We start from the raw sequence: 233915 nt of genomic DNA, 5'->3' as shown, positions 1-233915 counted from the left end.
TGTCTCAGTGTTCCAACAAATCAGTGTAAATTATGCCACATAAATAATCACAGTGATAATGATATACAGTGTTTCAGTATAAGTCCATGTTTCATGGAAAGTATAAATAAAGTTGAATAAAGGTGAGTAAAATTAAATAGAGTCCACAAAGGAAAAAAAAAACGAGGGAGGGGTTTTGTAGTCCCCTCAGGTGAAGATGAGTAAAATTAAATAGAGTCCACAAAAGAAAAAACCGCGGGGGAGGGGTTTTGTAGTCCGCTCAGGTGAAGATGGTAAAAAAGCAGAAGATCCACCAAAAGACCACAGATGGAAATAGGAGAAAGCAATCCACAGACAATCCAATGTAAAGAGAAATGGAGGCTTACCGGAAAGCCTGTGACCCGACCTTCTTAGGAAGGGTCTAAACAGGCGTGTTGGGCTTACAAACGTCCCTCAGGCAGTGGAGATGGATCGATATCCTTCACAAATCAAACGTCAGGGTCCACAGCGTCGTAGCTCCTCATATGGGTCAGGGATGACAGCACTCACAGAGATATGTAGCAACGGTGGTCAGCAGATGTCATATGAAAAAAGGAAAAATTTCCATAGTATAGCCTGCTTGATATTGGTTTATTTAAAAATTCAATTAAAAATCCATTAAAAAGATTTCCCATACATAGGGAACAAATATACAGAGTCCTTGCAAGGAAAAGAAAAAGCTCCAAAATTTAAACAGACCGCCTTGGGCCGTTAGCGCATGCACAGTGCGTGTGTTGCAGCCCTCCAAAATGACCACTCACAAACAAACTTGAAAATCAGGCAGTGAATAAATCCAAACGTAAGTCAAGGTGATGAACAAAAAAACTTCTCCAGATATGACAGTGGTCACGGCGGACCATAGAGCAGCCCAAACACGTACTCACGGCCCTTAAGGTGTAATGGAGTAAGATGCTGAATTTGAGGTGCCTGTCCTGGCTAAAAAAGTTCCAAAACCAAACCAATTCAGGGTAGACTTGTAAAAGTGACTTAGTTACCAATTTCCGACATGTTTTGTCGTATAGACTTAATCATGGAAGAGACCATTCGTTGTTGTTTAATTGGACCCCGGAAAGAAAGTCTCTTAGAATATTTTGGACTCTGGGGACATAAGCCGCTGAGATGTAGGCGTCAATCTTCTGAGCCCAAGACACAATTGGCTCCGCTTCCTGTAATAGAGAATATGCTGTGAGTCCCCTTTGTCTTTTAATGTAGGAGACCGCCGTGGTGTTGACTAACCTAAGACCCCTGACGCTCCCTTCGTTATGTGGTGAAAGGCCTGTAGGGTGCAGAAGGATGCCTGTAGTTTCAGAATGTTCAACACAATCTGTGAAATTGACAGCCCTGCCTGCCTTGAGCTATCCCAGACAGGCAGCAAACCTCCCCATTCTGTATTGCTAGCATCGGACCTGATTGTGAACCAGGAAATGGGGCAATGGAGTGGCAAATGAACCAGTTTTTTCCACAGCAGCCACCAGGGGACTCACTCTCATGACTGAGGTTATGTAACTGACCTGAATTCTGCTTCTTGGCTCTCACTGCTGGAGAAACCCCTTTTGAAAGGGCTGCCTTCTCCAGCTTCCTCTTGGCCCTCAGATCCGTAGGCACCATAGTGACAATCATTTTAGACACTGAAAGGCATACAAGTAGGAAGAAGATAGGGCCAGGAGTATTCTGTTCCAGCACATTGGGATCCAGAGTCAAGGCAATGATCCTCTTGATTTTATTGAACTGAGCCTCACGGCACACAAGAGACCAAGTGGGCTCCCGGTGACTCTTTTCCAGATTCAGCTGCCATACGAATTTGAGGAGCATTGAAAAGATCTGCTTTTTTTTGGGACAGTAGGAGGACATCCACGTGACTATGCAGGCATATGCTCCTTGTTTTGATGAAGACCATAACAACCAATAAGACCCTGAAAATACACAGGATGATGTTGAAAGCCCGAATGACTGGAGCTGGAGATGGTCTCGACCTACAGAAAACCAAAGGAACTTGAGGAGGTCTTCTACAATGGGCACATGAAAGTAACCATATTAGGTCTATTCGAAACAAGCCAGTCACCTGGCTGGACCCCCTTTGATTCTGGGACAATGTTTCCACCTTGAACTTCTTCTTTGCTAAAAAAAATGTCTCAGGTGCGCAAGGTCTAAAACCGGCCTACGCAATCTGTTCCTCTTAATGGTCATAAAGAGGGGTGAGTACCTGCGCTGAAATGTTGTGCATTCAGAGACTGGCACGCAGCACTTTGCAACACCGGTGACATATGTAAAGCATGAGTATATGCTTCCTTTATTTCAGAGTGAGGAAAAAATCCATTAAAATTAATCCGAGATGAGGAGGACTTCTGATGGACCATGGATGTCCCAAAAAGACCACTTTGACGTCCCAGTAGTCTGAGGCCCAAACTCAGTTGCTATCTTGGATACCCAAGTTCACGCTTTTAGCATACTTCTGAGGGGAAATCTCCACACTAGCTCTTCCTAGAATACCGACCTGGTCTGTAAAAACGTGTGACCCTCGCACGCTCCGAACTTTATTCTCTAGACTGTCGTCTTCAGTCCTATCAGGCGACGGTCCGGAGGCAGGAACCCAACTTGCCAACTGTGACCAGGGTTTCGGTGCTTTCCAGCTTGCCAAAGATGAAGCTCCCTCAAAGGGAATTCTATATTACGTCTGTTAGAGGGGATCAACAGGCCCGCCATACCACTCATTTGCCGTGACTGACTAGAGCCTAACCTGCGTCACTATGCGGACAATGTCAATTGGAGCCTCACTATGGAAACCGACACCAGATCTGGTTCCTGAACTACAGAGTTTCTGAAAACACTCCTTTTCAACATGGCCACTAGATCCCAGGCTGACTTTCGGGCTATTCATTGCATCTTCCAAGAAAAAGTGACATGTTTGCTCAGAAGGGAGGTATATCTCGCAATCTTGCTTCACTCATCCAAAATGATGTCCCCTAGTTCCGTTAGGAATAGAAAAATAGAACACTCTCTCTAAGGCTACGTCTCCACTATTGCGACCCCAAACTCGCACGATTAAGAGTGTGACTTTGGAGTGCGACCTTGATATAATTCTGAGTGCCAACCAACCAACAGAACCAACTGTACAGTCTCTGGATCAAAGCTGCATCAAAAGTCACACCAAAGTAGTGCAGGAACCCTTCCAGAGTCGCAGCAACCTTAAGTCGCATAGACTGGAACGGGTGCCCTTGAAATCAATGGGCTGTGACTCAGCGATTCCATTAGCTGAAAATCACCATCCCCTTTTCCAACCGCCTGGGTTTAGCATAGCTCACACAGAGACTTGCCCTCTGGGACTGGAGTCCCGCATCCCCAGTAGGCTTCCTTCTTGGAGCAGCTGAAATAGCGGTGGGCACGTAAAGGAAGATTCATAGCTTCTACTATGGAGGCTGGGCCTTGACAGTGTCCTATGCCAAATGTATTTGGAAGAGAAATGTTGTGACCTAATATGGTCTTTATCATCTTGTGCCGTGTATTGTCAATTTGACCTAGAAGGACTAAAAAAAAGGCAAAATAGAATAGAAATGAAATGGTTAAACATGAAAAAGAGTACCCAGGTCAGCAAGGAAAGGGTTACACCCACCCTCTCATACTTGTTACACGAGGGCTGGCAACAAGGAGGGGGCAGTGAAACATCCACAGTGTAAAACTGCACAGACAGACTGACAACCTGCACAGGTGATCAAATCATAGCAGAATCACACAGGCAACATAACAGGGTTTTTAGTGCAGATGATAGTGATGATTGCACACAGCATTTGGAGAAATTGCAGAAAGCTGTCCACAGAAAAATCCCAATATCAATAGTACTGACCGCTGATCGAATTTCTCCACTGAAATTACGCCACCACCGCCCAAAGCATGCATGCACTGAGCCCCTGGGCAGGAGTAACCCAGGGACCCCAGGCCATAAGAAAAGCAATGGCTTGGAACACCAATGCGCTCCAGCTGCCATAGACTGGAAGACACTAGAACCAGGGAAAAAAACAGACAAACAGAAAAACGCACAAACTGCTGCCATGGAATATGTAATATAACAGTATACATCACCGCACACGGCATGAACACAGCTACGATTCAATCCTGCTTCCACAATCAAACTGGACAGGTAGGCAGAGCACGCCGTACTTGGGCAGATAAGGCCACCCGTTAATAGCCGGGCTATCTGGCCACTGCGCTGCTTGCCTGCTAATGGCCAGGCTTCAGCTCTTCCAGCGTCTTTTCTTTTTGCCCACTCCATACCCTTCTAATAGCCAAGGCTATCAGAGTATCTCGAACTGTCTTTCAGTGGTTGGCCGATTTTCTTGTGGAGAGGAAAGAACATACGTAGTCGAATGACTAAACCGGTCCTTAGGAGGAGGACAAAAAAGGAATACGGCCTCTGGCTCAGAGCAAAGATTTATGGGAGTGGGGTCCTATAGGGGAGGAGTGGAGATGGGGTTAACCCATACATATCAGGAAAATACATTTAACTCAATTTATACATGCAAGACAAACTTCCAGATTCTCTAGGGATCATATGAGTACAATAAGTACTTGTGTATGTGTGTTTGTTATTTTTGTTGTTGTTGATATTGACAGTTATTGGTCAAGGGGGCTTTTCAGAGGCGCAGCAAGGGCTGCTGCTAGTGTCAACTACCCCTAAGGCTGCATTCACACCTGAGCGTAGCTTGTTTGGTAGTTTTTTCAAGCTTTTTTTCGCGCGTATTCATGCGTATTTGCGCGTTTGCATACAGCGTCATCTGACTTTTTTGTACTTCGATGTTTTTTATTTTAGCCAATAGGAAAAATGATCATCTTTTCATCACTTGTTGCTATGTTGGTAGATTTTATTTATCTTCTGCCTGGTTGAAATGTTCTATTGATTAAAGCGACAAAACGCCCGTAGTAAACGCTCATTGTCGCGCTAGTCGCTTGAATTGAGCGTTTCCATTACTTTCTATGGGAAATACAAACGCTCAAAAACGCCCAAACCGCCCGATTCGCGCATTTTTTCACCTCTAGCGTTTTGGAGCGTCGCGCTTCAGGCGACAAAACGCTCAGGTGTGAATGCAGCCTAAGAACTAACTGCAATGGAAATAAAAGGTGTATTTGTAATGTTTACAATGATTTGTGGGCTACATCATCTTAGTAAAAAAAAAAACTGCCAAACTGCCACAGGCTTTTTCTCTGCCTTTTAAACAGGATTGCGCAATCCACATAGCGCAGGGGAAATTCAGAATATGTATTATGGGTTTGAGGCACACCACCGCCACTATCATTCTGTGCTCTAGTGTTTGATGCTCTATTACACTCTGTCCATGGATGGAGGTTAGAGGCACACCACAGTTGCCATTGTGCTGTGGTTAAGGTTCCATTCTACTCTACGTGCATAGTCGTGGGTTTGAGACATACCACAGCCGCTGCTAACTTATTTGGTTGTTTTTTTGTTTTTTTTCGAGCCTTACTTTTTAACTATTCCCAACATGCATGGTGCTTTCATATTAACCACTAACTAGCTAAGAATAGCTTTTTGCGGGACAAAACAGTTCTAAAGAGGGTTGAATATTACAGATGTTACTTAAAAACAATGAGCTTTTCAGTGGGGGGCAGTAAAGCTAGGCAAATAAGCCATGCCCCCGAATGCCACCTTTAGGTAATCACAGTGGCCAGAGGGAGTTGAACACATGTAGTAGCAAAAACTGTACCTCTTGTCGCCTTTTGAATTCTTACTGCCATAAATTCATTGAATTGCTTGACTAGTGATTACTTTCAATGCAGTTATTTAAATTAGTATCACTGTTGGTCCCTATCTAATGCAATGAGGTTGGCACCCTACAATAACTTCTTTGCCTTTATTTTGAGATCGCCACTCCGGCAGCCTCGTTTATAGTAGCTTCATGATAACTACTTTCAGCTAGTGTTATACCTGAACTCAACTTATTTACTTCTTATTTTCTCATCACTATTCTAAGCTGGTGTATGCTTATTCCCACTTATGACCAATTTACTGTACCCTTTGACATGTCTAAACTTTAATAAACAAATTTGACAAGCAAAGTAAAAAAAAAAGAAAAACAAAATAATTGTCTGTTATTAAAGTAGTAATAAACTCTTTCCGCCTATCTTTAACCTACATATATGCTTATAAAAAAGCTTACCTGTAGGTAAAATGAATACCCCCTAAATATGCACTGTTTAAAAGATATTCTAGCAGTCGGTGAGTTCACCAGCACCTGCGATCTGAAGGAAAGACACACCTATACGATGCATACTGCACATCATGATATTACTTTGCAGAAAGATGTTTTTTCTTTTATTTGGACACTTTACTAACGCTTTAGGAATTAATAAAGCCATCAATTTAATGGTTTCCCAAAACGGTGACATTCATACCATGAATGATAACTGTCACAGTTGTTTGTTCTTTCAACCAAACTGTCATGCTATCACATTGTTGGTGTTTTAGCTGATCACATGTGCCGCACAATGGCAACCATTGACCAAACAGAGGCAAAGATGTCAGTTTCCTTGTAAAGGATAGTAGGGTTTAGTTTTGCTTTAAAGAACTTATAAAGAGAGTATCGTTATGCTGCTTCCCTGTCCCTTTAAAAAAGAGAAGACTATGAAAAGTTTACATTGTTTTAAAGAACATGACTCAAATAAAACCACATGCTGATGTTAAGACTCAGTAAATGTATCCATGCATAGTTATTAAAACAGGCAGATGTCTCCCTTCCTCACTTGTCTCTGCTGCCTCCTGCTCACCTGGAGCGCCACTGACTCACTGATAGTGATGGCTGGTTAGACATCTGCTTGTTCTTAAAATTCTGAGGACCTGTCAAAGTCAGTCAATGAATTAACCCTTGGGTTTCATTTACTAATGGAATAAAACCTTAAAGACAACTACAACCTTAAAGACAACTACAACCTTAAAGACAACTACAAGCAAAAGAGTGTGCACTGATCTGGAACATTATCAAATGTAAAAAATATATATTGCAGCTTATTAATCCTTACCTGTAATGGCTTCATTCGTTGTTCTTTTTGATTTTCTTTCCCTTAATTTTCACGTTGATTTGGCCAGTAACACACTTCTTGTCCAAGAGTGGCTACTCTTACTACTCCACTTTATCTATGGAGGACCAACGTAGCCACCCGTAGCAGCAGTGCCAGTCTTAGAAGAGGCTAATGTTAGATGGACTTTTATATTCAACAAAAATCTTACTGAAGCCAACACTTTTTAGGCAGTTACAGAAATGGCTTTTTTTTATTTTTTTTGCTTTTGGGTTAAAGGTTTTAGTTAAATGAATAAAGCTGTAAGCACATCTGTCAGTGGTAAATAGTTTAACTCAATCCTCTAATTACCACTTCTGCTGGACTTTGAGGGGAGTTTGCTAAAGCCTCGTACACACGATCGGACTTCAAACAAACTTTTCTGTGGATTTTTGTCCGAAGGGAGTTGATCGGTGTAACAGGCACTCCCAGCCCCGTAATGCGCTCCACACTGGAACGCATTGCTGCGACTGCGCGATTACGTAATGGGCCGGCGCCGCGTGCATTCCACCGTGGAACGCGGAAGTGCGCCGCAAATCGGCGGTCCTTTTTGAATCAGTGCTAATGCACTGCATCTGTACCTGCCTATAAAGGCATTCAACTTACATCCAAACCTTGTTCTATTATTGTCAGCCATTCCCGGCCACGCTACAATACAGGCAACATTATGGGCAGCTAGCAACAGACCTTCACTGCGTCCAGCCTGCCATCGCTGCGGACAACCTGGGAGTTCTTCCTTGCTGATGCCCTACACTACGGAGTCCCTTGCTGCTAAACACTGAAGCCCTGCAAATGGATAAGTAGCAATTTTGTCACTTGTAGTTCTACAGAAAGATCTGCTGCATACTTTCCACCTAAAACAATTGCTGTTATTTATTATGGCTGGTGGCTATTAACATACTACTTGGGATAGACTGTTGTGCCTCTGGATCTTTGCTAAGGAATATCTTAAAGGGACATTTACTCTCAAATTACCTCAGCAATAATTGCTTCTCATATGCAACTATTATGATCTGAGCTATATTTGCCTCTTATATGCAACTGTGATTTGTCTCAACAACACCTATTTACTACATGCTTGACATAAGTGCTACCTGTTTATGGGCCTATGCCCTAAGTTGCGGAACATGTTCGCCTAAAGGAGCCACTGATTGAATTTGGGATCTACTCTCTTTGCTTGACTCACCCCTATTTAACTGGCTTGAACCCTCCCTTGACACATCGGATGTCTAGTGAGTGTATTGGGACCTCTGCTTGGCTGGGGTCACAAAAGCAGGCATATAGTGTATAAGGACAATATGACAACAGTATTACCTGCTTTGATGGGTGGTTCCTCAGATGAGAAAATACACTTCACACAGTTAATATATTTAAACCAAAGGGAATGAGTTTACTTTAAGTAGACTAGAGAAAGCAAGGGTTTAAATTACAAGTCAACAACTGTTATAAAATTACACACAATGACTCTGCAAGGGCCCTTGCGAGGGTCAGTAAATGATGATAAGGAGAAGATCTAAGCTAAGGAATGGTACCATTCAATTAAACTAATGTAGGCAGTCTATGCTCGCGAGCTCCCTCTAGCGGGCAGTCCTGCAGAACAGCTAAAGAAACGCCTCGATACCCAAGTCCACGTTACGGCCGGTGGTGCACGTTAGTTTTGTAATCCACAAGTGGTAAGTGGTAGGAGGAAGTTAATCAAGCAAAGTATTCTGAACAGCAACATTGGTGAACTTATCCCTCGTCAGTGTCAGTCACTTCTGTGTAACAACTATCAAGTTATGGGGCCTCTAAGTTTCAGCTAGAGGCCAAACACGTGTCTCCGGCCTGTAGGGTGGCACTTGGTTGACTGTCTAAAGGGAGGGTTGGAGGTTGAGCATGTGCTCCCTCACCCGACAGGCCTGATCTGCCTGAGTTCTTCTCAAAGGGCGCGTTAGAAGATCACTACTCCACAGCAAGAGGTTTCTGGCATCAGGCTCTACACTGTTTCAGTCGTCAGCTGGGTGGCCTCTCCGGTCTCCTGGAACACGAGCTGGGCACGGTGTTCTTGCTTCCTTCTGGATGGCTGGTCTCGGAGGATTCAGGCCTAGCAGCACGGCTGTGCTGTCCTCCACAGAGGAGAAAATGCAGGTCCTGAGAGAGCGAGATCAGCCCCTCCCTTGCCTTAAGTAACCTCCCCCATAAGTCTGTGCGGAGGGGTCACATGTTCCAATAACGCAGGGCATTGTGTGAAGCGTAGTCTGTTTCTCCGAAGAGTCAATGGAGTCCATATCTCCCACAATTCTTAGTCCCACAATGCATAACTTCTTAAAGGTATCATACATATTTACAAGCGTGGATAAAGTTCCAGCGGGGATTCAGGCCTGTCATTAGTCTCTGACAGAATGACCCCGCTACACTCCTGTTTGTTTGGAGTGACGCCTGGGGTCTAATACTGAATTCTCACATACAGAAGAGCATTGAAATCCTTGCTACCGCAGTTGTGGTTCACTCTTGTTCCCTAGAGCTGCTACAGCCTGGCACACCCATAGCATACACACACTCAGACTTTTCTGCAAACTTTCCTAAAACATCACATGGTTTTTCTGCTCTTTTCTGCTCTTTACTGTCACCCCTTGGTCAACTTCTGCTATTGTTGGTTGATTTTAACATTGGTTCTGGGCATGCGTATTTGCACTTTGGACAAAAGTCCAATGGATTTCTGTACACACGATAGGACTTTGCACCATCGGACATTTGTTATCGAAAAGTTTGTCCATTTGCAGCGCTAACTTTTGTCCGATGAAAACCAAAAAAGTTTGTCCGATGGAGCGTACACACGGTCGGATTTTTTGGAAAACGTGCTAATTTTGAAGTTTGTTGGCAAAAAATCCGACCGTGTGTATGGGGCTTTGGACTGGAGCAGTCAGAATCAGAAACGGCCATGCATGGCAACCAATTAACTTCTAGCTTTCATTTTCAAAGTTTAACTAAACAAGCTGAAACTAGAGGCTGTTTGGTTACTTTGCACATCTGCTCCGGATATTTCTGCTTCAGTTTTAGTAAATTCCATAATTTTTTAAACAATAACACGCTTCTTGACAGCATCAACAGGTAAAAAAAGCTATGTAATTGGGAATTTAACGTTATTCCAAGTAAAAACAGTATATATTGCAATCATTTTTAGTAGACATAAAAGAAAATATAGTAGACATAAAAGAAAGTATTTCTAACTAATATTTCTAACTAATAAGTTCTGTAACATTAAAGAGTATCTAAACTCAAAAAACAAAATTATAATATATTGCAGCTTACCAATTATTAACCTGCCTGGCGGTCTTCCCGAGTCTGACACGGGGTTAGATTTTCCTGCTGCGAGCGGAAACCCCGAGTCAGACTCGGGCTTGCCTCGCTAGATCCACAGGCACAAGTTACTTACCTTGTCCCTGGATCCAGCGATGCCACCGCGCTGTGTGAGCGAGTGGGTCCTCGCTCGATTCACACAGTGCCTCCGTGTGACGCCGATCTCCGTTCCCTGCGACGTTACGACGCACGGGGACGGAGAACGGCGCCAAATTCAAAAAAGTAAACAAACACCTTACATACAGTATACTGTAATCTTATAGATTACAGTACTGTATGTAAAAAAAACACACCCCCCCTGTCCCTAGTGGTCTGTCCTGTGTCATGCATGTCATTTTATATAATAAAAACGTTTCTTTCTCCCTGCAAACTGTAGATTGTCCATAGCAACCAAAAGTGTCCCTTTATGTCAAAAATAGTTTTAGATCAGCTAAAAAACAGCGATAATAAATTATAATCACTTGCAGAATTGTGCGATAGCGATTTGTGGGGAAATTCGTCATAAAAAAAAAAAAATAATGACAGCAACAATTCTGCAACTGAGCAAATTTCAGTGATTTTGATTTGATTACATTATTGAATAATTTTTATTATAATTATATTATTATTTGTTATAATTATTTATAATTATTTATTATATTATAATTTATAATTTTGTTTTTAAAAAAATGTCATACCCGGGATGCCTATTAGAAGCTTGTTTGGTCAGATTTAAGTGAGTTATTTCTAAAAATTACAGACCTACAATATAAAACGCCAAATTTCCTTGCAAATAATGGTACCGCTTTTAGCATGTTTTTTCTGACAGAATCATACCGCCAGGGAGGTTAAATGTGGTGGCTGCATTAATACATTTTTGTTTTTTTTTCTGCAGACCCCAGCCCTCTAATACTTACCTGAGCTCCTTCTCGAACTAGTTATGGACGCATAGAGCGGGGCTCGGGATCCAGCACGCACCAGTACTCCCCCGAGCTAGCAGCTTGCTACTGGGGGCACTTGCTGAAGAGGAGTTGCCAGTAGCAATAGCGGCAGACCCGAAAAGAGGAGGATAGGGGAAGCTCTGTGCAAAACCACTGCACAGAGCAGGTAAGTATAACATATTTGTTGGAGAAGAAGGGGTTTGTGGGACTTTTAAGGTGCAAGGAAAACAGCAATGTAGAAAAATATAAATTTAATGAATTCAAATTATTATAGAATGAATACACAGAATAAAAATTCCAAAATAAATCACTGGTATACAGATATAAGTGCAAGGCTGATTGTTCTCTACATGTTTTTTTTATATGGAATGAAGTTAATTTGATAATTTACATTATATATTATATTAACATTATAATTTCACACTGTCTTCTGCTTGTAATTGTTTTTATGTTTTTTTTTGGCCATTCCTTCTGTTGTTTTATAGAGAGCTGTGAAATCAGTGTTGATGATATCTGATTATTGGAACATGATTTTATTGGGACCTAGATGGATTGACAAGCCCGCGAATAGAGACTGTTCAATCAGCAAAGCAATTATTCACCATTTTGGAAGTGGATGCTTAATAAGGTGAAGCTGTGTTCAATTAAAATACCTAGAATGTTGGAATACCTGCTTAAAAAATACATATTTTGATTGCATGTGATTGGATGACCAAAGCTTCAATCTATTTACTAAGCATACACTTTCCAAACAGAACATTCACTGTTTTAAAGTGGTTGTAAACCCTAAGGCCTTGTACACACGGTCGGACCAAACCCATGAGACTGGTCCGTCGGTTTGTTTTCAGCGGTTCACCTCTGAAGTGGCCTGACGGCCTGATATGTGTACACACCATCAGTCCAAAATCCGAGCGGGTCAGAACGCGGTGACGTAAAACACACGACGTGCTGAATAAAACGAAGTTCAATGCTTCCAAGCATGCGTCGACTTGATTCTGAGCATGCGCGGGTTTTGAACCAATGCTTTTCTGTACTAACCATCGATTTGGTCCGATCGCCCAGCGGTCCAGTGGTTCGGTTTTGAAGCATGTTTAGAAATTTTGGACCGAAGGAAACCAGACTGCTAGCCTATACACACGGTCGGTTTGGTCCGATGAAACTGAACTTCGGTTCATTCTCAGCGGACCAAACCGACCGTGTTTACGAGGTCTAACAAACCATTTTTACCTACAGGTAAGCCTAGAATAAGGCTTACCTGTAGGTGCAAGAAATATCTCCTAAACCTACACGGTTTAGGAGATATTTGCAAAAAAGACCGGCACTGATGTCTACGGCACATGCGCACTGAGTGTGCCCTTTCTAATGGCGATCGTGCCGTGACTAGTGGCTCTTGTGCGCATGCACGGGAGTGATGTCATCACAGCTCCGGACAGTCACAGTGCCGGAGCCGCAATACCAGGAAGTCACTCCGGGAGAGATGGCAGCAACGGAGGAGGGAAATGAGAACTGCTGCCGGGGCTTAGATGTGAGGTAAGTAATTCATAATGAGCTAGTATGCTATGCATACTAGATCATTATGCCTTTGTCTTGCAGGGTGTAAAAAAAAAAATCAGAGGGTTTACTTCCTCTTTAAGTAAAACCCCTGTTCTTTCATTAAATCAACACCATTGCAGAGTAGCAGTGGCCACAATCTTCTCACAAAAACATTGCAGACAATGAATAAATCGGACTGCCATTGAGCTGTTTATTGCCATAGTAATTTCCCTCTCACACAATTTGATGATTTTTGGTGAGATAATTTTCAAAGACTGCTTGTCACTAAAGGGATGTTAGAGCTGATCCTTTCTTCATTAAAATACTGAGACTGCTCAGATGGTGATTTAAAAAAGGCATGCTCTCCCACCTAGCAGTCAATTTGAGAAAGAAAAAAGTAGGGCTTACATAATTTTTTTTTTTTTTGCAATATAGTTAAAGCGGATGTGCCATTAAAAAAAAATATTAAAAGCCAGCAGATACAAATACTGCAGCTGCTGACTTTTAATATTAGGACACTTACCTGTCCTGGAGTCCAGCGCCGTCCGCAGCAGAGGATGAGCGATCGCTCGTCTCTCTGCTGCTCCCCCCGCCATCCTCAGTGAGGGAACCAGGAAGTGAAGCGCTCCGGCTTCACTACCCAGTTCCCTACGGCACATGCGCGAGTCACGCTGCGCCCGCCGATTGGCTCACACGCTGTGTGCTGGGAGCCGAGTGTTCCCAGCACACAACGGGCGACAGACGGGAAGTCAGAAAAACCCGTCTTTTGCCCGTAGCGTGTGGCCAGAAGTGGGTGCAAATACCTGTCTTTAGACAGGTATCTGCACCCCCCTCCCCCCTGAAAGGTGTCAAATGTGACACCGGAGGGGGGGCGGGTTCCGATCAGCGGGACTCCACTTTAGGGTGGAGATCCGCTTTAATCTCAAATTGATTTTCAGTTACTTTTTCTCAGGGAAACAGTTCTAGCGCAAAGTGGAACTTTAGTCAGAACATTAAAGTGATTCTAAAGGCTCAAAGTTTTTTTTTTACCTTCTAAGGTAAAAAAACCTTCTTTGCTGCAGGACCCCCCCCCCCCTTATTCTTACTTGATCCCAATCCAATCCAGCGACGTGTACAAGAGCAGTGGCTCTCGACGCTGTCTCCCTCCCCATTGGGCAGATTGATAGCAGTGGCAGCCATTGGCTCCCGAGTCACCCAGTCTGTGTCGATAGCCAAAGACGAGCCACTTTCCATAGGGACACTCGCCTAAGAGGAGGAGACTGGAGCGCCAGCGGAGGACCCCAGAAAAGGAGGATAGGGGGTGCTCTGTGCAAAACTATTGCACAGAGCAGGTAGTTAATGTTGCTTTAAGTCCTGATAGATCACTTCAGACTGAACCCTTTTGAGGGTATAGCTATGTAAAACATTAAATATAAATGCTTATACTGTTTAAAATCCAGTGTCTCACCCTGCTCTGCACAGCCTCAGTTGTCCTGCATTCTTGACACTGTGCCAATAATCAGTGAAGCACTAGAGGCCAATCTGTTGACAGCCTACAAATTTACTGCTGCTGAAAAGGAGTACACATCATAAAACACAGATTAAGGAGAGAGAAAAGAAAAACAGAAAAGGAGACAGGACACATTTTGCTACCTTGGTAGTCAAAAGCTTAAAGGGTCAATGACTGTTTACAGGGTATAGAGACATAAAAGTTAACTGATTCCTTTTAAAAATGATTACAAATAGATACAAATCAATCCTATAATGTGCCTGCAGGTTAGTTTCACTTTTAAACTGGTTTCATGTTCCTGTGAATTGGAGAGACACACAGAACAAAAACAAACAAATCCAGGCCAGTGTTTTGTTTTTAAAATGAATCTGATTGGTTCTGTTAAGTTTTAGACACACAGTAATGACAGCTTAGACCACCGTGAAAAGCTCCCAGCACTGTGGTTATAAGGAGCCAGAAAAGCAGGAAGTGTGGAAGATCACAGCAGAACTTCAAAGCAAAAACGAACAATAAGGACATGAAACCAGTACTGCAGTAAGGTAAAGGAAGCTATTTAGCTAAAAAAAAAAAATTCCTTTAGTGATCCTTTAAACGTACAAGGATAGTCTCTTATCTTATCTACCTTCTATTCTCTCCTTTCTCCCTTGGCAGCAGCCTATGAACCTTAGCGTTGTAAAGCTTCTGCAGCCTTCTCTTCTACCTGAGCAATGACATACAATCAAGGTGGGAAATGCACACTTTTTTTGTTGCAGAAAGTGACATTTAGCCTAGGTTCACACTGCTGCGAATTCAAAATCGCGGTAAAATGCGCGATTTTACCGCGATTTCGCGGCCGCGATTTTGCCGCGATTTCGGCCGCAATTTAATGTAAATCGCGGCCCGAAATCGCAAAAAGTAGTACAGGAACTACTTTTTGAAATCGCAGATGCGGCGTCGCACTGATTAGGACAGTGCCATTGCCGACAATTGCCTCCGATTTGAGATGCCATTTGACATGTCAAATCGCATCTCAAATCGTTCCAAATCGTACCCAGTGTGAACCAGGGCTTTGAAAGAGATTTACTAAAACTGGAGCACTCCAAATGTGGTACAGCTGTGCATGTTAGCCAATCAGCTTCCAACTGCAGCTTGTTCAATTAAGCTTTGACAATAAAATCTGGAAGCTGATTGCTTACTATGCACAACTGCACCAGATTCTCCAGTTTTAGTAAATCAACCCCCTTAGCTAAACTAAAGCCTACTACTGTACACACTATTCGTTTTTTTTTTCTTTTAACCCTGCAGGCTAAACGAAAAAAAAAAACTGAAGAGCTTGGGTGGAGTCACTGTACTAACAATCTGATGTTAGTACAATGATCTCTCCCGCTGAGCTATTGTGCTCTGAACACCTGTAGAGAACACACTGGTCAGCGCTCTCAGCCATTGGCTAAGAGCGCTGATTGAATGTAGATCGGTAGACCTGTGTGTGCGGCCCTTAAGGAGAAGGGGGGGGGGGCTTACAATAAGCTGACTGCTCTGGGTTTTAACAAAATGGTGACTACTGGCAAGAAGAAATGGAAGAAATGCTGGAGGCAACTTACAGCACACACTAATTTTCATAGCCTAAATATTACTGTGGAATGTACACTATGGCCCAGATTCTCGTATATGGGCGTAAAACTGTGCGGGCGTAACATATCTTATTTACGTTACGCCGCCGCAAGTTTTACAGGCAAGTGCTTTATTCACAAAGAACTTGCCTGTAAAGTTGCTGGGGCGTAGCGTAAATCACCCGGCGCAAGCCCGCCTAATTCAAATTAGCCGGGTAGGGGGCGTGTAGCATTTAAATTAGGCGCGTTCCCGTGCCGAACGTACTGCGCATGCGCCGTCCGGAAAATATCCCAGGGTGCATTGCTCCAAATGACGTCGCAAGGACGTCATTGGTTTCGACGTGAACGTAAATGTCGTCCAGCCCCATTCACAGACGACTTACACAAACGACGTAAATTTTAAAATTTCGACGCAGGAACGACGGCCATACTTAACATTGGTTGCCCCTCATATAGCAGGGGCAACTTTACGCCGCGCAAAACTAACGTAAACGTCGTAACTTCACTGCGTCGACCGCGCGTACGTTCGGGAATTCGCGTATTTTGCTAATTTGCATACTCGACGGGGAAAACGACAGAGGTGACACCTAGCGGCAAAAAAAAAAAATTGCATTTAAGATCCGACAGCGTAAGAGCCTTACACCTGTCGGATCTAATGGATATCTATGCGTAACTGATTCTAAGAATCAGTCGCATAGATACGACGGCCCAGATTAGGACTTACGAGGGCGTACATTGCGTTGCGCCATCGTAAGCCCTTTGAGAATCTGGGCCTATATTACTAAAGTATTGGGACGCCTGCCTTTACACACACATGAAATTTAAAGGCACCCCAGTCTTAGTTCGTAGGGTTCAATATTGAGTTGGCTCACTCTTTGCAGCTATAAGAGCTTCAACTCTCCTGGAAAGGCTGTCCACAAGGTTTAGAAATGTGTCTATGGGAATGTTTGACCATTCTTCCAGAAGCGCATTTGTGAGGTCAGGCACTGATGTGGACAAGAAGGCCTGGCTCGCAGTCTTCACTCTAAATCATCCCAAAGGTTTTCTATCGAGTGGAGGTCAGGACTCTGTGCAGGCCAGTCAAGTTCCTCCACCCCAAACTCGCTCATCCATGTAATTATAGACCTTTCTTTGTGCACTGGTGCACAGTCATTTTGGAACAGGAAGGGGCCATCCCTAAACTGTTCCCACAAATTTGGGAGCATGAAATGGTTTAAAACATCTTGGTATGCTGACGCGTTAAGAGTTCCCTTCACTGGAACTAACCCCTCCACCGAATGATTTGGACCAGTGCACAAATCAAGGTCCATAAGGCCATGGATGAGCGAGTTTGGGCTGGCCTGCATGAAGTCTCGATCTCAATCCGATAGAACACCTTTGGGATAAATTAGAGGGGAGACTGTGAGCCAAGCCTTCTCGTCCACTTTAGTGCCTGACCTCACAAATACGCTTCTGGAAGAATGGTCAAACATTCTCATAGACGCACTCATAAACCTTGTGGACAGCCTTCTCAGAAGAGTTGAAGCTGTTATAGCTGCAAAGGGTGGGCCAACTCAATATTGAACCCTACGGATAAGACTGAGATGCCATTAAAGTTCATGTGCATGTAAAGGAAGGCATCCGAATATTTTTGGCAATATAGTGTATGTTTTTTTTTAATGTTAACCACTTAACGCCCGCCGCACGACTATTTACGTCCGCAAAATGGCACGGACAGGCAGATGGGCTTATATATACGTCCTTGCCTTTCCGCAGGTCCGATCAGGACCCCCCCCCCCCGCTGCGTGCAGCGGGCGGCTTACCTCGGGGAGCGATCCGGGACGACGGCGTTTATAGCCGCTCCGTCACGATCGCTCCCCGGAGCTGCAGAACGGGGAGAGCCGTATGTAAACACGGCTTCCCCGTGCTTCACTGTGGCGGCGCATCGATCGTGTCATCCCCTTTATAGGGAAGACACAATCGATGACATCAGACCTACAGCCACACCCCCCTACTGTTGTAAACACACACTAGGTGAAGCCTAACACGTTCAGCGCCCCCTGTGGTTAACTCCCAAACTGCAACTGTCATTTTCACAATAAAGAATGCAATTTAAATGCATTTTTTGCTATGAAAATGAAAATGGTCCCAAAAATGAGTCAAAATTGTTCGAAGTGTCTGCCATAATGTCGCAGTCACGAAAAAAATCACTGATCGCCGCCATTAGTAGTAAAAAAAAAAAAATTAATAAAAATGCAATAAAAATATCCCCTATTTTGTAAACGCTATAAATTTTTGTGCAAACCAATCGATAAACGCTTATTTCAATTTTTTTTACCAAAAATAGGTAGAAGAATACGTATCGGCCTAAACTGAGGAAAAAATATGTTATATATGTTTTTGGGGGATATTTATTACAGCAAAAAGTAAAAAATATTGAATTTTTTTTCAAAATTGTCGCTCTATTTTTGTTTATAGCGCAAAAAATAAAAACCGCAGAGGTGATCAAATACCACCAAAAGAAAGCTCTATTTGTGGGGAAAAAAGGACACCAATTTTGTTTGGGAGCCACATCGCACGACCGCGCAATTGTCTGTTAAAGCGACGCAGTGACTTCATGCAGGCCATCGCAAAACCTGGCCTGGGCATTTAGCTGCCTAAGGCTGGGTTCACACTACTACACTACTTTCATCCTACTTTGCTCTGTGTTCAATGTTTCCCTATGAGAGCGTCTTGTAGCGTCCTACACAAGTCGGTCCGACTTTGAAAATTCTCCCTGTACTACTTTTGGTCCTACATTGATCCTACTTCAGGCCCATTGAATATCATTGAAGTCGGACCAAAGTAGTATCCTGTTCATGAAAGTAGGATGGATGTAGGACCAATGTAGGATAAATGTAGGACCAATGTAGCAGAGCAAAGTAGGATGAAAGTAGTGTAGTAGTGTGAACCCAGCCTCAAGGTCCGAGGCTTAAGTGGTTAAACAACATTATTGTAAAAAAACTGTTGTGTATAAGTGAGCGCTGTATAGACTGTGATAGTGGTTGATCCATACTTTACCATAATGTGCACATGCTGCACAGATGCTTAATTTAAATAACAAAATAATAGTTGCCTTTAACCACTAGCTGACGGCCGTACGACTTTGTACGGCCTCAGCGCGGCTCCCAAACTCTAACAGGTCGTCTTTTTACGGCCGCCCCTTTGCACGTTCCCCGCGCGCAGGGCCGGATTAACAATGGGGCTGATGGAGCTGCAGCTCCAGGCCCCTTTCTCAAGATAGGCCCATTTGCCCAAAAAAAAAAAAAATTTTTTTTTTTTTTAAGATTTTTTTTTTCTAAGATCGAATTTGGGGGGTTGTAGCTCGATGACCAGAGGTCACAGAAACCCCACATTTGGGGGTAGGCATGGGAAGAGCTACCCCACAACTGGTTAAAATATGGGACGGCTATCATTTATGGTTCCGGAGATACGGGCCTGCTTGCACAGCCTGTCAGAAGCTACATTCAGAGCGGCCAATATAAATACAAGCTGACACACTACAGCAGACTGATAGGATCACAGGGCTTATAATAATAATTATTTGTATATTACTCATGGTAATTAACCCCTTGCCACCCAGGCCAATTCTGACACTTCTCTACTACATGTAAAAATCATCATTTGTTTTTTGCTAGAAAATTACTCTATGGTGGTCTTTGCACTTTTTATGTTGCACGGTATAGAGCTGCACGATTCTGGCTAAAATGAGAATTGCAATTTTTTTGCTTAGAAGATAGATCACGATTCTCTCACGATTGTTGCGGCGTAACATCATCTTTCACATAAAAAAAAAAAATGGGCTAACTTCACTGTTTTGTTTTTATGGTTTTTATTATTCATTGAAGTGGGAAAATGCAGTGTGACATAACATATTGCAGCAATTGCCATTGTATTCCCTAGAGTCTCTGCTAAAATATATATAATGTTTGGCAGTTCCAAGTAATTTTCTAGCAAATAATATTGCTTTCTAACTTAAGAAACAAGTGTTGGACTTTAAGTGGTTAAATTTAGTTACAATGTTAGTTAGTTACAATGTTTCATTTTGTTTACAAACTTCGCAGACTGCCCAGATTTGTTCTTTACACACAGAAGTGTATCCCTTTGATCTAAGAAGGAAGTGTCAGTTACAATGTTTCCTGTTAAAAACTTGGCAGACTGCCCAGATATTTTCTTTTGACAGCTGAAAGTCTCTCCACTTGTTATATGAAAGAATCAGCAAACTCTGCATTGAAGATCGTCAGGGGGGTTGAATCGAGATCACGATTTTTTTAACGATTAATTGTGCAGCTCTAGCACGGTATTTGCGCAGCAATTTTTCAAACATGTTTTTTTGGAAAAAAATGTTTCATTCATTAAAAAAACAGTTAGTTAAGTTAGCACAATTTTTTTTGGTATCCTAAGCGATGCTTTACATTTTTTTAGGTTACATGTTTAGAGTTACAGAGGAGGTCTAGTACTATAATTATTGTTCTCGCTCTAATGATCGTGGCGTATGTAACCTGTGTGTATCTGGCTCTGATACTACCAGTGCCTACCCAGCCACTGACTAGTATCTCTCCCCAGCCTGTTCCCACACCCTCTCACCTGTCCCCACACACCCCCTCACCTGTCCCCACACACCCCCTCACCTGTCCCCACACACCCCCTCACCTGTCCCCACACACCCCCTCACCTGTCCCCACACACCCTCTCACCTGTCCCCACACACCCTCTCTCACCTGTCCCCACACACCCTCTCACCCGCTGACTAGTATCTCTCCCCAGCCTGTCCCCACACACCCTCTCACCTGTCCCCACACACCCTCTTACCTGTCCCCACACACCCTCTCACCTGTCCCCACACACCCTCTCACCTGCTGACCTGTGGATGGGGGAATCACTCCTGCAGTGTTATTGTGTTCTGCCAGTGCGTACAATGATCAGTGTTGCTAACTTTAGCTGGCAGCACTGATTGTTTTAAGAAAAAAAAAACAGGCTGGTTGTACTCAAGTTGATTAATAGATTGACTTGTGTAAAACCAGCTAGCCCATACATAGATTGACTATGGCTGGTCTCTGCATAATTGGCGTAATTTCAATCCATGTATGACCCGCTTAACCACTACTCAGTCCCTAAATATCCTTCCACTCCTGTACATAGTGCTCACTGTCATACTCTCCACACTCCTCTCCTGTACATAGTGCCCACTGTCATACTCTCCACACTTCTCTCCTATACATAGTACCCACTGTCATACCCTACACACTCCTCTCCTGTACATAGTGCCCACTGTCATACCCTTCACACTCCTCTCCTGTACATAGTGCCTGCTGTCATATACTTCTCTCCTGTACTTAGTGCCCACTGTCGCACCCTCCACACTCCTCTCCTGTACATATTGCTCACTGTCATACCCTCCACACTCCTCTCCTATACATAGTGCCCACTGTCATACCCTCCACACTCCTCTCCTATACATAGAGCCCACTATCATACCGTCCACATTCCTCTCCTGTACATATTGCCCACTGTCGCACCCTCCACACTCCTCTCCTGTACATACTGCCCCATCATACCCTCCACACTTCTCTCTGGTACGTACTACCCTCTGTCATACCCCCTCACTCTTCCTGTACATACTGCCCATTGTCATACCCTTCACACTCCTCTCCTGTACATAGTGCTTTTTTCCGTACCCTTTGTACTCCTCTCCTGTACATAGTGCCCACTGTTAGACCCTCCACATTCCTCTCCCTCACCTGCACATACTTACCACTTATATACCGTCCATACTCCTCCCCTATGTCGCTTACCCACAAAAACAGTTCTTTAAAATTATACTGAATATCCTCAATGTTACCAGCTCTAGAATGGACACACTTTTGTTAGTTCAACTAAAGGAAATCTCAGTTCTCATATTTGTTCTGCCCCATTATTAGTACTCATTTAATTTTGTGATTACTACTATGATGTATAGAGGAACATCGGGGATCTCAGCTACTCTAAATATAGCACTTATATAAAAAAGTGGCCCTGAAAATATTTTTTAAATGTTGGCAACTGTGCACTTAGGCACTGCCCAAGGGCCACCGTCCACCGGGTCAGTAGGGGGCCCCATGAGAGGCTCCTGGGATCCTGTGATAATAAAGCGGTAGTAAACTTTCCTGACATTACTACTTTTTAGAGGCCCTGGGGTAGGTTATGCCACAACGTACAAGTATGCACAGCATATTAGCACATTAGTGTACACTTCAATTTTCAGACTGAGCCCTCCAGTGCTGCGCTGTGATGAATCAGGCGGGGCCTGGACACTTCCATCTTCACCTGGTCTTCCTTCTGGGTTCTGTGCCTTTGGTCACTTGCCTTGGCTGGGCTGCGTTCATGTCATTCCCACGCATTTATTTATTATTTATTACACCCCATTCACACCTCCGCGACAAAACGCCCGACGCCGGCCGCTCGTGCCGCTGGAGGGGAGAATTCCCATTGCTGTCTATGAGATGGTTCACATCTCATAGACGCCGTACACCTGCGGCATGAAAAAAAGTCCCGGACCCTTTTTTTCAGGCGGCATTGGCGTTCGGCCATACAAAGCAATAGGAAGGATTTGTAAAAAAAAAGTTACACTATTCGCGGCAAAATACGCCGCGTACGTGGCGTTACTTGTCGCGGAGGTGTGAATGCAGCCTAAAAGGCCCCACCAAAATCCTCAGTACCAGGCCCATGATGTTCTTAATCTGGCCCTGCCCGCGCGCGCTCCCGAGCGCGCAGCGGGGAACTGCTGTGCTGGCCGTGTCCCTTGGACACAGCCAGTCACAGATCGCCGTGAACGGCCAATCGGAGCGGCCGTTTCCTAGGCGATCTGTGCGGCCAATGAGAGATGATCTCATATGTTTACATATGAGATCATCTCTCATTCCCGGCTCTCGCAGACAGCGGTGCTGTCAGGGAGAGAGGAGACCGATCTGTGTCTCTTGTACATAGAGACACAGATCGGTCATCCCCCCCCAGTCACCCCCCTTCCCCCACAGTTAGAACACTAATTAGGGTACACATTTAACCCCTTCCTCACCCCCTAGTGTTAACCCCTTCCCTGCCAGTCACATTTATACAGTAATTAGTGCATATTTATAGCACTGATTGCAGTATAAATGTGAATGGCGCCAAAAATGTGTCAAAAGTGTCCGCCATAACGTCGCAGTCCCAATAAAAATCGCAGATCGCCACCATTACTAGTAAAAAAAAAAAAAAATAATAATAATAATTCTGTCCCTTATTTTGTAGGCGCTATAACTTTTGCGCAAACCAGTCGCTTATTGCGATTTTTTTTTTTTTTTTTACTAAAAATATGTAGAATACGTATCGGCCTAGACTGAGGATAAAAAAAAAACGTAAAAAAAAAATTGAGCTATTTATTATAGCAACAAGTAAAAAAATGATTTTTTTTTCAAAATTGTCGCTCTATTTTTGTTTATAGCGCAAAAAATAAAAACCGCAGAGGTGATCAAATACCACCAAAAGAAAGCTCTATTTGTGGGGAAAAAAGGACGTTAATTTTGTTTGGAAGCCACGTCGCACGACCGCGCAATTGTCAGTTAAAGCGACGCAGTGCCGAATCGCAAAAAGTCCTCTGGTCAGGAAGGGGTTTAAGTGCCCAGTAAGGAAGTGGTTAAGTATGTCATATGGTGTACATATAGTATGTATTTACAAAATGCAAGATTTTACAGTTAATTATATACCGGTACATTTTATACAAATGATGTGTTGCTTTTCAGAATAAAACTACTGTGGACATATTTCCAGTGTCACGCAGAGAGTGGGTGTGTTATCACTTTTTGTAAATAGGATTGTTTTGTATCCTTGTTCTCATCAAGTTTCCCATTCTGCACATTTTAGTGGTTGGAACAGATGGAAACAAAATAATTTGTTCAAATCAAAAGATTCTGGCATCAGACTTTAGTCTGCTGTCTATGCAAATGAAAGGATGCAGATCATGTGTGGGCAATCCACTTGTGTAACTGACCCTTTAGGCTACGTTTACAAACCTTTCACCTGCATCTGCTCCACATTCTGTTTAGCACATGATACATACCGTATATGAAGCTTGAAATATGAGCTGCTGATTCTTATGCTAGTCCATACAAGTAGACTGTAGTGAAAATGTGAAAATGCAAGATGGAGCATATGCTGAAATATGCATGCAACATGTTCTTGTTTGAACTTCTTTTCAGTATATGTTTTCTGTAGAGATCACAGGAAGATTAAAATAATAGTTTGTAAGAGCTCAGTTAAAGGTTAAGAGCTGTTGCCTGGATACATTTACGGATCTATAGATTGTGAGCATAGAGCTGTAAAGCATGTTTCTCGTGCTAAGGTATTTAGTAATGACTTATCCTATAACTCAGGCCCCTATAAATATAGTATGGCACAAAGTGGGCTTTGCAAAACCACAAACAGAGCAACAAATTCAATCTTGCCTGTATGATGTACTCTTACGCCACATACTGTAATTGAGTATTCTTTGCAAAGTGAAACGTCACTTCATTCACTAAGCTCTGGGGAAAATTCCCTTATGCAATTTTCCTTGTGATGTGACCAGCCAGTTTTCATTTATTAAATCAACCCCCTTATTTGGAAAGGTAGACTAATGCCACATACACACGATCGGAATTTCCAACAACATATGTTGTGCTGTGTTTAAATATGAGGTACAGCGCTAGAAAATAAATATTGATGATACCCAAAATTTCTATGAAAAAAATGGGAAAATATACAACATATATGTGCAAAATACGTGAATGAAAAACAATATTTCAAAAACAAACATATATGAAATAACAATGAAATCGAAACAAAATAATAAACTATTTAAATGCATAAATAAGTGAATGTGGTAAACCACTGTAAATAATACAAAAGTCCCAATAATCCACAACTGAATGTGCATAAGCCAAGGGAATTCTTCATATATATGAACTGAGTGGTAAAGCCAAAAAATACACTCCTTCCACCAGGGGGGACACCAAAGTGCTGTTAATGCAGTCTCCTTACCAGAAGCTGTGACCACAATCACAGCGGTCAGTATGTGCCTGGGGTGTTTAACGTCTCCCTGAAGACTCGTGGTTAAAACTGGACGTATGCAGAAGATCGGATCAATAGTATCTCCTCTGCTGCCACTTCCAGCAAATGTGTCCTCTCTACTTCTTCCCAACTCACCTCGATATGTTGTGCTGCCTGGGCTGCTAGGCCAGAGTCTGAGGCCTATCCCGGGCACATCTGGCTGCTAGGCTGACTGACGGCCTATCCAGAAGCAAGAGAGCAGCGTAGGGTTGGGATTGCGGCTTTGGAGTCCAACCAGAACTGACAGTTCTTCCGGCTGGAGAACCTATCGTGGTCGGAGGTAGAGGGGAAGCTGTCACCACTAATGGACCAACCACCTTGTTACCAGGGACCACAGTGAGTAGCTGAAGCAAGTACTGGAGCAATATTTTCACCAACCGGGGACAGTGAAGTATCAGGAAACTTAAGTATTCCTTCAGCAAGTGCCAAGCCAGGGACCCAGCCAGTGGGGTGACGCTTGAGGAGTATCTAAAGTGCCAAGCCAGGGATCCAGGAGGAAAGCGGTGGTGATGCTTGAGGAAGATACTAAAGTAAGAAGGTTAGAAGAGCTCACAGGATTTAGTGGCAGTGAATCAGCAAGTCTAGTGAGAGAGACTGGGAGCTCAGTGGGCTGAGAGTCTACAAGAAGTGACTGTATAAAAGTAAAGGATTTTTTTACAATTTGTGTTAAGAATTCCTCCTAAGACTGTTGCCTTAGGAGACAGCGCCCCTACACATGCAGATGTGGTGTCTTGCTGGATGCCTTTCCCTGCATGGCTGTCTACCTGTAGTAGCCTCTGAGTTTGCTAATTAACATTGCAACTACCTAAGGTTGTCCAGGCCCTAAACCAGTGATGGCGAACCTTGGCACCCCAGATGTTTTGGAACTACATTTCCCATGATGCTCAACTACACCGAAGACTGCATGAGCATCATGGGAAATGTAGTTCCAAAACATCTGGGCTGCCAAAGTTTGCCATCACTGCCCTAAACCCTCTCTCCCACTTTTATGTTCAAGAGAAAATAAATGTCTTTGCATTAAGGAAGTGTCTGGCACCCATGAATCTACCTTACATTACACCCACTATGCCTTGCAACCCACTCTATACAGTAGGATGTCAGCTGTCCCTTGTTCTGGAGGTTCTCATCAGGCCTGGGACGTTGCTACAGAATGATTGCAGTATAGCTTGATGATTATGTCACATAGTTTTCTTGTTTATAGAATTTGCTATTTTTCTCATGAGTCATAACTAAGCGAGAATGGAAATGAATGTCATACTTAGTTTATTTAGAAGCTTTTATGTAACAGTAAGCCAACATCACTAGAAGAGAAACCTTTCTACAATAGATATCAACAAACATCTATTCGATTTCGCGATATATCTCGAATATATAGTCGAATATTCGAGATATATTCGCTAAATTCGAATATTCGTGATATTTTATCGAAATGAAATGATTGCGAATTTTCGCTATTGCGAATGCGAAAATAATTGCGATTTTTTCGAGAACTGCGGTAGGAGCACTCTGATTGGCTCAGAATATTCTTGATATTTTTTCGAAATTTCGCAAAATGCGAATGCGATATTTATTGCGCAATTTCGACAAATGCTGTAGGAGCACTCTGATTGGCTCAGAATATTTGTGATATTTTATCGAAATTTCGCAGAATGCGATATTTATTGCGCAATTTCGACAAATGCTGTAGGAGCACTCTGATTGGCTCATAATATTCGTGATATTTTACAATACAAAATAATTGCGAATATTCGGCAAATGCGGAAGGAGCACTCTGATTGGCTCAGAATATTCGTGATATTTTACAATACAAAATAATTGCGAATATTCGGCAAATGCGGAAGGAGCACTCTGATTGGCTCAGAATATTCGTGATATTTTACAATAGAAAATAAAAAGTGTTTTGCATTGGTGGTGATTCTTTACTCTATCCATCTGTCACAGCCGTTTGTCAATCAAACACCTTGAAGATTGAACACGTTCATGCTGCATGCTTTGGACTTTTTTTCACTTCACATATCAAAGAAATTTTTATGAAAGATTATTTTTCTATTATTGGGACTATATTTCTTTATATATTTGTTTCACTGTGTATTTCACAAGTTATTTGCGCTTGCTTATTTTATAATTTGCCCACATGTCTTGTCACTAGACATATTTTTTATTCTTGTAGAGCGACTCCATTTTCTGTCTTGTATTAATTTATGTTGTATAACATTTTTGAGTTGCTGCTGTATTCTCCACTTTTTTTAAGGTATGCGCAATTTTTTCCTTCTTACAAAAAAAAATAATATCAAACATACAAATATTCATAACAGAAACATACACAAAGCCCCCCCCCCTTTTGCATCAGAGACAATCAGAGTTCTCCTACCACAGTTATCGAAAATTCGCAATCATTTTCGCGTTCGCATTAGCGAAATTTCGCATTTTTTTTTTTTATATTCGGCAACATAAAAGGATCGCCTCAGCTTAGCTACTCGGCCCAGGGTCTCTAATCATACCAGCAATGCTTTTAGACGTCGATAGGATGTGATCTGTTTTAAAAATAAAATTGAAAAAATGTGAATATTCGGAATAGCGAATATTCACCGCGAAATTCGAAATATATCGCGAATACTCGAATATGCCATATTCGAGCCGAATATTCGCAATACGAATATTCGTGAGCAACACTATTCATGAACACACTATTGTGAATGAACAGTAAAAAGAATAACAAAGGTACACAGAGTCCTAAAGAAAGAGTGAGGAACCGTTTACCAAGTAAAAGCATCAAAACAGGGATTAATCTGATATACAGACCCCTTTAACATGTTTCACTCAGTCAGGAGATTTTTCATAGGAGTGAAACACATTATGAGTACGTGTCTGACTAAGTGAAGGGGGTCTGTATATATCGGACAGATCAGTCCACGTATTGGAAGACTAAATAAACTGTTTCAAGGCTTTTACATGGTGAGCTGTTCCTCACTCTTTCTTTGGAGCTCTGTAGACTGAGATAGTGGCCAAGGCTTACGGGAAACGGTTCCTGTTGTCGTTGGTGGCCTGGGGATTTTAGGCTTGAGTGGAACCAACCTTCTCCAAATAAAAACAACAGAGGGAGCTAATTTCATTATAGTTTTGAAGTTAATTTCTGTAGGCTGGTATATTCAGTGCTGCACACATGAATCAAGGTACTATAATGGCATACTGGTGTGTGTAGATAATGAATATATATAAAAAATATAAATGATATATACTTTATTATATTTCTTCGCACTGACATATTGGGCACAATTGTATATAAATACTCTTTTTTTAGTCCATGTTTACAGAGATGCTTACAGGCTATTGTTTTTACAAAACCCATACATCACAACTAGTCTAAGCTTTTGTGTACATGGACATAAAACACATACAGCTTGACACCCGGTACATTATCTCTGCTCAGACATGTACTTAAGGGTAAAGGAGGCCCTTGACTCATCCCTATGGTCAATGGTGATGTTGATGTACACTCAGATCAAGTCACTCACAACATCCATGTACTTTATTGAGCACAAGGTTGCAGAATGGTGGAGGTTGTGTTTGCCACATGTATAAAAGTGCTGACCTACTATACTGTATATTGAAAGCCTTCATATACCATAAACATGAACTGAGGAGTCATATATGCTGCAAATGTTTAGCAACTATGTAAAGTTGTGGCCAAAAGTTTTGAGAATGACACAAATATTAGTTTTCGCAAAGTTTGCTGCTAAACTGCACTTAGATCTTTGTTTCAGTTGTTTCTGTGATGTAGTGAAATATAATTACACGCACTTCATACATTTCAAAGGCTTTTATCGACAATTACATGACATTTATGCAAAGAGTCAGTATTTGCAGTGTTGGTCCTTCTTTTTCAGGACCTCTGCAATTCGACTGGGCATGCTCTCAATCAACTTCTGGGCCAATTCCTGACTGATAGCAAACCATTCTTTCATAATCACTTCTTGGAGTTTGTCAGAATTAGTGGGTTTTTGTTTGTCCACCCGCCTCTTGAGGATTGACCACAAGTTCTCAATGGGATTAAGATCTGGGGAGTTTCCAGGCCATGGACCCAAAATGTCAATGTTTTGGTCCCCGAGCCACTTAGTTATCACTTTTGCCTTATGGCACGGTGCTCCATCATGCTGGAAAATGCATTGTTCTTCACCAAACTGTTGTTGGATTGTTGGAAGAAGTTGCTGTTGGAGGGTGTTTTGGTACCATTCTTTATTCATGGCTGTGTTTTTGGGCAAAATTGTGAGTGAGCCCACTCCCTTGGATGAGAAGCAACCCCACACATGAATGGTCTCAGGATGCTTTACTGTTGGTATGACACAGGACTGACGGTAGTGCTCAACTTTTCTTCTCCGGAAAAGCCTTTTTCCTGATGCCCCAAACAATCGGAAAGAGGCTTCATCGGAGAATATGACTTTGCCCCAGTCCTCAGCAGTCCATTCACCATATTTTCTGCAGAAGATCAATCTGTCCCTGATGTTTTTTTTGGAGAGAAGTGGCTTCTTTGCTGCCCTTCTTGACACCAGGCCATCTTCCAAAAGTCTTTTCCTCACTGTGCGTGCAGATGCGCTCACACCTGCCTGCTGCCATTCCTGAGCAAGCTCTGCACTGGTGGCACTCCGATCCCGCAGCTGAATCCTCTTTAGGAGACGGTCCTGGTGCTTGCTGGACTTTCTTGGGCACCCTGAAGCCTTCTTCACAAATGCAGTGAATTTTTTTTTATGGGATTAAGTTAATTTTCATGGCAAAGAGGAACTTTGCAATTAATTGCAATTCGTCTGATCACTCTTCATAACATTCTGGAGTATATGCAATTTCCCATCTCAAAAACTGAGACGGCAGACTTTGTGAAAATTAGTATTTGTGCCATTCTTAAAACTTTTGGCCATGGCTGTAGATGCTTGGACCTCAGAGAAGGCAGTAGGCACTGAAAGCTTGTCCTGGAAAATGAATTGTTGCAAGTGCAAACAAAAATCCACCATTATTAGGAAGCAGTTCTAAACCCTGAGCATACATACTGATTGTTAAAGCCAAAGTAAACCCATCCATAAAACAGTTTTATTTCTGGCACGTGTTGGAAATATAACACTCCCATTGGTTGTGCTATCAACCAAACTGTCAAACCATCCAATGGCTGGTGTCATAACTGATCACATATGCAGCATCATGGCAGTTGTAGATTAAACAGAGGTAAAGATGGCAGCTTCCTTGGCTGAAAACGATAGGGGGGTTTACTTACACTTTAACTTTTGTAATATCCCCCCCCCAAAAATACATTAATTTAGGTTTCCAATACCAGATACATTTGCATACAGAAAAAATAATAATTTCTGTAGCAGTATTTCTAGGATTTCAAAATACATTAAACTTCCACTGTGAAATACACTAATACACTAATACATAATGTATACAGTACATGACCTTTCAATATTAGGGACCATTTATAGAAAGCCAGGGAAAGAAAATTAGAAAAAAATATATGTTGTCCAGAGTGGTCACTATAAACATCAGCCTTGGTTTTATTTCTGTTTTCTTGTCTCCACCTTATTATGTACGGGTTGTAGTGCCTTAGGCCATTTAATGATACACAGATTGGAATTAAAATTATGTAGCTGTGTAAAATTGTAGGGTGTTAATGTTGTAAAGTATTAAGTGGCTTATGAATATTCAGAGACATATATCAGTTTTATTTTGAAGAACATATGACATCACACTTTAAATGCCATATGTCTATGCAGCGGGCAAAGAGAACAATTTTGTGATATGGTCATTGAATGCCTTTAGTACGCTGTCACTCTCTACTGACCTTTCCTAATTGGTGAAGGTCATAGAGTTTTGTGTTGGAATATTTATATTTGTTAAAAGCAAAGCATTTGTATGCTGATTTCATGTGTAATTACTATGTAATAGTATTGTTCACATTACATAAATACATACTATACATTTTTACTGCTGTAATGTTTGAAATATTTTCCAGCATGATCAGTTCTGGTTTTATCAAACATTACAAAGAATCTAGATGAAATCATGGTTAACAATAGCCTGTTAAATTAATTTAATATAACATGGACATATTTTATAATAGCTAGGATATAAAGTGGGAGGATTATGGCTCATTATAGCACATACCAATTACTTGCAGTCCTTTGTAGGAAGATTTAACCACTGGAGTTCCTGCAAGCCTTTTTTGAGTTCATCCATTATGACCTCATCCAGCTTTAGACCAGACATGATATGAAAACTAGCAAAGAATTTTTTAATAATCATGTAAAAGGGTATGTTGCTGTTGGAAGCTTGACTTAAGTATTAAGTCAAGAGATAATAGTTTAAGCTGTAGGCAAGTCTGGAATAATGTAATTACTCAGAAAAGGCTACATACAATAACAGACAAGGGGATTGTTCTTTTAAAAACATATTGTCTGTTGTGCACGTTGGAATTGTTTTTAATTTGACGTTAAAAAAAAACTGTGACACTGTTTTATCAAAGGTGCATACTTACCTCATTAAAAATGTCATGTCTTCTACAAATGTAGGTTCCTTTAAAAAAAAAAAGAAAGAAAAGGACTGTGTACAATACAGTGCATAATTGGTATAGAATGCATGACATATTGAATTATTGATAGTCAGTGATAGTGAGTAATGAACAAGAATTAACAGGCACTGTGACAATTACACACTCTCAGCCTCACCCTGCTCAGAGATTTTCCAGCTCGCAGGACAACAATCTAAGACTGAGTGCGACTGTCAATGGGACAGGTCAACTAAGCATTTAATCCTTTACGCACATGTGGTGGCCACCACCATATATTTTGAAAGAGGCATGCATGATTCATAGCATCTGCTGTTGTGATTCTGACCTTTAAAAAAATTGATAAATGTTATTAATACTCACCATAATTTTCCTTTCCTGGTCCGTCCTCACGTCAGCACACTATGGGTTAACTGTTCCTCATTAACACTCAGGACCAGCGCAATAAATCCCTGTGATCCCCTCCCCTCATGTTCTCTTTTGTAGCGGCAGGCCATTTAGGAAGGGAAGTAAAGTTGTGCTGACATGAGGACAGACCAGGAAAGAAAATTACGGTGAGTATTTATAGCTTTCCTGGGCATTCCCCCGTCAGCACACTATGGAATATACCCAAGACAATATAGGGTGGGAAAGAAATTACAAAACTCACTAAATTCAATGCTTCACCACACTTTAATTAAATGGTCAAAGAAGTCGACACTACCGCTGCTCCAAACAGCAAAGAACTATCGGCGACTATGTCCAGTTTGTAGTGCGGAGCAAAAGTTTCACAGGAGCTTCAGCTAGCAGTCCTGCATATGTCCTCCACCAGGATCTTTGCCACGGACGCCCACAAAGTTACCATCCCTCTTGTAAAATAAGCTTCTATAGTCTGCGGGGGAGCAAGGCCCTGTTGCTTTTATGCCAACAAGTAGTTAGTTCTTGTGATCCAGGTGGACAAGACCCTTGGTGGCGCTGCCTCCCCTTTCCGTGGTCCTCCAATCAGATCCTTCTCAAGGGAAATGTTGGCATCCGTGATCGCCAGAAGAGCCCTATGGCTTAAACCCTGGACAGCTGATGCTGCTTCAAAAACGAACTGGTGTAAGATTCCTATACGACGGAACAAACCTTTTTGGAGAAAAGCTAGACACATCCAAAGTCACCGGGGGGAAATCAGGTCTTTTTCCTTCAGACAGGAGACCCAAACAACAGAAATCGCCACAATTCAGGTGTAATCTCCCAGAAAGGTATAGAGAGGCCAAGTCATACAGACCCGGAAAGGAATTTATGAGAAACTGGAGGAATCCCCAGACCTCCTTCTTAAAATTCCAAAAAACAAAATCCTCCTCCACAGGAGAACAGCAAAAGTCTTTTTGATGATGCGACCCCAAGCCTGCCGTGGTAGGAGCCAGGCTCAGGAAGTTTGCAAAAGCATGGGTGGAGTACATAAGAGACCCCTGGATGGTGGCCACCTTTCAGTTTGGTCACACGTGGAAATTCAAAAACCGAATTCCCAGTGACCAGTTTTATGCAACCAGGCTTCCAGCATTGCGAGAAAAGAGAATACTCTTAGTCAAGTACATTCAGGACTTGCTTCAGAAACAGGTGATAGTAGAAGTTCTATTGCACCAGAGAGGAAAAGGCTTCTACTCTCCACTCCACTATTTCTAGTAAAGAAAAAGATGGGAGACCTGCGCCCAGTATTAGACCTAAGGAATCTCAACAAATTCTCTCTCTTTTCCTACCACTTTTTCCTGGACTATGTCCTCTATCTTCTCTTTTTCTAAGTTCTCAAGTTGCAGTTTAGTTTTTTGACATACGATGATAATAATTTCTCCATGAGACGCCTCCACACCCTTGATCCTCAAATCTCATGGCGGATTATGGGCATATGACATTGAGATTGTTCCTCAAGCTTTCTCCTTCCGGTCTCTTACACAAGCTGGTTTGTCCGAAGTCCGAAGGGAGAACCCCTCCTGCTACCCTCTTGCACAGCTAGATCCCCTTGGGGGTGCAGTGGATGGGTGGAACTCGGGTTCACCATCGAGTCATCCTATCTCTAAACCCTTACTACATTTTACTTACCAGCCCCTTTAATTCCCTCGCCACAGACCTGTTAAACCAGCCATATCTTCCACTTAACGCTCTATGGATATTATCTTTATATTATGTATGTCATCGCTTTAATGTGCATTATTATTATTTTGAAAATCAATAAAAATCTTTGAAAGTAAAATTAAAAAAAAAAGAATATCAACAAGAAAATCATGGTCGAGTCTTTCAAGATGGAAAGTCTTTAATCAATCCTTTGCACAATAAATCTGGAAGACTGGATGTTATCCATCGATTTATCAGACGCATATCTTCACGTTCCTCTACACGTTACGTTCCAAAGATTCCTTTGATTCTTAGTAAAACATCAAATCTTTCAGTTCCAGAGTCTACCCCCAGGACTTTCTCAGCCTTCCTGAGAGAGAAGGGTCTAAGAGCCCATCATTACCTGGACGACATCCTCCACCTATCAGACAGTCAGGAATCTCTAATTTTCCATTAGGAAACACTGATTACAACTCTACAGAGTTTCGGCTGGTTGATAAATTGGGAAATAAACAACCTTCAACCGACGCAGAAGATGATCTTCCTGGGAGCAGAGCTAGACACTCAATTAAACAACTTTGCCAAGAGAAGACAACTCTCCTAATTCAGAAAATTTAAAAATTACTAGCAGCAGTATCGATTCCAGCCAGAGTATGCCTCAGCACTCTAGGCTCAATGTCAGTAACCATACCAATGGTCCAGTGGGCCCAGTGGCACACAAGGACATTTCAGAAATTAATTTCAAGTGTCGATGTCTCAACCAATCTTTATTTCCAATCAAGTCAAACAGTCCATATGGTGGTGGACCCATATGTACAACCTCAAGAGATTCAGGAACATAGTTCCCCCTCCACAAGAAGTGGTCACTTCTGACGCTAGTATGGAGGGATGGGGAGCCCATATTTGAGACCAGGCAGTCCAGGGTCTCTGGCCGTTCCAAACCCAGGACATAACTGGAAATGAGAGCTGCCTTTCAAGCCCTCTTAGCATTCGGTCCCCTCTTGAGAGGCAAGGGGTTGTTACTACGTATGGACAACAAAGTGACAGTAACTTGCATTAACAGACAGGGGGCACCAGGAGTCGTTCTCTTATGGAGGAAGTTTGCCCCATCCTCGAATAGGTACAAATTAACCTGAAGAATATGAAGGATATGAGGGCGGTGTACGTCCCGGAGCACAGAATAATCTTGCCAAAGACCTAAGCTGAAACTTCCTATCCAACAATGAGTGGTCTCTGAGTTGTCAGGCCTTCTCTCTCATAACTCAGACCTGGGGTATTCCGGACATAGACCTGGCAGCAACCCCAGCAAACATGAAATGCTGGAGATACCTTTCGAGGGCTGCTTACCCATCAGTGGAGGGGATAGACTGCCTGCAGCATCCATGGAACTTCCAGTTAGGCTTCATATTCCCTCCAACTCCTCTGATAGTGAGGTTCCTGTTCCGACTTCAAAGTTAAACATCAACAGTGATTGCAGTGATCCCCTTCTGGCTGAGGAAGCCATGGTTCACAACGCTCATGCAGAGAATCCACTGCCTCTTCCAATAACACCAGATTTACTCTACCAGGGCCAATTTTTTCACCCGTTGCCAGAGAAACTACAACTGACGGCATGGAGGCTGAAAGGTCTAGGTCAGGGTTATTCTCAAAGATTGGTAGAAACTCTACTCCAAGCCATAAAGGCCACTACCAACAGCACCTACAAGAGAATCTGGATAAAATTAATTATTTTCACAACAACAATGTTCACTAGAGGTGGCACAAATTCTCAAGTTCCTCCAGTCTGGTCTGGAAAAAGGCCTAGGCTCAAATACCTTAAACATTCAATTCTCAGTACTATCGGCCATGACAGGAGTAAAGTGGGCCCAAGACCCCTCTCATCATACAGTTTCAAAAAGCCTGCCAAAAAATAAGACCTCTCAAAAAACCTACTTTTCCAACAAGGGATCTATTAATTGTATTGGAAGCACTATCTCACAAACCTTTCTTCCCTACCGGAGCCATTTCCTTGTGGGATTTAACGCTTAAGGTCACATTGCTCATTGCCATAACCTCAGCAAAAATGGTTTCAGAAATGCAAGTGCTATTAGTGAAGGAACCTTATTTGGTTTTCTAACCAGACAGAGTGGTCCTAAGACCTTCGGACCGATTCATTCCAAAAGTCGCCTCTCTGTTTAATTTTAACCAAGAGATAAGTCTCCCAGCACTTCTTACAGTTCAAGGTGATCCACATGCACTGGATGTAAAAGGTAACATCTCGACATACCATACAGCAACTAGTACATTTAGGAAGACAGATAACCTTCTTGGTCTTTCAAAAACACCTTTATGATCCACTACAAAGTAGATTCTGCACAGTTGTCGACTGTGGATTTCGGGAGGTCAATCATTCAAGCCAAAGCCCCAATTGCTTGTTAAATAAACTTTGTTCTTGAACCCACCCATTTGGCAAGTTATTTCCCAAATGTATGCATACATGATGCGACAGGAAAGGAAAATTAAGGAAAGGTGAGTATACAATTTTCTGTTTTTTACCCTCACATTTTTCCTGGAGACATCACAGGAACTACTTCCTGTACCAGTGAGTGTGACAACTGCAATTGGAAAAATAAGCAAAGGGAAACGTCCCTAATAGGAACTCACCTAACCAAATGTGACAATACAAATGTTACACTCATTTAAAACATAAAAAGTTTTATCTGCAGTTTTCTTTTAAGATGCATATTATTTCATTTTGAGTTGCAAAATTAGAAACAAATCAGGCATACACTGTGAAATACCAGAAACATAAGTTCTGAACCTGGATTTGGAAGAAAAAAATGACAAGTATGAGTTAAGTTTGACCCCTAGACAACAAGTTTCTAGTACAGTGTTGTTAGTAGAGCTGAAGGGACCAGGCTGCAAAACATTTGAAATGACACGCTGCATAACAATGCATCAGTACTGTTTGTTCACTGTTGTCAGGTGACCTGCTCAGACCTTACCATTGAGTCAAGCTATATAAAAGTTGGATACTGCTTTTTAGTAAAACAATTTACAAATGCTGCTTAGCCCATAATGAACCAAAAATCTGACAAACAAGATGTATTATTTAATAAAAATCTAATATAGCCAAAAACTGTCATATTCTTTTATCATTTGCCATTTTTAAGCAATAAAATCTGAACTTATGAAGATGACACAAAGCGCCTGTCTCAGCATGATTTTCATTATGCAATTAATTGCTGTTATTCATAGCACTGGACAACCACAATATAGCATTTCCCTTGGGCCCACATAACTCATAAGATGATCATACACATGACAAACTGATTGTACAATTTCCTTTATACCTAATAATCACTACAGGGATTTTTAAGCAGGCTATTCTAGAAGGTAATGAGTATACTATATCTGAATTATCACTTTATAGATGCGGATTGAAGCCAATTAATGAAAAGATGCAAAGAACAGACAAACATTTGCACCCGACAATAACCTCTTTTAATTTCATGAACCCTTGGCACCCTACTTGGGTGCTTCTGCCAAACAGTGCCTCCTGCTCTCCAAACTCTTCCAGCAGATAGAGACCTAATACCAGCCGTTTTACACCAAGCATTGTACACAGACCAGGTGTTGGGGTAAAACCAAAGGAATGACTGTTTATTGAACAGAAATACAGGTTTTTATACACTTCAAAAGTAGGGCAGTCACCACATGAACAATAAAACCAAATACTACCCAAATTATCACACAGTGGTTAGATAAAGAGGTAGAGTGGACACCAGACTAATCGTATCATGTAGGAACCTCCAAGAGGTTACACAGCAGCCAGCATAAACAAACAGTGATCTAATTAAACAGGTACCTAATTAACCTCTTGACCTCGGGAAAGTTTACCCCACCTAATGACCAGGCCATTTTTTGCGATACGACACAGCATTATTTTAACTGACAATTGCACAGTGTCGTGCGACACTGTACCATAAATCTTTTTGTTCTTTTTTTCTCCACAAATAGAGCTTTCTTTTGGTGGTTTTTGATCATAACCTTTGCAGGTTTTTTTGCGCTATAAACAAAAAAGAAGACTATAAATTTTGAAAAAAAAGCAATATTTTTTACTTTCTGCTATCAAACATGCCCAGTAAAAAAAAAAAAAAAAATCTTCATCAATTTAGGCCAATATGTTTCCTGCTACATATTTTCGGTTAAAAAAAAAAAAAAAAAATAGCAGGACTGTGATATTGTGGCAGACAAATCGGACATCTAACTGACACTTTTGACACTTTGTGGGGAAAAGTGACACTAATACAGTGATCAGTGCTAAAAAATATGCACCGTCACTGTACTAATGACACTGGCTGGGAAGGGGTTATCATTAGGGGTGATCAAAGGGTTAAGTGTGTGCCTAGCCTGTGCTTACCCACTGTGTGGGAGGTGCTTTGACTATGGGAAGGCAAATGTCCCTGTTCCTGCTTTGCAAAAACACAGGATCAATATCTTCCCTTCTGACAGAACAGCAATCTGCCTTGTTTTAGATTGTGTACATAGATTGTCGTTCTGCCTGTGTACGGTGTAATCGTCAGACACCGAGTCTGCGGTACCAACTGCTGGGCTCCCGCTGTGTGTGATCGGAGCGGACGCCCCAGAAGTGTCAGATCACGTAGTAGGTACTCGATCTGGCACAGAGTAGATGCCCTGCAGCAGTAAGTGTACGGTGAGCGTTCCGGAAGTGGTAACAACTGGTCACCTAGACAATGTTTTGAATAATCAAGGATTCAACAACAACTTAGACAGTCCGACAACAGTCTACAACCCTGAAAACACAAAGCACATTACACATGCTGTCTTTAAGTGTTTACCTTTAACTTGTGCAATCTGTCCACTAGACAAGTCATCAGAAGACAAACAATGTTCCAGCAGTCTGAGAAAGTGCAATTAATTTATCTTCATATATTTCTTGAGGGATATTGTTGATAACTATTTCGATCCTAATGGAAGAAGCCTCCCCAACCCACTCTGCAGGAGGGCCACCATATTGCCTTTGACCATTAACCTGTACAAGATTAATATTACACCTTTCCATCCACTCCAGAAGGGAAGTTTTATTAGAGGAGAATCTGCTCTCTCCATGCCCTGACTGGGAGAAGCAGAAAAAATCCCCAGTCTCCTCCATGGTCCATAATCAGTGGGTAGGATGCTTACCAGGGGCGGACTGACAACTCATGGGGCCCCCGGGCAACAGGAGATCATGGGGCCCCCTGTGTCCCCGCCCACACTTAAACCACACCCACACACAGTCCCACCCCCAGCTTGCACTGCGTGGATGCCTCAATTCTGGGTCAAACATGAGATAAGCAGTGCACAGGGGGCAGCAGGGCAGAGCATGGGGGAACCATGGCAAAGTATAGAAGTCAGCAGGTCATAGCACAGGGGGTCAGGAGGGCACAATATGTGTGTGTGTGTGGAGGGCAGGAGGGTACACTACATGGAGAGCAGCAGGGCACATTATGGGGCACACCAGAGAACATTACAGGTGGGGGGGGGCACAGTAAAACACATTACATAGGATGGCAGCAGGGAACATTATAGGGCAAATTACATGGGGGAGGCAGAGGGGCACATCATGGAACATTACACGGGACAGGAGGGCACCACCTTAAGCCTGGGTTCATGTTAGAAGAAAAAAGAGAACACAAGTGAATAGAGATAGAGAGCTGTTTCAGTGAAAATGTGGGCTACTACTCTTCTGCATGAACCCAGGCAGGTCGGATAAGATGTGTAGACAAGAAATCCATCTTTCATTTATTGCAAACTTGTAATCAAAGTCGGTTGACCTCTTTTGAAAATGTGATATTTAGATTTTTTCTTAATTAAGCATTGTCTAGTAAAGTATTTAAAGGAGGAGGTAACTAAATTCTTATTCTAGTAATTTTATGGAAAAGGCAAACTGTTATTAGGAAGATATAGTATAGTTTGCACATATGAGATGTTTCACAATGTTTTTATAACTGATGTTCTGCTCAGTGGAGCCAGTTGTCACATGTTATCTTTAGTGGTTAGTGAAAAATCAGGGGAAAAATTCAACAGATTTGTAAATTCTCTAAATAACATTTAATTCATGAATGGTTGTCTGATTTCCTTAAATGCAGGATTAACGACAGATCAGGAAAACTTGCATTAAAGTATTAAGGTTAATCAAAAACGGACACATCGGCAATTCAATCATCATCACTAGTTACAGGCATACCCCACTTTTAAGTACTGTACACAATATATGTCATATTTCAGGCTGGAGAGATGCTGAATGCAATAGACTTCATGTATGAAAGCTCAAGAAGTAAAGATTTGTATTAATGGTGCACCAAAATGAAAATTCTGGACCAAAACCCAAATTTGAAACCAAAATGGACAGTTTTTAAAATATATATAAATATATTTTTATATATTACTGTATTGTATTGTATCCCACTATTTAATTAATAGTTTTTGAAGCCCTTTTGCATTAAAAAAAATGCACAAGAAAAAGTAAAGAAAATTGTATGCCTTAAATTCTATGGGCCAGATTCAGATAGATCAGCAGATCTTTAGATCCCCGTAATCTATCTGATTTAAGATCCGCCGCCGCAAGTTTTAGTGGCAAGTGGGTAATTCACTAAACACTTAGGGCCAGATTCACAGAAGAGATACGACGACGTATCTCCTGATACACCGTCGTATCTCTTGTCGTATCTATGCTGCTGATTCATAGAATCAGTTCCGCATAGATAGCCCTAAGATCCGACAGGTGTAATTGACTTACACCGTCGAATCTTAGGATGCAATACTTCGGCTGCCGCTGGGTGGAGTTCGCGTCGTTTTCCTGCGTCGGGTATGCTAATGAGCATTTACGGCGATCCACGATGGTTTTCGCGCTCGTTACGTCGTCGCTAGTAATTTTTTCCCGTCGCAAAGTTAGTCATGATTTTACATGCCTTAACTTTACACGAGCCATGTTAAAGTATGGCCGTCGTTCCCGCTTCGAATTTCAATTTTTTTTATTTTTTTGCGTAAGACGTCCGGGAATAAGAAATGCCGTAACTCACGTCGCCGTTCAAAAAAATGACGTCACATCGCGCAAATCACGGCGGGAATTTCAAAACTGAGCATGCGCAGTACGTCCGGCGTGGGAGCGCGCCTAATTTAAATGGTACACGCCCCATTTGAATTGGGTGGGCTTGTGCCAGACGTGTTTACGATAAACCGCCGCAAGTTTACAGGTAAGTGCTTTGTGGATCAGGCACTTACACTGAAAACTTGCGGCGGTGTAACATAAACGGGTTACGTTGCGCCGCCGCAAATGTACCTGAATCTGGCCCTTACCTCCAAACTTGCGGCGGCGTATCTTAGAAACAGGGGTAAGTATATGCCGGGAAAACGCTTACGTAAACGACGTAAAGTGACTGCGTCGGGCCCGCGTACGTTCGTGAATTGGCGTATCTCGCTGATTTGCATATCGTCGCCGTAAATCAGAGAGGACGCCCCAGCGGCCATTTTTAAATTGCAGTTAAGATCCGACGGTGTAACACAGTTACACCTGTCGGATTTTAGGCATATCTATGCGTAACTGATTCTATGAATCAGTCGCATAGATATGACCGGCCTAACTCAGAGATACGACGGTGTATCAGGAGATACACCGTCGTATCTCTTTGAGAATCTGGCCCTATGTATCTATTCACACTGGTCCGTTGCCCTTCCTTTGTGAAATGCATTGAAAACACGGCAAAAAAAGCATAAAAAATGCAATCATGTTGCTTTTTTTTTTAATTATTATTCTTTATTTGTGGGTATGCAACATAATACAGTAGTATGACATGACAGCACATTCCTGAGAAAGATTGTCAGTGGTAACATAATGGAAATAAAAATAACATAGGTTAATAGTCACTAACCACGTAATATACAGAGTCTCAATATGGTAACAGATCATAACTAACAATTCGGGGTTATAATTAACTGTAGGAAAAAACATTACCATGTTGCATTTTTTATGCAGTTTTTGAGTCACATGATCTATGAAAATCACGTTTTTTGGTGGTCATCAAAGGCACCTTTTTTTCTATTAGCAAAATGTTTCTATTAGCAAAATTAGTCCTATTTTCAGACAATAATTTTCGGCGGCCGACGATATAAAGGTGTATTCCTAATGTGTAGTTAAAAAATGAGTCAGATAGCATGGTTCTTCAAGGAAATTACATTTCAGTAAATGTGAGCCTTCTCTGCAATTCCATGAATACATTTTTACTGTATCGAAAAGAGAAAAAAAAACAATGACTACATTGTATTTTTTTTAGGCAATTTCCATTTTTGTTGGCCATTGCTGTACATAACAACATCCTGAATGGATAAATATGATGTACTCAACTTTACTATGGAAAAAATGCACCAGTGAATGCTATAAGTGATGCAAAAGACAATGCCACCACAACGCAGAGTTTCTTTTCATGCTTCTAGTGCATAACTACAAATGCTTTATGTCACTTGGAAAAAACAAAAGACAATCTGGTGTCTTGGACTTGTTCCTGGAAATAATGATATCATAGTCAAGTTGTCTTCCTTCTGCTAGCTCTGGAAAAATATCAAACAAGGGAAAGCTAAGTTTTGACTTTTGCAAGCATGACATTTTGTAGGTTTGCTAAAGTACACAGTGTATGAAAAGATCTTAGTATTATGCAAAAGTTAAAAAACAAAGTAAACTATAGATATATTGAAATAAGCAGAAAATAGTCAAATATGTTGAGAATGATGTAATAAAATAAAATATAATGTACTGTATATGTAATATTACGGAAAAACATACAGATCATATGAATTTGAAGGTATTGTTGCTGAAACATTTGATGCAGAATTAAAATAAATATTCTAAACCAGTTACTGTCAATAGGAAATAATATTTGTGTAAATATAAGATGATCTTCACATGAAAATCAGCAAAACAATGTATATAGGAATACAAGACCTGTGCAGACATCCCTTGCCCAACCAATACTGGGTAAAGAATGTATTTGTCAGGTTTTATGTTCACTACATTAGATATATTCACAATACTTAAATACTGTATGCAGGCTAAGCTGATATGTGTGAATGTTTATCCACTAGTCATTCGGTAATTCGATTTTTTAAGATGACTTTTTTGTGTACAGACTGTTCTTTTAGTGCGATGCATGCTGTTTCTGGCAAGGAAAGAGGGAATACAAACACATCTAAGGGGCTGTAAAACCTACAATACAGGTAAGTTAAAAGAAACATGTCTCATACCCATAACTGGTATCGCTAAAATGTTTGCCTAAACACAGACATTACAGTCACTATATACCTGCAAGTAGCTTTTTAGTAAAGCAAAGCCTCTACTGCACTGACTGTACAGATTTTTGACATTAACTCCTGGAGCTCCCCTGCCATCCTACACCCAATGAGAGAACTTCAGCAGTTAGTAGAAACAATAGGGTAGATTTAGACGTGCATCTAAATTTACCTTTCCTCTGAAGCACGAAAAAGTACTTTTGGTACCTTTACCATGGCTAATACGCTGCAATGTGGGCCTTAAAAAACTATATTGGCATGCATTAAAAATGTGATTAACTCCAGAGATAAAATGATAAGTCTCCCACTCTACAAGACTCTGGTTCGGCCGCACCTGGAGTATGCTGTCCAGTTCTGGGCACCAATCCTCAGGAAGGATGTGCTGGAACTGGAGAGAGTACAAAGAAAGGCAACAAAACTAATATTAGTTATGAGGAAAGGTTACAAGTACTGTACTTGTTCTCCCTGAGGAGTTATTGCTTGAGAGGGGATATGATTTCTGTTTACAAAAACCGTACTGGTGACCCCACAATAGTAATAAAACTTTTCCACATAAGAGAATTTAATAAGACACGTGGCCATTCACTAAAAATAGAAGAAGAGCGGTTTAACCTTAAACTCGTAGAGGGTTCTTTACTGTAATAGTGGTAAGATTGTGGAATTCCCTTCCACAGGCAGTGGTTTCAGCAGGGAGCATTTATAATTTAAAAAAACTATTAGATAAGCACCTGAACGACCACAACATACAGGCATATACAATGTAATATTGACATAAAATCACACACACATAGGTTGGACTTGATGGACTTGTGTCTTTTTTCAACCTCGCCTACTATGAAACTATGTAACTGGAGAAGTTTCTATTTCTACCTAATCAAATGCTCACACACTGATGCTGGTCCATTTCCTAGCATAAAGTCTATATTTAGAATATAGTGGGAATTACTGGGGATATGAAAGGAGTTGGGGAGTGTGGGGTTGTGGTTATGAAAACAATTCAGTGTGGTAATGCGAAAAAAAGAAGCTGACAAACTATATGAAATTGTTTTGCCAATAATCAATTTTTACAAAGTTGATGGTTTTAGTTTTAGTTTTAACATAAACTTTTAGTAGCTTTTAGATCTGTTATGGCTTTTACTTTCAGCGATCAGTTCAGGCCTATTACTGCTGGATAGACAATCAAGTGTCACAGCCAAAACAGACCCCCAATGGGTAAAGACTCACCAGATTTAGATTTTCCACTCGCCTACTCGCATTTTGCGAGTGAAAAATTAGGTCTGGTGAGGAGCCGTGCTGCTTGGGAGAGGGGGGGCGAGCACTGTCGGTGGCCGTTGTTGATCGGGAGCTGTTCTCCCAGCGATGTGCTATTGTCAGGCATCCAGGGCATATGTTGGTGGATGCCCCTGGTCCCAACCCCGCAAATGCTCGTATTTTTTTTCGTTCCTGTGTTGCTTCGGGAAGCCGCTCCTGTCCCCGCCCCCGCCTGTCCGACCTGGATAGCACAGAGCCAAGTGAATCGTTCCAGATCTCCACACTCTTCAGCTCTGTGCTCTTGGTGTCGTTGTAAGTTCCGCTATGTTGGGGGAAAAAAACGGCACACGCAGCACATCTAGCACAGATTTGCCAGCTGCACCCCGCTAGGCTTTTTTTGAAAAGGTGAGAGAGGGCAGCGGAGGAAAGGGGGGGCATTTGCAGAGAGGCAGCTTCAGGGAGGTTAGAGGTGTAGTGCAAAAATGACAGCTGCGGGAGTGGGGAGATTTGTTAAAAGGTAAGAGCTGTGAGAACTGTGAAAAAAGAGGGGGGGGGATTTGTGAAGCATGGGGGGGATTTATAAAGAATGGGGGAATTTCTGAGGCATGAATGGGGGAATTTATAAAGAATGGGGGAATTTATAAAGAATGGGGGAATTTGTGAACCATGGAGGGGGAAATGTATAAAGAATGGGGGAATTTGTGAAGCGTGGAGGGGGGGGTTTATAAAGAATGGGGGGAGTTTATAAAGAATGGGGGGAATTTATAAAGAATGGGAGGAATTTATAAAGAATGGGAGGAATTTATAAAGAATGGGAGGAATTTGTGAACAGAGGAAGAAGAGGTGAGCTGTGACTAAGGGGAAGAGGAGGTGAGCTTTGGACAAGGAGAAGTGGAGGTGAGATGTGAACAAGGGTTGTGGAGGTGAGCTGTGAATCGGAGGCACAGAGATGTGGAATAGATGGTTACCTTGGGTAGGAATATGTGGCTGCAATGGTGGGCACAGGTGAGGCTGCAATGGTGGGCACAGTTGAGCCTGCATTGATTGGCACAGGTGAGCCTGCATTGATGGGCACAGGCGAGGCTGTACTGAGGGGAACTGATAAAGTTGTTAATATTTATTTTTGTAACTTAATTCTGCATAAAACATTTAAGTGTCATTTCAGGAGATAATTTATGAGGGAGTGATTAGCGGCAGAATTTGGGGCAGGGCATGGTAGGGGTTGGGCGGGGAAACTGGTGGCGAGTAACTCTTGAGGCCTGGCTAGTGGCTCAAGACTTGAAATTTTGAGCCCTGCTTTAGATATATAAATGTATATATATATATATATATATATATATATATATATATATATATATATATATACACAATACTATACCCACAGTTAATCCAGAGGAAGGCAAAAAAACAATAAATCATGAAGCTAAAGCCTCGTACACACGATCGGATTATCCAACGGGAATTGTGTGATGACAGGCTGTTGTTGGAAGATCCAACCGTTTGTATGCTCCATCGGACAATTGTCGTATTTTCCACGGACAATTGTGGGATAGCATGCTTTAAAAATGTCGGCCAACAATTGTGTGTTGTCGCATTTTCCGATCGTGTGTACACAAGAAGCAATGCTCACCACAACACAACATTAGCAGAAGTTGCCCAAAGGATGGCGCTAAAGGGCAGAAAAAACACGTAGTTTCGTGTTTGTTGGATGACAATTCTTTGCCGTTTCTATGCAAGACAAGTTCCTGGCCAATGCCCTTCGGAAAGAAGTCCTACGCTTTGCCTGCTGAAAATCCGATCGTGTGTATGAGGCTTTAGTCTCATATAAAAAGTCTGGAAAGGAAGTCACAATGCATACTAAAATATCTGTTCCTATAGTATCTTCTTGATTTTAAGGTGTTTGCAAATGTAAAGCCAATAAAACAAGTAAAAATATACCTCCAATACTAAAGAATTCATTGCATTATTGATCAAAAAAAAAAATCTTCTGCAATTACCTTTATGATTTTTCTTCACAGTCACATGACTTCTTTGTCACCTCTTCTCCCTGCAGTTTGGAGGGCTAGGGGTGGAGACTTCAGAAGATGATTGGGAGTCACTGTGAATCACATTGGTGAGAGCTAGGCTATGGGACATGAGGAGCTACTGTCAATGGAACACTCTTAGGCCTCGTACACACCATCAGTCCATCCGATGAGAACGGTCCGAAGGACCGTTGTCATCGGTTAACCGATGAAGCTGACTGATGGTCCGTCGCGCCTACACACCATAGGTTAATTATGACGTAAAACACAACGACGTGCTGGAAAAACGAAGTTCAATGCTTCCAAGCATGCGTCGACTTGATTCTGAGCATGCACAGGTTTTTAAAAGATGCTTTTGCATACTAACGATCGGTTTTGACCTATCGGTTAGGCGTCCATCGGTTCAATTTGAAAGCAAGTTTTAATTTTTTTGACTGAAGGTTAACTAACCAATGGGGCCCACACACGATCGGTTTGGACCTATGAAAACGGTCCATCAGACCATTCTTATCGGATGGACCGATCGTGTGTACGCGGCCTAACCCGCCCCACTCTCAGCTGCCTACGTCACCAGCAGCACTGCCTGATGGGGTGGGTAAGAGTATTTGAATGACTGGCCCTACCCACTGCCATTCATGCCAGAGTAAACTCTGTAGACACCTGAAGCATGCACACAAGCTCTGGCAAAGCTGCAGAAGGTAGATGAGCCCTGCAGATCACTGCCACCTACAACAAACAAAAGGCATTACTGTCACTGGAAGGATCAACAGGTAGTTTTATATAAATTAAATATATCAAATTTAAATAAATAAAAAGCCCAATTACTGTAGAGACTACATTTTTTTTGTTTACTGAAACTTTAAATGTATGTCTAATCAACCCTTAAAGTATGTGAATTCTATTAAAAGCTTTTGAATTATGTTTACTGACTTGTTAGATAAATAACATTTTTTTTCTTACATTTGCTGCTTCAGTACATCACAAGATTAAACGGGGAGGAAATACAAATATTACATGTAGAGAAGACAATTACAAAGAGTTGAGATGATGTGGAAAGTGCAGCAGATCGTAACTTGACCTTTTAACAGTCTGGAACAAGTAGAACAATAAAAAATCATTGCTCATTGCAATGGGTTACTACACGTTACAAACTGTTCTTTGTCTACCAAAGTGCAAAGTATCACGTGTAGGACCTGATTTATTAAAGTGAGATGAAGTGAAGTGTATCTATGCTCAAACAATCATGTGCAGAAAAATGTGAAAATGTAATGTTCTCCTACATATGATTGGATGAAGTGCTGAGAAGCCAGGGCTGGGTAGGTAGATCAGATAATCTTCCCAGGTGCAATAGTTAGGAGGAATATATAGCCAGATTCAGAGAGAGTTAGGCCGGCGTATCAGTAGATACGCCGACCTAAGTCGGAATCTGCGCCATCCTAAGTTTAAGTGTATGCTCAAACTGAGATACACTTAAACCTGCGCCATCGTATCTTAGGGTGCAATTTTTCCTTTGGCCGCTAGGTGGCGCTTCCGTTCGGCGTAGAATATGTAAATGCCTAGATACGCTGATTCACGAACGTACATGCGCCCGTCGCAGTAAAGATACGCCGTTTACGTAAGGCATTTTCCGGCGTAAAGCTGCCCTAGTCAATGTTAAGTATGGCCGTCGTTCCCGCGTCGAAATTAGAAAATTTTACGTCGTTTGCGTAAGTCGTCCGTGAATAGGGCTGGACGTAATTTACGTTCACGTCGAAACCAATACGTCCTTGCGGCGTACTTTGGAGCAATGCACACTGGGATATGTACACGGACGGCGCATGCACCGTTCGGAAAAAAACGTCAATCACGTCGGGTCACAGTTAATATACATAAAACACGCCCCCCACATCCTCATTTGAATTAGGCGTGCTTACGCCGACCAATTTACGCTATGCCGACATAACTTAGGAGGCAAATGCTTTGTGAATACAGCACTTGCCTATCTAACTTACGGCGGCGTAGTGTAAATGCCATACGCTATGCCTGCCTAACGTTGCGCGCCCCTACCTGAATCTAGCTAACAGTCTAAGTTGGATACTTACATAAAGGCCCAATTACACAATCTTTATCTTATAAGTCCTAGCTCCTGAGTCACAGCTTCTCAGGCTGCCATTTACTTGTTGCTTCTTTTCTTTGGTTTGTAATTGAACAGGGAGCATACTATCACTCATCTCCTTGCCTTATCCCAGCCCTTTCAACTCTATTGTGCGCTGCTTGTGATTTCCACTTTCACATTATCTTAGAAGTCCTGTAGTAATTAATACAGAAAGAATGGAGTTTAGGTGACACCCTTTATAAGCTAAAGTCCAAAATTTCCCACCACAACTAGTGATATTAAGTGCATATGTTAAATCTCTCAATAATTTGAAACAAATTTACCAAATTTCACCCAAAAAATTATATAAGGAAATGTATTACTAAATTGATCCAAAAAGTCATTTTTTTATTACAAGATAAAGTCCCCCTAGAGCAGTGGTTCTCAACCTTTTAGTGCCGTGACCCCTTGATAAAATTTGCCAAGTTGTGGGGACCCCTAACAGTAAAATTATTTTTGTAGCGTGGGTTGTCAGCACCCAAGGCAAGACAAGTAATTTGCGCCCCATACCCATGGAAATTTAGCGCTCTCTGAGTCCTCCACTCGTACAGTATTAAAACCTCATATGGTACATTTTAGGATGTATCTCTCTTTCAATTTGTTCTCCTCTTTTTCCCTTTTATCTCTCGCTATCCTAATTTCTTGTTTTTTTCCCTATCCCTCTCTCTAGCCGTCTTTCTTGTTTTTTCTCTTATTCTTTCTCTCACTTTTTCTTTCTTCCTCCCCCTCTTTTCATCTCCCTTCCACGTATTCTCTACTTTAATTCTTTCTCTTACTCCTTGGTGGGGGGTGGGATCAGTGGCAATGCTAGGGGGAGTTCTGATCAGCCAACTTAGGTGCTCTTGATCAAGGTCATCTGCTGATCTGAGAACTGTAGTGGGGACTTTTTATGGCAACTATAATCACATGTAGTGTTACTCACTGTGTCTCCGACTTTGTGGTGTCTCGTAGCATTGACACCTATGCTGAAATCAGGAGATAGGGTCTCCTCCAGCTCCTCCCACCTCCCAATCCTCACCAGTCAGCGGATCTCTAGTCTCTGCCCCCCAGTCATGCCGTGAACTGAATTGGCGGCTGCAAAGAGGCTGAGTGGGCGATCGTGTGTTCCAGGAACAGCCCACCTGGGTGGCCATCAGCCCCAGAGACAGCCCTGCTGAGCAGCCGCAAGAGGGTTGAGAGAGTGGTGCAGGCTTCAGGAACAGCCCAGGATTTGGTGACCCCTGGCAAATCATCATTTGACCCCCGAGGGGGTCCCGACCCCCAGGTTGAGAACCACTGCCCTAGAGCAAGATTAGTAACAAGCATTGTAATGCCAAAACTTTCTGTATCCAGATCAAAATAATCCTTCTTTTATTCAGCGAATCTTCAATATTAAACTCTTCCCCTTACTCCATCACTAGTGGTGGTGGGTGTGTTGATTTTATTATATAGAACGGAGCTACATCTATTATTTCTGTGTTAAACATTTGCATCAGGAGGACTTGGCACATTTTAATGTAGCACCTGGAGATTTAGCACATACTGTAAATTTGAGTGTTTCTTTTCTGCAGTGTGGGCGATTGATGTAGCACAGAAAGTTTGATACATTTCTGCATTAATTTATGGCTAATATGGTACAATACTCTATTACTGTAATTAGAGGCTAAGTTGACCTTTCAAAATAAATAAATAAATAAATAAATAAATCTTTCTGCAGAAAAAAAATGGGCATTATTTTTTTGACAGGAGCATGCAGAGCATTGAACTCGAGTTTAGTGGTTTACAGATGCAAAGCCAAGCTCCTGCAGACACTGCCTACAGATCTCTGTTCGTACATCTGTAGACTGGCAGACAGTTCCGGGGAGTAGGCAGTGGGAATGAACTATGAGTGTGCAGATCACAGTGCTGGTAGTTCATTAACAGTTTAAGTTCTTCTGATACGGTGGAAAATGGGACTAGTAGTTGTTTTTTTCTATTCACAGATTCCTGTGAATGAGTGATGCAGCTGTGTGAGCGGAGCCCCCTCACAGCCTCACTTTTTCCATAATGTGACAATGGGTTCCGGGAGAAGCGCCCCCGCTCGCAGTCACAGTGTGGAGTGCTTACACCCTAAATAACACGTAAAATGTTACTAAAGGTGGACTTATCCTTTAATACCAAATGGAGTTATCTCTTTGTAGTTAGAAAAAACACACACATAAAGCACTGGTGTAATGCTCAGTGCTGAAACACCTGATTATGAAAAATAGTGGGAGGACAAGCATAAGTATGCTGGTTCATCAATAGCAACAATAAAACATGTGTAGAGGTAGAAATTGAATAAAAAATTAATAAAAAATAAAGCTTTTGTAAAAAATCTAGTTAAACATAAAGTTCTAGGGGGTATCGATCTCACTCTCTCATACTGGTCACTGGAACTTCAACATGGCACCAAATGGCAAAGAACTCTCTGAGGATCTGAAAAAAATAATTATTGCTCTACATAAAGATGGTCTAGGCTATAAGAGTGACCCTGAAACTGAGCTGCAGCACAATGGCCATGACATACAGCGTTTTAACAGGACAGGATCCACTCAGAACAGGCCTTGCCATGGTTGACCAAAGAAGTTGTGTGCACGTGCTCAGCATCATGTCCAGAGGTTATCTTTGGGAGATGGACATATGAGTGCTGCCAGCATTGCTGCAGAGGTTGAAGGGGTGGGGGTCAGTCTGTCAGTGCTCAGACCAAACGCAGCACACTGCATCAAATTGCTCTACATGGCTGTCGTCCCAGAAGGAAGCCTCTTCTAAAGATGATGCAAAGGAAAGCCTGTAAACAGTTTGCTGAAGACAAGCAGACTACGGACATGGGTTACTTGAACATGTCCTGTGTTCTGATGAGACCAAGATAAACGTATTTGGTTCAGATGGTGTCAAGGGTGTGTGGTGGCAACCAGGTGAGGAGTACAAAGACAAGTGTGTCTTGCCTACAGTCAAGCATGGTGGTGGGGGTGTCATGGTCTGGGGCTGCATAGGTGCTACTGGGATTGGGGAGCTATAGTTCATTGAGGGAACCATGAATATAGTGTGACATATTGAAGCAGAGCATGATCCCCTCCCTCCGGAGATTGGACCGCAGGACAGTATTCCAACATGATAAGGACCCCAAACACACCTCCAAGATGACCACTGCCTTGCCAAGGAAGCTGAGGGTAAAAGTGATGAACTGGCCAAGCATGTCTCCAGTCCTAAACCCTATTGAGCATTTGTGGGGCATCCTCAAATGGAAGGTGGAGGAGCGCAACGTCTCTAATATCCACCAGCTCTGTGATGTCATCTTGGAGGATTGGAAGAGGACTGCAGTGGCAACCGGTAAAGCTCTGGCAAACTCCATGCCCAAGAGGGTTAAGGCAGTGCTGGAAAATAATGTTGGCCACACAAAATATTGAAACCTTGGGCCCAATTTGGACATTTTCACTTAGGGACGTACTCACTTTTGTTGCCAGCAGTTTAGACTTTAATGGCTGTGTGTTGAGTTATTTTGAGGGGACAGCAAATTTACACTGTTATACAAGTTGTACACTCAATACTTTACATTGTAGCAAAGTGAAATTTTATATATATATATATATATATATATATATAGTCGGAATCCTCCAACCGAGATAGACGTGAAACACAACATAGATCTGAGGTTTACCCAAGATAAGTAATGGTTGATTGTAGAAGAGGGATGCGAAGGAAGTGAAGGGGATTGGAGGGAGGCTATCGTGCACTGGAACCAACAAATGGAACCAAAAAATCCCCCCCCCCCCCCAGGCTCCTCCAATAAATTCAGGACACCTTACTTCTAATATATATATATATATATATATATATATATATATATATATATATATATATATACACACACACACACATACAAATGTTTTGCCTCATATTTCTATCTCACACTGGGCTGCTTTACAAAGAAGAGGTTCACATATACTTTAAACTTGGATCTTAATTCATAGAATTCATTTTAATCTAAAATGCTTGCCTTAGGATTGGTAATTGGTTTTACATATGAATACTTTAAGGGATAAAAATCAAGCTAGTTAAAGTTTAAAGGATTAGCCTATTCCTTTGGAGAAATTAGGTTCAAATCTCAGTTGGATTTCCATTCATTACTTGGGCAGAATTGCAATGATTAATATTATTTTGTTTACTTAAGTATTTATTATTAAAGCCATACCCCCATTAAACTTGCTTAGTCCTTTTTAGAAAATGCCTAGGCAGATAAGCACTCTACAGTAGGCTAATGGAACATATGCTGTCCTAGGGAGGGCCTTGAATATTGCCAAACTCAAAGTACTTCGTAGGACTGATTAAAAACAAGATAATATCAAGCTCTGGCTCACTGTAATGCAATTGCCTAATAACTGAGACTTTAATACACAATTGATAGATGCTGAATCTATCGCATGGTCAAGAGATAATAATTTACTCTTTTTAAACTTCCAAAATGACGATGCCCTATGAAAACCTTTCCAAATGCTAATTTTGCAGGCACGCAGCATACTATCCCAGGGAAATCAACCAGGATGATCATTTTATTGAATCTTTGGGGTTGATTTACTGAAACTGGAGAGTGCAATATTCGGTGCATTTCTGCATAGGAAACAATTGGGGGGATTTACTAAAACTGGTGCACACAGAATCTGGTGCAGCTGTGCATATTAATCAATCATCGAGGCTTGATGTGCTTTTAAAGGAACAGAGATTTTGGCCATAGAACATGGCTTTCTTATCGAAAAATGGTAGATATACACTATTTTATTGTAATAAAAATATATTGAAAATATTGAATGATGGTATATTTCTAAAATATAATCTACAATTTTTTATTTTTTTTCGCATTGAAAAAAAATTCCTTGAAGAAGACCAATAATTTAAAGGTCGAAACTCGTAGGGATATCATGTGAAACTCTACACAAGCATAACAGGTTTATCTAACATGAGTTGTATATGTTTTTTCCATTGTTGATGGGTCATGTTTTTATGTCAAGGCCAGAGTTGCTTTTTATGACTCCTATGTATTTATATAAATACTTTTTTGATACTATGATATAAAGAAATAAATATACATTTTTATATAAATTGATTGCTACTCTTTTCAAATACAAACTCAGCTGCTAAAAAAAACCTTGAGGGATTTTCCATTCAGTAACCAATCAGCTTCCAGGTTTTATTGTCAAAGCTTAATTGAACAAGCTGAAGTTAAAAATTGATTGGCTGCCATGCAGAGCTGCACCAGATTTTGCACTCTCCAGTCTTAGTAAATCAAACCCTATTGTGTTGTGTCCTGTAATCTAGGTGGCTAATAAGTTACAGAATGCTTTAGTAACAAGTTCAGGTTTCTACAGTATAAAACACATGCATGCTTCTGTGTATATCATACCAAAAACAGGAACTGGAACCAACATACACAGAATATATAGAAAATGTTATACAGTACATGTAACAACTGTCAATAATGACATCTACAGGCCAAACGTAAAGGCACCATGTATTATGAGGCTGCTTCCACACCTGAGCGTCTGGAAAAAACACCTGAAAAAGCCTAACAAGCAAAATCCCATTCATTTCAATGGCACCTGTTCACATCTGAGTGTTTTGTTACCTGAAGCAAAATGCTTTAGGGCCAGTTCCCACTGGTGCAATGTCTGAGATCGGATTTGATTCTCACCGCACTGCAGTGCAAATCACATGCGATCTCTGTGTGATTTCAGCCATAAAGATCATATGGCTGAATTTGCATCAAACTTGCACAGGACCCTTTTTTTTGGTCCGTAGCAGAATCGGATGGCTTTCCTGTCCGAGTTTGCAGATCACACAGCGACCACCCTCTCCCCCTTTCCCTCTCACCCCCTCCCCCTCACTCTCACCTCCATCTTAACCCCCTCTTTCTCTCTCTCATCCCCCCTCCTTCACCCTACCACTCACTCTTACCCCCTCTCTCTCCCCCCATCTCACCCCCTCTTTCTCACTCTCTCACCCCCTATTTCTCTCTCTCACCCCTCTCTCCTTCACCCTCCCCCTCTCTCTCCCCCTCCTTTCTTTTGCTCCCTTTCTCCTTCACCCCCCTCTACCACACCCCCCCTTTCTCACTTACCCATCTCACTCATTGACTCACCCCCTCTTTCTCTCTCTCACTCATTCTTTCTCTTTTTTCACCCCTCTCTTGCTCTCTCTCACCTGCCCATCTCTCCTCCCCTCTCTCTCTCTCTCGCATCCCCTCTTTCTCTATCACCTCCTCTTTCTCTCTACCCCCTCTTTCTCTCTTTCACCCCCTTCTCTCATCCCATCTTTCTTCCCCCTCTCTCTTACCCCCTCTTTCTCTCTCTTATCCCCTCTTTCTCTCTTAACTCCCTCTTTCTCTCTTTCACCCCTCTCTCTCTTTCGTCCCTTCTCTCTCTTTTACCCCTTCTCTCTCTCATCCCCTCTCTCTATCCCAACTCATGCTCTCTCTCTTACACCCTCTTTCCCTCTCACCCCCATATTTTTCTCTCTCTCCCCGTCTTTCTCTTTCATTCACCTCTTTATCTCTCTTTCAACCCCCCTCTCACTCCCCTCTGTCTCTCTCACTCCCTTCTCACCCCCTCTTTCTCTCTCACCCCCTCTTTCTCTCCCATCCCTCTTTCTCTCTCTCATCCCCTTCTTTCTCACTCTCTCACACCCCCTCTTTCCCTCTCTCTCTCACCCACCTTTTCCTCTCTCTCTCACCCACCTTTTTCTCTCTCTCTCTCTCTCTCATCCCTCTCTCTTAACCTACACTCTCACTCCCCTCTTTCTCTCTCTCATCCCCTATTTTTCTCTTTTACCCCCTCTCTCTCTTTCACCCCTTTTTCTCTCTCACCCCCTTCTCTCTCATCCCCTCTCTCTCTTACCCCCTATTTCTCTCTCTCTCACCCCCTCTCTCTCTCACTCCCTTCTCTTACCCCCTCTTTACCTCTGTAACCACCGGTTTTCTCTCACCTTCCTCTCTTCTGCCCTCTCTTTACTTAATGTAATTTGTTTTAACAAAAATTGTTTGCATTTTAATTTATTTAGGGCCTACCAAAAATTCTCAGCACCAGGTGCTCTTAATTCCGTCCTGCACACTATGTGTGTCAAAAGTAACACACAATGCAGCTTGTTCCAAGCCCATATGAGTACCCCCCTAGCAAGTGGCTTGCTGGGGGGGCACTTGAAGGGGAAACCAGGAGCACTGGCGAGGGACAATGGAAGTGAAGGATTTGGGCTGCTCAGTGCAAAACCTTACAACAGGTAAGCATAACACCTTTGTTAATTAACAAAAAAAATCCTTTGAGTTTCCTGGGAGACTCAGATAACTCATTAAAGAGTATCACATTTATTAAAGCACTAAAAATTATATTTCTTGTACAAAGCATGGTGAAGTGTTTTACCATGAATGTCTCTCCTGACTCACCTACCCTTTACAAATCCATTCCAGTAAGACTGTTAGCATAACATTAAGGTAATATGGGAGTGCATGTCCAGTTCAAGGTGACTTGACTTATGCACATTATCTGCCGTGAAATTACATTTGACTTTCTCTGCTGATAATTAGACCATTTGTATAGGAAATATGTGGAAATGTATGTTGTGTGTGTGCTTTTTAGAATACTTTTTTTTATCTATATTATGACCTAGATTAGAATGCAATTTAAGAGCTAATATTCTCTAAAGGTTTACAAATATATATAAGTGAACAGCCAAATAAGGACCTATGAAACAACTGTTTATTTAACAGCAGATTTGTATGTATTTATCCTATTCTGCAGTTGTGTTTCTAAATCTTTATCTATTTTTTCTTTATGTTGAAATTAGTAATCTTCTTTTCAAGAATATAGTGGGCAGCTTGGTATTAAAGCAGAACTCCAATCTTATTTTTTAATACTTATCTGCTTTGGCAGAGTATATCCTGACTGAGACTGATGGTAGGGGTTATTATTGCATCCACTGACACCAATGCTGGGGGTTATTAACCACTTCCATACAGGGCTGTTATACACACATCCATACCAGGCCTATTCTGGCACTTCTCTCCTACATGTACAAATCATAATTTTTTTGCTAGAAAATTACGCAGAACCCCCAAACATTATATATGTTTTTTTTAGCAGACACCCTAGGGAATAAAACGACGGTCATTGAAACTTTTTATCTTGCACGGTATTTGCGCAATCATTTTTCAAATGCCTTTTTTTTGGAAAAAAAATTGTTTCATGAATAAAAAAAATAACAAAACAGTAAAGTTAGCCCAATTTTTTTGTAAAATATGAAAGATGATGTTACACCGAGTAAATAGATACCTAACATGTCACGCTTTAAAATTTCGCACACTCATGGAATGGTGCCAAACTTCGGTACTTAAAAATCTCCATAGGCAACACTTTGACATTTTTTACAGGATACCAGTTTAGATTTACAGAGGAGATCTAGTGCTAGAATTGTTGCTGGCACTCTAATGCACGCGGCGATACCTCACATATGTGGTTTAAACGGCGTTTACATATGTCGGCGGGACTTGCGTGTGCGTTCGCTTCTGCGCGAGAGCTACTGGGGACAGGGGCGTTAAAAAAAAAATTTTTTATTTCTTTTTTTTTATTTTCTTTTTTTTATTATCACTTTTATTCCTATTACAAGGAATGTAAACATCCCTTGTAATAGGAATGTGTGTGACAGGTACTCTTTATGGAGAGATGCAGGGTCAATTAGACCGCACATCTCTCCTCCAGGCTGGAAAGCATGAAATCGGTGAAAAAAAATTCACCGATCTCATGATTACTGTTGCTGAGCAGCCGCAATTGCGGCTTTGTTTACTTACGGGGGCCCCCGGCTGTGACGTCATCACATCGTGCCCGAGTCCTCCGACGGTCATAGAGATGACTGGTGACCATCTGGTCACCAGTCATCTCTATGCTTCCTGCCAGCGCCAGACGATTCGTTCTCCGGGCCCCCGATGGCACGGGAGAGCCCGGAGAAGCACCAGATGGCGGCGGGAGGGGGGGATGTCCCCTCCCGCCGCCTGTAAGAATGATCTAGCGGCGGAATCGCCGATATGATCGTTCTTACGTTGTGCAGAATCGCCGGCAGAAGAGAAGGATATCTGAATGATGCCTCTAGCTGCAGGCATCATTCAGATATCCCCCCACAAAGCCCAGGACGTCATATGACGTCCACCCGGATCGTTAGAGGTCCTTTGTGGACGTCATTTTACAATGGGCTGGTATGGATGTGGTTAATGTGTCCACTGACACTAATGTTGGGTTTATTCATGCGTCCACTAACACCAATGTTAGGGGTTAGTCTTGTGTCCACGGACTCCAATGCTGGGGGTTATTATTGCGTCTGTTGACACCAATGCTGGAGAATATTATTGCATCCACTGACTCCAATGCTAGGGGTTATTACTGCGTTCACTGGCACCAATGTTAGGGATTATTATTGTGTCCACTGAAACCATGTTGTGGGTTTTTATCGTGTCTACTGACACCAATGCTGGGGATATTTATTACTGACAATGCCACCAATGCTAGGGGTTATTTTTGCATCCACTGTCACCATGTGTTGGAGGTTATTGTACTCCGACTTCATCAATGAGCATTGCGATACACTGCAAAAAATGCAGTAGGTCAGGGGTGTCAAACGCAATTTCCATCGCGGGCTGCATCAGCATTATGGGTGCCCTCGAAAGGCCGGTTGTATCTGCCATGGTGTTCTGTCCGAGCAGTCTCCAATAAAGTTTCTTGTGGATGATACCAGCAGTGTGTGACCCTCCTTTTCAACTGGCATAGAATATTATAAGAAAAAGTGAAAAGCCCAAAGGCTAATGCTGCACTAGTAACAAACAAGTGATAAAAAGATTAAACTGCTAAATAAGCTGCCAACATCAAAAAGCCCAGTACAGAAACTCAAACCAAAGTGTATATGCAAAAATGGATACAGCGCTAAAATAATTTATGAAGAAATATGAAAAATACCAGAGTGAAAAGAAAAAAGTGAAAAAAAAAAAAACTAAAACCAAGTCCCATCACAGGTAAAGTCCATGGCGGTCTATGTACAGTAGCAGTATCCATCCAAGTAGATAAATATAAGTTGCAAGAAGAAAATCGTGACACAATCTTCAAACAAGAAAAATCAAAGTGCGTGATCGCCACCAAAGATGTTTGAATAACCTGCTTACCAGAAAGCGATGACCGCTGCAGCATAAAGAAATAAGTTCTCCCTTAAACCCTGGAAATATCCAGAGCTCCTGCTGTTGCTTAATGGTTCTCAAAAACATAAAAAGATAGCAACTTTCATGGTGTAGTACGTTGATAAAATATAGATTTAATAATGGAATAGGTTTGCACTTACAAAAGAATAATCATCTGTCAGCAAAACAATGATACCGATTCAGCTTGCCAGAGTTGCGGTATCTCCATCAGCCTCACTATACTTCCTATGTCGTTCGCCCGTCCACCGTCTTGGAAAGAACAAACGTAATGACATCGCCATCAAAGGCTCCACCCTATGGACTTTATCTGTGATGTGACTTGGTTTTAGTTTTATTTTTTCAGTTTTTATCTATTCACTTTGGTATTTTTTATATTTCTAGTTGGGGGCAGTAAAACAGTTTAATTTTTAAAGGTGTTGTAAAGGTACATTTTTTTCCCTAAATAGCTTCCTTTACCCTGCCCCCTTCCTTGGACTACAGGAGAGTCAGGATGCCCACTAACACACAGCTCCTTTCTCTATCTGCAACATAGAGAGCGTCCTGACTCTCCAGTAGTCCAAGGGAGAGGGTGAGCACGACACTCCACACCAGGGATAAAGCCTTGCATTACTGTGTGGAGTTACAGACAGAAGAATAGGAAGTGAGGATTTCTCAGAAGAAATAAGGACATTTAAAAGCAAAATTCGAAGGATGAGATAAGTGAAGGATGACTGCACTAAGGTAAAGGAAGCTATTTAGGAAAAAAAATTGTACCTTTACAACCCCTTTAAATAAAGTATGGCATTAGCCTAACAAATCCTAAACCATACATATTTTAAATGAATGCCCCATCTCTAATTAAAATAAATTCTCCACCTTCAATGACTTGCTGGACACACAGCAAAAAGTGTCCCTGGAATATTTTTTAGACGCCTTAGCAACTATGTTAATGACATAGGGGTTCCTGAGAGGAACTACATCAAGATAAATACTATGCAATACACCCAGAAATTTCAGATATCAACGGCACCTAGAGCTCTTCAAGAGAGCAAAGATTTACCACACCTATCACCAGAGAGGTACCAATTATGGTGCTTCATTTTAGGGTGCTGCAGATTTATTTTTCATATGTTGAAAGGGTTGCATTAAACCCAACTGCATACATTTTTTTTACTATGTTCAGGTCTTAAAAATGCATTTTCAAAAGTATTTCTTCCTCAAGATAATAAAGGATTTTATATGAATATTAAAAGCTGAAGTCCAGACATATAGTAAAAAGGAAACACTGGGCCAGATCCACATACAAATGGACAGGCGCAGCGTATCAGAGATACGCTACGCCGCCGTATCTTACCTGGTTTCAAGTCGAATCCAGGAAGAATTCGCAACGTAAGTTACGGCGACGTAGTGTATTTTTGGCGGCGGAATTCAAATCGGCGGGTAGGGGGCGTGATTCATTTAAATGAATCACGTCCCCGCGCCGATTGAACTGCACATGCTCCGTTTCGAAATTTCCCGCCGTGCTTTGCACGAAATGATGTCGCAACAACGTAAATAAAACTTACGTCCATCCCTATTCACGGACGACTTACGCAAAAAAAAAAAAAATCTAATTCCGACGCGGGAACGACTGCCATACTTTAACATGGCAAGTCTATCTATACGCCACAAAATAGCAGCTTTAACTATACGCCGGAAAAAGCCGACTAGAGACGGCGTAAGAGAATGCGACGGCCGCGCGTACGTTCGTGGATCGTCAGAAAAAGCTAATTTGCATACCCGACGCGGAAAACAACGCGAACTCCACCCAGCGGACCCCGAAGTATTGCATCTGCGATCCGAAGGCGTACGAAGCCGTACGCCTATCGGGTCAAACCCAGATGCCGTTGTATCTTGGTTTGAGGATTCAAACTAAAGATACGACGCGGGAAATTTGAAAGTACGCCGGCGTATCAGTAGATACGCTGGCTTACTTGCTCTGTGGATCTGCCCCACTGTTTTTTGCAGCTGTGTATTCCTTTAAAAATTGTTTAATACATTTTACATGCAACTAGCATTAGCTCTGATGCTATTTTCAGCTTCCTGTTATTCCTTGCAGGGCAGTGAATAGGGAGGAGCAGCACAGGAGCATGCATACATACTGGCAAGAAAAGTGTCTGAGGCCTCGTACACACGACAGAGGAACTCGACGTGCCAAACACATCGAGTTCCTCGTCGAGTTCAGGGATGAAGCCGCCGAAGAGCTCGGCGGGCCGCCTTCTCCCATAGAACAACGAGAAAATAGAGAACATGTTCTCTATTTTCTCGACGAGTTCCTCGGCGGCTCCATCGGGCCAAAAGTGTACAGATGACAGAATTTCTCGGCAGAATCCGGCTCTGACCGAGTTTCTCGCTGAATTCTGCCGAGAAACTCTGTCGTGTGTACGAGGCCTCAAATCTATTAGTATAACTATCCTTATTACACATGATTTATAAAGCTCCAACAGTTTGTGCAGCACTTTACAATATAAAGGCAGATAGTACAGTTACAATACAAATCGAAAGAAGAGGGTTGGGAGGACCCTGCTCACAATAGTTTACACTTCAAAAGGGAGGGGCAAGTGATTCCAAAACAATAACTGTGGGAAGAATGAGTTGATGGAGGAGATAAAAGTTCAGTTGTTAGGTAGAGGTGGAATAAACTTCCCTGAAATAATGAATTTCCAGGGATCAACCAAAGACAGACAAATGAGGAGATAGCCAGTTTGGGGTAGAGGGTTCCAGAGAATGGAAGAAATTCCAAAGGTGAGTATTGAAGGCGGTGACAAGATATCTAGAGAGCAGGAAGTTTAGAAGGAGGGAAGGGGTTGATTTGGGTGATATTTTGAGGCAAGTTTGTGATGAAGCTTGGGGAAGAATTGCAGATGGCTTTGTATGTTATAGGAATTGTATTTGTTGGGCAGCTGGAAGCCAGTGGATGGATTGGCAGCGAGGGGTGGAAGACACTAACTGGTTGATAAAGTCTTGCATCAGCATTCATGATAGATAGAAGGAGCATAGCCTGAATAAGCCAACAAGGAGAGAGTTGCAATTGTTGAGGTGAGAATTAACGAAGGAGTGAATTAGGAGATTGGTAGTGCCATTGGTTAACAAGGGACGTATTTCGAAAACTTTCCAGAGATAAAGGCAGCAGAAATTAGACAGTGATTGGATGTTGGGCCTAAATTGAGAGGTCAAAGCTCAGCATTACATCCTTCACATTGGGGGGGAGGGACGGATTGTTGTGAATTTGATCTTGATGTAAAAGTAAGGTGAGGGGAGGAAATATTATAAGCTCAGTTTTGGAAAGACTGGGCCAGATTCACAAAGAGATACGACGGCGTATCTCCTGATATGCCGTCATATCTCTGAGATCCGACGGTCGGATCTATGCGACTGATTCATAAGAATCAGTTCCGCATAGATCTCCGTTAGATCCGACAGGTGTAAGTGACTTACACCGTCGGATCTTAGGCTGCAATCTCCGCCGGCCGCTAGGTGTCGCTTCGGTTTTTTATGCGTCGGATATGCAAATGAGGAGAACTGCCGATTCAGTAACGAACGCCCGCCCGTCACTTTTTTTTCACGTCGTTTGCGTTCGGCTTTTTCCAGCGGATAGTTACCCCTGCTATAGCAGGGGTAACTGCTGCGTTTCCTATGTTTAGTATGGCCGTCGTTCCCACGCTGAGTTTTAAATTTTAACGTCGTTTGCGTACGCCGATTCAGAATTCTTCCCGACGCAAGTTACGCTCACGCCGAAACCACTGACGTCCTAGCGACGTCAGTGTGAGCAATGCACGCCGGGAAATTTAGCCGGCGGTGCATGCGCATTTAAATCGGCGCGGGGACGCGCCTGATTTAAATAGTACACTCCCCCTAGCCGCGGAATTTGAATTCCGCCGGGGGAGTTACGATCCGCCGTTGCAAGTTTCGAGGTAAGTGTTTTATGAATACTGCACTAGCCTCGCAAAATTGCACAGGCGGATCGTAAATCAGATAGATTACGCGGATCTAAAGATCCGCTAATCTATCTGAATCTGGTCCACTGAGTTTGAGGAAGTGGTGTGGCATCCATACTGGGATGTCAGTGAGTAAATTAATGGTGGGCTAAGAGACCGAAGGGGTTAGCTGAGGAGTAGGGAGAGAGATTTGGATGTCATCAGCATAGGAATAACATTGGAAGCCATGGGAGCTTTTTATCTGACCAAGGGAGGAGATGTAGATAGAGAATAGAACATGTCTGTAGGAAGAAACATACAGGACCTCTATAAAAATAGGAGTAGGAGAGGATAAGAAAGAGTTGTAGGTGAGATTAAAGGATAATTTAGATAGATAGTAAGAGAACCAGGAAAGAGAAGAGTTTTATAGACCAAAAGAGTGGATTTTTTTTGAGGAGGAGCTGGTGGTCAACTGCAGCAGAAATGTCCAATAATATGGGTGGTTTTCACAGTTAGTAAGTCATCAATTAGTTTTGTGAGAGCAGTTTCAGTGGAGTGTTGCAGGAGAAAGCCAAACTGTAAAGGCTCAAGACGATTTTAGGACATCAGGGTATGTGGTTTGATGGAGACATGAAGGCTGAGGCATTTCTTTATCTTTTATTCACCCATGCTGGTCAGGAGTAGCGACATCCCTTTTCTCTTTACATTTACTAACCCCTGTATTGGTATTAGGAAAGCCTGCAACCCTATGTTCTGGGACATAGGAATATTCTTTTATCTCTACTTTGAGCGATCAAATGGGACAAGAAGATTGTTTTCAGTGAGTTAGCAAGATGATTGTAGACTGAACATTTTAGGAGTTTGGAGGTAAACAGGAGTAAGGAGACGGCTCTTAGGATGTTCAGACAGGCAGAGTCTACAAACAGTTACAGGTTTGCTAGGCTCAGTAATTAGTATTGTCATTATTGCTGCTTGGGCAAATTGATATATAAGGAAATTACCTTAAGGGTTTCAACTAGCTCACAAGTACTCAAAGATGTATTATCTCTCCTGATAGATACAAGGATTGCCAAGTTGACATTCGGAGTTTGAGCATCACCTGCTGTAACATCGAGTCTGTGTAGGGATTAACTTGGGATAATACTGTGCCATTCCAGATATCAGAAACATTTTTTTTAATGTTCTATGTAAAATATTTTTGTACTTGTTATCTGGGACATGCTTTGTGCATTAAACTGTATATTGTAACAAAATAAAAAAAGCTCTAACCAACAAGTAACAACATTATATACACTGACCTGTTGCAGTGCATGTTTACCACAATACATTAGCGTTATTACATTACATTCGGTTACATTTTTTTAAAAAGAGCCTCAGTCTGATCGAAGTGACTGAGTATGGAAAAAGAGTTTTGCTTAATTTTTTTTTAATTTTCTAGATTTCCTGAATGGATTGTGAATTGATATATGTTTTGTAAGGTTTCTGTGGATATTTACTACACTTTGGTAAGGTTATCAGACATTTAAACCATATGCATTTTATTGTTTTGATTTTAAGGTTTAAGATTATCCAGATACAGGAAGCCACACATTTGAGGTGAATGGGGGAATTCTCCTGCTGTGCCTTTGTATTCTGACAACAGGGAGACTTCCCCACCATTAGAATACACTGATCAGCCTTGCTGGCTATAGCTGACGGAACTGATCGAGTAGAAAACTATGGATTATTTGATATAATATTCAATCTTTATTATTTTGATGTGTTCCTTAGGTATGAGGCTTTTATCAGTAACTCTGTATAAGATTATGGTGGACTGTCCTAATGTCTCCCCTGTTTGTTTACTACATGAACAGCATGCTGCTCTATCTGTATTTGCCTGCTTAATTTAGGGATAACAGCGCTTTCCAACCAACACACACATACCCCACTATCCTGATCAAAGCTTATTTTTTATTAAAATAAAAAACTATTTATGAATGTAAAAAAAAGAAAAAGTTGTGGTCATGTGACTGATTAAGTCTTAATTCTCTAATTTCTTACGTGGTGGTGGGCAAAAAGAAGGTGCACTGAACACGTATATACCATCAAATATACCATCAAAGCGTGCTTCTGGTAAACACTACATTTCCAAGAAGAGGATCATTGTGCAAGACAGTAAAAAATGTTTGAGGCTAACAATCTCCCCAACATTTGTATAAATAATGACTGTTATGCCGTGGCGTCATGCAAGAAGAGAGCTGTTACTTAATGCAAGTGGGCATTAGTAGGCGAGAATCCAAGATTACGCTACCATCAGCTGCGCCTATTATCTATGTTGCCAACATTATGATGATCCTGTAATGTGTGAAATTACAGTAAAGTGTAAAATAGAAGGGGAGGGGGGTGTAGCATTCAAAAGCAGTCTGTGACAGGAAGGAGTTGTGCAAATGCCACACAGCTGAAAGTAAACCTTTGAGAAACCAAGAAATACATCTTTCAAAGGATTCATGCATGGATCAGGGTCAGAAAATAGAGGACCATTGGCAATTATAACCCCCAGCATTGATGTCATTACTATTAATCCACATAGGTGGCCAGTGGCATCAACATTTGGGGGGAGAGGTGTTAATGTTCACTGGCATGACCACAAATGCAGAAAGGGGGGTGATGGGTTAAGATGTGACTGGGATGACTACCAATGCAAGGTGGGGGGATGAGGGGTTAACTTTCATTGTCACTGACCACGAGTGCAGGGAGGGTTAGTGGCAGTGAAAGTTAACCCCCCCCCATCCCCCTTCTGCATTGGTGGTTTATGGCACTGAAAGTTAACCTCCACCTCCCACTCCTGCATTGGTGGCAATGACAGTGAAAGGTAAACTCTTCCTAAAGCCCAGCCCCCTCACCTACCCCATTGGTGATCATTCACATGATCACAGGCTCCCACAATGCTTTTTCTCTCTCTACAGGCCGGGGCTTTGCTTTTATTGTGGGCAGAGATAACTCTGCCCACAGTACAGTCATTGCTACAGTGCAGGTGTGGGAACACAGAGAGCATTCCAGCGCTGACACCCTCTGCATGTTGGGCACCAGGGCTGTACAGTACTGCAGCTGTCCCCATTGCTTGAATCCTGGGGGAAAGCTGACTGTCCCATCAGATCCTGGACACACATTGTGATGACATCTCTGATAGCATTAGAGGGTGGAAAAGAGCTGAGGCATTCGCTGTATAAGTAATCTGGTGCCTGCGCTGTTACTAAAGGAGGCTCGCTCTGTTCGAAATTCGACAAAAATATCCAGGAAAAAACAACTAGCAAGAGGGACTGTCCCGCTAAAATCAGGACTGTTGGCAACTTTGCATTAATGTGTCTTGTAGTTCTACAGAACTTGCTGGGAGGTACATTCAACACACCTGGAAATTTGAGATCATAGCAGGGCCCAGATTACTTTAGGAGAGCAAAGATTTACCACACCACTTTCCAAAAAATTATTAAAGTGTATCTATTGTCAAAATGTAAAATCATATATTCATTTTAACATTGTATTCCATCAATTTCTAGCCTACTCCAATTAGTTTTTTATTATTTTAAATGATCTTAAAGCTTGTAAACTTACTTTGTGAAACTCTCCACGCATTTATTTCCTTGAAGTCTGCGAAACATATTCACAATGCTCTATGCATAAGCACTGCTGTGCAACAGAATTCACAGAGCCTGCATTCTGAACTACAGAGGTAATGAGAAAGCTTCAGGAGGCGGAGTCAGTACAGGAATCACTGCTTGTAGGCAGCAAGGTACCATGGGATATGTAGTCCTTAGAAATTAAAAGTAAACAGCAGAGGAGAAGCTGTAAAGCTTGCAGGGGATCCAGGAAGATGTGAAAAGGTATTACCAGCAGACAGGAGGAAATCACAACATAAAAGGAGATTTTTCAAGTAAGCTTATATTGGATTGTCAAAAAACTCTAATGAGCAAGGCCCTCTTCTTCTTCCTGTATTAAAATGTATTCTAACTGTAATGTCTGTCCTCTGTGGATAATATTTTCAGCAGTTAACAGTGTGCTAATATCAAGTTAATTCTCCAGTCTAATATGGCCTGAATTTGATCAGTTAACTACAGAGACTCATTTACTTCACAAAATAAATCTTTTAAAGTAGCCATCCTAGGATGTTTAGGCTGAGTTCACACTGCCACTACCATGAATCTGACTCATGAGACCCCAAGTTGCATGAAATCTCATGTTAGTCGATGAGAGCTGTCTTAGCACTACTCCGACTTTAGAAAAGGTTCCTATATTACTTTGAGGAGACTTCTATCCAACTTCTAGTCGCCTTCAAGTCAGATCCTCGTCTATATTGATGTGATTTGGATCCAACATTACAGGAAGATTACCCAGGCAGTGCATGGCATATTCCTGTATGCATACATGCACAAGACAAAGTTGCATCCAAGTAGCATTCAAGTCGCATCAAACCACCAGGAAGTCACCAGGCAAAGTCGCACCATAAGTCACGTGTAGCAATGTCCTTAACCTCTTCCAGCCTAATGAGGACCTTCAAGGCCAAAGACAGCTGACATCCTTCAATATGTAGTGGGTTGTGAGGCATAGTGGGTGCAAAGATGATGAAAGTCATTGGGCGTCAGACACTTCTTGGATACAAAAGAGTTTTTTTTTATTTTAACAGTCCTTTTTATATTTTGAAGGGAAAAGGGTTAGAGCCAGGACACCCCTAGGTAGTGGCAATTTCAATTGGCAGACACTGAGACTTCAATAGGAGGACAGCCATACAGGAAAAGGCCTAAGCAAGGCACCACTTCTGCACGTGCAGGGTTGCTGTCTCCTATGGCAACAGTATTTACCAGTTCCCAACACAAATTTCAACAGTTCTCTCAGCTTGACTACAAGATCTACCTGTAGTTCTTCAGCCCATTGAGCTCATAGTCTCTTACTGAACTCTGATTCACTGACTCTGAATCCTGTGAGCTCCTCAAGGCTTTTGCAGTGGTATCTCCCTCAAGCATCACCCACGCTTCCCTGCTGGGTCCCAAGCTTGGCACTCCAGATACTTTTCAAGCTTCACCCCTGCTGACCAGCTCGGTCCCTGGCTTGACACACAAGGCTGCTCTGCAAGTGTCACCTTTGCTGGTTGGATCCCTGACTTGATCACCGCCTGAAGTTTCCCGATTCTCCACTGTGCCCATTCGCTGAGAATACTGCTCTGGTACTTGCTTCAGTTAATCACTGTGGTCCTTACTAAAGGTGGTTGGTCCCTTAATGGTGACAGCTTCCCTTCTACCTCAAACCACGACAGGTTCTCTGGGCGGCAGAACCGTAATTTTGGTTGGACTGCAAGCCGCAGTCCCAACCCTGCGCTGCCCTCTTACTTCTGGATAGGCCCCCACACAGCCTGGCAGTCAGATGCCCCCGGGATAGGTGCAATCTCCGGCCTAGCAGCCTGGGGTGTACGATACCCAGATAGCCGTCCAGGTGGCACTGAACGTAGATCACCTGACTCCACCCAAATATATAGGTTCTCCCAGCAGGCCAAGGGATTCAAGAAAACTTGACTGAGATACCCCATACACCCATAACCTGAGCTTGAGTTGCCCTTCTCATATCTAGTACCACCAAGTACCCGGCGACCTGGTGGTAGAAGAGAAAAGTGCAATAAGGCCAAACTTAGGGAGAAATCAATAGATCTCTATCAATTAACTGCAGTAGCTACTCCTGACAGGGAATTTGGTGAGGCGCTCCCTAACTAAACCCCAGGGCGCTACACGTGCAACTTTTAGGTCCCAGTAGTGTGAACTGAGGCTAAAGCTGATGCATCCACCTTCTGGTAAATGAGCTGTTAGCTACACTTGGAAGAAAATACACATTTTTGACAAAAAGACAGGTGATTGCTGAGGGGTTCAAACAGCTGACTTAACAAACATCACATATGCCCTTATATATTTCTCTAGCTTTTTTCTTTCCTACTATCCTAGCAGTAGTTATGATTTTATTGTCTCTTTATTATGTAGGAATGCTCCTTTATTCTGTACAAATTGTAGTATTAGATTTCGGTAGTACTACTTGCTTACTATTATTTACAGTATGCTTGGTTCTAAATTTTGTATCATGCACATTGTACTAAATAGGTTTTTGTGGTTTATATGTTGCAACAAATTCTCACTGTTTCGCTGTGATGGTTGCTGAATAAGGACATTGTGCAATAACTGTACTTAATTTTGGAAATTGAGAAGTAGACAGTTACTAATTGATCTCTGTCCTTTGTAGGCACAGACCGGTTAAGAGTTAGAATATGGAGGCTGTCATTCTGTACCTCCTTTTGAAAGTTTAGTTACCTGGCTGCCTCTGGTTTCAATATTCACTCACAGACCTGGGACAAGTATGCATAAAGTGAAGTTAGAATAAAACTGGAAATCCAGTTGTGCAGACTTGTTCTGGGCTTGTGATCTAGAAAATGCAGTACTGAAACTGCTAACAGTTAAAAAAAAATGATGTAAGCCACTGACAGTTTACATCTTTTTCTCAGTACAGGTTTCTTTAAAGTCTGACAAAGAGCAATTTTTTTTTAAGAATGTCTTGCAGCCTGTACAAAAAAGAAACAGAAAAAAAGGACTTAGACAGCAAAACTTACCTTCACTCCAGAGCTGTACCTTTTCTCTGCCGGAGGATTTCTTTAATGTTTTAGGTGAAATGATGCTCAATGTCACGCAGAAGAGCATGGAAAGACCCTGTCCCCTTGTGGGCATTACCACAGCATCTTACATTCCTGTAATGGTGCAGAAAAAAGAGTTGACCTCTTTATGTCGGTGCCGCGCTCTACATCATTGAGAATCACTAAACCCCAAAAAAAGAGGTAAACAGGACCCAGCAGACTCTGCAGTCCTGAAGACTTGAAATAGATAGCTATAAAAAATAGCAAACATACTGTATAGCCTGTGTGATTTTCAGGGTCAGAGTAGGGATGGCATTGGGGGCAGGGGGAAGTTAGGGGGACAAAGTTGGGCTAAAATTAGTGGCTATTTCTGTTTAATAAATTTCCGTAAATGTTAACTGCTCTCTGTCAGAGTGAAGCATTGTAAAATTAGATTCTAAGGATGATGAGCATGGATGATGACATAAAAAAGGCTGTCATCGTGTGGGAATAGGCAAACTTGTAGACCTGGACCATGGCACAGGTGAAAGTCATACCTCTTTGAGCCACAGCTATTTAACAAAACCCACTACATCATCTTAATAGAGTTAAAAAATTAAAATTAAAGTTAAAATTTAAGTAACACAAAAAAATAAATTTTATATTTTAAAAATGTTTACATGCTGATGGATATTTGATGCCATAATTACATGAAATGTATAAATGAGTTTCCTTCAGGATAGCTGGCCGGCCGAGACCTTGCCCCCTTATTGTCAGCTTTCAATGTGAATCTGAAACATAAATGTAATCATTTCAATAGTCACGTGGAAACCAGACTTGAGCTTAGCTTAGATGTGTTAGAGAAATGAATGACTTCTGCTTACTTTAAATAGAAAGGGACTTACCAAAATAGATTTATCCCACTCACTTTTTAAAATAATGTGCCATCTGGCAGGAGATAAAACTTGTCCATCCACTGTCAGCTCCTTCAGGTTATCACTAGCCTCTATGCATCTATTTTGGGAATGTTTCTGTAACCCTTTGCTGCCCATTGGTAAAGTCAATCAGCTGTTATTGTTAGTGATTATAATAGAGGAAGTTTCCAGTTAAAATGTAACATATTAAATGGGCACTTGTATAAAGACAACAATGCTATACACTTACGCGTAACCATTTACTATTGCTGTGTAAGGAAGATTATTTGATATAATGCTCTCCAGATACCTGGTGTATTGTGTTAGTTAGCCACAGAGCACTTTACTGGACCAGGGCCATGACACATTCGTTGGTGGAATCCTGGTTCTGAAGACTCCCTGGGGAGTATGCCCACTGGAGGGGTGAAGTATGTACATGTTTCACTGGGTTCTGATTAGGCACTTTCTGATAGTAGTACAATAGGGCACAGTACAAACCACAACTGCAGAAAGTAACAAGGGTTTTAATCTAATTTGTAGAGCCTGGCATGTGTTATTGTGTCTCCCCATTTGAGGTTAACTCCTTATCCTTCTACCTCTCTCTGTTTGAGGGGAACCACCAATGACTCCCTGCAAGGCTCAGGGTCTATTATCCTTGATGGTGCCTTAAGCCTCATACACACGATTGGATTTTTCGACGGGAATTGTGTGATGGCAGGCTTTTGTCGGAAAATCCCGATGGTTTGTATGCTCCATCGGACAATTGTTGTCGTATTTTCCAACAACAAATGTTGGATAGCATGCTTTAAAATTTTCCAACAACAAATATGTGCTGTCGCATTATCCGATCGTGTGTACAGAAGTACAAACACGCACGCTCGGAAGCAATGCTAACCATAACACAACATTAGCAGAAGTTGCCCAAAGGGTGGCGCTAAAGAGCTGAAAAACCACGTAGTTTTGTGTTTGTTGGCAAATTCTTATGACAATTCTTTGCCAATTGTATGTAAGACAATTTAATGGCCAATGCCCTTCGGTCAAAAGTCCTATGCTTTGTTCACGGAAAATCCGATCGTGTGTACCAGGCTTTACAGTGACTTGGTCGCAATTGGCCATTAACCTCTTCTGCCTCTGTAGCTGATCTGATAATACTTGTTGATTTAGTCTCACTTCACATACTATCACTATGGCAGATCATAAGCACAGGGGAAGCAGTCCTGGTAGAGATTTCCAGGTCATGATACACTAATGCCGCGTACACACGATCAGTTAAACCGATAAGAATGGTCTGATGGACCGTTTTCATCGGTCAAAACCGATCGTGTGTGGGCCCCATAGGTTATTTAACCATTGGTTAAAAAAAAGCCAACTTGTTTTAAATTTAACCAATGAATTCCTAACCGATGGGAAAAAAACGATCGTTTGTAGGCACAACCATCGGTTAAAAATCCACGCATGCTCAGAATCAAGTCGACGCATGCTTGGAAGCATTGAACTTCATTTTTTTCAGCACGTCGTTGTGTTTTACGTCACCGCGTTCTGACACGATCGTTTTTTTAACTGATGGTGTGTAGGCGCGACGGATCATCAGTCAGCTTCATCGGTTAACCGATGAAAACGGTCCATCGGTCCGTTTTCATCGGATGGACTGATCGTGTGTACGCGGCATAACAGCTCCAGGACGACTTGCAGGGTTTCTCCTGAAGGAACTGATACAAATAGCCTGGATAACTGTTTCCTACTTCCTACTTTAAGCGAACTTAAAACTTCTACACCCTCTCCTTCAAAATCCATTTCTCATTGCCAAGAGCTGCAGTTGCTTCTGTGCCCTCAGTTGAGGTTGATGAGGAGTGTAACCTAATTCTTTGAAAGAATTGTGCCTGAGTAGCCTTAAGCTGGCCATACATTATACTATTTTCTTATTCAATTTCCTTTAGATTTACCTTCAACTGTGTGGTACAAGGGCCTGCCTGATTATACACAAATTGCAAGTGCTTAGATTTAACCTCATATTATATGGTTTTGGTAAATCTAAAGGAAATCTATAGAAGACAATTGTATAATGTATGGCCAGCATTAGCCTACTGACATAACTCCTAGTCCTAACCTTGTCGGTCCCATAGTGGGCAAATGCTTAGAACCAGAGCAAACGGCTTCTGACTTCTCTAAAGTTACTAGTATGGGTTCTTTAGCATTTCCAGCCTGTTAAAACCTCCCAGTACACTTGCTGCTTCAACCAGTTTTGTAAGGTGACTGATCTAGTCCAGAGAAACTATTCCTCCCAAACGTATTGAGTAAACATTTCTTAGAAAATGCACTGTTCTCGTTGTAGACCTGGCCATTTCTTGCCATAACAAAACACTGACTGTTCCTGTTGCAGACATTCCAGTGTGTGTTTAAAGATTCCATGAATTAAAGACTGTAAGCCTTTTCCAAGGCCTTTTTCTTTCTGGCAGGCTCTGCTCTACAAGCTGTCATTTTTGTCATGCTCATCTACCAGATCTTGGATGTCTGATCCAAGAATATGTCTAAAGCTCCTGGATCAATCCTAATTGATCCAGGAGTGCATGACATAGCCGTAGACCAACAATCCAAACTCTTGCCAGCTGCCTTGCCCTACTGTATTGATGGGCTTGTGGGTCAAGATTGGGTCTCCAAGGTCAAGGCCACACTTTGCATGTCAAGGCACACTCCAAAAGATTAGAATGTGCATTTTGGGACTTTCAGCAGCAGACATCTATTTTCAAGATTGCAAGGCTGCTACCTGGTTGTCTGTAAACATGTTCTCCAAGTTTTACCAGCTGGATGTTCATGCCTCTGCTAATGAAGGCTTTGGACAAAAGGTCTTTCAGGCAGCTTTTTAAGATGCAAGTAGCTAGCCAGTTTACCCTCTTGTTGTGGGCCTGTTGCTGTTTTGCCCACCAGTCAGAATTGTTTTAAATGTCCCATACATCTTAGGCCTTGTACACACGAGCAGACCGTTTTCATCGGACATGTCTGCTGGGATCTTTTGGTCTGATGTGTGTACACACCATCAGACCAAAATCCCCGCGGACAGAGAACGCGGTGACGTAGAAGACACTGACGCTCTCTGACACAGGAGTTCAATGCTTCCACGCATGCGTCGAATCAATTCGACGCATGCGCGGGATTTCGGGCCAGCGGACATGTCCGATGAGTTGTACTAACCATCGGACATGTCCGACGGACAGGCTTCCAGCGGACAAGTTTCTTAGCATGCTAAGAAACTTTTGTCCGCTGGAAACCTGTCCGCTAGGCCGGAAAACTGTCCGGTAGGCCCTACACACACGGACATGTTCGGTCGTGTGTACAAGGCCTAAGAATTACTTCTACTCTGTATGCTTCAATAAAAAATAGGAAAACAGGAATTTAAACTTACCATAAATGTCTAGATTTTTTGAGGCACCAGTCCCAAAACTGAAGCATGATGGGAGTGGGAATCTTTGACAACAAACCATCTGGGCACCGTGATTTGTTTTTTTATTTGTGTAATCAAGCCCTTTTTGAAATTCAATACTCTGGTGCATTTACATGCGTTTCCAGCCTTTAGGACTATAAACAAGGACCAGACAGGCCAATGAAAAAGATTTGCCTTTTAGAATTTCTGAGATATTTAAAGTTTTATGAAACATCAAAGGAGCCATTATCCAATTTAAGACAGATGTTTTCCAGGTTGCAGTAGCACCACAGGAAAACATTAGCTATGACTAATAGAGGAGGCATTATTTTTGAGGGGCGGGGGGGGGGGGGTAGGGTTCTATAGTCACAGTCTTCTTTTCTTTCGACCCCTACAGCCTCATGTACAGTATTTCACAAAATTGAGTACACCCCTCACATTTTTGTAAATATTTTTTATTTTTTGTACATCACGGGACACAGAGCAGCCATATACATTACTACCTGGGTTATGCGCCACCTATAGGTAAAAAGACACTTGCAGAACAGAAAAGACAGGAAGTCCCCCTCTATGTAACACCTCACATACAGGTAGTGGTGGCTGGTGCTCAAATTTTTTTTGGGGGGGGGGGGGCGCAAACGAAAAAAACAAATTTCAGCCTCACAGTGCCCATCAAATGCAGCCACTGTGCCCATCAAATGCAGCCACTGTGCCCATCAAATGCAGCCACTGGGCCCATCAAATGCAGCCACTGTGCCATCAATTGTCACCACTGTGCCATGCCATCAAACGCAGCCACTGTGCCATCAATTGTCACCACTGTGCCATGCCATCAAATGCCGTCACTGTGCCATGCCATCAAACGCAGCCACTGTGCCATCAATTGTCACTACTGTGCCATGCCATCAAACGCATCCACTGTGCCATACCATAAAATGCAGTCACTGTGCCATCAATTGTCACCACTGTGCCATGCCATAAAATGCAGTCACTGTGCCATGCCATCAAACACAGCCACTGTGCCATCAATTGTCACCACTGTGCCATGCCATCAAACACAGCCACTATGCCATCAATTGTCACCGCTGTGCCATGCCATCAAACGCAGCCAATGTGCCATGCCATCAAATGCAGCCACTGTGCCATGCCATCAAACGCAGCCACTGTGCCAATTGTTGCCACTGTGCCCTTTGTCGCCACTGTGCCCTTTAAATGTCGCCACTTTGCCAATTGATGCCACTGTGCCCTTTAATTGTCGCCACTGTGCCCATTGTTGCCACTGTGCCCATTGTCGCCACTGTGCCCATTGATGCCACTGTGCCCATTGTCGCCACTGTGCCCATTGTTGCCGCTGTGCCCTGTAAAATGCCCCTCCCCCCGCCCGGCACTTACCTTTCTGGGGGTCAGCCATCCTCCTTCCACGTCCCTCGATGTCTTCTCCCGCCGTCGATGACGCTTCAGCCAATCAGGTCACCGGTAACCAGAACCGGTGAACCTGATTGGCTGAGACGCCTGTCAGTCTTATCTACGGAACGCACCCCCCGTACGTCCCTTAGATAAGTTTCCAGGGGCCGACTACAGCCTGAGGGCTGTATTTGGAAAGCCTATCAGAGCCGCTGGCTCTGAAAGGCACTTACACACAGCCAACCAGCTGCTGCTATTCAGGTGGCCGGCGCTCACCATCCGGCCATCTGAATAGTCGGCGGCAGCGGCAACAATAACATAGATTAATGCAATGCATGAATCTATGTTATTGTAATTAGTGACGAGAGCCAGAGGGTTCGCCGCTCCGGCGCCCTCTATAGACGCACCGCCACTGCATACAGGTAGTGCTTCAGTTTTTTTGCCAGTGTCTTGAAGGTGGATAGTCACTCTTAAAGCTTTACAACCAGTAGAAAGCCGATGGTTACGAGTAGGGGGGTATCCAAATGTTGAAGTGGTAGATCCCACTACTTGTTCTGTAACCACCAGTAGAAAGCCGACGGTTACGAGTAGGAGGAAATCCATAGGCTGAAGTGGTAGATCCCACTACTTGTTCTATAACCACCAGTAGAAAGCCGGCGGTTACGAGTAGGAGGATATCCAAAGGCTGAAGTGGTAGTTCCCACTACTTGTTCTGTAACCACCAGTAGAAAGCCGATGGTTACGAGTAGGGGGATATGTAATGTTATAATATTTAGCACAAATATATTCAACATGTTGGAATTCTTTAATTAACTTTTTCTATAATGTTTTACATATTAACCACTTGCCGACCGCCACATGACTATGAACGTCGACAACATGGCACGGGCCGGCAGATTGGTGTACAGGTACGTCCTTTTAAATTTGCCGCCTAGCGGGCGCGCTCACCATGTGCCTCGCAAATGCGGCCGCGGGTCTCGGGAACTTGATGCTCCCGGGAGGCCCGCGATTGCGGTCCGCAAGGGCAGAACAGGGGAATGTCTTTGTAAACAAGGCATTCCGCTATTCAGCCTAGTGACACTGTCACTGATGACCATTCCCTGTGATCGAGAACGATCATCAGTGATGTGTCACGTGAACACTTAACCCCTACAGTGCCACCTAGTTGTTAACCCCTTCACTGCCAGTGTAATTTTTACAGCAATCAGTGCATTTTTATAGCACTGATCGCTGTAAAAATGACAGTGGTCCCAAAATAGTGTCTAAAGTGTCCGATGTGTCCGCCATAATGTCGCAGTCACGATAAAAATCGCTGATCGCTGCCATAACTAGTAAACAAAAAATATTAATAAAAATGCCATAAAAAAGTCACCTATTTTGTAGAAGCTATAACTTTTGCACAAACCAATCAATAAACGCTTATTGTGATTTTTTTACCAAAGATATGTAAAAGAATACGTATCAGCCTAAACTGTGGAAAAAAATGTTTTAATATATATTTTGTGGGGATATTTATTATAGCAAAAAGTAAAAAATAAAGGAAAATTTATTACCAAATACTTACCGTAATTTTCCTTTCCTGATAGGCTCCATGGCAGCATACGTGTGGGTTAGCCCCGCCTCCATAACTACCCAATAGGACCCCTCCCCTATAAATCTTAGCTGTGGGCTCTCAGCCTTGTTCCGTAACTATCCTACTCCACGCATTTTGGGAGGGACTCCTGCTGCCATGGAGCCTATCAGGAAAGGAAAATTACGGTAAGTATTTGGTAATAAATTTTCCTTTTTCCTGACTGGCTCCATGGCAGCATACGTGTGGGAAATAACTCACAAAAAGAAACCCGGGTGGGCAAAAATGCTGAGAACATAAATTTATTTAACACTGTCCACCGACAGCACTTGTAAACCAAAACTTAAGGAAGACAAAGCAGCCGGTTCAATACAGTAGTGAGAGACAAAAGTATTAATTGAAGACCACGAAGCCGCTCTGCATATAACTTCAGGTGCGACATGTCGTGAGGCTGCCCAAGAAGTCGAGATGCTCCTAGTTGAATGTGCAGTTACTGCCTCTGGAGGAGCCAGGCCCTTCTCTTTATATGCCCTCTGGATGGTCTGAACTATCCAAGTTGAGATGGATCTGATTGATGCCCGCTTTCCTCTATTCTTCCCATGGAGAAGGACGAAAAGAAAGTCTGTTTGCCTGAAAGAACTTGTCATTTCTAGATATAGATTTAATGTGCGTCCTACATCAAGGGGATGAACGCTTTGATCTTCAGACAACCCAAAGGTGGGCAGGACAATTTCCTGATTTTCGTGAAAAATGGATGTCACTTTAGGATTTGAGCCCAGCATAGGAATTAATACTGCTCTGTCAGGAAAGAAGGTCAGGAATGGTTCTTTTGAACCCAGATTTCTTATGTCGGAGATCCTCTTAGCTGAAGTGACTGCAACTAAAAAGATGGTTTTGAGAGTAAGGTCTCTAGCTGAAAGAGGTTTATCCGGATTAGAGCTGATCGAGGTAAGATAGTCCAGAACAAGAGGTAGATCCCATTTGGGAAACCTCGGTTTTCTTTGGGGCCTGAGTCGAATGGCACCTTTGAAAAACTGGCGAACCAGGGGATGGTTAGCCCAAGAGATCCCTGTAAACGCAGAGATGGCTGAGACTTGCACTCGGAGAGAACTGACTGCTAAAGGTAAGACCAAGCCTGTTTGTAGGAAGCTAAGGATATCTTGAACCTCTGGGGAACTAGGAGGGTTGGACCTCGACGACATGTGGTCTGAAAATTTTGACCAAATACGTTCATACACTCTGTTAGTACTATTTCTCCTGGCGTTAAGCAGGGTTGACATGACTTCTTCTGGACAACCTAGTGCTTTAAGCCTTCCCCTCTCAAGAACCACGCCCTGAGGTGCAGACGAGCTGGACATGGGTGCCATATTGAGCCTTGGGAGAGAAGATCTGGTCTGGGTGGAGAGGGATTGGGTCCCGATAGCTGAGGAGCGATAGGAGAGAGAACCAGGGCCTGTTTGGCCAAAAGGGGATCACTGCGAGGATTTCCGCATTCTCTGATTTGAGCCGGTGAAGGAACCGAAAGATCACAGGGACTGGTGGAAAGGCGTAAGCTTTTTGAAATCTCCATTGATCCGTGAGAGCGTCTATCCCATAGGCTTGGGGATCCCTGCCCCTCGCATAATACTTCATCAACTTGTGGTTGCGCGGGGACGCAAATAGATCCACTTCTGGGGATATTCCCAAGGTTAGAAGCCAATTGAACACATCTGTGTGTAGGGACCATTCGTTGTTGTCCAACTGGACTCGAGATAAGAAGTCCGCTTGAACATTCTGAATCCCCGGAATGTATACTGCCGAGATGTTGGCCAGATTCTTCTGGGCCCAGTTCATAATTGGTTCTACTTCTCGAAGTAGGGTCCAACTGCGAGTTCCACCCTGTTTCCTTATGTAGGCCACTGCGGTCGTATTGTCCAGCCTGAGCATCACTGAACATTTTGTCAATATATGGCTGAAGGACAGGAGTGCTTGAAAGGCGGCTCGTAGTTCCAGTATGTTGGAAACAATTCCGTGAGAGGGTGTGCTCCATCTGCCTTGAGCTATCTCTGAAAGGCAATGGGCGCCCCAGCCCAGATTGCTGGCATCTGATGTTATTGTAACCCAAGTGATGGGACGAATTGAATGGCAGTTGCGGAGATTTTTCCCCTGAAGCCACCATAGAAGAGATCCTCTCATAGATTGAGTGATCGTGATGCGCTGACTCTTCCTGGAGGAGACCCATTGTTGGAGAAATCCTTTCTGGAATGGACGAGTATGCCACTGGGCCCATTTCACCATTGGAATGGTGGCTGACATAGTACCGATTAACTTCAGACAATGAAGGGCAGATAGCTGAGGAGCAGCGAATGCTTTGCGGATCCTGCCTCTGATCGTGGTAACTTTTTCCTCCGGTAATGAGATGGTGCCTATTGATGTGTTGAAGAGGGCACCCAAAAACACTAGGGTCTGTGATGGGACTAGATGACTTTTCTCCACATTTATTAGCCATCCGAACTCTTGCAGAGTGGTAATTACTAGATCTCTCTGTTCTATCAGTTGATTTCTGTCTTGGGCTAGTAGCAATAGATCGTCTAAATAATGATGAAGACGAACTCCTTTCACCCGCAGAAGGGCTACGACAGCTAGCAGGACCTTGGAGAACACCCGGGGTGAGGTCGTGAGGCCAAAGGGTAGGCAGGTGAACTGTAGGTGCTGGTCGCCTACCGAGAAGCGGAGGTATTTTTGAAAACCTATTGCCACCGGAACATGAAAATAAGCGTCTTTCAAATCTATTGACACTAACCAATCCCCTGGATGGACCGACTGTTGGATGGTTAACAGAGATTCCATCTTGAATTTTTCTTTCCGAATAAACCAGTTGAGATGAGTTAGGTCTATTACTGGTCTCCAAGTACCGTTCTTTTTCTGCACTAGAAATAAAGGGGAATACATGCCTTCGCCTCGTTCTGTTCTTGGTACACTGACAGCTGCGCCTTGAATTAATAAAGAGTTCACGTAGGCCAAAAGGATTTGTCTTTTCTCTTCTGTGCCTGGAAGGTTCGTGGGAACAAACCTGAGCCTGGGGACGCTGTTGAAGATCCAAGTGTGGCCCGACGAGACCGTCTTGATGGTCCAGAAGTCCTGAATAGAGGCCGCCCAAACATGCCGAAAGTGGGAAAGGCGAGTCCCCCACCTGAAATGCTTGGGCGGGCCCAACCTCAAAAAGACTTCGTAGATTCCTGGCTGTTAGAAGTAGTGCCTTTAGTTTGCTTCTTAAAGGGAGGTTGTCTGGACCTCCATGGTCTAGAGAATTCACGACCGGGTCTATAGTTGCGTGCATCCCTCCAGCGATCTGTACTCTGTGGTCTGAAGAAGGTGCGTTTTTGATTCTGTAAACGCCTGTCTTGAGGGAGAAACCCCGACTTACCTCCCGTGGCCCGAGAGATGGCACTATCGAGTTTATTGCCAAAGAGGGACCCGCCCTCAAAGGGAATACGGCACCAAGCCTGCTTTGAGGCTGCATCCGCAGACCATGGACGGAGCCACAAAGCACGGCGGGCAGTGACTGCCGACAACATCACCCTGGCCACTAGGCGAGTAATATCAATAGAGGCCTCCCCCAAGAAAGCGGACGCTAGCCTAATTTCCTGGATAGGAGAATTCTTAGCTGTGTCCTCAGAAATGCTTCTCAAGGAATCATTAACACTGTCAGACCAGGCTTCTAAGGCTTTTGAGGCAGCTGCTATAGCCAGAATGGGTTTACAAGCGGACCCTGCTGTCAAGTAGATTCTCTTTAGGTCCGAATCGATCCGTCTTTCCAAAGGATCTTTAAAAGAAACTGTGTCTTCCAAGGGAAGGGTCACCTACTTCACCAAACGCATCAACGCTGCGTCCACTGACGGGGCAGCTTCAAGATGGGTCACATCTTCTTGTTTGAAGGGATATAATTTTGTTATCTTCGACTGCATAGAGCCTTTTTTATCAGGTTTACTCCACTCATTGGAAATAATGGCGCCTATCTCCGTAATAAACGGGAAATAATGTCGCTCCTTGTTGAGCTGTTTAAAGAGTTTTCTCTGTTTAGGGGGGGAAGTAGCTGGATCCTCCAAATTCAGGGTTTCCTTAATAGCTTTCACTAAGGCAGGGACTAAGGCATAATCAAAGCCTATTACTGTATCCTCCAATTCTGAACCACTTTCTGAAGGAGAAGCAGCCGACTGGCTGGCCTGAGTGGCTGCGAAGACCTCATGTAAATGTCCCTGATCCAATAAGGGAATCATTGGGTCTATAGGAGAGTCCTGCTGTATTATAGTATCTCTCTCCTGCAGGGATTTATCCACGACCTTTTTAACAAGAGCTTCCAGGTGTTTATCTACACCTCCCCTTTCATTGGCTACTTTAGAGAAACAATGATCACAAAGGGATTTGTTAATAGATAACGAAGCCTTGCACCCCCAGCAAGAATTTTCCAATCTTTCATCATGGGGGGAGAGATGAGGAGTACTTCTACTAGCATGACCAGTTCTGGATGAACTGTGGTGTCTGGAGGATGAGTGCCGGTGATGTGACCTAGAAGACCTGCTGCGACCGTGGGACTCATTATGCTGCTGGTCAGACCTAGAAGGGCTGAGATAAAGAGAAGAAGAAACACAAATAGTCACACTATGTCCCTATACTCCACTCTCTTCCCCCCCAGCAGGTGCAGAAAACATAGTTTTCCCCTTAGCCATACCTGTTGAGGGAGGGCTGGCCACTGAGAGGCAAAGAGATGTCCATGTAGCTTTGAATAGACACTGTAACAGGAAAGTGACAAGCTGTCAAGTAGAAACATGAGGAAGGTTTTTAGCCCAAAACCGCACCAGAACACTTACCTAGATGTGGACAGGACAGTACACCGGGAACCGCCGTACGAACGCACGCCCCCGGTGTACACATGTCTCTCGCTCTGTTTTAAAGGCTGGGCGTATGACGCCATGACCGCGTCAGCCGTAACCAGTGCGCATGCGCGAGTCGAGTCTCGCGCATGCGCTAGCCAGGCCTCGCTCGCGTGTGAGCCAGGCCTCGCTTTCAGTCCTGGTCTGTCTGTGTAGAACGCAGACAGAACCCGGAAGTCAGAGGGAGCGGCGGCTGGAACGCAAGGGAACCAGACGCTCACAGGGCAAGTAAAGACTTTAAACAAACAAGGAAAAACAAACCACAAACATAAACACTGCTGCCATGAAAAAAGAAACGATACTGCTCACCATCACCACCATGATCCGTTCGGCCAGGGACACACACCGGTCTTTAGATAAAAGAAGGCTACCTGCACCGCTAGGCATACCAATCTTGCGCAATAGACTCCATAACTTCAGCGCTATTCCATGCATTCCATACCCTGCTTAACAGACAAGGCTTATTGGAGAATTCATTGGCCGAGCTTGATCAAAGGATGAGTTGTGTATATGTTATATATTTTTTTTTTTTTGGGTAGAAGAACCAAACACATGGTCCTACGGAGGAGGACAAAAAAGGAACAAGGCTGAGAGCCCACAGCTAAGATTTATAGGGGAGGGGTCCTATTGGGTAGTTATGGAGGCGGGGCTAACCCACACGTATGCTGCCATGGAGCCAGTCAGGAAATATTTTTTTTGAAAATTGTCTCTCTTTTTTTGTTTAAAGCGCAAAAAAATTAAATCGCAGAGGTGATCAAATACCACCAAAAGAAAGCTCTATTTGTGAGAAAAAAAAACGTCAATTTTGTGTAGGAGCCATGTCGCATGGCCACGCAATTGTCAGTTAAAACAACGCAGTGCCGAATCGCAAAAAGTGGCCTGGTCTTTGACCACCAAAATGGTCCGGGGCTGAAGCAGTTAAAATTAAATTTCTTATAAAAAAAATTAAAAATATATTTTTGTTGCCTTAAAAATCCCAAATTAGAGATTTTTTCATATTTACATGGAATAAAACATTCTGGTTTTAAACTGCTGATGAAAAAATATTTCTCTAGCAGTGCCTCAGTCAATCAGACATGGCTATCTCCCATGCAATGCAGTCAATAAATGAATATCAAGTCAAAGTTAACTGTTCCATGTTACCCATCTAGAAAAAAAAACAGGGTCCAGGTGTGCTGAAGCTTTCCTGGCTTCATTAATATTAGTAGCTAAGGTCCCTTTCACATTGAGGCGTTTTTCATGCGGTACAGCGCTAAAAATAGCGCTGCTATACCACATGAAAAATCATGCCCTGTAGTGTTCAATGTGAAAGCCCGAAAGGCTTTCACACTGAAGCGGTGCGCTAGCAGGAGCGCTCCAAAAGTCCTGCTAGCTAGCCGTATCTTTACTACGGTATAGGAGCGGTGTGTTCACCGCTCCTATACCGCGCCTTCCCATTGAAATCAATGGGAAACCGCGGTAAGACCGCGGTATTAACCCTTTTTCGGCCGCTAGCGGGGGTTAAAACCTCACCGCTAGCGGCCGAATATAGCGGTAAATACGACGGTATAACGGCGCTACAAATAGCGCGGCTATACCGTCACCGCGGCTCCACGCCTCACTGTGAAAGAGGTCTTAGAGATGATGAGTCTCTTCATTTGGTCTTGTAAAAAAAAAAAAAGCAAAAGTGAATGTGTCTGTGTATTGAAGCTTGTCTGTCTTTGTTAGTGAAAATAATGACCAGGACCAAATGTATCTAGACATTATTACTAAAGCTCTCCAAGCTTCAACACAATATTTTCAGTAATAAAACACTCATATTTCCTTGTAATAGTATAATGGCCTTCATTTCTGAATTTGATCAGCACTTATGAATGTAAGACATGGAATGTCATACTGCAGATGTTTGACTACCTCTATCTTGAGCAAGATAAATAGGTCATAGATTATGTTTGCAGCACAGTAGCCAAACAGAAGGTGTGTTGCTTCAATGAGCCCAGCCTGTAGAAGCTGAAGAAGGAGATGTTTTTGCTATACAGTGTAACAAACTGCATGTACTCCCAGGCTCAGGCCATATTCATATGTGCAAGCAACACTTTCAGCCATAAGTGATTGTTTTGCAGAAACCGGACTGCAAACGCTCTTAGGTTTAGGTTTAAAAATATTGTAAAAAAAAAATACCAATATGTCTCAAGATGTGTGTACTGGCACACATTCATTCAGAGAAAAAAAAGAGATAGCATGGAGAGTGCCAGACCAATTGTGAGTCCAATAATCCATTGCACATAGGGCTTCTTAGGAAAGCCTTTACCTACTAGAGAAGCATTCAGTGCAAGGAGGTGCACCCTGACCTTAAGCTATCAGCGGAAGACTCCAGTCCGCTCAGTGGTGTAAAACTGCCTCAAAAAGAACCCCATCAACTAACTCTCCCAAAAACTGGTCGGGTAATAGAGAACGCCACTAGGTTTTTTTTGATGGCGCATTCACCAACTGGGTCATATGGTGGCCCAAAGAGCCACAAGTTGATGGAATGTGACTTGGACTGATAATTTTCTGTATATGTGTATACTGCATGTACTGCTGAGATAGTGAACCAGAATGTTGTTGCACTCCTGGACTGTGGGAGTGTAGTTATCCTTCTCAAAACTGAAGAGTTGCAGGGAAGGCAGATACCTGAAGAACATGGGGACTGCCCCATTAAAGGTTGAACTGCGACATAAACTTTTGATGAGGTGAGACTGCCCTGTGTTTTGGGACTTTTTTGAATAAAAGTTGCAGCTCCAGAGCCATATGACAAAATCTCTAATGCCACAATTCAAGAGGCTAAAAAGCTGACCAAGATCCACTGGTGGTGTTTGTGGGACTGGAAACTGAGGCCTCCTTCCCTGAGCCAGACCTAATTTTCTGAGGGACCCCTCTCTGATACTAGTCCAGGGTATATTGGGAGATCAAGGACTGTGTGTCCTGTCCAATACATTAAATAAGCCTATTTTTTAATTAGTAAGGTACCCTTTGATCACATAGCTATGGACTTGGTGTGCTCCTTAGTTAAGTCATCTAAGAGACACCAATATATAGTATTTTAGTAGTTCTTGACTATACCACCCAACATCCAGGTTATATAGCGGGAGTTGCAAATGTTCACAAGAACAGAGCTCCCGTTAGAGATTCTGACCGAGCAAGAAACCCTTATGTCTAAGGTTATAAGAGAGCTTTGCAAACTATTTAAAATAAAACACTTAATGACTTCTGAATATCATCTGCAAACCAACGGGTTAGTGCAACGTTTTAATAAAACTGAAGGTGATTGAAAACGATGGTTGTAATCGGGATTGTTTACTGCCTTATACGTTATTTGCCACTTGGGAGTAGACTGGACAGTTCAGGAAGATCCCCACACTCAGTTAAAAAAGTATAAAAATAGCACTGACCCCCTTCCCCTTCCAAAGACAGGAGTATTGGGAATTCCTGAAGAAAAATGTGGAGATTTTCTTAGATTTTCTTGGCAGGCATATCTAGTTGTGCATGATATTCTCACTGACCCTACTGTTTGCATGGGTATCAAGCTATACTAAATTCCAGAAACCTACTGAGAAATTACATAGCGGAGGTTGAAAATATGTTGGGTCACCTGTGGAGAAAACCAGTGAGGGGATGTATAGGAGTCTTTGTCTCTTTAGATGGCTTTCAGAGTGGATGCTTGGGGACACCTCTTTGGCACCATTGTCTCCCCCACTATTGGTTAATTATCAGTATGTGATTAGAACCCTGATATATTTATACTAACCCTGTTCCTGCCTCCATTTTTGTCAGTTTGGAGGGTCAAGTGCTTGCCATTCCTGTGGGGGCTTTTTGGCGTCCTTATTGGTTCATATTCTCAGTAAGATTTGGCCGCCTATATGGCTGTGTTCTTTGAGTAGGGGATCTATTATCCCATCAGCTAAATAGGTTATGCTGTTCATGCTTCCCCTTTTTCTTTTTCCTCTTTTTTATGCTTCTGTTTGGAATTGCCTCAGGCTAACCACATTTATCCTCCTGGAATAAGTGATTTGGGGAACCTTGAAAGCTCTACATCTTCTGATATTTCTCCACTCCAGTGGCCATTTTGCCTGTATCACCGGTAATAAAGCAATGTTGTCCAGTTTGCTTCATTGTCCCCTAGGACTGCATTTTTGTCCCAATATCAGCTTGATTTATTTGAATTTTTACAGAACTATCACATTCCCTGAAGGCCCCTTTTTATTCCTTGTGCTGTTTGTGGACCCTTTAAGGAGCGCCCATGGAGACACCTAGCCTTAATGCTTTGTTTTTTTGTTACTTAATATCGGATGCAAGTTATATATGCTCAATTATGCACTATTCCAAAACAGTGTTATGATATATATTGATACATGTAATTTTTGCAAAAATCATCACTGCGAACAAAACAACCCCGAGAAAGACACACGCTATTTACAAGTTGAAATGCATTTGGGTTCTCTCGTGTATCTTTTTGAAAAATAATATCATATGGTTCCAATATCATATATAGAATTATCTCTATATCTCTATATCTCTTGTTAACTTTTCCTGTTATCTGGTACCTTAAAGTCCTGTATCCCCTTTTCTTCCTTGTGATTTCTAATACTTCAGTAGTGTTGGGATATGGTACCGCCTTGATGTAGGTTGGGTATAGGAACATGTTAAATTAATTAAAGGATAATTTTTAGACAGGTATATTACCACCCTCAATTTAACAAAGGATTACTGGCAAATCCCACTTTCCAAAGAGGCTAAGGAAAAAAAACAGCATTTGTTCCACTGAAGGGGTTGTTTTACATATCCAGAGTGCTATTTGGATTGCACAAGGCCTCAACCACCTTTCATAGAGCATCTAACAAAACACTACTAAATCCTAGATGCCCTTCTGAAGGTGGGGCACATGATGAACTTTGAAAAAAGAGAAATTAGAGTGGAGGCGATTAAGTTTGCATTTGTTGCGCTATACAAGTTACTCACTCACTCACTCACTCACTCACTCTAAGTGGTAGGCGGAATTACAGAAAACCCACCTGAATAAGGCAGAACAATCTAAAAATTGTACCATCCCCTCTGGATTGTAGGATATTATAGGAGATTCATCCCCAACTTTGCCAGGTTGGCCAATTCCTTTGGCAGATCTAACAAAGAGAAAAGTATCCACCATCATACACTGGAATGCTGAGACAGAAGCAGCATTCAGCCAAGTGAATAAGGCTTTGTACAAGGATCAGTTTTAGCAGCCCTGGACTTAGAGTTTTGACATTTGACAGGCTGCAACCATTGTCATCTATAATAACAGAAAAGCAAGGGCTGTCACCCCTTTAGCAAAATCAAACAGCAAATTTATTTTCTGCTGCAGGGCAAGTGTATTGGCTTTCTAAAGCCAGCCATAGGGAGGATCAAGAAACCATGATAGGCTAGTTGTACTGAAGCTGATCGATGGATCAACTTTACAACCAGACTGCCCATAGATGGGTCAAAATGTGGCCAGTTTCTGCTGAACCAGCTGAATTTTGATCCCTATATGGGCAGGCAGGTTGAGCTGAAGTCGATCCTTCAATTGGCTCCAGTACAACCAGCCTATTAGGTTACCTTCATCTAAACACTGACGACTGCAGAACACAATAGCGCTGTGCAACAGCATGGTTAAAGGAAAGAAATTTGCACAAATGTGCCCCCAGGTAAGCTGTCTCATTAATACATTATTCCAAAGTAGATGCAGTATGGGTAACTGGCTAAAAAATCACAGAGAACACAAACAACTACTTGTGATAATCCTCATAGACCACATCCCTCACAATGAAGTTCAGGGTAGCTCTTGTAACACAGGTGGACAGCTGGAGGGATCCAAGGGCCAATGACAAAGGGCCACCCCACTGCAACTAGAGTATTCTGGTAGCAATTGGGGAGGGACTGTTCACAGTAGATGGGCCTTTTGGAGACGATGCATGCTTTTAGGCTCTGCCCTGGCTGTCCCCACACGGTTCTGACAATGGTGGGTCTCTCAATTGGCTGCAGATCACTTGTCTAGGTAACTCGTGAGGTACGGCCACTCTGAGCTGCTGTCGGAGGGGGGCAGAGAAATTTATGCATGTCCAGGAACCCAGGGATTTGTGGGAAAAGCAGTTAAAAGGGCCTATTGCTTTCATCTTAGCATGGTGACTAAATGGGTACTCCATTACAATGCCACTTACGTATCTACAGCAGAACAGGCTTTGTTTCAATATTGCAAAAGAAAAAAGAAAGATTCACAGCAGCAAGGATTGTTTGCTTGCAAGGGCATTGTGGCACCAGGTATGGCTGAACAGTGAAGAACTCAGGAGTAGAGTAGAAGGTAAGTATATTTAGGCTGCACTACTTTGGGGGTATTAGTAAAGGAAAATTAAGTTGTCCTTTAAGCTCTAACTGGTCTAACTTTTGATGCTCTCTAACTGTCTAACTGATCGCCATACTTGTTCCAAGTCAGCAAATCAAAGAGTATTGAAGCCTTTGAACCAACATAACAGCCAGAGAAATGCCACTTGCAAAAAGGAAATTTCAGCAATGGCAACCTGCACTCTTTTCAAGTACGTATTTCTCATAAATATGTTGCAAAAACTACTAACACTCTTATCAGAGAAGTCATTACTTCCTCTTAATCTCCACCGTTATTAGCATCACTTGTATGCTACTACATGCTATTTGTTACCATTTACAACATATGAAAAATGATTTATTTTTTGTTACCTTTTAGGTGTTTTGCAGGATAAATCCTCATGGTTCACTTCAGTGATTTCTAATTTCTCAATTATTCTGTATTGCTCAACTCGCACCCTATTTTCACCAAAAATCTACAAGAGAGAGAGAGGAGGGTGAGAGAGAGAGGAGTGGAAGAAACAGGGAGGGTGAGAGAGAGAGGAAGGGTGAGAGAGAGAGGGGGAGAGAGAGAGAGAGAGAGAGAGGAAGGGCGAGTGAGAGAGAGAGGGGGATGGGGGGAGAGAATGAGAGGGAATGGGGGTGCGTGGGAGAGAGGGGGTGAAAAATAGAGAGGGGGTAAGAGAGAGAGAGGGGTGACAGAGAGAGAGAGGGGGGTGAGAGAATGGGGGTAAGAGAGAGAAAGGGTGCCTTTGGGTAGTCATAGTGAGGTAATATTGTGCCATGGCAAACTGTGTGTGGAGCCACAGTGGGGGGCTGCTTTACACGCGATGCATGGGAACGTGCACACTTTGTCATATCCGCATGATGTGAGCCTTACACTTGCCAAACATGTAACAGGGGTTTTTACCATGACAGACCCCTCCTTGCCTCTCTGATAATCTCTGCATCTTTATCCACCTCCTTTCAGTACACCTGTGCATTCTAAATTCCCCTGCTAGCCCATACACCCCAATCCACCCCCTGCACCCCAAACCCCCTCATCTCTGCTTAACTCCACATGCCTTTCCTCATCCTTGCACTCCAAACCCCCTGCACATCATGTTTGCCCTCCAAACTGTAATCCCTTCTCTGTTTACCTTTGGATTCCCCCTCCCCCCATCCATCTGCTCACCTTTGCAGTACAGGCTGATGGCAGGCTCAACTGTGGTAGGCAGGGCTTATTGTACATCCCCAATGCTGGCAGCATTCAGCAAAAGTGGTGGACCAGGGCTCAGGGTTTTGAGACACTTATGAATGCTCTAACAATTTACATATCAATGCCACCTGCGATATATATCTAAATGCCACCAGCAATATACATATCAGTGATGTCACAATTTACATATCAATCATGTGTACACTGCACACAGAGCAGGGCTGGGCAGCATTAGTGACTCACTCACACCACTGGGCTGAGACTATCTTAAGGAAGGGGCCTGGAGCTGCAGCTCCAATAGGCCTTATGTTAAACTGGCCCTGGCGCAATTTTAGAAGAACATTTTCTGAGGCAATGGTGACGTGGACTTCCCAGGGCGCACCTGTGAGGCCCTGAGTACGTCACTAGTTTCTTCAGGGAAATCTGAAAGAAGTATAAAAAAGGTACGTTTACCAACAAAGTTTTAATTAATAAAAGACTTTTAAGGCATTTTTGGGTGGGCATGCAATTTTTGGGGGATGGTAATTAAAGTATATGGGTTACTCTATTTTAATAAAATAATCTTTCTTTTTTAATCAATGGCCAGTTTCAGCATGGAAATATTACGCATTTTCAAAAACAATGTCTGCAATACTGGTCTTAAAAATAGGTATATGTTTTTTCTTGTGAAAAAAAAAAAAAAATAGGTATATGTTTATACGTTGTGCTTATAAGTTTACATACCCTGGCAGAATCTATGATGTCTTAGCAATTTTTCAGATAATATGAATGATAAAGCAAAAACTTTTCTTTCACTCATGATTAATGTTTGGCTAAAGCCATTTATTATAAATCAACTGTGTTTACTCTTTTTAAATCATAATCACAACAAAAACTACCCAAAAGTTTACATACCCTGGTGATTTTGGCCTGATAACATGCACACAAGTTGACACAAAGGGGTTTGAATGGCTATCACCAGTGTTTAAACTCTAATCAAGAAGTGGAAAATGAGGGGTTCTGTTGAAACCAAACCACGGTCAGGTAGACCAACTATAATTTCAGCCACAACTGCCTGGAAAATTGTTCAGGATGCAAAGAAAAATCCACAAATAACTTTAGGTGAAATACAGAACTCTCTGAAAACATGTGGTGTGGCTGTTTCAAGTTGTACAATAAGGAGGCACTTGAAAAAAGATGGGCTGCATGGTCGAGTCGCCAGAAGAAAGCCATTACTACGCAAATGCCACAAATTATCCTGCTTCCAATATGCCAAACAGCACAGAGACAAGCCTCAAAACTTTTGGCACAAAGTCATTTGGAGTGATAAGACCAAAATTTTGCTTTTTGGCCACAACCATGAACCCTATATTTGGAGAGGAGTCAACAAGGCCTATAATGAAAGGTACACCATTCCTACTGTGAAACACGGAGGTGGATTGCTGATGTTTTGGGGATGTGTGAGCTACAAAGGCACAGGAAATTTGGTCAAAATTTATGGTAAGATGAATGCAGTATGTTATCAAAAAATACTGGAGGAACATTTGCATTCATCAGCAAGGAAGCTGAGCATGGGACATACTTGGACATTCCAACATGATAATGATCCAAAACACAAGGCCAAGTCGACCTGTCTTAGCTACAGCAAAATTAAATGAAGGTTCTGTAGTGACCATCTCAGCCTCCTGACCTCAATATCATTGAGCCACTCTGGGGAGATCTCAAACAAGCAGTTCAAGCAAGACAGCCCAAGAATTTACAGGAACTGGAGGCATTTTGCCAAGAGGAATGGGCAGCTTTACCATCTGAGAAGATAAGAGCCTCATCCACAAATGCCACAAAAGACTTCAAGCTGTCATTGATGTTAAAGGGGACAATACACGGTATTAAGAATTGGGGTATGTAAACTTTTGATCAGGGTCATTTGGGTAGTTTCTGTTGTCATTATGATTTAACTACCTCAATACCGCACGCCGCCATATGACGTCCTGGTATTGAGATGGGGATATCTGAATAATGCCTGCAGCTACAGGCATCATTCAGATATCCTTCTTTTCAGCCGGCGATTCTGTGCACCATAAGAAGGATCATAGTGGCAGTTCCACTGCTTGAACGTTCTTATAGGCGGCGGGAGGGGACATCCCCCCTCCCGCTGCCATCCGGTGCTTCTCCTGGCTCTCCCGTGCCATTGGGGGCCCGGAGAACAAATCGACCGTCGCCGGCTCACGACGATAGAGATTTCCGGTGACTGTTAGGACGTCACGCCCTGGTACCTGGAAGTAAACAAAGCGGCAATCTCGGCTGTTGGCATGAGATCGTTGAATTTTGTTTCACGATCTCATGCTTTCAAGCCTGGAGGAGAGATGTGGGGTCTTATTGACCCAGCATCTCTCCATACAGAGGACCTGTCACAGTGATTCCTATTACAAGGGATGTTTACATTCCTTGTAATAGGAATAAAAGTGATCAATTTTTTTTTTTTTTAAAAGGTGTAAAAATAAAAGAAATTAAGTAAAATAAAAAATAAAATTTAAAACGCCCCTGTCCCTGGTAGCTTGCGCTCAGAAGCGAACACACACGCCCACATATGTAAACGCTGTTCAAACCACACATGTGAGGTATCGCTGCGTGCGTTAGAGCGTGTGCAACAATTCTAGCACTAGACCTCTTCTGTAACTCTAAACGGGTAACCTGTTAAAAAAAAGAATTAAAACATCGCCTATGGAGATTTTTGGCGCCATTCCATGAGTGTGTGCAATTTTAAAGCACACTCACACTCACAAGTTAGGTGTCTATTTTCTCTGCGTAAAATCATCATCTTTGACATTATACAAAAAAATTGGGCTAACTTTACTGTTTTGTTATTTTTTAATTCATAAAACCGTTTTTCCCCCCCAAAAAAGCATTTGAAAAATGATTGCGCTAATACAGTGTGAGATAAAAAGTTGCAATGACCACTACTTTATTCCCTAGGGTGTCTGCTAAAAAATTATATATAATGTTTGGGGGTTCTGAGTAATTTTCTAGCAAAAAAATTATGATTTTTACATGAAGGAGAGAAGTGCCACAATAGGCGTGGTATTGAGGTGGTTAAAAAGAGTAAACAGTTGATTGATAATAAATGGATTTAGCCAAACACTAACCAAGAATGAAAGACATTTTTTTGTGTTATTCATATTCTCTGAAAAATGGCCAAGAAATCATAAATTCTGCGAGGGTATGTAAACTTATGTAGATAGATAGATAGATAGCTAGATAGCTAGCTAGATAGATAGATAGCCAAGATGATCATACCAGATCAAAACCCTCGTAAAGAAACATAAAGCTATTGCCAAAGGCTCATTTTTATTGACACTAGCAGGTACAAAATCTAAAGTAAAACCTTATTGTTTGCAGAGAATAAATGCCTTGCTTTATATTTACCTTTGTTTTGTGTATTAGGCTGGATTCACATTTTGAAGATTTGCACTACAGAACGTGTTCCATAGAAAACCATGGTAGATGGACTGTAGTGCAAATCTGCAAAAAGCACTAAAACTGCATAGGTGTGAATCCAGCCTTAAAGACGCAAGACAACGCTAAGAAAATTCTGTGAATAATAATAATTTTAATAAAAATGTTCATGAAATGATATGTGTTAGGCACCCTTTATTTGGCTTCATGCTTATGGAACGGGAACAGTGCAGCAATGGTTCAGAGAAACAGGTGCTGAAGACTTGCAGAGAAATTTGCAGCAGCAAGTTCACATGGAAGGTAACAGTGGACCCACATATGGCTAGTCAGCCACTAGTTAAAATCACTGACGAACCATGTGTAAAGAGTGATTATTAATAAAATAATTCACTGGACCTTCAAATATATTGTAAGCAATTAAAATGATATCTAAAAATATTATGGTTGCCCATTATCCCGTTAATTGAAAAAAATTAAACGTGATTTTTGTAAAGTGTTATTATCACATCGCTGTTCCCATTCCTGCCGTTTGAAATATGATTAATAAGCGAGTGTCGCTAGCAACAGACAATGTACACACTAATCACTTACTATCTGTGTATTATATTGTATTACAGCATAACCCACTGTTGGAAAATCTTATTTTTATCTTCACGGATATATTATATTATAGCAGTGCCCTCTGGTGGCTTTTCAGTAAGCAATGTAGCTGCATCGTCTAATGTCATTTATACATTTTTAGTGTTTTATTCGTTGGTATATAAACAAAAGGATTAAAATAAATCCGAACTGACTCTTGTAATATCCATCTTTCGATACACATCTAGGCTATTCTCCCTTTAGAGGTGGTATCAGAGCCAGGTTAAGACCACACACCAGGCCCCAGGCAGCATAGCAACTCTAGGCCCCCAAACCCCATTTAAACAAGCATGCTCACAGCACAGAAAGCTCTACCATCCATGGACACATATGTGTGGCATGTGGGCATTAAAGCCCACCATGTTTTCCGCAGCACATATGCGTTACATGGGTGGCAAGAGGTTAAGGTGGAGAGGCTTCACTGGTGATGACAGCAGAAAACAACACATAAAACAGATACCCAGGAACAGTCCAAGCAGGTTTGTTCTGCACTTTTATTTAGCAAGGCAGCAAACAAACACAGTTTCAATGCAGGAGGGCTTTGTACAGCTATTCCATATCATAAAACAAAAAATTATTTCCACGTCCAAGCCACTAACTAGTCATTTGAGTTTGTGACTAACAGTATACTTCCCAACTTTACAGCTTGAGAATAAAGGACACCTTAAGACCCCAGATATCTCGCTAAAGAGAAGCTGTCACCAAAAAATCATCACATTGGGGACCTTTCGTTCCCTATGTGATGAAAGAGAATATTTAGTAAAAAAATTATACCAAAGCACTTAAAAGCACCCCCAAAAATGTTTTTTGAGACCACATCCCCCTACGTATTAACGTAAATGCATGCATCACCTAGGGAAATCACATTGGGTACTGAAGTTTGTCGCAGTTTCATGGCCGCACACAATTTTAAGGCTTGACATGCTGGGTATTTATTTTCCCAGTGCAACCTCATCTTTTATATTTTACCCCAAAAAATTGGGAATTTTTTATTGTGTATGTGCCCTAAAATTAACTAATACTAATGTATGTATTACTGAAATGTTGTGTTTCCTAAACTGTTGCTCTAATTTCATGTAACATGAAGAACTGGAACCACCACATTTTATAGAAAATATACAATTGATGGGTTTTATGTAATCTTCAGGCCTAAAATTATTTTTTAAACATGTATGCAAAAAATGACTCGGCAGCGAAGTGAACCTTAACTAATTACGCTCAGATATGGATGTGGACTACCCAAGTTCCTTTTTTCCACAATCCCTTGGGTTCCACAAGCTCCTGGGTTATCACAGGCACCTTGACTACTTGACACACCCATGATTCAAATATAAGTTTCACTGCTTCCCTCCCTCTGCAGATCAGAGAGGTGGCCCCTGATGAAGCAGAGGTGATTGGACATGTGATTTAAAACCAGATATATGGTTCTCCACTGTTAGTTCAAGCAGCTGGGTAGGAGCCCAATGGCACACAACTTCTACGGAAGATCCAGGCACTGCAAAAAGCACTTCTCAAATTGCTACCAATTGCATCTCCAGCTGCCTGTGGTACAAGCCCTGGGATTCCTCCAGCTGCTGACCAGCCCTAAGAGATTCCTTGCTGTTCATCTGTGCACCCAGACACTATCACAAATGGCAAAGTGCATGTAGCTGTTTATGTACTGTACAGTTTACTGAAATAGTGGTCATTCTCTGGGATCTGTGGCTACAGTGCCTTAATGAGACTGGGCTGTACTGCCACCTAGGGTCCTTATTGAGGTGCAGAGACATTGCTCTTATGGGCTTGTGCTTGTACAGCTTCATAATCAGTTTAACATTGCTCTGTACTCTATGCAGACTTCTTTTGCAATTTTGACCTTCTTTGCATGGTTAATCCTACTCTGCACCTGTTTAGTAAAGTTCAAGTTAAAGCTACCCTATGTCTGGTCATTTAGCTGATTCCCCTACTTAATACAATTTAATCTGAGGTTACACACAAGATATACCACACATGTATGCCAAATTCCTTGCACTCACAAAATGCTCCTTAATTATATCTCTCAACTTTAGAACACAGTCACATTGCGCTAAATAATGGGTGCAGCTTAAAAGGAAATGGTGAAATAGTTCAGACATATTCACTACATATACTACATACATATGCATATGCATACATATTAGCCACAAGCAATAATTTCACAGACACGCATAAACCCCAGCACAGAGGATCATTTTTATTAACATGAAACTCTTCTATTACTGTACACACATATTTCTGCAAACAGAATATAGTCAGAGAGCTAACATTTTGAAGAAACTTTCCTAGGGGTTTCCAGCAGAGGACTAATGTTTCTCTACCCTGGGCTTTGTCACAATTGGACACCATGCACTTGCGGGAGAGGTGCCCCCCCCCCCAGCTTCCTGGTGGTTCCTGGGCCAACATTTCTGAGCCTGGGAATCATCTAGTATTAGCAGGGTTTTCCCATGACAAGATGGCCACCGCTCATCTCTATGCCCTTGGATGACCGGAGAGACTTCAACGTCACTTCTGGCTCTAGGGTCATGTAAACATAATTTTCTTTTTCTTAAAGCAAAAGCTGGCTAAAACATAAAACATTCACTCATGTGGTGTAAGGTTATGATCCAGCACTCTAGCACACACAACCAAACTTGATGTGGGGAACACTGCATTTCCTAAACAAATATGTGAGCTGCCTCTCTGGGATAATGTTACACGTTTGTGGCTTTGTCCAATGCATATTGTCTCATTGATGTCATCAGGAGTGGTCCACCAATTTCAATAGAATTCTAAAGGGTGTTAGGACAGCTAGGATAGTGCTGTTATATTGTGAAGTTGTATATTATCCCTGTCTGTGTGACAGTTGGTATTAGAGACATTTCTTTAATAGTCATACTTGTTAGAGTGTTTACTGTATAGTTTGCGTTTCCAAAAAAGCACATAAAAAAGGCACATACGATTGTGGTCCTGTGAGCTGGAAAATCTTTGTGTCGGATGAGGCAGAGTGTCATCACCACGTATTGATGGTTGCACGGTGACATCAGACCTGCCATTTGTTACATATTGGTGGCAATGACAGGGATCTGACACCACTGCTGTTACACTTAATACAGTAGATTAAAGCAGGACTTAAGTGGTCTACAAAACGTTCTACTTACCAAGGTAATAGCAGGAATTTTGTGCTCTTTACAGGACCGTTACTGTTAAATGTTTAAGAGTGGCTCCAGGACCTTTTCTGTTAAATGTTTAAAAAAAGTGGTTCCAGAAACATTGCTGTTAAAAGTTTGATAATGGCATCTTGTTTGCTTTAACTGGTACAGCAGAAAAGTTTGTTAAAATGTTTTACTCTCTTCCAGTGTGCATTATTATTTGGAAGACTATGCTCACAGCCCACCACTGTTTACTGACTATTGCAATAGATATGACAGCATGCTATAGACTTTGCATCTTATAGGAAACAGAATATTTTTTTTTCAGAGCTTGCGTACACAGGCATTTGTTTGCTTTTCCATAAAAAATCATTGTAGATGCAAAAGTAACTCAGAAGGACTTGTTTGCTCAAGCAATCCTCTTCTTGGAAATATAAGAACTATAGTCCATAGAGCAGTTCTATAGAAATACATGTGTGGGGGGCTGCTTCCCTCTAGAGTCTGCATTTGGAAATAGCCGTTTGGTGGTTATCACAATTAGTTGGAAACAGACAAACTCTTCATGTCTCTGCTAGTTGAGTCAAAATCCCAGATTAGAGGACAGTGATATCTGTAAAAGTGGAGTTTCCAGTAAGTAGAGACAGAATTTGGACCGCATGATCTGTGCAGCAGCTGCTGCTGTTGTGTTTCATCCAGACCAGAAGCAGAGACTATTAGGCAAGTGTTCCTTTGTTCTGATAGTTTAATTTCACCTTCATGTGTATCTGAAGCCAGGTGACAGAAGTATCTCTGTTCTATCGTTATTATTTCACATGCACAGTGCCAAATAGCCAGGTCTATGCTATTGTATATGGGTGTTGGTAACCTTGCATTAGGTGAACCTCGTATAAAAGAAAAAAGTTTATATGCAGATCCTGTTACCTTCTTTAACTGCTGACCATTCTGGGCTGGAATTCTTTAGCTAGTGCTTGGCCAAGGTTTAGTAAACAGCATAGTGTAAAGCCAGGTTATGCATCCAAAAACCCATAGTTAGCTAGAGGTATGGTTGCATGACAGATTAGAAACTGTTAGTGACTGAGAAGCAAAGGTAGATAGGCTGACACTGAGTTCCAGTGTCACACCACAGACTTTGTCAGTAAGAAACTGTATACCAGGATGGTCGAATTCCAGTTGGAGATCCACATTACCACTGACCCAGTATTGACACAGAGCCAGAACAGCTGTCATGCCTATGATCATCTCCTAGAGACCCCTGCATCTGAACTTTGCTGCTTCATCTGGAGGTATCTTTGCTAAATAAAACTATATAACCAGGTTACGGTATATCTGCACAACTCCACCAGGGCGCCTGTTGGGTTTATTTGCTGATAGTAAATGTTTGTATCGTGGATGTATGCACTATTACTAATCTTCTATCATACAAAGTTTGCACTACTTCCACATTGGTGTGTGTCTATATACTTGTGGTTAATGTTATATGCTGGGTGCAGTAGCTTCTCGACTCCTATTACTTTGTTTAGATTACTGGTTAATTTCCCAGGAAGGGAATACCCTTTTTTTTATTTTTATTATTAATACCATAGTTATTTATTTGGGCAGGTTTTTCAGATGCAGCCTGAGGTTAGGTTAATTTATTAATGATGGTACTTTTAATAGCACCGAAAGATTGGATGATGTCCTTTACAATGTTAAAGCAGTCTACTTACTGTGATGTATAGACCTGTAAATCCTGAGAACAAACCAAAACCCTATTACAAAATGAATAAAGAGTGCAATAGAAGCACAATAACCTTTAATGATTATAATGTTCACATTTTATTTAAAAGATTTAAAAAATATTCCTACATAAATACAATATAAGCTTAATACTAACCCAATTAACCCCATGGCAACATTGCCATAAAATCTCATTGTATTCCAGTACCATACCCTGCTAATAACTCAGGCAATGAATATATATTAAGCTTATCATTCCTAAATAACTTCTACTCTACAAAACTGTGTGCATGCAGATGAGCATACATGATTTAATAGTAAGATGTTCAGATAACAGCACATTAGATCCTTCCATCCATAATTAATGAAGAACTATATAATATCTCAGAAATGAAAAAAAAAACATGATTCCTACATCTTGGCATATGTAATTAGTAATTAACTAAGCTAAAGGGATTAAACATAGAGGAGGCTCAAATAATATAAACACATACCTGTAAATCCAGCTGTATAGGGCAGTGGCGGCTGGTGCTCAAAATTTTTGGGGGGGCGCAAACGAAAAAAAGAAAAAAATTGCAGCCTCACTGTGCCCATCAAATGCAGTCACTGTGCCATCAATTGTCACCACTGTGCCATGCCATTAAACACAGTCACTGTGCCATGCCATCAAACGCAGTCACTGTGCCATGCCATCAAACGCAGCCACTGTGCCATGCCATCAAACACAGCAACTGTGTCATCAATTGTCACCACTGTACCATGCCATCAAATGCAGCCACTGTGCCCCTCAATTGTCGCCACTGTGCCAATTGTCACCACTGTGCCCTTTAATTGTCGCCACTGTGCATGTCAATGTCGCCACTGTGCCAATTGTCACCACTGTGCCCTTTAATTGTTGCCACTGTGCCCATTGTCACCACTGTGCCCTTTGATGCCACTGTGCCCATTGATGCCACTGTGCCCTTTGTCACCACTGTGCCCATTGATGCCACTGTGCCCTTTGTCCCCGCTGTGCCCTGTAAAATGCACTTACCTTACTCCTTCCACGTCCCTCGATGTCCTCTCCCGCCTTGGTGACGTTTCAGCCAATCAGGTTACCGATAACCAAAATCGGGGAACCTGATTGGCTGAGACGGCCGTCAGTCTTATCCAAGGAACGCACCCCCGTACATTCTGAGTATAAGACATCCGGGAGCCGAGGGCTGTACTCGGAAAGCCTATCAGAGCCGCGGGCACTTCCGCACAGCCAACCAGCTGCCATTATTCAGGTGGCCGGCGCTCAAGTTCTGGCCATCTGAATAGACCAGCGGCAGCTGGCAACAATAACATCCATTCATGCAATGCATGAATGTATGTTATTAGACTCAGTGGCGGGCGAGAGCCAGAGGGGGCGGCGCTCCAGCGCTCCCTCTATGGACGAACCGCCACTGGTATAGGGCATCCCCACAATGTTCATTAACTACTTGGCAGCCAAGCAAACTCTTGGTTCATTAACAAATATATGTGATGCACGGAGGTTCAGCATAACTTCTATTCAGTGCAAGACAACAGAAATGTTAGTACTACAATGTATGCTGCAGTCTTCATAGACTACAAGGAAATGGCACCTGGCCTCATCAGCAGACTGTAAAGTTAAAATAGTAAAAGATGATGAGGATTGGCTTCAGCTCGGCTCTCCACAATAGAAGAACCCCCTAATGCATTTTGCCCATGTGGGGCTTAATCATAGAGGCCTCTCCAGGTCTTTAGCAGATTGATACTTTCCCTGCATAGTACTTCAATCAACTGAACTGCTCTGACAACATGAGCATTGTCAAAATTGTGCAGAGGTAGTGTCGGTTGGCTGGGGGCTTAAGTCTTCAACTGGGCATTAATATTTGTATATTATTGATGTACCCCATCAAAACTGTTGACTTTCAGCATGTTTCATTTCCAGGACATTTTTGCAGTGCTGGAATATTGTGACTGAAAATTGCCTGGTCACGCAACTGTACCCAAATTATTATTATTTTTTTTTTTCATCTTTTTTTTTCCAGACAGATAGAGCTTACTTTTGGTAAGATTTTTTACTGGATAAAGAAAAAAAAGTAAAAAAAAAAATCGATAGTTTCCATTACTTTCTGTTTCAAAACAGCAAATAAAAATGCCAGGACAGTACAAACAACGTGGAAACTACCCCATTTCAGAAAGAAGATACCCAAGGTAATCTGTTTTTGTGACAACATTTTGGGGAATTGTGGAAACATGCAGATATTGAGGGAGTTAAACTTGGTAATGGTACACTAGATACATTACATTTACTGTAAAAGCCATACACAGAGGGATCAGGAGCTGAAGAGGTTATACTGTATATGAGTCACAAACAATTGGAGAATGGTGATGAAGGGCTTAATGTATGGATTTTGGAGGTGAGGTGTTAATATACAAGCCAGATCAGAGTGGTAAATAAAATTAGAAGGGTGTGTTTTATTATATACTGTATTGCAGTGATGCTCCTGTTCCATGACAGCTGCTGGTCTCATTCCTGTCCACCTGCAAGGTACTTGATGTAGCCAGTTTCTGGGTGGAGACCAAACCTGTTTTTAGCCAGCCAAGCCTGCAGTCTCATGCTTGTGATAGCATCTGTAACACATGCTTCAGGGTCTCCGTTTGTCTGTCCTGCTCTGCTGTATGGATTCCCCTGTTTATGACCTCGGATTGGAAATCTGACCCTGCCTGCCTTTTGACTATGGATTGACCCTGACTATTCTGTCAATGAATCACTCTGCCTTTCTACCAACCACAAGTACCTGGTGGCCAGGTACTATAGAAATGTGTATAAGACCTGGGGGCAACTGAGTACCAGTAGACCTGCTTGCCTTACAGGAAAGGGGGCTGCTATAGGTGAAGAACACAGAAGCCAGCTATACTGTCTGACCACCTGATTGTATAATGTGGTGAATCAATATACAGTTCCTTGAAAAAGTATTCATACCCCTTGAAATGTTCTACATTTTGTCATGTTACAACCAAAAACATAAATGTATTTTATTGCGATTTTTTGTGATAGACCAACACAAAGTGGCACATAATTGTCAATTGGAAGAATAATTATAAATGGTTATGAATTTTTTGTATAACTAAATATGTGAAAAGTGTCGTGTGCATTTGTTTGTTATCCACCTTTACTCTGATACCCCTAACTAAAATATAGTATAACCAATTTTCTTCAGAAGTCACCTATCTAGCAAAAAAAGAGGCTTTTGGCTTTCTTCTTGCCATTCTTCCATAAAGGCCAGATTTGGGGAGTGGACTAATAGTGGACAGATTCACCCACCTGAGCTGTTGATCTCTGCATTTCCTCCAGAGTTACCATTGGCCTCTTGGCTGCTTCTCTGATTAATGCTCTCCTTGCCCAGCCTGTCAGTTTAAGTGGACGGCCATGTCTTTGTAGGTTTGCAGTTGTGCCATACTTTTTCCATTATTAGATGGTGGTTTGAACAGTGCTCCGTGAGATGTTCAAAGCTTGGGGTATTTTTTTTATAACCCAACCCTGCTCTAAACTTCTCCACAACTTCATCCCTGACCAGTCTGGTGTGTTCCTTGGCCTTCATGATGCTGTTTGTTCACTAAGGTTCTCTAACAAATCACTGAGGGCTTCACAGAACATCTGTATTCATACCAGGAATAAATTACACACAGGTGGACTCTATTTACGATTAGGTGGCTTCTGAAAGAAAATGGTTCCATTAGTTAGGGGTATCAGAGTGAAGGGGGCTGAATACAAATGCACTCCACACTTTTAAGATATTTATTTGTAAAAATAAATTAAAACCATTTTTTTATTCATTTTCCTTACACTTCACAATTATAGGTCGCTTTGTGTTGGTCTATCACATAAAATACATTTAAGTTTTTGGTTGTAACATGACAAAATGTGGAACATTTCAAGGGGTATGAATACTTTTTCAAGGCACTGTATCTAAATATGCTAATACATCTAACACTCCAACCCCCCCCCCCCCCAGAGTGACAATGCTGCTTTCCAAAAGTGCACCCCTGTACCCATTGATCCAGAATGGGGACACTCTGATAGTTGTGGTGTGTCACTGGTCAGATAACCAGGTGAAAACAGAGGGGGAAAAGCTTAAAAGGAGAAAAATATTGCAGCCACCACATCTAAGGATTGGTAAGCTCTAATATATTACATTTTTTGTTTTTGGTTTAATGTCACTTTAATAGTAAAGTCTAAATATAGATTTTTAAAAAGTGATGGTTTCATGGTGAGAGAAAGACTCTGAAATATATATGCGCTTTCCTTCAGTATGTAGTCAGACATTAGACTATTCTGCTATGGAGATCAAAGAACCTCTGCCGCCATTTAGAAAGCTTGACTTTTCATTTTCAATTACATCAAGACAAATTAAGTAATTGACAAGATGTAACATGTAGGCAAATTAAATTTCCAGTAGTATTATATTAGCTCCCGTAAGCTACTTAAAGTAATGACCACAATATCTTCCTCTTACATTTTTTACACTGTCCTAAAGACATCAACTGATTTATCATATAAAGAAACAACTTTAATAACAACAATACCATTCACTACAGTTAACAGACCAAATCACTACAGTTAACAGACATCGGATCGTTCCCAATACATCTTCTGGGAACGTTGTCCACAAGGTTTAGGAGTGTGTTCATGGGAATGTTTGACCATTATTCCAGAAGTGCATTTGTGAGGTCAGGCACTGATGTGGATGAGAAGGCCTGGCTTGCAGTCTCCACTTTAATTTATCCTAAAGGTGTTCTATCGGATTAAGGTCAGGACTCTGTGCAGGCCAGTCAAGTGCTTTGTTCACTGGTGTGCAGTCATGTTGGAACAGGAATGGGACATCCCCAAACTGTTCCCACAACATTTGGGTGCATTAAATTGTCCAAAATGTCTTGGTATGCTGACGCCTTAAGAGTCCCCTTTACTGGAACTAAGGAGCCAGGCCCAACCCCTGAAAGACAACCCAACACCATAATCCCCCCTTCACCAAATTATCTGGACCATAGCACAAAGCAAGGTCCATAAAGACATGAATGAGCGAGTTTGAGGTGGAGGAACTTGACTTAAATTGTCCAAAATGTCTTGGTATGCTGACGCCTTAAGAGTCCCCTTTACTGGAACTAAGGAGCCAGGCCCAACCCCTGAAAGACAACCCAACACCATAATCCCCCCTCCACCAAATTATTTGGACCATAGCACAAAGCAAGGTCCATAAAGACATGAATGAGTTTGAGGTGTAGGTACTTGACTGCCCTGCACAGTCAAGTGACCTCATCCAGATAGAACTCGGGTTGGGATGAATTCGAGTGAGCCAGGCCTTCTCATCCACTTCAGTGCCTGACCTCACAAATGTGCTTCTGGAAGAATGGTCAAACATTCCCATAGACTCCTAAACCTTGTGGACAGCCTTCCCAGAAGAATTTAAGCTGTTATAGCTGCAAAGTCTGGGCCAACTCAATTTTGAACCCTACCGACTAAGACCCCATACACACTATACAACTTTTGTTTGATTTCCTTTAGATTTACCAAAACCATGCAGTGCAAAGGCCTGCCTGATTGCATACAAAATGAAACTATTAAGGTATGACCTCATATTATATGGTTTTGGTAAATCTGAAGGAACAAATCTACAGAAATCTGTATAATGTGTATCCAGCTTTAGACTGGGATGACATTAAAGTTCATGTGTGTGTAAAGGCAGGTGTCCCAATACTTTTGACAATATAGTATATGTCGATGTAGGAAGTAGGTAAACAATCTGTTCCATGAACAAAAGTGCCAAGTTGAAGCCTACTCCTAAGTTGCAGCAGCAGTTAAACTGGTAATACAGGGACTACAAGGGAGGTGTTAATTGTTGGTTTCAAAACTACAATATTTCATAATTCTCATTATCACATATCACTTTCAACTCCCCAGTTAGTTTTTCAGATAAGCAAGGTGTAGTGATTTTAAATGATGTCATTCTTTGCACTCAGTTCAGATGCTGTAAGGAGGTTAAAGGCATTGTAACATTTTAAATTGTTAGAGGAGCAACAGGTTCCACATATGGTTAACTTTCTCAACTGCCGCTACCGACTTATTTTTCCAGGAAACAATTGATAAGTTCCCAAATGCATATATTATTTCTTCCATGGGTAATTTCCACAGCTTCCTGGAAGGTTCTGTTTGGTACCAGTTCCTTGCCGCGTCTAAAGCTTATGGGCCATACTGGTGCATTGCGTTAAAGAAGCCCATTCAAAGGAATGGGCTCCCAATGCACTTGAAAGGACACAAAAATAGAAGTGCAGCATCTCTTCTGACACTGTGCGCCATAAAACACATAAAGGTATGTTACCATGCATCCTGGTGTGCTGCAACCCCTTGTGTGTTATTGGTTTTTAGGCTTTCGGGGTGACTTTAAGATGAATGCTGAAATGCACTAAAACAGATAAATGTAATTGGGCTCTATTTGTTCAGTATACATGAACACTTGTAACACTTTTTTCCCCAACAAGATTTTCATTTTTCCTCAGAAAATGTAATTTAGATCACCCTTAGAAGTTTATCGTGAACTATATAGGAGATAGTTAACCTTCTCCACATATCACTATTAAGCAGGATGCACATTCCCATACAAGTCTATTGGAATGAAAAACCTTCCTAGAACAGGTAAGGGAAAAAAAACTAGCAGGTTGAATGCACCCATCAATGAATTGCATCCTTTCATCCCCATTGAATTCTTTCATCCCTATGGACAGTTGCCACCACTAATCGTGGCTTGAATCTGTCCCAAAAAGTCAATACATGCATTCAAGGCACAATTGCACTAGAATTGAAGATGATAAAACTCAAGCCCAAGTATTAACAGGGAGATTCATAGAGAAGGGTAACACAGCCATAATTTGGCTGAGATTGTAGTTGAACAACTTGGGTAGGAATCAGTTATTAACTGATAGACCTAGGGCAGTGAAGGAGGTAAGCAGTTTTTCCCTGCCTTCTAACACCACGTATTCTAATCAACATTTTGCAATAAAAAAATGTGTTCAAAAACATTGGCCCCTTTCTGAAAAATGACAGCATTTTAGGTCCACAGATGGTCTACAGAGGTGTCCCTCCCCCTAAAGGTAGATTGGCTCTTAATGTATATGATCCCCCCCCCCCCACAAATAAGCCTATGTTTTTTCTGAATCTGAGGGTATTATAAATGTAAAAGATGTTCAGTGCGCTCTATTAATGAGATTAGGACTAAAACATTCATATCAAATAGTACAGCACAGAAATGTTCAATTAATTATTTTATTACCTACTCAGCCTCATACATAGTTTATTTACTTACATGCCCATGTGGGTTTCAGTACATTGGGGGAACAATACGCCCCCTACAGGTAAGGCTCAATTAATTAATTGGCAAAATCAATGGTCGCCCATTCTCTGGACAATACAGTAAAACCTTGGTTTGAGAGTGTTTTGCCAAAAGACAAGCTCATTTTTTAAATACATTTTTACTTTATATACAGTACAAGCAATGTCTTGATATACAAGCATTGTCATGTCACAACTGAGTATAAAAGAGGAAAGGCGCCTCCAAGTGTAGCAATATGGTTACATTTAATGAAGGTACAACATTTAGCAACAAATTGCTACACTTAGAGGTGGCTCTCTTGTCTTATATACTCTGTAGCTCCTGCTGGATGTTGCTTCTATTCCCCTTGTGGATGGACATTTTATGGTTACACAACATGGTCACATTGCTATAATCTTTTTATATGGACTATAAACTGAAGGACCCATTAATAAATGGTTGTGGAATGAATCATTTGAGTTTCCATTATTTCTTATGGGGAAATTTGCTTTGATATATAAGTGCTTTGGATTACAAGCATCTGGAACGAATTATGCTCGCAATCCAAGGTTTTACTGTACTTAGAAGTGCACAGCAGGAATCCTGCCGACCTTTCTTTTATAGGCATAAACTGAAATTACATTGGAGAGGGGGCTCCAGGCGACGCGAGATATCCAAACTTGAGATGAATTAGATTTAAGTGTCTTAGACCTTATGGACTGAATGTCGTCTTAGAGATTAATGCCTTTATAGATCGCACTTAACCCGATTATTTTTAGTATTCTCCCTTCCTCTTTTATATTTATCCTTCTTTAGTATACTTTTCTTTGTCTGTGTGCTGACTTTTAGGCCGCATACACACGATCGGTCAAAACCGATGAAAACAGACTGAAGGTCCGTTTTCATCGGTCCAAACTGATCGTGTGTAGGCCCCCTCGGTCAGTTAGTTATCCTTCGGTCAAAAAAATTTAGAACTTGCTTTAAAATTTTACCGATGGACTGATAACCGATAGGTCAAAACCGGTGGTTAGTATGTAAAAGCATCGGTTAAAAACCCACGCATGCTCAGAATCAAGTCGACGCATGCTTGGAAGCATTGATCTTCGTTTTTTTTCTGCACGTCGTTGTGTTTTACGTCACCGCGTTCTGACACGATCGTTTTTTTAACTGATGGTGTGTAGGCACATCAGACCATCAGTCAGCTTCATCGGTTAACCGATGACAACGGTCCTTCGGACAGTTCTCATCAGATGGACCGATCCGGTGTATGCAGCTTAAGAGGAAAAGAAAGAAATAGAAAAAAGAGAATTAATGGGGATGGCAGCGTGGAGGGAAAGTTATTATTCTTTCTATGCTACTTTGCTATGGGTAAATTATACTTGTGTTAACTCATCGATCAATACTCATTAAATATAATAAATGTTTTCATATTTGTATTGTAATGATGGTACAATGCCAGTAAACTCTGATTTTATGTAATGAAGCCTGTGAAATATCTAAGCTAGAGTATTAACCTTTTTGAGTAACTTTCCCTTTTATAATTACTAGATGGTGATCATCTATTTTTTAAATATTGGATTTCTAGCTAGGACCGTTGTTTTTCCATGAAAATTGTTTTGAATTTCAAGATTCTTTGGTATTATACAGCCTTTTGATCATTGTGATCCACCAGTGATTATCAAATTATTTAACTCCTAATTATTATTAAAGTTAGTCCCCAATAGTGATTCTGTCAAACCCACATGTCTGCAGATTACATTGAGGCTTGTACCGAATGAACATAGATTGCAGATCATAGTAAGGCTTGGTTATTCTGACTTCATTAAAATATGGCCGTGGATCACAACGAGGCTTTGCTATTTCACTCAACTATTTAATGCGATGGCTCTGCACGTCACCTGTGCGAAACATGCCAGGCGGAGCCATGTGCTGACATCATGGCTTCCCCCATGATCCCAGAAGTGCGGGTATTTTACTTGTTTGCTGGCAAACAAATATTTTTAACCAAGGCTGTCTTTTTACTTGTGGAATGCAAGTGCATTTCTTATATCATTTCAATAAAGTAGCTCATATGGTATCTCACTATTGGAGTCTTTTCTCCTTTATACCAATTTCTATGGTTGTTGCAACAGTTATCCTGGAGGCGATTAGTGGGAGTTTGGGAATATAGGAAGATAGACTAATCTACTAGAGTATGCTAGGCCTAATGATATAATGCTAGCTACGAAGAAAGACGCATTTGCTTAGTAAACAAGTTACATTTATTTCCTTTAAAAAAAGGTATATCATATACTAACAGATATCTCAAAAGTCTATAACAATAATAATAATAATAATGAAAGATACTTATCCCTTCTTCTAGGTAAACCCTCACTGGCTGTGCTCAGATGGAAAAAAAAGAGATCTCTCGGATTCAAACTATCCCATTTAAAGAACCTCAATCGTACCTCATTCAAACTCCCCCCCATTGCCAGCCGATTTGCCTTTGGACCAATCGTTGCATTCCCAGGACCATCGTCCTTAATGCTGACTGTCCTACCATACTTGGCCTCTGGGGGCAGTATTGCCCATATCATCTCCAACAGCTTGCTGGCCTTTGATCATTGCCAATTATGTTGGCAGTTGCACTTCCCTTTGTCTGCGGAAGGGGTAATAAAGGGATCTCGCAGACAGCTTGGAGCCTTCAGAATCATGTAAATATAGGAGGTTTAACAGGTTAAATTCCAACCTGGGGGGGCATCCTGTCCTCCAGGACACTGCCAGCCTCAACTTGTCTGACCGTTGGGAATTAATATACAGATATGTACAAAATCCAGAAATTAAATCAATTCATGTTGCCTTCCAACAGAGGGTTACTAGCAAGCCAGTTTGACCTCACTAGAGATAGAGGGTCCACAATATCCGGTAGGCGCCCCTATTAATAAGGTGATGGGTACCACAGAACGATTCTTCACTTAATTATCTGGTGGTGGAATACTTCATAAACTGTCCTTTTTTATAACGTTTTACTCATCACTTATATCATGTTTTTGTGATTGTTCATAACTTGTCACGATACGTAATTTTTGTTCACACATTGTTAATTGCATTGATAAGCACGACTATTTGAGCATTTACAATATATAAAATGTTGCACTAATGTGGTGTTATTTTAATCAGCAAACTTTAAGGCTTATACTTTAAGGTAAGTATTTGTAGAAAATTATCTCCACTGGGGAAAAAAAATAACAGAAAAAAACTTTTCCACTTTTTTCTATTCCATATAAAAAAAAAGGAAATAAAAATATGTATCCAAATTTACTACCATATTAACCAGTTCCCATCCAGCCTATAGTCAAATGACAGCCGGGTGGGACCTTCATCGTTCAGGGTGGACGTCATATGATGTCCTCCCGAACACCCCGCTATCTGTTACCGGCAGCTGATGACAGATCAGTGTACCGGGCCTGCTGCTTGTACCACGTGATCACTGTGAACAATCAGAGCAGATTACATGCCAACTGTAAACAATGATATACAATAAATAGTGCAGCGCTGAGTGATCGTGAATGGTACACTGAAGATACCACAAGTGAAGATATAGTAACCATTTAGCCATTCATTGTTAACAATTGTGTTGCTAGCTGTGATTGGTCAAAGTGATCACATGGTACAGACAGGGCCCAATCACAGCCTGACCATGTGATTAGCTATAGCCAATCACAATAATACACACCAAATGTATCTATTTCATTTAGTAAAAACTGTTGCTTATAAAAGTAAAATTCACTGGTATAAGCAATGTGTAAAAAAAAGAAAAAAAAAATATCCCTGATCACTGTCACACCAGTTATATGATGATGCTCTACTGTGCAGGTGACAGTATGTAAAAACATAAATGAAATTGTGAAAAAAAAATTACAACTTAAAAAAAAAAAAACTCACCATACCTTTTACAAAATACTTTGGACTGTCTGCTTTTCCACAAAGGGATCATTTGGGATATATTTGTACTGTCCTGTCATTTTCAGGCCTCAAGTAATGAGACAGGCTGTAAGTACATCAGTATCGATCAATTTTCAAATATATTTACTAGGGTTGTCCCGATACCACTTTTTTAGGATCGAGTACAAGTACCGATACTTCTTTTCATGTACTCGCCGATACCGATTACCGATCCTTTTTTTAAAATGTGTCCATGTGTCCCCAAATGCAGCCATGTGTCCCCAAATGCAGCATTATCCACAAATGCAGCCTTGTCCCCAAAGAGAAAGCCAATCCTGAGATTGGTGATCAGTCTATCGAAGTGCCCGGACAAGGGGGAGGGCTATATATGACGAGGCGTGGCGGGGGAACACACAGCTATTCAAATGAAATCTGTAATGTTTCCCGCGCTGATCAACTAGATGGCAGTGGCGGCGGGGGGGGGGGGGGCTTGGCTTTCTCTTTGGGGACTGGACAGCGGCAGCAGCTCTCCGCCCGCTCTCTGCCCCCCTCTCCACCTGCTCTCCGGAAAAAAGTATCGGTGAAGCATCGGGAGCATTTGCGCGAGTAGAAGTACTCGCGCAACTGCTCAGTATCGGAATAACCCCAATATTTACCATAGTTTGCGGACTCTATAACTTTCCAACAGACCAAATATTTAACACCGATTTGGGTTATTTTCACCAATGAAATGTAGCAGAATACAATTTGGCCTACATTTATGAAGTAAGATTATTGATTTGCAACATTTTTGAAACAGAAACGCATGCATTTCTTAAGCTTTTCAGTCTTATTTGGTTTATTTAGAAAAAAAAAAATGGTGAATAAATACCACCAAAAGAAAGCTCTGTGTGAAAAAAATGATAAAACTTTCATATGGGCAGTGTGTTGTGTGAAAGTGAAGGACAATTGCAAAGTACAACAGTGCTGAAAGCTGAAAATTGGCCTGGGAGGAAGGGTGTGAAAGTGCATTGGCGTGAAGTGGTGTGACAAAAAAAAAAGAAAGATGCATATTGCTACAGAACTGCTTCCAACTTTCTACTCGGTCCAGTGCCAGGGTGCTTCTTGGTTGTCCATTGCCTGTGAACACAGACTGCTGTCTACATGCCCCCTGGGGGGAGGTCATCACACAAGCTCACAATACTGCTGGACAGAGCTGTGTTCAGATCTGGATTGATGCCGATCCCCCTCCATGGCCAGAGGAGGAAGCTCCCATGATGTCACCAGCTGGCAGCTAAGACCACAGAAAATATATATATATATATATATATATATATATATATATATATATATATATATATATATATATATATATATATTTTTTTTTTTTTTTTTTTAAAGATTGGGGGTCTACAGGTGGATGCAGGGTGACGGTGGTCTAAATGCTGTAGTTCTGATTTAAGTAGTCATTAATCCAAATGTATGGATCAAACAGAAAATGTATTGAACAGAACAGCTATATACAACCAGTTCCAGCTTTTATGAATATAAGACAGACCACACACTACATAAGGCCTTCAACAACTTTATTTAAGTTTATATAAATAAATAAATCATGCACAATTTAAATGTAAACTCAAGTGAACTTAAAGTGCAGACAAACCTGTTACCTCCGTCATGCAGAAGGTAAACATTTGACAATAAAAAAAATAAAAAAATAAAACAAAACAAAATAAACAAAAAAGCAGCTTTAAAATACCAGGATACATCACATCAGCCTTAATACCGAGACATAAAGCAAAGCCATACCCTCATTTCTCCTGGTGATATGCATTTATATTTGTAATGCTAATGTATAAATAAAATAATTTACCAAAATGTGCACTCACAGAGTGAACTTTTATTTACAATACACAATTTAAAACCTATTGTATTTTTATTACATTGGTTCAAATGAAGAACGCTATACTATTTTTTTTCCTCTGTTGGGACAGTAAAGAAATTCCTCAGGTAGTAGATATGTAAAGCGCGTCCCAAAATGTACAGAGTTCCTGTCATAGGCAGTATACAAATCAACAATACATTCTTTAACAAGATCACAGGTAAAGCAGCAAATAATTCATTTTACAAAATGTTCGATGTTTTTTTTTTGTTTTTGTTTTCTCTTTTTGGCATCCTGGACCCTTGAATGCAGTTAGCCAACATGAAATCCAAGGCTTGTATGCAATATACACAGTACAGGTTCTGATAACTGAACATGCAAATGTCACTTTTCCTAGTTTTAGAACAATTTACCCCTTTGAGATGAGTTGTAAGGCCATGGTGACTTTTAAAAGGGAGCACACAAAATTTCACAGACCTACCTTGAATAAAATCAAACATATTAAAAAGGAAAATGAAATAAAAATAACATCCTATGGTTTAAGATTAGTCCACAGTCATCGTCACAGGCACTGGGTGCCATTATATATTTTTTCTGTATTACATGTACAGTGTAACTAGGGAGCTCAGAGCTCCCCGATAAAATATTTTGAAGGGGGGAACTTTTACAACACAAACGTTAAAACGCTTGACTTACAGAAGATAATAAGAATGCACCAGTTTTCAGCAAACAGAACAGGAATCCTACGAGTGACAAGGTAAATATACATTCAATCAAAACTTATTTGACACATTATGAAAAATCAAATCCATTACACAGCATCTAGTAAACTGAGAGAGATTTCAAAAATTGAAAACTGTATATTAAAAGGCTAAAACACCTTTATTTCCCTCAGTAAAATGATTAAGATGTTAAGTGGTTTGCATTGATTATGGAGTGATTCAAGCATACTTTTTGTCATAAGATTATGATAATTTGAGTTTGGAAAAAACTGAGCAACTGATCACACAGTATCTATTACTGTTTTATCCTCAGGAGCCCAGTAGGTTCTTTAGAGTCTTATATCCTGTGTTTCAGCTTTCAATACAAGCAAGATACAGACAGCTAAACTGCTGAGGATTTAAGTTATATAGGTTAACAGCATTACGTTAAAAAAAAAAAGGGAGCAGAAAAAAAAATGTCTTGAATACACTTAGCTTGCAAATGAAAGTCTAAACTGAATAGACTCATCAGTCACGGTATTCACTGCATTGCCCTTTTAAGGAACACTATACAATAAATAGAACAGATAGACAAACAGTTTACATTCTGCCAGCCGATATTCCCCTTTTTTATTAGAACAGAAAAAAAAAGATATTTTTGGCAGATATCTCAGGATTATTATTGGTGATTCCTATTCCTATGTATGTAATCACAGGCCTATTTTTAATTTGTATGCATACAGTTTTCATTCTCTATGTCATGTTCATGGTCATTTGACTCCTCGTCACTCTCCACTGGAATCCCAGTAGCAGCTGAAGCACCTTGCTTTACTTCTCTGTCCAAAGGAAAGAAGCCTGTCCCACTGATGGTATCCTGCCTCTGATAGAAGAGTACATATGCCGCTTTGGACTGTAAAAACAAAAAAGCAGAGCATGTGTGCATTAGGGAGGACCTTGGTACAAAGCTGTATTCCAAATCCCAAAAATTTGACAATTGGCAGAAATAAAAACTGTATAATTAATTAATACAGATGGGCCCGGAATCACAAAGCACTTGCGCCAACGTATCTTGAGATACACCGCGTAAGTGCAAATATGCGCCATCGTATCTGTGCGCCGTGCCCACAAAACTAAGATACGCCTGAAAATAGGCTTCATCCGACCAACGTAACTTGCCTACGGCTTAGAGTGGGCGCATATTTACGCTGGACGTATTTGGCGCTCCCATTGATTTTCTATTCACACATGCAAAAGAGGGAGATACGCCGATTCACGTCCGTCCGTCCGTCCGACGCAGTGCGCGTAAAGTCATACGTCCGGCGTAAAGTTATGCCCCATAAAAGGAGGTGTAACTCAGCAGCATCCATGCAAAGGGCTGCACCAGGGAACACAAGCCGACGTATTTTACGTAGGACGTGAATATGACTAGGCGTAGGTTACGTTCACAGGCGTAGGTTACATAGGCAGTGATCCGTCGTATCTTAGGGAGTAGATCCGACGTGATTTTGAGCATGCGCACTGCGATGCGTCCACGGGACGGCGCATGCGCCGTTCATTATATGTATCTGTCTGAGACTCAGCCCATCATTTGCATGGGGTCACACCTCATTTGCATGGCTCACGCCCACTTCCACATACGCCGGCTTACGCCTAGGAAACCCAGCGCAGATTTGGCAGCACTGGCTTTGTGAATCCAGTGCTTGCCTCTCTGCGCTGCGTCGGCGTAGCGTAAAGATACGCTACAGCGGCATAAATATGCACCGCTGTTTGTGAATCCGGGCCAAGATCTTTATTCAAATAGTATTTTTTTTTCAAGGTTGTCTTCTGTGTGTAAAACAAAACATGACGGTATTACAGAAAGGTTGCTTGAAATGACATTCTAGACTTTTATGAAGTGCATTTCCTATTAGCACGCTAATAATGATGCAAAGCAAAGTGACAGCTAAAACATCACTGTCAGAATACCAACGGCAATTTTTATCACATGGTGTGGAACTGCCAAAGGTTTTTGTTTATTGGAATCAAATCACATTCAGATTGACTAGGGCACTAAAAGGTATCCTTGACCCTGGATCCTTTTGTTAAGACTTTATGACTTCCCATTTCGAAACATGCTAAACTACTGTTATTCTACACATCCAACTATGCCAGGAGGAAAATCCTCCTCAAATGGAAGCTCTCTACCCCACACTTTTACATTGTTTGATGCTCAGCTGTTCGATCTGCACTTTCCCTGTACCAGATGACTTATATGAGCAGAGGCTGCCCAGCCAAATAATATAAAATCTGGTCTGCATGATGAATGCTGCTTGGTCTCTTTCAGGCCTTGTTCACATTGTGGTGCAAAGACATCAGTTTTTCTGCACGTGTTCTGTAATGGCACAAAAAAGAAAAACACAAAACAAAAAAACACAATTGTTCTCCATGTGCCCCATTCACACCACGACACTGGTATTATGTGCATATTTTTTTCTGTGTATACAGTTATCTACACTGGAAAAACACTGGCATGACATCAACACTGGTGTGTACAGGGCACATAACTGACTAGCATGAAAACTTATGTCAACGTGCATAAAAACTGATGTAAACTCATGTCTCTGCAAGTTAAATCTGCATGGTTTTCCCATCAGTTGTCATGCATATATGGTGTGAACAAGCACTTAGGGTTGCACCAATACTGTTTTTTTTTTTATTGATGAGTATGGAGCACCGATACTTGTGCTCAAGTACTTGGCAATATCGAGTACCAATACCTTTGCGGTGCGATTTGAGCCCATACAGAATGAATGGGCTCAAAGTGTACTGCAAAGAATCGTATGCGACCTGAACAGGAATGCGGTGCAATTCCTGATGGAATCGCGTGCGGTTTCCCGCACATCTCCCGTGTAAACCCAGGCGGAAATCTGCATGCGATTTTGACAGGAATTGCACTGCATTTCTGTTCAAATCGCATGCGATTCTTTATACTATGATTTGAGCCCATTCATTTTGTATGGACTCAAAATTGCACTGTAAAGGTATCGTTTAGGTACTGACGCATTTGCATAAGTACAAATAGTGTAATAGATATAGATCTATCTATATCTATCAAGTTCTAGATTCACACATTCATTTACATTAAAAAGGCAAAATTTGCTGATGCAAAAAAAGTACACAATGCCACCCCACCATTTTGTACTGTATTCTCTCCAAATCAGCTATTGATTTACTTCATAAAGACAGACCTGAACTTCTCCGAGACACAGCTTTGTTTACAGCTCCAGCTCCTGAGACTAAAAATGCCAATAGGTGGCTCCATATTCGTCTCAAAGTGCTCAACACACACACGACAATTGTTAGAGGGAATTGCAGCTCACAGCTGTAGACAAACTACAGCTGTCTTCCCAAGGTAGGAGGCTTCTAAGAGGGGGGCTCAGGAGGACTGGGAATTGTATACGTTTGAGGATTCTCAGATCTCATTTCATCAAAAATAAATAAATAAATTCAGCTAGATGTGCATAAATGACGAACAAGTTACTGTCAAGAGAACTACACATATACTCACCACTATCTGATCTTCAGATGCAGTGGAAACACTGCTATCATCAAAATAATACCATTTTCCATCATCCTTATTTTTTGCAAAAGCTGTATCTAAGAAAATAAACAGTAAAATATAAAATTAACTCTTATAGACTCCTAAATTTTGCTAAAACTCACTAAAACACTGCAAATGATGTAAATGAAATACAAGAACAGGAAAAAAAAAACAAAAAAAAAACACCCCAGATCTTATGTTTCTGATCATAATGGGCATTTGATAAAGCTCAAATCTACTAAACAGATAGCAATAATATTACTGTACACGTAAATCTGAATATAACAAGCAGTATTAAAAATTGAACACTGCTTGAAATAACTGTCCCTGGGGAAGAGGGGTCGGTTTTAGCAAGATATCCAGACTTCTAATCTGTTATCTGTTTTTACCCCGAAATACAAGTAGCTGGATTCAGAAAGATTTATGCCGGCGTATCAGTAGAATGAATCTACGTTGTCCTAAATTTAAGCGTATTCTGGAAACCAGATACGCTTAAATTAGGCAAAGATACGAGCGGTGTAAGTCTCCTACGCCGTCGTATCTTAAAGTGTAATTTTTAGGCTGGCCGCTAGGTGGCCTTGGGGTTGGTAGCCAATAGGAGGAGGTGTATTCCCCCTATTAGTAGGAGGTATAGTATCCCATCATTGGGATCGGTGATATAGTGCCCCATTTTTGGTGTCAGTGGGACAAATAGTGCTTCATATCAGTGGGAGGAATTGTGCCCCAAGGGCCGGATAAAGACTAGCAAAGGGCCACATCTGGCCCTTGGGCCGCAGTTTGGAGACCCCTGCCTTGAATGTGTGAATAGAAGACTAGGTGACTGCCTTGCAATTATGAGAAACGGTTGCCTGTGACCAAATTTCTAGAAAAGCACGCACGTGGTTAGTAGAGTGAACTTTGTCAGGAAAGGAGGGGATCCGAACTTTGAGACCATGATGGTCTGCCCGAGTCCTCTAGAGATGGTGGAAAAAAAAAAACCTGGTGTACTTTTTTGTGGTCCAACCAAGATAATAAAAAGGGCCTCAGCATTTCTGAAAGTAGCCCTGGCTGAGAGATAGACCCCTCATAGCCCAAAGCACATTCAGACAACCAAGGGACATTTTCTTTTGGTTAAATGGAGTCAAGGGGATGGAAAAAAAACATTCTGGTTAAGGAGAAAGACAGTGAACACCTTGGGCAAGAAAGAAGTCCTAGGCTTCAAAACCACCTTTTCCCTTGTCCCCTTAAAAATCCTTTAGCTCAAGTGCCCTATGCATATGTACCAACATAAGAAACATGCAGAAAATGGGACAAAAGATTTCCAGCAAACTGTCACAACTGAAGTTTAAGCTAAAGCAACCTGCTCTACGCGTTTAGTAAAGCCTGGAACACAGTATTTTTTTGTTCAACCCAGCGGGGCTGAACGAAAAAATAAATAAAAATGAGGTGCTTTGGAGCAGCTTGTTGTACTAAGCGATGTTAGTAGAGCCACTGTGCTTTTGTGTTGACAGGGGGAATACCCATTTGACAGAAGCTGGTTGTTCGGCCAGCTTCTGTTGGACAGGCTTAGGTACACATGGGCTGAATGTTGGCCGGTTTCTGTTGAACCGGCCTGTAACGGAAGGGACCGTGGGACCCAGAAGCTTTTAGAAAATATGAGATACTCCCGTTTCAGTTTTCCCGATGCCTCTTATGTGTAGATCACCCTGTGTCTCTAATAGGGGCACAGGGTGAGTGAGAACCCCACTATGATCTGTGCTAGTCGGATTCAATGTGGTATACATTGTATATATTGTGTGTTGGCTGTTGTGCACTATAAGCTTGCTGTGATGGGGTGGGGTGTGATTGCATTCTATTGTCTATTGTGGTAATTAAGTCTGCTACTATGGTGATGTGGATTGGAGCTTGGTAGACATTCTGGCTGCCTATTATGGGGTGTTTAAGTGTCTTGCTGTGAGGAAAGGGGGGGGGGGGAAATCACTCCAGCAACCCCCCCCCCCTGCTAAGACTGTTTACTGAAGGAGAAGTTTGAACACACCTGACCTGTATCACCATTGTCATTGGACAATTTAACCCACCCTGTTTCCCAAGGGTGGAAGGGATATATTTTGAAGAGAAATGCGTTACCATGTGCTTGCAATAAACATTCATTCCCTGTTTTGAACCTCAAACAGAGCTATGTGTCTCGTTAATGGGGGGGGGGGGGGGGGGGAGATTCGTATGGGTCGTGTTCGCCGGATTGTGGAGTGTCAATAGCTGTCTTGGGTTCGGCAATGGAATATCCTAAAGGGCTTTAACCCCTGTCCCATTTGGGGTTCCGTTACAATTGTTGGCAAGCAGTGGGATGATTCCACAGCCTTAAAGGACAGCTACAAGAGTACAGGACAATGGAGGCTCAGTATGAACGGCTAAGCTCTCTTCCCTCAAGGACTTACTGGAGAACCGGGGCAGACCGGCTAACAATCGCAAGAAAAGGGACATTATCGCAGAACTCGTCGAAATGGATAGAGCTGAAAGACCCAACATAACGAAAGGCCCAGCATAACAGACAGGACACCCGAGGAGGCACGTTTAAATCGGGCTGTTAAACCAAGACTGGCACAGTATGGTCCAGGGCAGCTTAATACAATGCAAATGACTTCTACAGAAAAGAAACCTGGAAAGCACACCACATGAAAACCCAGTAGCCTAAGGTCACTTCTAGGCTATTTAGGCAACACAGTCAAGTGGGGTCTGAACAAGTAGTCCAAAAGCCATGCTGAGGATGGCTGCATCGGTCATCTGAAACCAAAGAGACAAAGCACCTTTAGAGATGAAGAGTCTTGACTGAAGGAAAAAAAAAATGCTAGCAAAATGGATAGCCTTCAGTAAGGCTAAAGAAAAGAAGTCCAACCTCCTATGAAACTAGTAAAAAAAAAAAAAAAGCATGATTGAGGAGTTAACTTGGGCTAGTCCACATTTTTGTTTGCCAGTGTCCAATCTTCCTGTAGATGGTCGTATGACCCGAATTATACAAACTTAGTGTGTTTGGCTTTAGATGAACATTTATACTAAAGCCTCGTACATGCGCTTAGATTTTCGAAAAAAAAAACGAATGTCCGTTTTTTGTGGCATGCTAGTCTCATGTCGAAAGTGAAGAGGTTAATAACAATACAAAAATGTGCGTACAGCAGAATACGTCGTCAGAAGTAATGCGATGTATTGAATAGTTTTGTACGTATTCTTTCATTTCTGAGCATGTGTAGTCACTGCCAACAAAAATTTTATAGTCTGCACATCCAGCTTTTCTTTGAAGAAAAAGTGAAATCGGCTGTCGAAAGTACCATACCGACTATCTGAAAAATCGTCAGACAGCTCGTTGCACAAATTTCTTCATCCGATTTTCTATTTTTAACACATCTCCCTTTTCCCCCCCCAATACACTCAGGGTGTAAGTGACTGTGATAAAGAATGTGTTAGATTGTATTATGTTATCCCTTTCCTTCTGTACATACAGCATGCAATAATATTAATCATTCACACCTTTGCTCCTGTGTTTTGGTTAAATCTTCATTGAGATAAATCGGTAAGGTATGTAAAACCTCTCTAAATGTACCACGCTAAGTTGTGACTGTAGTCTTATAAACACATTTCTGTAACTTACAATGTCCACCTCCCATTCCGCCATAATGGTTTGATACAGCAATCAAATTGTATCGACAAGGTCCTGCATTTGGATTAATAAGGAACTTAGACATGTCCAAATCGCTGTTGAGAAAAAATAAATAAATACTAGTGAAAAACAAATTTAATAAAAAAAAATAAAAAATACTATTTCATGCGGTATAATTATATATTTGCAAAGTAGCCTGTACAGTACAGTAAACTATGGCCAAGGTTTCTGATCCCTCTGTTTAGTGACACAAGTTGACATTTCCTTCTGCAGCTGCCCACTTTTCTCTGGCAGCACAGTTTTTGGTTTTACCTGAATTTTCAGGTTTCTGATGAAGATTGTCCATAGACAACATTCTTAAAGTCATTGTTATTTTTTATAGAAAAAAAATTGACTTTACAAACATGTTATACTTACCTGCTCTGTTGCAGTGGATTTGCAACCGTTCCATCGAGGGAACTGGCACAATCACACCCCTGCCCAGAAGATCCTGGACAGCCCCTAACAGAGCCTTCCAGCGATCCGGAGGAAGCTGAAGGTTGGAAGGAAAAAATCCGTTTGGTGGACAAGAGAGAAACTATCTTGTACCCCTAGGAAACTACTTTGCAAACCCAACGGTCGGAAAGAAGAGACCTCCACCGAGCCGTGAATTTGTGAAGCCGGCCCCCCACCGAGACATGGGCGGGGGCAGACCTTCATGCGGAAGCAGTCTTGTCCGCAGGCTTGCGGTACCAGGTGCGCTTCTGCCCCGCAGCGGGGGTCTTAGCACCTTGCAAACTTTTTCCCGCCTCACTGGGCGCACAAAAAAAACGATCGGGGGTAGTAAAGGAGGGCCCTTGCTTACGGCGAGGCCCCTTGCCCTTCCCAGACTGTGGGAGCAACGTGCTCTTACCACCCGTGGCATCCTTAATGATGTAATCCAGGGATGCCCCAAAAAGCCGTTCACCCTTAAAGGGTAAATCCACTAAGGCCTTCTTTGAGGACTGGTCCGCCGACCAGCTTTTTTAAGCCACACAAGGCGGCGCAGAACCACTGCATAGGCGGAGGCCCTGGAAAGCAAGGGGAGCGTATCCAGGACCGACAAACTTCAGACCCTGAACCAACTGTTCAGCCAGGTTCTTACAGGTCTCGGAAGCATCCTGTGCCTCCAGCTCCTGCAGCAAAAGCTTTGCCCTTTCGGTCAGAGTCTGTGACACCAGAGTCCCGGCCAAAACCGGTCTCACAGCCGACCAACTACTGTTAACATGGAGCGGGCCACAGCCTCCACTCTCCTATCTGCGGGGTCCTTAAAGCGGGGGTTCACCCTTAGAGGGCACTTTTCCCCCTTCGCTTCCTGCTCGTTATTACTAGGGGAATCGGCAATTTATTTTAAAATATGTGCAGTACTTACCCGTTTACGAGACGCATCCTCTCCGTCGCTTCCGGGTATGGGCTTCGGGAATGGGCGGTCCTTCTTGATTGACAGGTTTCCGAGAGGCTTCCGACGGTCGCATCCATCGCGTCACGATTTTCCGAAAGAAGCCGAACGTCGGTGCGCAGGCGCAGTATAGAGCCGCACCGACGTTCGGCTTCTTTCGGCTACGAGTGACGCGATGGATGCGACCGTCGGAAGCCTCTCGGAAGAATGTCAATCAAGAAGGAACGCCCGCTCCCGAAGACCCATACCCGGAAGCGACGGAAGAAGATACAGCTCGAAAACGGGTAAGTACTGCACCTATTTTAATATAAATAGCCGATTCCCCTAGACCGAACGAGCAGGAAGCTAAGGGGAGATTTTTTTTTTTTTTTAAATGGGTGAACTCCCGCTTTAAAGGCAGGAGCCCCTTCCACAGGCAACGTGGTGGCTTTGCTCAGTCTGGACATGGGAGGGTCCACAGACGGAGGAGAAACCCACTTTTTTTTAAAAAGACCTCCTCAAAGGGATAACGGGTCGCAAAGTATTTTGGAACAGCAAAAACTTTCCTGCGGCGTATCCCATTCCTTGTACAATAATTTGTCCAAATATGGAACACAAGGAAACACTTTTGTGGTGCGTGGCGGTTTGCGGAACCCAAAAGGGACTGGCACATCCAATACCTCCGCCAAATCCTCAAGTTTCTGAGTATCACGCACCGCAGAAATAAGAGCTCCAACAAATTCCTTATCATTTACTGACCCTGAAGCAGAGTCATCCTCACTGTCCGCGTGGGTTAAGCCTGCATCATCTGACATGACAGAACCAGATCCAGACGCAATAGCAGGGCCTGATTCTGTGTCAGAGACATCCCCAGAAGCAGGCTCAGGGAGGGGGCGCTTTTTACCCCCCTTCTGGCCACTTGCCGCTTCAAACCTGGCGAGAAACACCTCCAGGACAGCCGACATTGCCTCAACAGATGCAGCAGGGGCATCAAGAGTTAACTCAGGCATTGTTGGGACAGAATCACCAGGTTCAGGCTCCATAATGCCCCACCGCTGTGTCACCCGGCACTGCAAGGCAGAACCACCCACCGCTCACCTCCCGGCTGCTACAAACAGAAGCAGAGGCCCCCAGGGAACTCACCACCCCACCCGGTTGCAGTATGAGCTGAAAAAACCTGAGGTGTGCTCTGAAGCTGGCCACCACAGGGATGATTCATGGTCTTTTGCAGCGCTAAAACTGTCACAAGAGGCCAAGACAAATCTAAGATGGCCACCGCCTGAGGTAAAAAGCACCAGCGGGCTACAATAAAATGGCCACCGAGTTATGTAAACCGCGACCACGGCAAAATGGCGGTCGTGCGCAGTTTAAAACACCCCCTGTGATGCACCAACACAGTAGCACTCCCATAGTAAAAAAACACAGCCCCCCGCAACACACGGTCCTCGGTGGAAATAAAGAGACCCCAGGAGGCCCCCCCTCACAGCCGCTACCCAGTATGGGGAAGGAGGGAGAGAAAAGGGAGAGAGGAAAGCAGGGCGGACCCTCAGTCGACCTCCCCAGGGAAAACACCAGCCATACCACCTTGCCAGGGCAAGGGGCCACTACTTACCCGTCCTGCGACCACCGGCTGGAGGTATCCCGGACAGAACCAACGTCCGCTTAAACGGCATGGCTGTCTGCCAGACACACTGTGACAAGGCCATAGAGACCGGTCATATGTGTGCCCTGGAACATGTAGTTCCCCGGCCGCCCTGGAGCAATGGGGCCTGTCGTGGACGACCCAGAGCTGAGCTGAGCTGAGGGCCGGCACACGCTCGATGGCCTAACATGGGGGGACTACAAGAGTCAAGACCCAGCCTGTCATCCAGTCGGCAGTTGATAGAAGAATCACAGGATTCAAAAATGCAGGAACAAACAAAATAAAAGCAAATCGCAAAAAAATTCCAGAGTACAGGTACTCCATAAGGCCATGTCCTCTCCTGACATTAGGCAGAAAGAAACTGGAGCTGCTGAGGCAGGGTGTGGGTTATACCCAGGGAACCACACCCCCTGGGAGGAGCTGCACTGAGTAAAGTGTTGTTAACACTTAAAGTGTTTTTTTTCTGCCCAACTCTCCTGAAGGAAGCGGATACAACCCTAAGGTCAAAGGCTGCTGTGTCCGTCCATGAACGAAAGAGAAAAATCCTATTTTCTTTATTGTACATCCCAGGACACAGAGCAACCATAATAATGACTATATGGGATGTCCTAAAGCAATGCACTTGAGGGGAGGGAGACACAATCACAGAAACTGCCACCTGAGAAGAGGGACTCCTGTGGCCAAAAGCAGTATCCCTTGTGGCTTTAATCAATATCTGGTAAAATTCTGGGAATGTATTAACACAAGACCATGTAATGGCCTTAAAATCCTGAGCCACTGCCTCCTGATGGCGGATGGCGCAAGATACCCCCACACACCTGGTAGCGAGCACCTTTACCATAGGCTCGAATAATTAACTGGCAAATCCAATGAGCCCATCTTGGGCTCTATTGGCAGAATAAACCAGGATTCCTAAACTGTACCGACAAATCAAGTAATTCTGACCGTCAGAACTACCTCCAGAGTATGTAGTGATCCAACTCCTGCCAACTGAGGATCAGAAAAAAAGGCAAGACATTGTCTTGATTCAAGTGAAAACTAGACGCCACTCTAGGCAAAAAATGTATGAGGACGCAACATCACTGTATCATGATGTGAGCCCAAGAACGGCTCCTTGCATGAAAGAGCCGCCAACTCTGACACTCTACCTAGTGAAGTAATAGCCAAAGAAGCCACCTCCCGAGATAAAAGACCAACAGAATCTCCCAATTGGTTCAAAAGTTGCCTCTCCAAGGACACAAGAGTGGCCTGACAGGCGGGACTGACTAAGTTACCCACTGTATGAAGTAGGAATCAAGAAGTGAGAAACAACGGCCTCTGGAAAAAATGGATAGGACGAACTCTGACCCTTAACGGTACTTAAGATCAATCTTTCCCCTACTGATTGAAGAAAAAAAAAAAATCTCCCACTCACATATTTCTGCAGGTGCCACTTTCTGGCTTCACTCCAGGCAAAAAATATATTTTCAAGTCCTGCAATTGAAGTTCCCCGAAGCTGGCTTACAGGAGCTCAACCGTGCGGATATACAGGACTCAAGACCATTAGGTCTTTCTGGACTGGGAGTGTCCAAGGAGCAACCCCCGCAAGACTCGCTACGTCAGTGTACCAAGCCATCCTGGGCTAATTCGACCAACACTAATATCAGTGTTACCACCTCCCTGATTCTTCGCAAAATATATGACAGAAGTCAAAACAGAGGGAAAGCGTCAAATAAGGGAGAACTGGTGCCTAAGGTGTTACCAGTACATCTACCCCTATTGGCAGTGGGACTCTAGTCCCAGACACACCTGTCCCAACTTGTTGTAGAACTTGGAATCTAGTAGATTCACCTGCAGAGTTCCCCCTGCCACTATTCTTTACTTGGGATATGTATTGGCGATAGAGACAGCGCTTCTACTGTCCCAGACAGTATGCAATTCACCTCCCTAAGTCGCATGACCTCTGGTGCCGCCCTGGTGGTTGATATATATGCCTGTAGAGGCATTTCCAGATTGAACCCACAACTGGTCCATCCCATATTCCAGAGCAAGACGTACTGGCCAAAAGTTCCAAGATATTGATGGACAGTATTCTTTCCTGTGGAGACCAAATCCATTGAACTGTAGCCACCCTCCAATCAACTGGACAGACTGGTTTCAGCGGTTATTATCTTCCATATTCCTGAAAACAAACAATATGAACCACCAATTTTTGCTCTGCAACACCCAGGGAACAGAACCCTCCAGCAATCCAATGCCTGGATCTTAAAGTTCCAGAGAGAATGATCAGAGGGAAGTGATTAATTTCCACATCGTATGACAAATACTGAACACCAAAGTACCATAGGAAATTGAAGGCAAACAGCAGGGGAGAAGCTGCATAGCATGCAGGGAATTCAGGAAGTAGTGGAAATAGGTGGCTAACAGACAGGCATCACTCACAACAGGAAAGGAGATTTCTCAAGTAAGCTCTATTTGGATTGTGAAAAATAACCAGCGTTTGAATTTCTTTTTACACCGTTGATGTTATAAATGGAAAGAGAATGCTGTGACCCATGGATTTCATTTAAAGGGCAGGCCACCCAAAACCTAATATTTAAGTTTGTAGGAGCCATTTTAAGGGTCCCACTCTTTATGTTGGATTTTTCATTTATTGTATACAGTGGGGCAAAAAACCGCACACAGCCGGTCCCCAGTGTCAAAAAGATTGGGGACCGCTGCTCTAGAGCAGGGATGTTTTGGGGCTGTCGTTGGACAACACAGACTTTCAACTCCCTCCAAAGGTTTTCTATGGGGTTGAGATCTGGAGACTGGCTAGGCCACTCCAGGACCTTGAAATGCTTCTTACGAAGCCACGTCTTTGTTGCCCGGGGCAGTGTGTTTGGGATCATTATCATGCTGAAAGACCCAGCCACATTTCATCCTCAATGCCCTTGCTGATGGTAGGAGGTTTGCACTCAAAATCTCACAATACATTGCCCCATTCATTCTTTCATGTACACGGATCAGTCGTCCTGTTCCCTTTGCAGAGAACAGCCCGAAAGCATGATGTGGTCACCCCCATGCTTCACAGTAGGTATGGTGTTCTTTGGTTGCAACTCAGCATTTTTTCTCCTCCAAAGATGACGAGTTGTGTTTCTACCAAACAGTTCTACTTTGGTTTCATCTGACCATATGACATTCTCCCAATTCTCTTCTGGATCATCCAAATGCTCTCTAGCAAACCTCAGATGGGCCCGGACATGTACTGGCTTAAGCAGGGGGACACGTCTGGCACTGCAGGATCGGAGTTCCTGGCGGCGTAGTGTGTTACGACGGTAGCCTTTGTTACGTTGGTCCCAGCTCTCTGCAGGTCATTCACTAGGTCCCCCATGTGGTTCTGGGATTTTTGCTCACCATTCTTGTGATCATTTTGACCCCATGGGGTGAGATATTGCGTGGAGCCCCAGATCGAGGGAGATTATCAGTGGTCTTGTAGGTCTTCCATTTTCTAATTATTGCTCCCACAGTTGATTTCTTCACACCAAGCCGATTGCCTATTGCAGATTCAGTCTTCCCAGCCTGGTGCAGGTCTACAATTTTGTTTCTGGTGTCCTTTGACAGCTCTTTGGTCTTTACCATAGTGGAGTTTGGAGTGTGACTGTTTGAAGTTGTGGACAGGTGTCTTTTATACTGATAACAAGTTCAAACAGGTGCCATTTATACAGGTAATGAGTGGAGGACAGAGGAGCCTCTTAACTGCTTGCCGACCAGCCGCCGCAGTTATACGGTGGCAGGTCGGCTTTGGTGGGCGAGATCACGTAGCTATACACCATCTCGCCGAGCAGCCAATAGGGGGCGAGCACCACCGGCGGCGCGCACGTGCGCCCACCGCCGACGCGCTTGCCCGGCGGGCGCGATCACCGCCGGGCACCCGCGATCGCTCGTTACAGAGCGAGAACCGGGAGCGGTGTGTGTAAACACACAGCTCCCGGTCCTGTCAGGGGGAGAAATGCCTGATTGTCTGTTCATACAATGTATGAACAGCGATCAGTCATTTCCCCAAGTCAGTCCACCCCCCCTTCAGTTAGAACACACCCAGGGAACATACGTAACCCCTTCCTCGCCCCCTAGTGTTAACCCCTTCCCTGCCAGTGGCATTTTTATAGCAATCAATGCATTTCTATAGTACTGATCGCTATAAAAATGCCAATGGTCCCAAAAATGTGTCAAAAGTGTCCGAAGTGTCAGCCATAATGTCGCAGTACCGATAAAACTCCCTGATCGCCGCCATTACTAGTAAAAAAAAAAATATTAATAAAAATGCCATAAAACTATCCCCTATTTTGTAAACGCTATAACTTTTGCGCAAGCCAAACGCTTATTGCGATTTTTTTTAACGAAAAATAAGTAGAAGAATACGTATCGGCCTAAACTGAGGGAATCAGTGTGTAGGCAATGTCGTTTTTGAAAATGAAGTTTCAAAAACGTCGTTTTATTTCATGATTTAAAACGTTTTTTTTCATCACATAAAGTGATGGTGTGTACGCGGCATTAAGCTAAGATATGCCAACATGAAATTATAACGTTTACAGCTAAAATACAATTTTTTTGCACAGTGTTAAAAGAAACATTTACATACCATACAGGAAAATCAACAAGTGTATCCAACTTGTCCCTCATATATCTGCTGTAAGAGAAGCGTTTTAAATGTACCACTAAAACTGGAGGCAATGACCACAGATCTAATTTTTTGGTTGCTTGCTGATGTTCTTTGCAGTGAGGACAATACCTAATAAAAACAGATCAAGATAACATTGAATCCACAAAAACTATGCAATGTTATCATGTTTATGTTACAAACAAACTACTGAATCACAGTTTAAACAAAAACTGGAAATATTGCATTTGTTCTGTGTGACAAAAGTATGCGTCTTAATATGGTAACTATGGCAAAGTAAAAGTTCACCAGCTCAAACATAGGGGGTTATTTATGAAAGGCAAATCCACTGTGCACTTGAAGTCACTGTAGATCTGAGAGGGACATGCAAGGAAAAAAAATCAAATCAAATCAATATTTGATGTGACTACCCTTTGGCTTCAAGCCAGCATCCATTCTTACAACTGCACACTTTGTACACTTGCAAAGTCAGAGATTTTGTAGGATTAGAGTCAGGTGTATGATTAACCACTTGACCACTGGGCACTTAAACCCCCTTACTAACCAGACCAATTTTCAGCTTTCGGTGCTCTCACAATTTGAATGACAATTACTCAGTCATACAACATTGTGCCCATCTGAAATTTTTGTATTTTTTCCCACAAATAGAGCTTTCTTTTGGTGGTATTTGATCACCTCTGGTTTTTTTATTTTTTGCGCTATAAAAGAAAAAACACTGAAAATTCGGTAAAAAAAAAATCTTGTTTCTGTCATATAAGCAAGTATTGCGGAGTATTGGGGGTATTGCAGAGTATGGGGGGGTTATTGCAGAGTATGGGGGGGGGTTATTGCAGAGTATGCGGGGGGGTTATTGCAGAGTATGGGGGGGTTATTGCAGAGTATGGGGGGGTTATTGCAGAGTATTGCACAGGGAAGGATGGATGGCTGGATCTGTGACTGCATTTGTCACAGATCCAGCCACAGCAGCTGCTGCTGCCACCCGCTCTCCCCCCTCTCCTCTCACACTGTACCGATCGGTACAGAGAGGAGAGGGAGGAACCGGCGTCATCACATGACGCCGGTTTGTTTACAAGTGATCGCTCCGACATTTGACGGAGCGATCACGTGGTAAACGGCCGCTATCAGCGGCAATTTACTGCGATCTGTGATGCGCCGGGTCTTCTAGACCCGGCGCTCACAGACGATGCCGGGAGCGCGCCCCAGGGGGCGTGTGAGAGGAGGATTCTGGGAGGACGTACCAGGGACGTCCTCCCAGAACAACTCCACCGCGCTGTAGACGTGTTTTGTCTATAGCGCGGTGGTAAAGAGGTTAAACAATTATACCAAGCAGGTGTTAATGATCACCAATTTCATATGTAAAATGAAACACTGTAAACTGAAACAGAAACGGCTGTGTAGTAGTCTTAATACTGGGTGAGGAACAGCCAAACTGTGCTACTAAGGTGAGGTCGTGAAGGACAGTTTCATGTCACAGGTCATACACCATGGCAAGAATGAACATAGCAACAAGTCTCAGGGCAGCTATACTGGATCAGCAAGGTCTCTCCCAAGCAAACTGGGGTTTCAAGAGGTGCCGTTCAAGCTCTTTTGAAGAAGCACAAAGAAACAGGCAATGTTGAGGACTGTAGATGCAGTGGTCGGCCAAGGAAACTTAATGCAGCAAATCATGCTTACTTTCCTTCGACATCGGAAGATGTCCAGCAGTGCCATCTGCACAGATATGGTAGAAACCAGAGGGACCCAGGTACACCCATCTACTGTCCCAAGAAATCTGGCCAGAAGTGGTCTTCATGGAAGAATTGCAGTACCTCCAACATGTAAACAAGGCTAAGCGATTCAACTATGCATAAAAACATAGGAACTGGGGTGCAGATAAAAAGCAGCAGGTGCTCAAAATGTTTAATATTTGGCTGTAGCAGGAGGCAGTTTGTTCACCAAAGGGCTGGAGAGTGGTACATTAACCACTTCAATACCAGGCACTTACACACCCTGCCTGCCCAAGACAGTTTTTAGCTTTCAGTGCTGTCGCACTTTGAATGACAATTGCGCCGTCATGCTACACTGTACCTAAACAACGTTTTTATCATTTTGTTCCAACAAATAGAGCTTTCTTTTGGTGGTATTTGATTACTGCTGGGGTTTATTTTTTGCGCAACAAATAAAAATAAAACATTTCTTTGTTTTGGTTATAACATTTTGTAAATAAGTACATTTTTTCCCTTCACTGACAGGCTTCACTGGTATGCAGCACTGATGGGTACTTATGGGTGGGCATTGATGGGTGGCACTGATGAGGAGACATCTGGCAGGCATTCGTAGTGGGCACTGACTGGCACCATTTGTGGGCAGCCGATTGGCTCTCCTCTACTCGCATCTGTCAGACACAAGTGAGGAAAAGCCGATAAACGGCTTTTCCTGTTTACACTGATGGAGGTCATACGACGCCCAGTCAGGATAACATCCACTATAGCCAAATGACAGCCGGGCGGGAAGAGGTTAAGGAGTGTCTGCAGGCAGCAGTGAAGCATGGTGGAAAGTTCCTTGCAAGTTTGGGGCTGCATTTCTGAAAATGAAGTTGGAGATTTGGTCAGGATCATTGGTGTCCTCGAAGCTGAAAAATACAGGCAGATACTTAGCCATCATGCCATACCATCAGGGAGGCGTGCGAATGGCCCCAAATTTCTTCTGCAGCAGAAAAATTACCTCAAACATACAATATCGATTTAAAGAGCCAACGTACCATGATGGCGATTCGCGCAGCTATGCCAACCTGCCACAGTACAACTGTGGCTGCTTGTTGGCAAGCAATTAATGACTAAACCACTGGCAACAAAAGTGAGTACACCCCTAAGTGAAAATGTCCAAATTGGGTTTAAAGTGTCAATATTTTGTGTGGCCACCAACCATTATTTCCCAGCACTGCCTTAACCCTCTTGAGCATGGAGTTCACCAGAGCTTCACAGGTTGCCACTGGAGTCTTCTTCCACTCCTTCATGATGACATCATGGAGCTGGTGGATGTTAGAGACCTTGCGTTCTTCCGCCTTCCGTTTAAGGATGCCCCACAGATGCTTAATATGGTTTAGGTCTGGAGACATGCTTGGTCAGTCTATCACCTTTACCCTCAGCTTCCTTAGCAAGGCAGTGGTCATCTTGAAGGTGTGTTTGGGGTTGTTATCTTGTTAGAATACTGCTATACGGTCCAGGCTCCGAAGGAAGGGGATCATGCTCTGCTTCAGTATGTCACAGTGCATGTTGGCATTCGTGGTTACTTAAATGAACTGTCGCTTCCAGCGTCGGCAGCACTCATGCAGCCCCAGACCATGACACTCCCACCACCATACTTGACTGTAGGCAAGACGCACTTGCCTTTGTACTTCTTACCTGGTTGCTGCCACACACAATTGACACCATCTGAACCAAATAAGTTTACCTTGGTCTCATCAGATCACAGCACATGGTTCAAGTAATCCATATCCTTAGTCTGCTTGTCTTCAGAAAACTGTTTGTGGGCTTTCTTGTGCATCATCTTTAGAAGATGACAGCCATGCAGACCAATTTGATGCAGTGTGCAGCATATGGTCTGAGCACCGACAGGCTAACCCCCCCACCCCTTCAACCTCTGCAGCAATGCTGGCAGCACTCATACGTCTATTTCCCAAAGACAACCTCTGGATATGACGCTGAGCAGGTGCACTCAACTTCTTTGGTCAACAAGGGCGAGGCCTGTTCTGAGTGGAACCTGTCCTGTTAAACCACTGTATGGTCTTGGCCACTGTGCTGCAGCTCAGTTCCAGGGTCTTAGCAATCTTCTTATAGCCTATGCCATCTTTACGTAGAGCAACAACTCTTTTTCAGATCCTCAGAGTTCTTTGCCATGAGGTGCCATGTTGACCTTCCAGTGACCAGTATGAGTGAGAGTGATAACACCAAATTTAACACACCTGCTCCCCCTTCACATCTGAGACCTTTTAACACCAACGAGTCACATGACAAGGGAAAATTGCCAATTGGGCCCAATTTAGACATTTTCACTTAGGTGTGTACTCACTTTTGTTGCCAGCAGTTTAGACATTAATGGCTGTGTGAGTTATTTTGAGGGGACAGCAAATGTATACTATTATACAAGCTGCACGCTCACTACTTTACATTGTAGCAAAGTGTAATTTCTTCAGTGTTATGACATGAAAATATATACCCTGTTTCTCCGAAAATAAGCCCTACCCCAAAAATAAGACCTAGCGTGAATTTCTGGGATGGCTGCAATATAAGCCCTACCCCAAAAATAAGCCCTAGTTAAAGTCCTTGTAAAAACATGTAATCCGTTCTGTAAAAAGATTATATAATGTGCAGTGTGTCTCCCTTTTGTAACTTTATTGTGGAAAATACCTTATTTACAGCACTGCTGAGTGCTCACTTGACCCGCTGGAGCTCTTCTCCTCTCCTCCCGGCTGATGTCAGCTGTTTTTTTTTTTAAATAAAACTTTATTAAGCCCCTACCCACTGCAGTACTTAGAGTGGGGCTGACGTCATTGGGTATCTTGGCCCCTCCCTCTGCAGTATTTGGAGTAGGGAAGAAGAGCTCCAGCGGGTCACGTGAGCGGCAAGCGGCACTGTAAATAAGGTATTTTCCACAATAATGTTACACAAGGAGACACACTGCACATGATATTATCTTTTTACAGAACGGATTACATCATTTTATGAGGTCTTTAAACAAAGGTTTATTTTTGGGATTACAGAATTTCACAATGCTGACTCCAGAGCTGACATGGGGAGAAACTTGTTTGTACATACCATAAATAAATAAGACATCCCCTGAAAATAAGCCCTAGTGTGTTTTTTGTAGCCAGAATTAATATAAGACCCGGTCTTATTTTCGGGGAAACACGGGTAATAAAATATTTACAAAAATGTGAGTGGTGTACTCACTTTTGTATCAATAAGAAGTATCTTTAGTGTAAAGAAGAACCCTGATCTCAACACCAATTCTGTTTGGGAGTATGTGAAAGACAGAAATATTTGAGACAGTCTACATCCACAGAACGTTAGTAGTTACTTCTCCCAAGATGTTTTAAACAACCTACCTGCCAAGTTCCTTCAAAAACTGTGTGAAAGTTTACCTTGAAGAATTAATGCTATTTTAAAGGCAAAACATGGTCACACCAAATATTGATTTGGATTTCTCATCTGTTCATTTAAAGTATATTTTGTTAATTGATATAAACTATTAAATGCATTCTTAATTTACAGCAATTTTCACACCTGCCTAAAAATTTTGTACAGTAATGTAATAAACCATAAAGACCCCATCAGCTGGCAACTCATGCCAGTTAAAGGGCTCATTTACACCAGATGCAGTTAGGTGAATTTTTAAATGCAGAAAAAGCGCAGTATGAATGCATATGCAAGAAAACTAACACATGCCCTGCATCGTGTTGGTGGCAGTGCGGTCACTCTATACATTGGGTGCTAAGCAGTACAGTGGAAAACTGTTTGGAAAGCTGGCAGACTGCTCTAAAACTTTATGGACATGTCTGAATACCACTGATATGATTTGCAGTGACTAGTCAACAAGATCTGCCACCTTTAGGCTCAGTTCACGCTGATGCAACATGGGATCAGACTTGTGAGACGCCAAGTTGGATGACAAGGGAATTTCAATGTTTCCCTATGAGAGCCATCTTAACCGATACTACACACATTTCTCCAACTTTAGAAAACATCCCTGCCCTACTTTGGTCCGACTTTGATATGACTTCAATGCCACAGAGTGTAAAAAGTCACATCAAAGTCGGATTCCAAAGTTACACTGAAAGTCACGCGTCCTTGGAGTCGGGCTAGTGTCAACCGAGCCTTACCCGACTAATGATGGATGTGTCCACCCCTGTATAAAATCAGTTTCTGCTGCTTTGCTATGCTACCTTCAAAACTGCTCACTAACAGGAGGAAAGAGAGGCTTGGAAGCAGGGGGCAGAAAAACAGTTAGAAATGATTTAATGAAAAATAGATTACAGGGCCATTAACTAGTGTATTTGAATGAATTTTTTTTTTATAGAATAAGGATATTATTTGATGTCACCTTAAATTCATCTTTTTACACATTTAAAAATGCTGTGATGATGTGATCCGGCTTCCCGTCTCTCACAAAACACACTGGCAGATCAAGTTGTCATTGACTTTTAATCCTCAAACAAAAAAAAGTCAAGTATAGTAAGTGAAACAGAACAACCAAAAATGCGTGACAGCTGAAAATTCCAAAGATGCCTACAGTATGTGTGTTATTTCAAATAGGTGATTTTGTGCATTTAGAATAGTAACTTTTCACAAAATACCGTACATATTTCAAATAATAAAATGTTCTCCACATATTCTAAAAATATATATATATATATTATTATATGTTATTTTAGGTGGAGTGAGCAAGGGTGGGGGTACTGTGACCAAAGAGGGCAAGGTGGTTTATGCTGTGAGGGAAGGAACAGAGGTATGTGTGTGGAGGGTGACGAGATGGAGGTGGGAGTGGGTGAGGTGGGTATGATGGAGGTAGGTTGGGTATTATGCCTAGTACACATGAGAAAATCGTACGAAATATACAGCTAAGCTGTTGTATGATAATTATTCTGACCGTTAGTACACAGCTTCGAGAGCCGATCACGACAAATCTTGTGAAATTATTCGAAGGGACAAACATGGACATTTGTCTCGTATGATACCAAAACAATCGATTTTTGTTTAATCGGTACAGTATTTGTCTGAAAAAAAGTTTGTAAGACCAAGACTACGCATGCTTGGAAATGAATGTATTACAATACAATACAATACATGCTATCACTTCCGAGTTGTATTCTGTTGTATGAGAATTTTCGTAACTTTAGTAAACGGTTTATTTTTGATATGAGACTAGCATACAAACAAAAAATAAATAAAGGATGACCATTTGTCATCGTGTGTACGAGACTTTAGAGCAGTGCTGTGAAGGAGGCGGCGCTGTGGCCGGGATGGTGTATTGGTGGTAGAGGGGTGTGCTGCAATGGGGGAAGGGGTTTGGCGAGAGGGACGTGCTGTGATAGGGAGGGGAGATGGTTGCAATGAGATACACTGCGATAAGGCAGCGAGATGTTTGCGGTGGGACACGCTGCCAAAAGGGGCTAAGTGGCTACACAGTGATTTCCGTGTTGATGAGATGAGGTGGGTGTGGAAGAATATGCTGTAATGAGGGGCTAAGGTGGGTGTAAAGGGATGCACAGTAATTGGGATGTGGAATGAGGTGGCCGCAAAGCAAAGTGCAGTGTTGGCGAGGAGGGTGTGGAGAGGTACTCTGCCCTATTTACGTCCCTTGCTTGTAAACAGGTGAAACGGCTGCTAGAATCACATAACCTAACGGTTTGGCGCAGTCAGGAAAAGAAAAGGTGCATGAAAGAGGGTTTTTTCATTAAAAAAAAAATGTATGCTGAAAGACAAGAACATATATAAATGAAACCTAGTATATTAGATCAGGTATTATCCAAGGTCAAAATCTACTTCCTGGACTAAGATTCTGGTATGGCATGGCACAATCATGTAAATTCTGGTGCCTGTGTAGTTCACCTTGTGGCTTGCTATAAAGTTGTAATCAGGGCTTTTTTTCTCAAACAATAGGTGCTGGAACTTAACCACGACCACACAAAACCCCTCCTCCCCCTACACACACCCTCAAAATCATATCAAATAGTGGGTGTGGTCAGTCAAATTTCACAAATAGTAGGAGGGTCTTAAAGGACTGCATTACAGAGCTGTCACTTGTAAACACAGAAACCAGACTTCTGTATTTACAAGTGATTGTGGTGAGCAGGCCCCCCCAGAGCCAGAGGTGGTGGAACTGAGTTCCCCCAAGTTCCCCCTGAAAAAAAGCCCTGGTTGTAATATACAGTCTTATCACTAGGGGAGAGAAGCCTGAGGAAATTTTTCTTGCTTGCAGAAGACCGATTTTTAAATAATAAAAGCTACTTTTCGTTTTTTTAATTAACTGTTGCTGTAGATTGTGACATAAAATGGGCATGCAAAGTTACTGAAATGCCAACCTCATGTTTTGTCTTAATTTGTTTTCATTTATGCATTTCAAACATACAATGAAACTGTAATTACCTTTTAAAATACATTTTTCATAAATCCAAATCAGAAACCACAGACTTTGTTTGCTTGACATCATTCTGACAATTTTCAAAACATGGGGCCAGATTCACCGAAAAAGTACGCTGGAGTATCTGCCGATACTCCAGCGTACTTTCAAATTTGCCGCGTCGTATCTTTATTTTGCATTCACAAACAAAGATACGACGGCTTTTGGCCAAGATCCGACAGGCGTACGGCTTCGGATCTTAGGATGCAATACTTCGGCGCCCGCTGGGTGGAGTTTGCGTCGTTTTCCGCATCGGGTATGCTAATTAGCCATTTACGGCGATCCACGAAGGTACGCGCGTTTGTCGCATTCTCTTACGTCGCCGCTAGTCGGCTTTTCCCGTCGTAAATTTGCGATTGTTATTTAGGTGGTGTAAAATTAGACAGCCCATGTTAAAGTATGGCCGTCGTTCCCACGTCGAATTACATTTTTTTTTTTTCGTAAGTCGTCCGGGAATACGAAAGTACGTAACGCACGTCGCCGTTCAAAACATTACGTCGGGCGACGTCATTTCGCGCAAAGCACGGCGGGAAATTTCAAAACGGAGCATGCGCAGTACGTTCGGCACAGGAACGCGCCTAATTTAAATGATACACGCCCCATTTGAATTAGGCGGGCTTGCGCCAGACGGCTTTACGCTAGGCCGCCGCAAGTTTACAGGCAAGTGCTTTGTGAATCAAGCACTTACGCTGAAAACTTGCGGCGGTATAACGTAAACTGGATACGTTACGCCGCCGCAAAGGTATGTGAATCTGGCCCATGGTGTTTATAGGAAAATTCTAAAACTTACCATGGATCTTCTGCACCTAGTTTTTCCTTGGTTGTAAAAAGCTCAATGCAATCTTTTAATTTCATGAAGGACTTTTTTTGAGGAGTGAAATCCACACTGTCATGTTTTTCGAAGTCCTAAAAAAATGTATAGAAATGCTTAGGCAATGTTGGACATAAAATACGAAATATTTGTTTTCAGGAAAGGTTTAAAAAAAAAAAAAAAAACCCCACTGTGTTGTGTGTTGTACCCACGCAGCAGCAAACACCTTTCCTTCGCTCCTCCACCTAATCATTTAGCACTTAGGAAAAGTTAGACTTGCTCAGTAGTTTAATCTTCAACACAAGCAGGGTAAATTTAAAGTAGACTATCACCTCAAAGTGCACAAGAGAAACAGCATAAATATCTCCTCATACAAAGAACCAGAAATACTGTCCAAATGATGGAAAATAGAAATGCTATCCTGGAAGATCCCAAGAAAATACCATTATCAGCAAGTCATTTTCCAGGAGAGCTATACGAGAGGAAAAGCATGTATAAGCAAAACCTCATGGTGGGACCACTGCCTAAAAATCTATCCAAAAGGTCATATCTTGTTAGGATACCATCTCAACCCCATATGAAGGCATTTTGACTTGACCAAACTGTGCACTACAGATTTAATCTACCGTCTCTTAGCATTCTCTGGCACTTAAGATGTTCCTTTCAAGAGCCAAGCCATCGTGTGAAAGAAAGGAGGACTGGGATGGCAGACTGGCCGACTGGCCTCCTGACTAGTAGATTTTGCTGGGTTGGGGAGGGGCCTGGGTGATGTCAGGGACATAATTTAAAGACTACTAAAATCTGGTCTTCCTGCACCAGTAAAGGGCTACAAGGATCAGAGCGCCCTTGAATTGCTCCATCTATGGACAATCAATGTAAGAGAATAAGCGTATGATAGAAGATTTAGCGACAGGCGCGTTCGGCGGTAGCGGCGTATGTTGCCGCGATTATGAAACTTTCATTTTTCTTTCAAAAGTCTTTCCATTGCTGTCAATGGGAAAACGCCACTGTCGCCTGAAAAAAAGGGTCCGGGACTTTTTTTCAGGCGACAGGCGTTCGGCGTCTATGAGATGTGAACCATCTCCATAGACAGCAATGGGAATTCTCCCCTCTAGCGGCAGAAGCGTCCGGCGTCGGGCGTTTTGTCGCTCAGGTGTGAATGCAGCCTTAAAGCGAAGAGAGCATCTACTCCCAGAGATTCCTTCTCTTGGCTCTGAAGAATCAATTATTTGACTTTCCTGTTTCTTAAGAATGTAGATAAGGCTGCTTGCACACTGGGGTGGGCGAGAGTTGACGGTAAAATGTTGTTAGTTTTAGCAGCGATTTACCGTTGTTTTATCAGCACTATTCGGCCGAATAAAGAGTTAAATGCCCCTGTGCATCGCCGATGCTGAAGGACTTTGCAAAAGGGCTTCGACAGCGGTGTCCATTCATTTTAATTGGCAGGAGCATGGTGTATATACCGCTCCTTCACCGCCCTAAAGATGCTGCTTGCAGGACTTTTTTTTAATGTCCTGCCAGCGCAGCGCCCCAGTGTGAAAGCACTCTGGCTTTCACACTGGGACTGCAGGGATTTTACAGACGCTAATTTTAGCCCAAAAGAGTCTGAAAAACGCCTCAGTGTTAAACGGGGTCTAAGTTCACTCGGGCATTTCCTATTTTGCCCAGTACACACGATCGTTTTTCATGTTGAAAAAAGTCTGATGAAAAAGTCTGATGCTTTTGGTCGAGAATCCCGACCGTGTGTATGCTCCATCAGACCTTTTTCAACGTAAAAAAGAAAAAGATAGAGAGCAGGATCTCTTTTTTCTCGCAAGGAAAATAACTGATCGGAATTTCCGATCGTGTGTACAAATCCCAATGCGCAAAATTCCTAAGCATACTCGGAAACAATTCGACGCATGCTCAGAAGCATTAAACTTAATTTTCTTTGCTCGTTGTAGTCTTTTATGTCACTGCGTTCTTGGCAGTCAAAAGTTCACCAAACTTTTGTGTGACCATGTGTATGCAAGGCAGGCTTGAGAGGAATCCTGTCGGAAAAAACATCCAACTTTTTTCCAATTGGAAAACCGATTGTGTGTATGGGGCATTAGCCTGCCATTTGGAAATTGTCCAAAATGTTTTGGTATGCTGACGCCTTAAAAGTTCCCTTCAAAAAGGAACTAAGGGGCCAAGCCCAAGCCATAAAAAACAACCCCACACCATAATACCCCCTCCACCAAATAATTTGGACCAGTGCACAAAGCAAGGTCCATAAAGACATGGATGAGAAAGTTTGGGGCTGAAGGAACTTTACTGGCCTGCACAGAGTCCTGATCTGGTGATAAACCCGATAGAACACCTTTGGGATGAAGAAGAGCGGAGACTGCGAATCAGGCCTTCTCGTTCAGATCAGTGCCTGGCCTCACACATGGGCTTCTGGACGGATGGTTAAACATTCCTGTAGACAAACTCCTAAACCTTGTAGACAGCCTTCCCAGAGGAGTTGAAGCGGTTATAGCTGCAAAGGGCAGGCAAACGTAATATTGAACCCTACGGACCAATACTGGATGCCATTAAAATTCATGTGTGTGTAAAGGCAGATGTCCCAATACTTTTGGTTATATATTGTATCTTGAGTTTGAGCGTAAAGAAAGATGTCATCTAGATAAGGTAGGACTGAAATCCTATGTAAACAGAAATAGGGCATCATTTTGCTCATCTCTTGAAAAAAATATTCTGAACACCACAGAGAGACCAAAAAGCAAAGATTGGAATTGATTGCCATCTAATTTCTGAACTCCAAATCAGAGATACCTCTGGTGAAGACAATGTATTTGTATATGTGGATACGCTGCCTGCAAAACGTGTCCTATAAGGTTTTTCTCACCAAACAGCTACTTCCTATCCTGAATTTCCAGTAGGGTAGATATCTATCGAGCATCTTAAATTAATGATTATGCAATATATCCTCGACTGCTTCTGAACCAGAAATACATGGAAACAATTATTGAAGGAGCTGTTCTGATGGCACTTGCATTTTTCTCTGTTGCTGAAAAGCTTCAGGCCCCATTCTCACTCATGGGACTTAAAAATTGTGCAATTTCCACTGCGACTTTACGTGACTGTGTTATGACTTTGACCAGTAGGATTGTTTTCTACACTACAAAGTCATTAGACATGCACAGAACGGAAAACGTTTTGTTTAGTCATTTTCTAATAAATTCAACGTTTTCAGAAGAATTTGAGCATCCCCCCCCCGAACCATACCAGGCCACATGCCCTCAACATGGGGTTGATGGGGACAAGGGCCTCTTCCCTACAACTCTGGCTGGTGGTTGTGGGGGACAAGGGCAGGGGGCACCTTATCAGAATCTGAAAGCGATCCTGCCCCGCTGGGAAAGGCAAGAAGCATACCCCACGGCACGTTTCCTCACAAAAAGAGGGATAAACCTTTAGGACAGGAATGTGCTTGACAGACCTTTACCCACAGGATAACCACTGACAGGTCAAACAAAAGAACAAATGTGCTGCATAGAGAACTGTGGGACCGAGTTGGGGGGTTAAACTTTCTGCTGGTGTTTCCTGTTGAAGGTGGAACCAATTATCTCTCATGTATCTGTCCTGGAAGGTGACTAGTGAATTAACTATAACTTTTAGGTATGGAGGAACATTTGACTAACTCCATGTAAAAGCACTGGTGCTTGTCCCAGTACTATTTGGTTGCAGCAGGGAGAAAATCATCTTTTGTGCCGACTTGTGCTTACAGAAGGCTGTCTCTCTTTCCACCCTGCATTTAAATGGAGCGACAGGCGAGCAAACGAAAGGTACGTTTAAGCAAACCTTTATTTGCATGTATAACGCACAAGCTCATTTTAAAACCTCCGTACATGTACAAACTATGATTTTTTTTTTTTTTTTTAACACAATACACATTTTCATTTGTAATAATCATTTGTTTCTGAATTGTTTCAGTTACAAGGCTGTTAAATTAGATTACATTTTCTTTCTAATATCCACTATCTGAACTGCAATGGTGAATGCTTACCTCTGCAGCATTTTCATCAAAGTATTTTTTCTTCATTTTGGGATCCCAGTCCAAAGCAAGATACGAGCTTTCTAGAAGAAAAAAAAAAGTTTTAGGTTTTAGTTTTTTTTCTTTTAGAATTTTAAGCGTGTATAGAAGATAAAGAAAAACATGGCTGTCACACTACAATGAAATAATATACTGAGAGCATAAAAAATAAAAGTGTTAACCTTTTAGCCGTCACTGACATAGGGCATCAGTGGCACAGAACCGCTTCCAGTTGGCCAGGATGCCTTATGTTGGCTGTTTCCCCCCTTATGCTATAAGCACATGGTCATTTTGGTTACTATGAACTTATGGTAGAACTATCCCCCATACACTGCTCATAAAAATAAAAAACAGCTTTTAACAGTGGCTGACTTGCTGCTGATCAATGCTATTCAATAAAAATGTAGTAACCCCCTATGGTATTGCTGTCCATCAGCCATGTTCCTGCTGTGTTCTCCACAGCCTGTGTGTCTGCAGGCCATGTCCCCTGTGTCCCGCCTATCCTCCTTCACCGCTCCGCGTGCTCCAATCCCCTTCGGCCTTGCTGATCCCGCCCCCCCCGGTGGTTCCCCATACAGCGCTTCTGGCTTCTACTCCTTTCCCTCCCACCTGGCTGTCAGTGCCTGTGGACACACAGGAAGATCGGATTTTAGAATGGTAAGGGGGATTTCAGTGAACACATCTCTCATACTTACTAACCCTTTCTTATCCTGAATGAACACAGCAAGTGATGGTACTGATCATTCCTAGATTGACTCATAACTGAAGCATAGTAAACGGTTTACAACATCTTCAGTTTGTAAATGAACAGGAAGCCTCTACCCAGAGTGCAGCTGATACCGCCAAAAAAATAACATTGGGACAAGCATTATATTTGTTTCTTTTTTGGCGGTATCAGCTGGTTTATTACCGCGGCTTTCCAAAAATTTTCCACGGCTTGAACCCTGCTTATGACATAGTGCTCTCTTTCTCTCTTCTCACTGTTACAGTTTTATATTCATCACTCCATAAATGCGAGCTGTGTGCTCTGTGGGACTACAGATTACATCATCGATAGATTCTGAAGCTGCTCACCTGCATGAGGCTACATTCAGTGCTTTCACACTAGAGTGGTGCGCTTGCATCTTTGAGGTGCCTTAGGAGCGGTGTATATACACTGCTCCTAAAGTGCCCATGCCCATTGAAATCAATGGGCAGCACCGCCGAAGCACCTGCAAGACACAGTGGTAGCGGCACTTTGCGGGCACTTTTAAGCCTTCATTCAGCCGCTAGAGGGGGTTAAAAGTGCCCTGCTAGCAGCCGAAAAGCACCTCTGAAACTAGGGTAAAGGGCCACTGAAACTAGCGGCCCTTTACTGCCGACGCCCCCGTGCCTCAGCATGAAAGTTCCCCAGGTGTTTTTACTCTTTCAGTGCACCCAAGTTTGCTACATTCGCTACATTAGTATTTAAAAATCAAGAGTGTCTATGATACCTTCTCATATACGGTGAGCACTGCTTGAATGGACTGGCTGTGAAAAGCATCCATATCCTGCCTTACTCGAGAGGTGTTCTTCCCACACCATTGAGATACGTGGTCAGGGAAAGAGATTAAAATGCATGGCCAAGTCAATGCTTTACCATGATCAGTGAATACAGGAGTGTGTATTGAGCAATTTAGCTTGATATACCTTTTCAATTGGTGCATGACGAGAATAAAATAAAAAAGGGCCTAGCATCTTGTGGTACCATTCTTATCAGTGTGGCCTAAACATAACAAATATCTTTACTAGCAAAGTCAAACTGTGCAACAGCAGCAGCAGGGAAATTGCGGCAAAGAAAGTATATGACGATGGAACCAAACTTTGAACTAACATCTCTGATTTCAGCTCCATTACCAGGTCTTCCAAATTCTACATCCTGGTAATATACCGGTGATGTCACCTATGTCCACATGAAGTCTACTCAAAAAGTTAGACAACGTTACAATACCACCTGGTAGTCTCTTGGTGTCAATTGATGTGGAGGCTCTTTACTGTAGCATCCCCCACTGTTTGGAGGTTGCCACAGTATGGAGATTTTTGGATGAAAAAAAAAAATGTCAGCAAAGTCCTTTAACATGTTTATTCTGCAGGTAACGCCACTTTCATGAAAAAAAAAAAAATGGCAAATAAAAATAATAATAATAATATAGCATATACAATTGCGACACAAGTCATATTGTAATGGAATGTTATTAAAAATTACCTTTCCTTTTCAATCTGCAGCTCTTTAATTTTCTGTAAAATGCAATGCAATATGGCTACCTGGAGGTGTTCTGTACACAGAATGTGTACAGAACGCCCCCTGGAAACATAATTTCCTGCTTGTGTGATTGGCTCACTGATTTTCCCAGAAGTCTGCACTAAGATACAAGTCAGATTTTCGGCATCCCCTGCAACAAAAATGTTATTTTTGGTAAGATACCCCCAATAGAAAATAACGTCTAAAGGGATGCAGACCCTGCCATTTTCCTAATTAGAGGCCCGATTCTGGAGCAGCTGGTTGAGAATCATGAAACCACTCTCATTAGACTCACTCAGAGCCCAGGGCACAGAGGAACAAACAGTGATTTCATCAGAATAACAAAAAGGTAGGAATCTGCAACAAAGTTTGTTAAAATCCTTGCAATGTACAAAGATCACCCAGAGGGGAATGTTTTTTTTCTCAAACAGAAGTGGAGTTGTGCTTTAAGACACGTTATTAGCAAGAATGTGTTTGCATTCGATGGATCCCACTACCTCCAGGTGCAGGGGACTTCCAAGATTTAAGGTCCTGAAGAAGCAATTTGATGTGAAACACGTCAACCTCTTGGGATATGATTTGCAAAAATACTCGCTATTAATATGAGGCCAATATTGCTTTGAAGAGACTAGCATCCTGCATTATTATAAATTGTGATTTTAGTTCAATTTTGTAATACAATTCTTTGCATCTTTTTTATATACGTTTAGCACCCTCTACCTTTAGGTGCTAAGTGTAGGGTTTTGTGTTAGTTGCCAGTGCAGGTAAATTTAAGCAGGCCTATGCTGCGAGCTAGGCCTGTTTGTTTTTGATCTGGGGGCAGGGGAGTAGTTTAGTGTAGCAGTAGGTGACGGACATGTACTTCAGCTCTTGGGCACCTTCTGTTTCCAGTGGAGAATGTTCTGGAAAAGGGGTTTCATCTTCTACTTAAACTGGGACTTATTCAGAGTGAGGCCTAGTCATATCTGATGGCATGACAGGAATACTAAGTCTGTGACAGGAGGCGATGTTCTGAGGTAAAAGTCTGATACGCTGTGTACAGGAGGAAGAGATGTTCTGAGGTAAAAGTCTGTCAAGTTTAGTGTCAGCCATCTTGTCCTAGCTCAAGATTTCGACGCACTCATTTCTATATCCTATCTGAAGAAGTGTAATGCATCTATTGCTATAACATTTCAACTATTCATTTGTTCCTATGGGTATCCCATAGCCTTTCCCCAACCAAGTTCAATCCCCTAATAAAATAACACAAACAAGCAAAAGACTGTTCATTGACTAAAGGAGTGTGTCTAATGGATGTCTGGCAGCAGGGTGAAATGTGTGGATGAAGTAATTCATAGCAACCACCCGGTACATACATGTGTTTGTCTTGTATCAGTTAAGCCTGACAACATGGGTCCTGAGGTTGTAATACGAATGGATGTGGTAATTACTAGTAGCCATTTTTATCAATATGTTCACGTGATCAAGGCCGGCCATACACAGTTCGAATCTCGGTCGGTTCAGCAGGAATCAGCTGAGATTCAAACCGTTAATGGGCAGGCTGAATGTACAAAGTTGATCGATCAATCAATCAACTTGGGTACAACCAGCCTGACGGATTCTCTGACAATTATTGCTAACGGCTCACTGTCTTCTCCTGTCAATCCCACCGGAAGCAGACAATTGCACGTCAGGAGGGATTCCCTTGTCAGCGCTGTCTGTGTTGATGGGGGAATCATGCAAATTTGCACTGTGAATGGCCAGTCTAAGAAGTGAAAGTTCCTGACTAAACCAATTCAAGACAATTGTGATTTTTTTATTTTGCCAGCTGAGTGAGATAGTTTCCCAAATCAAAGCAAAACATTTATTGAAATTTCACCAAAGAGCAATGTGGGAAATTTCTGTCCAGCATCTCCCTCTAGATAACACGAACAGCAGCATGCCTCATTTATCAAAGTGTCTTATTAAAACGGTCTTTTTTAAATCACAGCAATTAGATTCAAACCTGCAAAAGATCATGACAATTGCAGATCGAAACGGTGGACATGATTGGTAACTACTATCTGTCAACACTGACAGGTCCAATGAAATGAATGAGGTGCAGCTTGCTATGTTAACAAGCAAGTGTTGAGCTGTGTTTTTTACAAAACAGACTTACCATCTAGCCTGAGCTGTCTATCATCAAATCGAATGTACCGAGTGTCATCTTTGATATAGCTGATGTCAGCGTTGCCTAAATTAGTGAACTGGAATGTAAAAAAGCGCTTTTTCTGCCCTGTGAGTGATTGTCCTTTGCAGGTTTCTTCAGTGCACAATCCATTTTCGGAGTCATTATCGCCTCCAACAGAATCTTCTGACTGGCTGTTCTCGTTCTCTGAAGGAAGCTCTTGATCTTGGCTAGACTCATCATCTGGTTCATCGGTTTCCATTTCACCTTAAAAAACAGAGTTTTATAAAGATTACATGATGATGTCCCTTTACATGCAGTATACAGAATTAGCAAGATCACTGTGAATCAACGCAAAGAAAGGGCTAAAGAGTCACAACAGAAATTATACATGCATCTATATTTTAGGACCATCACCTGACGTAATAAGCATTATGCCAGTGGGTACAAGCCGATACCTATAGATGAATATTCAGGGGCAACAGCTATTGCTTCACTTGGGATTAAGCTGGTGCCAGGTGTCTGATGGGTTCTACACCTCCCCTTACATTACACACTTTGGTAATCCATGCGCACATATTTATTTAGCATTCCTTCACCAATTCCTGTTTGTGGCAATGTTGTCATTTTTCAGACAATATCTGCATTTTTTTGCTAATAAAAATATTTTAAACCACCCCACAATCATATATTTTCTGCAGAGACCCAGCAATGTAAATGGTGGTATTTGCAATTGTTCATGCCGCACATAATCTGTACAATTGTTTATCAAAACGCATATTTTTTGTAGATAATACAATAAAATGAATTTTAATACCACAAAAACAATACTTTTTGCAAAATATAAGAGATTGGGTTGCACCAGGTAAATAGAAACCAAACACGTCAAGCCTTAAAATTGTGCGTGCCCATAAGGTAGAAATTAAGGTAACCAAAATTGTCTATAGGTGAGATTAAAGTGGTTGTAAACCCTTTCTCAACCACTTTAACATACAGGTAAGCCTAGATTAAGGCTTACCTGTAGGTGCTTGAAACATTCCACGGTTTAGGAGATATTTACTAAAATCCCTGGCGCCGCTGTCAGGCGCACTGTAGCGTGCCGTTCCCGATTGAGGCCGTGCCATCACTGGCGGCTCCTGCACGCATGCGCGGGGGTGACGTCATCACGGCTCCGACCAATCACAGTGCCGGAGCCGCGATACCCGGAAGTAACCCCCGGGCAAGATGTCAGCTGCTCAAGCGTTGGAAGAGGGTGGCTGCGGGGGCTTCTATCTGAGGTGAGTATTACATAATGAGCTAGTATGCTATGCATACTAGCTCATTATGCCTTTGTCTTGCAGGTGGTGTTTTTTTTAACTGGGTTTACTTCCTCTTTAAAGATAAAGACTTTAGAGCTTACCAATTCCGAGTTAACCATGAATGATGCCCCTAGACATTCGTGGCCATACCTCAGATGTGTGGCACAACTGCTGTATACCATGTATGACCTACATGCACATTGACATTTACATGTGTTTACATTTTTTATTAATTTTTTTTGATCTTTCAAGGGGTCTAACAAGCTACAAGTGAAAGCATGGCCAGGTGACAGGTCTTCTTCATGGAGACAGCAGGGTCTTTTAAACATCTGTCTCCCCTGCCACAGCAGCTGGGAGATGACAGCTCTGAACCCAGAAGAGACAAAAGTGACAAAGTGCTTGTCGCATTTTGGTTCATTAGACACAGAGGAGATTGGTGGATCCAAGTTCCCAGAGGTCCTATTTTTCTCCACCCTGATCCAGATTACTGCTGCCCTGGGATCCCAGGGGACTAGCAGAGCCCAAAAACCATAGCAGGTGGCACTTCCAAGTGCAGTAAAAGTAATTGAGTGGCTCTTGCGTTTTACCGGTTAACTATTTTTTAAGCTGGTGCCTCATACCAGTAATTTTAAAAACATGACTGACATATTTAAAAGAAAAAAAAAAATTGAATGCAGTGGACCGGTGCCGTTCTGTGGCATGCTGTCACCTGGGCGGCATTGTAAGTGAGCCAACACAACCTGCACTGCCACCTTCTGACAACTAGAGGGCGCCCGCTCCCCTTCTCTCAGTGCCACTACTTCCTTCCCTCTCTGCCACGAAGAAGAAGGGGAGAAAGGAGAGCTGGCTGGGGACAGGATCTTAAAGAGTACAGGTAAGACCCAGGCTGCACCCCCAACACCTCAGCCCAACCTTTCCCAAGGTAATAGGCTGCTACCAAAAACCAATCTGGCGTCCTCATGCTTTTGCTCAGGAAAATTTCTGAATCAGCCATGCTGACGAGTATGTGGAATACGTTTGAACTTCTCAATCCCCCTTTTTTTTGTATCTAGGTGGTCATGGTGCCTCCCTGCACACACTGTTACTATCTAGCTGACACTCAAATTGTTGCATATAATATGTCCTGTCAAACCACTCTGTCCAGCAGACACGCTCTTTGCTCTGATTTCCTGGAAATATCACTCTTGTCACCTGACTGTTTTGTCTGATCCGCAGTGAGCTAACAATTATGTCCTAATCAAAATCAAAGTGACAACCCCCCTGTCTGTGGAGGATCTGCCTTCTGCACAGCCTGTCCCTGGTGCCAGGAAGGTTGGTGACCACTGATCAAATGTTTTGGAACAGCCCAATAAATAATACACCAAGCACCGCTCATAAAACATATCTTACTTGGGGAGCCCTCTTCATGGACTCCATTTGGACCATTTCCATTAACAGTATGTTCTTTATTGCAGTGCAGTGGGGCATCATTTTCTTCACCATCACTGGCGACTTTTACATATCGGCTGCAAAAAAAAAAAAGAAAAAAAAGGGGGAAAAAAAAGTGAGATTACTCATGAATTAAAATATCTGTTTGTATACAATTTATTTTTTCTACAATAAAAACTTTTGTAAACAAAAAAATAAAGATATACTGTTCTTTAGCTCATTTAAGACAAGGGTTATTTTTTAAATGAAGGAAAAACATTCTGGACAGCCGCACTCCAAAAATAAATTGCTTTTATTTTAAAATCGAAAAAAAAACACACAAAAAGCATGCCACAGCAGACGGGGTAAAAAGCTGACGTGTTTCACACCAAACTTTAGTGCTTATTCCTTCATTTTGCATCATTCCATGCATTGCCAGCACCCGTGGCTTTGTATCAGGTGAGGAGACTTTCTAATTAGTATCCTAGAGCGGTGATTTCTCTTTTTCATAAGGGTTATTTTTTACCATCTATATCCATATGCTGACCGCCCCATAGCAAATTTACTGCTACAGGGCTGCCATGCTGCACAGAATATATATATATATATATATATATATATATATATATATATATATATATATATATATATATATATATATATAATTCTGCACTTCCGGGTAAGAGTGTATGCCACCAGCAGCTCACTCCTGCTTTGATTTTACTCAGCGAGTCCCACGGACCCGATGTCCGCTGGCACCAGGACAATCATGTAAACAAGGCAGATTGCTGTTCTGTCAGTACAGAAGGCATGGATCCTGTGTTTCTGTAAAGCACCTCCAACACTACACTGAAACATTAGCTAAGCACACAGTTAACCCTTTGATCGCCCCTAATGTCAAGCCCTTTCCTGCCAGCGTCATTAGTACAATAACTAAATATTTTTAGCACTGATCACTGTAATAATGTCAATGGTCCTCAAAAAAGTGTCAAAAGTGTCAGTTAGGTGTCCAATCTGTCTGCCGCAAATATTGCAGTCCCGCTATAAGTCACTGATCGCCACCATTACTAGTAAATAAAAAAATATCCCATAGTTTGTAGATGCTATAACTTTTGCACAAACCAATCAATATAAGCGTATTGGGATTTTTTTTACCAAAAATATGTATGTGTTTTAGAGTGGACGGTAAAAAATGCCCCCCCCCCCCCCCAAAATTGGCAGTCGTTCTTCGTATAAAGCTAAAAAAACAAAAAACAAAAACACAGAGGTGATCAAATACCACCAAAAGAAAGCTATATTTGTGGGAAAAAAAGGACATACATTTTATTTGGGTACAGTGTCGCACGACCACGCAATTGTCAAAGTAACACAGTGCCATATCGCAAAAAAATTCCTGGTCAGGAAGGGGGTGGGTAGACTTCCCGGAAGTGAAGTAGATATCTAAGCATTTTGCAGTGCATATAATCAACTGCTACCAGCTTACCAAAGCCCCGTACACACAATCACAAAATCGTACAGATAATATCGCTTTCAAAGCGATCTTATGATAATCGGATTGTTAGTACAGAGCTTTCAAGAGCCAATCATGACAGTTCATCCATTAATCTTCTAGTGGACATGCACAATTTTCTTTTTTGTAGGATGCTACAGTAGGTGCACGCGATATTGTGTCAATCTCGCTCCCTTTCTCGGCGAGATTGAGCACCTACGAGCCCCATCGCGGGAGCCAGCGCCGAGCTGGCTTGCCGCGATGGAGAGAAAGCCGTCATAGAAGCGACGGGAAATCCGACTTGGATTCCCGCCAATTCTACACGTGTGCGGCGTTTGTTACGAATCCTGAGGGGGAAGTCCCCGCCGGATTTTAAATAAAAATTCGGCATGGGTTCCCCCCTCAGGAGCATACCGGGCCCTTAGGTCTGTTATGGGTTGTAAGGAGAGCCCCCCTACGCCGAAAAAACGGCGTAGGGGGTCCCCCTACAATCCATACCAGACCCGTATCCAAAGCACGCTACCCGGCCGGTCAGGAAAGGAGTGGGGACGAGCGAGCGCCCCCCCCCCCTCCTGAGCCGTACCAGGCTGCATGCCCTCAACATGGGGGGGTTGTGTGTTCTGGGGCAGGGGGGCGCACTGCGGGGCCCCCCCACCCCAGAGCACCCTGTCCCCATGTTGATGAGGACAGGGCCCCTTCCCGACAACCCTGGCCGTTGGTTGTCGGGGTATGCGGGCGGGAGGCTTATCGGAATCTGGGAGCCCCCAGATACCGGCCCCCCCACCCTAAGTGAATGGATATGGGGTACATCGTACCCCTACCCATTCACCTGGAGGAAAAGGGGTAAAAACACAGGGTATTAAAATATTTTATTAGTCTGCTCCGGAAGCTCCCCCTGTCTTCTTTAGCTCTTTTACCAGGGGGAGCTTCTTCTTCCGATTTCCGGGGGTCTTCACCGCTCTTCTGTGACGTCTTCTCCGCTCCGGGGGGTCTTCTTCTATGTTCGCCGCTCTCCGCTCTTGACTCGGCGCACCCCGGTTCTTCCTCCCGCTTTCCGGTGCCTTCTCCTTCTTCCGCTGTTCTGTGACGTCTTCTCCTCTTCTTCCGCTGTTCTGTGACGACTTCTACTTCTCCCTTCAGGCCGCTGTGCTGTGACGTCTTCTCTTCTCCCGATGCCGACACGTCGCCTCTTCTCGCTGCAATGACTTGTGCACGGCTTGCGTCGGACTTATATGGGCCTCACAGTCCCATCATGCTCCGGTAGGTACCACGTGGGTAGGTATCACATGGGTAGGTATCACATGGGTAGGTACCAGAGCATGATGGGACTGTGAGGCCTATATAAATCCGATGCAAGCCACGCACCCGTCATTGCAGCGAGAAGAGGCGACGTGTCAGCATCGGGAGAAGAGAAGAAGAGAAGACGTCACAGCACAGCGGCCTGAAGGGAGAAGTAGAAGTCGTCACAGAACAGCGGAAGAAGAGGAGAAGACGTCACAGAACAGCGGAAGAAGGAGAAGGCACCGGACAGCGGGAGGAAGAACCGGGGTGCGCCGAGTCAAGAGCGGCGAACATAGAAGAAGACCCCCCGGAGCGGAGAAGACGTCACAGAAGAGCGGTGAAGACCCCGGAGAGCAGGAGAAGACCCCCGGAAATCGGAAGAAGAAGCTCCCCCTGGTAAAAAGAGATTTTTAATACAGCTTACCTGTAAAATCTTTTTCTTGGAGTACATCACGGGACACAGAGCGGCATTCATTACTATATGGGTTATATGGAGTACCTTCAGGTGTAGACACTGGCAATCTCAAACAGGAAATGCCCCTCCCTATATAACCCCCTCCCATAGGAGGAGTACCTCAGTTTTGTAGCAAGCAGTATGCCTCCCAAAATGGTCCTCAAAAAAGAGGGGTGGGAGCTCTGTGTCCCGTGATGTACTCCAAGAAAAAGATTTTACAGGTAAGCTGTATTAAAAATCTCTTTTTCTTTATCGTACATCACGGGACACAGAGCGGCATTCATTACTATATGGGATGTCCCAAAGCAATGCTTACAATGAGGGGAGGGAGAACATCTCCAAGACAAAAGGATTTAATTTAGAGATATACTCAAATCATAATAAATCCAACTTAGTTGAGAAAAATAATTTTAAATTTTAAATTTAACTCAAAAAAGAGGAGCCCCCGGAATCCGAGGGTCTCAAACTGCAGCCTGCAGCACTGCCTGCCCGAAGGCAGTATCAGTATTCCTTCTTACGTCCAACTTGTAGAATTTTGTAAACGTGTGGACAGAAGACCAGGTTGCCGCCTTGCAAACTTGAGCCATAGAGATCTGGTGGTGTGCTGCCCAGGAGGCGCCCATGGCTCTAGTAGAATGAGCCTTTAATGATACTGGAGGAGGCAACCCTTTCAAGCCGTAGGCCTGAGTGATTAATTGCTTAATCCACCTAGAAATGGTGGACTTTGCAGCTGCCTGCCCCTTCTTGGGCCCATCCGGTAGAATGAACAGCACATCTGTTTTCCGGATCTTCTTTGTAGCTTTAAGATAGGCCTTCATGGCCCTGACAATATCCAAGGTATGCAGCAACCCTTCCTTTCTGGAAGTAGGTTTAGGGAAGAAGGATGGTAATACCAAATCCTGGTTCAAATGAAAACTGGATATGACCTTCGGTAGGAAGGAAGGATGAGGGCGGAGAACGACCCTGTCCTTATGAAAAACAAGATATGGTTCCTTACAGGATAAGGCCGCTAGCTCCGAAACTCTTCTTGCGGAAACTATGGCAACCAAAAATACTAACTTCCTTGTCAGTAGAACCAAAGGAATTTCAGCCAACGGCTCAAACGGTTGTTTCTGTAAACTTGACAGAACAAGATTTAAATCCCACGGACAAAGCGGGGATTTAACTGGAGGTCTAATACGTAAGACCCCTTGAAGGAAGGTCTTAACCAGCGAGTGGGTGGCCAGCGGCCGCTGAAACCACACTGACAGAGCAGAAATCTGTCCTTTGATTGTGCTTAATGCCAATCCTTTATCCACTCCTAGCTGGAGAAAACTTAATACTCTATCGATGGTAAATTTGCGAGAAAAGCCATCGCTTGGACTCACACCAGCCTACATAGGCCTTCCAGACCCTGTAATAAATCACCCTAGAGACCGGTTTCCTGGCTCTGATTAGGGTAGAGACTACTTTCTGAGACAGACCTCTACCCCTGAGAATCAGGGATTCAGCTTCCAGGCCGTCAAATTTAGATGCCGTAAGGCAGGGTGGAGGATCGGACCTTGCGATAGCAGGTCTGGCCGTAGAGGAAGAGTCCAAGGGTCTCCCACTACCATCTTTAGGATGAGTGAGTACCATGCCCTTCTGGGCCATGCTGGAGCTACCAGGATGACTGGTATGTGTTCCACCCGGATCCTGCGCAGCAGGCGGGGTAGTAACTGGAGCGGGGGAAACGCATAAAGAAGTTTGAACTGATGCCAAGGGCAAACCAACGCATCGGTTCCGCAGGCCATCGGATCCCTTGAGCGGGATATGAACCTGTCTAGTTTCTTGTTGAGTCTCGATGCCATGATATCCACGTCCGGCACTCCCCATCTTTGGCAGAGTGCTTGAAAGACTTGTGGATGCAGAGACCATTCCCCCGGCCATAGAGTCTGGCGGCTTAAGAAGTCCGCCTGAAAGTTGTCCACTCCTGGAATGAATATTGCCGATATGCAGGGCACATGCGCCTCTGCCCATAGGAGAATCAAGCTCACCTCTCTCTGAGCGGCTTGACTCCTGGTTCCCCCTTGGTGATTTATGTATGCCACGGCCGTGGCATTGTCTGATTGAATTCTCACCGGGAACCCCTGCAATTTTGACGTCCAAGCCCTGAGGGCTAGTCGAGCAGCTCTGAGCTCCAAGATGTTGATGGGCAACTGCTTCTCTGGCTTTGCCCAAGTACCTTGGCGAGTGCAACCATCCAAAATTGCTCCCCAGCCCGTCAGGCTGGCGTCTGTGGTCACTATCTTCCAAGCCACTGGGCTGAAAGACTTCCCCTTCAGTAGATTCTGAGGGTCTAACCACCAACACAGACTTTGTCGGACTCTTGATAAGAGCGGCAACGGGATATCCAAGGCCTGTGGCCTTCTGCTCCATGCTGACAGGATGGCTGCCTGTAGGATGCGAGTGTGGCTCTGGGCGTATGGTACCGCCTCGAACGTGGCCACCATCTTGCCTAGTAACCTCATACATAGGCGAATAGTCGGTTCTTTCTTGCTTAGAACCAGTAGGATTAATTCCTTGATGGCTTTTACCTTCCTCAGAGGTAGGAACACTCCTTGTTGTTCTGTGTCTAATCTCATGCCGAGATATTCCAACTGCCTTGTGGGCTGGAAAGCTGACTTTTCTCGATTTAGGACCCAGCCGAACCTCTCGAGGTATTGGACCGTGAGGGCCACTGCTCGCTCCAAGCCGGGAGATGAGTGGTCTATGACTAGGAGGTCGTCCAGGTATGCTAGGATCGTGACCCCTTGGATCCTTAGCTTGGCTAGGATCGGAGCTAGGACCTTCGTGAACACCCGGGGGGCCGTAGCCAACCCGAAGGGAAGCGCCACGAATTGGAAGTGACGCGAAGCCACCATGAAGCGTAGATATCTTTGATGTGGCTGATAAATTGGAACATGAAGGTAGGCATCCTTTATGTCTATGGACGCCATGAAGTCGTCCTTCTGGAGTGTGGCAGCTGCTGACCGCACGGATTCCATCCGAAATGAGCGGATCTTTAGATATGCATTTACCATCTTTAGGTCCAAAATTGGCCTGACATCTCCATTGGGGATGATGAATAGGTTGGAGTAGAAACCCAGCCCCTGTTCCAGGACTGGCCGGAATCCGAGGCGGATCGTTTGGAATCCTCGACTCCTGGAAATGAGGAGGAGGAAACCTTAGGAAATCTAATTTGTAGCCTGTGGCCACGGAAGACCGTACCCACTCGTCGGGAATGCTGGCTTCCCAAATCTCTGAAAAGAGTCGCAGCCTTCCCCCCACCTTCGTGGGTGGGGGCGCCCCTTCATAAGGTTGGCTTGGGGGCTGGTTTTGCTGGTTTGCGAAACCACTGCCTTTTGCCTCTAACAGCCTGTCCTTGTGATTTGCTGTTGAAGCCGAAGTTTGCTTTTGCAGGAGGCCGTCGATACTGCTTGGCATTAGAGGGCCCCTGCCCAGGGGAATACTGTCGTTTAAACGCAGGCCCCTGAACCTTCTTCTTAGTTGGCAAGAGAGTACTCTTGCCGTTTGAAATGGTCTGAATGTATTTATCTAGGTCTTCTCCGAAGAGTCGTCCTCCATGGAAGGGGAACCCTACCAGGAGCTTCTTGCATGGGGGCTCAGCCTCCCAGCTTTTTAACCATAAGAGTCTTCTCATATGGATAAGGGATAACGATAAACGTGACGCTTGCTGGATAGAATCCTTGATTGCGTCTACCGTAAAACATATGGCCTTAGGGACATCCGAAAATTCTTCTGCCTGCTGGGCAGGAATAAGTTTAAGCATCTGCTTAAATTGATCCGATAATGCTTGAGCGACCCCAATCGCAGCCACAGCTGGCTGTACTACTGCCCCTGCAGTAGTGAAGGAGTTCTTAAGTAGTGCTTCCAAGCGCTTATCAACTGGATCCTTGAACACCTGTATGTTTTCTACAGGGCATGTTAACGATTTGTTAACACATGAGATGGCTGCGTCCACTGCAGGAGTAGCCCATCTTTTGGAAAATTTTTCTTCCATAGGATATAGGACAGAGAACTTCTTAGGTGGTAAGAAGATCTTATCTGGCTTGTTCCAATCTTGGAACAAAACTCCCTCTAATAGAGGATGGATCGGAAACACAGCATTGCTTTGAGGCGCCCTCAGTGAGCCCAAAGCTGAAACCGTCGATACCTGGAGATCTGGTACTGGCAAGTTGAATGCCCTATGGACCAAGTCCGACAATCCTTGAATCCACCAGCTCTCCCTCAGGGAGACTGCCCCAGACTCCTCTGTATCCGGATCTTCGATCCCTGAACCTACTTGGTCCTTGTCCAAGAGGTCGTCCAATTCCCCTGAGGAAAGGACCTCCTCTTCTGAGGGTCCGCGCTCGGGCGACGGAGATCTATTCCGCTTACTGCCCCGCATAGCTGCGGCTATCATTTTACCCATGCTTTTCTGCATCTCTTTTAAAGAGGTGAGTAATACCTCCTCCGTGACCATCTTAGGGTTGGACTGACCCGCGTCAGCTCCAGCCCCAGATCCCGATGGCCCCAAGGCTCCCTGTGGGGAAAGCAGCGGCATAGCATTGTCCGAGACCTCAGACTCTCTGGGGGAATCCCCACCTCTTGTACCCTTGTTTTTTGATGCCATGGTACAATACCGAGGTACACCTGCTACTTATTGGTACCTGGGACTTATAAATAGTTAAATGCCCAAACACCTGTTTGGGGGATAAAAAATGCTTCCTCTCCCCTAGATGACACTTTTTTTTTTTTTTTTTTTTCAAAAAAAAAAAATCTTTTTTTCTTTTTTTTTTTTTTTTTCAAATCTAGGAAAGAAAAAACATTCTGTCCCCCTGAGTAGTATTGCAAGAAAAACTATGAGATGGAAAAGAAACAGCCTATTTCTAGGCTTGAAAACAGTCTTTCTGAAGACTGCAATATTCTTTCTGGCCACTGTGTGTCCTCGGCGCCCCGTGCTTGCCGTTCTGGTCTTTCCTCCTCAGTTCCAAAGTATTGAATGAGCTATATGGAACAAACAAGGAAGGGCCGCCCCTTCCTTAAGCCACTGACCCGCCCTTCCCCCCCAGCAATCTCAAACAGGAAATGCCCCTCCCGACAGGGGGGGGGTGGGGTTGGGAGGAAGGGACCTCTCTGCTCCAGAGGTCGGCGTTTTGCCTGCTTTGCAGGCCGTGAGGAGGAAGACTGAATGGAGCATCGCCTGGAGGCTTGCAGGTAAGCACAGCTCTCTGACACACACATATACTTTTATATCACACAGGCCCCACTCAATGCTTTTCCAACACTACAAGGGAGGTCACATCTTATGGGGAATAATACATATAGAGCCATCCTATCTTTATGATATGTGACTAGTTTGCCAGATGCAGTGCATAACTTTAGGCATGTCCCCTGTGACCCCCCAGAAAAAACCTGCTAAGAACCAAGTTCCGCAAGTTTTCCCCTCACTTACCTGCTCCATGCCGCAGGACTTTGCCAAGCAAGAGGCCCAATCTTCCCCCATCTCGGTGGGGATGTCTAGACCTTCAGGCCCTGGGTTCCTATGAAGGATCCACTGTCCTGGGCCCATATAGCACTCTGGCAACAGAAACATTAGGCACCCAAAGGTTTCTAAGTTCTGGGCCCAGGGTCCAGCTCTCTAAAAAGAAAAGCATTATGGGCTATACCCCAAGGGTTTGGGGTCCGGTTACTGACCACTTTAGCGCTGAGGCTTTTTTGGACAGAACCGGTTAGCTCACCTAATCCCAAGGATGTGGAGGCAAGCTAAACCATGACTAACACCTAAGACACTGGCGGAAAAACTGAGGTACTCCTCCTATGGGAGGGGGTTATATAGGGAGGGGCATTTCCTGTTTGAGATTGCCAGTGTCTACACCTGAAGGTACTCCATATAACCCATATAGTAATGAATGCCGCTCTGTGTCCCGTGATGTACGATAAAGAAAAGAGCTAAAGAAGACAGGGGGAGCCTCCGGAGCAGACTAATAAAATATTTTAATACCCTGTGTTTTTTATTTGTGTTTTTACCACTTTTCCTCCAGGTGAATGGGTAGGGGTACGATGTACCCCATATCCATTCACTTAGGGTGGGGGGCCGGTACCTGGGGGCCCCCTTATTAAAGGGGGCTCCCAGATTCCGATAAGCCTCCCGCCCGCATACCCCGACAACCAACGGCCAGGGTTGTCGGGAAGGGGCCCTGTCCTCATCAACATGGGGACAGGGTGCTCTGGGGTGGGGGGGCCCCGCAGTGCGCCCCCCTGCCCCAGAGCACCCAACCCCCCCATGTTGAGGGCATGCAGCCTGGTACGGCTCAGGAGGGGGGGGGGGCGCTCGCTCGTCCCCAATCCTTTCCTGACCGGCCGGGTAGCGTGCTTTGGATACGGGTCTGGTATAAATTGTAGGGAGATCCCCTACGCCGTTTTTTCGGCGTAGGGGGGCTCTCCTTACAACCCATAACAGACCTAAGGGCCCGGTATGCTCCTGAGGGGGGAACCCATGCCGAATTTTTATTTAAAATCCGGCGGGGACTTCCCCTTCAGGATTCATAACAAACGCCGCACACGTGTAGAATTGGCGGGAATCCAAGTCGGATCTCCCGTCGCTTCTATGACGCGCACGTTGGAATGTGCTGTCACTATTCCAGTGAGTGCGAGATGTCGGCGAGATCTCGGCACCATGTCGCCGAGAATCAGCGCGATGCCGTCGTGCTAAAAACACAATATCACAAACACCTACTGTAGATCATACGATTTTCGTTTTAATCAGTACAGCTATCGTTCGGAAATGCATTACAACACATCACATCCGAATTTTTATTCTGTTGTACGGAAATTTTTGTGACTTTAGTAAACTCATCAGATTCAATCGGAGATTAGCATGCAAAAAACAAACAAAAAACAACTGATGATCATTCGTCCGATGATCTCATTGTGTGTACCGGGCAAAAAGCTGCAATCCAATCAGCAGCGAAATACATTGTTAAACTGTTATAACAGCCACAATCTTCCTAATTTCTTGGCAGCTATTCGTGTTATACAATCTTTGCTAGACTGAAAAATTCCTCTGCTAATTCCTTGTTTAGCATCACGGTTTCCTGGGTCACCTCCTTACTCACTGGATAGAGTTGATGATCCTAATTTATTGCCCAATAAGGACATTGGAGATGGAGAGGTTATATAGGAAGCTGAACTGCTTAATTGCAAACTGTCTCACATGTCTTGTGACACGTAAAAAATGTTTTGAAATCGGAATTTTGCTGTAATTACAGATCCTTTGTAGAACAGTATGTATTGCATTGATGTTTTATTTTAACAGCCCAATGAATGGACAAGAAATACTGTTTTTCTTCGAGAGATTCAGCCTTTTCTTTAGTAAAACCCTAAACATTCTCCTGGCTGTCCTAATAACAGGGATTCTAGACAGTGAGATTCACATTTTCTGTTTAGCTTTTTTTATCCCAAAGTCGGAATGCACAGTTCACTTTGTTCATATTCATATTTTCAGCTCTCAGTATATATTGGAAAAGCAATATGTGGAAGCATTACAGATTATGTTAAATGCACTCATATTTAAAATATAAAAATGGACACCCAAATATAGTACTCTACAGATTTTTTCAACCCATGTATGTACCAGCTATGTATTTATTCCATGCAATTTTACTTGCACATCGTTAAAAAAAAAAAAAAAAGGAAATACATTTTTTAGAATTGTGTGACAGAATTTCTAGCACACCAGTTACTTCTGCTGTCTGCATATGTGTGCATTCATTGTCAGTTCTTTGAAGTTGTGTTATGCCAAAACATTACAAAGACTTATAGATGACACTATAAAAAAGAAAACCTTTTAGTACCGACTCTAGGATAAATCAAAAACCTAAAAAATAAAATAAAAATAAATAAAAAATAAACAAGACCGTCCACGGATAGAGGTGCTTGCCAGACCTTATCAATCTTATATACCAAAATAATATCCATATATCCAAATATCCATGAAATAATGCTAGATATTGTCAAACTGGTGTTTGCAAATACAGCTAATGCATGTACATTTCATGTATGGTCATTTCCTTTTTGTATGATATATGAAGATATTTCATCTGACTGTACATGGCTCTGTTGCATAGGGGGAGATTTACAAAAGCTTGTGCACACAGAATCTGGTGCAGTTCTGCATAACAACCAATCAGCTAACTGGAGAGATACGCCAACAGTAGCTGTTCTGTTTGGCTGCAATTCATATTTCTAGGATTGAGGGGATAAAAAAAAAACATGATCTGTTGGCCAGGGCATCAGGTAAAAGCAGCAGCCGTGGTAAAAAGTTAGACAGTAGATCTGAGGTCTTTTACAGGAACTTAAAGTGGGATTCCAGGCTATTACTAACTAAGCTTAACCACTCAAGGACCGCCTAACGCCGATATACGTCGGCAGAATGGCACGGCTGGGCACAGGCACGTACCTGTACGTCCTCTAAGTGCCCAGCCATGGGTCGCAGGCGCGCGCCCGCGACCCGGTCCGAAGCTCCGTGACCGCGGCCACGGGACACGATCGCCGCCGGAGTCCCACGATCGGTCACAGGAGCTGAAGAACGGGGAGAGGTGTGTGTAAACACACCTTCCCCGCTCTTCACAGTGGCAGTGTCACTGATCGTCTGTTCCCTGATATAGGGAAAGACGATCAGTGACGTCACAAGTCCAGCCCCGCCCCCTACAGTTAGAAACCCACATGAGGTCACACTTAACCCCTACAGCGCCCCCTAGTGGTTAACTCCTAAACTGAAATTGTCATTTTCCCAATAATCAATGCATTTTTATAGCACTTTTTGCTGTGAAAATGACAATGGTCCCAAAAATGTGTCAAATTGTTCGATGTGTCCGCCATAATGTCGCAGTCACGAAAAAAAAAAAAAAAAAACGCTGATCGCCGCCGTTAGTGTAAAAAAAATATATATATTAATAAAAATGCCATAAAACTATCCCGTTTTGTAAAAATTTGGCGCAAACCAATCGTTAAACGCTTATTGCGATTTTTTTTTACTAAAAATAGATAGAAGAATACGTATCGGCCTAAACTGAGGAAAAAAAAGTTTATATCTTTTTTGGGGATATTTATTATAGCAAAAAGTAAAAAATATATATTTTTTTTTAAAAAATGACACTCTATTTTTGTTTATAGCGCAAAAAATGAAAACCGCAGAGGTGATCAAATACCACCAAAAGAAAGCTCTATTTGTGGGGAAAAAAAGGACGTCAATTTTATTTGGGAGCCACGTCGCACGACCACGCAATTGTCAGTTAAAGCGACGCAGTGCCGAATCGCAAAAAGGGGTCTGGTCCTTTACCTGCATATTGGCCTGGGTCTTAAGTGGTTAAAACAGTTCCCACACCCTTCTAAATCTTATTCTAACTACCTTGTAGAAGGAGCATTCTTATATTTACCTATTCTCAGGGCGTTCAGGTCTGGTCTTATGATCGGCTCCCAGCGGTGGCTACAGGGGAGAGGAGGGCCAGCCGACAACGAAAGCCCCATAGTAAGCCTATGGGTGACATTACTGCCTAGGCATTCTGTTGTTGGCAGTCTCCTCTCCCCTGAAGCCAGACATTGGATAGATCACATGGCCAGATCAGAATACCCTGAGAATAGGAAAGTATAAGCATCTTCCTTCTACAGGGTAGTTTGTATAAGAGTTAGAAGGGGGTGAGAGCAGTTTCAAAGGAGAAGCATAGCCAAAGCTGGTTTGACTATACTTCTCCTCTGGGTCACAGGAGTGCAGTCTGTTTTGCACTCCAGTGACCCGTTTTCAGCAGAGAGCGGGCTGAAGTCTGCTCTCTGCTGATGTCACAGACACCTGGCTAAGCTGCTGAGAGAGACTGAGCTGGCCGCCCTCACCCCCTCCACAGCCCAGCTCTTCAATGAGCAAGGAGGGGGCAGAGAAGAAAGCTGTAACTGACAGTCTGCAGCTCTCTGCTCACGGAGCTCTGAAAACCAAGCGATCGGCGGTGTTCGATCGTTCGGTTCTCAGTGCAGATGCGGCTGGGGACCGATGCTGAATCCACCGAAGTATGATTCTGAAAAAGTATTTTCCCTTAACTTCTCTTTTAAGCTTAGTTAGTTCTAGCCTTGAATTCCACTTTAATCATCTTCTTGATCAGCCTAGAATAGTCTAGCTGGGATTATAAGCTTTAAAGAAGAACTCTGGGCAGCTTCCCCCCCCATGCAGTGGGCCTGTGCCTGCACTGCATAGGTTAACTGCTTATTTTTTTCTAGGAGTGAGGAGAGCAGATATATACTTACCTAATCCGAGAGATCCCCCGAGAGCCTCCTGCAGGAACGAGGGTGCACGATAGCAGTCTTGTGCATGTACTGTTCCTGAGGTCATCACACCCATAGATCAGCTCTGGAAGTGAGGATGGGGGAATCGAATGATAGCTTTTTCTTACGCCCCGGGACAAAACAAGCAGTTAACCCAAAAATTATAAAGATTTTGCCCGAAGCTCTTCTTTAAAAATACAGTTCTGTCATGTCAGAGCTCTGACTTCAAAACTAGGAGTCAAAATTCACAGAGCTGTACAATATTCATGAAAATACATACCACATCCTTGCTAAAAGTAGATTATACAGCTTATCTTCAGTAATGTTCCTAGGCACAGTCATAAGAAAGGGTTGACCAAACAACGTAGAGCCGTGGTGATGGCTGTAACTGGTATGGCGAAATTTCTCACGTAAATATATAGGAACTATGACTTGTTCTGTATCTTCTGCCCTGTTTATAGAGGTTTCAAATCTAAGGAACAAAATACTGATTAAAATCAAGCATGAACCATAATTGCATTTCAATTTCTATATCATGTAAAGGCAAATAGGAATAGGAATAAATCTACATCCACCATTAGTAAGCTAATATTTTGTTTCATGGAAGAAACAGTGTATTAAGCTAGTATAAGATACCTATGAGATAATCAGCACTGCCTTCTCTGTCTTCAGGCATTCAAATGTGCAGTTATGTTACAGTCAATCTATGTTTAAAGTGGTATTAAACCCAAAAACAATTTATTATTTATTTTCAACTGTATCATATTTATCATCCCGTGACCAACCAAGTCTTGTCGTAAGGAAACTTAGGGAGGCGGCGTTCTGACGTCACCGCGCATCTTCTACCCGGATACGGGCGTTTTTGTTAAGCTGGCCGGCTTTTTACATGCTCCATGTTTGCTGATACTATTCTATCAGGATTTCAGCGCTGTGGCTTCCTATGGGATATCATCCATCCTTGTCTCTTATCACGCTTTATTTGATCTCTTATAATTTGGAGATCATTTCCATCCGGTAAGAGGCTTTTATAACCTTGGTGGAGGATCTTTCCTGTCAAGCACTCTTCTTATGTGGATTCGGTGTTACACCTGGGAGATTTTTCATATGAATTTGCCTGTGTGGCGGGACTGATTTTTTTATTTGAACTTTCCACTTATTTATTATTCACTGTTCAATAATTTTAGCGCGATCTCTTTCATTTTTCATTTTATCATATTTTAGAGCCAGCAGTCGGCTCTGTTGTAAAAGCAATCCCAGTGGCTTACTAACCGCTGGATTGCTTTTACAAGCAATGGGAGGGCAGGACTCCCCCAGGCAGTTGGGAACAGGTCTGTGCTGCATCTGAGATGTGTGTGAAGTACTAGATAAGAGGGGATGTGGAAACCCATACAAGGTTTTCAATACAAAAGTAAACTTTGAAATGACCACACCAAGTCAAATCAGATTTCCCTGTCCCAGGCTCCTGCAAAAATGACAATCTCCAAGGTATAATAGTCCAAAGTGCAGCGCTTAAAATAGTGATAAATATGTGATAGTCCAAATAACAAATTCCAATGTAGAGTGAAGATGAGACTTCCACCAGACTTCAGGGTGCACAGAAGCAAAGCACACCAACACCCAGTGCAATCAATCGGCTTTCCAGATAGATATGAAAACAAGCAAGTAATCATATGATGCAGAGGCTCAATGGTGGATGGCAACACTTCAAAACTTGGTATGCAGGATTGGGTTAATCCAAAATCACTGGTACCAGAAGAACATCAGAACTCACATAAATGGATGGATGTGTGGTGCAGTCATCAACAGGGCATTAACCTTCTCTGCTGCCAGTTCCAACAATGTCTCCTCTCTATTTTCTTTGAGCGCGTCTCCAAGGTATACTCGGCCCAAGTAAATGTCTTTATGCACAACTTGATAGTTTTAAGCAATAGAAAAGATTTAGGCACTGTTTGCACTAACTTGCTGGAGTTGATTTATTAAAGGCAAATAGACTGTGCAATTTGCAAATGCAGTTGCTCCAATTTTCCCCAAAACTTAGCGAATGTGGTAAAGCTCTGCCAATTTCCATCATCCAATCACATACAAGCAAAAATGCCTTTAAAAAAAAAAAAAAAAAAAAAAAAAAATTCTGTGCATTGGGGATTCTTGACATTGCACTAATTTCCCTCAGAGCTTAGTGAACTGCCCTTGCAAAGTGCACAGTCTATTTGCCTTTAGTAAATCAACTTCATTGAGTATCTGGCTATGTAGAAGTTCAACAGTTAGCAATAAAGAAAAATTCTTGCTTATTCTTGGGAACACATTGTCTCAACCAAATTTGCCAGCATGTAGAAAAAGCTCTACTGGGGTAGAGCTGATGGTACAACAAATTCACGGGGCATGCACAGTATTTACCACATCGCCCAAGAAGAAGATTGCATTTGTCCCAACACTTAAATGTACTTCACCATCAGTAAATTGTGTAGCCATAAACATTCATAACATAAACTTCAAACATAGAACATAAAAGATATACTCCCTATAGTTACATAGTTAGTCAGGTTTAAAAAAGACATCCATCAAGTTCAACCATAAAATAATAATAATATCGTACAATCACATATACCCAACTCCATACCCACAGTTGATCCAGAGGAAGGCAAAAAACCCCAGCAAAGCATGATCCAATTTGCTACAGCAGGGGAAAAAATTCCTTCCTGATCCCCCGAGAGGCAATCGGATGTTCCCCGGATCAACTTTACCTATAAATGTTAGTACTCCGTTATATTCTGTACATTTAGGAAAGAATCCAGGCCTTTCTTAAAAGGAATCTACCGAGCTGGCCAGAACCACCTCTGGAGGGAGTCTATTCCACATTTTCACAGCTCTTACTGTGAAGAAACCTTTCCGTATTTGGAGGTGAAATCTCTTTTCCTCTAGATGTAAAGAGTGCCCCCTTGTGCTCGTCGTTGACTGTAAAGTGAATAACTCAACACCAAGTTCACTATATGGACCCATTATATATTTGTACATGTTGATTATATCCCCCCTTAATCTCCTCTTCTCAAGAGTGAATACATTCAGTTCCTCTAATCTTTCCTCATAGCTGAGCTCCTCCATGCCTCTTATCAGTTTGGTTGCCCTTCTCTGCACTTCCTCCAGTTCCCCGATATCCTTTTTGAGAACTGGGGCCCAAAACTGAACTGCATATTCCAGATGAGGTCTTACTAATGATTTGTACAGGGACAAAATTATATCTCTCTCTCTGGAATCCATACCTCTCTTAATACAAGAAAGGACTTTGCTCGCTTTGGAAACTGCAGCTTGGCATTGCATGCTATTATTGAGCTTATGATCTACCAAAACCCCCAGATCCTTCTCCACTACGGATCCCCCCCAGTTGTACTCCCCCTAGTATCTAAGATGCATGCATATTCTTAGCCCCCAATTAGCCTTGATATGGTACAATGACAATATGAGGCTCTTTTTGTTAAGCAGATCTAGGTCTAGTACCATCCGTTAGTGATACATTAACAGCAATATCAAACTTACACATATATGTCATCACGTTCCATTATACTACTCAAGTTTTCATCCATAGCAAATATCCTGTGAAACCTATGGTTGTAAATATCTGTGACCACCATCTGCAGACAGAGGAAATGAAAATGAAATACAGTAATTAGTCTATTAAGTTTATAGTTCAGGGAAATATATACTGGCAATCAAACATACCTTTTCTGGAGGAACATCTGAAAGCGATGAAAGAGCTGTACAGAGGTCCATAATGTTGCCAATCTTCGGAACAATTACTTTATACTAAAATAATAAAAATAAATAATGTCAGATATCCAGGGAAAGCTAAAAAGTACAGCTATAGTGCTTGTTCTATATAAAAAGACCTCTAATAATATCAAAATCTTTAATCATAAAAAAAAAAAATCTATTTTTTAACCACTTCACCACCTCTTACACCTGTTCACTCCCTATGGACCAGGGCAATTTTTATATTTCTGCCATGGATCTGTTTATTCAGAAACAACCTTCTCATTACTTAAGATAACAAGGTAATACATATATCCAGGGCTCAAAATGTCAAGTCCTGAGCTACTAGCCAGGCCTCAAGTGTTACTCGCCACAAGCTACCCCGCCCAACCCCCTGTGTGTGACAGCAAGTGCAGGGAACACACTGCTGCTATTGAAAGCCTCTAGTGATATTCCTCGCACACTGATGTTCCGGCCACCTGCTCTCCTCTCTTCGCCTCTGCGAGCGCTGGTAGAAGGACTCCTATACAACCCCACATGCTGGAGGTGCTCGCCCCCTTCCCCCCCCCCATTTCCAGGCAGCCCTTCCTCGCCAGCCCTCAAAATCCACTTGCAAAATGCGAGCAGGCGAGTTGAATTTTTAAGGGCTGCATATATAATTTTTAAAGAACAAATAAGGCTTTCTTTTTATGATATTGTTCAATAAAGCGCAACAAATGTAAACAAAACAAACGTTCCTTTTTTTTTTGAGCAGCGTTTGTTTACAAATAAATAGTGTAAGAGTCAGTTCACACAGCAGCGGCACGACTTCGGGGGCGACTCAGCCGTCGTCCTAAGGACGACTTCAGAGGCGATTTGCAAAACGACTTCTGTATAGAAGTCAATGCAGGTCGCCCCGAGCCGCCCCCGAAGTCGTACAGGAACCTTTTTCTAAGTCGGAGCGACTTGCGTCGCTCCTATTAGAACGGTTCCATTGCATTAAATGGGACGCGACACGTCACGTCAGGCGGCTGAGCCGCCTGTCGTGTCGCCCCAGTGTGAACCGGGTCTTACTGAACATTTTATTCAGAAATTTGCCCCGTGTAAAATGACACTAACATTATGATTCTGGTACAAAGCATTGCAAAGTTATTTACAAATAAAGTTTTTTTGCAATGTTAGAGAAGGAGAATAGGAAGTGAATAGTTAATTAGGGCTGATTAGAATAACCTAAGGGTTAAAAAAGGAGGAGAGAGTTAATACTTGTTTTTGTATGCATTGTGGGCATTTCAGAGTGTTTCCTGAAGATATCTGTATAAAACGCAAACACTCATAACCGCCTCTAAAAGTGCATAAACACGGTATGTAAAAGCGGCAAAACTGGCATTTTTTAACCATCTGTTACTAGTCAAGTTTCCAGCGTTCAAAAGAGGTTTTTAAATGTCCTGTGTACAAGAAGCTTAGGGCCTCATGTACACTGCTGCTTCTAGATGCGTTTAGGAGCTTTTGACTTTTTTTTTGCCAAAGCCCCTGAACTTAACTCATAGGCTTTTATCAGAGTTTAGGAGCAGCAGAGTTTTGGGGCAGTTAAAACGCCCCTCTTGAACGTGGAAAAATTGTGTTCAGGAGAGGAATGTTTTGGCAAAAAAACGCAAATGCGGCAAAAAATGCAAATGCGGCAAAAACAAGTTACCTTTTTTGCTGCATTTAGCATTTTTTTTTTTGCTGCCAGGAGTAACGTTTAGGGGCGGCCATTGCACATGTAGCCTTATTTAAAGTCAGACTGCTTTTTGACAGCTGATAAGCCGAAGGACAACTTATCAGAGTATACAGTGACCCTGGCTTTGATTAATTAAAGCTGACAATTACTATATACTGGGAGAGGGGATCCCAGGAAAACAGCAAGGAGCGACTACACACTTCCTGCATTTAATGATGAAGTTTTTTCTTTAGTCTAGAACCAGTTAATAGAAAATCAGTAAGCCGATTATGGAGTGCTCCTTTTATTTTACTTTTGTTCACACTGCACACACTGCTAGATAGAAATGGTTTCTTAGATCTCTTGGGGAATCAAGAAGGGAGATCTCATTGTTCTAGGGTTTTCTACAACTTTTATTAGGTTTAGCATTTTATAATGTAAATTATAGATTCTGCAGGGACAGTGGCACCCCCTAATATTGACTATTGCAGGTGTGCACACCTGGAAATTGGAAAGTGAGAGTTCCCTTTTAATGTTACGTTTTAGAGCTCTCTTTAAACATCCTTAAACTCAAATTCTATGCAATGGGAACAAGTTTACCTGACAAATGATTTCTAATTCTGTACAACCAATTTTGTGATCCATACACTGTTGCCATGTCAGACAATTAACCTTCACTCTACTAGCAGCAAGGCTTAATACAGAAAAATGGTCACGAACATACCCTAAATCCAATGACTGGACAATTAAGGATCAGCATCACACTTTTAAGATCTCACATTGCACTTTAGGCTCCATTCACACCTAGGCGACAAAACGTCCGACGCCCGATACGCTGGAGGGGCGAATTTCCATTGCTGTCTATGAGATGGTTCACATCTCACGCCGAAACGCCGTACGCCTGAAAACAAGTCCCGGACCCTTTTTTTCCAGGCGGCATTGGCGTTCAGCCATAGACAGCAATGGAAATGATTTGTGAAAAAAAAAAAAAGTTACACAAATCGCCGCAAAATACGCCGCATACGCGGCGTTACAGTGTGAATGCAGCCTTAATCCCAACATTATGTTCAGTGCCAGCAAAAGTGCATTGTAGCAGAGTCTGACAATGTATTACTGCTGCTGCTGTCTCTTATTTGAAGTGTGCCTAACAAGCCCAAACGTTTTATCCTTTATGGTACCTGAAAGTACATGCGGGCACTGATAGATGTCAGCTTCACGGTCTGCATTCACTTGGTTTTTAAATAAAACATGGATAAGGCCCAAAACAAAGCATATTTAATTAAAGTCCTGGTCTGCTGACAAATGTGCTTATACCTAAAGCTGGCCATAGAGGGATCGTTTTTTTTTTTTTTTGATCAACCAGCTGGCTGATGCAAAAAATAAAAAAATAACAAATTATTGCATCCATACAATTGAGCTGGATGAAGGAATCCTCCCCCACTGCACTACTGTATTCTGACTACTGGCTGCATGCACTGATCAATTGGAAATTTTCCAACAATCCTGTACAAAAACAGCTGATCATTTAGATTAGTGGAAAAGGCCATAGATGGATCAAAACCAAATGCATTCCCCATCCACACGATCGAGCTGGATGAAGGAATCATACTGGCTGCACTACTGTATTCAGATACCGAGAATCACTGCTCATTGATCAATTGTAAGATCAGTTCTCTCTAGTGGGAATTACCATAGAGGGATCAAAATTCAGCTGGTCCCTGCTGAACCGGATGAATTTGAATTCATCTATGGCCAGCTTAAGAGTGTGGTCAGGCAGATGCAAGCTAACAGTCCTCAGATACCTAGGTCTAGTGGTTTTTGCCTATAATAATGAATGCCAAGCAAGGCCAAATGTTCACATCTATGTCTAGGCAGGGGAGATGCAGACACTTCAAGTAACAACTCATCTCAACTGGTATATCATTGTAATCATACAAGGTTTTCCACCAACCAATCATTATCTACCTTGGGGGATGGTTTCTGCATGCACACAGAAAATGGTTGAGCATCATGTAATTTTTTATGGGTACTTTTACATATAAAACAAAATATCTCTCTTTGTGACAGATTAATATCCCAGAATTTTGCATAGGAAGGATTGAATGTCCATTCACAAGCTGACTTTCATCACCCTCAGTATAACCACTTCTACTGTTATATTTGGAATCCTTAAAGCTGATCTCCAGGCAGTGGGGCTGTGCCTGCACCCGATGGTTTAACTGCTCGTTTTATTATTGGGAGGAGGACAGTGGAGATGCACTTATTTGATCCACAGATCCTACCCACACAAGACTGGTCCGACACCTGCGTGGTCCAGCAGCCTTTAAAATGGACTGTTCCTGATGTCAGTACAACCAGAGCATGTTCCAGAGACAGGAACAGTCCACTGCTGGTCCGTGGGGGAGCATGGTTTTCCAGAGGTTTGGCAGATCAGGCGAGTATAAAGTTTGTTCACCCCAAGAAAAAAAGAAGTGGTTGACCCATGCAGTGCGGGCACATCACCACTACATGGGGAAATAACAATTGCTCTCGGAGGGCTTTAAGTATGGCACATTATATAAATCTGTTTGCAAGATCTGGATATATAAAACCTTATAATAAATGGTTCTGCTGGCGCATGCAGTACGTGCTCAATCATCTAAAGGTTAATTATAAAAAGAAAAAGTTTGATGCTTCAATTCATTAATCACAACACAATCATTATAACCCTACCTGCATAGGCTTGGAAAGGGGATCCAGTCTAACGAGATATACTTCCAGGGTACGCTCTTTCTTCATCGGTAGCGGAAGTGTTAAGTAACAAAAAGGATCAAAAGTAACAGAAATTTTTGAACATTCAGGACATACTAGGGTGGACTTAAATAGCCCATGAAATATATCAACTATAATGGAGTCATTGCGCTTTATATGGTTCTCCCAGGCTTCTTCAGCCACCACCTGCAATATGAAATGAATATAAATACAACATGACTATTCATGTCTTCACAGTTAAGACGGTTGACACTTGAACTGTTACTATGACACACAAGAGCAGACTATCTAGAATGCCTAGAAAGCAGAGTCACTATTAATAAGAGACAGGATCTGCACAAGAATTCAGACATTACAAGTACCTCGTCTGGCCTTCCTTCTGCATCTTTTAGTTGGATGTAAGGCTTCTTTCTAATTCGATTTAAATCTTCATGTAAGCCATCTAATAAGAAAGCAAGTAGTTCTTGGCAATCCTGCTGCTGATAACCAGAAAATTGAGGTGCAAAGCGGCCTACCTGAGTCTACAGAAAAGCAATGTAAAAATAAAAAACAATAATTAATTTGCTTTTATTAAAAATAGTATAGAGCACACAAATAGGTCACAAAAGCCAGTAGGGCAAATATCCACTTATAGTACATGAAAGTTTGAAGCGGTTTACAGCAAACATAGCAATTTTATTAAACACACAAATTCATATTGTACTCTATAACAGAACACCAAGACCCCTTTCACACTGGGAGGTAGTTTTCAAGCATTTTAGCGCTAGAGATAGCACCTGAAAACCGCCATGGACTGACCATTTTGGTGATTGCAGTAGTAAAGCCCCATACACACCATCAGTCTCCCTGCAGGTTTTTCTCTTAATTTTTACCAAAACCATGTAGTGCAAGGGCCTGCCTGATTGCATACAAATTGAAACTCTTGAGATTTGACCTCATATCAGATGATTTTGGTAAACCTGAAGAGAAAAACCTGCAGGAAAACTGATGGTGTGTATGGGGGCTTTAGCCATAATTACCTCTTCTTCTGGTAGCGAAGGAATATTTATACATTTTTAACCCCGTATAATGCATCGCATAACTAGTCACAAAGAGAAAACCAAATCGAGGTTTACAAAACAAGAGATGGTTTACTGCAATAAGCATTTTTGGAAAACTAACCTTAAATGCTCTTGGAGTTACATAGCTATATTTCCCTGACCACATTTGTTTGATGAGCTCTGCATAAGATTTGGCTATTTCTCCTCTCATTCCTAAAGGGTTATCCAAGTTCAGTTCATCTTGATACTTATCATTCAGGAAGTATTCAGTTAGTGGCGGTGTATTGCTCAAACACTGAGAAAAAAAATACAATGGCAAAATCACAATTACATTTTTTTTTTTGAAAACTTCACTCTGTTTATAAAAACAGCTTACAATTCCTATGAATTATTATGATAAAATCAAACCTGCATTGTAATAAAGCAATGTGAAACTGGCATAGCAATAGAATGTAACTGCATGCACATGTATAAATATGAACCTCACACACGTAGAGACCCTGTGTTTTTACCTGAATGGCAGAATTCATAAAACAAGTGTTTCCCAGATTACTTAAGCCACATAGTCCCGGTTGCTCATTATGTCTTCCTGGCTCTGAGTAATCATAATTTTTGTAAGCAGCATATGAAGGCAGACAATAGTTTGAATTTTTCACACTAGAAGAAAAAAAACAGAACAGAGTGGCAACAAAAACAGTTATTAAAAAAAAAAAAAAAAAACATATACAAGCCAAGTGACCCTACAGAGCAAAACCTTGAGGGATGAATCTAACATTTATGTCGTATAGCGCAGAGAAAAAAGTCTTAGAAAAAGGAGCTCCAGGCTCCCCCAAAAAAATTAAAAATCAACAGCTATAAATACTGTAGCTGCTGACTTTTAATGTAAGGACACTTACCTGTCCATGGATCCAACGTTGTCCTCATCCAAGCCAATTCTTTTATAGGCTTCGGGTGCAGGCTTCAGCATCTCTAGTAAACATGCATAATTTCTTTTACAGCAGTTTAGAATGGCATGATAGCTAAAAGTTGATTTCTGATTAGTTGCCACTGCAGCAAGGAGCAGGATATTCGTATTGTCATTCCAAAAACATGTTATGTATGAAAAAAATAAAATCAGGTACTCAGGTCCAGGTTAACAATCAAATCAAGGCAAAGAGAAAAAAAAATACATAAATATAAATGCATAAATATATATTGAAATTAACAATCATAAAGCGCTGTATTATCAACCTTAAATTGCAGCAATGCTCGAAAAAGAAACGAATATTTAGCAGCAATAATTCAGGGCGATTTGTCAACAAAGCACCAGGAAAAAGCTGTTCCTTAGCCTGGTGGTTCTAGCTTGGATGCTCAAAAACCTTCAACCTGAAGGGAGGGGGACACACCGTTTATAAGCATTATGAGTCTTTTATAATATTAAGGGTCATATTTCTATACCAGCTGTTGCAAATATTAATGGTGGGCATATTGCTGTCAATAATCCCCTAGCCAGTCTATACCACCTGCTGCAGTGCTATTTAACTGCAGCAGAGCAATTACTGTAACAGTAAAGCAACAAAGTGGGAACGCTCTTCACTGTACACCTATAAAATGGAATGAAATGAGGACAAAGCACAGCACACGTCAGTCTCCTCAAAAACTCCTTCACTCTGCTGGCTTTATTGATGCCCAAGGTGGGGTTATCAGAGATATGCTCTCCAAATATTTAAAACAATGGACCATCTCAACAGCAACATGAATGATATATTTTCCTCCAGGTCCACCTTTGAAGCTGCCTCTAAGCATTTAACAGGTAGTAAATTCAAAAATGTGGTTATTGCTTTATTGACTTATTGTGCATCACTATTTGTCACAAAAAAAATAAAAAAAATCACCAATACAAGCAGTGATCACGAAGAAACTTGAAGCGCCGCGCTAAGCTGGGGCTTGAATATCTCCTTGCCGGTGTCCTGCCGAAAAAGGTCCCCCCTGTACTGCGGAGGCACAGAGCCGCCGAAGATGTAGAGCTGCGAGTCAGCTCTACACGGCACCTGCGCAATGACTATGACATTGTGCCAGATGATGCCGCATTCTCCCGATGCTTGTGCTACTCTTCCAAGGGGCAGGGGTGATTTTAGCTATAAAGTACACATCTTAGCGGGGCGTGTTAAAACAAATGAAGGGCGGCTTTTGCACTGTTGATGGGCAGGTTTTGCAATGTTGATGGGCAGGTTTTGCACAAACTATTTAACTCACAAAAGAGGCGGTATTTTAAAATGATGGACAGAGATAAGAGCGGTTCAACATTGCAAAATACGCTTATCAACACTGCAAAACCCGCCCTCAATTTGTTTTAACACGCCACGCTAAGACGTATACTTTATTGCTAAAATCACCACCGCCCCTTGCAGAGTAGTACTAGCATCGGGAGCGTGCGGCATGTGTCAGTCATTGTGCAGGCTCCGTGTAGAGCAGACTCTCCGCTCTACATCTTTGGCTATTTTCGGCGGCTCCGTTGACTCTCTTACTGCGCAAGTGCCACGCCTGCGCAGTACAGAGGGTCCTTATGCTCAGGGGGGACCTTCATCGGCAGAACACTGGTACTCAGAAGATGGGAGCAGGCATTAGGTTCACTAATCCAGAAGTGTCAAATTGTTTTGAATGAAATGCTGCTCAAACCGACCTGGTGCCAGCAAGATGTGTGGCCTTCATTCAGTGCCACTCCAGCCATGCCCGCTGATGCATTTCACCCAAGCCCTTTAAAATGCAACACAAATTTTGTGTGTGTGTGTGTGTGTGTGTGTGTGTGTGTGTATGTATGTATATTTATATATATATATATATATATATATATATATATATATATATATATATATATATATATATATATATATATATATATATAAAAGATTCAGGAAAACAGGTATTAAAAAAGGTTACCAGGAAAACCTAAAATTAGGGCTTATTCACAAGGCATCCAGGGAGCTGTAAAAGCATGTAGTTGTGGTTTTATTTCCCCCAATCATGCACCTAAATTTAGAAATGCAGTTTCTCTAGGCTGTACCCATACCGCAATGATTTGGTCCATGGCAAAAAAATAGGCATGTCACATTCAGTAGGCAGTACCGCTGCTGAGCACGACCCATTCAAGTGAATATAGCTGCTCACTAACCTTAAAAATGACCTCCAGGTGAAAAGTAACACAGCTTTGTGCCCAAATGCTGCTTACCCTTTAATGTTCGGTCAGAGTGGGAGCAGAGAAGAACAAGCCGCTGCACTGCAGAGCAGTGATTGGTGTGCGGTGCGATCCAACTTAGCTTAGTACAGTGCTGAAGCATTGAGCTTGTGAATCATACCATTTCCTTTTTTTTTTTTTTTTAACAAAGTTTATCGATTTATTTATATTTCACACAGACATCTCAAAGCCCAATGGCCAGCACAGTGCAAGGCAGTGTATTACCTCGCACACAGCCGGGCATCGTCCTCGCACACCACCACAATGCAGTGGTGTGAACTGGGCACATAGGAGACAAGGCAATTTACTTTGTCCATGTGGTGGGACTGCAATGAAATACCCACCCAACGTAGTCCCACCGCACCAGCAGGTAAAACCACCCCCCTTGCAAACACCTACAGTATCTCACAAAAGTGAGTATATCCCTCAAATTGTTGCAAATATTTTATTATATCTTTTCATGTGACAACATTGAAGAAATTACACTGCTACAATGTAAAGTAGTGCGTGTACAGCTTGTATAACAAATGTACATTTGCTGTCCCCTCAAAATAACTCAACACACAGCCATTAAAGTGGTTGTAAACCCTTACAAACACTTTTTCCTGGATATGTCCTAAACCTGAACGGTTTAGGAGACATCCCCTGTATTTGCATGTACCGATCTCATCGGCACATGCGCACTGAATCAAACTGAAGCAATGGCAATGTTACCGATAGCTCCCGCGCGCATGCGCAGGAGTGATGTCATCGCGGCTCCGGCCAATCACAGCGCCGGGGCCTCCGATACCCAGAAGTAACTCCGGTAGCGATGCTGGCCGCCGGAGCAGTGTACAAGGATGGCTGCAGGGGCTTCGATCTCAGGTAAGTACCGTACATATTCGAGTATAAGCCGAGTTTTTCAGCACATTGTGCTGAAAATGCCCTCCTCGGCTACTTGAGTCACCTTTTTGCACCTGATCTCCCAGGCTTAAGGGACCCGGTACCCTCCGGCCGTAGGTCCCCTGGCACACATGTAGCCCCACTCTTGCTCTATACGTGTGCAAAGTTTGTTGTCCGGGGGACCTACGGCCGGGGAGCACCGATTTTTCAAAGCCGGACACCCCATCCATAGACTCCCATGTTAAACGTTCATTTCTCTGGTGAGTTTGGGGACCCGGTACCGGCCGGTCGTAAGGCCCCTGGACCTGGAACTTGGCACACAAATAGCCCCATTTCTTCTCTACAAGTGCGCAAAGTTTATTGTCTGGGGGACCTATGACTGGGAAGCACAGATTTTTCAAAGCCGGGCACCCCTTCCATAGACTCCCATGTTAAAACATCAGTCGAGTCATGGGCACAGTGAGGCATGGGCACAGTGAGGCATGAAGATGGACACCCTAGGCTTATACTCGAGTCAAAAAGTTTTCCCATTTTTTTGTGGTAAAATTAGGTGCCTTGGCTTATATTCGGGTCGGCTTATACTCGAGTATATACGGTAATTCATAATGAGCTAGTATGCTATGCATACTAGCTTATTATGCCTTTGTCTTATAGAGTTTTTTTTCTTTTGTCCTAGGGTCTACAACCACTTTAATGTCTAAATGGCTGGCAACAAAAGTGAGTACACCCCTGAGTTAAAAAATTCCAAATTGGGCCCAATTAGCCATTTTCTCTCCCCGGTGTCATGTGACTTGTTGGTGTTACAAGTTCTCAGGTGTAAATGAGGAGCAGGTGTGTTAAATTTGGTGTTATCGCTCTCACTCTCTCATACTGGTCACTGGAAGTTCAACATGGCACCTGATGGCAAAGAACTCTCTAAGGATCTGAAAAAAAAAAAGAATTGTTGCTCTACATAAAGATGGCCTAGGCTATAAAAAGATTGCCAAGACCCTGAAACTGAGCTGCAGCACGGTGGCCACGACCATACAGTGGTTTAACAGAACAGGTTCCACTCAGAACAGGCCTCGCCATGGTCGACCAAGGAAGTTGAGTACATGTGCTGAGTGTCAGTTCCAGCATTGCTGCAGAGGTTGATCAGCCTGTCAGTGCTCAGACCATAAGCTGCACACTGCATTAAATTGGTCTGCATGGCTGTTATCCCAGAAGGAAGCCTCTTCTAAAGATGATAAGCAAGAAAGCCCACAAACAGTTTGCTGAAGACAAGCAAAGGACATGTATTACTGGAACCATGTCCTGTGGTGTGATGAGACCAAGATAAACGTATTTGGTTCAGATGGTGTCAAGCGTGTGTGGCGGGAACCAGATGAGGAGTACAAAGACAAGTGTGTCTTGCCTACAGTTAAGCATGGTGGTGGGAGTGTCATGATCTGGAGATACACGAGTGCTGCCAGCACTGGGGAGCTACAGTTCATTGAGGGAACCATGAATGGCAACATGTATTGTAACATAATGAAACAGAGCATGATCCCCTGCCTTTGGAGACTGGGCCGCAGGGCAGTATTCCAACATGATAAATGACCCGAACCCTATTTAGCATCTGTGGGGCATCCTCAAACGAAAGGTGGAGGAGCTCAAGGTCTCCAACATACACCGAATCCGTGATGTCGTCATGGAGGAGTGGAAGAGGGCTCTAGTGGCAACCTGTGAAGCTTTGGTGAACCCCATGCCCAAGAAGGTTCAGGCAGTGCTGGAAAATAATGGTGGCCACACAAAATATTGACACTTTTGGCCCAATTTGGACATTTTCACTTAGGGGTGTTTCGCTTTTGTTTTCAGAGGTTTAGACAGTATGGCTGTGTGTTTTTGAGGAGACAGCAAATTTACACTGTTGTACAAGCTATACACTCGCTACTTTACATTGTAGCAAAGTATCATGTCTTTAGTGTTGTCACATGAAAAGATATATTAAAAGATTTACAAAAATGTGAGGGGTGTACTCACTTTTGTGAGCTACTGTACCATCCATAAGTGCCCTAAGTAAAGTCATAGGCCTCAGCTGAAGGTTATTTCCTAGTACCTATCCCTGAAAGATTCGTTTCTACATTCTGTGAAAAGAGTTCAAACATGCTGACTGAATGAATATTTAGCAGAACATGCCCCGGCAAAAAACAAAAATCTACAGGGCTCGAGCCTCCTACCCCTCCCTGTTCTTTCACACATATGACTGATATGCCAAAATAATAAGATATGCTCATAGCCTCAGGAGTAAGATCAAAGTGCATACAATTTTGGATGCCTTAGATGCGATATAATACAAGCCAAATATTTCCCGGATTTTATCCTTTCTTGTTTTTCAAACCTCTTAAAAAGTTCCTTTATATGCATCAATCCAGTTAAGCAGAGAATTCACCTACATATGTATCAAACATGTTTACTTTTAAACATAGAAACATAGTCCATCGAGTCTGCCCATTCCCCCGCCCCCCCCCCCCTTTGTTTCCCGTTAACTTTATTGTATAAACTAGAGAGATGTGTGATAACATATGCCAGAAACATTTGTCCAGAAAAGACATTGAGGGTACCGTGTGCTGCAAGGAGCAGATAGAACTGAATAAAATAGAACTAATTGTTTTGTTGTTATAGTAGTCATACATGAACAGATCTGCTATTTTTAAAGTGATTCTGTTGTGAGAAAAGGTATAGGGGCTGCCATTGACAACCTCCACGTTGAGAATGTTGGTTTCCTGGTTGTTATGCTGAAGTCTTGGCTTTAATTCTTTCCAAGTCTATTCAGGTCTGTGACGTAAAATATTGAAGCCAAGCAACTAGCATTTTAAGAACGGCTGCATAGTTTTCCGATGACAAATTGGCTTTAAATAAACCCTTATTATCCTTACAGCCCCAAACTATCACAACAAATTAAAGTGGTAAAAGGTTTTTACCTTAAAAAAAAATCCTCTCCTGAACCCGATCTGGATCCCAATGCTGTACAAGTCTGCAGAAGCTTGTCTTCCCTCTCCCAGCTCGCAGGGGCTTGGCTGAGAGCAGCAGGAGCCAATAGCTCCTGCTGCTGTCAATCAAAACCTGTCATCAGAGAGCGGGGGGCGCAGAGCCAGGCTGCATGTATGAATAGACCCAAGCAGCCAAGCTCAGGATCAAGCATGCACGAGTGACCCCATATGAAGCGGCTTCCAATGGGGGCACTTGGCGGGTGGGAGGAGCCAGGATCCCCAGCGGGGGACCACAGAAAAGGAGGAGAGGAGTATAACATGTTTATTATTAAAAAAACAAATCAAAAACAAAAAAAACCTTTGCAATCACTTTAAATACACACTTGCATATGCCAAGGCATACCTTGCAACAACCACAACAGTGCTCCTGGAGCCCGAATATCCAGGAAAGTTGTAGGTTGAACCCCTATTCCACCTCCTGCATCACTTTGAACAGTCAATAGTGTGTTGCGGTAGGTGTGGATGTGGATTGCTGCTGGGTGGCTGTTTCTTGGTATCACCACCCTATCCTGCCCATGATTACTGTGACAGTTTATTACAGAACCCCGATAAAGGGTAAATATACAATTAGGAAGAGTTTTTTCTTTACAGCATCTGTAGTACACCCCCTGTAATCTTCTGGAACATGTCACAGTTTCCATAAGATTTCCCAGCCATTCACAACGTGCAGTGCAGAGTTTGCCCGGCTGTGAAACCACAGACGGGCGTCCACACTTGCACTGCCGACGCCACAGAGCGGAGGGGGAGAAATATGCAGCCTCAGGCGGCCACATCACTGGACCGCGGGACAGGCGAGTGTCTGTTTATTAAAAGTCAGCTGTTGGGCGGACAATTTTCTGTTTGACTTCTTTGATCAAGGGATGTTGTGCGGGAAGGCGCCTACAGTGCCTTCAACTAGGGGAAATTCAATCCGTGTATTGTCAGCTTAAAAGTTGAATAGCTATATACATGCACAACATAAGTATTAATTGTTGGTAAACATATATATATATATATATATATATATATATATATATATATAAATAAAGAGAAACAGAAAGAAACCACTTGCGGTTTAGTTCCAAGCTTATAACATGCAAATTAGTAAGTAGGATACTTTATATGCCAGCATCAGTATTTATCAACATCATGCCTTTTTCCATTCAGATTTCTACTTCAGTAATACAATCAATAAAAATGACTTGCATTTTCTGTGAAATTGCTTGCAAACAAATACATACTTACTGCAAAACGGATTTATTTCATAGCATGAACCGTAAATTTGCATTTGTTAACAAAAAACTAAAACTTGCAAGAATGCCAGCACGAGAAACAAAAAGACCAGCAAAAGTCCAACGTTAATGTGAGACAAAAAAAAACCCACTCAGTGGATAACACTTGGTTAATATACACACATTTCTTACTTTCTGCCGCTGGAGTTGTAATAATTATTTGACAGAGATGAAGGAGAAACCTTTGGTAATGTTGAAAAATTTGGAACACCTGAGGACCTTCAAAATATGAAAATGAGCAATTAGAGAAAAAAAAAATGTTGGCATCCTGTAAGGTCTGGTAAAATAATCCAAACATGGATCTCAGGCCCCGTACACACGACAGAGGAACTCGACGTGCTTGGCACGTCGAGTTCCTCGTCTCGTTTTGGGATGAAGCCGCCGAGGAGCTCGGCGGGCCGCCTTCTCCTATAGAACAACGCGGCCAACGAGAAAATAGAGAACATGTTCTCTATTTTCTCGTCGAGCTCCTCGGCGGCTCCATCGAGCCAAAACTGTACAGACGACAGAGATTCTCGGCAGAATCCGGGTTTTGACCGAGTTTCTCGGCGAATTCTGCCGAGAATCTCTGTCGTGTGTACGAGGCCTTAGAGCTTCAGTTCAATAAAATAAATGGTGAAAATATTTATAACTAGCAGAATACCTTTTCATTGTTGTAATATTTGGAAGTACTATACCCTTCTGAAATATAAACATCGGAGTATTTTGGGTATACAATATGTGATTCAATCTGAAGATATACCGGTAGGTCTATAATATTAATGAATATAGTTATGGTAAAACTCCCTTAAAAGTTTCTAATTGGTCAGTGCTGTCCAGGCGATGGTGGCCATTGGACGACTTGCGAGAGGCAAGTACAGCAGGGACTGGGGGATGGTGCAGGATGTCTGGTGGTCGTTCACCTTGAAATAAAATCTGCAAAGGAGACCCAACACTTTAAAATGTGGTGGCTGCATCACTTTTTTAGGCCCCCCCCCTTTAGTTTCACCTGGTGACCCTGCCAGCAACACACTCTGTCTTAGCCCTGGTTCACACCAATGCAATTTGTTATGCGATTTGACAGTTCAAAATCGAATGACAAGTTGCACTCCATTTGCAGCAATGAAGCCGGCTCGCAGTAACTTTGAAAAAAAAAAAAAAAAAAGGATTAGTGCGCTACGTTTGAGATTTCATTGCAACTTGCATTGACTTCTATTAGATGAAGTCGCAAATCATACTGATCGACAGCTTTAAAATCAGCCGGTCAGCAGTGGCTAGATTTGGCTACTGCATTTGCACAACAAGTCCAAGGCTGTTGTTTTTACAGCTTGAAATTGCCATTTAAAGGGGAAGGGGAGTGGCAAAAGTAAAGGGAGGGAGGATAGTGTTTGCTACATACATCATGTGTACCCTGGTGAAGATCTTTTGGGGTGTACATGGCACTCCTAAGGTACAAGACTGCTTAAAAGCCAACAGAAGGCTAGAATCACGTCCTCTCAAAGTGATAAATACATTTTCAAGGCAATCTGGTATGTCAAATGTCTTTAAAATGTATTCATCTCTTTTGTTAAAGTGATTGTAAAGGCAGGAGGTTTTTTGTTAATGCATTCTATGCATTATAAAAAAAAAATGCCTTCTGTGTGCAGAAGCCCCCCCCCCCCTTACCTGAGCCCCATCTCTGTCCAGTGATGTCCATGAGTGTCTCGGACATCTAGGACTCTATATCCTGATTAGCTGAGACACAGCAGCGGTGCCATTGCCTCCTGCTGCTGTCAAAGTCAGTTAACCAATCATGAGAGAGACGGGGTTGGGCAAAACTGCAGCTCCATGTCTGAATGGACACACGGACATGCAGCTTGGCTTGGGTGCCCCCATAGCAAGCTGCTTGCTGTGGGGGCACTCAACAGGAGGGAGAGGCCAGGAGCACCCGAGAAGATTGGGGCTGCTCTGTGCAAAACCACTGCAAAGAGCAGGCAGGTATAAAATGTTTGTTATCTTTATTTAAAAAAAACAAAAAAAAAACGCGACTTTACAATCACTTTAATGATTAATGCAGCCGAGAAGCTTCCTCACCATGTTAAGACAGTAAAAGAAACGTAGAGCTATTCAATGGTGATCAAGGGTGCCAACATCTAAGCAGCAGGAATGACAATGCAGCAGTGATTTCACTACAAAAACAACAGCATTGTCATCATATCAAAGACGCACTTTCCAAGGTTCTCTTGGCAGCATCAATAGGCTTTTACAAAATGTTCCAGGGTATATTTAAAGAGAAACCCCTACCTTACTGGTATGGACAGCCTAGATCACATGCGACCTAATAGTTTGACCAGAGTTCTGCTTTAATGCTCAGATACTAACCAAGGGTTTCCTATATGAAACATCCCCAGTACTAATCTCTTTTCAGAAAGCTTCCCCTACATATTGTATATATATTTTATCATTTTATTTTCTTAGCTTAAACAAGTAGAATGCCGCGTACACACGATGACTTTTCGGCATGAAAAAAAATGTCATTTTCAGCATGTTCAAAAAACGACGTTTTTCCAACTTCATCATTTTTTAAATCCACTTTATTTTTATATCTATTCTTATTTCATACATAGATATGCCTATTCGGCATCCATTACATTTCATTTGACATACATTATACCATATTATACCACATTTTTATATTCATATGCTATTCCAATTTACGTCTCTATATTTTTATATCCCCCACCTCCCCCCCCCTGTCCTCTGCACTCTACATAGAAAATCTATCCGTCACCAATTTTGGTGGTGCGACACTCACATCTCTCAACCAGGAATACCAAATCTCCTCAAATTTACCCTCTGCTTTCCTTCGTTTGTAAGCCAGGTGTTCTCTTCCCAACAGGGAGTTGACATATGCAATCCATTGCTTCCCTGTGGGGACCCCAGGAGCCATCCAATAACGTGCAATGAGTTTTCTTGCCAAATACAACAGTCTTGTTACCATATAGTACTTTCCTTTTGTAAACTCTCCAGGGTCAATGGCCCCTAACAAGTATACCAAAGGGTCCAATGGGACTGGTACCTGTGCCACTCTGGTGATACACTGTGATACTTCCTCCCAATACCTGTGAAGCTTTGGGCATCTCCAAATCAAGTGTATGAAATCCCCCTGCTGAACTTTACACTTTGGGCACATAGGGGTATCCCTTCTTCCCCATCTATGTAGTTGTGGCGCTGTTCTATAAGCCCTGTGTAGGATGAAGAGTTGCGACAATTTGTGCGACGCAGAAACAGATACCGCCGGAACAGATTCAAGCGCCCTCTCCCACTGATCTCCATCTATCTCCCCAATGTCTTCCACCCACTTCCTACGGCTTCTAAGGGAGGCATGAATTGTTGCTAACAGTCCCTCATATATTTTTGTTATCAGTCCTCTCCTAGCTTCTGCTTGCAGAACCGTCGTCATCAAAGGTGACGGTGAAGTCTACACCTATGATCGTGTTTGTTGTTGTTTCTGTAGAGCATGCCGGAGCTGGAGATACTAATAGAAGCCCCGTGGGGCTAATTGATATTCTCTACACAGCTGATTGTACGTTTTCAGTACCCCACCCTCATACAGCTGTGAAAAGAACCAAATTCCCTTCTTTTTCCAGGAGGTAAAACCTACTAAATCCTGTAGCTCTACATATCTAGAATTGTTCCATATTGGAGTGAATGTTAACACCCCCTCTGTCCCCACAGTCTTCCGTAGCTCCCCCCATACCTTTCTAAGGAGGGTTCCTGTGGGTGCTGCCTGTGGCAAACTGGGCAAGCCCATCTCAAGATGGGAGGCTGCCTTCAATGTGGGGGCTGTTCCGATTACCATATTTCTATTCGGGTCCTCTCTTTCTTCCCATCCCCAACCCGCCAGCTGTTGTATCTGAGAGGCTAAAAAGTACGTATCTTTTCCATATTGTAAAGTAGTTAAACTAATCCTGGCTACCTTTTTCTTCCATATCAACTCCCGCATCTGGGTATCAATTCTTTTAAACCATTTATTCGATATCCATATCGGTGAATTATGGAAGATGTATAGGAGTTGTGGAGCCCATACCATTTTAATTAGGTTAGCTCTCCCTATCACTGATAAGGGGAGTTAGCACCAACTGTCGCATTTCTCTCTTTGCTTTGCCAGTAGTGGACCTAGGTTCAGCTGAAGATATTCAGCCGTATCCGGGGAAACCACCACTCCCAAATAGCAAAAGCTACTTGATATAGTAATCTGCCCTGCTCCCACAGGTAACTGCTCCCTCAATGGATCAATAGGCATTAATATTGATTTGGACCAATTTATATTAAACCCAGAGAAGCTTCCAAATTCTCCTATTATCCCCATTGCTGTTCGCAGCGATGCTGCCGTATCACCTAGATATACAAGTATATCATTTGCATATAGGGAGATTTTTTTCCTCCCTCTGGCCCCTACAGAACCCGACCACCTCCGATGTATTTCTAAGCAGAATCGCCAATGGCTCAACTGCCAGGGCGAACAGCAGTGGGGATAAAGGGCATCCCTGCCGGGTGCCTCTATGTAGCTCAAATAGGAGGGAGAGATTATTATTAACTCAGAGTCTAGCTCTAGGCTTAGAGTAAAGCACCTTTACCCATTTTATAAACCTATCTCCCAATCCAAACCTAGTTAATATTTCCATGAGGTAGGGCCACTCCACACTATCGAACGCTTTGGTAGCATCCAGTGACAGAATAGCCCTACCCCCTGGGTTATCCACCGACACCTGAATATTCATATATAATCTTCTTATGTTATCGGCCGTTGAACGATTAGGTATAAAACCAGACTGATCTTGATGCACCAGCCTGTCTATAACATGCGATAGCCTTTTGGCCAGAATTTTAGCTAGAAGTTTAACGTCCGTATTTAATAAAGAAATTGAACGTTATGAATCTCGAGACAATTTATCTTTGCCTGGTTTAGGAAGTAATATAATTATAGCCTCCTGCATACTGTCAGGTAGAGTTCCCTTTTCCACTGCTTCAGATAATGCTTCCAGCAAGGGCTGCAATATAACCTCTCCATATTGAGAGTATACCTCCACTGGTAAGCCATCTGGACCTGGGGATTTATATTACACGGCCCCTTCAAGCGCTTCCCTCAGTTCTGCCAGTGTGATAGGGAGATTTAACATCTCCCTATCCTCCTCAGCCAGTTGGGGGATGGGGCAGCCCCGTAAAAACAAAGCCATCTCCGAGTCTGCATTCTTGGTTCTGGAGGAATATAACTCCCTATAAAACTCATAAAAATCGTCTAAAATATCAGAACTAAGAGTATGTATCTCCCCAGATTCCGCAACTTCATCATTAAAAACGATGTTGCCCACACACCATCGTTTTTGAAAAATGATGAACAAAGCGCGGTGACGTACAACACGTACGACGGAACTCTAAAGGGGAAGTTTTTTTAGCCTTTGGGCTGCTTTTAGCCGATTCCTTGTTAGTAAAAGACGATTCGTGCTTTTTTGTCTGTTACAGCGTGATGAATGTGCTTACTCCATTATGAATAGTAGTTTTACCAGAACGAGCGCTCCTGTCTCATAACTTGCTTCTGGGCATGCGCGGGTTTAAAACATCGTTTTTGCCCACACACGATCATTTTTTACAACACGAAAAACAACATTTTTTTTTCAGAAGCCGAAAAACAATGTGAAGCCCACACACGATCATTTTAAATGACGTTTTTAAAAATGTCGTTTTTTTTTCATGCTGAAAAATGATCGTGTGTACGCGGCATAAGTCTCAATGAAATGCAAGTATGAAAAAAAAAAAGGTCCAAGCCATACTTGAGATGAAATATAGGATGACATTTTAGATACTGTTTTTGACATTGTTTAGACAACAATATTTTTTTAATTTAGATAATGATTGCAGACATCTCCTCCCAAGGCCATCCTGCAGTGTATAGGATCAAAGGCACAGTTTCCTTTATAAGCCAAGCTAATTTTCATGGCACTGGGGACCCATTCATTATCTTCTTGGATACTGGGGACCTCTCTACCCCTGGAGACTATATCCTGGCAGCTGGAAGTCTCCTCCAACAATAGGAGGTGTCTATATCATGCAGACAGTGATGTCGACACACGTAGAAAGACCCCGGGAAGTAAAGGAGAGGGATCGTCACATGTCTGTGGCTTCAGGAAAATAAAATGGGCTTTTTTTTCCCCCTTCACACCAGTGGTTAGGTAGAGGGAGTGGAAGAGGGGTTACTAATATCCTGAAGTTAAGTGTTTGCAACCCTTAAAATTTTTTTAATAAAATTGATCTCAAGCATGAATAGCAAAGCGATTGTGCTGTGTAATTTGGCCCCTTGTATAATTTAAAATACCTGTCTGATCTTGCCTCATTCTGCCCTCCCCCCTGTAAACTGACCACGTTTATCGTAGCTGCTGAGCCCTGACACCATGGTCAGTTTAAGTGCCTCCGTCATCCACTGTCTCCCCTCTGTCGTTGCCCCCCCCCTTCCCTCCCTGCCAGTCAAGCTAGTGACAGTGCCACCCTGCTCCATGCAACTTCCCTTCCTGCTACTATATTAACTTGGTTAGATTCATACAATCCCCTCTATTAGATAACGATATGTGCCCCACTATATGTGCTGTATAATAAATATGCAGTTTTTGACCTTATTTCAGAGTGCCGCTTATGTGACCCCCCCCCCCCCCCCCCCTCACTCTCCTCCTCTCCACCTGGCTGACCCCTCCCGCTGTCAGACTGGGAGAGGACAGTGGCAGGCCATCGCGTGAGAACCAGGAGGTTCTCTGAAATAAAGCAGAAATCCTGGTTTTCAGGTTCTATACAATTCATACACTGTATTGCAGGAGTATGCAACCTGGGGCCCTCCAGCTGTTGCAGAACTACAAGTCCCATCATGCCTCTGGGAGTAATTGTAATTGCCAGCCTTGCAATGCCTCATGGGAAATGTAGTTCAACAACAGCTGAATGGCTCCAGGTTGCCTACCCCTGCTGTATTGTATACCAATCACATTTCATAAAGTTAAACTGAAAGCCTCTCTTGTGGCAAATGTAACTCTACAAATGGTACCCTCCTACATATGTTACTTTCTTGTCTCAAACTGTACTGTTATGTCTGTATTTATTATCATTTGTGTGATCTTACTTGTTCTCAATTGATATATGCTTTTATGTCAAGCTCATATGCCGAGTCCCTCATTTGGGGCTCTTTTTGAACATTATATTTAATAAAAATGTATACTTTTTTATCAACTGGTATATATTTTTCATTTTTTGCTGCAGCACAAAGCCCCTAGGGGTAATTTTCTCTTTCCTCTTGTCTCAAACTGAAGAAATATTTTAGCAAAACACCCAATAAAATGGGAGTATTATTAAGATGAAAACAGAACCTTCCCTATTAACCCAAAGGAAAGGCCGCCCCATTGGGTGAAACATATCAGAAGAGCAGTCCTGGGGGGCAGGACCATGTGCTGAACCCCACTGACTGATTAAAGTACAGTATTGCCTATGAAGAGATCCGGCTACAATCACACAATGAGGCAAATTAGTTAGTCAAACCTAGTGAGGTACGCATGCACTATATTGTCAAAAGTATTGGGACACCTGCCCGCACATGAACTTTAATGGCATCCCAGTTTTAGTCCGTAGGGTTCAATATTGAGTTGGCCCACCCTTTGCAGCTCTAAAAGCTTCAAATCTTCTGGGAAGGCTGTCCACAAGGTTTAGGAGTGTGTGTAAGGGGAAGGTTTAACCATTCTTCCCGAATCGCATTTGTGAGGTCAAACACTGATGTTGGACGAGAAGGCCTTGCAGTCTCTGCTCCAATTCATCCCAAAGGTGTTCAATCGGGTAGAGGTCAGGGCTCTGTGCAGGCCAGTCAAGTTCTTCCACCCCAAACTTGCTCATCCATTCTTTATGGACCTTGCTTTGTCAACTGGTCCAAATCATTTGGTGGAGGGGAGATTATGGTGAGGGCTTGTTTTTCACAGGTTGAGCTTGGCCCCTTAGTTCCAGTGAAAGGAATTTTTAAAGGCGTCAAGACATTTTGGACAATTTCATGCTCCCAACTTTTCCAACATGACTGCTCACCAGTGCACAAAACAAGGTCCATAAAGACATGGATGAGCGAGTTTGGAGTGGAATAGCTTGATCTTGTGTGCTTAGATCAGAAATATTTGGTGTAACAGCTTATATCAGAGTTTCTCAACTAGGGTTCCTCTAAAGGTTGCTAGGGGTTCCATGAGCAATGACCATTTTGTGCCTATCAGAATAGTTCTCACCGACAACAGTTATCTTTTTAGCCCTCTGTAAGGGGTTAATTATTCCCAAAGACCACAAGTGTAAGGAGCATGCTTCCCACTAACCATCATACTAATGCTTGGACAAATTTGCTTTGAATCTAGGAGCCAGCTAAGAAACTTGGGAGCCATTTTTCTTTTAACCACTTGCCTAATGGTTACTTTTACCCCCTACCTGCCCAGGCCATTTTTCAGCTTTCAGTGCGGTCACATTTTGAAAGACAATTGTGCAGTCATCCAGCACTGTACCCATATGAAATTTTTATCATTTTTTCCCCCCACACAAATAGCTTTCTTTTGATTGTATTTAACCACCACCGGGTTTTAATTTTGTTCACTAAATACATGATAAAACTATTTACAATGTGGTAGCTGTGCTAATGTTATCGTTGTCAGAACAGAATGGTACATACTGGAATTCCCCTTTAAAAGATACTAAACAATGGCTAATCTAGTCCAAAAATAAGCTTAAGACAATGGCTTTGAAATAAGAAAAAGCAAAATGTGTGTACAGTAATTACAGGATGAAAACCCAATTTTCCTGCTCTTGTCTGTGCATGTCACATAATATTCTACATAATTAACTAGAATGCCAAACTGTATTACGAGTGCACTTTACTGAAATGAAATATTATGATAAAAACAAAAGAACACACGGATTGTGAATTCTTATGTTGACTGTACATTGAGAGCTATGACTGTCTGATAAGGGGATTACAATAGATTTCCTAAAAAAATAGACTGTATACACTCTAAAAAAAAAAACACTACTGTTATCTCAGCGACTCTCTGGATCTTGGAGGACTGGAGTAAAATCTGGTCTAGAATAGCAAAATGCTCCTCCAATACATCCATTCTGGAAACAGCATATAAGATTCTCATTCGATGATATTGGGTACAAACTCGATTAGCTTATGCTATCCAGACTTCCAGTAAAGATGCTTCACTGGGTGTGGCCTATATGGAGACGCACTACATACTTGGCGGTCTTGTCCCCAAGATTAACCACCTTTTGGTCCAAAATGTTTGGCCTCCTTCAAACTCTGTTTCATATACAGTAAATGTCCCAAAAGATGCAAGTATGGCCCTTCTACACCATACAGTTCCGGGCCTTTTTTTCAAACAAACAGAAATTAGCTACATATCTGTTCCAGTCGGTAATATAAAAATGATAGCCAAAGTCTGTAAGAGGCCCACAATCTATTTTAGAAGGCGATTCTAGTTAAAGTAATATTAAACCTTAGGTTTTCTTAAACTAAAACAAACATGTCATACTTACCTGCTCTGTGCAATGGCTTTCCACAGAGCAGCCTCGATCCTCCTTTTCTGGGATCCCACACTGGCACTCCAGACCCCTCCTCTTTAGTGAGTGCCCCAAGGTGAAAGCACAGAAGTTTTTTTTTTACCTTAAAGCGGTGTTCTGCTACCCCCCCCCCCCCAAATAAATAATTAAAGCCAGCAGCTACACATACTGCAGTTACTGGCTTTTAATATCAGGACCACTGACCTGTCCTGGAGTCCAGCGATGTCGGCACCTGCAGCTGATGTTTCCACCAGCTTTTAGGGTGCTGCCACCGCCATTGCAGGTAAGGGTACCCTGGCAGTGTAGCCTTTCAGCTTCACGCCGGGAACCCTACTGCGCATGCGTGAGGCCCGCTCCTCTCTCTTACTGGCCCAGCGGCTGGAGGAGGAGGGAGCCCTAGCCGTGACGTCACCACCCACGGCTGATGTTCCTGAAAGTGGGAAAGGATACCTGTCAAAGACAAAGACAGGTATCCCCCCCCCTCCCCCCGAAAGGTGGCAATTGTAGCACCAGAGGGGGGAGGAATCAGATTAGCGGAAGTTCCGCTTTAGGGTGGAACTCCGCTTTAATGCATTAAGGTAAAAAAAACTTGAGGCTGTAGAACCACTTTAATGAGAAACAATCCAGTATTCAAAAAGACTCCTAATCTAAATTTCTTAAAATATGGGAAAAATGGTTTACTTACACCTTTTCATCTTTGAATTATTTTAGCCTTCTAGCCCACTTGTTTGGCTCCCAGACCTGAGCCTGAGGGGGATATATTCTTAGGTACTCCCTTCCCATAACCTACACCCCCCCCCCCCCCAGTCCCTGATCGCTTGCTACAATTCTGGCCCCCTGATCTCCTTGTTTAACCCCTCTCATCCCATGGTGTTTCTTTAGCCCTCTTATCTTAGCAGTTTTCCCAATAACTCCCCCCCCCCCCCCCATCCACCTGACTTTCTTCTGTCTGGACCACTTACCTATGATTATAGGCCCATGAGAGGCCCTTAAAAAAACACATCACCTTAGGCCCTGCTCATTTAATACTGACTGTTTTTTTTACATATGTTTTAGCCTCTGCGTGGACGCGCTTGTTATTATCCCCCTCTAAAACCAATAAAATGAGAAGGGTGAGTGCTTAACCCAATACCACGATCAAAAAGAAATGTACTCTCCCATGAGTGGTTTTTACTAGAGGAGATACTTGGTAGCAATTATACCTGATAGATAATGTAGGTGGAGATTTGGGGATCACCTTCATTTTTATATTGATGGTAGGTGGGAATGTCTTCATCCTACTATGTGAGGAAGGGCGTGTTGCACAAGGGAAAGACAGGAGGGTGGGGGGAATTTAAGTTGTTTATGTATCGTTAGTCTGGTCCTTGTGACCTGTTGAGCCTGGGTATGCCCAATAGGATCTATGTTGTATGTATTATTCCTTTTTCAAAAATAATAAAAAAAGAAATGTACTCCCAGGTGTACAACAGACCAAGGAACCCATAACTTTTGTGGGCTATTGTCAATGACCACCATTTTGCTCTATAAACCTCCCTGGCCAGGATTAGTTGGAGAAACCATGGCAACAGCAAGCAAGGTGAAAAGCTCTATTGGGAACAAATAGCTGAAGGTTTTGTAGTCAACATGCAAATCTATTTGAAGCATAAAGTATATAAGTTAATACAGGTTTAGACATTAGAAATGATATGATGCGGCATATAAGCCAGATAAGTATTGGTCAGCTGAACTCTTTATATATGTTGCAGCTCCATTCACCGCTCTTCTGTCTGCCCTTGGGATACAAAAAGTGGAATTTATGTTGTTCTATTAAAATGTACAGACCGACCACTGACCATATTTCCCCAAGCTAGGGGTGCGTGGGTGTAAACGAAAAGAACAGATTTTAATCTGCTTTGTTGCCTCAAACCAATTTACTAGTGCAGTTTTTATTTACAAAACAATAAATAATAAATGCATATATATTTTATTTAGGATGCAATACGATGTATAAAAACCTTATTATGTAATCAGTCTACACCGACATGCTAAAACAAAGTGTTTATACAGTATTGTTTATTGCAGTATACTTGCTGACATCTTTTTAATATAAAATAGATCACTGCATTTTTTGACATCTCAGACCGACCTAACAGACCTGGTTTTAAATAGAACCTATACCTTAATGTTCCCAACAGTTTTCAGAACATGTCCATCCAGAAGTTATTTTTATACATAATGGCCATTAGCTAAATTGGACACAAAATTGCTTTAGAAGCTCGATTCCCAACTCATCCATAAAAAATAAATAAAAAAAAAATACAAAAAAAACTTACTTCGGCATAGAACCTCTTGGCCACTGTCCATCTGGATTTTTCTGTTCTATTACTAGCATCTGTGTAATAGCAATGATAAAAAAAAGTAGATAAAACATACAATATGAAAGAAAAATTAAAACTAATCCCATAACATAAAGAACATTGCAACATCACATAAAGAAAGCTACATCCATTGCTGTCTCAGGAAGAAAAGCAATTTAAAGTAGATCAATGGAATTACAAGTCTATGGATAAAATGCTGCTGGGCTTAGAGGTTATATGGAGACGTCTTTCTATACTGAAGAAAATGCTTTGTTCTTCGGAAAACTACGTTCAAAAGGATAGCAAAATGCAATTCGCTGTGTTGACTTCTCTTTAAAGATTTTTTCCATTTTCCATTTGCAAAATGTTTCTGAAATATTTTTCAAACATCACACAGATATGCTAGTTTACCCCTTTTTATTTTTTATTTTTTTCCATATACCTAATAATATTTGCATACCTTCTGTGTAAACAGGAAAGGATTTCTACCGTTGTTATGTTTCTGCCTAGATAATGTTTGAAGTACTGTAAATGCATAGCCAAAATTGTCTTTCTTAGTTTGGGATAGACAGAGCACAGATGTACCAACCAACAGCTCTTGGTTGGCACAGGTCTAATTTTAGCATCATCTCTTAGCCACCAAAAATCATATCAAATTCATTGCGTTATACCTGTCCTTGATACAATCCAGCATCTTGTATAGTGCTTTCAGGTTTATGCAGAGGTTCAAATGTATTGCTCATGTATTTGTTCCACAGTCTGGTCTCTTTATCATCTGGAATACTAAATGTTCTTCTCATCTCCTTTTCAATCATATCTAAAAAATAAAAAAAATAAAAAATATGACATCCTATTTAAGCCTGCATATATTTTTTTCTGAATAAAATGCCTTTTCAATAAATTAAAGATTAAAGCAAAACTTTACCTCTTGGTGTCCCCACAATATACTCGAATGCTGGCTACAGCGCGGACCGGAATTGGTCATCAATAGACGTCCTCCCAAGCACGAGCAGCCTGCGTGGCCCCTGCAGGGCGCGTGCGGCTTGCTCTGTGATCAGCAAGTCTATGAGACTCGCTGGATCACAGAACGGAGTAAGAGGTCGGTCCCGACCCCTTACCACGTGATCAGCTGTCAGCCAATGACAGCTGGTCATGTAATGTAAACAGAGCCGGTAATTGGCTATTTTTTCTCCTCTCCCCAATCAGGGAGAGCTGCAGACAGCTCATCTGTGCCAATGTGTGCCACCTGTCAGTGCCACCTATCAGTGCCCACAGTGCAAAATATAAAAGTCACTAATCAGTGCCTCAAACAGTGCTGCCAATCATTGTCCCCTACCAGTGCTCAGTAACACCCATCAGTGCCGCCTTACCTGTGCCTATCAGTACCGCCTTATCTGTGCCACCTTATCTGTGCCCATCAGTGACACCTTATCTGTGCCCATCAGTGCAGCCTATCAATGCCCACCAGTGCTGCCTCATCAGCGCATATCAATGAAGAAGAACAATTACTTGTTTGCAAAACATTTTTCAGCTATTTTTGTTTGTTTAGCAAAAAATAAAAACCCCAGAGGTTATCAAATACCACCGCGCAATTGTCATTTAACCCCTTAACGCCCGCCGCACGACTATTTACATCCGCAGAATGGCACGGACAGGCAGAAGGGGTGGGGGGTCCGATCGGGACACCCCCCCGCTGCGTGCGGCGGGCAGGTTCCCTCGGGGAGCGATCCGGGACGACGGCGCGGCTATTCGTTTATAGCCGCTCCGTCGCGATCGCTCCCCGAGGCTGAAGCACGGGGAGAGCCGTATGTAAACACGGCTTCCCCGTGCTTCACTGTAGCGGCGTATCGATCGAGTGATCCCTTTTATAAGGGAGACTCGATCGATGACGTCAGTCCTACAGCCACACCCCCCTACAGTTGTAAACACACACTAAGTGAACACTAACCCCTACAGCGCCCCCTGTGGTTAACTCCCAAACTGCAACTGTCATTTTCACAATAAAGAATGCAATTTAAATGCATTTTTTGCTGTGAAAATGACAATGGTCCCAAAAATGTGTCAAAATTGTCCGAAGTGTCCACCATAATGTCGCAGTCACGAAAAAAAAAAAATCACTGATCGCCGCCAATAGTAGTAAAAAAAAAAAAAAAAAAAAAAAATTTATAAAAATGCAATAAAACTATCCCCTATTTTGTTAAACGCTATAAATTTTGCGCAAATCAATCGATAAACGCTTATTGCGATTTTTTTACCAAAAATAGGTAGAAGAATACATATCGGCCTAAACTGAGGAAAAAAATATGTTATATATGTTTTTGGGGGATATTTATTATAGCAAAAAGTAAAAAATATAGCATTTGTTTCAAAATTGTCGCTCTATTTATGTTTATAGCGCAAAAAATAAAAACCGCAGAGGTGATCAAATACCACCAAAAGAAAGCTCTATTTGTGGGGGAAAAAGGACGCCAATTTTATTTGGGAGCCACGTCGCACGACCGCGCAATTGTCTGTTAAAGCGACGCAGTACCGAATCGCAAAACCTGGCCTGGTTATTTAGCTGCAAAATGGTCCGGGGCTTAAGTGGTTAAAGTGCATTAGAGCTGAGAGCTGAAAATTGGTCTGGGCAGGAGGGGGGGGGGGGTTTAAGTGCCCAGTAAGAAAGTGGTTAATACAGAATTAAACAAAGTGAAATACTTTATGTCCCTTTTTTGGCTCATTTAGGGCACAGAGATAGATCAAACACTCAGCAATAATTGTAACAGATAAGATCATGTCATCTATTGCTAGTAGGCACATTAATTTCCGACAGATCACTATCGTTAATGATGTTCCTACAAAGATGTCACATTCAGGGATATGACATTCTCTATTGTTTCTCATTTTAGATTTCCCACTCTTTGCATAGTTTTTGTTCTGAACTTTTGATCTGCAAACGACTTACCTATTGTGTCCGCTTTACTAAATCGCCTCGTTACCACATTGTTCATATTGCCATTCTCGCACAGTTTAAGTTCAGTTAAGTAAACTTCTACTTTGCAGTGCTTCACAAACATTCCCTGTTCAACTACCTGGAAAAAAAATAATACAAGTCAGTAACAAAAAATGAGGCCAGTATACCTTTAGATCTATAAATGAATTCAGAATGGTGCCTTAGCAATTTGCATTGCTGTGCTGGGATGAAAGATCAGTTTTCACCCGAGGCGTTATCATGGAGTCTATTTTCTCCCTGTGTGCCCAGTCTCCTTCCATAATCACAAATATACTAGCATGTTAAGTGGTCCTAGAGGGCTTTTGTAAGACTGTTGTGGGAATGGTAATCTGTTACTACCTCCAGGGAAAGCACTTGATGGTTATGGTTTTATATTCTGCGTAAAAGTGCTTTGAAAACTGTTGACACTATAAAAATAAAGGTAATAAATAAAACTTAAAGCTGAACTCAGGTCATGGTAAATAAAAAAAATAAAGTCATTAACATACTAATACAATAATATTGGAAAATATACCTTAAATTTAATAAAGAAGGTGCCAACTCAATATTTGTGTATTTAAAGTGCAGCAGTAGAGATATTTGCCAGCACACCATGGAACGACATAAATAGCATCCAAACGGATGTTTTATTGCATGATCACAACACAAAGAGTGCAACATTTCGGACCCGCGCAGGGCCCCTTCGTCAGGCATGTGATGAAGGGTCATCACATGCCTGACGAAGGGGCCCTGCGCGGCTCCGAAACCTTGCACTCTCTTTGTGTTGTGATCATGCAATAAAACATCAGTTTGGACGCTATTTATATCGTTCCATGGTGTGCTGGCAAATATCTCTACTGTAATGTGTACCAGTATCCAGCTGGTTGTTGCTACGAGCACCCAAACCCAAGAGCAGATCCAGGAAAGTGTGCGATGGGAATATGAAGTATGATTTAAAGTGCAGCAGCCCCTTCAAGTGTGAAACACACAAAAAACAAAACAAAAAAAAAAACGTAACCAATGTAAAGATATGCGCCTCATTCCCTCCAATCCTATCACTTATTATTATGATTTGTATATTCTTAATTTATAAAACCAACAGTGTTCAAATCTTCCAGTATACATATAAAGTATATCATCTTCTAATTCATCTCTAGTCCATATCCATATTGTCCCAGACACTGTGCCTTTAAAACGCGCTTGTGCGATAAAATCTCATAACATTGCTCCACCATGTGTAGAAGAAATGCGCACCCACCAACCATGTATGGCCTTCTCAGGACCTCACCTCGCTTCTCAAATGGGTGTAGATAAACAAGTGGAATAAATCCACCATCACTAGGAACTCCAGCCCCGATATCCTCTCATAGCAAAAAAAGATCCACAAGCAGAATAAAGTATTATTCTCATAGTAAAGTATTTTTATAAAAAATTAGAGATTAAAAGTATATAAAAATTCACTCACATTTATCAGGTGCTTTAAAAGCAGCAACAGCATGAACAGCCTCTAAATGTAACACCAGCACCTCCACTCACTATGCAGAGTCGGTGTGCACTCCAAAGGACCGGAAATCAACCGGAACTGGCATCAGGTCTATTTGCAGCGGCGTAGCCTCAATGCATTTCATGCGTAGGCTTCCTGATGACACACTACATGTGAAATACATTGAGGCTTCGCCACTGCCAATACCTTTGTTACTTCTGGTGGAGACCTGGCGTCAGTTCGGTTGATTTCCAGTCCTTTGTAATACATGCCAACTCTGCATAGTGAGTAAGGTTTTTCTGATTTTTAATAAAAATACTAAAACTATGAGAATATTACTTTATTCTACTTGTGGTTCTTTTTGGCTATGAGAGGATATCGGGGCTGAGTTCCTGGTGATGGTGGATTTGTTCTATTTGTTTATCTACACCCATTTGAGAGGCATTTGAGAAGTGAGTGAGGTCCTGTGGGGCCATATTTGGTTGGTGGGTGCGAAGGGAGGGTCAAGCGATACAAAAGGCAATAACTGGAGGATGAGCTGATGGGGAAACTGTAAATAAAGTTGTTGGGTCTATCCAGGCTTCTCTGGATAGTAGGGTTTTCAGGGATCGCCTAAAAGTGGACAGAGTAGGGGATAGTCAGACAGATTGGGGTAGGGAATTCCATAGGATGGGAGAGGCTCACAGGAAGTCCTGGAGGAGAGCATGGGAAGAGGTGTCAAGGGAGCTAGAGAGCAGGAGGTCTTGGGAGGAATGAAGAGAACGATTTGGTTGGTATTTTGAGATTAGGTTAGTGATGTAACTGGGGGCAGAATTGTGGATGGCTCTGTAAGTTAGTTCGTATTTTGATTTTAATTTGTTGGGTGAGAGGAAGTCAATGAAGGAATTGGCAGAGAGGAGTAGCAGACACTGAACAGTTGGTAAGGTATGGACTGAAGGGGTATAGCCTATGCAAAGGTAATCCAATAGGGAGGGAGTTGCAGTAGTCAAGGTGAGAGATCACCAGGGAGTGAATTAGAAGCTTTGTGGTGTCACTGGTTAGGAAGGGAGATGTTGGAGATGTCGCAGTTAAGGCGTCAAGCTTCGGACAGTGATTGGATGTGGAGCTGAAGAGGACAGTCCAGGATTACACCTAGGACTCTGACATGCGGGGACGGGTTGATGGCTGTGCCATTAACCTTGACGGTGAAGTCAGGCGATGGGGCAAGTGGGAGAGGAAATATTTTGAGCTTGGCTTTGAAAAAATTTAAGTTTTGCCGCGTACACATGATCGGTTCGTCTGATGAAAACTGTCTGATGGACCGTTTTCATCAGACGAACCGATCGTGTGTGGGCCCCATCGTTTTTTTTATCCATCAGTGAAAAAACTAGGAACTTGTTTTAAAATGATCTGATGGTTAAAAAAACAATAGAAAAAAAAAAAACGATTGTCTGTGAGTACGTCCATCGGTTAAAAAAAATTCTGTTAATTTTATTAAATTTTGCATTTTTTAACCATTTTATTATACATTTAACTTTATTGCCATCACAAGAGAGCTAACAAGTTCCATATGCGATAGCGATGGATAGGTGACAGATATTCTTTATGGAGACATCAGGGGTCTGCTGAATTCCTAATATCCACCCTTCTTTCTGCTCCAGCCAATCAAGCACCAGAAGTCATGGAAAAAGTATCGAATGGATCTACAACAATCAACATCACTTTTACGTAAAAGCCAGGAGCCAACCCCGTAAAACTGAAACAAGTGCAGCTTGTTTTAACCTGTTCAGACTTTGCACATGCCAGATTTTTCCAAAGACCTGAAGAGGTAAAACTAAAATAATAAAATCTGCCGTGGCAAGAGGGTGATAGTATATGCTATCACAAGATACCTCTTGCTGTAAATTTTACAAGTGCCACTTAAAGTGCCTAGCCATAAGAGTTTAGACATGGCCTTTTCCCCAAAGCACAATGGCTGGTGCCTGAGCAACCTACAAGCAGGCCTGGGGAATGTCACTTGGGGTTGGGCTAATGTCATCAGCTCCCTGCTACTACAGCTTCCTAACTAGTTCACTTTAATAAAGTAACTATGAAAATAAAATGTATACACTGCAGTGGAAAAATGTGTTGGGACCCTTAAAGCTCATTGAAACAATGCTTCACTCCTCCTAAAAATGCTGAAATTAAAAGCAATGGCCTTACATATACCTGCATGTTTTTGCTATGTCATGGAGTAAAGCAAAGAAAGTGTGAAGAGATAAATTATTGCTTATTCTCTAAAGATATTCCATTCACACTAACGCGACTTTGGACACAAGGTTGTATGACAAGTCGCAGGCCATTAATTTAAATGGCACCCGTCGCAATCGCAGCAAATTTAAAAAAAGGTCCCTGTATTACTTTAATGCAACTTTCTTGTGACTTGAGCACCAGAGAGCATAAAAGTCACACTCCAAAATTGTACTAGGACTTGTACAATTGTACAAGGCTGCAAGAGGAAAAATCAACCCCAGATTGAATAGAAGTACAGCACCAATGATATGCAAAAAAAAAAAAAAACAGACTGGAATTTGTTAAAAGGCATATTGATAAGCCACGGTGCTTCTAGGAGTATGTTCTTTTGACAGATGAGACCAAACAGTTTTTTTTTGGCAGGTCACATCTACTACACGTCCATACAGGGGAAAAAAAAGCTTTCATAGAAAAGATCATCGTATCTACTTTGCTGCATCTGGCATGGGCTGCCCTGAATCTGGGCAGGGCACAATGAAGTCCCAAGGAATTCTAAAATGAAACGTACTGCCTAGTGTCAGAACTCTGTCTCAAGAGGTCTTGTATCTAGCAACAGAATGACGACCCAAAACACACAGCTAAAATTACCCAAGAACTGGACTACTGTGAAGTGGTGTTCCTGATCTGAATACTATTGATCATCTATGGAAAAAGCTTCAACATGCACCCTGGAGAAGGCGCCCTTCAACCTGGAGACAGCTGGGGCACTTTGCTCAAAAAGAGTAGGCCAAACTACCTATTGGCAGGTGCAGAAGTCTCATTAATGCCACGTACACACAATCAGACATTCCAACAACAAAACCCTGGATTTTTTTCCCCAACAGAATGTTGGCTCAAACTTGTCTTGCATACACACGATCACACAAATGTTGTCTGAAATTCCGAACGCCAAGAACATGGTGACGTACAACACTACGACGAACCGAGAAAAATGAAGTTGAATGATTCCGAGCGTGCGTAGGATTGTTGTGCGTCGAAATTGCATACAGATGACTGGAATTTCCGACAAGAACTTTTGCTGTCGGAAAAATTGAGAACCAGCTCTCAAACATTTGTGGTCAGAAATTCCGACAGCAAATGTCCGATGGAGCATACACACTGTGGGATTTTCCAACAAGCTCACATCGAACATTTGTTGTCGGAAATTCAGACCGTGTGCACGCGGCATTAGAGTTTCAGAAATTGCTTGTCTGCAGTGATTGCTTCTAAAAAAAAAAATCACATCATATATCCGTCAATGCCATTTGTTTTATTATTTAAAATATTCTGCTGAATCAAAGATCTAAAGAATAGTCTTATTTTTGTAAGACTTTGAATGCAAAGTATGAGGGGTCTTCAAAAAGTTTCCACACTTTTATATTTTCATTAGAAACGGTGAGGGACGCCAAGAGTAGTACTTTGTCGTTTCTGAAAGTGTCATGTGATTAGTTTGTCTGGCAAGCCAGTTGATCCCCGTGCAGGCAGTCCTGTTCATGTCAAATGGGACACAGAGAGGCCTATATAATCATATATAAATCAAGAGGCTGAAAAATAAATCTATAAATATATCCAAAAAGCCACACAATGAAACACTGTATGAAGAACATAAGGTACCTTGCGAGCTATGGGTTCCTGATTTTCCATCAGCGTATACCAGCTAACAAGCTTGTTCCATCCTTCGGTAGGCAACAGAATGTAATCCAGCTCATCAATAAGATGCTCCTTAAGAGACTGTGTGTCAGTATCTGCAAAAGAGACTGTCAGCATTTAAAAATGGAGACTAACAACTGGAATCTTTAAAAGCAAAGACAGTGCATAGAATGTGAGCATACAGAATACCAGCTGCTAAGGGTTCTAATACAGTGGTATGTAAAAACCATAAGAGTGCCTGTCCCAGGTTCAGTGGCTACTCATTTAAAATAAGGACCCCAGTTCACACCATTACATTAGAAAACACATATGGGTTTGTTTTTATTATAGTGTGTTAAAGTAAACTTGTGATCACACAGTCACTTTAAAGTGATATTAAAGATTTTTTTTTTTGTTAAAATAAAAAACATGCTATACTTACCTGCTCTGTGCAATGGCTTTGCACAGAGCGGCTCCAATCCTTCCTTCTTGGGTCCCCTGCTAGCGTTTCTGGCTTGTGTGCTTGCTCCCGAGTCCCGCTCTGTGTCTATAAGGCATACAGAGCTGGGCATGGCCCCACCAGCTGCTCCCTTGTCACTGGCTGCGATTGAAGCAGCAGGGTCCATTGGCTCCTGCTGTAGTATCTGAACCAATGAGGAGAGAGGGAGCCGCCGATCACTTGGTTTTCAGAGCTCCGTGAGCAGAGAGCAGTAGACCAAGTCACAGCTCTCTGCTCTTCTCTCTCCTCGCTCATTGGAGCAGTGAGCTGTGGAGGGGGTTGAGAGGCCGTCTCAGGCTCTCAGCGGCTCAGGGGCATTGTTTACTCCCGCTGATCACAGTTCAGACCTCCCAAAGTCTGAAAGGCAGTAAACAGGCCCTTTAGAAAGTATGAATACCCCTAATATCAGTGAAGCCCAACTATATATGTGTTGTCTAGAAACAGTTGGGTGCACCAGAATTTATATAGGGGTTTCACAAGAAAGGAAGTAAATACTACTTATAAAATTAGGATTTTCATGTTTATATTGTAAAAAATAAATAAATAATAAATACTATGTACAATAAATCCTGTCCATCTTCAATACTGAGTGTGGAAAATCAGGCCATACATCCATTTTAGTTTGAGGTTGTCACACCATAAGATTCCAGGGGATTATACTTTTGCAAAACATTGTGGTTAACTATCTGAGGGCATTCCTACATGCTGATACAACTCAATAGCAATACCAGATAAAGGAGGCTGTCACATGTTATTGATATTTGAACCTGTAGTGTAACTGTATTTTTGGAATGTGACAAACACTGTTAAGTGATCTCAGGCTAAGTTTACACTGCGTTTTACTGTGCGGACAGCTGCCAAAGTTGGCCACACTGGTGCAACACACTACATCCTTTTCAGTTTGTCTAAATGTTAACATGATTGAGATCAACTTAATGTATATCTTACATTTAGCCTAGTTTCACACTGATCTGGGCGAATGAAGCTGAAATCGCACAATTTCACTCCCGCATGTCAGTCCAGATTTCTGCCGTGATTTCAGAGACATCTGTACCCGTTTCGGCACAGATGTCAATGTAAATCGCAGCCCAAAATCGCAATAAGTAGTACAGAAACTACTTTTTGAAATCGATGCAGCGCCATAGATTAGGACAGTGCCATTGGCAGTAATTGCCGCCGATTTGACATGTCAAATCACATGTCAAAACGCTCCAGCCCGGCTCCCGGTGGGTGTGCTATGCGAGGTAAGCCTGCGCTTAGTACGCCCACCCCCCTCCCACAAAAACCACCACACTTACACGCACTCGAAATTGGGTTAACATGCAAGCACTTTGACCACGCGGTCTCTAAAAAGAGAGGAGAAGGACTAACGGGGCTGGTTGAGCGGGCTAGATCCTCTCACTCCCTTATAGGGAGTCCCTCTGCCCCGTTGGGCTTCAAAGCAGAGCAGGTAGGGTGGGCTGTGTGTAGGGTTGCCACCTCATCCCTTTAAAACAGAACACATATGAATTACACAGGTTCTGTGGCTAATTAAGGTGGTAATTGAACTCAAGTGGAGCCTTATCTAAATTAAATTAGCCTCAGAACCTGTGTAATTCATATGTGTTCTGTTTTAAAGGGATGAGGTGGCAACCCTAGCTGTGTGGAAGGACCCCCTCACACACCCACCATTGCCACCCGGGGCATGGAGAAAGGTGGCAGATTGCCTCTGGGGGAGGCCCGCCTACTCCCAACTCCTGCAGTCCGGCTCCTCTCTCGAGTACACGCACAAAATACACTTTAAAAAACAAACAAAAAAAAAACGCTTCAGTGTGAAAAGGGGTCTAAATCACTCTTTGCAGCTGAATTGATGGTGGAAGACCAATAGGAGTGTAAGCATGCTCCTGCTGGAGAGAGTAGCATTACAGCAAACCTGTTACTTTGCTGTACATGGGCAAAGTATAGGCTTGTTTTAAGTCTTTACCTTCCAAAGTAATACAGGACAGGCATGCAAAAATAATGTAACTACCTTTACATGCTACAATGTTTTCACTACAAACTCAAAAAGTATTAGACCACTTTCACGAAAAAAAAAAAAAAAAAAAAGGGCATGAAAAGCTTCTGAAAACGTATTTCCATTAAAATCAATGAATGCTTTCACACTGGGGCAGTGCGCTGGAAAAACAAAACAAAAAAAAAAACACCCCTCTCCACTGAAATGAATTGAAAGCGCTTCAAAAGCACTCAGTGTTTTACTGGCAGTTTTTCAAGCGCCTCAGTGTGAAAGAGGCCTTAGAGAATGACCTTTAACAGGCCGGTAGTGGCAGTCCAGCCCCGCTTGAATTTGTTTTGCATAAAATGTTGTCTAAAAAAACAAAACAAAAAAAAACACAACATGAATAAAACGAATAACGAAAAAAAAAAAAAAAAAAAGAGAGAGAATGACCTTTAAGGAGTCCAGAGTTATCAATGGGACCTGGATACACATTCTGATCTCCCATCTGATACTTGTCCCAGCTGTCAAAACCCACATATTTCTTCCACTGCTTGAACCAGCGACTGTCAATCAAGTACCTAAATAGAGACAAAACAAAATGACACAAGTCAGAATACTGGTCCCTAAGAAAACTATGAGACTACATATAGTGCATTTAAAAGAAGAAGAAAGTGAAGGGAAATCCTGGAACTGCTATCCCTGTTCTGGTGACAGCTGTAAATTTCCCATCATTATTTCCTAGTGAATGCCAGTTTTGACTCTAGACATACAATAAAGCATAAGAACTTGATAAAAATAAAATGTTATTTACCAAGGAACATACATTCAACATTATTAATTATTTTACCAAAATGAGTGTGTGCTGTATATTGCCTCCATCACTGTCAGCAGAACTGCTTCTATATTTTCGGCACAGTGACAAAATAGAGAGCAGCTGAGTATTTGTAGAACAGGATGAGACCGTGTATTACTGGATTTTAAACAGTATATGCACTTATTTTTAAAGTTTTACATACAGTGCCTTGCGAAAGTATTCGGCCCCCTTGAACTTTGCGACCTTTTGCCACATTTCAGGCTTCAAACATAAAGATATAAAACTGTAATTTTTTTTGAAGAATCAACAAGTGGGACACAATCATGAAGTGGAACGAAATTTATTGGATATTTCAAACTTTAATAAAAAAGTAAAAAATTGGGCGTGCAAAATTATTCAGCCCCTTTACTTTCAGTGCAGCAAACTCTCTCCAGAAGTTCAGTGAGGATCTCTGAATGATCCAATGTTGACCTAAATGACTAATGATGATAAATAGAATCCACCTGTGTGTAATCAAGTCTCCGTATAAATGCACCTGCACTGTGATAGTCTCAGAGGTCCGTTTAAAGCGCAGAGAGCATCATGAAGAACAAGGAACACACCAGGCAGGTCCGAGATACTGTTGTGGAGAAGTTTAAAGCTGGATTTGGATACAAAAAGATTTCCCAAGCTTTAAACATCCCAAGGAGCGCTGTGCAAGCGATAATATTGAAATGGGAGTATCAGACCACTGAAAATCTACGAAGACCTGGCCGTCCCTCTAAACTTTCAGCTCATACAAGGAGAAGACTGATCAGAGATGCAGCCAAGAGGCCCATGATCACTCTGGATGAACTGCAGAGATCTACAGCTGAGGTGGGAGACTCTGTCCATAGGACAACAATCAGTTGTATACTGCACAAATCTGGCCTTTATGGAAGAGTGGCAAGAAGAAAGCCATTTCTTAAAGATATCCATAAAAAGTGTCTTTTAAAGTTTGCCACAAGCCACCTGGGAGACACACCAAACATGTGGAAGAAGGTGCTCTGGTCAGAAGAAACCAAAATCTAACTTTTTGGCAACAATGCAAAACGTTATGTTTGGCGTAAAAGCAACACAGCTCATCACCCTGAACACACCATCCCCACTGTCAAACATGGTGGTGGCAGCATCATGGTTTGGGCCTGCTTTTCTTCAGCAGGGACAGGGAAGATGGTTAAAATTGATGGGAAGATGGATGGAGCCAAATACAGAACCATTCTGGAAGAAAACCTGATGGAATCTGCAAAAGACCTGAGACTGGGACGGAGATTTGTCTTCCAACAAGACAATGATCCAAAACATAAAGCAAAATCTACAATGGAATGGTTCACAAATAAACATATCCAGGTGTTAAAATGGCCAAGTCAAAGTCCAGACCTGAATCCAATCGAGAATCTGTGGAAAGAACCGAAAACTGCTGTTCTCCATCCAACCTCACTGAGCTTGAGCTGTTTTGCATGGAGGAATGGGCAAAAATGTCAGTCTCTCGATGTGCAAAACTGATAGAGACATACCCCAAGCGACTTACAGCTGTAATCGCAGCAAAAGGTGGTGCTACAAAGTATTAACTTTAGGGGGGCTACATAGTTTTGCACGCCCAAAAAGAGAGAGAGATAGAGAGAGAGCCGCCCGGATGTTTAGAGCACAGCGGGGGGAACACAGGATAACAGTTTTCAATTTAATTGCCGTGTTCCCCGCCGCTCGCTGTCAGACTCAGCCCCGCCTCCTGGTCCCGGAACTTTGATAGACAGATCACCCATCCAATCCTGGTGACGGGTGATCTGTCAAAATCCCCCCGGCCAGGGGGCGGGGTTGAATATGACATTGAGCTGCGGGAACACTGCAAGTAAAATGAAACCTGTTATCCTGTGTTCCCCGTGCTGCGCTCTGATCACCTGGGCAGCTCCCCTGTTCCTCTCTTCCCCTGCACACAGGAACCAGGTAGGCTGCATAGTGGACACAGGCTGAATGGTGGACACGGGCTGCATGTGGTGGACACAAGGCTGCATTGGCAGCCTGCATTGGTGGGAACGGATACAGTTGTTGTTAATATTTATTTTAATAACTTAATTCTGCATAAAACATTTAAGTGCAATTTCATGAGATAATTTATAAAGGCGTGTTTAGGAGCGGGGCGGGCTGGGTGGGGCAACTGGTGGCGAGTAACCCTTGAGGCCTGGCTAGTAGCTCAGGACTTGACATTTGAGCCCTGATGTAGAGTATAAGATTACCTATCATCTATGCCCAGTCTTGCCACAAAGAGTTAATGCAGCTCTGAGCAATCCTCTTTTCTTTTTTCTGTGAGATAAACGGACAAACAGGAGAAAACTTTTGTCCGTTCTTCCCCCTTGCTGTGAATGACAGGTTATTTACATATCTCATGCACTAGTCTGGAGACAGGCATTATTTTTTTAATTCCCACCCCACTCCTTTTCTGAAGTCATGTGTTACTTTTCTGGATTTTGACTGGATGTTAGTGATCATAGCAGAATTTAGTGTACGGAATACACAGGAGAAAATGCATGTTGACAAGTGGAGCGTAGAAGTGGGCGGGGAGTCTACTGACATCACAACTCCACCCACCGGGCTCCAGACAACAGATCCACCCACAGAATCTGCAGTTTTTCAGTTCTTATAACAGACAGAGGGGAGACATTTGACAGGTAAGGATACATGCAGGAGGCATCTATATCCTTATAGATCAGCACTATGGCAGTAGTTTAGAAAGGATGAGAGTGGGTTTACATCCACTTTAAGTAGTGTTTTTGTTTTACAGTTATAAGGCAGAAAAACATCCTTCCTAAGGTAGAGCAACCCAGTTTACAAACAAAACTTCCCAGTGGGTACATGTATGCCTTTAGGGCCAGTTCACACCACATGCAGTCTAGTGCGTTTTTTTCTGCATTAAAAATGCATGGACAGTAGGTTACATGGATTTTAATAGCAATGTTCACACCAATGCAGTGTGTCCCAGTCAACAAAAGTAAGGTGCTGCATTTAAATGCATCAAAAAGGCATTGGAACGCAATACAGACAAGAAAAATAAATAAAAAAATAAATAAATACAGTGGTGTGAACCTTTCCCTCTTTGAAAGTCAAATAAAATGAGTACGAGTAACCCACAGCAACCAAACATTTATCTTTCACAAGACCACGAGCGTCCGATAGCCGTCATCTACTTGGTTGGTTGCTGTGTGTTCTTTAGACTGTGTTCATGTTCCAGCAACTTTCTAGAATGGAGCAGATATACAAAAATAAATCAATCCCTTATTTATTGACTGCAAGTCTGTTGGTATAATTTTGATGATTCAAATGTAATTTTGGCTCTTAGAACTGCTGTGTACTATAGAATCCCTGCCAAGTCCTCATTTATGTGTCATGGAATATTAGTGGCCATCCTTTCTGTGACCTGAGCACCTTCCTCTGTAAAAGAGAGAATAAAGACACTGCAAATGAACACCGAGTTTACTTACTGGAAATAAATCTGGAAATATATTAATTGTATTCATTGTCAGTTCCAATTGAAGATTTATTTCTGTTTGAGCAACACACGCAGGTTCCCTCTGTGTATACGGGTTTACTTTTCGGTGGAAAATATTTTAAAATGTGAACAATATCAAGTGCAGTGTGTATGATCAGAAACATTAACTCTATATATCCTCCATCTTTACGTATGCATGAACATTTCCTTACCTTAAGCCTAGGTTCACATTGGTACGATTCGGTATTAGATTTGACTTGCCAGCAATGGCACTGTCCGAACTGGTGCGACTTTACGGCGCTGCACTGATTCCTGTACTACTTTTGGCAACTTCGGGGGGCAATCTGTATAGACATCTTTGGAGGAACCCACACAGATGTCTGTCAAATCGTCACTGAACTCGGACTGCATTGCTGGGTTAGAAATTGTGCGAGTTCAGCTGAGCTTGCACGATTTCTAACCCGCAGCAATGTGAATCTAGGCTAAAGGGCTGCGCAAAGGTCTGCGCAAATTAGAAAAAAACATATGCAGAAAATCTCTAATACATGCACATTTTCCCTTGTTGGTTCCCTAAAAACATTGCCAATACAGAATAATAGGGATAGGCAGAGAGGCACCAAGCCGACAATAGCGTACCAAGTTTTATTAGTAGAAAAAGTTCAAATACAAGGCTTATGCACTTAGACATTGCTGGTGTTAAAGCGGAACTTCTGCTCAGTGTACCCCGCCCCCCTCCGATGCTACATTTGGCACCTTTCGGGGGAGCATACCTGTCTTTCACAGGTATGCTTGCCCCACTTCCAGGAGCCCCAGCCACAGGTATATAGACGTCACGTCTTGGCTCCCACCTTCTCCCCCCTGTTGCCGGGCCAGTAGGAGAGAGGAGCGGAGCGCATGCGCAGTAGGGTTCCCGGCGTGAAGCCAAAAGGCTACACTGCCACGTTCCCTTACTCGCAATGGAGCAGTTAAAGGAACCTGGCACCTGATGGAAACATCAGCTGCGGTGCCGACATCGCTGGACTCCAGGACAAGTAAGTGTCCAATTATTAAAAGCCAGCAACTGCTGTATGTGCAGCTGCTGGCTTTTACATTTTTGCAGAGGTGGGTGGACTTCTGCTTTAAGCATTGAAACTAGCTCCATGTGAAAGTCATCGGTTCCGAGTCCAGACCACACCAGAGCCGCTGACAGGGGCGCTGTGAACCTGGGTCTGGATTCCAAGCAAGCCGCTGTGGGAGACATGATCTGTCAAGGAGCTGCCAACCATCCAGGGTGCTGTGACCAATCAGAACGTGTTTCAGAGGGCTTTGGCTGATGACTTTGACATGGAGCTTGTTTCAATGTATAACACCAGCAATATCTGATTGCATAAGCTTTGCATTTTAACTTTTTCTACTAATCAAACTTGCTACACTATTGACAGCTTGGCACCTCCCTCCCCAACCCCTTTCTCTCTTGCAGTGTTTGGGTTCCCAGCCCGCTCAGGAGGCTGCCTCTCCCCAGCCAGCTGTTCGCTATAGAATCATTAACTAGTATTTATACTCCTGGGATTGTATACATTTTATATAGACATACATTTACACTTCAATTGCTTGGTAACACAAATTGCTAATCAGCCAGTCACATGGCAGCAACTCAATGCATTTAGGCATCTAGACATTAAGAAGACATCTTGCTGAAGTTCAAACCAAGCATCAATATTTGGAAGAAAGGGGATTAAGCCCTGCTTCACATTGATGCTACTTTGAAGTAGCGCAATTTCAAAGTAGCAAGGTCAGTGCGATTTCAGCTGGCTTCATACAGATGTCTATTGAAATCGCACCTGAAATCGTCAAAAGTAGTGCGGAAACTACTTTTGCAAATTGGTGTGGCACTGCAAAAATTGGTGTCGCACCAATTGGAACAGTGCTATTGCCTCCAATAGTTTGCGACTTGTCATGTGATTTGATCTCTCAAATCGCACAACAAATCGCTCCAATGGCTAGGCGACTTTGAACGTGGGTTTACAGAGAATGGTCCCAAAAAAAAATAATCCAATATCCAAGATATGTGTACGAAAATGTTTTGCTGATGTCAGAGATCAGAGGAGAATGGGCAGACTGGTTTGAGATGATAGAAAAGCAACAGTAATTCAAATAACTACCAAGGTATGCAGAATACCATCTCTGAACATACAACACATTAAACCTTGAAGTAGCAGAAGACCACAGCGGGGGCCACTTCTGTCAGCAAACAGGAAACTGAGGCTACAATTCACACAGGCTCACCAAATTTGGACAATAGAAGATTGGAGAAACATTGCCTGGTCTGACGAGTATTGATTTCATCTGCAACATTCAGATAGTAGGGTCAAACTTTGACGTAAACAACAAGCATGGATCCATCCTGCCTTGTATCAAAGGTTCAGGCTGGTAATGGTGTAATAGTGCGAGGGATATTTTCTTGCCACACTCTGGGCCCCTTAGTACCAATTGAGCATCAATTGACCAATTGGCCTACCTGAGTATTTAAGATGCGATTTGAGATGTGAAATTTGCCGGCAATGGCACCGTCCTAATCGGTGCGACGCCGCATCTGCGACGCTGCACCTATTTCAAAAAGTAGTTCCTGTACTACTTTTTTGCGATTTTGGGCAGCGATTTACATTGACATCTGTGCAGAAACCTGCACAGAGGTCTCTGAAATCGCGGCCGAAATCGGGACTGCCAGCGGGAGTGAAATCGTGCGAGTTCAGCTGAACCTGGGCTCAATGGCTACTTTCAGGAGCACACTGTACCAGGTCACAATGCCCAAATCATCTCACCACTGGTTTCTTGAACATGACAAATGAGGTCACTGTACTCCAGTCACCATATCTAAATCCAATAGCGCACTTTTGGGATGTGGTGGAACTGGAGAGTTGCATCATGGATGTGCAGCCGACAAATCTGCAGCAACTGCGTGATGCCATCATGTCAATATGGACCAAAATCCGAGGAATGTTTCCAACACCTTGTTGAATCTATGCCATGAAGAATTAAAGGGGTTGTAAAGGTTTGTTTTTTTGTTTTCTAAATAGGTTCCTCTAAGCTAGTGCATTGTTGGTTCACTTACCTTTTCCTTCAAATTCCCTTTTAAATGTTTTTTTCCCTTGTTTTCTTTGCCTGAATTTCTCACTTCCTGTTCCTCCTCAATAAGCTGTTCTAAATGACTTTCCGCCGCTCGGATGATGGTGGAAAGCTTACCGAGTACAAACAGGAAGTGAGAAATTCAAACAAAGAAAAAAAAACATTTAAAAGGGAAAGCGAAGAAAAAGGTTAGTGAACCAACAATGCACTAGCTTAAAGGAACCTATTTAGAAAATAAAAGACAAACCTTTACAACCCCTTTAAGGCAGTTCTAAAGGCAAAAGGGGTTCAACCTGGTACTAGCAAGGTGTACCTAATAAAAGTACATTTGCATTTTATACATAATTCCGATTTACTTATGATGGTTTCTTCATTTGAATGTACAGGTTTTTTTCGGTTCACGCATGCTGATGATTTAAAGTGGAATTTCATGCTAAACTAAAATCCCTGCATCTATAGCCACCAACATTCTAACCCTGTTACGAAAAAATGAGTATACATACCTTTTCTTCAGGCTACACGACCGGATATCCAGCGACGGAAGCGCTGCTGAGGACACGGTAGACAACGGCTGTGAAATGAATGGGATGTGAAAAGGGTGGATTTGATTTAAATCAAGTCGATTTAAATCACAATTGAGGCCGGGTTCACACTGGTTCGACAAACGCTCCGACATTGGGAGCATATTCTATTTTTCATAGCTATTCCAGATAAACATTGAAATGTAGCCTTGCAGACAGACCCCATTCCCTTGAAGTCCCCACAAGGGAGCTGAAAATGCATTCAAAGCTTTGTCACTACACGGAGTTCCAAGCTAAATAAATGAATGGCCAGAATACCGGCTCTCCGGTCTATGGATCTCATCACCGGAGCCTAAACTTTTATTATTTGATGACAAATCACAATCACCATATATGTTGTGAATAATTACCAGGAGGATGAAAAACTGACTACTTCAAACACAGATGACAAGTTATGTTTGTTTACAACTACCAACAATACAAAATTGCAATAGATTCCTTATATTCTAAGGAAAGAGGACTTTCTGCACTGGATGTAAACACAGGAAGTTGTGGGTGTTGAATCTCGGTAATGCCCGGTTCACACTGGATGCAATGCGGGAACCGCATGCGATTTGGATAGGAATCACATCACATTGTTAAAATGGCATGCGATTCTGCAGCAGTGCTATTTGAGCTGTTCACTGTATGGCTCAAATTGCATCGCACACAACCGCAAATTTGTGCAAGACCCTTTTTTTTGCCACACCATAATCGGATTGCATAGGTGTTCACACCCATGCAATCCGATTCTGAGGATTGCACTGCAATTTCAGGGTGTTAACATATCCACCCACAGCGGTTCACATGAACAGAGTGCGATTTAGATGCAGTGCGGAAACTGCACAGAAGTTATTTGCTCTCCCTGGCCTGTAAAGTACTTTCTGTCAAAGTTTTTATATACTGATCAGCCATAAGATTATGACCACCCACCATAGCTTATCAAACCAGTCCTAGGAAGATATTTTGTGGAATCTGGAACCAAGCCTTCATTAGCAGATCATCTCAAGTCCTGTAAGTCGCAAGGTGGGGTCTCCATGGATCGAGCAGACTTGTGTTTTCTGCACATCCCACAGATAATCAGTTGGATTGCGATTTGGAGAATTCGGCCAAAAAAAACTCTTAAAAATCATTGTTGTGTTCCTTAAACCATTCTTGAGTTCATCAGATCAGAACACCTTCCTCCACTGCTCCGTAGTCCTGATCTGATGCTCACATGCCCATTATAGGTGCTTTTGGCTGTGAACACAGGTCAGCATGGGCACACTGACTGGTCTGCAGCTACGCAGCCCAATACCCAACAAACTGGGATACACTGTGTTCCGACACCTTTCTATCGGAACTAACATTCATTTTTTCAACAATTTGAGCTTCAGTAGTTCTTTTATTGAATTGGAATACAGACCACACATGCATCAATGAGCCTTGGTCATCCATGACCTGGTCACTATTTCTTCTTCCTTGGACCACTTTTGGAAGGTGATGACCACTGCAGACCGGGAACATCCCACAAGAGCTGCAATTTTGGAAATGCTCGGACCCCGTCATTTAGCCATTACAATTTGGTCCTTGTCAAGGTCACTCAAATCCCGATCATTTTTTCTGCTTTCAATACATTATTTTTAGGGAAAACATGCTCACTTGCTGCATAATACACATCCCACCCACTTTCAGATGCCAATGTAACAAGATAATCAATGTTACCTCTCAGTGGTCATAATGTTATGGCTGATCAGTGTATATGGCTGCTTAAAGGGATTAAAATAAATAAGAAAACCCCCCCCAAAAAATATTTAAAGCACCCTGTCCCGACAAGCTCGCGCGCAGAAGCGAACGCATACGGGAGTAGCGCCTGCATATTAAAACGGTGTTCAAACTGCACAAGAGAGGTATCGCCGCGATCGTTAGAGCGAGAGTAATAATTCTAGCCCTAGGGCTCCTCTGTAACTCTGTAAAGATGCAACCTATAGAATGTTTTAAACGTCGTTTGGAGATTTTTAAGGGTAAAAGTTTGACGCCATTCCATGAGCAGGCGCTATTTTGAAGCGTGACATGTTGGGTATCATTTTACTTGGCATAACTAACTTTCACAATATACATATAAAACAAAAATTGGGCTAACTTTACTGTTGTCTTATTTTCTTTTTTAAAGTGTGCTTGTAAGACCGCTGCGCAAATACGGTGCGACAAAAAATATTGCACTGACCGTCATTTTATTCTCTAAAGTGTTAGAAAAAAATATATATAATGTTTGGGGGTTCTAAGTACTTTTCTAGCAAAAAAAAACTGTTTTAATCTTGTAAACACCAAGTCTGAAAAACAGGCAAGGTCCTTAAAGCGGGGGTTCACCCTTAGAGGGCACTTTTTCCCCTTAGATTCATGCTCGTTTTCTCTAGGGGAATCGGCTATTTAGCAAAGAAAATAGCGCTGCGCTGAAGGTGGGGGATGGGAGAGGTGTGTAGAGGAAGTAAAATGGTCTGTATGTGATAATAGCACTACAAACAATATAGCATCAAAGGATAATCAGTGAACTAGTTGACAGAAGTAGATCACTTCTATGCATAAGTGCCAATAGGAAAACTTCATGAGCTCTATATAATGAAGTGAAAGAAAACAATAAATAAGTGATAAACAATACAATTATATATATACAGTGTGCGTCACACAACACCCAAGTGGCTGGGATAGGCTAAGCTGAAAAGTCCATGCAGCAGAGCTTAATATTAGAAACAAGAATATAAATAATAATCAAAAGTCCAAAAATGAAATCCAAAGTAGGGAGTGCTGGTGTAGATCCCAACATGTAAGGTGAGAGAAAAGGATGGATATCCAATAATCCCTTCAGGGTGAATGAGGATGTCCCCTTACCTTACTGCTGTAAGGTAACAGCATATAGGTCCAAGTAAACTTGCCAAACGTATCTGTAAAGGTGGTTATCCAGATAGGCTCTGATTCAAGGAAACACAGGTCCCTCTTGGTGGTCACGTCTCAGGATGGCCAATGACTCGCACCCAGAGGGATAAAGCACCAATAGTGCGATACCGTTTTTAAAATGTATTTAGCAGAAAGAATACAAACGGATACTCACATGGTAAAAGGTAAAAACAGGCATATAAACAAAGGAAAATAGTTCGCCAACATCACCTCCGGTACCTCTCGGTGGACTCTTACGCGTATTCGTCACTCTGCGTGACTTCCTCAGGAGTGACTCCAGAGGAAGTCACGCAGAGTGACGAATACGCGTAAGAGTCCACCGAGAGGTACCGGAGGTGACGTTGGCGAACTATTTTCCTTTGTTTATATGCCTGTTTTTACCTTTTACCATGTGAGTATCCGTTTGTATTCTTTCTGCTAAATAAATTTTAAAAACGGTATCACACTATTGGTGCTTTATCCCTCTGGGTGCGAGTCATTGGCCATCCTGAGACGTGACCACCAAGAGGGACCTGTGTTTCCTTGAATCAGAGCCTATCTGGATAACCACCTTTACAGATACGTTTGGCAAGTTTACTTGGACCTATATGCTGTTACCTTACAGCAGTAAGGTAAGGGGACATCCTCATTCACCCTGAAGGGATTATTGGATATCCATCCTTTTCTCTCACCTTACATGTTGGGATCTACACCAGCACTCCCTACTTTGGATTTCATTTTTGGACTTTTGATTATTATTTATATTCTTGTTTCTAATATTAAGCTCTGCTGCATGGACTTTTCAGCTTAGCCTATCCCAGCCACTTGGGTGTTGTGTGACGCACACTGTATATATATAATTGTATTGTTTATCACTTATTTATTGTTTTCTTTCACTTCATTATATAGAGCTCATGAAGTTTTCCTATTAGCACTTATGCATAGAAGTGATCTACTTCTGTCAACTAGTTCACTGATTATCCTTTGATGCTATATTGTTTGTAGTGCTATTATCACATACAGACCATTTTACTTCCTCTACACACCTCTCCCATCCCCCACCTTCAGCGCAGCGCTATTTTCTTTGCTATTATTTTATGGTTTGATACACCTTTCAGTGCCGCAGCTGTAAACCCTCCCCCCCCTATTCTTTTTGGTAGCGCGGTAATACCCATTTTTCCACTTTTAAGGAATCGGCTATTTGTTTTAAAATATGTGCAGTACTTACCCGTTTACGAGATGCATCCTCTCCGTCGCTTCCGGGTATGGGTCTTCGGGAGCGGGCGTTCCTTCTTGATTGACAGTCTTCCGAGAGGCTTCCGACGGTCGCATTCAACGCGTCACGATTTTCCGAAAGAAGCCGAACGTCGGTGCGCAGGCGCAGTATAGAGCCGCACCGACGTTCGGCTTCTTTCGGCTACGAGTGACGCGATGGATGCGACCGTCGGAAGCCTCTCGGAAGACTGTCAATCAAGAAGGAACGCCCGCTCCCGAAGACCCATACCCGGAAGCGACGGAAGAAGATGCATCTCGAAAACGGGTAAGTACTGCTCATATTTTAATACAAATAGCCGATTCCCCTAGACCGAACAAGCAGGAATCTAAGGGGAGAAAATTTTTTTTTTAATAAATGGGTGAACTCCCGCTTTAAGTGGTTAATCATGGGGAACCCCATGATTAAGCTCATTATAGAGCAGAGCGAACTGCGTATTTCAGGTACATGATGTCTGGATTATGGATGTTTTCCTTTGATATTCTTAACAAAAAACACAGCATGACCAGGTTTGCTGTAATCATAGAAACTACAAGGCCGATCAGCACATTACTGTCAAAGCACAGAATGTTCACATTTATGTTGATAATATTTAGTAGTTTGGCAGCTTTCTACTGGCATTTAAAACATTAGTATAGAAGAAAGTGAAGACAATTAGCCAGATTCAGAAAGACTAGCATAACTTTGAGGCGGCGTAGTGCATTGCATATACGCTACGCCGCCTAAGTCAGAGAGGCAAGTGCTATATTCACAAAGCACTTGCCTCCTAAGTTACGGCGGCGTAGCGTAATTGGGCCGGCCTAAGCGCGCCTAATTCAAATGTGGAACGGGGGGGGGGGGGCGTGTTTTATGTTAATGACTGGTGACCCAACGTGATTGACGTTTTTAACGAACGGCGCATGCGCCGTCCGTGGACATATCCCAGTGTGCATTGCTCCAAAGTACGCCGTTTCGACGTGAACGTAAATTACGTCCAGCCCTATTCGCGTACAACTTACGCAAACGACGTAAAAAGATAGGCTTGTTCCGACGTCCATACCTTGCATGGGCTGCACCACCTAGGGAGCAGCTTTATCTTTACGCCAGGCGTATCTCTTACGTAAACGGCGTAACTAATTGCGACGGGCGCACGTACGTTCGTGAATCGCCGTATCTTGCTCATTTGCATATTCGAAGCGGAAAACGGAAGCGCCACCTAGCGGCCAGCGTAAATATGCACCCTAAGATACGACGGCGTAGGAGACTTGCGCCGCTCGTATCTTAGCCTAATTTAAGCGTATCTGGTTTCCAGAATACGCTTAAATTTAGGACAACGTAGATTCAGAGTTACGACGGCGTATCTACTGATACGTCGGCGTAAACGTCTCTGAATCCAGCTAAATCTCTCCAAGACTTACTACTTTGTATAACTACATCATGGACTTATTCACACCAGCTCTTATTTTATGATGGCGTCTGACAGTGATTTGTAGACAATAACATAAGGTGGTGTAAAGTTACAATCAAAAATAGTCAAGTCATCAATCAGATAACACACTGGAATGTTGCAAATATTCTGTATAATTGGGACTATCACAGTGAAGTGACATCCCTGCCTCCAAAGAATGAACATGTTGCTAAATATAGACCTAGGATATATATGGCAACCATTGTTCTGAAGCAATGATAACATATCTGTCCTTGCATTTGACCGGGTCTACATGTTAGCTCATTGAAAACAGTTCACATTAGAAGTTCTCTTGTAGAACAGTGAGCTGTTAAAGAAAATCGGTCATTGAAAAACACAGTATGGAGGCCAGAAGTGCTGGCATTCTACTGAAAATGCAATTTTCCTGGCTGTTGTTTTGACTAGAATTGTGTCTCTACAGACACACACACAGCCCGGTAGCCTAGGATGGCAAGGCAAGAGGGGATAAGATTTGCAGTAAAGCGTTTACTAAAGAATGTTCATTTTATTGTGCTCCATGTATTAAACGTTTTTCCTCCTTCATAAATCTGCCCATTCATGGCCTGCTTGTCTTTTAATCATTACTGATGTCGAATCGACAAATTTGTATCGGTAGGTGTGCTTTATTGTTCGGTAAGGTCTATTCATTACAAAATAAAAATGTTAGAAAAAGCAAAGAAAATCTTTCGAACATTCAAAAGTTCTGGGAATGTCCTGAGGATTTGCGTATGAAATTTCCAAAACTTCTTTTGAATCTGTGAATCTTCAGCCACCTCTAAACTAAAAATACTCCGAAGTCAATTGCCCCAGCACAGAGATTGTCCCATCTATTTCTACTGCACCGGGTTTATTATACCCCTAAAAAATTGTTTGCACTAGGCTGGAATCCAAGTGACGAATGCCCTAGGTGCAAGGCAACAGGGGATCTTATTCACATGTTCTGGAGATGCCCCAAGCTTTTTAGATATTGGACAGAAGTGATAAACAGGATCAATAAAATCTTTAAGACCTCTTTAGAGCCGGAGGCTAGAACTTGCCTGCTAGGAGCTATGGAAGATCATAGAATCCCCGCAGGAGCTTTGGAAAGTGTGCTTAGGTGCCTATACCAAGCTCGGAAGCTAATAGCACAGAGATGGCAAGCGCATGCTCCTCCAACAGTTGAGAACTGGGTTGAAACCATCAATGCCCTGATTTGGTGCAAGAGGGTGGCCTTTATTAAACAAGGAAACTATAACAGATTTAGAAGAGTGTGGGGGCCTTGGCTGATAGAAATGGGAGTTCCCTTGGAGAGATACGGGGTTTGTAAACCCCCCCATCTCAGATGTTGTTTGAGTTCTCTAACGACAAAGAGAAATCAAGCTACCTCTGCTCTCTTTGTCTTCTGATTGGCTGGATTCCTTTTCTATGTCTCTTGGATTTGACTTCTCTTTTCTTTTTTCCTTTCTATTTCCCCCCATCAACCAATCAATAGATAACATAGAGGAAGATACCTGCTCCTGTTTTTCTATAATATCAATAGGGGGTGGGAGGGGGGAGAAGAGAGGGGATGGGTTAAATTAATGAAATTAAAGAATATATGCTTGTTTATATATATTAATGTAATTGAACTAGACAATTTATACTACCGATATGTAAACATATAAATCTGTATTTATGTCAATGTTTTGGAAAATAATAAAGAGAAATTAAGATAAAAAAAAAAAAAAAATACTCCGAAGGCAAAATACTACTTTAAATAAATAAAAAAGCTGCCTTACAGCAGATCTAAGTAGCAATGCAAAAAATAAGAGTAAAAAAATTCCCTCTCTTACAGCTAATGACATCCACAGTTCTCCAGCGATTACCTGCGGTCAGGGACAGATGCATTTCTGGACAGCCGCACTCTTGAACAATAGTTGCCTTTATTTAAAATAGGAACAGCACTACAAGCCACAGCAATCAAACATCGGACAGCTGACGCGTTTCACACTATATCTAGTGTTTAGTCATAGCTGCTTCAGATATTGTGCTTCAGCTATGACTAAACACTAGATATAGTGTGAAACGCGTCAGCTGTCCGATTGCTGTGGCTTGTAGTGCTGTTCCCATTTTAAATAAAGGCAACGATTGTTCAAGAGTGCGGCTGCCCAGAAATACATCCTTGCTATTCCTGCCTTGCTGATTGCATTGTCTGCACCTGGGATCTGTGGGGTGGATTACTGCCAAGGTCTCCACCTGGAGCGGCCATCTCCCCTTGGTCAGGGACAGATGTCGGATCCTGAACGCATCCTTCTCTAACCACAGGTAACTAGATGCATGCAAACAGTGACGGCTCTCCTCAGCCTGTCATTACTTTGTACAGGCTGAGCGGCATACACCTGTCACCTTAACTACAAGAATGTTAATACTTGCTGCTGAAATCTGATGTATGCACATAATCTCCCGTGTGAAAGGAGCCCAATACGGCATTCTTTATGCCCCAGCATACACATGACTTCCCAGTATCTGTGACAGCAGCAAAAGGTCCTTCACCGGTACTCAGAGCTATTCTTTCTATATGCTATAGTGTGTGCGATTCACAAAGCACTTACGCCGACGTATCTCGAGATACGCCACGTAAGTGTAAGTATGCGCCGTCGTATCTATCCGCCGTGCCCATAACCTGAGATACGCCTGAAAATAGGCTTCATCCGACCGACATAACTTTCCTACGCCGGCGTATCGTGGGCGCATATTTACGCTGGGCGCATTTGCCGCTCCCATTGATTTTCTATGCATATAGGAGGCGCAACTCATGCAAAGGTATGGACCAGGGAACACAAGCCGTTGTATCTTTTGTCGTTTACGTAGTACGTGAATAAGGCTGGGCGTAGGTTACGTTCACGTCGTAGGCAGTGATCCGTCGTATCTTAGGGAGTAGTTCCGACGTGATTCTGCGTATGCGCACTGGGATGCGTCCACGGGATGGTGCATGCGCCGTACGTTATTCGTATCTTTAAGACGCTCAATCCATCATTTGCATGGGGTCACGCCTCATTAGCATGGCTCACGCCCACTTCCACCTACGCTGGCTTACGCCGAGGAAACCCAGCGTATCTTTAAGAGCGAGTGCTGTGTGAATCCAGTGATTGCATCTGTGCGCTGCGTCGGCGTAGCGTATATTAGATACGCTACGCCCGCATAAATATGCGCCGATGTATGTGAATCCGAGCCTTGGTGTCTTTTTTTCAACCTAACTATGTAACTATATGTAACACTTAGTAAAATAAACAAGATAAGGGGAGATTCCACAGACGGTGTATCGTTTAAAGAATCGCATTTCAAACGAGCTTACAAATCTAATTAGTATTTCCAGAGTAAAACCACGAAACAAAAAGGGGCTTATTCAAATACGACCAAATGAAACGTATTATAATATTACTCAAGTACAAGTAATATATTAACCAAAGGTATATATAGTATCATTATATTGAAATACTTATGTACATAATTAAGCGAATAATGTCACATATATTAAAGCGGGAGTTCACCCATTTATTTATTTTTTTACCTTTTCCCCTTAGATGGATGCTCGTTTTGTCTAGGGGAATCGGCTATTTGTAGTAAAATATGAGCTGTACTTACCCGTTTTCGAGATGCATCTTCTTCCGTCGCTTCCGGGTATGGGTCTTCGGGAGCGGGCGTTCCTTCTTGATTGACAGTCTTCCGAGAGTCTTCCGACGGTCGCATCCATCGCGTCACTAGTAGCCGAAAGTCGGTGCGGCTCTATACTGCGCCTGCGCACCGACGTTCGGCTTCTTTTCGGAAAATCGTGACGCGATGGATGCGACCGTCGGAAGCCTCTCGGAAGACTGTCAATCAAAATAGGAACGCCCAGTCCCGCAGCCCATACCCGGAAGCGGCGGAGAAGATGCATCTCGTAAACGGTAAGTACGGATCATATTTTAAAACAACTAGCCGATTCCCCTAGACAAAACGAGCATCCATCTAGGGGGAAATAGTGTCCTGTGCGGGTGAACCTCCGCTTTAAATTATGTTAAATAATAATGGTTCTTTCATAATATGTTTACAGTGTATATCTGTATTAATTAACATTATATAAACCGGTTCACTACATATATAATTATCATAATAAGGGTTGCAAATGTGAGATCCTAGATGTGTTGAAATAAGGCACAGAATTGAATTCCGGTTGTCGGCGTTTCAAGGAATTTACAAATCCTTAGCTAATGATGTGGGGTAAACGTTCCCAAACCATATATTATAAAGCTAGACGCCAGGATGGCCGAATGCCGCTTGCGGCCTTTTCTCAGGATCGCTGCAAGCTGCGGGCAGGATGTTTTAAGCGAGGCCGCGGCTTTGGCCTAGTCCGCAGAGCGCCGGTCCTATGGAACAAAAAAAGAATAAAAAAATCAAAAAAAAAACATCAGTGGCTGCCGCGCTGAGCACTCTTACTGATCCATCCGCGGAGCACTCTTACTGATCCATCCCCGCTGACTCTGGAAGGCCTACGAGGCCCGGGCCATGTCCACCCTCCAGCCAATACCCCACTCGCCAGGACGCCACTTCTAGTCGCCATGGCGACCGGGATTTGTCGACCCCTGGGATAAAAGTAGCTACAGAACACAGAGAGGGGATCTCTCTCTCTATGGCTGGATGGCTCTCTCTCTCTATGGCTGGATGGCTCTCTCTCTATAGAGGCTGAAGGAAGGAGAGCCGTCTGTCTTTGGGTCCTTTCACACGGAGCGGACCGTTTCTGTGTCCGCTCCGTGTGTCCGCCAAAGCTCAGCGGGGATCCTCCGTCATCCCCACTGAGCTGTCGGCGGATAGGGCAGTCCCCGCACACAGTGCAGAGACCGCCCTGTCTCTGCTCTGCCCTATGGAGGATCGGATGCAGACGGACCGTCTGTCCGTCTGTATCCGATCCGTTCCGCCGCACGGAAGAAAAATAGTGTTTCTTCCGTTCGCAAAAGCGGATCCCGACGGACGCGGACGCTAGCGGATGCTCCATCCGCTAACGGATTCATTACAAGTTCGTTAACGGACTTGTAATGAACGGACGAACGGTCCGCTAGTGTGAAAGGACCCTTTCTCTCTCGGGCTGAAGGGGGGAGATCTTGAAACGCAAAGATGTAGGAATGTTGGGAGAAGTCCCTGTGGGAATTCTTAAAGTCCTGGTAAAGTATTAATTGAATTATTTTTGCATATACATTACTAAAACCATTTCAATATATATGGCAAAGTAAATTGGAGTTGTATTCCTTTTAACTGCAGTATGAAATAATTATATTCCAAATATTAAGAGACATACACAGCTTTGTCTGTCTTTAAAAATCTAAAGCTTGTACAATGGTTTTATTATGATACATGTTTAGAAATTGATTCATCCTAAGTTTAACACAAGTCTTGATTGTATTATCAAGCTGTGCACAATATATCATTTTTGTTTGTGCATTTTAGAGTGTAAAAAGAAGGTCTGTTTGTTTTGAGAAAGCGTCACATCATAGTGTTAGGCCCTTTTCACACCTGCGGACCGTATTTCCGCTTTTTCATCCATCCGTCTGCGGATGAAAAAGGGACATACATTGGTCCCTATGAGATTGCAGGTGTCAGCGGTTGAACATCCGCTGACACCCAATCTCACCCGCCTCCGCACATTCATCCGATTCTGCAGACAGAAGAAAACCCTATTTTTCCTTCCGTCTGCGGATCGGATGAACATGGACAGTGTGCGGGGACCACCCTGTCATCCGCCGGCTCAGCGGCGATCAACGGAGCCATCTCCGCTGAGCATACGGAGGTTCACGGGGCGGTTTATTACTGATCCGCCCCGTGTGAAAGGGGCCTTAAGGTAAACAATAATTATTTACACAAGTCCGTGAAACCACGGAAACTAGTCACTAAGAGTTTGCTGTTTCATATTGAAATTCCTAGTATTTTGCATATTGCACATCTAAGGTGTTTTGATAGCATTTATATTCTAATGGTCTTTTGTATTTACACATAGGTTTTACTCATATATATATATTTTCTTGATTGTTTATCTATTTAGCATTTTTATTAGAAACTTTTCACTTAATCTAGCACGTTATTTGCAGCATTTGCACATAATTTAGCACTTAGTCTAATAGTATCTCATGAATTGCATTTTTCTTAATTGCAATAAATTTTGTCTTGGATCAGCGCAGTAACACATTTTTCGCATATATATATATATATATATATATATATATATATATATATATATATATATATATTTTTTTTTTACCTCCTTGTTTGGAGGCACATACAGTACCGCAGCAGATCACATACACACACACACTCACTCACTCCTTTGCACCGGTGACATTCACATTACTAAGAGTTACCAAGTCTTAAATGTACAAGTATCATTCAAATACTGAAATGTGGTAATTTGTTATAGCGCTTGTATAGAAAATGAGAATTATCTGAATCATTATTTATCTTTGATATGTAGAAGTATATCCCTTTATTTGTATTATCACAAAATATACCCGATATTAATTTGCACTGGATTTTTAATTAATAAATATATATTTTTAAGCATATCACTTGTGTTCAAAATAGAATTTAATTTAGAATAGAATGTAATAGAACAAACTTGAATTTCTTGTTGATATTTATGCACAAAAAATGTATACCGGTATCTACCAAAACAAAGATTTGCATTTTCATAAATCCAATACTGTTTTATTATTTCAGTATAAACATTCTGACTATATATATATATATATATATATATATATATATATATATATATATATATATATATTTACTGTGTAGCCCTTTTCATCCATTCAGCTTTACAACCTAAAGAACCTTTGCCACGACTGTTCCAATCAGGTTTGCGTGTCAGTTTTTCAGGGGGACCCGATTAGATCGCACATTCACTTCTATGGACCAGTCGGTGTAAACAGGCCCGTGTCACCCACCTACCTTTGATCCAATCCACTAAAAACAAACAGATGGGGATCTTTCCTCTTCCATGTAGGCAGGTTGCATTGGAGCATACGGACAGCGGAGTCCCTTTACACGCAGCTGACCACGGAGCAGATCGGGCTCTGCCCAAGTCCACTCTGCAGAAGCTAAGAGGACATGGACCCGTCATCTGCCTGCTCTGCAGACAGATCCCCTGCTACTGATCTCAATGGAGTCCGCCCCAGGAGCCCTAATGTGTATGCTCCCATTTCCCTGTCTGCTCTTCCTCTAAGTGTCATCCCTCACCACCCCTTATAAGCTCTGACTGATCGATTCCTACACATGCAGACCCACTCTCTGCAAGCCTTCCCGGTGATCCCTTCTACACATTGTCAAAGAACACAGCCAGAGAGCTTGCTGACCTGTACCTACTGGACACTGAGCGGGCAACACAAGATTACTATAGCTCTAATGGCTCCGTAAAAAGAACCTATTATTACTGTGGGAAAAAAATAGTACTTAGTCATACTAATACCAATTTATTAGTATGCTCGTTGTCATTCCCACAAACCTCTTCCCTGCAACTATTTGCCTTACCTCATACCTCATGCCCACTGTCACATCCTCCGCTGTCATACCCTATGCACTTTTCCCCTGCACATACTGCCCACAATTATACCTTATTTTGCTTCCACTTTGCACATACTGAAAGCTTATTTTCTCCGCATGCCTCCTCTGCACATACTGTCCTCTTTCAACCCCCCCCCACACCCACACTTTTCTGCTACGTGAGCTCGGCGGGACAGGACGTGTTTAAAATTCTCTCTTTTTTTCTTATTTATATCTACCTTTTATTTAAAAATTTTACAAAAAAATTCTCTTTGACCACTTAATCCCTGGACCATTTTGCTGGTCAAAGACCAGGTCACTTTTTGCAATTTGATACTGCGTCGCTTTTAACCGACAATTGCACAGTCATACGATGTGGCTCCAAAACAAAATTGACGCCCTTTCTTTTGGTGGTATTTGATCACCTCTGCGGTTTTTATTGTTTGCGCTATAAACAAAAATAAAGCGACAATTTTGAAAAAAATTCTATATTTTTTTACTTTTTGCAATAATAAATATCCCCCAAAAATATATATCGGCCACCCTCAGTTAAGGCCGATACGTATTCTTCTACATATTTTTGGTAACAAAAATAAAAAGACGTTTATTAATCGGTTTTCACAAAAGTTATTTAGGGTTTTTTTTTTTTTTTTTTTTTACCTTTACAACCCCTTTAAAGCAGAACTCAACCCAAAAGGGAAAGCACTGCTTGTTTGCCTCCCCCTGCCACATCTGACACCTTTTGTGGGGGGGGGGGGGGGGGGGAGCACTTTGCGCATGCGCAGTAGAGAACAGGCTGTGAAGCCACAAGGCTTCCCTGCCATTTAGCTCAGTGGAGATGGCGGTGGCAGCACCCAAAAGCCAATTGAAAAAAAATCGGCTGGGATCAAAACACTGTTGAATTCGTACACTGGTAAATGTCTTAATATTAAAAAAGTCAGCAGCTACAGTATTTGTAGTAGGGTTGTCCCGATACCACTTTTTTAGGACGGAGTACAAGTACCGATATTTTTTTTCATGTACTTGCCGATACCGATACTTTTTTTTAAATGTTTCCCCAAATGCAGCCATGTGTCCCCAAGTGTCCCCAAATGCAGCCATGTGTTCCCCGCCGTGCCTCGTCATATATAGCCCCTCCCCCTTGTCCAGGCACTTTGATAGACAGATCACCCATCCAATCCTGATGATTTACACAATGGTGATGATTTACTAAAACTGGAGAGTGCAAAATCTGGTGCAGCTCTGCAATCAGCTTCTAACTTCAGCTTGCTCAATTGAGCTTTGACAAAACACACAGAAGCTGTAGAGGTAATCCCCTATCTACATCAAATGTGTGGACGGAGGAACCTGCATACTTTTTTTTCGTTCAACCAGAAAAGTATAATGTGTGGCCTTAGTCAGTAAATATCATAGCAGGATATGCTGTGATGACCACCTTAGAAAACAAATTAAGTCACCACTGCCAAGGACTTTTGTTTTTGGGTTTATATACATCTAAAAGGGGTTGTAAAGGTACAATTTGTTTTCTTCCTAAATAGCTTCCTTTACCTTAGTGCAGTCCTCCTTCACTTACCTCATCCTTCCATTTTGCTTTTAAATGTCCTTTTTTCTTCTGAGAAATCCTCACAGTGATGCAAGGCTTTCTCCCTGGTGTGGAGTGTTGTGCTCGCCCCCTCCCTTGGACTCTACAGGAGAGTCAGAACGCTCTCTATGTTGCAGATAGAGAAAGGAGCTGTGTGTTAGTGGGAGTCCAGACTCTCCTGTTCGCCCCCTCAAGAGGTTTTCTCCACACCAGGGAGAAAGCCTTGCATTACTGTGTGGAGTAAGAGACAGAAAAACATGAAGTGAGGATTTCTCAGAAGAAATACGGACATTTAAATGCAAAATAGAAGGATAAGGTAAGTAAGGGAGGACTGCACTAAGGTAAAGGGAGCTATTTAGGGGAAAAAAAAAGAAAAATTACCTTTACAACCCCTTTAATTTCCAATTCCTGGTTGACTTAATTATTTAAAAATAATAATGATTTCATATAAACAGCTTCTTTAGCGTTTTGGGACTGCATTCCCTTCTTCCTCTGGTGGTGTGCATGTCTTGTAGAGACTGGCGTGATGCCATTCCCTGCAGCATTCTCTACTTTCACATGTGAACAGCATGGGGAAGCGACAGGATCAGGAGGTTTCCAGAACCCGTGGATGGACAGGGAGAGGCACAGGATGAGAGTGGTTTCATGAATATGTGATTGGCCCACATGATGTGGACTGGCACTGGACTGCAGGGGGGGTCTGCTGGGGATAGCACCAGAACAGAGATCAGGAGTATTGCATCGAAAGCTACTTTTCTTGATTTGTCCATGTGGGATGCAGGGGTGGTGAGAAGTTTTATTGCTTAACCCCCCTCCTCCCTTCCCGACCACTCTCTTAAAATTAAATTCAAGTCTAATAGAACAAAATTTAAAGCAGAAGTATGGTCATAGCTATTTTGGCTGTGCTTCTCCTATAGATCACCAGGAGTGCAGTTTGTTCCGCACTCCTGTGACCCATTTTCAGCTGACAGCGGGCTAGTCCAGGCTACAACATATCTAGTAAAAAAAAAAAAAAAAAAAGTGTAAATGATTTGGTTTGCGTGAAAGTTATAGCATCTGGTAGAGATACTGGAACTTTTATTTCTTAACTTTTTTTAAAATACTAGTAATGGCGGTGATCAGAAACATATCGTGGGACGGTGATAGCGTGGTGGGAAATCTGACACTAGCTTATGCTGGCTGGGAGAGTACACTAACCGACACCGACATCAATAGTCAGATCGCTATTCCATCAATAGCAACACTTAGGGCCAGTTCACGCCACAAAACGCACTCCAGATCCGTTTCTGCATGCGCATTTTAACCGCTTGCCGACCAGCCGCCGCGGTTTTATGGCGGCAGGTCGGCTCGGCTGCGCGAGATCACGTAATATTACGTCATCTCGCAAATCAGCCAATAGGGGCGCGCGTCCACCCCCTCGCCCCTGACGCGTGTGCCCGGTGGAAACGATCACCGCCGGTCACCCGCGATCGCTCGTTACAGAGCGAGAACCGGGAGCTGTGTGTGTAAACACACAGCTCCCGGTCCCGTCAGGGGGAGAAATGCTGATTGTCTGTTCATACAATGTATGAACAGCGATCAGTCATTTCCCCTAGTCAGTCCCACCCCCCCCTTCAGTTAGAACACACCCAGGGAACTTAAGTAACCCCTTCCTCGCCCCCCTAGTGTTAACCCCTTCCCTGCCAGTGGCATTTTTATAGTAATCAATGCATTTTTATAGCACTGATCGCTATAACAATGCAAATGGTCCCAAAAATGTGTCAAAAGTGTCCGATGTTTCCGCCATTAGGTCGCAGTACCGATAAAAATCGCTGATCGCCGCCATTACTAGTAAAAAAAAAAAAAATATTAATAAAAATGCCATAAAACTATGCCCTATGTTGTAGACGCTATAACTTTTGCACAAACCAATCAATAAACGTCTTTTGCGGGTTTTTTTTTTTTTACGAAAAATATGTAGAATACGTATCGGCCTAAACTGAGGAAAAAAATAGTTTGATATATTTTTGGAGATATTACAGCAAAAAGTTAAAAATATTCATTTTTTTTTCAAAATTGTCGCTCTATTTTTGTTTATAGTGCAAAAAATAAAAACCGCAGAGGTGATCAAATAACACCACAAGACCACGCAATTGTCAGTTAAAGCGACGCAGTGTCGAATCGTAAAAAATGTACCAGCAATATGGTCCAGGGCTGAAGTGGTTAATGTGTTACGTTGCGTTTTTGATGTGTTCCGTTGTTTTTTTCCCTATACTAGGGTCCAGTGCATTTTTGATGCGTTTCTGTACAGTACAGTGCAGGGAAAATGCAGCATGTTCTACTTTTTTTTTTATGGAACTGGAAAGTCCTGGAACTGACTGCACTGGTGTGAACTATGCCATTGGATACCATATAACCAACCTAGTTTCCATGCGATTTTGAGGCAGAACGAAAACACACTGGACTGCATGTGGTGTGAACTGGCACCACAGCGCTGATACTATACAGTGACATTGTACTAATGACACTGGCTGGGAAGGGGTTAACATCTAGGGGCGATCAAAGGGTTAACTGCGTGCCTAACGATGTGTAATGTTTTTACTGAATAATCTGGCTGTTTTTTCTCCCTAGGTTTCTGGGTACACTAATACAGTGATCAGTGCTGATACTATCAGGGATATGCAATTAGCGGACCTCCAGCTGTTGCAAAACTACAAGTCCCATCATGCTTCTGCCTCTCGGTGTCATGTTTGTGGTTGTCAGAATCTTGCTATGCCTCGTGGGACTTGTAGTTCTGCAACAGCTGGAGGTCTGCTAATTGCTTATCCCTTGTATTTTCCTTTCTATACACTGTACTAATGATGCTGGCTGGGAAGGGGTTAACATCTAGGGTGATAAGGGGTTAAACGTGTGTGTTATGTGCTGCTTTTACCAAGCGATCTTGCTCTTTTTTTCCCCTGCTTTGCAGAGAGCAGCAAATTAACCGGTCAGTGTTTGGAGCGCTGTCTTGTTTACAACAGAGAGCTCTCTTTCCCGAATGCTGATCGGCGGGTACCGGTGTCTTGTCGATAAATGCCCCCTGTCGAATAATGCCTGCCCGGTACTGTGCATGCGCAGTACCGAGCCGCTGAAAGCCTCCAAAACATCCAAACTGACGATCAGCTGTAGACAGCGTCTGCGCACTACAGCCGTCATAGTGCCACACGCTCCCGATGCTCGTGCAAGGAGCGAACTTGTTCATGATGGGAGGGCGTGAGGGGCGGATGGCAACAGAAGGGGGCGTATTTTGTAATGATGGGCAGTGCGGTTACGATGGGGGCGGAATTTGTCACTAAAACTCAAACAAATATATCTCTGCTATTCTTCCTACACGTTTTACGCTTAACACGTGTAGGAAGAATAGCAGGGATATATTTGTTTAGGAGGTGTATTTAAAGGGGTTGTAAAGGTAAAAGTTTTTTTAACTTAATGCATCCTATGCATTAAGGTAAAAAAACATCTGACTGCACCGCCCCCCCCCCCCCCCCGTTTTACTTACCTCACCCCTCGAAAGTCCCGTGCGCGTTCTCATCCTCCTGTTCGGTTCCCAGCCTGGCCGTTGATTGGCTAGGCTGGGCGGATTGATAGCAGCGCAGCCATTGGCTAGCGCTGCTGTCAATCAAAGCGGATGACGCGGCGCGCCGGGGCCGAGTAATACAGTCGGCGGCTATGGCCGCCGCTGTATCACGGGAGCGCGCTCGCAAAAGCTTTCCACCATGCGAGGGAGCTCGCATGAACGTGAAAAGCTTTTGCGAGGAGGAGCAGAGACAGCCGCCGAGGAGCCCCAGAATACACGGATCGGGGTCACTCTGTGCAAAACGAGCTGCACAGCGGAGGTAAGTATAACATGTTTGTTATTTTTAAAACAAAACAATCTTGCCTTTAGTGTCCCTTTAAGCTTCGTGACAAATTCCACCCCCCATCTTAAAGCGGTAGTAAACCTGCTGTTTTTCATGCGCGCGGGAGACTTCTCTCCGGAAAGGTCCGGCGGCTGCCGGGCCTCAAGTTGAGAATCCCCTGTGCGCATGCGCTGCTGCATTCAGCGGCGCATCGCGAGGGGAATCTCTCCTAAACCGTAAAGGTTTAGGAGATATTTTTTTTACCTACAGGTAAGCCTGTCGCTCAAGTATTTGCCAGGACCCGCTGATCGGCTTGTGCTGTAACAAATCAAAGCCCAGACGGGGGTGGCCATTACCCAAAATGCCGATCACGCTTAAGATACATGATGCGGCGCAGAACGGCCACCCTGCTGCAGTATGTCTGCCGGGGGAGGGGGGGGGGTTGGTAAGCGGTTAAGTAAAACTGGAGGGTGCAGCGTGGGTAGTCAATCAGCTTCTAACTCCGGCTTGCTCGCTTTGAGGCTTCTATGCAGAGCTGCACCAGACTTTGCACTCTTTAGTACAATAAACACCACTGTTTACCTTTTTAACTTTATTGATAAAGACACTTTATTGGGGTCTATGCGTGTAAAGATGCATGTGTGCATTTCTGTGCAGACAGAAGAGTCTTCCTGTCTATGAGCCCTGCACAGATGTGGAGTTGTCTGTCAGCAGCACACAGGTAGTTGGTACCATGCCCCTCCCATCCAGCTGTGTATAGTGGGGGTGATGAGGCCCCGGGCCCGGCTCACACATGACTGACAATGAGCAGGTGACCCCGGTGCCGGGACACCATACAGATGTTCCTCCTGACAAGACAGACTCCCAGTCACTGCAGCCGTCACCATGTCTGCCGTCACCTCCCCGGAGCCTTGTGCCCGCCCGAGCCGCACTCACCAAGTGTCTCCTCTCCGGAGCGGGGTCTTCAGCAGCCCTGACACTTCTGTTCTCTGAGTCTCCAGATCAACCACTCCGCCCTCCGCCATCTTCCTGCACTGACAGCTGCGCGCTGCATCCTGGGAGTGACGTCAGTGCTGGCAAGTAACGGGAACCGGGCAGTGTGTGTGTGTGGGGAGCCAGAGGGGGGGGAGGAGATCACGTGGGGGAGCGCTCTGCACCTCACTATGTTATCTTCTGTCTGCTGAGCAGTGAGCACTCATCGCTAACCCTCCTCCACTACTGAAAGCGACACTTGATGGCAAAAAGAATGTTCTTTACCAAGGAACATACATATTCCATATTAATAAGTACCAAAATAATGTGTGTGATGTAAATTGCCTCCAGCGTTGTTCCTGTTTCTTCTTGCTGGAAGCCGCCATTTTGCTGAAGCCCAGAGCCCCTGAGCAGCAGTAAAGTCATAAAGCAGAACTAAACCCATCAAATTAACATATTCAAAAAGAGTTACATTCTTGGAATGCTCAAAATAGCCAACTTGTCACTCAAAAGCAAAACTTCCGTCCTTTTTTCACCTTTCCATCTATTAAATCTTCTGTCGTTGTTGTTTTAACCACTGTCGTTGTTGTTTTAACCACTTAAGCAGAGTTTCACCCAAAAATGGATCTTCTGGTTTCTCCCCCCTCTCCGGTGTCACATTTGCCACCTTTCATTTGGAGCAGATACCTGTCTAATCCAGGTATTTGCTCCCACTTCCGGCAAAAGATCGCTGCAGAATCTGTGGCGATCTACGCCAGACATCGCAAGTCTCCCGCGAGGTGTGAGAGTCAGCTGTGAACATCGATCTCCTTTGTACAGATTTTTAGCTGACAGACGCTTCTCCTTCTCTCCCTCCCGCGGCTGTCAGCTAAAAAGCTAAACAGGGGGGGGGGGGGAAATCGGTGTTCACCGCTATTTTCTGCTGCCGCACCGATCATTCCCTGCTGTTCTGTTTGCTGCTCCCCAGTCGCCTCCGTGTCCTCCACCCCCGTCTGTCGTCGTTCTCTGATTCCCGCGTTCTCTTCTGCCGCCCCTGCCCTCCTCCTACCTCGTCCCCCCGCAGCCAGCTCCCCTCCTCTCCTGCTGCTGACTTTTAATATTAGGACACTTACCTGTCCTGGAGTCCAGCGTCGTCTGCAGCAGAGGACGAGCAATCGCTCGTCACTCTGCTGCCCCCACAGCCATCATCGGTGAGGAAACCAAGTAGGGTGCCCACGTGTCCCGGATTGCCCGGGACTGTCCCTTAATTGGCATCTGTGTCCCTGGTCCCGGATGCCTTCATTCCGGGACAATACAATGTCCCGGAATGAAGCACTGGGTAAAGTCATTATGAATTCAGCAGAGTCTGAGCCGCGGTAGCGCTGTCTGCGGCATGCAGAACCACCTCCACCTGACTTTCATTGTGCTCACTGGTTGCTACAGCCGCTTGGCTTGTAGCAACCAGTGACATCACAGCTGCAGTGCACCCCCTCTGTTCAGAACTGAAAGCGCGGGAGGATTTCACTTCCTCCTCCGCGCTTCTGCTCTGTCTGCCTCCTGGGACCCAAAGCAGCTGAGCTCCGAGGCTGTCCCTGACATACCAGAGAGGGACACACAGCATCTGATGTGAGAGGGAGAGCAGCATCATCACCTGAGGACAACAGAGAGTGGAGCCCCGGGGAGAAGCAGGAGGCTGACTGGAAGGAACAGCACGGGAGTGAGAGAAGACCTGAGCAGCAGTGACATCCTCCCAGAGCCTGCACACCTTCCCCCAACGTCTGCTCCAGCTGTGCCTATCATCAAGGCTGACAGAGAGGACAAGGATGGTCTGGAGGTAGGTGCATACATCACACACACCTACCCACAGACAGGGGCTGGGACAGGGGGTACAGGAAGGACTGCAGGCCAGCTTAGGGGTTCAATTTCACTCACCACCCCCCCCCCCCTCTCTCTCTTCCATCCCCCTCTCTCTCCTATCCCCCTCTCTCTCTCACCCCTTCTCTCTCTCTCTCTCTCCCACCCCCCTCTCTCTCCCACCCCTTCTCTCTCTCTCTCTCTCTCTCTCTCTCCATCACCCCTTCTCTCTCCCACCCCTTCGCTCTCTCTCTCTCTCTCTCTCTCTCTCTCTCTCTCTCCATCACCCCTTCTCTCTCTCTCCCCTCTCTCTCTCTCTCTCTCTCTCTCTCACTCTCTACATCACCCCTTCTCTCTCTCTCCCCCACCCGTTCTCTCTCTCTCTCTCTCTCTCTCTCCATCACCCCTTCTCTCTCTCTCCCCCACCCGTTCTCTCTCTCTCTCTCTCTCCCACCCCTTCTCTCTCTCTCTCTCCCACCCCTTCTCTCTCTCTCTCTCCCACCCCTTCTCTCTCTCTCTCTCCCACCCCTTCTCTCTATCTCTCTCCATCACCCCTTCTTTCTCTCTCTCTCTCTCCATCACCCCTTCTCTCTCTCTCCCCCACCCCTTCTCTCTCTCTCTACCTCACCCCTTCTCTCTCCCACCCCTTCTCTCTCTCTCGCTCCCACCCTTCTCTCTCTCACTCCCACCCCTTCTCTCTCTCTCCCACCCCTTCTCTCTCTCTCTCTCCCACCCCTTCTCTCTCTCTCTCTCTCTCTCTCTCTCCCACCCCTTCTCTCTCTCTCCCACCCCTTCTCTCTCTCTCCCACCCCTTCTCTCTCCCACCCCTTCTCTCTCCCCCACTCCTTCTCTCTCTCTCTCCCACCCCTTCTCTCTCTCTCTCCCACCCCTTCTCTCTCCCACCCCTTCTCTCTCCCACCCCTTCTCTCTCCCACCCCTTCTCTCTCCCACCCCTTCTCTCTCTCTCTTTCACCCCTTCTCTCTCTCTCTCCCACCCCTTCTCTCTCTCTCTCCCACCCCTTCTCTCTCCCACCCCTTCTCTCTCCCCCACCCCTTCTCTCTCTCTCTTTCACCCCTTCTCTCTCTCTCTCCCACCCCTTCTCTCTCTCTCTCTCCCACCCCTTCTCTCTCTCTCTCTCCCACCCCTTCTCTCTCCCACCCCTTCTCTCTCCCCCACCCCTTCTCTCTCTCTCTTTCACCCCTTCTCTCTCTCCCACCCCTTCTCCCACCCTCACCAAGCCCCTCTCCCCTCCCAAATGGACACTAACAGGTGACAGCAAGTGAGAGTTAGTGATCCCATCCCCTCCCAAGCACTGCCACTTAACCCATGCCCCCAGCACTGCCAGTCTGCCACTGGCCTCATCCTCCTAATGAAGGATTACAGGTCCCAGCATTAGTCCCTTAGAGCTGAGGATCTGACATGCTCCCCCAATGGACGGGGTAGGAATCGGGTAGGTCAGTGTAATGATCAGGTAGGTCAGTGTAGGAATCAGGTTAGTGTAGTGGTCAGGTATTTCAATGCAGCAATCAATTGGGTCAGTGTAGGGATCAGGAAGGTCAGTGTAGTGGTCAGGTAGGTCAGTGTAGGAATCAGGTACAGTAGGTCAGTGTAGTAGTCGGGTAGGTCAGTGTATGTGCAGTTTTTACCCCAGATCCCTTGTGTCATTTGTATTTCTTTTGTGGTATAAAGTACAGGGTTTTATATACAACTTTAGTGCCTTAGATATAAACAGCATTTGTTTCATGTATGTTAGCCCAACATCGCAAGAACAATTACACTCTGTGAATCTAAGTGGCTGCAATGTTGGGCTTCCATACATGAAACAAATGCTTAAATAGGTAAGGGGCGGGGCCTCTCGGCCACGTCATATGGCGGCACTGCCTCCTTGTGATGTCACCGACCGCTGCTTGCTGGGGGGGGGGGGGTGTCCCTGAATGGCTGTATGGAAATGTGGTCACCCTAAAACCAAGAAGTGAAGCATTGTGGCTTCACTGCCCGGTTCCCTATGGCAAATGCGGAAGTCGCGCTGCGCCATGCTCACTGGTCCCCCCTGTGTTCTAGGAGCCGTGTGTTTCCCAGAACACACCGGGGGGGGGGGGGGGGGGGGCAAGTGACGCACTACCCGCAGGTCCCCACAGAGTGGACTCCCGGAAGTGGGTGCAAATACCTGTCTTAGACAAGGTGCCAAAATGTGACACCAGGGGGGGGGGGGGTTCCGATGAGCGGAAGTTCCACTTTAGGGTGGAGCTCCGCTTTAAGGACCGAGCCTCTTTTTGAGATTTGTTGTTTACAAGTTACAAATCATCTTTTTTTTGCTAGAAAATTACTTAGAACCCCCCAAACATTATATATTCTTTTTTTATAACACCCTAGAGAATAAATTGGCGGTCGTTGCAATACTTTATGTCACACTGTATTTGCGCAGCGTTTCTTACAACTTTTTTTTTTTAAAAATATTTTTTTATTCAAAAAAAGTGTAAGACAACAGTAAAGTAGGCACAATATTTTAATTTTGTGAAATAATGTTACACTGAGTAAATTGATGCCCAACATGTCATGTTTCAATATTTCGCCCGCTCGTGGAAACTTTTCCCCTTAAAAATCTCCAAAGACGACGTTTAGAAAATTCTACAGGTTACTAGTTTTAAGTCTTTTGCTAGAATTATTGCTCTCACTCCAACAATCACAGCGATACCTCACATGTGTGGTTTGAACACAATTTTCATATGCGGGCGTGACTTATGCATGCGTTCGCTTCGGCATGGTGGGATGGGGTGCTTTAAAAATATATATATTTTTTTCTCATCTATTTTACTTATTTTTTTTACACTGTCCATTTAAAAAATAAAATTTGGGTCTCTTATTCCTATTACAAGGAATGTAAACATCCCTTGTAATAGAAAAAAAAAAAAAACGCATGACAGTTCCTCTTAATTATGAGATCTGGGGGTCAAAAAGACCTTACATTTACACTAAAATGCAATAAAAAAAGGTTTTTTTTTTTTTTTTCAATGAAAAAAAATGCCCCGTTTAAGACCATTGGGCTTCCGGAAGCGCCTTGAGGCGATTTAGTTCACGTTTGTAGCGCTATACAAGTTACTCATTCATTCATTAAAAAAGACCTCAGGATCTCATATTTACACTAAAATACAAAGAAAAAAGAAAAAAAAAAAAAAAAAGATTACAATTTCAATGGAAAAAAAAATGCCCCCTTTAAAGTGGTTGTAAACCCAACCACACATCTTGCACCTACATGCAAGCCTATATTAAGGCTTACCTGTAGGTGCAAGAAATATCTCCTAAACCTGCACAGTTTAGGAGATATTTACAATTGAGACAAGTGCCGATGTCTACGGCGCATGCGCGCCGTAGACAATGGCGCAGGCGCACTGAGCATGCAGTTTTTCCTAATGGCATTAATGGGGTTAATGCCGTATTTCCGCGCATGCGTGGGAGTGACGTCATTGCCGTTCTGGCCAATCACAGCGCCAGAGCGGCGATAACAGGAAGAAAAGACGAGGGGACATGGCGGTGGACGGGACAGAGAAGGACTTCAATCGCAGGTAAGTGACACATAATGAGCTAGTATGCTGTGCATACTAGCTCATCATGCCTTACTCTTGCAGGTTTTTTTTTTTTTTTTTTTTAAAGTGAAGGGTTTACTTACTCTTTAAGACCATTGGGCGAAAGTGACATTTGACGTCGCCTCCGTCATCCAATGTTATGGAGCCGAGTGGGGGCCATCTTTCCCTCGCTCGGCTTCATGTCTCATAAGTCTTCATGCCGAATTGGCTTCAAAATGGTTGGTTTCCAGTGGCACAGCTCACACCCGTGCAGTCAGTTCCAGGGTGATCTAGTTCCAAAAAAGAACATGCTGCATTTTTCCTGCACTGGACTGTAC

General features: G+C 42.8%; 1 protein-coding gene across 2 annotated transcripts; it reads right to left on the bottom strand.

Annotated features, from left to right (window-relative positions):
* Positions 1 to 110739: 110739 nt before the first annotated feature.
* USP15 (ubiquitin specific peptidase 15) lies at positions 110740 to 228284 on the bottom strand. 2 transcript variants are annotated; one of them, XM_040343928.1, is made up of 22 exons: positions 228145 to 228284; positions 201079 to 201206; positions 198140 to 198270; positions 192766 to 192892; positions 190493 to 190638; positions 189798 to 189856; positions 178039 to 178125; positions 170041 to 170185; positions 169650 to 169823; positions 168851 to 169009; positions 168450 to 168674; positions 164030 to 164113; positions 163847 to 163941; positions 160596 to 160787; positions 146760 to 146875; positions 144064 to 144339; positions 139640 to 139710; positions 135592 to 135707; positions 126603 to 126752; positions 118956 to 119059; positions 115301 to 115389; positions 110740 to 112663 (listed from the first exon to the last, which is right to left on the bottom strand). In XM_040343928.1, the coding sequence occupies exons 1-22, from the start codon at positions 228231 to 228233 to the stop codon at positions 112478 to 112480; spliced, it is 2949 nt and encodes a 982-aa protein (XP_040199862.1). In that variant the 5' UTR covers positions 228234 to 228284; the 3' UTR covers positions 110740 to 112477. The 2 variants fall into 2 exon arrangements, with proteins under 2 accessions (XP_040199862.1, XP_040199863.1); XM_040343929.1 differs by lacking the exon at positions 178039 to 178125 and having other exon boundaries at positions 228145 to 228283.
* Positions 228285 to 233915: the final 5631 nt, after the last annotated feature.

The sequence above is a fragment of the Rana temporaria genome, chromosome 3 (genome assembly GCF_905171775.1).
Source record: "Rana temporaria chromosome 3, aRanTem1.1, whole genome shotgun sequence".
Classification (NCBI taxonomy): domain Eukaryota; kingdom Metazoa; phylum Chordata; class Amphibia; order Anura; family Ranidae; genus Rana; species Rana temporaria.
The sequence above is the reverse complement of the archived record's forward strand: the minus strand, read 5'-3'. Positions and strand labels throughout refer to the sequence as shown.

Bases quoted from the DNA above. Each gene is read 5' to 3' on its own strand.
- USP15 (XM_040343928.1), bottom strand. From the start codon at position 228,233: ATGGCGGAGGGCGGAGTGGTTGATCTGGAGACTCAGAGAACAGAAGTG. The intron at 201,207-228,144 runs GTGAGTGCGGCT...GTCTCTATTTAG, and splicing joins CTCCGGAGAGGAGACACTTG to GTACTTGATTGACAGTCGCT. The intron at 126,753-135,591 runs GTAAGTTTTAGA...TGTTTTTATTAG, and splicing joins CTAGGTGCAGAAGATCCATG to GTATTGTCCTCACTGCAAAG.